The sequence below is a fragment of the Mauremys mutica genome, chromosome 19, assembly GCF_020497125.1.
Source record: "Mauremys mutica isolate MM-2020 ecotype Southern chromosome 19, ASM2049712v1, whole genome shotgun sequence".
Taxonomy (NCBI): Eukaryota; Metazoa; Chordata; order Testudines; family Geoemydidae; genus Mauremys; species Mauremys mutica.
The window spans coordinates 23,023,994-23,282,172 of record NC_059090.1 but is presented as its reverse complement, the minus strand read 5'-3'; the positions used below and the strand labels follow the sequence as shown (position 1 = coordinate 23,282,172).

General features: G+C 42.8%; 5 protein-coding genes and 1 long non-coding RNA gene across 12 annotated transcripts; 3 read left to right on the top strand and 3 right to left on the bottom strand.

The window, feature by feature from the left end:
* The first annotated feature begins 9,796 nt into the window (after positions 1-9,796).
* Positions 9,797-23,233, top strand: TRPV1 (transient receptor potential cation channel subfamily V member 1). Its single transcript, XM_044994091.1, has 15 exons — positions 9,797-10,459; positions 11,078-11,244; positions 11,578-11,730; positions 12,234-12,374; positions 13,230-13,528; positions 14,164-14,340; positions 16,063-16,227; positions 16,514-16,609; positions 17,352-17,422; positions 18,192-18,357; positions 18,893-18,959; positions 19,453-19,769; positions 20,543-20,670; positions 22,403-22,518; positions 23,082-23,233. Exons 1-15 carry the CDS (start codon positions 10,143-10,145, stop codon positions 23,231-23,233), a joined length of 2,532 nt encoding a protein of 843 aa, XP_044850026.1. The 5' UTR covers positions 9,797-10,142.
* A 183-nt stretch (positions 23,234-23,416) lies between these two features.
* On the bottom strand, positions 23,417-33,739 carry LOC123353175. The gene is made up of 3 exons (XR_006574420.1): positions 33,590-33,739; positions 24,235-24,336; positions 23,417-23,844 (listed from the first exon to the last, which is right to left on the bottom strand). It is a non-coding gene; the product is annotated as an uncharacterized LOC123353175 (long non-coding RNA).
* An 8,694-nt stretch (positions 33,740-42,433) lies between these two features.
* On the top strand, positions 42,434-76,418 carry TRPV3 (transient receptor potential cation channel subfamily V member 3). The gene is given in 20 exon segments (XM_044993436.1): positions 42,434-42,536; positions 45,811-45,855; positions 46,400-46,522; positions 50,236-50,340; positions 58,300-58,372; positions 60,527-60,557; positions 61,041-61,178; positions 61,864-62,040; positions 62,254-62,394; positions 63,539-63,819; positions 65,399-65,575; positions 66,449-66,607; positions 67,142-67,243; positions 68,980-69,053; positions 69,857-70,022; positions 70,591-70,657; positions 71,101-71,372; positions 72,328-72,440; positions 73,372-73,442; positions 74,577-76,418. Coding segments are annotated over 20 exon segments (2,430 nt in total). The 5' UTR covers positions 42,434-42,516; the 3' UTR covers positions 74,672-76,418.
* Positions 76,419-76,601: 183 nt separating this feature from the next.
* Positions 76,602-93,163, bottom strand: ASPA (aspartoacylase). Of its 5 annotated transcripts, XM_044993441.1 has the most exons (9): positions 92,146-92,258; positions 91,079-91,257; positions 89,897-90,159; positions 87,543-87,738; positions 86,209-86,302; positions 85,477-85,584; positions 83,310-83,419; positions 82,554-82,728; positions 80,331-81,455 (listed from the first exon to the last, which is right to left on the bottom strand). In XM_044993441.1, exons 3-9 carry the CDS (start codon positions 90,133-90,135, stop codon positions 81,313-81,315), a joined length of 1,065 nt encoding a protein of 354 aa, XP_044849376.1. In that variant the 5' UTR covers positions 90,136-90,159; positions 91,079-91,257; positions 92,146-92,258; the 3' UTR covers positions 80,331-81,312. The 5 variants fall into 5 exon arrangements, with proteins under 5 accessions (XP_044849375.1, XP_044849373.1, XP_044849376.1 ...); XM_044993440.1 differs by lacking the exons at positions 80,331-81,455; positions 91,079-91,257 and adding an exon at positions 76,602-76,627 and having other exon boundaries at positions 92,146-92,654; XM_044993438.1 differs by lacking the exons at positions 80,331-81,455; positions 91,079-91,257 and adding an exon at positions 76,919-80,323 and having other exon boundaries at positions 92,146-93,160.
* A 743-nt stretch (positions 93,164-93,906) lies between these two features.
* Positions 93,907-107,166, top strand: SPATA22 (spermatogenesis associated 22). Of its 3 annotated transcripts, none has more exons than XM_044993443.1 (10): positions 93,907-94,431; positions 95,703-95,756; positions 96,363-96,488; positions 96,935-97,063; positions 98,685-98,745; positions 98,890-98,985; positions 100,623-100,980; positions 102,599-102,728; positions 105,247-105,344; positions 106,785-107,166. In XM_044993443.1, exons 3-10 carry the CDS (start codon positions 96,446-96,448, stop codon positions 106,974-106,976), a joined length of 1,107 nt encoding a protein of 368 aa, XP_044849378.1. In that variant the 5' UTR covers positions 93,907-94,431; positions 95,703-95,756; positions 96,363-96,445; the 3' UTR covers positions 106,977-107,166. The 3 variants fall into 3 exon arrangements, with proteins under 3 accessions (XP_044849378.1, XP_044849377.1, XP_044849379.1); XM_044993442.1 differs by having other exon boundaries at positions 95,279-95,756; XM_044993444.1 differs by lacking the exons at positions 93,907-94,431; positions 96,935-97,063 and having other exon boundaries at positions 94,459-95,756.
* Positions 107,167-108,819: 1,653 nt separating this feature from the next.
* Positions 108,820-253,960, bottom strand: LOC123352900 (transmembrane protein 211-like). The gene is made up of 3 exons (XM_044993445.1): positions 253,311-253,960; positions 213,015-213,153; positions 108,820-112,436 (listed from the first exon to the last, which is right to left on the bottom strand). The coding sequence occupies exons 1-3, from the start codon at positions 253,638-253,640 to the stop codon at positions 112,210-112,212; spliced, it is 696 nt and encodes a 231-aa protein (XP_044849380.1). The 5' UTR covers positions 253,641-253,960; the 3' UTR covers positions 108,820-112,209.
* Positions 253,961-258,179: the final 4,219 nt, after the last annotated feature.

Below are 258,179 nucleotides of genomic sequence, written 5' to 3'. Positions count from 1 at the left end.
TAGTAATTCTCCTGATAGATCCATTCCCCTCTCTTCTTACTGCAGTTGTTGCCAGTGAGGGGTGAAATGTGCTCACATGTGTCAGCCCAAGAACGTCCTTTCCGTTTTCTTTGATATGTTCTATTTGAAGGAGTTTATAACTCTCTGCCTTTTACATATTGGAAGGAACCGAGCCTTGGCATAGCGACTTGCAGGCTGGATCAAAATCTTTTTTCAGTTTTGAGCATTGTTCATGTGAACTTGCCATAAGTCTCTGGGTTTCTATCCCATGTGCCATGGTCCCCACTGATCATTGTACCCTCTCCTTTATTTTAAGGTAAAAGCATTTGTATTTTATTTCATCATCCAGGAGAAGTTGGACATGCATTTCCTTACTTGAGAGAGAGGGAAGTAAATGAAGTGGTTTCATATTATCTGGGTACAATTTTATTAACTAGAAGCATCTGTTTTAACTGAAATTTGGACCTGCATATCCATCTTGTTCATTAGTAACATCGGGACTGACTTATATTGTCTTAATGAGAAATCTGCTTCCTATCCCAGAGCTCTAAATCCACAGACTTTAATTAAAGTGATGGATTAATCCCCTGCCTCCTCATGACCAATCTTTTCCATGTGGTGGGTATAGAGCCATTGGCGTAATCAGGAAATACAGACAAAGTGTAGAACATAAGAACGGCCATACTGGGTCAGACCAAGGTCCATCTAGCCCAGTATCCTGTCTTCTGACAATGGCCAATGCCCAGTGCCCCAGAGGGAATGAACTGAACAGGGAATCATCAAGTGATCCTTTCCCTGTTGCTCATTCCCAGCTTCTGGCAAACAGAGTCTAGGGACACCATCCCTGTCCATCCTGGCTAATAGCCATTGATGGACCTATCCTCCATGAATTTATCTAGTTCTTTTGTTGAATGCTGTTATAGTCTTGGCCTTCACAACATCCTTTGGCAAGGGGTTCCACAGGTTGACTGTGCATTGTGTGAAAAAATACTTCCGTTTGTTTGTTTTAAACCTGGTGCCTATTCATTTCACTTGGTGGCCCCTAGTTCTTGTGTTATGAATAGTTGAAGGTTATGGTAAAACATCCTATTTTGTGGCACTTTGTTTTAATTTTGCTAGTTATATTGTATTTGTGCATCAGCAGATCTTCCCTTTTTTGAGTGATACTGCCAGGAGCCAATAACATTTCCCCTTCAGAAAATAGGTCTTTGCAGCTGCCACTTATTAATCCTTGAATCCAGCTGAGCCAGTTTCAGGGAGCTGGTAAAATCTGGAATATGGTTCATAACTATGCTTCATCAAGACAAGAATTTCCCTGATTAATAGACTCATAGACTTTAAAGTCAGAAGGGACCATCATCATCTAGTCTGACCTCCTGCACATTGCAGGCCACAGAACCTCACCACTCCACTCCTGTAATAAACCCCTAAACTGGCTGAGTTACTGAAGTCCTCAAATCATCATTTAAATATTTCAAGTTACAGAGAATCCACCATTTACCCTAGTTTAAACCTGCAAGTGACCCATGCCCTATGCTATAGAGGAAGGCAAACCTCCCCCAAGGTCTCTACCAATCTGACCTGGAGGAAAATTCCTTCCTGCTCCAAATAGGGTGATTAGATAGACCCTGAGCATGTGGGCAAGATCCACCAGTCAAGACACCTGGGAAAGAATTCTCTGTAGTAACTCAGAGTCCTCCCCATCTACTGTCCCATAACCAGCTGTGTTTGTTAATGCTCCTAGCATATCTCTTGTCACTTCTGTCGTCTTTTGCCACCTGATGAGAAAGGATGTTCGGTGAGTAAAATTCATTCCTGTGTACAGAGTTTACTTGAGACCTAGGCACCATTTAAGCCTCAGATATATGTAGGACCCATTGCACAGGGGTAAATTTCACCATTTTTTTTTTATTTATATGCTGCAGCAAGTATACTGATCACTCTATATGATACATCCAAACCAGGTCCAAGCCCAGTGTAATACAAACACACACAGTATTTAGGACAACAGTTGAGGCATGGGAAGGTGCAAAGTCCTTAGTAGGTGAGGCAAGAGCAGGACAGTAGCATCTTCATGAGAAAAGGAGATCAGAAGGGGAGGGGAGGCCCTTGATGCACAAGAAATGGGAGAGTGTTCCAAAAGTGTGTATCCATGGGGTGGAAAGGGTCAGAGAAAGTCTGAAGCCAGGAATGGGAGATGGAGACAAAAGAAGCACTTAGCAAAAAGAGATGGAGAAAAGCCTAGGAAGCGAGATGGGGCATGAGAGACATGGTCACAGCGCCTCAGGGGTGTCGTTTTTTGGAAGTAAAAGGCAGTAATAGGAATAATTGAATTATGACTGAAAATCTAGCTACTGCAGCTGAAGCACTTAACTCTCCTTCCTCATAGTTCTGAAAAGCTGGATGTGATTATCTTAGTGAATAGTCCAGCATAATGAGGTTTACTGGATGTTTCACTGTGCATTGTAATTTTGTTGTGTTGCTGAGACTAATTGCTGTCTTAACTCACAGCAATGTGTAGAGCGAGGATGCGAGGAAATATGGCCCTGTGGTGGGGGCACTAATGGGGGACTTGGGACCCATGTTCAATTCCCTGCTTTGCCGCAGGCTTCTCGGGCAAGTCACTTGATCTCTCTATTTGCCTGTGGTACAACCATAATGGGGGCCATGTTGTACTCGCTCTCAAGACTCTTGTTCTCTAGTTATTCCCTGCATTGTAGGTAGATACCGGTAGGCTTGGACCTCACTGCTGTTCTTCATTGTTCAGACATAGTAGGCCTGATTATGTACTTTTCCTATGCTCGTGAAAAATCTGGAGTGACTCTTGAACTGGACTAACCCCCATGTAAGTGGGATCAGAATCAGCATTCAAGCCACTTTGGCCAGCCCCTCCAGACTTATGCTGAATGTACCTCATCTGATCTGGAGACTCTAGCCTGTTTACACTGGTGTAAGAAAGACCAGAATTGGACCCTAACCTGCCATTATTATTTAATTTAGGCTCTTCAAAAAATCATCCATTGTGAAATTGGCTTATACAGCAACTGACACTGTTGAAAAGCTTTGGTATGTTGTGCATTTTGATACAAAACTGCAGTGTTTCATCTGTCCTCAGGAATTGCCTAGAATTCTGTTTTGACTTTTGTACAGATGTAAGATCTGCCAGATCTATCAAGGAGGGAATAAGTATGTCAAACATTTTATCAGAACATAGTTTGCTGATAATAACAGAGAAGCTGAAGAAAAACTGTCACACTGAAATGTTCATGTTGTCTCTTTTTCTTATCTACAAGTGCTGGGTACATTTCGGTTTTCCCCCCTCGCCCTTGGAATCAGTAAACGTTAGCCCTTCCTACATCAATTGATTCAGCAATTGTGAGCTCATCACACAAAGCTGACAAACAGCCACTACAGTTCTAGGAGGTTTTACTTTATATGACACTTCCTTTGGGTTATCTGCTATGCAAGATACCACATTGCCACAATCTGCTAGGCAGAGGCCTGGCTGCAAAATCAGTTAGGGACCGTGCTGCCTTATGTCCTTCAATATGTGAATCTTTCCCATAGCAGACTTTATACTGGGGACAAGTGCCCAGGTTTGTTTGGTTTTGTTTTTAAGTAGAGGATCGATTTGATTCTAAAGAAATTTTGTTGGAAACTTGCCTCCAGTGACTCCCCTGAGCAAAACATGAATAGGATAAGCTGTAGGTCACACTTTCCTGCAGGCAAGCTCAGATTCTGCAGTCTTCCTCTTTCTTTTGTATGTGTTGTCCCCTCACTTCCCCCGCAACCCTCTCTATCTGTAGCAAACTGCCACTCTGTCTCTGGTTTCATTCACTCCTCTGGCTGCTTTAATTTTCCTTTATGGATACATTGAGACTTTCTGTTTCCAGGATGTCTGAAATCTGGAGATGTATCTATGACCGAATGTGGACACTGGGTGCTTGACTCTTCTCTTCTCCACTTGTTTAACTCCATTGACTTCAAAAGGAATTGCTCCAGATGTACTGTTGAATAAGCCAGAACAGAATCAAACCCTGCTGTTTGAATATAAACTCAAACTCTGATGGTCAGTGGTGCTAAATACTCACCTGTTCAGGAAATGTACTTGTTCCTACAACCAAATACCTAGTTCGCTTATCAAGTCCAGGTCTGGGGAATCAGTGAAGAAGTAGTTCCTTCCAGTAGCACCAGCTGAGGATCTGGCCCATTGTTAATTTATACTTAAGCATTAATAAACAGGCATTTTATTTGTTCTGAACAAAATGTCATAGGCTGTTTTGATGAATGTAATTACAATTTGCTGTGAATATTGCAGCATCCCTTTGCATACATGTTAAGGCCTGAAAGGGCCATTGTGATCATCTAGTCTGATCTCCTGCAGCACACAGGCCAGAGATTTCACCCAGTGATTCCTGTATCAAGTCCAAAGCTTCTGTCTGGGCTAGAGCATATCTTTTAGAATTGCTTTTGTCTTTCTAGCCCATTCCTTGATGTAGATATCCTAGACAGAAGGACAGATTAATACAACCAACCTGCCTGAGGTAAGGAAATACTTCAAGTGTTCAAAGTGCACTTACATTAATGTTTCACAGCTGATTAAGGTAAGCATGTATTATTTCAATAAAACGTGGTGTGTAAACAGATTAATAAAATGGTGTTTGGATTTTTTTAAATTGGTTTTTGAAGTTCATCAACTCTGTTTGTAGTCAAACTCTTCTTTGGATAGTATGTAGATCTTTATTATAACATCACTAACAGCCACTGCAAAGATGAACGATCTCAGAAAAGATCTCTACAAATTTTCACATTAAGTGATGTGTACAGCTGAACCACAAAAACAACTGACTTTCTCAGGCTGAATGTATCTGAAGAGGAAATCTGGAAAGGAGTGTCCATTGCTAAATGTAATTTGAAAAAAAAATACTGGGATTCTTGTAAAGAGCTTTGATACACTCTTGGGAATAGCTGCTGCTGTTACTTCTGCTTCTAGGATAGTTCTTAATTATTATATTAGTCAAGTTAATGTTCTAGTGCACATCCTCAGACTTACAAAACGATCAGAGTGTAGAACAATCCCACAGACAAACGAAGTGGAGGGAAGATCTGTGATGTTGCTCCAAACAAATCACCTAAGAAGAGCGGACTCCTGAAAACTAGGGGGAAAAAACTCCTGTAGATCAGAGAGTACTTATTGAGACTGGATTATTTTGCAGAAGGTGGCATTTTTTTTGGAGCTTTTGTAAGTCTTGCATGTATATTTGAATAGCATTCTTGTGCATTGTTTGTAAATTACCCTTTGCTATTTATCACTAGCTGTGGTTCAATTGGAGGCTCTTCTAAGCAATATTTTCATTTATCTTGTTGTATAGAATTGAATCTTGATATACACTGGATTAGAAGAGCCCAAATTAGGTACATTTTATCTGGATAGCACATGAGAAATTTAAAGACAAAATATCTTTCCAGTGAATTTTTAAGTCACTGTGGAAGATGTTTACATCTTGCAAATTCAGACCTGTATGAGGCTGAGTAGCTTTCCTGTCATTATTGAAGTTTCTACCAAGTGTTTTAAAAACTAAAGCTTTTGGAATGATGAAAACGGTTATGGCGTATTGATAAGGCAATGAGAGAAAGGTCATTGTGCTGCTGCCTATACTCTACCTGTTCTGTGGAGAAATAAAGGTCTCCAGGTTACAGTCTGGCATTTTTTGCCAGATATACATTTGCTTAAAGGAGACACCCCCACCCCCTCAAAGGAAAAAACCCAACCCCAAACCAAAAACCCATGATTATTTTGTTTGCAGTGTTTTTCACTCTTTAAACCCACTATTGATTATTTCAGGTAACATTGTATAGTTCTTAAGTATTTTAATATCAAACTGTAAATGAAAAGTTATTTTTTGCATTATTTCCTGTTTACAGAATAATTTAAGATATTAGGAAAAGTTTTTTTTTTCTATTTATTTCCATTTATTTTTGTGAGGGACCCACAGAACTGGAAATTTAAGCAAAAATGCACCCCAAAGCTAAATTATGGTAGATGTCATTTTAACATTTTCTATTTTTGTTTTATTGTTGGTGCTGTAAATGTATATTTATGAATATTGTAAGAATTTTAGATACATATTGTGTATCATTATTGAAAATTCAAACAGACAACAACATTCTCATTCCATGTTTACTTCCATAGAAAATTGTATAGGTGCCGTTGATTTAGAAGTTAATGAATCCTACTGAACTGAAAATTCTGATATAACTGTAACTGTGGTCTTGCTAACTTGCCACCATAAGCACGGTTGAGGTCACCGGTCAGCTATTGCTTGTATACATAATAATTCTTAGCATGGAGGTCTGTTTATGGCTGAGGAGGGCACTTGCTGTAGCAGGATTTCATAAAACCCTAGTTTTCAAAGCATTAGATTTTTCTAGACAATCTGGGATTTCAAGAAATGTTTCGTAGGAGGACATTCCACACACTCTCAAATCTGGCTGTGTCAAAGTTCAAAAGGGGTACAGTGAATTGCTTTCTCTACTACAGATCCTCCAGAGTACTTTACATCTAATAATGATATAAGCAGCAGTTCCTACCTGCATGTCACATTCGCCTCAATGTATCCGTGTTTGCCTCATTTCCTCTTGATCACACTGCGTGTTCACTAGGCTGTTTAAAACACTTTAATAATGAAACAGTCTTAATGTTAGCATGGCAAGGTGGATGAGGTATTATATTTTATTGGACCAACTTCTGTCCAATAAAAGATGTTACCTCACCCACCTTGTCTCTCTAATATCCTGGGACCGTCACGGCTACAACACCACTTCATTTTAACATTTGTTGTAATTGTAAATCAAACACAATCAAAGTGCTGGCCTTCCAGATATTACTTATCTATAGTAACCTGTCCTTATTTTTGCCTTTTTAGTGTCCCTGAGGCAACTACTAGCTTCCAAGGTCCACCTGTCTAGTGGTTATCTTTACTGGAACTGGTTCTCCAGTCTTTTACACCAATTATACACCACTGTGACTCCACTGAAGTCAGTAGGTGGTAATTTCTCATGTTATCCGAACGTCTCTTTGCTCTTACATGGCTGAGATGCAGCCCTCATGCGCAAAGACATTGGTTGAGGCCCAGTTCACTGGCTAATAGAGCAACCTTTTGGAGTAATATCCTTAACCTCAAAAGACTAATGACTACCCATCTAGTTATGTGCTCTTAACAGGCCCATCCACAACAACTTAGCATCTTGCAGTCCTGTCCTCCAAATCCCTTTTAGCAACATCTGACATTTCAGACTTGCTGGACACCTGTTTCATTCATTTCTTTAGCACACCTCCTCTCTCCATCCCTTTCTCATCTGCTCTCCCCAGTGTCAGCTCCTTACTTTGTCCTGTTTCTCTTGATTGATGCTTATCCTGCAACTAACACAACTTGCCCTCCCCCCTTCTTGTATCCCCGGACTCTCATCAGATGGGCAAAGGGAGAATGAGAGAGCTTGTTTGTGGTAGATGCTGTAGACCTGATTCTGCTGTCACTTACCAACTGGTGCAACTCATTTCCTATAAATGAGATACTCCTGATTTATCCTGGTCTGAGAGCAGAATTAGCCTTCTTGTTTCCAAACAGAGAGAAACTTACTTTGAGCTTTAATTACTCATGTGCAAAGAGATTGTTGTTTTTCTCCTTGCTAGGGATCTATGATGTTCTGAGGTGATGTCATTTGCCCCTATGATCCTGTGTAAAATTTTACTCCCAGGGGAATTCTGCACTACTGTGCAATGCAGAATTTTGCAGAAATTAATGTGCACGCAGAATTTCCTATCCCCCACAGAAATGGACTCTAGCGCTTCTAGGGGCCACTGGACTCGGCAGAGCCCAGCTCGTTCATAGAAGACACTGCAGGGAGGAGGGAGAGGGAGTTAGAGGGTTCCTGGCAGCTGCAGTTCCCAGCATGTTCTCTGAGGGAAGGAGAAGGCAGTATGCAGGAAACCCTGTGCAAGCCTGGGACTAAGCATCAGGCTGTTTCTCCCTCTAGATCCCTGAGCAGAGAGAGGGAGAACGGGTGTCTGGGCCAGGGAGAGGGAGGGCCTGTGGCTGGGCTCATGGGGGGGGGGAGGGGAATGGGGGTACCTGGGCTGGGAGGGCCTTGCAGGTGGGCTCTGCAGGGGAGTGGTTGTGGGTATCTGGCCTCATGGCTGGGCTCTGGGGAGGGAGGGAGGGGCCGAGAAAGAGGAGCTGGGTTGTCATAGGGGTTTCTTTAACTCTCTACTCCCAGGGAAATTTTTGTGTGTGTCTGTATTGGTACAGACATACTTGCTGACAGGGATTTTGAAATAAATTACCAAAATAATTGAAACTGGCATGATTCTGCAGTGTTATTTTGACAAATAAAATTTGCAGAATTTTAAAATATTGTGTGCAGAATTTTTATTTTTTTTGGCACAGAATGCCCCCAGAAGTAGTAAAAATTATTTTCCATATCAGTTGGTTTATTAATCAGTGCTGCAGCCTCTTCTTTGCTGGATCATCCCAGAGGGAATGTTGCTGCATACTGAGGGTACGTCCAGACTACCCGCCCTATCGGCGGGTAGCGATCGATTTATCGGGGATCGATATATCGCCTCTCATCTAGACGCAATATATCGATCCCCAAACACGCTCCCCATCGACTCCGGAACTCCAGCGGAGCGAGCGGCGGTAGTGGAGTCGATGGGGGAGCCGCGGACATTGATCCCGCGCCGTGAGGACCCGAGGTAAATCGATCTAAGATACTTCAACTTCAGCTACGCTATTCACGTAGCTGAAGTTGCGTATCTTAGATCGACACCCCCTCCCCACACCCCCCCTCAATGTAGACCAGTCCTGATTTCACAAATGGAGGCTATTTCCTTCAGGTTAGGAGCTATTCGTGTGAATAGCTATGTTGAAGCATGCAGAAAATCCAAGCTGCCTGCCTAACAAAATGCTAAAGGACAGGACAGTGTGAGCTAAAAGTCACTTTCTAAACCGTTCAGTGCTTCGCCTGGTGGGGAGTAGCCCGTTTGCTGAGGATGGCTTCATGGCTGATGAAGACCAGATCCTTCGTGTCACATTTCTTCTCTTCATGTTCATAGTAGGATACTGTAAAAATTATTTCATGAACAAAGTAAAAAAAAATTATATAGATGAAGACATGAACAGTGAAACCTCCTGCTTCAGGGCATCAGTGGATTGCTGCAGGGGTGAAGAGGAAAATTTTTCTTCACACGACCAGATACTGCCTTGTTAGTGAAGTTTTCATTTTAGATATTGGTGTCTTCCAAGACAGGATAACAGAACCATACCAGATCAATGTGCCTGTGTAGTAATTTATACCTTTCCATAAGCCTTACAAGAGCTCCATGTGTCTTTGTTTCCTCTTCCTCCCCAGCATGCACAAGGACCTGACATCTGGCCCTGCAATCTTTCCCTCCTGGCATGTATTTATTTTTATTTGCTCCTGGCTTTGTAACACTCTGTAAGTCTGCCATATTATTTCCCAGTGTCTGCCAGGTACTGGCTAGTGGGGTGGGGGGAGAATCTCTATTGAGTTTCCTTCAAGACCTTACCCCTGATTCTTTTACTGTAAGTCAGAGCTTTGCGAGCCAGAAGAGGCTTGGTTTGTCTGTGAAGCAGAATACCAAGTCAGTGTTTATCACCAGAACGGTGGTGGCAGTTGAGCAATGTACCATCTGATAGCTGTTTGATGGGCTCGTATGCAACGAATTGGAGGTGATGAGGTAATAGAATAGAAAAGAGCCTCAGCCTTAGTGAACAAGTGACCATATCACAAGAAGCATGACCATGATTGGCACCAATTGGCTCCCTTATTGGTAATCTCAGCAGAATTCCTCTGAATTCCTCTCTTAACCAAAGCAGTGGTTGGTCTGTCCAGATCAGGGATGAGGCACACAGGCCGAGAGGAGCAGTGAGTAGAAAGCGTATACTGCTGCTGTACCTGCCCTGGTAATACAGGATGGCAGCCGGCACCTTCACTTAAAAGAAAAAGAAAGCAACTCATTTTCTAACTGGTGAAGAGTCATAACTGAAGCCAGACTAAGCTCCACGTAGTTTATCAGGTGGCAGTATTAATGTCACTGGGTTCCCTGCAGCCTGCTGGCCATGTCTTCCATCCTTGGAAAGATGAGGAAACTTGGCAGTTCTGATGTGGAGGACTCTGAAGTCACAGACGAGCACACAGATGGTGAGGATTCCAGTCTGGGAACCCTTGAAAGCCTTCAGGGAAGCCAGAGCACAAAGGTACAGCAGGTGCCCAAAAGCAACATCTTCGCTAGACGAGGCCGCTTTGGGATGGGGGATAGCGATAAGAACATGGCGCCCATGGACTCCTTGTACCAGATGGACCACATGGGGTCTGCTCCTGTCATCAAGTTTAATATCAATATGGAAAGGGCAAAAATACACAATCAATTTGCCAAGTAAGTTCCTGATATATTGGATATATATTATGACAGGGGTTGGGTTGCATAGCTCAGCATTTACCCATTGCACCACAGTATTTGATTTTACAGCAGATATTTCAGTATTTCCTATGCTTAAAGAACGGGAAGTACCCAAATACTTTGGTACATTTAATGACTATTGCCCATCCTGGAGTTGTATCTCTGAATGCAATCTACTCTCCAAATGAATCAATAGGAGCGCACTCAGTGCCTCTAGGAATCAAACTCTTTGGTGTCTTACTCCAAAATTAGTGGGCACTTTTGAAAATGTTGCCCTGTATCATTTACCCAGTGAATCAGTGGTAGAGCTGGGATTGGAACTCAGGAGTTCTTGGCTCCCAGGAGCATGATCAGATGTTAGACTTAGTTGCTTAATTGGATTTGAGTTCTTAACTTTTCACCAGTAAAAACATAATTTCACCAGTACATCTGCTTGTCTAAACCTTTATGATATTACAAACTGTACAATTCATATATGTAATATTCACTAATGTGTGTGCCACTGAAAGCCAGTAATGGAAGTATAATTGTTTGGTGGTTTTTAAGAGACTTGGTTAATCCTTACATTTCAGTAACTAAATTTATCTTTGTCAGGCTCCTATGTACCAATTCCATTGCAAGCTGCTCAGAAAAAGCTTTCAAGTTCTATGATTGCAGAAGGATCTTCGATGCTGTGGCCCAAGGTGACACAAGTGATCTGAATGACCTGCAGACCTATCTCCATGAGACGCGGAAGCATCTCACAGACAATGAGTTCAAAGGTACCTAGTAATGTCAGATGCATCCAAATGCCATTTCCCTCTTCCAGCAGCGCTGCTGATATTAGAAGATCAGAATGGTATTTACTTAAATACACGGTAAGACATTGCAGGGGGTTCTGCGTCATGCAGTAGTTTCCCATAGACTGGGCAATTCTCTATAAAGACGCTGGAAATTTCAGAAAAGTTTGAGAGGTTATTTGTGAAACCCTAAATGTCCCTGGGTTCGTCCATCCATTCAGAAGATCCCAGATACCTTGTGATTACTGCATGCCTAGGTATCAGAGGGCAGGTTTGTAATGCCCCTTTTTATAGCTGTAACCCTCTATGTTACAGAGCCGGAAACTGGGAAAACCTGCTTATTGAAAGCCATGCTGAATCTGCATGATGGGAAGAATGATACCATTCCCCTGCTTCTGGAAACTGCGGAGAAGACAGGCAATCTGAAAGAGTTAGTTAATGCAGAATATACTGACAACTACTATAAGGGTAAGAGAGGCAGCTGGGAGACTGTCTGGCCTTGCCTGAGCCTAAGTCTGTATAGAAAGTCTGGAGATAGGCTACAAAGGACTGTCTGAGTCCTTTAGGCGTTTCTCTGAATGTAACCAAGAATGAAGCTCAGGTTCTAGGAAAGCAGAACCACAAACTGCCGGAGAGCCAGCACTTGTGTTCTTGAAATACCTGGATCACATCTGCTATTTCTGCCAGTGACATGTTTGGTTAATGTGATCTAATTTTCTTCCTCTTCTAGATGTACATTGGTGGGATAGGGTTGGGAGCACATTGGCCGGGGAGCAAGGAAGCCTGCATTCGCTACCTCTGTTGTCTCCATTCTGTTGATAAATAGAGCGCTTCAGTCTCCAGGGCTGTTCAATTTGTCCCTTTTCACCAGCATTGCATTAACCTCAGAAGAAGGAGCCTGTAGTGTCTGGCAGCTGTTTCTCTGTGTTATGTGAAGTGAGATTTCTGTTGTCAGATGAGTGTTTCCCTAGGTCAGACCGCTCTCCATATTGCCATCGAGAGGAGGAATATGTACTTGGTGAAGCTCTTGGTCCAAAATGGAGCAGACGTTCATGCGAGAGCCCACGGGGAGTTCTTCAGAAAAATCAAAGGGAAACCTGGCTTTTATTTTGGTAGGGAAAACAAGACACATGATACATGATTTCAGTCACTGATCAAGTAACCAAGAGAGTTGTCCCAAATGTGAGCTGTTCAAATACTCCTGATTATGGGGGACCAGATGACCCACAAATAGCAGAGGGGCTAATCCAACCTTCCCTAGTATTTCCCTAATGGGGGCTGGGATTACAAAGGAGCTAAGGCAGTTAGGCATGCATTTCCCATTGATATTCAGTGCAAGATGGGTACCTAACCCCATTTGTCTTCTGAACTACCTCTGTATCTCTTGATGGGTTGTATCATTATTAAAGGCACCTTATAGCCCTGCACTCAATATTTCTATAGCCATCTGTTTTCAGTGGGAAGAGGATGTTATAATCCAAGCATAATTTTTTTTTTCTGCCTAAAACTTAACATGTGAGGTCCAAACACAAGTTGTCTTTTTTGGGGGGGAAAACTCCCTTAACACATTCAGTTCTTTTAACCAAAATACATGGGGACCATTCAATGTGCATTTCTAATTTGATAATTCTGGGTTTTTTTTCCAACTCGTCACATGCTGGGTCCAGATAGCCCCCATGTATTGATCAGCAAGGTATGAACATTTTCACTAGTGAGGGAAATTCACCCATATTTAGAGGCCCTGCACAAGTTTTATGCAGTGCTTAAGTCCATAGGGAAATACAATTTTTACAATGAGACTACGATTTGGTACAGTATTTGATGGAGAACTGCTCACCCGTCTGGTCATGGTGTGAGGTTTCAGACCTGCAGAGGTTTCAGATTCTCCTTCGCTTTTAAGCTCATAAAGGTGACTTTTGTACATATGGTGAGTTTTCTGACCAGTGGTTCATGTTGCTTGCCATTAGGTGAACTGCCTCTTTCCCTGGCTGCCTGCACCAACCAGCTAGGCATCGTGAAATTCCTCCTCGAGAATCGGTATCATCCAGCCAATATAGCTGGCCAGGACTCTATGGGCAATACAGTTCTGCACGCCCTTGTGGAGATTGCAGATAACACCAAAGATAACACCAAGTTTGTAACAAAGGTGTATAACAACATTTTGATCCTTGGTGCCAAAATTAACCCGATGCTGAAGCTGGAAGAGATCACTAACAAGAAAGGACTGACTCCTTTAACCCTGGCTGCAAAGAAAGGGAAGATAGGGGTAGGTGGACACATACCTGTTACCCTTTCAAATGACACACAGTATAATCAAAACATTTACACTGGGTACATGTCATTACTTGCTGCCTGGGCCTAGCAGACCGAGACGGTGAAAAACTTTGCAGGACTTAACGCTGGAGTTTAAAAAGCAAAGCTTTGATGTAGTCTAGGTAATGTGCCCAAAGGGAGTCATGTAGTATCACTACACATATGTCAGCCTACATGGAAACAGTAAAAGTGCCCTGGCTGCTATCTCAGGTGGAGTAGGAAGTGCATCTTTGACTTTTCCCATTTCCCATTCACCAAGACAGTGACCTCAAAGGGATACAAAACAGGTGCCTCTAGATGCCTGTTTTAGGTTTGAGAGGCCAAAGATAGTCACAAATCTTAATTGGAAGAGACCAGAGAGACACTTCTTTGTGCTACTGCATTAGCCCATTTGCCACATTCATATTGCCCAGAACCCAATGAGATCACTGGCTTTTGGATATTGCAAGCTGTGAGCTGTACAGTATCCCAATGGCTTGACATCAGTGCAGTTAAGCCGGGGCGGAATCTGAATTCCTGTGTTACTGAGAAATGAGTATATATGAACTGAACTGAAATGTTGGTCATATATTATTCTTTTATGATCAGATTTTCGCCTATATCCTTAGACGAGAGATCAAAGAGCCTGAGTGTAGGCATTTGTCTAGGAAGTTCACCGAATGGGCCTATGGACCCGTCCACTCATCTCTTTATGACCTGTCCTCCATAGACACGTGTGAGAAAAACTCAGTGCTTGAGATCATTGCGTATAGCAGCAAAACACCAGTGAGTATGAAACCTCCTCTACACTTTCTTACTGGGTTCAGTGGTCAGCTGTGTTCTGTATAGTGCGTGTCTCTGAAGTTTTGCACCATTTTGCAGAGCTTTGTTATGAGTGAATAGTGATCGGGAACAGTGCAGAGATGTAATTTCATTCTTGGCACGAGTCTATGCACTAACATTCCTTTTGCCCACCTGATTGTGGAAGCTAATCCCGGGACTCTTTATTGCAAATATTCTCCTTTGGCTTGAAGCCAGCAGTACCGTTCACAGGAGTGCTTGCTCAGACAAGTAAGGGTACAGTCATACCATTCAGCAAGCCTCTGTGTTGTATGTCATTCCCTGGCACTCCTTTGGGCTCCTGAGAGAAACATTTTAGTTACAGCAGGGGACTGGGAGTCAGGCCTCCAGGGTTCTGTTCTCAGCTATGCTCCTAACTCACTGAGCAACCCTGGACAAATCATTCTACTTTAGTTTCCCTATCTGTGAAACTGGGATAATGACACTTCCCTGCCTTCTGGGGACTGGAGAATATGTTAGTTGGGTGTGACGATGCTGCCCATGGGAGCCAGCTGAGGTCACTCAATTAGGGTGAACTGCAAACAAAACGGGGCAAACAAACCCCAGAAACTGGTGGTTATTCCAATACTTAGATTTACCAAGCTAGCGCAAAACACCTTCTATAGTACCTTGCTGGTTACTCAGAAGTCCAAATAACGCAGTTCCCGTAAAGTGCCCAGCCTCAGGCCTCCATCCAGACACACATGTCAGATATGATGATGATTACTGAAAATCTTATCATATAAATGAAAAGGTTCTTCCAATCCCAAAGGATTAGCCACACACCCAGGTTCAATTATAACTTAGATCTTACCCAAAATACATGCTTATAGCTAATTTTATTAACTAAGCTAAAGTTTATTTATAAAAAGAGAGAGAGTGTTGGTTAAAAGATCAATATACATATAGACTTGAATTCAATTCTTGAGGTTCAGATACATAGCAGAGATGAGCTTGTAGTTGCCAAAAGTCTTTTTCGATATAGTCCATAGGTTATAGCCCAATGTCCATATTCAGGGTGACTCCAGTCAGTGACTGGGGATCTCAATCCTTCTGGCTTAGTTTCCCCCTCTTGAAACCCAAAGCAGATCTGAGATGAAGAAGGGTTTTTATACATTTCCAACAGCCTTTTGGCCTGAGAAAACAATAGGCTTAACTTTCCTTCTTCCAAACATCATGGCAATTAGCACAGGATAATTTATCCATTAAACAGTTCAGATACAGGTTACCACAAACTTCAAAGAGACATATAGACAATAATACTATTTCACTCAAGTATCTTCCTAAATGTTAATATTCCTTTTTTTAATCTTTGAATCAAAGCTATAGCAATAGACAAGACTTGTTTGCTTACATCACAAGACCTGAGCAAACATCTACCCTTCTACCTCTAACAATGCCGACTTGCATTTCAAAGCTCTATTCATTTACATATTTTCCTAACAAGTCTGTAAAGTTCGGCCATGGGTCAGGTCAGTCTGAGTTAATTAACTCTTTCTGGCCCTGTCACCTTCCAATGAAATATTATATTACACTCATAATGTCACACTGGGGACAATGAGATTTCATTTACTGTTTGCAAAGACCTTTGGCAGGTGCTCTCTCATCTTATGTGTGTATTGGCTTCTTTGGGACTCACATTCCTTCTCTCTCTCATTCCCCTCGCAGAATCGCCATGAGATGCTGCTGGTAGAGCCCCTGAACAGGCTGCTGCAGGACAAGTGGGACCGATTCGTCAAACGCCTATTTTACTTCAATTTCTTTGTTTATGCTATGCATATTATCATACTCACCATGGCCGCCTACTTCAGACCTGTGGAGAAACATGAAAAGGTACTTCACTGGTCATGCTCTTCAGTGTGACCACCCCGGGGATGAATTCCCAGGCCTGCCAGTCGCGTTATTGGTGCCAGAGCTTTAACGGTTCTTCCTTCTTACCCGAGTGAGGGGGAGAAAAAGTGCAGAGGAAGGATTCCTCCTCCAGACCCCTCCTTGGAGAATGGAGGAAGCAGTGCTTTTAGGGACCAATCCTAGAGGAAGCCAAGCACTTTCAACTGCTCAGCTGACAGGTCCTTTTCCATCTTCAGCTGTGCTGATCCTTTGCTCCTGTGTTATGCAGCCTCCCTTCAAATTTGAATACACCACCGAGGAGTGTTTTCGTGTCATTGGAGAGATCCTGAGTGTGCTGGGAGGTCTCTATTTCTTTTTCAGAGGGGTAAGAGCTTTGACATTTCTCCTTAGAGCCATGTGGATAGGTGGGAGCCAAAAATAGGTGCCCCCCTTGATTTGGGTTAGCTGCTATTAGAGTCCATCCCTCACTCGAAAGCTACAGATAGTTTTTAATGGCATGGCCAGGAGCTGTCAGGTTTCTACTGAGTTACAAAGCTAAGGTGCAGTTGCCTGTCGTCCTACTGTATGAGAAGGAAGGCCCTACAAAGTCTAGGAGTGCCTGAGCACAGACACAAGGCTTAAGGGGGTATTGAATATAGCCAGAGCCTGCACCATTAAGGACTTTAGAGATCATCAGTGCTATTTTAAACACAAACTGCTACTGTATGTTGGCCAATGTAAAGAACACACAGCAAGTACAGTGTGATCACAGTTGCTCAAACCAGTGAGAAAATGGGCTGCTGCTCCCACACAAGCTGCAAGCTCCAGAGTAGTGCTACACTGAGGGGATAACCATAATTCAGGCTCATGCTTACTGGAATGTGTGTTGCATTTGAGAGGTTCTTGTGGGCTAACTTAGGGTGAGCTGTTCCCCTTTTCCCAGCTTGGATCCAGCTCAGCAGACCTCCCCAGCACTTAGAGGGGCAGTGGTTGCAGTAGCATTTCCAACAAGTTTGACCCAGATAACAGTCAGCACTTAGATACAGAGTGATGGGTCCCCTGGGAAGATTCACAGTGGAAATGTACTTGCCAACCTGAAACTGGCTTTTCGTCTCCCTTTTTTGCAGATACAATATTTCGTGCAGAGGCGGCCCTCATTGAAGACTCTGCTAGCTGACAGTTACAGTGAGGTTCTTTTGTAAGCTTCTCAGCAACTTCTTTATTTGCGTTTGAACGTGGCATTTAGGAGCCTGAGGGACTCGTGGCCTTGGCTTGAGCAAGGCATTGCATGTACAGGCTTTGAAATAAGCACAGTGCTTTTCATCCCCCCAGTTCTCCTAGCACTTTACACAGGTGGCTCCAGGTCATAACCCTCATTTACAGGTGGAGAAGATGAGGTGCTGTGAGGTTAACTGTCTGGGTCCTGCAGCAGAGCCAGGAATTGATCCCAGGACTCTTGACTTGCAGTCCAATGCCCTGTGCACTGGGCCATGATGAAACCTCTCTTGTCCCCAGTGGTACCTTCCGCTTTATGCTATTGGAGCCCTCTGCCTTCCCCAGTCGGAAGGCTGCTACACAGGGCAGCTCCCTGAACTGCTGCCAGTTCTGCGGTGAGAGAGAGGGAGTGCCAGAGAGAGCAGTGCTCGAGGACAACAGAGAATTGTGGCTTGTCTTGCTGACATCCTGCAAGGCAGAAGAACAGCAGTTGGGTTGGAGAAACAGGGGTATGCGGGAAACTCGGGAGTTATTAAGGGGAGAGGAATTGTGGAGGGTGCAGAAGACAAGTGAAGCATGAAAGGAAAGAATCTTTCAAGGGATGGAGGTTGGCCTAGGAGGACATGTCTGTCCAGATGGGTTCTAATGTGCTTTTGGGGAATTCCTGAGTCCGCTGTGTATGCCTTCATCCCTCCTTTCTTGCCTGCCTGGGAGGATCTGCACTCTATGCTTGAACCATGCTTGTCTTTCAGCTTTGTTCACTCGCTGTTCCTGTTGAGTTCAGTGGTGCTGTACTTCTGTGGCCAGGAACTCTATGTGGCATCCATGGTGTTCTCCTTGGCACTGGGATGGGCTAACATGCTGTACTACACCCGAGGCTTCCAGCAGATGGGGATTTACTCTGTCATGATTGAGAAGGTCAGTCTAGGGAGCAGCTGGCAAGCCCTGCTGAATTTTCACAGGCCTGGAAAGTACCACCACCGATTCAACCTTACGGTTTAAACCAGGGAGAGCAGCTTTATTTTCACCTTTGGGGGAAAATCTACTCACTGTTGCCAGTGAGTCTGAAAAGGCTCATGTCAGTTAACTCTACTCTCCTCGATTATTTTCAGGCCTTCTCCACAAAGAAGTCTGACCTCTTCATGTGGTCTAGCCAAGTAGTCTATAGAGGGGGACAAAGAACCACACTGTCTTAGCTTGATTCACACATGAAAGGTTGAAAATATATTTGGCATTAAATATACTGCATATGCATCTAATAGGTTTTATGAATAATGGAAAGGAAATGTTCTCTATATTGAAAGCCAGTACTCGGAAACTCAGTCATGGTGTAAGGCAAGAGCAGTGGGTTCACACTGTATAGTTCCTTCTTGGAGCCAAATCAGGACTTTCCACCACTCTTGGTTGCAGTTTGTGTTAGATTCCTATAAAATGTTCTGTTTCCATGTTGCAGATGATCCTGAGGGATTTATGTCGCTTCATGTTTGTCTACCTAGTATTTCTCTTGGGATTTTCTACAGGTAATGTCACCTTGGGAGTTATTTTTTCTTAGAGAATCAATGAGATTTAGCAAAAATTACCTTTTCAGTTAATTTAGAATTCCCGTTACCAACTAGAAACTAAGAAATCTACATCACGCCCCCGTACAAAATCTCTACCACATGAAAAAATAAAGACTACTACTACTTAGCATTAAAATAGGGTTTTTTTTACCGTAGATCTCAAAATAATGCCAAGCAGCATTATTCCCATTTCACAGATGGAGAAACTCAGACACCACATTTTCAAGTAATCTCTAATTTTGGATGCCTCTATGTTGGGTGCCCAACTTTAGAATCCTGGGGACTGATTTTTTCAGAGCTTCTGACTCCCCACAACTCCACCTGCAGTAGATGGCCATCAATATATTGTGTCTAATCAGATACATCTTTGCAAGTTTTTCATTGTTTTCAAAATGAGCATGGTCTCTGAGTATCTTTTTCTTGTATACATCACTCTTCCCATTTGCAACAGCTGTGGTGACTCTGATTGAAGATGACTATGAGGGACATGAAAATGACAGCTGTCTCTGCACCCGATCAGGCCAGCTGAAGTGTGGCCGCACATCATACAACAGTCTGTATTACACCTGCCTGGAGCTGTTTAAGTTCACCATTGGCATGGGAGATCTAGAGTTCACTGAGAACTACAGGTTTAAGTCTGTCTTTGTCATCCTGTTGGTCCTCTACGTCATCCTCACCTACATTCTCCTGCTCAACATGCTGATTGCGCTGATGGGGGAAACTGTGAACAAGATCGCACAAGAGAGTAAGAGCATCTGGAAACTCCAGGTTTGTTGATCCCCCCCCCAAGGGTTCTGGTCTTCATGTTGGAACTAGAAAGAGAACTTGGGGGATAAGCGCTTTAAGGGGAATCTGGAGGGACTGGTATGTTTCCAAACTTGCAGATTTTCATGTCTTTCATAGATTCTAGGACTGGAAGGGACCTTGAGAGGTCATCGAGTCCAGTCCCCTGCCCTCATCTGTCTAGACCATCCCTGATAGACATTTATCTATCTCAGTCTTTCTATCTCCTGATTCCTTACCCATGAGCACAAGCCTGTATGACTGTCCTTGGTCCCTTTCCTCATCTGGTGTATGATGCACTGTTTAAGCAGATGTTCTTGGTATACACTGAATATTTCACAGATGTTTGCAGTTTAAGAAAATAAATATTTTTATTATTAGACAATAACAGAGTAAAAAACCTGAAGGCATTTAGGCTCTCGACACTGGAAAACCATGATCAGAATATGAAAAAATGGAGATTATGCATTGGAAGAAAGCAAGTGCCTTCTGCCAGGTTTGCAGATAATGCCATGTCAGCTTTTGTGTATGAAAAGAAACCCTGTAGTTCTAACTACAAAACAGTAGTCATCCATCATTTTAAAAGACACACTTCTAGAAAAATTGTATGTTTTGTGGTTGGTATGATCATTGCCCTAGGCTGACAATGCAGGTGAAAGTTCGGGGATTCTTGTTTTATAAAGAAAGGCCTCGACATTTGTATAAATATAGTTAAATGCCAGCTGTTCCCCACTCTCCTGGCCTTTTTCAATTGGTAGAGAGCCATCACCATCTTGAATATCGAAAACAGCTACCTGAACTGCATGATAAGCTCATTCCGATCCGGGAAGCGAGTCTTAGTGGGAACCACACCTGATGACAAGGATGATTACAGATGGTGTTTCAGGTAACCTGGTTTTATCTTAAATAGATAATCTTTTACAGAAACACATCTACAGGCCTGGGATGGCTCAATAACTGGTAATGGGATGTAGATCTCTTAAATTTAGGGTGACCAAAAATTACACTAAGTGATGGCTGTTCAGTGGCGCGAGTGAAATGGGTTCTTAGTCGAATTCACAATAGACTTGGTCCAGCCTGCTGGGTCTGAGATGCCAGAATGCCAAGCAGACCTTCTATATTAAAATAGCATTATGTCCTCTCATCACTGTTCGTCTCAAAGCAGCATCATAGCTCAACTGATAATGAACAGATACTGCAGCTGAGCGTTTTTCTTTCCATATCTGATTCTACGTTGCTTTACTTCTTGGGCCACAAATTTCTCAGTGTGGAGAATCCTGGCTAGAGTGTAGAGATTGAGTATCTGACCTATGCAACAGGGACGTCTATGGCATTCCCCTGCCAAACCATGAAGCATTGGCAGAACTGTTACACAGCAGGCCTGTGATAGCCCAAACTCTTCCTTGTGTGGTGATTGGCCAGTGGATCTGCATACTCATGGATTCACCAGCCCACAGCCAACCCTCTGCCCTGGGACACAAAGACAGAGTGTGACTATGGAATCCCTTGGTGTTTCTCTGCATAGTATGATATAAATTTAATTGAGTCAGGTAGGTTTCTCCTCAGGTGAATGTTACAGAATTCTTTATGGGCAGTTGCCTTGGTCCTCAGGCTGAGAGTGGCCTTTTGCAAATATCCAGTAGATGGTGAATTTTATTTGGTATATTAGGGACTGTAGCGGGCTGGCTACCCGCTCCTGCCCGTTGGGGCTTTAAAACAGCCCTGGGAAGGGGCTTTTGGCTGGGCTGATTGGGGAAATGGCGGCAGCTGGGGGCCACGCCCCAAACTGAGCCCAGGGCCTTATAAAAGGCCAGAGCAGCCAGGAAGCCAGAGAGTCTCTCTCTGTGGTTAGAGAGAGATGGGCCTGGCTACTTAGACGTTAAGATAAGTATCTACGGTGAAGCAGGACGGGGAAAAGGCTGAGGGGCTGGGGAAGCTCCAGCCTAGGAGAGCCCCAGGCCTGCAGCCTAGTACGGGACTAAGAGGTACTGGGGTTTGCAGGGGGCAACCTAAGGATAGGCAAAGCAGCAGGTCCGAACCCCGTTGCCGGTGATGAGAAGGCTGACACTGCAGTCTGTCCCAGGATATGGGGCTCGATAGTGACTGAGCAGTAGCCATTCTGAGGCAAGTGGGGATAGCGTGGTGGTGGGGGTTCCCCTGAGAGGGGGAGACCCAGTTAGAGTAAAAGGGGCACCGGGTCCAGGGAGGGACACGGGGCTGAGAGTAAAGCAGGTGGATCACCAGCCTGCAGAGGGCGCTCCGGACTGGAAAAAGAGCTAAGTTGCGGAGTAACCAGTAGGAGGCACCGCAGGGGTGAGTCTACCCGTTTACAGGGACTTTAATACAGAACATTAAACCCACAGGGAGCTTTAATCAGCCACAACGATTAGGCCAGCACCATTCTGCAACACTTTACTTCACAAAAATTCCAGGATTATTGCTGTGCACCTTGAGTAGTAACTACTATTCTACAAGAATTATCTGAGTAGCTTGTCCACACAGGGAACTGGTTGCGTGACAAAGTTATACTGTGCATACGGTCCTTGAGACTCTAGATCCTTTTCTGGAGAATAAATTAGATCCCTTTCAACATTAAATCACTTTTGTTCTCTCTCCAGAGTCGATGAGGTGAACTGGTCCACGTGGAACACTAATCTGGGTATAATCAACGAGGAGCCTGGATACAGCATGGGCTTGAAGCGAAACTCAAGTTTTTCTTTTAAGTCTAGCAGAGGTGAGGAATCCAGGCATGAAAACCCTCCAGTTCTTCCCATAGTCTGACGGTATTAGACTATACATTTGGTTATAGAGGCAGCATAATGTAGTGCAAGTTTATACATCTCTCAGTGAGACTTCGAATAGCTACATGAACTGCTGTTAAATGAACAAAGTGGGCAAAAGGATTAAAACGAACTAACCCTTTATTCATTTTGCAGTTTTATTCTTTGGAATTCTCTAGCTCCCTCCAGTTCCTCACTCTGGATGTTTCCATGGTGTGTAATGACCTTGGTGAGCTGGATAGACATGGCAGCAGTGTACCACAGGAGCCACCCTGTGATGCCCCAACCCCACAGTGCAGTAGCTCACTAGTTAGCGCAGAAGAACCCCAGTTCATAGATCAGTGGGTGTACTTGTCAGCTTAAAAGAATGGAAAACTGACAGAAGAATAAAACTTTTAAAATAATAAAATCTTCACTTGTGCTTTATATTATATCAGCTTCCCTCTGTGTTGGAAACCAGGAATATTCTGGTCTGTTTCTATAGGAAAAAAACATTAATAGCCACTTTGCTTATAAGTTTCAGGGAAAAACTGGAAGACCTTGGTTCCACTTTTGAGAGATGGGAGCAGGCGAGAGGAGGCACAGAAACAGCCAGAAGAAGCCAAGTTAAAACCCATTTTGGAACATGATTATGAGCCTGACGACTCTGGGGCAAGGAAGTCTGTTTAGTTTTTTTTGTTTGTTGAATATAATTGTTCTTAAGAAGAAGGTTAATTATAATTGTTTTTAAGTGTATTGTCTGTGTTCACAGACAATGGACTTGGAGCTCTTTATGAGAACAGAGCATTATGGCAAAAGGGCTGAGGAAGCTACTGTATGTAATGATTCATTAAATATGCTAAGTAAACAGCTTGTTAGTTAAGACCATGTTTCCATCAATTGGCCATTATGCCTCCATTACTGGTTAGATATCTACCTCCAATCAACCACACCAGAAGGCTCTCTCTTGAGCTTTGTACAGTACTTCACACATGCTGGTTAAAAGCAGGAAATAAACTGAGTATTTTTGCCCACAAGGAGGAAAACTTCCTCACCTCCCAGTGGAAAAACTACAAACAGCCTAGACATTGAGGTTTCCTAGCTGGCCCCAAACAAGACACATAAAAGTCTCTGTTGGATTTCACTGCTTGCTCCCCATCTCTAATCCTAACTGATCTTTTGTAGGCTCATCAACTGCTTGGTGGAATGCCCCATAGCATCCTTCTCCTGTGGGGCTTGCCTGGGAGAGACTGTCACAGCTACTCAGGTTGCTCGATATAAGTTTTCAGTCATCACATGGTCTGTAGCAATGATATAGAAATATGGTTTTACTGATAAATAGGTTTTATCTTAATTGTTATCATGTCCAAAATTACAGCATTCATTGTGTTGTTTTGGTTATTGGATGGAATCTATCATCAACTCCCTGAGAAACAATCACTCACCAAAAATTAACATGCATTATGCTAATATAGATATGAAATATAGGAGGATATGGTTTGCACAACAGTTATAGTCAGGTTCCTATTTATCTGTGCTGACACGATACAATTTGCAAGAGAAAGGAAGAGTGTATAAATATCTATATCTACTTTGAGAGGTAAATAGTATATTTACTTGCAACTTTCCACTTTACAGTTCAAAGCAAAAGCAGAAGGAATCTGACTTGCAGTACAAGAGTATATACATACAACAAGAACTGAAGAAACCAACATCTCTTCAGACATCAGATTAATCTACTGATGCGTTGCTTTCTTCAGGTTCCCTTTTTCCCACCACATCTCTCCTTGAACCTGGAAAAGAAATGTTGTGAAGGCAAAACTGCTAGTATGAGAAGAACAAGCCAATTTTCTCTGTTAAATTTGGAGGAAGGAGTCAGTTGCAGTCAGAGGTTTGGGTTTGTTTTCAGTGAAACTGACAAAAAAATAGGTACAAATAATTACAAGATCAGGAGAACAAAATGCTATCCAAGAACCACCTAAATTTGCAAATTAACTTAAATTATAGATTTCTTTTAAATTTTGCATGTATCTTCAACAAATAACCACCACAAATACTGAAATTATTCTCATTGGCAGCACTTTACTTAATGTAGCAAAAACAGCCATATACTATACCTGTAACGCCGCAGTTCTGTAACAACTACAGAACCCATACCATGGGTGAAATCCTGTCTCCATTTAAGCCAATGGGAATTTGCCATAGATTTTAACGGGGTCAGGTTGTCACCCAGTGTAACTAACTACTATAATCACACGAGAAGAACTACCCAAAGTGACTTAGAACTTGCAGTTTTCACATCTCATCAGAACACAAGTGCTTTACCAGGCAGAAATAACTGTCACTGTCTTTTAATATTATGTTAACTACTATAGGCCCAGTCCTGAAGTTCTCAGTCAAAATTTCTCTTGAAGTCACTGGGAGTTTTGCATGAACAAAGATGTCAGGATTTGGCCCCTGTGTCATTATAAACCACAGTGCTCCTCTGTTTAACACCAGGCTAGTTTTGGAGGTTGTTCACTTGGTAGCTAGTGTTACTCTGCTTGTAAGTCCACTGGAATGATTACTGAGGTTTAAGGGCAGTAAAAAGTTACCCTACAGTTAAAAATGGCCTCAGCCACCTCTTTTTTCTTTTCCTTTGCAAGGGGGACAGGCTCTTCATTTGTGTTTATCAGTGTGTTACTCCAGTTAGTTTTGTTCACTTCATTCACACTCTTCATTTAAAGAAACATATAAAGAGGAAGCTTACAAATATGAAGTTTATGTGTATTCATATAAAAGCTGGGTTCAGCCTGGCCAAGCTCCATATAAATCTAGTGAGGGGGTGCCTCAGAAGGTGCAGACTTGCAATGCGTATCTGAAACTATGGAGAATTCCACCATTAATGTGAGCCTCTGTTAAACGCAACCCCCTTCCAACTCTATCTGTTGTCACAGGGGGCAGCAGGCTACGGCAGCAGGCTACAGCACCAGTGCTGGTGCTGTGGCCTACTGCCCTCCTCTGGTATCTTTGATGGAGGGATTATCTTTACCTACACTGTCTCTGCAGGGCCCATTGACCCTTAAAGCCCTGAGTTGCCTTCAGGTGTGCATGTCTGATAAGCTGCATCAGGGAGCCGCAGACCTTGGGCCCATCACATTTAGGCATAATGAAATAATTTAATCAAGGTTTTATTAAACATGTAAAGTCACTTTGGTTTCTAGAGGTCTCACTGTACCCACTGTAAGCAAGTTCTCACCTTCCTTTTTATCGGGTATATCCAATTAGTGTACTGGGGCAAATTTTTTTTTCTTTGGAGCCATTTTCTCCAGAACACTGGCAAACTTATTTCCAGATCCAGTACGGTCATGGCTTTCTGGAAAACAGTTACCATGTAGAGTCAACATGATGGCAAACAATGAATCATTCAGGGTATGCTCTAGCATGTGGCTGTTACTGCAGCATGTTCTCACTACCTGAAGATCTTTCTATCTGCACAAAATTTTCTAAGTTTTGAAAGTTTGGAGGGGGTATTAGTACTCTTGCAGTGGGATTTTCCAGTCGGTGTGCTTAACTCTGCTCACACTGAAGTTAATGGTAATACACCCTGTCAGAGTTTCCTCCCCACTCTAAACTCTAGGGTACAGATGTGGAGACCCGCATGAAAGACTCCCTAAGCTTATTTCTACCAGGTTAAAAACTTTTCAAAGGCACAAATTCCTTCCTTGCCCTTAGTATTGCTGCCACCACCAAGTGATTTAAACAAACGTTTAGGGAGGGCCACTTGGAGCCCTACCTTCCCCAAAATATTCCCCCCAAGTCCCTACACCCCCTTTTCTGGGGAGGCTTGAGAATAATATCCTAACCAATTGGTTACAAAGTGAGCACAGATCAAACCCCCTGGGTTTTTAGGACACTGAAAAACAATCAGGGTCTTAAAAGAAGTTTATTTAAAAAAAGATAAAATAATCACCTTTGTAAAATTAGGATGGAAGATAACTTTACAGGGTAACAAAAAGATTTTAAACACAGAGGATTTTCCCTCTAGGCAAAACTTTAAAGTTACAAAAACAGGGATAAACCTTCCTTTTAGCACAGGGAAAATTCACAAGCTAAAACAAAAGATAATCTAATGCATTTTCTTGCTATTACTTACTATTTCTGTAATATTAGATGCTTAGTTCAGATAAGACTTAGGGAGATGTATTTTTCCTGCCCTGGCTCCTCACTGACTGGGAGAGAACAAAGGAACATGAAAACAAAAACCTTCCTCCCACAGATTTGAAAGTATCTTTTCCCCTTATTGGTCCTTTTGGTCAGGTGCCAACCAGGTTATTTGAGCTTCTTAACCCTTTACAGGTAAGGAGGAATTTTATGCTACCCTTAGCTGTATGTTTATAACACACCCACTGAATATAAGAATGGCCATACTGTGACAGACCAATGGTCCACTTAGCCCAGTATTCTGTACTCCTCTTAAGCATGTGTTGATGGGGGAGATAGTCAGCACAGAGTCCCAAGAAAGTGGAATAATATAGAGGCTCCAGGTGAAGCTCTTTCCTTGATTAACTAGATTGTCCTAGTTAATATAAACACAGAAGCAGTAAGTCGCAACTGCAGCTTGTTAGTTTTGAATGCTTTCCACAATCCTTGTCTGTTAGTTCTGTTTTTAGTTGTTAAAATATTATTAAAAAACAATAACACTTGGGCCTAGATCCTCAAAGGTATTTAGTTGTCTAATTTCCAGTGGTGTTCAGTTAAAGTTTAGCCCATGAACTAGGGAGCAGAAATTGTTACCACCCAATACTGCCTCTGTGAAATACATTGTTTGGGGTGGGGGCAGGTCTCTAGCCAGTTGCTAGTGGGATTTTACATCAGAAACCATCATGGCAGCTGGCACTCTTATTTGCAACCTCAGCAGAGAGTGCAAGCACCAAAGCCACGATTCACAAAACTCTTAAGCACATGAAGTGCTTTGCTGAGTTGAGATGGACTTAAACACATTTTTGACTTTACCAAAAATTCTGAAAAAATTCATTTTTGGTTTTCCCTAAACTATTCTCCCTCCCTCCTTCCCCCCCCCCCCCCCCAAATTGACAGCAAACTGGAAAATCTGTTATTCGGACAGCTCTAAACAGATCCATTGGTTCTGGCAAATTCTTTATGCTTTACATTTGAAGGAAGGCTTGACATTTTACAAAATGAAGTATCAGAGGGGTAGCCGTGTTAGTCTGGTTCTGTAGAAGCAGCAAAGAATCCTGTGGCACCTTATGGGGCCACAGGATTCTTTGCTGCTTTTACAAAATGAAGTAAATAATGCACTTCTGGTAAGTGGCCACTGGGTGACACTTCCTCACTGCAGAGAGCTAGTCCAATGCTCTTTCATAGGATTGCGTGCCTATGACAGATTTTGAGAGCATCTTCATCTGTCTTTCCTTGCTTTTGTGTTATATTTTATAATATATTGGCTTGTTTTTCTCTTCTTATGGCATTGTTGCAGTTATATGAATATATGAGACTAGTTCTTTGAGTCCTAGAGAGCTTTGACTATATAGGATCTGGAAAAAATCTGCCAAAGTCCTTAAAAGAATGGTTTCATAAAGGAAAGACAGGCCTGCGGACAGCAATTCCGGGCCCCAGGGAAGAACAGGCAATGGGTCCCCTAGAAAGGGATGTGCCCACCCGGCTGCCTTCACCACTGCCGGTACCACCTCACACATGCCTAGGAGCCAGGGACAGATTAAACTTTTGTAGGCCTGGGTGCCAAACATATTTTTGGGCCCCCATGGAGGCAAGGGAGCATGGTGCAGGGAGGTCAGTACCCAGAGCAAGGGGCCAGCCAGGGGCAATGGGGCATGGCATGGAGGGGGCAGCCCCGCTCTGCCTAGCCTAGTGCGAGGGCACTGTTTACAGATCGGCAGCTGCCAGACACACACTGGCCCACCCAGCCCTGACACAGCCCCCCCACCCAACACCTCTCAATTCCCTATGCCCAGCCTCCCAGAGGCCGATTATGCCGAGTGCCCCCCCTCCCACAGTCTCACCACAACTGCCTAGCACCCCTTTAAAGGGGCCTCCAGACCCATTTAAATTGCCTGGGCCCTTGGGCAATTGCCCCCTTTGACCTAACTCCTGTCAGCGGGCCTGAGGAAAGATTATAGCTAACAAACTAATTGCCTTTACTCTGAGGGGCAGGGAGAGCGAAGAAGATGTTTAAGGTGGGCATTTTGAGTTTCATAACATTAAGAAGATTTAACTGCCTGGAGGTTCCAACCAAGCTCAGGGGCCCATAGTACATATGTAGTAAGAAACAGCATTTGCCTTGAAGCACTTACAATCTACGTAGACAAGACAGACAAAATGTGAGATGAAGAAAGTGTGACTCCCATTTTACAGATGGCGACCTGAGCCATAGCTGAAGTGATGGGCGGGGCACAAAGGAAGTCTGTGGCAGAGCCAGAAATTGAATCCAGGTCTCCTGACTTCCAGGCCAATGCCCTGATGACAACACCATCCTTCCTATCATGCATATGCTCATAAAGGCCATGTGGCATATCAGATGAGCGGCAGACAGTTGTGGAAGTGACTCCACAGTGTCTGTGCTACAAAATGACTATTGGAACCAGTAACTGTGCTAGTAATCATATAATCGTAGTAATTGTGATAGACTGTGATGTCACAAACACAGGATTATTTATGGACTTGATCTGGCAAACACTTGATATACAGAATTGCTGATAGGAGTGGGCCCTGTGGCTATAGATGAGGCAGAAGGAAAAAATAAAATGGGCTAAGAGAATGAAAGTTCTTATTACACCACAAATACTAATAAGAAAGGAAATTAAGAAAATGATGGGCCAAAGAATTCATGAAGATCATGTGTCACATATACAGATGCAAGAAGATTTAACATATTTCTGATATAGACTGTACTATACAGAGCCCTAATCTTATTGCTAATATCAGGGCAAATTCTGTCTTGATTTATATCTACTGCAGCCTCCATGGAAGTTATTGTACTTGCATTGGTAAATCAGACTAGAATTTAATCCTGAGTCTTTAATTCTCATGTAAACATACTACTTTCTGCTTCTAAGTGCTTTTAAAAAATCTATACAGATGTGTTACTGTATTTTTTAATAAAAATGTGATTTATACTAAAACTCACAGTGAACACATACATTAATATAATGCCATGTTTAAAAATTTAAATACCTTAAAGTTGTGTAATAGGTTTATTGCCAACATCGTCTGGGAAAGCAAATGCAAAGTTCTCACTTTAAAAAAATAAGCTACTACTAACCATACCATGTGATCGCTCCTTTTCTTCTATGGCCCTATTCAGCGGAAATTAATTTTTCACAAGTTCTGGCCTCAAGAACTCTACTGGCTTCCACTTGACACCCTTGCACATTAATTCTGATTCAGTAGGCAAATCCTTTATGTACTGTGAATTGCTTACTTCATCTTTCTTTAGCCACATTCAATAAATTGTTTCAGAAAATGAAGATGTGTCCCTCCTATTTTAGTCTAGGGAAGGTAACTCTGCTGGAAGATGTGTTGATCCTCCAATGGACAGAACATAATGACACATTTGTATGGGGAAGGGCTGACCATGAGGACGACACCTTAAAGGCAAATACATAGCAAGATAGTACGTGTCTACTCTAAGAATAGGTATTCCCAGGCTCTGCATCCTGATATTCCCAACTAGCTAAGCAGACATTTTAGCCAGCATAAAATCATAGAAGATTAGGGTTGGAAGTGCCCAAAGGAGGTCATCTAGTCCAACCCCCTGTAGCACCAACCCCAACTAAATCATCCCAGCGAGGGCTTTGTCAAGCCGGGCTTTAAAAACCTATAAAGATGGAGATTCCACCACCTCCCTAGGTAACCCATTCCAGTGCTCCACCACCCTCCTAGTGAAATAGTGTTTCCTAATATCCAACCTAAACCTCCCCCACTGCAACTTGAGCCCATTGCTCCTTGTTCTGTCATCTGCCACCACTGAGAACAGCCGAGCTCCAGCCTCTTTGGAATCCCCTTCAGGTAGTTGAAGGCTGCTATCAAATCTCCCCTCACTCTTCTCTTCTGTCGACTAAATAAGCCCAATTCCCTCAGCCTCTTCTCATAAGTCATGTGTCCCAGCCCCCTAATAATTTTGGTTGCCCTCTGCTGGACTCTCTCCAATTTGTCCACATCCTTTCTGTAGTGGGGGGCCCAAAATTGGACACAGTACTCCAGATGTGGCCTCACCAGTGCTGAATAGAGGGGAATAATCACTTGCCTCAATCTGCTGGCAATGCTCCTACTAATGCAGCTCAATATGCCGTTAGCCTTCTTGGCAACAAAGGCACAGTGTTGACTCATATCCAGCTTCTCGTCCACTGTAATCCCAAGGTCGTTTTCTGCAGAACTGCCTCTTAGCCAGTCGGTCCCCAGCCTGTAGCAGTGCATGGGATTCTTCCATCCTAAGTGCAGGACTCTGCACTTGTCCTTGTTGAACCTTATCAGATTTCTTTTGGCCCAATCCTCCAATTGTCTAGGTCACTCTGGACCCTATTCCTACTCTCCAGTATATCTACCTCTCCCCCTAGCTTAGTATCATCCGCAAACTTGCTGAGGGTGCAATCTATCCCATCATCCAGATCATTAATGAAGATTTTGAACAAAACCGGCCCCAGGACAGACTCCTGGGGCACTCCGCTTGATACCGGCTGCCAACTAGATATCGAGCCATTGATCACTACCTGTTGAGCTTGACGATCTAGCCAGCTTTCTATCCACCTTATAGTCCATTCATCCAATCCATACTTTTTTAACTTGCTGGCAAGAATACTGTGGGAGACCATAATAAAAGCTTTGCTATAGTCAAGATATATCACATCCACCACTTTCCCCATATCCACAGAGCCAGTTATTTCATCATAGAAGGCTATCAGATTGGCTAGGCATGACTTGCCCTTGGTGAATCCATGTTGACTGTTCCTGATCACCTTCCTCTCCTCCAAGTGCTTCAAAATGGATTCCTTGAGGACCTGCTCCATGATTTTTCCAGGGACTGAGGTGAGGCTGACCAGTCTGTAGTTCCCCGGATTCTCCTTCTTCCCTTTTTTAAAGATGGGCACTATATTTGCCTTTTTCTAATCGTCCAGGACCTTCCCTGAGTTTTCAAAGATAATGGCCAATGGCTCGGCAATCACAACAGCCAACTGCCTCAGCACCCTCAGATGCATTAGATCCGGACCCATGGACTTGCGCATGTCCATAGGCACAGGAAGGGGAGTGAGAGGAGGAGAGTGGTTTCTAACAAATTTTCTTTTCCCCCTTTGGTTGTCCTTGGGAGGTACCATTGAACTTTGCCACAATATTTTCCATGGCCCACCTCTGTTTTCTGATAACAGGATAATCACATGCAGAATCCAGATCAATTCCATGGCTTCAGGGAGCCTCTTTAATGTAAAATTTGTATCTTATTGTCATTGACTAGGATCCTATGACATTACCTTGTTCTTGCCAGAAGTGCAATTATTAAATCTAAAATCCATGTATCACCTGACAATTATGTTTCTGTTATGTAGTATCTTCACTGGGTATTTACCTCAGTGGAGTTGTATTTAATTGCACCTTAAGTGGTTACACCTTAAATACTTGGTTATTTGCACCAAGTTAAATAAATGCCAGCTAAAATAATCCCTTATTTTAAAGTGGCTGCAGGTAACATGACTGGATCATAACTATCGCCACGACTAGTGATAACTGCCAAGAAGTATTTGAAGGGTGGAAACAAACGAGGGAGAAGAACTGTTCTGAGATTAAATTAAGATATGGAAAATTTAGGCTGAATGTTATTAAAACCTTCTTCATAGTGTGCTCCATTAGGCTATAACATAGTCTCCCAAGGGGAATGATAGAAGCAGGGCCGGCTCCAGGGGTTTTGCCGCCCCAAGCAGCCAAAAAAAAAAAAAAAAAAAAAGCCGCGATCGTGATCTGCGGCAATTCAGCGGGAGGTCCTTCACTCCGAGCCGCCGAATTGCCGCCGAATACCTGAAAGTGCCCCCCCGCTCTGGAGTTGCCGCCCCAAGCACCTGCTTGATAAGCTAGTACCTGGAGCCGGCCCTGGATAGAAGCACCATAACTTTAAGACATTTTAAATTAGGCTGAAAAAAGTACTAGAAAAATATCGGGTAGGGAACAATCCTATATTGCCTAAGGGATGGACTAAATGAGCCAATGGAACTTTTCGCTCTCTAATGTATCTATAATTCTGTGAAAAACCACATCATTATTAATAATAATACCTAGCACGTAAGTAGCCCTTTCCACCTACACAGCATTGTAAAAACATTAGCCAATGAATATCCAAGAAGATCAGCTGAAAATTCTGAGGTTACACAATCATTGTGTAAGTGGGGGAGTGGTTTCACTATTGTGGGAACTTTTCTGGCTTATACACTACCCTGCTGAAATTGGCTAGTGAAAGGATCTGAGTCCTTGCTCCCACTCCTTTTACCGAGGCCAGCCTGACACTCTCCTGTATGGCAGAGTCCTTGAAATCCCGACAAGGCTGGGCCCAGGATTCCTGGGTGACCAACCCCCAATCTTATCATGGTCATTTAGGACAGGGGCTAGGGTGCCTCCACTCCAGGGTACTCTCTCTGCCCTGGACACGTCCCTGACCCACTGATCATTGCATTTACTTTGAACTGTACGCAATTTATTAAACAGGAACCGATTAAAAAAACTAAGGAAAAAATGGGAAAGGTCAAAGGAAAACACATAACCCCGCCCCGGGGGCACGGGGACACCCCAACCAGGGCAGTTCACAGTCTGTTCCTCACATGTCCCATGCCCTGGCTGTGCTGCAGGGATGCTGCGGGTCAGACACTTGCTCTGGCGATGGCCACATGCCCTCAGGCTCTAGATGGCAGGGCCCTTCTCCCCAGTATTGCCCCTCCTGTCAGGGTTACCATCCCCCTTCAAGTTCGGCCTCTTGGCTGGGGGCGTCTCCTTGCGCTGGGCCCCCTGCCCAGCGTCCCCCTCACTGTGCCCAGCTGCTCAGCGCACCTGGCTCCAGACGGCGCCGGCTCCAGCCCCAGCTCCACTCTGCCAACGCGCTGCTGCTCTGCCTCCAGCTCAGCTCTCTGGGCTGCTCCTCTGGCCGGCCCGGCTCCTGCCCTCGCCTTACCTCAGCCCCCTCTGGTCTAGGCAGCTCCAGCTCACACGGAGGACGGGACCCCCCAACCTCCTGACTCTTTCATTGGCTGGCCTGCTCTGTCAATCAGGCTGACCTAGAACGTTGGCCTCTCCCCGTTGGCCCTGAGAACTGTTAGTCTCAGGGTCCTGGTTTCTCATTGGCCTTTCCCCTTTCTTCTGGTCCTGGGAGGTGGCCAACCAAAAAAACCCCACTGAGTGTCAGTAAGGGACCAACAGTCCCCTAACAATTGTACATTTCAGAATGAAGATACACCCCACCCTCACTATAAATTCAACACCATGGGCATTTTTAGAATTAACAAAACTCTAAAGTGAAAAGAAAACTCCTTTGCCAAGCCATCCTCTTCAGACAACGCAAACCAGCATTTTTCCATTCATCACTAAGCCAGGTGGCTCCACGGCCTTTACTGGTTTTAACTCTTAGTCAACTGATGAGCAGCAAGAGATAACAAACCTACGCAATTAGAGGATTCAAAGGAAGCCTCCCCGTGGCTCACTCAGTAAAAGCAGTATTCAGCCTGTCTCAGCTAGAAGGAAGTAATTCTTTTCAAATCTGATGCAGTAGGTTTAGCCCAGGCATTTCCTTTTATTCCAAAGCGGGAATGCACATAGGGAATCATACAAAGCAGAAGGATTACTCAACTGCCTGACATTAGCATGCAGTTCGTCAGAGATGAAAAACCAGTAGTGTATAATTAGGGTGGAGGGAGGTCCCAAGAGGCCATCTAATGATCAAATAATTTTGGACTGCGTGGGACCAAAGGTACAGGAGCATTATATTTGTAGAGAGAGTGTTATTAGAATCTGGTCATTCAAGCAGAGTCAAGTGTGCAGTTTGTTATTAGAGAGACAAGGTGAGTGAGGTAATATCTTTTATTGGACCAACTTCTATTGGTGAGAGAGACAAGCTTTGAGCCACACAGAGCTCTCAAAAGCTTGTCTCTCTCATCAACAGAAGTTGGTCCAAGAAAAGATATTACTTCACCCACCTTGTCTCTCTAATATCCCAGGATGGAAATGGCTACAGCTACACTGCATATAGTTTGTTATTGTCATTCTTCTGGTTACAGTCACTGCATTTAAGAATCTCAGAAATACTAATTATTCAGGGATCTGTCGTGCTTTACATGTGAAATCAGATGAAACATACCAAAACAAGCTAAATCCAGATTTTTAGCATTCATCAAAGTTCTTCTCCCCACCCTTCTCCATGTAAAAAATGCCACATGGTTGTAGATGTTTAACAGAACCACAAATAGGAGGCTGATAAATCTGAAAAACAGCATTTGTGAAAAAGTCAAGGGCAATTTAGAAGTCTTCTATTTTCTATTCACTGGTTTGCTTTATTTTCACTCCCCGTGTATTGTTTCTCTATTCACCCTAGTATGGCAGCTCAATGCAAAGGCAATATCTGGTATAAGTTACAGCCAATCATTCCATGTGTCATTTATTTGGATACTGAACACCCTGCATGTATATTTTTAGGAAGTAGATTGTTTGTATCAGATTTGGGTTGGATATTTTGTCCCTAGGATCATCTCCACACCAAGTTCTTGAGAAACTCTGTCCAGCCAATCAAAAGAGCAAATTATATTGATAATGCTTTTCTTTTATGGAATATTGAAACATCATTCAGGAGGATCCGAAATAATTTACAAAGTATATGGACAGATTTACAAATTAACAAATTATTTCATACACCACATCATTGCAGCCACTTCTCCAAATCACGGAACGTGCTATAAAGTTTATGAAGGTCTGATAACACAGTCTTTCTCATTCTCTGTGAAAAGGTTACTGTAATCTCTTTGGCAGGAATGTTACTAATGTTTTAGAGCAGTGTAACTGGTAATCCTGAAAGGGATTTAAGGGTGAGAGTGGACAGCAAATTATACATAAATTTGCAATATATTATGGCATCAAAAAGGGCAATGTAATTTTGGGCTAGATAACCTGAGGTGTCATATTGGAGAGCAAGGAGATAGTAGTCCCTTCTCAATATATCTCTGCTGTGACTGCATCTGGGATACTGCATTCAGAGCCAGGTCCCTCATTACCAGAAAGATACTGAAAACTGAAGTGAGTTCAGAGAAGGGCAACAGAAATTTTGAGGGGATTCTTGAGGGACCGATTTCCAAGGACAAAAGAAAAGAGTTAATTAACTATAATTTAGTTAAGCACTGATTAAGGCAAATATAATCTACACCAAAAAGAGAGGAAATAATTCACATAATAAAAGTGGCTTCAATGAGGTGTAATAGGATTAAATTTAAATAAGGAAATGTAGCCTGTAAATATAATGTAATTCTGATATGTGTATACTGATAATGCACACTCAATTAGTCTGTGGAATTAATTCCCTGTGGAAATCGTGGAAACTCCATCTTTCAGCACATTTAAGCAAATATTTTTACTGTTGTCACATCTATGGTTGCATGGGATGCACAGGTTTCATTTCTCAGTTTTGGTGAACCAAAATCAGTGGATTTGGTTTGAACCTGCTGATGTTCACCTGCAATTATTCATAGATTCCAAGGCCAGAAGGGACCATTGTGATCACCTCCCTGACCTTCTATACAACACAGGCCACAGAACTTCCTCAAAATAATTCCTAGGTCTGATCTTTTAGACAAAAATCCAATCTTGATTTTAAAATTGTCAGTGATGGAGTATCCAGCACGATTATGTGAGCTCAAAAACATAAAGAAAAACTTTGTTGCAGTTATTTCCACAAAGGGCCTTTATTGGGTGCAGTTGTTATGAGAAATGAGTGTAACCAGTATGATGAATTCTGTTCAGATTTTAACTTTCAGCTTGAAACATGAAACCATGTAAGTTTTTCTTGGCTTCAGATTTCAACCAAAAAGTTTTTACATCTCTAACCAACTTTTCAGAGTAGAAGGACCATTCCAAAGATTTAGGGGGAAGGTGTGTATGTGGAGGGGAGAGGGCTGCCACAAAGACAGGCATTTTATTATCTCCAAAGCAATTGCATTATCAGTTGAAACTGAGATTATTGTCATTTCTGAAACACCCACCCCTAGTTTTGGTAATCATCATCAAAAGGCTGCTTGAGTCAAATGATAGCAGACTCACTCTGGAGAAAAAGCAGCAGACAGCAAGGTGGGGCACATCCTGCTTGTGTGTGGCACAATCCCCTGAGCCCTTGAATATTGCTCAATTCTTGACTTTTGCCAAACATACAAAAAAATGAACACCACAGTGAAGGTTTACCAGGAATACAGAGTCATGTTGTAACAGCTCAGGAACTCCCCCAGCCAAAGCTGTGATCTGGTGCATTGCATGTCAGATTTGAGATATCCAAATATAGCTGATGCTTTTAAAGTCTAATTAAATTGCCTGTCATAACCACATCTGATGAACAGTTTTGGAGACTGGTTAAATATGTTTTAAAAATCTAAGGAAAACAATGGGAAGTACTTGCCTAAGTGATTTGTTTTAATTTGTCCCTGAAATAGAAGCACCCAAAAATCTTGAGGCCAAATTTTCAAAAGCATGCATTCAGATTTAATTGCATATGCATGTGTGTTCCACCATAAATTGCAGTTTCCATCTGCACAAGCTGGGTGCACATAAAATTTTGCGTGTGATTCAATGTGCACACTTCTAAATATTGGCCCTTGATGTCTGCAGAATGGTATGACATTTTCTCCCACAGATCAGGCTAAGGAAGTACACTTTATTTATTTACTCAATAATGCTCAAAATGTGCTAAGTGCTGGACAGACATATAGGAAGACACAGGTTCAGCCCTAACTATCATACAATCTAAAAAGACAAACAAACTGACAAAGGAGAAAGGGAAGCACCTTGCAAGCAGCAGATTTGTCAGGGTGATGATTGGTACAAGTCTTGTTAATTCCATGTTGTTCTTTTCATGATGTGAGGACAGAGGGAATGGTGCGTGTATGCAGGGGGGAGTTAATAAGAACGAAGAACTAGGAAAAAAAAGAAAAACAGGATTAACAGTATAACTGCTGCCATCATTTTTTATTTATTTATGATTATCCTCAGTTTATTCAGTTCCCAGCCAGTGCTTGGTGGAGCGAGGGTTAAAAACAACTTAAAGTCAAATTCTGGTGCCATAAATGTCAGTGGGATTTTTACCACTGATTTCAATTGATACAGGATTTGATCGTCTGTGTCTGAGCATGGGATTGGCAACAGGTGCCTACCCTCATTGCAGGGATTGCAGTGAAGTTCAGTGATGGGGGTGGGTGGGATGGCTCTGGGCACAGGTGGAGATAATTGAACCATCAGGCAGGGAAAACAGTATAAGAAGAGAGAGGGTGGTGCACTTTTTTTCCTTTAGCAGCCTAGCTCATATAGGGAATGAATGCTACCTGAGCTATAAGACTCAGCTTTTTCCTTTCTCTTCTTTTTAGAACTATGTGAAGCTGTAGGAAGATTGGTTGTAGAATGTAGCAGCAAATTAGGGTGCATAGCCACAGCTAGTTTGTGTCAGCAGTTGGCCACATGCCTTTCCAGTAGTGCTGTGTTCAAAGAGTCATTGATTCCAAGGCCTGAAGGACCATAGTGATCTGCTAGTCTGTTTGCACAGACCATACATACCACCGCAACACTAAACAAATGCACTAGGTTCACATTCAGTTCTTATACTTTTGATTTGTTTTAAGAGTAACTGGTCATTGTTATGGCTTTCACTCCAGTTCAATCACAGAAGGGGTAGCTGAGGGAAGCATAGAGAGCAAATAAGTACTAGAGGCCTCACAGAACATTCTCCACCCCTTAGTGAATAGGGCTTTGTGTTTTCTCCCATTTTGTGTTCATGGCAAAAATTCTTGAGGAACAAAACCTAAAGGCACAGGTGCTATAAGGCTGTGCTGATGATATTGCTAGAGAGTGCTGATTTGTCTTTTCTGTCTACCAGGTTGCATAAAATGGCAGATATTATCCCACTTTAAGATTTCCCTAGAGTCTATTTCCTACTCTACAAAATTCATCCACGCAGAGTCTGATGTCTGCTGCCTTACAACTTAGCTATGCAAAGTAAAATGCTATTTTTTCTACCCATGCACAGTGGAGAAACAGGGCCTTACGGGAGCACCCTGCTACCTTTAAAACATCTTTCAGAATGGAACTTCTTGTTCTCACAGCTCTCATTCATAAACAGACACCTCAGTATGTGCCAGTATTATTCAGTTCGTCAGGGATGGAAAGATCTTCATATGTGTGTGGTAGTATCAAGAGCTGATCCTATGAGAATTAAACTAATAGTGTGGGACTTAAGGGAGTTTTATAATAGGGAGAATGTTACTAAAGTTACATAGTTAATGCATAAACAAGTCTACGTTATTTTAATTCTTCTGGTTGCAGTCATTGCATGTGAGAATGTATTAAGTGCTAGTTCCTTGGGGATTTCATGAAATGTATATGCCAAAAAGTCTGAAGCACCCCAAAACAAGTTCAGTCCAAATTTTTAGTATTCCTCAAAGTCCCTTGTTACTTTCCACCATTCCAAGTAAAAAGAACAAAACTAGTGTGACTTTCAAAAGGGGGCAAACAGGGCAGAAGTTGATGAAAATGAGTCAAGTACTACATAAATGTGTGAAATGAACTTTTCTTTTATTATAGGGTGTTTATATTATTGATGTGAGAAACTGACTACCAAGTCTTTTGATAAATCAAAAATATTATTTGCCAGAGAAAAGCTGAATCCATCTCAGCAGGACTCTAAAGGAATGCATGGAGTATTGTCATGAAAATAGGAGACCAAACTACACACAGCAAAAATCCTCTACTCTGTTTCAAGCCAGATATATTTGTACTGGATTGAGTAGTCATTCATTATATTGTTTTAAGGGAAAATGAGATGTTTAACAATATTCATTTATATAATACCCTTTTCATTAGATTTTTTCTTAAAATGTGGATGTAAGATGCCATATGAAGGAAAGTGTTATGGAACAAGATAAGTTTGACAGTATAGGATGGAATGACATATGTTTTGCCACTACTATATTTTCTGATGGCACAAAGAAAAGTTTCTTCTGTTGTGGGAGATAGCTGGCTGCTTATACCACAGTTGGCTAAAGAGAAATCAATTACATGAATCCCCTCAATGCTAGGGCGGGATGTGTTACTGAGAAAATCTGAGTCCAAGAATCGAGAACTTGATACTAGAAAAACTGATAACATTAGGGAAAGTCAAAATCTTGCCTTAGTTTAACAATAAAAGCACTGTGGGTAGAATTAACACAACTTTTATATCTTCTAAAAGCCTATTATAAACAATGGACCCATCCAGCTGTGCACATAGCTAGCTTTGGTAGCACTGTGTTCTCATTGCTGTCACCTTTATACTCTTTCCACAAAGGTGCTTGTTTGAAAATTTAACAAGTGTGTGATAGAGGCTGGTACCATGGACCCACCTAGGGTAGAAGTTGCCATTTTGATAGGGAATGAGAGATAGAGACTGGGGATAGGCCATGATAAAGGGTCTTGAAAGTGAAGACAAGTATCTTCTAAGAACGGCCATACTGGATCAGACCAAAGGTCCATCTAGCTCCATACCTGTCTTCTGACAGGCTACTTCTGTTTGATGTGATAGAGAAGGGGAAGCCAGTGGAGCGATGTGAAGTCTTTCTTCAGACCGCAAATGACTAATCCCAGGAGTTACCTCCTTAAGCTATTTATAAGCTTCCGTTTCCAGATCCTCTCCATATTTGCTTTTTGTTTGCTTTTCAAACTTCTGATGCTTTCCAGCTCCCTTTTATAACACGAGCCATTTGTCCATTAGACTCACCTCATTAAGTACACAACTCCTAAGCTCCAATGGAATTGTCACTTCAGGGAAGTTAATTGACAGCAGTCTTAAGTATATCTCCCAGGCATGGCTACATATACACACAAACTTTTAAAAATACTATTCCCTGATAAATATAAAACCAAGAGAAGGAGAGGAAAACTTGGGGTCACACTGTTATAGGTGCCAGAAGGCAAGAAGTCCATTGTGTTAATTATCACTCAATTGCAAAAAACAAGCATGGTTGCAAAATTCCATTCCTTGTAATTGGCATTATACAATAAAAATTAAATCAGCATTGTTGATACAAAGCATGCTAATTCATATCGTCATGAAGCCTAAAGATGCATCTTAACTGAATCCCTTTAAAGACAGGGAATGCTTTAAACACATCTACAGTACCCCCACTAACATTACTGTTTGGAAATGAATGTGACTGTAAACCCTCCATGTGTTCTGAAAGTAATATTTGACAATATATGTTTTTGCTTCCTTAGCCTCTCAATTTGCAGTGCTCTCAATTTATCTTTTCACTTTTGTGCTTTTTGAATAGGTAACATAATTACATAGTATACAACAAATGAGGCATGACATAAAGAAACATGATTTACAATATCAGTGGATAAGTTTTAACCAAGTTCTCCATAATATAGACTATGGAAACTAAAAAAAAGCTATGGGTTTCCGATGTGTATCCTTTTGCATATTATACAGGTGTCATTACATCATCATTAAATGACTCAGATTAATTAGCAACTCTTTTTAATATATAATTATTGGCAGTGTTTTATCTTACCATTTTGTCAGCTGTACAGCAAAGAAATTGTTGTCTAGCAAGTTTGTCTGTCTCCTACCCAATTTCAGGCGTAACCCTGTGGTGTTAAGTACTATACTTATACATGGAAACTGCACCCAAACAAACCAGATGACACAGGAAGAGTGCCTCACATTTTTAGGATGGTTTTAAGCTTCAAGAGACTTTTTTTGTTTATTGTGCTGTTTCATCTTTTTGGATACAATAGCAGCACTGGTGGCAACCACTTTGGAGTTATTTCTTACAACTATAAACCACCTTTTCTATACATGACTGGGAGCTTCCTAACCAGGGTAAGTCATCTTAGAGCTCATCTGGATATAGATTGCAATATGATGCTCATATGGAGAATGAAGGCTTCATGTGACTCTTCCATTCTTTAAAAGGCAAAGGGTAAAAGAGGTCCTGATTTTTAAATGGAGTAATTTTTCTGTGTGATTTATTAACCCAGGGCTATGCAACATGACAAATCTTAACTCCCTAAGTGTGTAGAGGTGAAAATGGATAAAGTGCTTTTATGTATACTTATTTGATCCATGGTGACATTTTGTAATTTGTAATCTAGTGAACACGGCTTTTCACAATTCTTTTGGGGAATAACACCAAAAATGGCCCCTGAACCAAACTAAATTTTTTAAATATTTCCATCTTTTTCTGAAGCACTCAGATGTTACGCTCACTTCCAGAAGTAGAATGTAGTCAGATCAGATCCTTAGTGCTTCTATAATGCTAAGATCTATTAAAAAAACCAAAACTCTGATTGATAAATCCTGTGTTTTGTAAGGAAGAAATTATTTTTCTCCAGAGCTTTTCATGGGAAGACTCATTTTCCAATAGGGAAAAATTGGGTTATAGTTTGGTGTGTCAGCCCCCAACCACAAAACCTCAAAATACCCACTCCAAAAACAGTGTGAAAATGTTGAGGAAGAGGAAAAACAGGACCAGATTCTTTCCCCAGTGTGGGTTGTTTTGTACGTGTTTACAGTTTAGGCCAGTCGGTCACATATTAGAGAGTTCCAACTTATTAAAGGGAGTGTGAATATTGTTGTGTAACACCTAGCATTGATTCCTGATTTGTTTTTTTTAGGTACTATGGTAATACAAATAATAACAATAACTGAAGAACAAAAATAACAGCTTTATGGCAGAAAAGATTTTAAAAAAATCATAACAAGAATGAATAGAAATCATTGCAGGTAGTGTTTTTCCAAGCCTCTCAGAAAAAAGAAGAGTCGTCTACCATTCCACTCTGCCCCACTTCACTGTTTGTTTTATTTGTTTTTTCTATATTTCTTAACCAAGATGATTGTTGTTACACTGTAATTGATATATACATAAGGTTACTCAGCGTGACTGCTTGCAGGATAAGGTACTACTCACTGTAAGGATGGCATAATCAGGTCTCGGTATAGTAAATTATGCCCTTACCTCATATCTAAAGTACAAGAGATATCTACTATGCTCTAAGTATACTCACTGTCCACTTAAAATTATTTCTTAATGTTAAGAACAGCAGAATATTTTTGTCACATTCAATTCTGCAAATAGGTCATGAAAGAAGTGTCTGATAAATAATGATAGACACTATAATGATAAGGTCAGAGTAAAAAATAGAAATGCACAGAGAATCTGGAGCACATCCCTTGTCAGTTTATGACAATAAAGCAACCCAACTTTAGTTTGTATAGTGTGCATCATACAAACTGTATCTCAAATTATTTTACAGATCAAAATTATGTAAGGTACTGGAGAGAGTATGGTATAAACTACAGAAAATAGTAGTGCAAAGAAAGGATATTGAATGATGAACAGATTAGCATTCAGTCATTAGACCAATAACACAGAGAGGTAGAAATTAAGGACACACTGGCATCCCAAAATTAATGATGCACACATTAAACTTCCACTGTCTTCAGTGAAAGTTGAGTTCTCCGGGGCATATGTTCAAAGGCCCCAATGTGGCCTCTAATTTTTGTGCTTATTTTCAATTGGTGCAATTACATATGGGCACAAATGATTAAACTTTAAATCTTCAACTATCTACTTCTCGGGCACAGTAGTTAGATATTTCCATTCTACCATTTGTGCCTTGCCTACATTCAATTACTGGTGCAAAATTAGATCCCTCATTTAAAAACGTGGCCCTATGGATGAGATGGACCATCCAAAGCCCCTAAATAGCTTTGAAAATCCACAGCTGAGATATTTAGAAACTTTGTCTCATCTTTCCTCCCAAATTCTTCCTTCTGTCTCCTTTGTTTAGCATCACTGACAACTTCATTATCCTCCCCATCACCCAGATATACAACCTCAATGTCATCTTTGAGTCCCCACTGTCACCCGCTCCACCCCCTGGTATTTTGGCTCTTGCTAAAACCTGTCACTTTGAAGGGCTTGTCTACATGGTTAACCAGTTAAAATCTGTCCTTTCCTCTGTAGGTCCATGCCTTGGTCATCTTTCACCTCACCAACTGTAACTACCTCCTTGCATCTTGTCTCTCATCACTCCAATCTATACAGAAGTCCATTGGTAAATGGACATTCTGACAACATCATTTGCCCTCTGTTCCCCCTCTGTTTCATTCCTCACTGGAACAAAAACAAAACCTTTCAAACATTTTTGTGAAACAGAATTGTGTTGAAACAATCTGGTTTTGGATTGAAAACCTAAGCTTTTTTATTTTGTTTCTTTTGTTTCTAACTCCTTCTTGAAGTGATCTGAGAGTCTTCCCTGGACCTCGGAAACCTTCCCATCTAAAACTTCATCAGAACCAATACATCTCTGAAACATTTTGGCTTTGATAAAACAACATAATACGATGAAAAAAAATCTGTCAAAAACATTCCAACCAGCTCTACAGAGCTTTGCCTAGACTCTTATTTCCTCCTACTCTTAGTCTTGCTTCTATAACTGCTCTCTTCGTGTGCTTCTTCCACTCTCAATTTAACATCACCTGTCATGCTGGTCTCTGCTTGGAACACTCTCCCACTTCTTTGTTTACTAGCAGCTCTCTTCTTTTTACTTCAAGTTCTTCTGCAAAACCCATTTCTTTTATGAAGCTTTCTAATGCTAATCTCCATATCTATCCTTTCGCTAACTTGTGTTTGATTTATTTATTCCATGTATCATATTTGTCTCCTCCTCAGGATAGAGATCATGTATTTTACGCACTCATAAAGTACTCTGTATTCTTATGGCACTCCAGAATAGATACATAACAATATTATTTATGAACTAGACAAGAACAGTAATAATTTGTTCTTGGCTGGGTTAAGATCAAATGTATTAGTTTAATAACTGATAAATCATGTATCTGAGGACTACTGTATGTACTACATTTGCAAGGTGATGGACAATGGCCTATTTTTCCCCTCATCTAAATTCTCTGAACTCTAAGTTCTATTCCTACGCACCTTTAGTACAGTAGGGGATAGTATGTTTATATAACAAATATTGAGTGAGTAATGCTGCTATTTCTATTTATGAATGATTTCCATACAGGTATGATTTGTATTTATGATACTTATCCAAGTGGTTTTTGTTTTTTGTTTTTTTTAGTTGCATTTGTTTGACTACACATTCTTCCTGTAAACATATATAACAAAAACAGAATATACAATAATATTTTATTTCTGTTTGGGTGTTTTAAACCCAGGCTTGCTGGGGCAGGGAGACTACTGAGCATTTCTGAGTTCTTTTACACTCCAACTAAAGACAAAAGAAACAGCAAAAAGAGTTCATTCACAGGTGTTAGCATTTGCAACTTATCTATTCCCTATACATGCTAAATGATATTTCCACACACAAATGCATATTTACCACATGGGTGAATAATCAATCTATTCATGCATGCCACATGTACACCATGTTTATCACTCCAGCCATCTTTGGTTTTCATGCACTCTCTACAATCTCACTTTCTCATTTTGTTATTCTCATATTACAGGAATCACAGCACTGAAGGAATGCACTCCCAAGAATGTAAAATCCACCTGTACTATCTAGTCAGGGAGAGTTGAGGCCAAAAGTTGGGTAGAAGAGATCTTCTTTAGGTTCCCCAGAACCATGGAAATCTGAGATAAAAAATAACTATTATTTGTAGCTCATCTTGTCCATCCCCTGCCAGTCAATTTTCCCTACAGTACATTCTTCTTGAGTACCGAGGGTGCTTTCACCATTTTGCTGGAGAAACTACTGTCACATCATTTAACTTTCTATTTCTATTTACAATAAAAATATATCTTAAAAGATGCTACAATTGACGTCTTCATTTGAAATTATCCTTAGTGATTGTAAGTGGTAACCTGGAATATTACAATGATGATAAATAGTCATTACTACTTATGAAATTCATGTTCTGAATGTTGATGGGCAGATGCAAGCACCAAAGTCCTTATGCTACATATTGTGATGACCATTCTTCATGTATAACAGGGTCATAACTTTTCTTCTTCTTATCTCTGTGCTAGTTTTATGGGAGCGGCACTAGAACTCAGGAGTCCCTGGGAGTCCAGGTAAAAGGCTTAATTTTTCATTGAGCTCTGCCCCTGGTGTTAGTATTGTCTACTCAGACCTTGCTTCTGCTGATCCAACACCTAACAGATTTAATATTGCTTGACTACTGGAACTTACTGGTTTTCTAAAGTTATCTAGGTTAAAGTATAAATAGACTTTTACATGAATAGCAGGCTGCAAACCCCTCAGTGTTGCTTATAAAAGTTACTCTGTTCCTTCTGATACTTGAAATAATATCTATTGCCATATAAATGGATGGGATCCCTTCAATTACGTACTGAGAATACACCTGAATCTGAACTTTTCCTGGACTTGGGGTGTCATGTCATCCTTGATGCTGCTCATGTTGAAACCTATTTTAATCAAAAATACCCCAAAATTGAAATCTCAATCCCCAATATATTAAATAGTACATCTTTTGCAAAGGAAGAACCTTGAAAAATATTAAGATTTGTGTTTGACTATTTCTACTCCTTATGCACACAATCTGATCATGTGACATGTTCAAATGAAATTAAATAACTATGAATCTATCGATTACAGGAACATGAATAAAGATAACAAAGAGAATATTCCACTCATGGGCAAGAGAACGAATACATCAGGTCCTCCGACTACAAACCACCAGGAGAAAAAGCCGACTGAAAACACTCCCACAAGGAAAAGGTAGAACACAATTCCTTCACAAGACCAGCCTTAGACAATTTATTAGAAATGGAAGATTGGAGCTATTTGTAAATCCTTTTATTATCTTTATACAACAGATACTAACATTGAAATAATCGCTAGCAGCACACATGTAATGTATGAATGAGAGAGTTCTGATGAACGTAGTGTATGTTGAAAAATGAACTGATGTACTTATGATATTATTAATAACAATAAGCATTTATATAGCTCTGTAAATGTATACCATGCTTTAGGAAATGTGGACAAAGACATAGTGCTTGCTCTGAAGAGTTTACTGTCTCAGGCTCCCTATCTGGCAAGGTCATGCCTCATGTCAATGAGGCACGCTCTCTGCAGGCACGGGGGTCAGCCCACATGTATGAGCTTGCAGGATCAGGGCCTCACAAAGATCAACAGTTCAAATATGGGAAGGTTTAGAGAGCTTTTGTAATGAGATCATTTAGGGAAAATCTGAGTTTTAAGGAAGCATTTAAAGAAGAGAGCAGTGTTGGCAGAAAAGAAATGAGAGGTTCTCTCAAGTATAACGTCATACGGATTGCTACAAGGTGTGAAGTCAAAAGTGGAAAGGAGACAGGGAGTGGTAAGGGGTGTAGCATATGGTGTGAGAAATACTCAGAAAAACCTTCATACATGGAGATTTTCAGTAAAATGTTCAATTCACTCTATTTTTCATGCTTAATAACCCATATCACCCACGTTTATTTTTATGCATATTTTATATCAGTTAATTAATATTCTGATTACATATTTTGTCTATTATGAATGGAGAAATACAATACAAGTGGTCGTATTCATCCTTGATGTAATGCCACCAAAGTCACTGAAGTTACTGCAAGACAGGGATGAATTTGGCTTATAAACTTTGACCCTACAACTGTTTCCTTTTATTTTATTTTGACTGTACAACACAAAATATAGCCCAATCAGAAAGGCCTTAGGCCCCAAGAGAATTTAATATTGCTGTAGCATCCCTGATAATTTTGTTAATCATCTGAGTGATCACCTTAAGCAGAAGTGATGCAAGCAGCCGTCACAATCTGAAAACTCATGGGCTGGCCTGACTTCTCCCTCTGTCATTAAATCCAAATGAGGAAATAACGCCAGTTGATTTTCTTTTTCCACCTCCCCTTCGTCTGGCATCATTGGCCTTCCAAAGTACAAGGGTAGTCCTACATAAACCTCAATTTGAATCAAAGTGTTTGTAGTACAATGTGGCCAACAGGAAGGATGTCTGTACTGGTCACAATATATACACCTAATGTTTCAAATAGAAGCAAATCTGCAGAAGACTGGCAAGTTACAGCAAATATGTGTGGCCATTAATCATAAGTCACTTAAGTTAATTTACCAGATTCAGGCTTTTGGCATCTGTAGTTAATAACCTTAGGATGGGAGGGCTCTCCCATCTTACATTAGAGCTAGGGTGTGGCACCAAACATTCCTGCTATATAAGAAACAAAGATCACATGAGTTTTAATTACAAACATTAACATACTCTGTTTAATTATATGTTTCTGTACTGGTATATGTCTAATGCTTTTAAACATTTCAGTCCTTGAGTATACCATCACTGGCAAGCTCAGAGGTGATTTCACTCTCACCTAAGCAATATGTCTCATACTCTTATACTTTATTTTGGCAACAATAGTATAAATTAGTAAACAATAGTAAAAATTACAATTTATTTCTACCTTCTTTGACTCAGTGAGGTATGAATTAACTAAAGGCACATCATTAAATACAGGAAGATCTACATGTGGACTGGGAGGAGTGCTGCAATGATGTTTGAGTATGACTAGGTTGCTTTCATGGCTAGTGTTTCCTGTGGCGTGGTTTGAATATGTAAGCACATAGGTATTTGTTGGCAGTTACTCATTTTTTTACTCATGGTATGTCCTAGAGATGCCATTTCCCCCACAGAACAGAGAAAAGGCTTCAGGCCTGCACATTATGCCAACCTCCAAGATACATGAGACCCACTTAATTACTGCCTTGTGGCTCGTTTGTGCCAGGTATATTGACATAAAGGAGCTGTGAAGACAGCAGATCCTGCCCTGGGGAATTCCCCCAACACAGGACAGTTCTCTTCTGGTGTTGAGCTAACATAGACAGCCCCTGAAGGAGCTCCCAGTCCTCCCACCCAATGCAGGGGCTGTGTCATGGACAGCGTCAGAGTGCCATGTGAGTTGGGCATTCCTTTCTGTCCTGAAGGTTCATTGAGGCCATACACAATTGGTTGCCAGTCAGGGCAGTCCAAGACATCCCAGGACAGGGGACACAGAAGAGTGCATAAAGCCATCTTTCTTCCACCCTTTGTCAGCTGCTGTGCCAAGGTCAGACTTCAATGAAGTTAATGATTTACACCAGCTAAGAATCTGGTCCATGGTGTGTAAGTAATGGCAAAATAGGGCCCTGTTTCAGTCTAGGTACTCCTGTGCTATGAACAACACTTATCCTCAATATAACTTCAGATACACATTCCTGTTAAATATAATGGTTATCTTAATCTTTGTAACATGGGAATACGCTTGCATGCACATACAAAATGTTAAAAGGTCATTTAAGTTTAAAATACCACATGCAGTGTATTAACACTTTCCTCCTCCAAAGATGGAAACTATATTAATCAGGGATGATATTACATCACACTATTTTTAACATACATCCACTAGTTGCTACGCAGCAGCATTCTGTAAATTGACACTAGGGTACTTGCTTCAAGTGTATCTGAATATTTTGCAACGGGAATTAGAAAAAAGGAGAAATAATTAGTACCCTACTGAGTATGTCACATATTATGTGAACCAGAATATTTTTCAAGGTGACTCTCAAAGAATTTTAGAAATTTAGAAAGACAATTTACAAAATATAGCCCATACAGAAGTCATTTCACCCACCAATAAAATTCAGCCATCATAGGTAAAATGTGACAGCTGTTTGAATGGCACCTAGCAACACCAACCATTTGCTTCTCCCTACCAACTCTCCATGCTTTTAAAAAGCTGGTCACCATAGTTCCTCATGAACCCTTATGCTATGTTGTTCAGCTTTTCATTTATTTTTTCCACTCCTCTGTCTATAAACCGCAATGCACTAGCTAAACATAGTAAAAGCTCATACTCTGAGGTAGCACATTTCAGTCCTAGATGGTGGAAAGGCCTTGTGTTATTTAATATGTGATCTCTCAACCTTTCTGGTTCATCAGTGCCAGTGAGTTGAGGTGGGATTCCTCCCCAGTTCCTCTTGGATGGAATGATAATGGCTACAATGCAAAGGTTGCAGTGAGCAGATTAGAGTGTGCATGTGTGTGTATTCTTTGGAGTTACAGTAACATTTTGTGGAGTTCACGAAACCCAGATACAAAGTTGTCTCTAGGTTGCAGTGGAGCCTCTGATAATGTCTGGATTTGGTGCCATGTCTCCCAAAGACATCTCAGAATCTTTTGCCTTGTCTGCCAACACAAAGGATTCAAAATGCTTGGTGGGTAACATGTGTAGAGATAGGGATCTTCCAGTACCAAAAAAGGGTAAACAATATTTCAGCACCTCATCAGATGTGATGCCATGCAGCATATCACCTGTACCTAAAGCTAGTCCTAGCTGGGCATGTGCACAGTTTGTTTGTGTTATGTTTGTTATGTTTTGACTTGCTTTTCTACTAATAAAGTTTCAACACAATGTATTCAACAGTTCACAGTTTTTCTTTGAAATTGAAGGCTTTGAAAGCAATTCATCTCCAAGACAGACCTCTCCTCCTGTATTTTCAAAACCCATGGATTCAAATATTCGCCCATGGTATGTATACTATATGGTATATTCATTAACCACATTGCAAACATGTGCAAACATACAACTGCTCGAAAGTTCTGCATAGATGACAAGGCTAAAATGTCAAAAGTGGCCTCTCATATTGGTTGCCTTAAGGCCAACATTTCCATTGACTTCAGTGGGCCAGCATTTTCCCTGCAGTGACTGCCTTAATCCTAAATTTTCACACTTCTGTCATTATTTTAAAAGGGCCACAGCTAAATAGTTTAGGCCCAAAATTTGACCAGACTTAAAATTTATATAGTCCCCTGAAGTCTGAATGATTTTTCTTTTTAGCACCTTGTTTCTAATTAAGAGGGGAAAAATCCCACTGTTTGCTTGGTTCTGTTGGGCCTATGGTAACCCAAGATTTGCCGCAGAACCAGCAGAGGGAGCACAAGTAAACGAAAATTCCTATTAGATTGTTTCTGCCATCATCTGTATTGGTGATAGCCAAAAATGTTTCAGACAAAAGAGAGACATGACTGTTTGTGCCCAGGAAATTGAAAAAAAGCCATTTATGACACATATATAAGAAAAATGAGTGCAGAAAGACCCATTCTATTTTCAAGATTTTCAGTAGTTATTTGTATTAGGTGTCAATGGGACAAATTTAAAATTATGAAAAGGAAGGCTGGATGGCAAAATATAAATCAAATCAAAGCCAGATTAATAAAGACCAATTGTTTTTCCAATGGCTGTTTTGTTGTTTATATGGAATTAGTTGACGAGCTTGTTTTAGTTCCCAGAGGACTGGAGACCTAATCACCAATACAAAAGAAATAAAAAATCATCATAATTATATTCCTTGTTATTTTCAGTAGAGAGATCAGACTGAATTGGAATAGAATCTGAACTACCATCTTTATTTTAAGGGTGGTCCCGCTAGGTTAGGGCAGAGGAACATTTGTAGGGTAGTGTGGGAAGCCTCACACTATTGTCTATGTATCCATTGTGTAGATAAATAGCAGATTTCAGTCTTCTGAATTTTTAGGTTGGGATGTTCCATCAGCATTCAATTTGTTACAAAAGCAAATTAAAAAGAAACCCAGCCTATGAAAAAGTAATTGCCAGTGGTCCTTTAAGTCAGCCCCAACTCTGAGAAAATCTGGAAAGGATGTACAGTATTTACTAAATACAAACTCCATTGCAGCCATTGTTTTATTTTACGAACACATATTTAGCCCCGGGTTTTGAACTGCTTATAGCAAAGCTTCCACCAAAGTCAGCAATAAGGACTGAATGAGTGACCGCCACAGAATACTGTATAGTAAATCTTTCTGTATTTCAGTCTGTGTGTGTGTGTGTGTGTGTGTGCACGTGCACAACCCCCTCAGAGTAGCCATTTCAATATTTGTCTTGTGGAAGATGTCAAATTAATAATGAACACATGGAAAAAAGAAGAGTGTAAGCTTTACAATGTAGCATGAAGAGTGACGTGATTAAAAAAGAACGGTTACTCACCTGTAGTAACTGTTGTTCTTCGAGATGTGTTGCTCCAATCCATTCCAGTTAGGTGTGCGCGCCGCGCGTGCACGGCTTCTCCGGAACTTTTTCCCTAGCAACCCCGGCGGGCCGGCTGGCGCCCCCTGGAGTGGCGCCGCCATGGCGCTAAATATATACCCCAGCCGGCCCGTCCGCTCCTCAGTTCCTTCTTGCCGGCTACTCCGACAGTGGGGAAGGAGGGCGGGTCTGGAATGGATTGGAGCAACACATCTCGAAGAACAACAGTTACTACAGGTGAGTAACCGTTCTTTCTTCTTCGAGTGATTGCTCCAATGCATTCCAGTTAGGTGATTCCCAAGCCTTACCTAGGCGGTGGGGTCGGAGTGAGACGTGGCGGAATGCAATACCGCAGAGCCGAAGGCTGCATCGTCTCTAGACTGCTGCACCAACGCGTAGTGGGAGGCGAAGGTGTGGACCGAAGACCAGGTGGCCGCTCTGCAGATGTCCTGGATGGGGACATGGTTCAGGAAGGCGGCTGACGAGGCGTGTGCCCTTGTAGAGTGAGCGGTGAGTCGGCATGGTGTCACGTGAGCAAGCTCGTAGCATGACCTGATGCATTGAGTCACCCAGGAGGAAATGCGCTGGGTAGAGACCGGTTCGCCCTTCATGCGATCAGCGACTGCGATGAAGAGTTGGGTGGAACGCCGAAAGGACCTTGTCCGGTCGATGTAAAACGCCAGCGCCCGACGGACGTCGAGAGTGTGGAGCTGTTGCTCCCGGGACGAAGCATGGGGCTTCGGAAAGAAAACCGGGAGAAAGACGTCCTGATTAAGGTGGAAGGCCGAGACCACCTTTGGTAGGAAGGCCGGGTGAGGACGAAGCTGCACCTTATCAGCGTGAAAGACGGTGTAGGGGGGGCCCACCGTCAACGCTCGGAGCTCCGAGACTCTCCTTGCAGACGTTATGGCAACCAGGAATGCCGTTTTATAGGAGAGGTAGAGGAGAGAACACGTGGCCATAGGCTCGAATGGCGGACACATGAGCCTGGCCAGGACGAGGTTCAAGTCCCAGGTCGGGGCAGGGCGACGTACTGGCGGGTACAAGCGGTCGAGGCCCTTCAGGAAGCGGGAGACCATCGGATTGGAAAAGATGGTTCGACCCTCCACCGACGGACGAAAGGCGGACAGCGATGCGAGGTGGACCCGCAAGGAGGAAACCGCCAGACCCTGTTCCTTAAGGTACCATAGGTAATCTAGGATGGTAGGGACAGGTACCACGAATGGGTTGAGCCCTTGCTGGTCACACCAGAGCGCGAACCTCTTCCATTTTGCCATGTAGGTGGTACGAGTGGAAGGCTTTCTGCTCTCAAGCAGGACTTGCTGCACCGCCGCCGAACAGCCCCTCTCTGCGTGGGTCAACCATGCAGGTACCAGGCTGTAAGATGGAGGGACTGCAGGTTCGGATGGTGGAGTTTGCCGAAGTCCTGCGTGATGAGGTCCGGCCACAACGGGAGGGTGATGGGCTCCCGAACGGAGAGCTCGAGCAGCAGGGTGTACCAATGCTGCCTCGGCCAGGCTGGAGCCACGAGTATCATGGTGGCTCGATCCCTCCGAAGCTTCTGGAGCACTCTGTGCACGAGTGGAAACGGAGGGAAGGCATAGAGGAGGTGAGTCTGCCACGGATACAGGAAAGCGTCCGACAGAGAGCCCGGCGAGTGCCCCCGGAACGAGCAGAACTGGAGACACTTCCTGTTCGCCTTGGAGGCGAAGAGGTCGACCCGGGGAAACCCCCACCTCTGGAAGATCGTGTGAGCAACGTCGGGACGGAGGGACCACTCGTGGGAGAGAAACGACCTGCTGAGATGGTCGGCCAGCGTGTTCTGCACTCCCGGAAGAAAGGACGCTTCCAGGTGAATGGAGTGGGCCACACAGAATTCCCACAGGAGGATCGCTTCCCTGCAGAGGGGGACGAGCGGGCTCCGCCCTGCTTGTTCACGTAGAACATTGCTGTTGTGTTGTCCGTGAATACTGTCACACAGCGGCCTTGCAGGTTGGTCCGAAAGGTGTGACACGCAAAACGGATTGCTCGGAGCTCGCGGACATTGATGTGGAGTGTGAGCTCGCTTGCTGACCAGAGGCCTTGAGTGTGGAGGTCTCCCAGGTGAGCCCCCCATCCGAGCGCAGAGGCGTCCGTGGTCAACGTTGCCGATGGCCGGGGAGGGTGGAACGGAACTCCGGCGCACACGACCTCCGGGTCGAGCCACCAGCGGAGGGAGTCGAGGGCCGTCCTGTTGACTGTGACCACCATGTCGATGGCGTCGCGATGCGGGCGGTACACCGTCGCGAGCCAGGACTGAAACGGACGAAGGTGAAGTCGTGCGTACGCGGTGACGTACGTACACGATGCCATGTGGCCCAGGAGGCGGAGGCATGACCGCACCGTCGTGGTCGGGAAACTGACGAGGTCTCGGATGATGGAGACCATCGTCTGGTGTCGAGCGCGAGGGAGACAGGCTCTGGCCATCGTGGAGTCGAGGACCGCCCCAATGAATTCGACTCGCTGCGTCGGAATCAAAGTTGACTTCTCGGTGTTGACAAGAAGACCGAGGCGCCGAAAGAGGGCCAGGACCTCTATTATCTGACTCTCCACGAGCTGTCTGGACAGACCGCGAATCAGCCAGTCGTCCAGGTACGGGTATACGTGTATCTGGTTCCGTCGCAGTGCTGCGGCGACGACCGCCATGCATTTGGTGAATACTCTGGGGGCGGTCGAAAGGCCGAATGGCAACACGGCGAATTGGTAGTGGGCGTCGTTGGCCACAAACCGAAGGTAGCGCCGATGAGGGGGGTAAATAGCGACATGGAAGTAGGCATCCTTCATGTCGAGGGCCGCAAACCAGTCTCCCGGATCCAGGGAGGGAATGATGGTCCCCAAGGTGACCATGCGGAACTTGGGCTTGAGTAGGTATCTGTTCAGCCCGCGAAGGTCCAGGATAGGACGTAGCCCGCCTTTTGCCTTGGGGATGAGGAAATATCTGGAGTAAAATCCCCTGCCCCGCCTGGAGGGAGGCACCTCCTCTATGGCACCCACGCTCAACAGAGTCTGGACCTCTTGTAGGAGGACTTGCTCGTGAGAGGGGTCCCTGAAGAGGGACAGGGAAGGTGGGTGGGAAGGAGGTGGAGAAACAAACTGAAGACGGTATCCCGAGTGGACCGTGCTGAGCACCCAGCCGTCCGACGTTACTCGGGACCACTCCAAGAAAAAACGGGAGAGGCGGTTGTGAAATAAACGATGAGGATCCGTAGGGGAGAGTGATGTGCAGCCCTCGTGCGTCCCATCAAAAGGGTTGCTTCGCTGCCTGTGGGGCTTTGGAAGCGGCCTGGCCCCGGTTCCGGCGGTTGCCCGACGGGCGACGGCGATTTTGGGCCGGTCGCCGAGCCGGGTAGGGTCGGTACCGCGACTGATAGCGGGAGGGCTGCGGGCGGAAAGGTCTACGTTGCGTAACCGGCGTATGCATCCCGAGTGTCCGGATCGCCACCTGCCGTCCTTGAGCGACTGGATCCGCGAATCCGTCTTCTCCGAAAACAATCCCTTGGTGTCAAAGGGCAAATCCTGGAGAGTAAACTGGACTTCTGGAGGCAGGGTGGAAGATTGGAGCCAGGCGATGCGCCGCATCGTGACCCCTGTTGCTAAGGTCCGTGCCCCTGAGTCCGCCGCGTCGAGGCCGGCTGTAATGGAGGAGCGAGAGGACCGCCTCCCTTCCTCCAACATTGTGGTGAAGTCCTGGCGGGATGTTGACGGCAGGAGGTCAGTGAACTTGGCCAGAGACGTGAGTATGTCGAACACGTATCTGGCCAGGAGGACCTGTTGGTTACCGATCCTCATCTGCAGGCCCCCTGCAGAATAGACCTTTCGGCCGAGAAGGTCCATCCGCCTTGCCTCTTTCGCCTTTGGGGCAGCGGCCGGCTGGCCGTTACGCTCCCTATCGTTAACGGACTGTACCACCAGGGAGTCCGGAGTTGGATGCACGTACAGGTACTCATAGCCCGATGGAGGGACTGAGTACTTCCTTTCCACTCCCCTGGCTGTGGGAGGCACGGAAGCGGGCGTTTGCCAAATGGTGGTGGCGTTTCGTTGGACCGTGCGCACAAAAGGTAACGCAACCCGGAGTGGCACGTCTGACCCCACCACGTTTGTGATGGGGTCCTCGTCCTCTTTTACCTCCTCTATAGGGAGGTCCATAGCCGTCGCCACACGGCGGAGTAAGTCTTGATGCGCCTTCGCATCAACGGGGGGCGGCTCCCTTGATGCCGCGCCGGCCACTGCCTCATCGGGAGAGGATGAGGAGGATAACTCCTGAACGACCTCAGCCGAAGAGGGGTCCACCGCGTGGTGGGCTGGGGGTTCGGAGGGGCACTCTGGCACCACCGGAACGGCTGGCGGTGGGGATGGCGGTGGTCGGGATATCGATGCCTCTGGGACTCTGCGGTGGGTCGCTGGAGGCCTCGGCGGAGCCGGCATAGCGTCCGACTCATATTGTGCCCATGGGACCCAAAAACCCCACTGCTGGGCCCCGCGAGGCTGGGCTGGCGGCGTTGGAGGCGGGAGCCCATAGGCTTCTGCGCCGGAGGCGACCGACTCAGGGCGGGAAGGCCAGGGAGGTGCCAAAGAGGGTCCAGGGCACACCGCCGGGGGATGCTCTTCCCCTCGGCTCTGGGAAGGCGACCTCGCTCGACGGTCTTCACGGTGCCGGGAGCTCGACCGGTGCCGGGAGCTCGACCGGTGCCGGGGGCTGCGCCGGTGCCGGGAGCTCGACCGGGAGTAAGATCTCCGATGCCGAGACCGACCATGATCACCGCGGTGCCGGGAGCTCGACCGGTGTCGGGAGCTCGACCGAGAGTGCGAACTGCGACGCCTGGAGCGTCCGCGGGAGTCTCGGTGCCGGGAACGGTGCCGGGACTGAGACCGGCGGTGCCTAGCTGGTGGCGACCTCGATCTGGTGCGACGTCGGGAGTGCGACCGGTACCGCGAAACGGAGCGGTACCGGGACTTCGACCGACGAGGAGACTGCGATCGGTGCCGCGATGGGGTGCGGTGCCGGGAGCGCGATCGGCGGGACGGCAAGCTGTCGACGGTGCGGGAGCGAGACCGGGACCGACGTCCACGCCTCGATTCCATGGAGGGTGGCCGGACCATTGCCGCCGGTTTTCCCCTGGAGACGACAGCCCGCGCCGGCGGTGCCGGGGGCCGGAGGCCTGGAGCCTCTATGAGCTGTATCAGCTCTCGCGCAGAGGCGAACGTCTCCGGCGTCGACGGCCGCCGAAGCTCGACCACGGATGGCACCGGGGAGCGAGGCGGCGCCGGACTCGATGGCCCTTGCGGCGCCGGAGTCACAGGTGCAATGCACTGTTTGTGCAGAGGCACCACAGGGGCTGCAGGCTGCGGAGTCGCCTTGGCGGAGTCCTGCACGCGCGCCTGAGCCAAAGCCTTTGCCAGTCTTTGCTTCCTGGCGGGCGAGAGGGAGCGGTGCCGAGTCTTCGCAGCCGCTTTCTTCGCCGGCGGTGCCGCAGTCGGTGCCGGCGGTGTGTCCTGCACGGGAGGAGGCCGCGGAGGCGGCGCGGGCGGTGCCGGTGGTTGGAGGGACTCCTCCATGAGGATCTGTTTTAAGCGGCTATCTCGATCCTTGCGGGTCCGCGGCTTGAATTTTAAACAGATCTGGCACTTGTCAGTTCGGTGCCCTTCGCCTAAGCAGCGGAGACACGCGTCGTGCGGGTCTCCTACGGGCATCGGTTTCTGGCACCCCGTGCAGGGCTTAAAGCCCGGTGCTTTGGGCATGAGCCCGCACCGGCTAAGGCAAAAAAAGGGGGAACCCCCCCTTTTTTAGCCTAACTAACTAACACTAACTATGCTAACTGAACAACTATAACTAACTATGCTAACTATGTACAACAATGAACTAGAGAAAGCTAGGGACGTGAAGAGCTATCAAGCACTCCACAGTTCCAACTGCCGTCACGGGCGGTAAGAAGGAACTGAGGAGCGGACGGGCCGGCTGGGGTATATATTTAGCGCCATGGCGGCGCCACTCCAGGGGGCGCCAGCCGGCCCGCCGGGGTTGCTAGGGAAAAAGTTCCGGAGAAGCCGTGCACGCGCGGCGCGCACACCTAACTGGAATGCATTGGAGCAATCACTCGAAGAAGAACAGTATGAAAAGAAAAAATACAATAGTAGGAGCCTGAGTGAAATAACATGGAAAAACACAAAGTAGGGTTTCAAATATGAAACTCGTTAACATGATAAAATTCTGAATGTCTTTTCATTTTTGACCTGTATTTTAAAACACACACAGTAAGTTAAATGATGGTATTAAAAACACATTGTCAAATTAATTTAATTTCAGCTCTTTTGTTGATATCACCTCCCATTATCGAATGAGTCTTAGCGCAATTTGCCAAGATGTCCTCCTACTTAAGCACTCAACCTTTTCTGTATTTTCTACAGTGCATCTGGAAATGGGGAAGATATGGATTCCCCACAATCTCTTCAGGATGATATTACTGAGTATGCCACAAACGTAGACAGTTATTGGTAAGTGGAGACATAATGTATTTCTGTAGTGCGTTTTCTATGGATTAAGTGTATGACAGAGTGGAATTACTGATTTTTCCTTGTCGTGGTTTAAAAATGAGCCCATAAGACTTCAGGGGATATTGATTTATACATTTGAGCTTTATCATCAATAAATAAATTCTTTAGAAAGTGTATATCATGCATCCTCATATTAAATATCTGAGATCAGAGAAAGCCAGAGCCTATAAAATTGCTGATTCCTAGTTCACTGAAGAAAATGCTGTCCAGTGCTCAAATACCACTACTATTTGTTGGTAACTGAATGCTTTTCATTTTAGAGTCCTTTCTTAAAAGCAAACTACTTTAAGATGTCATCTACACAGAAAACTATTAATTTGAGTGGAAGATATTGATGTGGACACAAGCAGCAAAATAAGGACAGACACACACATGGATTTAAGCAGCAGGCCACAACTTTTTTATTAAACTTTTAACACAAGGGAGGGATACTACCCATCCATACCCTTACCCTCCTATATCAGTCAATTAATTGGTCCCAGTTGGCCAATGGGAGAAAAAATTCCTTCCTGACCCCCTAAACAGGTGATTGGCTAGACCCACAGCATCTGTCAGGCTGGAGTCCCAGTCCTAGTTCAGGTGGGTAGGGTGGGGTGCTGGAATGGAGCTGAAAGAGGTTTCACATGGACCTTGCACTGGGCTAAATCCTGGGAGCTGGGGAATGCTGTCCAATCAGCACCCCTCTCCCCCAGCTGGCCAATGGGTGCCAGACACTCCCATGAGAGGAGCTACCTATTGTCTCTTGGCAAGTGCTTCCCTTCCTTGCTACTGGGACTGTCCCCCTTTCACCATCAATTTCCCCACCCAGTTGATGCAGGTGGGTGGCATTTGCCCTTCAGTTCAGCCATCCTAAGAGACAGAGGGGGAGAGAGAGAGATGGATGGGAGGATGGAACAAACAAAACATAATATTATTTAACGTCTAAAGAATAACTATGTATAATTGCTGAGGTGATTTTGGAAAACCTCATTTGGTAGGGATGGGCTTAGTTAGCACTGGAACAGGAAACCTCCAAGAATACCCCAGAGCGCTGAAAGAAGAGCAGTGTTGGTATTTCAGTAGGTGGCACTGATCCTCCAGAGTGGTGTTAGGAACCTTTGTGCTGTTGGATGTGCTGCCTAACCCTGAAACCCTAACTTTGGTCACTAAAGATCCCATGTTGCTTTTTGCAGAATATAAATATTAGCCACAGAGTTGGCCAAATTCTAATTTGGTTAACTAATATATCCTGCTTACTTAAATTGCCACTGCACTTGCAAATGGATATGGCATTCCTTACTACTTCCTGTCCTAAATTGTTGTATAGTATTGTTGCGCGCTGTTAAACAGCTGCCACATTCCATCCCACAGGCAGCTGCATTTCAGTGGTGGGTGAAGTGATTCCTGTACATATAGTTTGTAAAGAGCTTTGGGATCCTTTGGGATGAAAGACACTATATAAATGTAAGTCATTATTATTTTAAAATAGACTTTGTGCACTAGATATTGAAAGAAATCCTATGAGTTTCCTCTCACTTTAATTACTCGGTACAAGATTAATCAGTAAAAGCAGGACTTCAGGGATTTTATATACAGAATTTGGTACTATATTCTTGGAGATTGCTTAGACAATCTTGGAACAATGTTCAGATAAATCCAATATTCTGTGACAGAAATTTGTCGTCATCTGCAAAATAGAAGGACCCACCAAGTGATTCATCCAAATCTCAGCCACATTGGAGTGCATACTGGTGGAAACAGTTCATGGTTTGAGATATGCTCATTCAGGATGGCAGAATTGAACACAGATTAAATTAGCATGAATAGAGTCACAATGCTAGCGGAAATGTCTTTTCTCATTGACATAGAATATCATCAAACCATATCAGTTTTGTAATAAAACATTCAGCAAATATTCTGAAAACTGATGAAATTTCCTTCCACCATCTCAACAGCAGAGCAAGTACTTTGTGTACAGTGAAGATGGGTGCAAGTGGAGTGGTGGTGTAGGGAGGACTCTGAATTCACTTATTACTGTGGCGGTTGTTGGAGATGGGCCAGGGAAGAGGCTATTGGATCTGCACTTACATGGATCCAGTAGCCCAATACCCCTGCATAGGGGTTGCAAAGAGGCAACAGCCCCTGTATTCTACCTTCTAGGCTGGAACAACAGTTGTAGAGAGGTCACACCACTGCCCTGTAGTCTCTCCTTTGTTGTAGGATTTGAATTCCACTCTTTGTCCCTTCTGAGTGCTCCCCAGAAAACCAAATTACTTCAGCTTTGAGTGCGAAGGGCTGAATTTTATTCTCATTACATGAGAATAAAAAAAATCACGTGTAAAAAATTAACCATATCCTTCATTAAGTTAAAAATTGCTTTAATAGCCATTTCTCACCAAATAAATTATTTGTAACTATTTTTGGAGAAACACACAAATATTCTTTTGTAATGATGACATGTTAACCTGTGGTACGTAATTACATTTATTTTTCTAAATAAAAAAGAAATGATGGAAATTAAATTAAACACATTGATATTAGCTAAATTTAACCAAGAATTATGATTTTTTTGGTGGTTTGTTTTTGTTAATTCAGTACAAACATGTTGCAAGGAGATCGCCAGAACAATGCCCGAAAAAAGCTGAAGAAGTATATGTTTAGGGCAGTATCTGAGGGGAATATAGAAGAATTACAATGTCTGCTTGTGGAAGTGAAGGAAAGGTCAAATGCATGTAGAAACATGACTGTGCAAGGTAAGCCGTACAGAGTATCCACAGTCCCTCATTTTGTACCATATATGTGGTAGAAAATTGAGTAATGGTTTTATACATGAGCAACTAAGCTCTGCATCCCAAGCTGGTGTTTGGTGAATATCATGGTTTGTATTAATATAGTGGTCAGGTCAGGCCCCCAATAAGCCACCTACTGGCGAACAATTGAAGCAACCTTGAAGGTGATTTCTGAGGGCACAGCACACCAGCATTAATATTTGTACCTTTTCAGGGTGGATATGACTGAATGCTGCAAAAGAAGTTAATTGAATATAGCCAGCTTCTTTGCCCCCTTCTTGCTGAACTGAGATGCATGTGATTTTGAGGAATGAACACAGGGCTGGGAGTTAGGAACTTCTGCATTCTCAACCCAGCTCAGCCAGTGAGAGTTCTGACTGAATAAGGACTAAGGACTTCAGGGTTTGTTAGGTTTCGGCAGTAATGTATATATCCATCTAGTGGGGTTGTTTGTTCATGAATACATATGTCCTTTCACTAAGTACGTATGGAATATAAAGTTAAATTAATAGCTTGAATAGATGTAAAGTAGTTTGGGGAATAGTCTATATGCATGTGTTTCCCAATAACATGAGATTGGAATTCTTCCTATTCCCCTTAAGACATAATATAACCACCTGTAATTCAATCATAAAATTCACTTTTGTAGATTATCTGATGAGAAAATTAACAGATTCAGATACTGGTAAAACCTGTCTGATGAAAGCCCTTTTGAACATCAACCAGAACACAAATGAAATAGTGAAAATGCTGCTCTCCTTTGGAGAAGAAAATAGTTTTTTGGAAAGGCTTATCAACGCAAAGTACACAGAAGAAGCATACAAAGGTATTTCCATTCAGTAGCCATTTAGAGTGTATTTTTGCATGTATTTTAATGCCACAGCATATATTTTATATTGAAACATTCTAAAGACAATTAAAATAATTATGACTATTAATTATTATTGCTATTTGTTATGCATCATCACTGAGCTCAGCACTGTACAAGATATAAAAACTGGACTTTGTACTCTAAAGATTCATGTCTATGTTTCTGCAGGCCAGACAGCTCTAAATATTGCTATTGAAAGAAGACAATACAATATTGCTCAGACCCTCATAGAAAAAGGAGCAGATGTCAATGCCCATTCACAGGGTGTGTTCTTTAACCCCAAACACAAGCATGAGGGATTTTATTTCGGTAAGTGAAATGTGATCTCCATGGAAAAATTGGGTTGGGATGCTAGAACAATGAAACAATCAGGCAATAGGGGAGGTTCAGGTGTGCAGAAGATAGGTCTTCCAAACTCGCACAAGATATAAAAATGGCCATGGGCTTCATCATTTTCAGAACTAAATGCAAAACTCATTTCATAACCTTTGCTTTACCTCAATAAGTTTCTCGTACCCAAAACACCCAGTTTCTTTCACCCAGACACAAACAAAACAAATTACCAATTAATTAAGTTATTTCTCCTACAGGTTCAGAAGGAAAAAAAGCAAGATTGACATTATTATTCATAAGATGCTCAGATTCCACAGTGATGCACACAACATAAGCAGATAGGTCGGTAATAACCCTAACTACATCTATTGTACATACAAAACTAGACCAAAATCCCACTGAAGTCAATGGGAGTTCTTTCCCATTTCAAATGCCACTCTAAGAAACCCCACCTAACTGAAAAAAAAAACCAAAACCAAAACCAAACAAACAAACCAACAATCCAAACTCTCAGGGACACCTCAGTTCCAGCAATACTGCAATTCAGAATCCTGAAGGACTAATTACTCTTCATACTTCCAGAATGAATGCTTGCATGAAAGAAAAGAGAATTTGATGAATTACTTACACAAAGTACAGCTAGTGGTAAACAGAGTGCAGGCTAAAATATTCTTCTCCATAAATCTATACATATCACATAAAGACAAGAAAGTGTGTATATTTATCTTGTTTAATTGGGCATTTAGTGTAAGTGCTGAAATAATATATCAAATATTGGGAAATGTAATATGCAGTAGCAATTGTATTACAAATTGCAACATAGTAAATAGAAAGCAATTTTCGAAAGTACAGTAAATTACAAATATTCAGAAATAGTTGAAAGGCAATTGTTTGTAAAGACTGAAATTGTCAATAAAGTGTATTATTGTGTAATTGTAGCTTTTCCTCAAATAACAATTTCATGTAAATTAAGTTTCTTTGTAAAACAATGTAATCAACCTTATCCTTAATTTGTAAAAATGTTTTAATCTCATAAAAATGTCAAAATAATCATTCAAATACATTTCTGATACTCATAATATTTTAAAATTAATAGTTATGGTGCATTGTATTTTTTTAGGTGAAACTCCACTGGCATTAGCTGCATGTACTAATCAACCAGATATAGTTCAACTGCTGATGGACAATAGGAGGACTGATATTACCTCACAAGATTCCAGAGGAAACAATATACTGCATGCATTAGTCACTGTAGCAGAGGATTTTAAAACACAAAATGACTTTGTAATCCGAATGTATGATATGATTCTATTGAAAAGTAAGAGCAGAACTTTAGAGACAATGAAGAATAAAGATGGCTTAACTCCATTGCAACTAGCTGCAAAAAGTGGAAAATTAGAGGTAAGACTCTATTGTAATATTCTACAAAAGAAATGAACTAGAGAGACAGAGTCTAGGTTGCCTACATGTACTTAAACCATAGATGCACAAATTTGCACTCCACCATGGTGGTTATCTTGTATTGTAAATTAGTGGTAGCTGGTTGAGTAAGATTATTTACTGTAAACCTCTGCTCCATTATTTCTGTTGTTTCAGCCCCTCAGATTCTCACAGGTTTTCCTCAATGCCTCATTACTACAAAATACAAATGCTATTTAAAAATTCAATATTACATACCCTTGATAATTGCATATCTTCCTAAGAGGATAATTATCCAACAGGAGTCCAAGCTCATTTGGACCTACTGAAGCATACATGGTGAGAAACAGGTGTTGACAGGGCCGCCCAGAGGATTCAGGGGGCCTGGGGTCTTTGGCGGCGGGGAGCCCCCGCCGCTGAATTGCTGCCGAAGAACTGGCACTTCGGCAGCGGGTCCCGGGGTGGAAGGACCCCCCGCCACTGAATTGCCACCAAAGACCTGGAGCGGAAGAAGCTCTGGGGGCCCGGGCCCCGCGAGAGTTTTCCAGGCCCCTCAGAGTGAGTGAAGGATCCCGCTCCAGGGGCCCTGAAAAACTTTCATGGGGGCCCCTGCGTGGCCCGGGGCAAATTTCCCCACTTGCCTCCCCATTCCCCCCCCCCCCACCGCCCCCCGGCGGCCCTGGGTGTTGAAGCCATGGACCCAATCTCAGAGTAGCAGAATTGTGGGATTCCCACTTGAGCAAAGTGGAGTGGAGACCCAGAGACTATGACTAAGAAGGGTACACTCCCAGAAAGATTGTGAAAGAGTCGAAGGCGTAGCATGCCTTATAATATCATGACACTTCCATTAATAGAAATACTTTAATGATATATAAACTAAAAATCAGTTTTGTTTGCATTTAAACTTTTCCCTGCAGTATTTGCAACTCAAGCACTGGAGTTCTGCACTAGCATATGATAACCTGAAACTAAACAGTCTGTTTGCATGGTCTGAGCTGAAATACAAAAATTAAATAAATAACATACCATAAATGATGAACAGTAATTTTATTTAAAATTATTTTGGTGTTAATACTATCAAGGGCTGTTGATAGCACACATTAATATTTCTGAATTACATGATGTTCTCTCTTACACAGGTGTAACTCTAAGGAAATAAATGGAATTAGTCTGATTTATAAAAAAAAAGAGTAGAATTTGACCCTCTGAAAGCAAAAGCTTGGAGTACCTGGTTAATGAGTAACAAGGGATAAATTAGAAAGTCACCAGTTAAAGAAAAGTTATACTAAAGTCTGCAGTGGAATGCTTTCATTGGAAAAAACTGCAGATCTAATAGAAAATTCAAGGCAATTAAAGAAAACTGTATTTATTTCCCAGGGACGGGTTATCTGTAATGCCTCCCCTCAATTACCAAAAGGTTAATTGAATTACAAAATACATTTAATTGTGCCATTTTGGCAAATGTGTTAGTAAAAAAGTAACTTTCTGGTAAGTGTGCACACACTCTCTCTTCCATTTAGAAGACTTAATTTACTTATATGTGATTCTGTTAATGTTTTAGATTCTGAAATACATTCTCAGTAGAGAAATAAAAGACAAGCCAAACAGAAGCCTTTCCAGAAAATTCACAGATTGGGCTTATGGTCCTGTTCAGTCTTCCCTTTATGACCTGACAGAACTAGATACGACTGCAGACAACTCATTACTGGAGATTATTGTTTATAACACAAATATTGGTGTAAGTTGCCTGTCATTAAAGTCAATACATTTTCCAGCAATACATTCACTTATTTTTTTTATAAATATCTGGAGAACTTGAAAAACTAGTAAAAATATAACGTTTAGGTCTCAGTCTTTCAGCAGGAGCCACTAGCATGAACCTTTGTGCTCGTGCAATGTCCCATTAGGAATGCACCTGGGTCCAGATCCCAAAGAAGGCCTGGGGAAATTGTTTGGCCTGCATTTGGGGCATTAGTTTGTTGTACTGTAGTTTTAAGTTTTCTTCTTGGGACATCTAAAATGGTCTTAGACTAATGGTTCAACACACCTCATTTTATCTAAGATAACCATTTGATATCATATATATCCTTTATTTAAAAGAAAATATTATTGGGAGGCAAGGATACTATAATAAACAGTAAACTGTAAATTTACTTTACACATAGGTGTTTTATTCATAGAAGCAATGCATTATTAAGAAATTTTCACCATTTAAAAGCAGAATTTGGGATGTTGCTAAAATTCAAATTATTGAAGTGGCAATTCCTGAAAAATAAACATACTGTGTTAGGAGACTGGTACAGAAGTTAACACTTGGATTTTAACACAATCGCATTTTCCACAGAACAAGATCAAATTAATTTGGCAGATAATTATCTCAGGCAGATCTTCATGGTGTGAACTGGTGTAGCTCCACTGGATTCAGTAGAACTATACCCATTGACACCAGCTGAGGAGCTGTCGCATGGGTCATTGAGCAAAGTGGTATTTCTAGACTGACAAGAAGAGACCATAAAATTAAATGTTTAAAATATGTAGTTGATATTTTTTTATTTGTCCTACCTCTAGTTTTCTCACAAGTCACAAATTTGGCTTTGTTTTTTTTCTACAGAACCGTCATGAAATGTTGACTTTGGAGCCCCTGCATTCACTACTGCGAATGAAATGGAAAAAATTTGCAAGGCACATGTTCTTTATGTCATGTTGTTTTTATTTCATATACAACATAATATTAACATTGGTTTCCTACTATAGACCCCGAAGAGATGAGGTATGTGCAGCAACTAAAAATCTCATAGAATTCTGTGTTCAAAATGCAGTAACATTCTCTAACTCAGATTTAACATGTTTGGTGAATCAAAAATAGAACTAGAGATTCTAGGATGAAATCATTGCTCCATTGAAGTGAATGAGAGTTTTACTATTGACTTCAGTAGGGCCAGAATTTCCCTCCATGGGTTTATCACTTGAAGAGGGAGCAGAACAATAAGGAGAGAAGAGAAATTCATTTGAGTTATGCATAAACAGTTTTTTTTGTTTCATAAGTGTGTGGACCTGGCTGTGGTTTTAAAAGTTATATTTTTTTATAATTGAGAAAGAATAAGTATATATTTTAAATAATCTTATTTCATTTTGAGTTTGATCCTGCAAGTCCTCAATGGAGAGCACTTAATTGAAATCAATGGAATTTCTGCACATGGAGGGCTATAAGGACGGGGTCCTTTGTCTGGGACCTTTTACTTTATTGTGCCTTCAAATAACTAGCTTTAAACTCCCACTATTCATTTCTAACCCTCTTTTCCAGGCTCCGCCCTACCCATTAGCTTTGACACGTAACATGGGATGGTTGCAGTTGCTGGCACAAGTGCTTATTATGATAGCAGCAATATTTTTAGCCATAAAAGAGGTGAGACATTTTCAGAATTAATATAAAATAATTGTATGCATAAAGATCTTTTGTGGATTTGTAAAGACTCTGTGACAATTTTGATCATTTTATAAGTTATATGTTTTATAACTTATATGTTTCATAATGTCTTGCATTGTACAATTACTAGGCTAATGGCTAATCGTGCATAAATGTGTTAATCATTCTTGATGGTCCAAATATATACTAATATAAGTGTAAGATATTATATTAAATTGATGTGAGGCCTTCTTTTTTGAAAGACTGGGATCAAAATGGGATTTGAAATATGGTGATCATACTAAATTCTTACTCAGCAACATACTTAAGCAATGTACTTTAAGGTCATGAAGTAAATAGGAAAGCTCATGTACTTAAAGTACTGTGTTAAGTACATTAAAAAAAGTGAGGTGGCAGTTTGCAGATGATACTAAACTGCTCAAAATAGTTAAGACCAAAGCAGACTGTGAAGAACTTCAAAAAGATCTCACAAAACTAAGTGATTGGGCAACAAAATGGCAAATAAAATTTAATGTGGATAAATGTAAAGTAATGCACATTGGAAAAAATAACCCCAACTATACATACAATATGATGGGGGCTAATTTAGCTACAACGAATCAGGAAAAAGATCTTGGCGTCATCGTGGATAGTTCTCTGAAGATGTCCACACAGTGTGCAGAGGCGATCAAAAATGCAAACAGGATGTTAGGAATCATTAAAAAGGGGATAGAGAATAAGATGGAGAATATATTATTGCCCTTATATAAATCGATAGTACGTCCACATCTTGAATACTGCGTACAGATGTGGTCTCCTCATCTGAAAAAAGATGTACTGGCACTAGAAAAGGTTCAGAGAAGGGCAACTAAAATGATTAGGAGTTTGGAACGGGTCCATATGAGGAGAGATTAAAGAGGCTAGGACTTTTCAGCTTGGAAAAGAGGAGACTAAGGGGGGATATGATAGAGGTATATAAAATCATGAGTGATGTGGAGAAAGTAGATAAGGAAAAGTTATTTACTTATTCCCATAATACAAGAACTAGGGGCCACCAAATGAAATTAATGGGCAGCAGGTTTAAAACAAATAAAAGGAAGTTCTTCTTTACACAGCGCACAGTCAACTTGTGGAACTCCTTGCCTGAGGAGGTTGTGAAGGCTAGGACTATAACAGCGTTTAAAAGAGAACTGGATAAATTCATGGAGGTTAAGTCCATTAATGGCTATTAGCCAGGATGGGTAAGGAATGGTGTCCCTAGCCTCTGTTTGTCAGAGGGTGGAGGTGGATGGCAGGAGAGAGATCACTTGATCATTACCTGTTAGGTTCACTCCCTCTGGGGCACCTGGCATTGGCCACTGTCGGTAGACAGGATACTGGGCTAGATGGACCTTTGGTCTGACCCAGTATGGCCTTTCTTACGTTCTTATGTATTATTGAATAAGGATCTATATCAGAAAGGACAAGCACATCTGACTTACTTTTCAGTAAAACATTTAAAGTTATTTATTAGTAACATCTATTAGTAAAGTTAACTATTAAACTATTTTAAGTACAGCAGAAAATCAGGACACATTTGAAAAAATCTGGAAAAGCATTTTTGAGGCACAAACAGTATAGAAAGAATGAAATTCTAGATGCTGTAGCTGTTTTTAGTAGACTAGTTGGTTTTGAATTTTTATTCACCTTTTAATTTTTACTATTTTTAATCTGTTTATATATATCTGTCTACACAGAGTGTAGCCATCTTTCTGCTAAGACCCTCAGATCTTCAGTCAATTCTGTCAGATGCGTGGTTCCACTTTGCATTGTAAGTCTGGCATATAAATTGTTGTTTCTGAAATAACATGCGCTCTGTCAGTTACATTTCTTTGGTTCGCAGAAAATGAATTATTTTAACCGTTATTCACTTGTTATTTTAGACTATCAGTTGTCAGAGGAAGAACATAATTTTATATGCAGTTTTACTGTAAGACACCAGGTATATCTCTGGCATTCACTGACCAATAACACTATTGTGGATTGGTACATACAAACTATTTTTATCTTTGTAAGCACTGCAGAATAGATAATTGTATTTTGTTTATAAAGAAACAAGTCAGTTAGCCAGATTTTGATTACCCATTCCATCTTCTGTGTTGCTCTGTTAACAAAAAAAATGGCATAACCAGCTGCCTCCAGTGTACAGGAATCCCTAAGTGGCTTAGAGCCAGCATAGCTGGCCCTATACTACCCACTCCTGTTCCTGGCATAGGAGATATGACTGGGGAAAGAGGTGTAGTAAATGTTATGCTGAGTTTCTGTGATCTCTGACTCTAGAATGATCATTTGGGGGACATTGCACAAGGCATAATTTAGAACAGTCCTAAAGTTGCTCTAAATTACGCTGGGGGCTAGCCTGGCCCCAGGACTGAGGAAAATAAAAAGTGATATAGAGCTACCTTTATAGTGTTCCCCAGCTGCAACCAGCACAGTTTGGCCACAGGGTAGAAAGTGAAATTGGAAGTGAAACTTGAAATAAGGAAGTTCTGCATTATATTTTCCACTATATTTTGTACATTTCTGTGCTGTGTAAAAGAGTATTTACAATATTTGTTTGTTTTTTTTCAACAGTTTTATACAAGCAGTGCTTGTGATCTTCTCTGTCTTCTTGTACTTGTTTTCCTACAAAGAACACCTGGTGTGTCTTGTCTTGGCTATGGCACTAGGATGGGCAAATATGCTGTACTTTACCAGGGGTTTCCAATCCATGGGAATTTATAGTGTCATGATCCAAAAGGCATGTATATAATTTTTAACTCTTGTTATATTATCTATTTACTCTAGTTGCATTATCTAACTCATGTACATTCTGCAATCTAGATGTTGCTTTATATTATAAGTAATCCACAATGAAATTTCCATTTTCTTCTCTTTAAGATATGTTTTATTTAAATAGAATGTATTATGTAATTTAAAAAAAAATAATAGTGGTAACTAGTTAATTTGTTCAAATTATGCAACATTTATTTTTAAATCTCTAAATCGTATGGTATTTTTCAGCTAATGGAGTTATGATATTTAATTAAATCAGACAGTGTAATGCTTATTCTTTTCATAGAGTTACATTCACCCCTTGATTAGTGTGTTTAACAGACATTAATGCATAAGACAACAGGAAAAATCATGGATAATCAGGCCAACTAACTTTTCAAAACGTCCTACTTGCTAATGTGATCACTTTTAAAAATATAAGTAGATTTAATCACTCTAGTATCAATTGTGGCACGTCTTTATCACTGCAAAACATGCAACTATAAAGAGAACTTCATGAAATTGTATTAATCATAAACATTTTAACTTTTTAGGTGATCTTACAGGATGTGATAAAATTTTTAGTTGTATACATCGTGTTTTTGCTGGGATTTGGCGTAGGTAAGTATAATTTATTGACTATTACTGGAGAAAAGCATTGATATTTTGTGTGAGTAAATTTTTTTTGCACTATTATAAATAAGAACAACATTGTGATGGTCAGAACATTACTTCTTTCAAGCTGATGTCAAGTGCTAGTTGTGGTTTTTTAAAAATCCATAACAATTTTTGTAAGAGTGTTTAAATCTAGTGTTCTGGCTAAATACCTATAAATATAATTACATTCTGTCTAACTAAACTGCCCATAAGTTTCAACTGGATATGGTATTCTTAACTTCCTTTGCGAAACTGTCATCTTCTGTTGCTGTGTGTTGCTGGACAGTTGCTGCATTTGTGTGTCTCTATAGTTTATATTGCACTTTATTATGCTTTGGTATAAAAGATGTTATATAAATTGTAAAATATTATAACTAAAATGGATTTTTCATTTGCTTCTTATTTAGCTCTTGCTGCGTTGATTGAGACGTGCCCAAATGACAGTAAATGTCATTCCCACAGCAGTTTGGGCGCTGTTCTGATGGAGCTTTTTAAACTTACCATAGGACTGGGAGATCTGGAGATCCAACAGAATTCAAAATATCCTGTGCTGTTTCTTCTTCTTCTCATAACTTATGTATTGTTGACTTTTGTTCTCCTTCTGAATATGCTGATTGCATTAATGGGAGAAACAGTGGAAAATATTTCTAAAGAGAGTGAACACATTTGGAGACTCCAGGTTTGTTTGCAGTATTAAACCATAGACCGGGGTAATCAACTATTTTTTGTCAAGGTCCAAATTTTTCTGTCAAGGTTTAGTCAAGGTCCAGACTCCAGAGAAAATAATACAATAATAATAATAATTAATAATAAATTAAAAAAATATATTTTCTGATCCAATCAAAAGTGACTGGAGCTCTGGATTTGGCCTGTGGCCTATTGACTACTCCTGCCATAGACCTTAATACTCTTTGGCTTGGTCAAGACCCAGACACTTTTACAAAGTTTCACTCTGGAATCAGAAAATATCAGATCATGATGAGGATATTTAAGATATTTGACACTGATGGTCTGGGGTCCCAGCTGCCGCCCCTGCACAGCCCCGCTGCCGGACCCTTGCCAGCTGGGGTCCCGGCCACAGGCCCTGCTCAGCCCGCAGCCGGCCTAGGTGAACATGTTCTTCAGTGCCCTATGCAGACTGTCTGGATACTACCTACATCACTCCCTGATCAGGAGGCGCTGCTGTGCCAGAGAGTTGCATGAGAATTTTAAATTCTAGCACAGGTTCCAGGCCAAGGGTTCCTGACTCCTATCTGGATGTAGCTCCCTGAGCTGAGGGTAACTGGGGAAATTCTAGACTTCCTGCTTGTACCTACCAGATACATAAACATTAATTTAGTAAACAAGATATTGACATCAATATTTGGGGCAGGTGAATTTCAAAAGAAAATAAAAAGTACCTACCAATGGTACATGAACACCATCTGTACTCTGTATTAAATGATATTAACTACTGTTGGTGTCAGTGTTCACTATAAAATTTGTTGGTGGATGCACAGTATATAATAAGGGAACATACTCTGAAAATTAAAATAATTTAAAAATGTGAAATATGTAATATGAAGCAGAAAATATTAATTTTGAATGTGGTTAAGAACACTCCAATGCTGTTACTAACTATTTATTATTACCAGAGAGCCAGGACCATTTTGGAATTTGAAAAAATGTTACCAAAATATCTGAAGAAAAAATTCCAGTTGGGAGAACTGTGTAAAGTGGCTGAAAATGACACTAGAGTATGTTTAAGGTAATACTACATTCAAGCACTGTTTGATGAGTCTCCTCTGAATGCACCGTCAGGGTTGTCTGTTCATAACAGCCACTGTACAATATTTTCATTTAAATCTATAAAATCATATTTCTGCTTCTTTTGTGTGGATTTTTGTAAGCAGAATCAAAATTGGTAACTGTGTGCAAAAATCCAGTTTGGGATATTCTACAGTGAACAGTTGCTAGTAAGAGATAGGAATATATAGTTTTAAAAATACAAAATTCATCTTTTTGTAGGCAAAAAGGGGAATTTCCTCATATACATACTTGATTTTAATACACGCTTACTAAATCTCTATTTGCTGTGAATGTTAATTAGTTGTAATCTCTTATAAATGTTAATTTAAAACTAATTATATTTATAATGGAGTATTCTTTAACATGATTAACATACTGCAAAATAGTACCATAATATTTTATGACACATATTCACATCTGAAATGTGAGTTCCAAATGTATGCTTCAAATGAATGAAAATATAAAGTAGCTCAATGAGCGAACAGTCTCAGCTAAATACAATACATAATGCTGCAAAATACATAGATACTTTCCATACAGGGCCGATTCCAGGTTTTCTGCCGTCCCAAGTGGGGTGGGGAAAGGCAGCCGCGCAGCATGATCGCACCGCTCCATTCTTTGGTGGCAATTCAGTGGCAAGTTCTTAGTTCCAAGCGGGACTAAGGGACTTGCTGACGAAGTCCTGGACGTGCTGCTCCTTGGTATTGGCCACCCCAAACACCTGCTTCTTTAGCTGGTGCCTGGAGCCGGCCCTGTTTCCATACTGGTAAAACATGTATTGATGATGTACCATGACAATTCCAAGAAATAATTAAGAAACAAAAGAGGAAGCGTAGCTATGAAACTGGAGATAATTCATGGTAATAACAATTTATATACAATATAAACAGGATTAATGAAGTGAAATGGACTGAATGGAAAACACATGTTTCATTTATTAATGAAGATCCAGGGCCAACAGGTACTGTTAACTTTAAAATATCTTTAGATTAATATACTAATGTATTAAAGCTTTTTTTTTGTTCTTTTTAGGAGTTAAATATATATTTTACATCTTTAAATTTGAATGTTGCTAAAATCTAAATTCTAACAATACTAAGATGAGAAATATATACCAGATACATAAACATGAATTTAGTAAACAAGACATTGACATCAATATTTGGGGCACGTGAATTTCAAAGGAAAATAAAAAGTTCCACCAAGCCTGGTGTCCTGTTCCTCACAGATTTATGGGAAGCCTGCTTTCTTTCAAATTTAAGTTGACTTAAAAGCTAATAAGTAGGAAACTTAATATGCTCCCAGTTAAGCGTTATAAATGGAAATGTAGACCTCGATCCTACAATTTGTTTTGTGCAGGCTCCATGTGCGTTCAAGGATCCACTTGTTCACAACAAGTTGCAGGATTAAGGTCATAAATATGTAGGGACCAGATTTTCAAAGGTATTCAGGTGCCTAAAAATGTAGATAGGGTTTTTTTTTGTAAAAAATGTATCCTATTAGATACCTAAGTAAATTAGGTACCTTACTCCCATTGAAATTAATTTAATTGCCTAAAATATCTTTGAAAATCTTGCTTTAGGCCTCTTGCAAAGATTTGATTAGCAGGACAAGTGTATGTTACAAACAAAAAAAACAGGCTATTTTAAATAACCTGCTATGTACTCTGCAGCCACTTTAAATACATTTTCATAGGAGGTTAGAACATTTTGCAACAGGTAAAGACCCAACAGCAAATGCAGTATACCAGATTAGTTGGTAATTTTAGTATGGAAATTCCTATATTCGGTACAATTGGCTAACCTTCTAGCCAATTGGCCCCAGTCTTTGCTATGTGAGTACATGAAGGTTAGAAATATGTATAATTACTCGGTGGGGAAAAAAATCTCAATAATGGCCAAAGGGACAGGGATAAAACAGTTTCATACAAGTTATGGTACTAATCTACAATTTATTGATTAAATAAATGCACGTGTTTTTGACAAATAAAATATTCCATTTTAAAAAATAAAAAGAATATATGCAAAATTAAATTATTGCAAAAATAATGTAATACAAAGTTTTAAAAATATGATTATTTTATTTTCTTTTGTAGGTTACAATAAAATTCAAGATACGTCAAGAAGTAATAGCAAAAACACCCTGAATACATTTGATGAAATGGACTATTTGCTAGAAACCACTGTTTAGTTACATGGTACTTGATATTTGTTTGTTTAAGAAGGTTAAGAAAATGAACAGTGAAATCCTACATTTATATACTGGACAGCTGCAAGCAGTCAGAGAACAAACTTTCTTTGATGAGCCAATGACTTCAACCCACATATCAAGAGAGAGAAGCCAAAGGAAAAGGGACTATTGCATTTTGCTCTGTTTGAGACTCATAGAACTGGAAGGGACCTTGAGAGGTCATCTAGTCCAGTCCCCTGCACTCAAGGCAGGACTAAGCATTATACTGAGCCTTTTGAACAAAATCCCTGGTGTCAAAGTTTGTGTGATGGCGTTTAAACAGAGTTCTTTACTTTCTATTGGTTAAACAAATCAAACAAATGTAATATACAATATTTTTTCCTTTTGGATAAATTATTCCAATCTCTTTGATGTCCAGTACGGTATTTTCTATACTGATCTCTCTAATCTAGGAGAAATCATTTTGTGTACTGAGAATAGTTAAGTTTTGAAAATATGAAAAAAAGACATTTCAGCTTTGAAGTAGAACCACAATATGAAGTATGTAATTTTGAAAGTTCTGGATACAGTGGTGTTTTCATTTTGGCTACCAGTGTTATCATCATGGACCTCGTTCTACAGTGTGGTGAGCATTTTGTGAAAAGATGAACTCCTTCAACTTTCACTGACCTTGCAGGATCTGTTTTCTGGTCTATAATGCTTGGTGTAATTTTGTATGTCTAGTTCTTTCTCCTCATTTGTATGTATACATTCCCTTTCATAAGAGCAATAGGTCACTGAAATTAATTCATTTAAGAGGGATCATTGTTTGGGTTGATTTAAATCACTGGGTCTTTGGCCTTTTGCTATTACCACTTGAAAATCCACTTCTTGTCATGTTTTACTGCTTAAACAGAATACTTTTTACCTCATGAGTGTTGTTCTTGGGTTTAAATTAATGCCCAATCCCTGCTACTTTGGGGAGATTAGCAGTAAATATTTATCTGTGAAGAAATTATTTAAAAAAAAATCAGTTGAAAGCACTGTAATTATGAACCATTAAGCTTTTCTGAATTCAAAGTACTGTATGTTGCACTTTCTGTAGCACTTTTTATTTTATCAGTCCTCAAGACATGTAACTTTGAATGATGTTTGTTTTTTTATTTTATGTATGTGTGTGTATATAAAAAGAAATATTTTTGCTCTATGTATGTTCAGTAGTAATGTATTTCCTGTAGAATGTGCCTTAGTCTTCATGGATTCTGATCTAATATTTTCATTGTTAATTTCTATTTTGAGGAGGCTTTTCAGAAAAGATATAGCCAAATCTTGGTCTGTGTTTGTATGGTAGAAAGATATGCATTAGATCCTTACAATTGCATCAGTTATCTCCACAGTGGGTCAGCTGATCCACAAGACTAATGTTTTAAGGCAAAAGGACATAAAGAAATTACACAGCAGGGAGCAGGGTGCAGAGCTAGCGGAGATGGTAAATGTGGTTGTCACTAATTGGCTTTCTATAGATCCTGTATCCTCTGTCTCTTACTATGCACAGCCCCTGTAGAGAGATCAAGCAGAACTGAAACAGACTCCACAAAGTTGAAATCTTAGAAAACAAAGCTTACTTTTATTGGAGGAGATTCATGGGTGGTGTCAATGTGATGGCTGAACCCTGTTTGGCCTAGTAGCACATGTGAGTAAGAAATCAGAGTCTTATGGGAATATTTCTTCAGTGCTAATAGCTTTTTTGGAAATTGTCAGCCAAGAATATTGCAGTAGGGCCACGTTTGCCTTTTGGTTAATTCACCTATGCCTGTCAGTTACCTGGGAAAACATTCCTCTTCATATATAGAACTGAGAAGACACAGCACATACACGGAACCTTACTCTGGTCATCTTGTGTGGTTGCTTCTAGTAGTTTTCCAATCAGGATACGCTTATGCCATTTATCCGAAGGATACCCGCGTTAGTCTGGATCTGTAAAAAGCAACAAAGAGTCCTGTGGCATCTTATAGACTAATACGTCTGTTAGTCTATAAGGTGCCACAGGACTCTTTATTGCTTTTCACTTATGCCATTGTGGCCAAAGAGCCTAGCTAGACCACACAGTACCAGATGGTTTCTGTGCAGTACGATTGCAAGAACCTTGACCATAATAATAGGTAGAGAAGGCCAAATTCTATACTTTTGATATACAGTAATATTTATTTAAAATTAAAGAAATAAAGCAGATAATTTAATAAACATGTATTTTTCTCCTGTATTTATTATTGCCTTAACACTGCAATTGAAACACCAAGCAAGGATAAAGAATATTGGTTGGGAGTGAGAGGGAGAAGAAAGACATCACTTCTAAAAGGAAAAGGAAGGTGCAATAGTTTTCTGGCCCATTAAATAATTGTTTGTGGCTATTTTTCTTGTGCAATGACATGTGCATCTTATTGTTATCACTAATATTTTTCTGATACTGATTTTTGAGGATGGTTGCTAATATCAGAACCCTTTGCTTTTTCATTGTAATTAACACAACCTTCAACTTGTTACTGCATAGTGTTTTTAAGAGATATAGTTAGTTACTGCAACTATCAAAAATAATGCACATGGTTTTTAATGCTTTCTCAGCCTGACTGATGCCAATATGACAAAATAAATATTTAGAGAGTTAATTCATGCCCCCCATTCTTTCTGTCTCTGTGATACTCAGGCTTGGTTCCTACAAATACAGAATCACTAAATTACAGTTTCAGCAGCCTGCTAAGCTCCACATGGAATCCTTTTAATGTTTTTTCATATATCAGAGATAGAATTTACAACTCGTCCTTCAACAAAAAACTTATGTCAATGAGTTCACAACTTGGAAATGGTTTATTTTTCAATTGGCTCCAGTGGAAGTTAGTTGCTGATGCTTTCACTGATCTTATTAACGAATGATTTTACAACACGTTTCTAATACATTTGTGAGGTTAATTATGTGTCCAGGTTGGATGTGGCAATTCTGTAACATATGGGCCTGTTCTTGCATTCGTTTATACATATAAATAAATAACAGGAGTTCTGGGATGCAAGAATTGCGAAATCATACGCTATGCCAAACATTTTATTTGAAATTGCTCCATGTAATGACCGCAGTGCACCTTTAAGCAGGTATTTTTTTTGGCTGGTCTGGCGAGTGAAGGGAACAGTGCTTTATGGTTGGCTGGCTAGCTGGCTGGCGGGGGGGGGAGATGAAAACTGCTGCATAAGAAGCAGAGTGGTCGCTGACATCCCCTGGGAATGCAGCGTTTAAAAAGGAGCAGCACGAGACCGGGAGCCTTTCTTTTTACACAGACCAAGGCTGAGGCAGGAGGGCTCCAGTGTTCAGCTCTACTCGGCTCCACATGGAAGCGAAGCAGGGCGGTGAGCAAGCCAAACCCTTCCCCCCACTTCGGTCCCAGGATAAAGGCAGGAACTAGTAGCAAGTTTCAGTAGTTCCGGATTACTGCACCCACGTGGAAGGAGAGCAGGGAGGAGGGAGAAAGCCCTCCTCCCACTTCAGTTCCGGAATAGAGAAGCAGGCCTTTATCCTAGCATGACTCCTAGCAGACACAGAACAATGAGAGCGGGGAGGAACAGGGGGAAGATTAATTCTCTATTTCCCCTGGTTCAGGCGGGGCGAGGCAGGTATAGCAGAGTGAATTCACAAAGGGAGGTGACGTTGAGTAGCAAAGCAGCTGGGAGCCAGATTCTGTCCCTTGGTATACAGATTAGTAGAGGGAGGAGTGCGGCCCCCTCTCATAGCAGCTGTGCGGTGCACAGAGGTTTAGGGAACAGGGTTTCTGTTTTACCTGCTGTGGGCAGGATACAGCAAGGGGATGGAATTTTGCTTCACCCTCCCAGTTAGTGTCATGGGACGGGACTGGGGAGGAATCAAACCCTGCACAGGGTGGACGGAGTGCAGTTATTTGGGACGGGTGAGCCACGGGCAGGATCCTTGCAACAAGAGCGAGGGGCTGGGGGAGACTGGGATAGTGCCTGATAGTGCCAAGGGCAGCCTATCAGGCTTGGGCAAGGATCTCAAGGTGAGGCACTCACCCAGGCAAGTGAGCTGGCTGCGTTTGATGGTGGGACAGTCAGCTGGGATTTGATACAAGTAATCAGGGTTATTGCATCTGAGGTTGTTTCCACAGCTTTGCAAGGCCGCACAAGGCGTAATGGTTTGCCCAGTTCTTGGACATTCCACTCAAGTGATTGCAGATGAGGCAGACACTGAGGACAGGGTCAGTTAAATGAGGATCCTGATACCAAAATGATGTGGCAAAGGTGGGGATTGCAGGCACAAGTGATTCCTCTGATGCTTTACCCCCCCAAAAAACAAAAAAACCCATGATGGGGTATCACATGGGCCAGCCAGAAACTGTCTCAGTTGCCCCCCTCCGCCCCCATAAGCAGATGCAGGGTATTGCACGGCTGATACAGGCTACCTGTAAGTTCCTCAAACATGGGGACAGCCATGGGAGAGGTGTCTTGCTAAGGCTGCATTCCTTAGCTATGCTTGTGTTACAGCTGAAGCTTACCCAGAGAGAAGCCCGGCTTTGTTAGATACATAAATATAATCGGACGGGCATGCACTACATTCAGTGGCATACATCTAATCACAGCAGTTGCTGTTACCGCACTGGGCAGGCATGCAATACATTCACAGGCATACATTTCTTTATAGCAGTGGATTTTGCAGGATCTATACATTCAGGCATGCATGCAAAACATGTTTTGGGTCTCATACAGCACATTCCTGCCACAATGGTGAGGGGAGGTATAGGACACAGGGTAGAACAAATGCCACCTGCAGGTAGGCCCTGTTTGAACAGGGCGTGAGTGACAGAAGGCAGGCCGGTACAAGGGGCCAGCTTCAAGCATTGGAATGGGCTAAGGCCTCCGGTGGGACTACCCCAGCAAGGGTGTTAGGTCAAATTGGTGGGCTGGGTTTAATGGAGGTTCTTATCCCTTTTATGTGTTTTGCCCCGAGGCTTGGCCCCCGGAAAGGCTCCAGGGAATTACATTGCTTCATAACCTTTTTGGGATTGACAATGGCATAGCACGCGCCTTGTCTCATTTTCAGGTCCACAGATTTCTGGAGTTGGCACCAGGAGCCATCCGGGAACCCAGGCAGATGCCACTAGCACTATGGAACCTTGGCGTAGAATGGTTTTCAGTGTGGTGCGGAGATCAGTTGCTCCATGCACGTGGCAGGGTTGTGAGAGAAGTTTTAATGATTTCATGCAATTTCAGGATTAGGAAGACTGGTCAGCGATATGGTCCATTACAAAGGAACAGAAGCTGCGGTACGTGCTGTCATTGGCAAACCGTCAACTGGTGTCCTCCACAATCTCGAATTGCTTTTCTGCCATTACATTCGTCAGTAGACTAAATGGTTATCCTGTTCTTTGCAGTGGTTTTTTAGTTGGAAGGTTTTTGGCTGGGTGGTCGCGTACTGGTGGACCTAGGTTGGATTCCCGTCGTCCCATCACGGCTTACATACTTAGGGAACTTGTGCAGATCCTTGGCGATGTATGTCATAATGGACAGGAGGCGGCCTTGTTCAGGGCTGCATTCTTGACAACCGTTTTTGGTGCTTTCAGGATCAGTGAGCTAGTATCTGGGTCTGGTAGGGACTCAACAGGAAGGGCTTTGCAACTGCGGGATATACAATGGCAGGAGCATTCAATAATATTACACTTCCGATGGTCAAAGCCAGATCAAGTCAGCTGGGGTGAATCTGTGATCCTCTGGCAGGGTGGTGAGCCTGGGGTCTGCCCAGTTCGAGCTTTGAAGGCCTACAGAGTTATACGGCCAAAGGGGAAAGGCTCCCTTTTAATGCATGGTGATGGGAGTCCCCTCATAGCATATCGATTTGTTACTGGGTTGAGACGGGGGCTGATGAGGTTGGGGCTGCCAGCCCTTGCATTTGGTTCCACTCATTCAGAATCAGGGTGGCAACGGCAGCAGCACAGGTATGGGAGCAGAGGCAATCTAGGCAGAGGCAATCTAGGCAATCAAGTGTTTGCATTCAGATGCATACCGAATGTATGTAAGACCTCAGGCGGTAAATCAGCATTAATGTATCGTAATCTCATTACAGATATTGAACGACCAGCCATGCAGACAGTGGTGTGGATCTGCAGGCATAGTATTGAATTTTGTGCCTATAGTCACGTGTCCAGGGTTGCCCGAGGGTTCACAGCTGGGCTTTGGTGATGAGGTGATACTCAGTCGGCATGCAAGGAGGGTCAAGTTATGGGATCAACTAATACTGATGCTATATGCTGTGCAGGCCTGTCAGCAGCCCCCAGATATAATGTGGTGCATTTTTGGGAAGACAGTTTGGGAAAGCTTAAAGGGGTGGAACTAATGCTCAGAGCAAGGAGGGACTTGGGGGCTGATCCTTGAACTTTTTCCAGGACTTAATATGATTTGGTCAGACATGCTTCATGCTTCAGGGTCTGTCAGGGAGCCGTGAGTCGCCCCAGGATGGACAAGACAAGGAGGTATGTGAACAGGGAGGTGGCCAAATTCCTTGGGACCATAGGAAAGATAGTAATTTCACATCCTGGCATAGTATATGGGGCAGCAGAGTTGTTTCGGGAGCATGGGGTTCACCTGTCCGAATTAGGTGCTGTCATGTTTTAACTGGTATAAAACATGGCATTAGGAGATGTCTGGGAACCCAAGTACGTGTGGGGAGGAGGCAGCGAAGCTAATTGCTGGTGGCTCCTTGTGGCAGATGTCCAGTGCAGGTACTCCATAGGAAAGGTATACAGATAAATGGCTTGGAAAAAAAATTAAAAAGAGGTGTTAATTAAAGGTTGGGGACTCCTATGATTGGTATGTCAGGGGGCCAACCCCTCATTCTTATAGGCAACCTTACCCATCCACCCCCCACCTCCTAGGAGGGCTAAGGTCCCGGCAATGGATTTGCTGGAGGGACATGGATGGAAAAAGAGGGGGAGTTGGTAAAAGCCCCCTGGGTAATTATGGAATAAACATGGGGTTACCTGCACTGTACACTGTTATCTACCAGGTCGTCCCAGACATCTAGTAATAAAGTTGCAGCCTGATTAAACCTGTTCTTCTTTTGGCATAGCCAGACAACATGTAGATGTAATTGAAAAACTTTGCAATTACAGAATGCTTTATATTTTCATTGCTGCAGAAATTTTATCAAATTTTCATCAAAATTCTTACACTTTCCACAAATAGTGACCATGAAGTATAATATTGTACCAGTACATTCCTGGGTACATAACATTTAATTTAAACATATGCCACTAACTCAACAAAATCAATTTTTGATTTATTTGTCTTTAACATTAACTAGATAATATTTTAAGTGTACCTGGTTTCTATTTTATTTTATTCAGAGTAACTTTCTTACTCAAATTGAAAACATTTCCTAACACAGTGTGTATTTTTTCAGTAATGGAGACTTCAGGTTGCACAATTTTGAATAACATTTGGGAAAGATTTAAAATTTAACTGTAGGAAAATCTTTATATAAAAGTTTATAACACATTGATCAATAATTTGGTATATTATATAGACACAGTTTTCCAGAATGCATTAAATAATCAGCTATATAAACTAGTAATATTTATTTCTAGTATCTGCAATAAACTATTGAACATGGCTAAAAATAATACTTTGCATTTCAAAAGTGCTTCTCATCTTCAAAGTGCTTAGCAAAATTAATTAATACACAATTTTAAATTAAGGGTTAATTTCTGCATTGATTTATGGTCCATTAATCCCCACTGACTTCACCTGGATTACATGGAGTAGAAATCAGCAATGAATTTGGCCATATGTCTAAAAAAGTTTAATAATCTTTTACAAATGTCCTAGTTCTAAGACAAAGAGGATCTGATACCTTTTGCAGTAAGTTTTACTTTGACTGTTTTTACAAAAGCTTGTTTCTTTTCATAATATGCAGCCTCATTCACAAATGTTGGGTATACTGTAGAATCCCCTTCATAATTAATAGTCTCTCCATCAATAGTTAAAAATATAGGATCCCCATTGTTCAGTGGCTGCCAGTCTTGATCCTTATAGGAAATTAGAGTATAGATTGTTAGAAAATAGATTATATTTTCACTTTCATATTTTTTTATAACTTTCATATAAGATTCTTAAGTTTATTATGCATAGTTAGACTACTCTGTGCAGTTTATGGCCAAAACTTTCAAAGCTCCACTGATTTGGGATGCCTGACCTCAGGCATGCATTTTGGGCCTGATTTTAAAAAGTGCTGAGCGCTCACTATTCCAGGTGAAATAAATGGGAACTGTTAATGCTCAGCAACTCTGAAAATCAGGCCCAAGGTTTCTCAAAGGTTTGACTCCCAAAATTGGAAGTACCTGTTGAGAATGAAAGTATATCATACTTTCTTTTCCTTGACTTTTTGTTCAAATCTGAGTTTAGAACTTCCCAATTCAATTACTGAAATACTGTAAACCGTTAGTTATAAAACTTATATGAATGGTTCTAAAACATTCAATCTCTCCATTGGTGGGTTTGACATAATTGTAAATATCTGATTTGATGATATACCATATACTATACCATAAACCAAACATCAAATGGAATACCTATAAAAATGTTGTAAATGAAGAATGATAGATTTTACCTGCAGGCTAGGGTGAATAACAGCTGTAATTTCACCATTTTTATTCCTGGGATAATCTACTTTTTCCATTATTTTGTAAATTTCAATTGTACATGGTGGAAATTCCTTTCCTAGAAAGGATAAATATATTTTTAAATGTCATGTCAGCAAATTCCCAGTTAAATAGTACATCTAATTTATTTAGAATGGCTGAAGTCATTCATTTGTATCTGTTCATAGTTTATCAGTTAGTAATTAACTCAAGTAACATTAATATGTCTAGCTCCAGATTTCCTATCCCATGAAGGTCAGGTTGCTGATTGATGACCCAGTTGCTTAGCATTGCATAAAAATCTGGATCTAAATTTGAACAGTATTGTTGAAATCAGGGATCTCAATCACTGCATACACAGTAATAAATTCATTTTGTAGATGAGGAATTCATAAAATCTGACAGTATTATTTAATAGTTAGGGAATTATATTGATGGGATTGCATGCAGTTCTTGTTTTCTGACACAATAATGTGGAATTCTTAGATGGCACTGATGCATGCCTATGTCACTGCTTCAAGAATAAACTGACAATCAGCAGTCAAGCAAAAACTTTCCCAATACAAAGATATTTTAATTTATAACAACTGTGTATTGACTTTGTATAGGTGCATAACAAAAGTTTATTGACTCTCATAAAATGATTTGAGGTAAAGGTATACGTAAGAAATGGAAATGAATAAGCTGCTCATTATAAATGTTTCTTGTTTATATAGCACTCTCAGCATACAGTTACTATAAAATAAGTTGTGAACACAGTTGTGAACTACCACTTTATATCTATGACATATCTTGTAGGAGCCTGCTGGAAAGGTATAACAAGTGGGGTTCCGCAGGGGTCTGTTTTGGGACCGGCTCTGTTCAATATCTTCATCAACGACTTAGATATTGGCATAAAAAGTACGCTTATTAAGTTTGCAGATGATACCAAACTGGGAGGGATTGCAACTGCTTTGGAGGACAGGGTCATAATTCAAAATGATCTGGAGAAATTGGAGAAATGGTCTGAGGTAAACAGGATGAAGTTTAACAAAGACAAATGCAAAGTGCTCCACTTAGGAAGGAAAAATCAGTTTCACACATACAAAATGTGAAGAGACTGTCTAGGAAGGAGTACGGCAGAAAGGGATCTAGGGGTTATAGTGGACCACAAGCTACATATGAGTCAACAGTGTGATGCTGTGCAAAAAAAGCAAACGTGATTTTGGGATGCATTAAGAGGTATGTTGTGAGCAAGACACGAGCAGTCATTCTTCGGCTCTACTCTGTGCTGGTTAGGCCTCAACTGGAGTATTGTGTCCAGTTCTGGGCACTGCATTTCAAGAAAGATGTGGATAAATTGAGGAGGGTCCAGAGAAGAGCAACAAGAATGATTAAAGGTCCTGAGAACATGACCTATGAAGGAAGGCTGAAAGAATTGGGTTTGTTTGGTTTGGAAAAGAGAAGACTGAGAGGGGACATGATAGCAGTTTTCAGGTATCTAAAAGGGTGTCATAAGGAGGAGGGAAAAAACTTGTTCACCTTAGCCTCTAAGGATAGAACAAGAAGCAATTGGGCTTAAACTGCAGCAAGGGAGGTTTAGGTTGGACATTAGGAAAAAGTTCCTAACTGTCAGGGTGGTTAAACACTGGAATGAATTGCCTAGGGAGGTTGTAGAATCTCCATCTCTAGAGATATTTAAGATTAGGTTAGATAAATGTCTATCAGGGATGGTCTAGACAGTATTTGGTCCTGCCATGAGGGCAGGAGACTGGACTAGATGACCTCTCGAGGTCCCTTCCAGTCCTAGAATCTATGAATCAAGTTTCACCATAATTCTAGATTCTCAAGATTCAGTAAAAAAAGGCAAAAGTCATTAACAGAAGTTCTTAAGGCTTAAGTGCAATTTTCAGTTCCAACATTCTTATATAATTATTCATCATGCTGTAATTCAGTCTGAGTAAAATAAATTGTAAATCATTTATTAAAGACTGTATGAATGAACTTACTATTAATACTACAATAATAATACAAAATATGAGTTGCATTTGTTTCATTGCAAAATGCTGTAGCTTCATTTATTTAAAAAAATCTACTCTTTTGCAATGAGATACTAGCAGAAAATAGGAGTGTTCATGCTTGCATGATTTACTATACCTTCATTAAAAATGTGCACAAAATCAAGGCCATGTTTGATAATCTTTCTCATTTTGTCCAAAATATCAGCTCTAAGAACTCCTTGGGGCTGAGGCCCAACTTCCACACCTGTGTACAAATGAGGGCGATATCGATAGACATATTGTATGTCACATGTTTAAAATGCACACTAAAAACATACATGCCTGTGTGTGTCTGTGCTTACTGTTTTAGAATTACCAGTTTAATTAACATTGAAGGCAAAATAATGCAATATTTCTCGAATGTTATCCTGTCTATTGTAGTATAAATGAACAGGTTAGCCACTTCAGTTCAGACACAATTTCTCTTTCTTTTATCCCACCATCCCTTTTCTGGTTAACAACCAACATTGCATCCTAGTTTTATTTATGAGAAATAAATACCTCTTCTGAGTTCAACATCAGTACTGCCGTTAATCAAACAACATAATTTACTTTCTATCCTAAAATATTATAAATATCTTCAATAAAATATTATTCTTACAAAAAGCGGCTTGATTGAGTATAAAAAAAGGGGGGGGGGACTTTAGGATGCAGAATGGATAATTTATTTACCAAATCAAGCCCATACGATTACAAAGCAGGTGGATGAAGCTCATCATAGAAATTTGTTTAACTTAAAGAAACAACTTAAAAAGAAAAATATTTGGAGACAGGCATCTATTTTCATAATTTCTGGGGATTGGAAAGTGGTCTCAACATTCATATTTACCAACAGGGTGTTTTGCTATAGATCGAGTTGTTGCATATTTCAAGTTAGGGTGTTCAATCAGGAAAACAGGACAACATTCTGGGGCCAAAGCATTCTGTGAAGATTTGTCAAAAAAAGTCTTTGTTATGCAAATATTAAAAATGTTGCGCTACAAAAGACTACTGATGCTGAAGTGATTTACACAATGTCTTCAATATGTTGCTCTTATTTCATGGCCCTAAAATAAGTAGGACATCTTTAGAAAACATACAAAGCTATATTTGTTGGTCTGCTTTCCCTTAGTTCATGACAGGCATGCTCCACTGAACTTTGCTGCACACTAATATAAATGAACACAGTCCCAGTCTTAATTTACCCAGAATCAAATTGCTTTAGGACAGATTTCAAATATTTTTCTTCTACGTAGGGTTAGATTCTCTTATGAGACACACGTAGTGAGTTAGCCCAGTTCTTTTATATATCTTGGCAGAAAGCCTTCCTATCCATTCCTTTCTAGATTACTGCCTATCATTTCTACATTTTGATTAGCTGTATGCCAATCTTCGTATACTCTTACACATAAACTGACCACATCTTTGAACAGTATATAAACAGAGGGTGCACGATGAAAATTAAATATCATATGTCAAGTATATGAAATATCTTATCTTGAAGTATATGAATTAAGGGGAGGGGATCTTCAAAATGTACCATATTGACCTAATTTTGCTCCCATTAAAGACAGTAGGAAGCTTATCGTTAACTTCAGTAAGATAACAGGCCAACATGGAGCACTTTTGAAAGTCTCACCCTAAATGTGTGTCACTTGCAATACCAACAAGATTAAACATTTCCAACACTTATTAGTACTGCAGCCAATGTATATCAGAGTTTCTTTTGTCATAGCCTTAATCCATTCATTTTTCAAGTCTGCATTTTAAACAACTGATGTCTTACAAAATTTTGCATTCAGCCTACAATTTTTTCCAGCTTTATGACAGACTAGTTTAAAAACAGACCCACTGATCTGTAAGTTTTTCTTAATTTTGCTGTGTGTTATTTTTTGCTGCTGGCCCCACATTTGTCTTACTGGTAATTTATTTACTAGTGCTGTGTCTATCAATTATTATAATGAAAGGTTGGAATCAGTACTAAGCAGTATTAGACCCAATTTAATAATTCTTTGTGATAGTAAATATCCCATTCTATAGTTAGTTTTATATTCTTTACCAAACATTTTAGCAAAATAAAACAGCATAAATGTATTTAAATAAAGGCACAAAGTTGATATACAGTAATATGTTTCAAATACAAATCTAAATGTATTCTCATAGTTTATTAAAAATTAGTTTTACCTTAATATAATGAAACATCTGGATTGTAAAGTTATTCCTGGAGTTTTCAAGAATAAGAGTGCCACCCATGTTAGAAGTTGTGTTGTGAAGGTCAAAAATAAGGTCATAGGCATCATTACTATCTTTTGGACCAAATACATGATTGATTTCCTGAGCCCTTCTCACTTCATATGGAATATCTTCTGTGATTTGCCTGCTGTTAGTATTAGTACAAATAAATTAATTAAATTCTATAGCTTTGCTGTCAGCAAAAAATAGAGTATCCTTTTCATTTGATTTTTCCATAATTGATTAGAATTGATATACCATATACAACTACCCTGTCAAACTGTTTGACCTGTAACAGGTTGTGCTTGAACTCAACAAGTATAAATGCTAGTAGGCAATGTGTCTTGCTGTTGTCTCTATTAGTATTTTGCAAGATTTCTCACCTAATCTAAAATGATATTTTACATTACTTCTGCTTTACTACTTTGCATGGGCTCCCAGTTCACAATGGTTGAAATTCTCCCTCTGTACAGAAAGGCAGCACAAGATTTATGCACCATGTGAAGTCATTTCTAGGGCCTAATCCAGCATCTGTTGAACATAGAAGTCTTTTAGGAGCTAGTTCATGCCCTTAGTCCTGATCTATGTTTTTCATGGCTTGTTTCCTTTTTTTATCATCTTCTTACTTTTCATATTCTGACCAGATTCTTAAGATCCCTTGGTTTGGGTCCTCTCGCTCCATAAAGCAGATGATACTTATGGATTCCACCTGGAATTCTTTCCCTCAAGATTTTAGTAAGTTCCATCTCAATGTCTTTAAGACTAAATCAAACTGTTCTTTTTAATATACCGGTAGTTTATGGTTGTGAGATTTTATAGTTGAATGTACTGTACTTTATTAATTTCATTGTAAAATGGCATCTGATATGTCATATACAATTATAGACTATCTTTGTGCTTTAATTTAATTGAAACTGAGAACTTCTTGGGATAGGGGAAAGATGTAAGTACTCTGGGTAAAATCCTGCTGTTTTGAAGTCAATGAGAGCTATGTCATTACCTCCAGTGAGGTGGGATATCACACTCTATTTTTGTAAAGCCATTGGTAACTATGTCTTCACACCAGAAAAAAAAAGTATAATAGTCTTCTAAATATACTTACTAATGCTCTAGTCTTGAGTAATCTGTTGGGATTTACTGAGAAATATTAGTAAAAGTTATTCAAAAAGCATTTAAGAAGAAATACTGTACTTTAAATTAGATAAGCTGACAGTACATTTGTTAAACCATTCCAATTTCAAAGCAGGTGAAATAATAAAGAGGAAGACAAATTATTCTAAATGCATAATACATAAAAGTATATGTATGCGTAAATAGTTAAAAAGTTGGTGCAGACCTTTGTCTCTTGCCAAGTATTTACCTTCTAAGGGAAACTACCAATAAAACAATTTTCCCTTAGATAAAATGTCAAATGAAAATGCATAGATGCATTGTAAAGACAAATATTTTTATACAGCATGTATGATATAAATGGTCTTTGCTGTTATCCACCTTTCCCATCAGGACCTTTGTGTTGTATAATTAGCTGTTGAGCGTGCAGATATATCATACTTTAAAATGCTTGATTCACCTACCAAAGTCCATTTCGACAGTTAACATCTCAAACACAGAGCTAACACAAATGTCATTTATCATTGTAAAATAAGCCTCTTAAATTGGAATAGTTACACTTTGTTTTAGATTATGTAAATCAAGAAATACAGTGTGATCACTTAATTTATTGACAATTTTGTCTGTATAATTTTGCCATACTATGCATATTTGAAACTTGACTGTTTTCACATTTCATTCTACACTATATGTGACTGAAATTTAAAATACTCTCAATATTTATATAACATTTGTTTTTTCTCAGAGACACACGATATCATATTTATCTATATTTAAATAGGTTTGAGTTTTAACAACTGGGTATGTGGCTACCAGTACAGTGACATTAACAACAGTCCAAAAGTTAAATTGCCCAAGGGGTTTCAAGACATGTGAGAAGTGACATTGTCACTCAGAATAATAGCAATACTTTAACTTTACATGAATACAGCAAATTCTATATTGATTTTAAACATAGTCTAACTTTCTGTGATAATTTGTCTCTTGTTGCAGTAGCACTATTTAAACAATGAATCAACTAAGTACATTCTATTTGGTCTTTCTGGGTTAAAGGTCAGTGAACAATATCATGTGATTGCACTGTCAAAAGATTATTGGTGTTCATGTAAAAATTTTACCAATAAAATAATAAAAGAAGCCCCTGATAACATTTAAGATAGAAAACTAAAAATATACAAGCACACTGTTATTCTTACCCAAGATTATCAGGATCAAAAACTCGGTTCAGGTCACAGTCAATGTATCTAATACATTTCTTCACAGCTCTTGGGTTGGTAATAAATGGTCTCACTTCCAGCCCTGTTCTTTGAATCTCATCTCCATTCTCTTGCCAATGCTTGACCAAAAATACCCCTGATAACTCATTGCCATGAGTCCCTCCAAAGATAGCAACTCTTCGTACAGGAGCCTCATGAACGACATAACAGGAAGTCATTCTATTAAGCTGCTTTAATGATTGCTGCAATCAAAACAGAAAATAATAGCAAAGTAAAACATTTGTTCCTAAGAAAGGACAGAAAATGTTTGACTTTTTTATCTGTCTAGACCAGCCGTTAACTGGAGTGTATTAACATTTCTCTAACAAGTCTTACGAGTTTTCTGTTGCAATACATGGGTGTTGCTAAACTGACACTCCTCCTTCCCAAACCCTGCCCTTCTTTTTACCATATTTGGATCATAATATGTATAAATCAGCTAAAGATACAGTCATATAGTTCAATCACTAACTCCTGTACTCAATGTGTAATGTTATACAGTGTATAATCAAATACTATACTAATGAAAAACAATATAATTTTTAATTTGTACTTTAAAATAATGTTCACATTCTACATAGAAAATCCACAGAATGCTCGCACTTCAAATTGGATGTACCAGGTATATTTGTGCATCACTTCATGTGTGTTTTATATCACATAGCCAGTACAATATGCAATAGAGAAATGGTTTAAAGTAAGCAAAAATACACAACAAAATATGAAGTTATGATTTCACATCTTAGGTATTGTGAAAGACAAAATGCTGAAATCTCATTACTGTCAACTACCAAAGACGTGTGGGTATCCAAGTACAGCTGGATTTCTTGAAGTATGTTTTTTGTTTGTGTATGTATATGTACATATACATATATATGACAGTTCTATCATACTTAACTAATGAACAGTGACTGCAGGGGGCTTAATTAAAAATTAGAATTCAATATATTCACATCAGAGTGTAATATTCTTGGCCCCAATGTTGCAATGGGATCTGTTAGCATGGACCTCTGTGCCAGTGCAGATTATCTAATTGGTGTTTTACATTTCTAACTTCTATGATTCTAATGATACAAAAAATAGATGGATGTAGCTGACATAAGATCAAATAGTTGTACGTGCCTCTCAAAATCTTCAGAGGTCAAGAACCTGCCTTTTTCCAACTTCAGAATTGTTCCATAATCCCAAAACATACACCATAACTACCATTCATAAAGGACTTTCGAAGAGGAAAAGTAGACTATGCAGCAGTCACATATGTTCCATGGCATCCTGGCAGTGTTTTATGGCCAGCATTATACCTGCAATCCCAAGCCATTATATGAGGTCTTCTACAAGTCTAGCCTAGCCGGAACCCACCCTATTGTGAACATTTCACACATCCTTTCCTAAAGGCTTTTACCATATAGTATGATAACTTGGAGAATAAAAAAACAGCAGGAAAAAACAGCTTTTTTATAGGCAAGAGTAATCTGTACTAATTGTAATTACAACTCTGTAATGACTCACTGCACACCACAGAGATACAAACGAATTCTACATTTCAAGCGTATAAAATATAATTTTTGTCAAGATTTGCTTTCTTTCTGTTAGAATTTATATAGGATTTATATTTCAATCATCCAGAAACCTCTCTGCTATGTGAGAAAGATTTGATATGTTAAAGATAAAAGAAAGCTGAACATGGGATTCATACATCTTGATTAAATCTACTGGAAGTGTACTCACATAATAAAACTTGCACTTTAAATTTCAGTCTATGCATACTGATTTACTGAACCTTGTAGTGAACTAATCTGGATAGACTATGTTTATTCAGACACCTAAGGGTATTATTTCTTCACTTTAATAACTTGTCACATAGTTGCAAGAAAGATAACTGTAGTAAATAATTTATTAAACAAACTAGAATAGTTATATTTACACCAAAAGACTGTTTTGTACCATCCTTTGACACCATTGCTTTTTGGTCATGGTTCCAAAGTTATTACACAGTGACTGAACAAATGACTCACACTTTGAATCCTGTTTATAGAATTTAAACAGTGCAGCACTTTGGAAAGTAAACTGTAAAATGCAAATACACAGTGCTAGTAAACACAGTTTCTCTTTTATTTTTTAATGTATGATAATGTTTATAATTCCTTGTAAGAGGTAGAGTGAAACACAGCAATTGTTTATACACTTACCTCATTTAACATGCAAGAAGTTTGTCTCAGAGAAAGAGCTTTAATAGAAAAGATACAGTGCATTTCCAAACATGAGTTTAGGACTAAAGCCGTGGAAGCTTCTTTTATACCCTTAAAGCAAGTTAACTTCCAAAGAATGTTTAACTCCTGGTTTCCCAGTACTAACTCTAGTGAACTTGTGGTCATAAATGAAAAAGAAACATTTAAAGAGTTTTCATTCTTCTGAGTTAAGATGATGACAACAATGTAATCCGTTATTACTGTGTTGTGCGCCACCACCTATATTTTGTATCCCTGGAAAATTATTCAGGCACTTATTTTGGCTTCTTTAATATCATTTTAGGGCTGTTTTGTTTTTGCATTCTGTAATTATTGCTTTTTTATTTGTGCAGCAGTACAAAAGCCTTAAGAGCAGGGTTGGGAGGACTTTGAAAAGCTATTACTAATGATAATAAAGCTATTTAGTCTAAATCATTTTATAGAGGTTCCTCTGTGTATTCTCCCCCACAATGCTCTCTGTTGGAGTGAGTCTGCCCTAAAGACTGAAAGCTGAACTTGACTGCCTCCAAAGAATATTAACATAGGGCTGCATCTACCACTCTAAAAGAAGCAAAATACCCTGAAAGCAAAATACCGGGGGCAGCAAAATGTTCAGTAACTACTTGTATAGGTCAGTGCAGTCTGGTAGGAGTTGATATTTGCCAACTTGCTTAAAGCATCATAGTGCTTAGAGCTGCCCCTATCAGCACTGCTTTAAAGACAGGAAGAGAGCATTGCTCCACTTAAACAATGAGGGCTCCTTCCCTTGAGGAAGAGAGTGACTCCTCTGCAATGCACACAACTCATGCCAGACTAGGAGCAAGGGGCAAAACCCTGCTACTTTAGCTAGTATCCCGTGTGAACTAGTAATTACTGTACTAGGCTGCTGAGTGGATCTTCTACACTTAAATAATTACAATGAAGATGATAGGACTAACAATATCTGTAACTGTAAAGACTGGGCATGTTTTTCCTATCCAGGCAACTGGGGCACCTGGACCCTTTCACCCCCAAAGAAACCCCCAATGAACCCCCAAAGAAACCCCCAATTATATTTAATTGGTAGCCCTATTAAGTGCACTATACATCTTTTAAAGTTTTTTTAATGAAATACTATTAGTCTATCTTGCAGAACACCCAGATCTTAGGGTAAGGGCTGTTCTAAAAAAATAAAATAAAATATGGAGATATACCTATCCCATAGAACTGGAAGGGACCTTGAAGGGTCATTGGGTCCAGCCCCCTGCCTTCACTAGCAGGACCAAGTATTGATTTTGCCCCCATCTGTAAATGGCCCCCCCCTCAAGAATTGAACTCACAACCCTGGGTTTAACAGGCTAATGCTCAAATGTCGGCTATCCCTTCCCCCCATATTTTTTACTATATATTTTTTTAAAAAACGCATTTACATTATTTTAGCTGGGTGTGATTGTTTTAATTGTGAGGTTCCCAGGTACTTTTATTTATTTTCATAACATTTTTTCTTGCAGAGGTAAAAGCCTGCCCAGAACTAATGGCTGAAGAAAAAGCCACTCAGAGGATAAAGGGTGAAAAGAAGCTAGGGTGAAATCCAGCCCAGAGCTGATTGTTGAGGGGAAAGCCTGTCACAGGCTGGAGAACGGGGATAAGTTTATAGTTAGAGTTCAGGAGGGTTTATTGCATGTTTCTGTTGGGCTTCTGGCGCCACCTAGGCAAGCCCAGATGCACTGGGAAATGAGTTTATTCTTTTTGTGCAACCAGTCTCCCCGTTTAGCTTGTGCTCGCCTCACGGGGCTGTGTGCCTCCTATCATCTGTGCCCGACACAGCCCCCCCACCCTCCACACACATGTTCGTCCTCCTCAGTCTCCCCCAGTCCCGAGCTGTGCAGAGAAGGCGCGAGCACGGCGGAATGGAGCGCTAGTCTGCGCTTTCCCGCCTCCCCGCCCCGCGCGCTGGAGTAACCGCTTGTTCCAACCGTTGATTTTTGGCGGGCTTGACATCAGCCTTCCCTCAGCCCCGTCCACTAGCTCTGGGCAGAGTTTCAGCCCAGCTGCTTGCACCCTGATCCTGGAGCTGGGTTTTCCCGCTTTCCTAAGCCCGGGGAAAGGTTTTACCCCAGTTTCTCCTCAGCTCCTTGTCCTGTCAGGGGCTTGTCCCTTAGTCGTTAGCAGTGGACACGTTTTTATCTCAACATCAAGGAAATAAAAGTCACTAAAATCACACACAGCACAGCAAGAGCCGAGGCCATAAAATTAAATTGCAGGATTGTATGCTTTTTACTTTGCTTCATTTTACAAATCTCACACATTTATTTTCATTGATGGGTTGTGGAACCACCAAAAAGTGTTTGAAATACAAACTATTACAGATCTCAGGGCCAAATTCTGCCCTAATTTATGCATGTGCATCTGTCATTGATGTCCATGACATAAACGAGGTTATAAATTAGCTATATATATATATAGTCTGTCTATCTTATGTATTAGGTGGGCTCTGATCCTACAAACATGAAAGACATAACACAAATCATAGTTAAGCATGTACATAAGTATTTGCAGCATTTTATATGCTAAGAATTGGGGCAAGTAATTAATGTGTTTGTGACTTTTGTTATTATTATTATTAATTTAGTTCCAGTCTGTAAACATACAAGAATATTTTTTGCTGGATCACCCCTATACAATACGGCCAACTCTAAGTAGCATTGCTACCTGTCCAGGTTTTCCCAGGATCATGACTTTTTTGAGGTAGCTGTCCTGGGAAATCTGTAGGGGTACTCAGTAAACACCGCCAACTGTCCAGTTTTATGGGTTGTCCAGTTTTATGGAAGTCCTCTTTTTTTGTATCTCAGATATGGCAACCGTAAATTCAAACATTAAAAAATTAGGAGTCAGGACCCCCATAATGACAATATTGGTTAAAAATAATAAGATTAAAAAATAATAAATTTGGGGTTCTTTTTATTTTTCTTTAGATTTCTGAGGCTTTAAGGTATATAGGACTTGCTTAACTTTTTCAAGCTTTTCTCTGCACCCAGGGCTAGAAACATACATTTATTTATATATGTATTTATTTAATGAAAGCTATGATTCTCATGCAGTCTCTTGATTCCAGTAGGTGAAGCTTCAGTAGAAACACCCAGTATCTCAAGACTCACAATAAAATGAAGAAAGTTGGCAACACTGCTTATATAGTACCACAATTGCATATCATTTTACAAAAGTTTTACAAAACTCATCACATCTAGAAATGAGCAAAATGTAATTACTCTGTTGTAGTGATTTTATGTGCACAAATATATGACACCAGGTCAGATAGGATTAAAGCCATTTAAACATTTAAAGTGAAATGATGTACATGAAATAGCAACTCAAACTGTGTGGTCTAGGAATAAAATACCATGTGTGTATTCTAATTCACTGTTTCTACTTATAATACTGTCACAGATTACTCAGAAAGGAAGCATGGCAAATAAAAATTCATGTTTGTCAAATGTGAATGTACTTTAAAAGTTAATTTCTGTTAATTCTTCCCACAGAATCTCCAGTTTATAATGATGGATTCTGGTCATATCAAATACCTGCTGCAAAAGGGAAGTGTTTAAAGGTTTTGGGCTGTTAGAAGAGCAAATTTATCTCTTCCATTTTCACATCGTGTGCAATGGGTGCAGTGGCACTATTTTTCATAAAATAGTTAAACCTTCAGTTCTTATTCATAACCATCAGGCATAAACTTTTCAGGGTTTATTATAGCACCACACTTTATAACAATGTTAAAGTTATGGTTAAATCATCACTTTCATTTTAATTCCCTATTTTCAGGGACTTATACAAAATTACCCTTTGAATTGAAAGTTATAACGATTTGTTTTCATTTCAAAGGGGAAGATTTTTTAGAATGTTTAAATTTATTAAAAATAAACCTGGACCAAAATAGATGTAACTATGCAAAATATTTTATTTTACTTAAAAAATATAATAATGGGGGCCTTGATCTTGGAAAGTCTTACTCATGTAGTATCATTTTATGCACATTAATGGTACCACAGAAATCAGTGAGACTACTCTCACAAGTAAAGTTAATAATGTGCCTAAATTGATATACATAAACTGTTACACAAATAATGAAATGAAGCTGATGAAAAGCTGCATGTACTTTAGTTATATTTATAATGTGAATTAGAGATTTTTTTCTACAGGCAGATTTAATTGAAATATAACTTTCACACGGGGAATTTGGAATAGTTAATAAATTATTGCATATTTGGATATTGTGAAAGAAATGAAGAGAAATTTAAGTGACAATTCATCTCGTAGCACAGCAGGTATCAATTACTTTTTATTACTGTACAATTTGAAAATCATTTTATCAATGTATTTACTCAATTCTCCAAACACTTTCTACTAAGCCAGTCCCCTGTGCTCAAATAGAGTTCCACTAAATATGTACCTTATTGGAGGGTTGAGGTCATAGTGGTAGTGTAGAACTCAGTGGAACCATTCAGAGAGTGAAGAGTTTAGCAAATGTGCAAGTGTTTGCAGGACTGGGGTTTTAGACTGTAAACTCTTCCCTTGTCTTCCTTATGAAGTACCATACTTTCAGGTGATATAAAATAAATAATAAAGATGATAATAATGGATAGAAATGTTAATTCAGTAATTATCATATACCCATTTTATGCATGGAAAATGTAGATTGTATATCCCTTAGTCAGAAGGATTTCATGGCTTTCCAACAGTATATGATACAGTTATTTTAATTTATATTTAGGTTGTCTACCTGTACCGCTGTTTAATCAGAAAAAAAGAACCAGACAGCCGCTCACTTCAAATCCACTTAAAAATGAGCCAAGTACCAGCACTGTGACTCATAGTTATGACTTTTCTGCTAGAACAACTGGTAAATAAGATAAAAAAAACACACATGGCATTTAAGGCAATTTTAATGTTAACTTTATAACAAGATTTTTTAAAAGTTTTAGCCATCTTTATCTAGAGCTCACAAGCATGCTTTAAGTTTTCTGTAGAAAAATTCATTTTGTGAGAGAAAAATATGTTCTATTCTTTTCTGTCCTACAGTAAATTTCTTTCTCCTCTGTATAATTAAGCCCTTTTAATGTGTGCTTGCAGGGAAGTTGACTTTTTTTCTGTTTTAGAGAATGAAATAGAATGTTGGCATTTAAATGCCTCTTGAAATGGTGACCTTTTGGTTTTGGGTGGTTTAAATAGAAATTCAAGGTCCTTGTTACAGGATGGAACATTTATAGTGTGCTATTGTAGTCTTGTAAAAGAGAAATAATCTGTCCCCAATACTGTGTTTTTAAAAGGCTCTGACATAGAATTCTGCCAGGATTATTTATTGTCATCATTGTTATCCCTACAATTACTGCTTAAAATAACAATTTCTTTGTGCTTACTACAGACAGTTCTAAACTGGTAGCTTAAACATCAATTAGAAAAAAAGGTTAATTAAAACTCACTTTGAAAAAAAGTTGTGCAATATCAATCAACCAAATTCCCCATTGATCTAAGGCAGACACATGGATGGATTTTAAATGGCTGGGTGAAACTTTTTATTAAACTTAAACACAGGGGAGGTGTGCTACCCACCCATCACCCATATTCACATATAACAGGCATTTTAAGTGGTTCCAGTGTGGGGGTTACAGGTTGCTACTAAATAACCCATAACTTGGGTTATGCTTTCCTTGGCCTACCTCTCCCCCCCATGACTCATCTTGCTCTGAGACCTACCAATCTCACCCTTCCATCAAGGGGACAGAGAGTGCAGAAGGGTGGGGACCTCCACCCACATGAGCCACAATGTCTGACCCTATCCCATGAGCCCAACTCCCATCAGCAAAATCTCATGTCTTTTACCTCTTGGAACCCTTATTTTATCCTTTTAATGGCACTGGAAACCTTCTGCATGTTGTGTTGAATTAGCAACTCCACCAAGTATCTCTGTTAGATACTAAGTGCATTTCTGCCTAATCTACTGTGGCTTGGAGGTGCTACGAGGAAGGCTAAAATGCTCTCTGTGCCTCTGGCAATTGACCCTTATGAGAGAAAAATTCCTTCCTGATCCCAAATGGGCAATTGGTGAGACCCGCAGCATCTGTCAGGCTGGATTCCCCTTCTTAGTTCAGTGTGGGTAGGGTGGGGCTGCTGAAACAGAGACTTCACATGGCTCATCTTCCCTGTTATATCCCTCAAGCTGGGGGATGTGAGCCAGTCGGTGTCCCTTCCCTCCAACCGGCCAAAGGGTACCAAAGACTCCAGTAGGGCATGAGCATAGGAGGAGGTACCTGGTGTCCTTCAACAAGTGTCCTCCCTCACTGCTGGGACTGTCCCTTTCCCCACCAGCTCCATCAGTTCCCCCACCTGTTGAGGCAGGTGGCATTTGGTTTCTTATGACGCACAAAGCACATACATAAGTCTTTGCAGGAGAGGGCCTAAGTATATTTAGTACATATATGTATTTTCAGTTTTTATCCATATGCCATCCTTTGTCTTTTAAGAATTAGGGTGGGAAATTGCAAAGCCAGAGCTGGCTCAACTACAGAAAACAACAAACAGTGGGTATGTAAAACCAAACTTTTTTGCCTTCTAGTTTTCTTTTAGTGACTTATTCATTTAATTATTTCATAAAATACAATTCACATGTTTAACCTATAATCAGGCTGCTACTCTGTCATTCTAACATTTAAAATGTTTCTTTGAAAGCCAAATAGAACCTTCTATGGCTCCTTCTCTATTGAAACAACAAAACACATCAAAGCCTAATATATCAAATACTGGAAAGAACCTGAATATTTTGAGGTTGGTAAAATTTAGCATTTCTTATTATCATTAAACAGAAAAATACTTATTCTTATATGAAAGTAAATCTGATATTTCTTATATGTTTCCATGTTCTTATAACATTCAAAAGAAACTTTCTGAGTCTCAGATCATTGGCATGCTTCCCAACCTATGTTCTAATTCTGAGCCAATGTCCACTGAAATCAATGTAAAGCTTTCCTTTGACTGCAGTACACTTTGGATCAGGCATAAAAGTCTACTCCTGCAGTCTTTACACAGGCAGCACTCTAATAATCAATTAAAATTTCCCTTCCAGACAACTCTGAGTTGGCAATGTTGCTTATCTAATTTATCTTTTAACTAATAATTTATTTCTAATGGTATATTAGCCTCTTTGGGCACAATTACCAGCTATATATACTACAAATTTTGTACACTTTCAAACCAAATTTGCATTTTTATTTCAATGGTTCCAATTCATCAAAACATTGTCTATTTGCTGAATCAGGAACTACACAAATAAATGCCTTGGAATGAAAGGTGATCAGTAGAGAGCCAGTAGAACTTCTGGGATAATTAGGAAGAATTCCAGAGTCCAATTTGTTTCTTCTAATTTTAGATGTGATTTCAAAAAATAATTTTCAGTTGCAAAATCTGGATCCTTTAATGCACCTACCCATGTAAATTGATAAACGGTACAAATAAACACAATTTGTTGTTAGAATTTCAAAACATATACGCACATATGGAAGGGTTTGTTCCAGCCTCCATGCCATAGGCCATATCGTGCCATGAACTTTCAAGCAAAACTTTTTAGCTATGCTGAATTCTGCTTAAAATTTGGTGTCTGATATAGCCTTATGTGATGAACTCCTACTGACTACATTGGGAGGTGGTGTTGTGAATGAGGGCAATGATTGTCCATTATTTATACAGAAAGAAGTTCAAGCAAACTTGAATCTTAACTGGAAAGTCAGTATTGAGCCTTATTACAATTCAGGCAAGTGGTTGCTTGGGGCTGTGCTTTTTTGGAGGCCCCACATCCCATGGAAACACTCCCATCCACAGGCTAGTTCTCTCTTTCTATTTCCAGCTGTAAGATCAGTGGGAGAGTAAATATCTTTCTGACAAGACCTCCCTAACTTCAGCTCCAGTGGCAGGACTGGACGTAGAAGCAGTTAATTGGTTTTCTTTATGAAGTGTAAGGTCCTGAAATCATAAGGCTAGCCTTACAGCCAATTGTAGGAGGAATTTTTGAGCAGTGACCCTGGGATGAGGGTTCACAAGTGAATTCTTTTCTATAATTTGGAGAACTTGCATTTACAATGTATTGAATTTGATAAAATCATTTTAAGGTCCTGTTTCAGGAAAGCATCCCTGTTCAGGACATCAGTTAAGCACATGTTTAAAACCCATTGAAGTTAATGGGAGTTAAGCACATGTGTAAAATTAACCACATACTTAATCACTATCCTGAATAAGGATGAAGTTAAGCACATGTTTAAGCACTTTATCAGGGCTTAAAGAAATACAAGGTGTTTTTTTAAAAAGGTCACAGAATAATCTATGGAATGTACTTATATACATTTTGAATATGCAGGTCAATATTTCAATAGGTATTGTGATATTGAATCATATATAATGTTGCACTGCAGAGCAGAAGAAAAGAATACCAATGCTAAAGTTTGGAACAGAAATGAGCATATGTCGCCAAGTAGCAGAATCAATTTGATATCTGATAGTGGAATCATTCGAAAGTTTGAGAATATCTCAAATAGTCTGAGAACTGTTCAGCAGCACAAACTACCTGACCATCATAAGGCATCACAGCATATTGAGACAACTGTAACAGGACGAATATGTTCATCCAAAGCACAATGGCCAGTTATATCCAGCACCACATCAAGAAGTCTACAGGATCATAGTCCAGCATATAAATTTAAACATAATATTCAACAAAATAAAGTTAATGAACAACAATTTGATCATGTTCCAGAAGACAAAATGATTCAGGTAAAATTTTGGGGAGTAGGAAGGGGAAGAAATTACAGACCTCAGGACATTTCCCAAGAAAATAATAAGGGGACAGATGCCACTTGGGGGAGGGAAAGTTGTTCGAGGGCAGATGAAGCCACCATGAATTCTAGCTTTGGGACGCCTCCATTAATTCAACTTTGGGAAGCCTTGGAATTAAGATTTTCATATTAAAATAACCTAAAATTTCCAAACATTCGCAAGCAGTTACCACTACACCCTATGATCACACACACACCTTGGTCAGCCTTCTGCTCAGAGTCCTGGCCTTTTCTTAGATATGTCCCAGGAAATGTTGTTGAAATGTTGGCAGCAACATTTTTGAATTGTGTTAAAGAAAGACATGCCCTCGCTTTAATGTAATTTATTGAAATAATTTTTACTAGTGAAATAAAATTATGCTTCTTCAAGTCATATGTTGTGAGGAATGCAATATAGTGGTATATAGTGGTTCTTATTCTTCAACTGTTTGTTGAATGGTAAAGAGTTGCTCTGCTTTTAGAAAAACTGTTTTTGTCTCCTAGTTTCTGTAGTTGAAGTTCTTTTCTGTAAGGAGAACAAATATATCTCTTGCTGAGTATTGTACTCTAGTTTACTCTTCTTATGCATTTACAAAACCTTTTTCAAAACTGTTGGCACACTTCATAGCTCTTGTTAATGCAGCTTGTTAATAAAAATAGAAATTCTGACTGATTTTAATCTATTCTTCTGTTCTTTAAACCTCTGTTTACATTTGGTGCATCCCTCACTCTTGCATTTCTTTTTTAATTTGCTAAATGCAATTTCCCTGTCAAAAATAGCACAAATTTAGACTAAGCAATGTTTCCATTACTTATGTTTTTAACAACAAAAATCCCATTGTACCTAAAGATATAACTTTCTTTTTCTCTGTACCTCCATGCCATGCCCAGCATTCACAAATGAATTATAATTATCTATTTGGTCAATGTTGACTCACAAGGTAGCACAGTATAAATCAGAAACAAAATAGCTGTTCATTATTTATTAGATTTATTTGTGTATGTTTTAGACAACTGCTAGTCATGACTTTGTTTCTATCTGCTACTCAGTATGAAGTAGCCGGCACAAACTTGTGTGTTTCAAGTATGTTTATATTATTTCTTTGTCTTGCCAGCAATTGTTTTCCACTTGGCTGGACTCAAATCAGTGGTCTGGTGCATGTCCATGGGATTTTGTCAAGTCCTACTTATTCTCTCCAATTAGTGCGGATTTTGGGACTTGTGCTCTGAAGTAATTTAGACACGTTAGAAAGTCCAATTCCTAAATAAAATCTTCATTTTATGAAATGCCTTTTGCATGGGTGTGGGTGTGAAGGAGGGTTGTGTGACCATTGTTTTGAATAGGGGTACTTATTTATTTGAGCAGAAACAGTAATCTATTGTGTGATTTTTGTGATATCATAAAACAAGTTATATTGGACAGTGGTTTATTGGTGCTTTATTAATCTAAATAAATTAAATAATGTGTTCACTTTAAATACTGGATAATTAACATAAGACCAATGTGTAATTATCTATCTGACTTTAAAGACTGTAAACGTCTCTATTTAACTTGAGTTTTCATCTTTCCCTGAAAGAAAGTTCCAGCATATCAATTAAAACTTAAAGAAAACGATAATTCTCTGCGAATTATAAGTGCAGTCATTGAAAGTATGAAGCATTGGAGCCAGTATACTTATAAAACTGCACTATTATTTGAAGTGTTAGGTATGTATATTAGTTTATGCTATAGTTAAGAATATTGGTGGGTCAGTCCCACAAAGACAATGCAGTTTTTACTGTAGAGCAACAATAGTAAAAATATTTAAAGAACAAGTTCTCAAATTTTGATTAATATTTGACCCATTTTCCTTTTAATATTGACATGAGCCTCCAATTAATTTCATATCCGGACAATTGTCCATATATCAAAGATGACCAAAATACGAGCACGGCACCCTACAATATTTAAACTCTTCCCATCTTAATATTTCTACTCTTGTCTTGATTTCTATTATATTTTCTAGCCAAGGTTCAAGGGCAGTATAAAATGAATTGTGCTAATTTAATCAGTGGCTTAGGCTGATAAAAAGAGGTGTGGAGTTTCCAGGGGATGAAAACTCTACTCAGGTTTTGGTAGCATTGTGCAAAGCAGCCACAACTCCACTTAACAGGTGGGTACAAAGGTAAAGGTATAGAGGAGAGCACATCATCAAAAGTGAGCTTGCTGAAAAGGGGAGATGGCCACGGTGGCTAGACAGTCTGCTGATATAGCTCTCTGAAGAAGTTCCTTTTGGTAGAATTCTCATGGTATGTGATACAAATTAAAATTGCCTCGCTCATTTGTAGGAACCCTTACACACAGCAGAGGTGAAAACACTACATGAATCCCAAAGGGATGAATTTCCCTCCAGCAGCAATGGGTTTAGCTGACAGAAGAAAGTCCTCTTTACATCTCTCTGTGGCTGATTTGATTAACTGTGCCCACGATCTAAAACCTGTCTGTACTTAGAAAACTGATGAAGAATTTTATTGATGAAGCTTGGAACTTTGTCTATAAAATCTGAACTCTTTGATAAAAGGATGAGCACAACCTAACTTCTTACATAAGAACATAAGAACAGCCGTACTGGGTCAGACCAAAGGTCCATCTAGCCCAGTGTTCTGTCTACTGACAGTGGCCAATGCCAGAGGGAGTGAACCTAACAGGTAATGATCAAGTGATCGCTCTCCTGACATCCCTCTCCACCCTCTGACAAACAGAGGCTAGGGACACCATTCCTTACCCATCCTGGCTAATAGCCATTAATGGACTTAACCTCCATGAATTTATCCAGTTCTCTTTTAAACGTTGTTATAGTCCTAGCCTTCACAACCTCCTCAGGCAAGGAGTTCCACAAGTTGACTGTGCGCTGTGTGAAGAAGAACTTCCTTTTATTTGTATTAAACCTGCTGCCCATTAATTTCATTTGGTGGCCCCTAGTTCTTGTATTATGGGAATAAGTAAATAACTTTTCCTTATCTACTTTCTCCACATCACTCATGACTTTATATACCTCTATCATATCCCCCCTTAGTCTCCTCTTTTCCAAGCTGAAAAGTTCTAGCTTCTAATCTTTCCTCATATGGACCCGTTCCAAACCTCTAATCATTTTAGTTGCCCTTCTCTGAACCTTCTCTAGTGCCAGTATATCTTTCTTGAGATGAGGAGACCACATCTGTACACAGTAATCAAGATATGGGCGTACCATCGATTTATATAAGGGCTTTAATATATTCTCCGTCTTATTCTCTGTCCCCTTTTTAATGATTTCTAACATCCTGTTTGCTTTTTTGACCACCTCTGCACACTGTGTGGACATCTTAAGAGAACTATCCACGATGACGCCAAGATCTTTTTCCTGATTTGTTGTTGCTAAATTATGCCCCATCATATAGCCCCCTCTTCATATACCCGAGAGACTAATCCACACTATATAAAAAGCCATCACAACATCAGTTAAGAGTGTAGTAGCAGACTTTCTGTCTATTTTTCAGGATTATTACATTTTTTATAGAATTAAAATAATTAAAGCTTGAGATATTATTGAGGCTAAGAAACAGAGAGAAAATTTGCAATGAAAAATCCATATAGCAAGGATACCAGAGTTCTGCAATAACTTTTTAATAGAATTAACCTGGGAATCAGTCCAAACCTGGAGTTCTTCTGAATTTGAATTATTTTTACAACCTATTTCACTTTTATTGATGTTACTTAAAAATAGAATTTGACAAAGGAAGCTGGAGATGACCAATGGTTTTAAGAGTTGGGGTGGCTGGGGATACCAAATGTAACATGAACTCATGGACTCTTTTAACTTGGAAATGTTGGTTACAAATTTTAATGGTTTAGAATTGATTTGCATATATGAGTAAGTACAGCTTTAAGAAAACTGGATCTCTCATGCACCAGTACCTAGGGAACTAATCAGTTTATAATCATGCTTATGAAAAGAATAGTATTTTTTCACCTACTTCAGAGACAAAATATGTGAATTTACTATTAGTGTGCCATATGTAGCCCTTAATTTGCAGTAGAATTCCCACTGATGTCAGTGGAAACTGTGCTAGTTAGACGACTGACATCAGTATGTTGCTTAGTATTTTTGTCTATTGAATATTAATGTCACTTAATATTTGTAGATCACAGGCTTTAATAGTGCTCGCATGTTTACATCCTTGTTTACTTCTTGACATATTGTTTAAGGCACACTTGATTCTGCAGTCACACCTGGAGCATATGGAGCAAAAAGTTTTGTCTTGAGAGATGGAAAGGAGAGTCTGCCATGTGTATTTTATGAAATTGTAAGTATTTTCTATGTTTATACAGAATATACTATATGTGGTGCAGTCAGGAGGTTAATAACACGTATTCTGTTAACACTAACTTCTAATGTATAAAATAAAGTTAAAAGCTGTATTGTTCACTTTCCATACAAAGTGAACAAACAGCTTATTGGGTCTGTGGCAGTAAATACAGTTGCAGTTCAGGCAAGCCCAAACCCGTTTTGCCAAAATTTGTTGAGAAATGTTTGTGCAAGTGTCTTGGGGCTTTCTCAGATCAAATTAAATTTGAGAAGAGTTTGTTTAGGTTGTGGAAAGCTGGACTGGGATTTTGGAGGGAAACAAGTATAAAGTAGAGAAGTTATGCGGCAAAATTCACTCTTTTTCAAGGTGTGCTCTGCATATTTTTATTTGTAGTTTACCCACACCAACCCCTTGGTGCTGCTGAGCTTTTGCAGTCCTCTAGAAAAGGTGTACCTGTTTGGGTTGCATAAGCATGCCTTCATAGCACTGACCATTCAGAAATGAGGCTATAAAAGGGCCATGCAGTTCTGGGCTTGCATAATTGCTTTCCATCTATGGCTAGCTGCAGATGTAGGAAAATTCTCTTTGTACCCAGAGGAGTTTTATGTATATAATTTGGCCAAAGTTAAATTCTTCTCACAAAGGACATATAGCAGGAAGTTTTCTGGTACCTCAGTTTGTTGATTAATTTTTTTAAGGTAATTTGTGCATATCTCAGGGCAGGGGCGGCTCTAGCCATTTCGCCGCCCCAAGCACGGCAGCATGCCATGGGGGGGGCGCTCTGCCGGTCGCCGGTCCCGCGGCTCCGGTGGACCTCCCGCAGACGTGCCTGCGGAGGGTCCGCTGGTCCCGCGGCTCCGGTGGACCTCCCGCAGGCGTGCCTGCGGATGCTCCACCGAAGCCGCGGAACCAGCGGACCCTCCGCAGGGACGCCTGCGGGAGGTCCACCGGAGCCGCCTGCCGCCCTCTCAGCGACCGGCAGAGCGCCCCCCGCGGCATGCCGCCCCAAGCACGCGCTTGGCGTGCAGGGGCCTGGAGCCGCCCCTGTCTCAGGGTAGACTTGGGCCAAAGTTATTGTGGGTCTTTTGTCTGTTCACTGTTAAGACATCTTTTCATCTAGCTTTGTGGTACTTACCAACTTCCCTCAGAACATACTATTTTCCACAGCACCCTTCTTTTAATGGAACCACTTTTCCTAAGAGTTGTAGGGACAATTGACAAAAGAAGAAGTTCTTGTGGTGTAGCTCCTGTGCAGTGATGCTGCCAGAGAAGGTCAAGAACTGCAAGGGATTGTAGAGCTGACATAGCCCACAAACATTACCTAGCCTCCAGTAATCCCCTACTAACACTATTATTCTTCAGACATTTTGAAGAGCTTAGTTCATGTCAGAAAAGGGAATTAATTTTAACCTTTTGATTATTATGCTTTTGAAATAGGATCGTGAGCTTCCAAGACTAATTAGAGGTCGAGTCCATAGGTGCATGGGCAACTATGACACAAAAAGGAACATCTTCAAGTGTGTGTCTGTAAGACCTGCAACTATTGTAGAACAAAGAACTTTCCAAGAATTTGTTAAAACTTCAGATGTTGAGATGAGAGAATGTGTGAAAACAATGAATGAAGTTTAAAGTAATGTTTATTTAAGCAATAATTTAAAGTTGAGATCACACTCCCGTTGATCAACAAGCATAAATGCTGCACATCTTGAGCATTTACAAAAGCTCTTATTAAAAGTATTCTTTTATTAAATACTTGAAAGCACAATTATAGTATGTGTTATTTAAAAATTAAAATAAAATTGTTCCGGTTTGTTTCTACCATTATATTTCTTAGTTTATTGTGCTAGATTTTTTTGTTGTGTGGTTTGTTAGATTTTACTGAAGGAATACAGGCAGTTCTCAGTCTTACGACACAATTGGTTCCTTACAATTGCATTGTAAGTTGGAACTCGGAACCACAATCTACTCCATTGCGGGACCAAGCGTCATAAACTCAAAACCTATAGTCGTAAGTCGAATCAGGGTGTCCATGTAGAAGCGTCGTTAATTGCAGTTCTTTGTAACTCGAACGTCATAGAGTCGAGGACTGCCTGTATTACATTTTGGTTACAAATACATGAATTTATACAGACTCAACTTTTAGCTAAACTAATGTACCCTGAATGTAAACAATGAATGAATTTTGTAGTATTATCATGGAAGGTGGAGGGAACATCCCATTCATAGCACAATTTCTCACCCCTTTTGTCTAACATTGAGGGTACAGCTGTATGGCCCATAGAAGGCTGAACTGGGAGATGTCCATCCTCCCTTCCACCAACCCCACAGACAATCCATTGAAGCGTTAATAATTTAGCCTTAGCCCTTTAAGGGGAAAGGAGTAGGGGAGAATCACGGGGAGCTGGAGAGAGTGCAGAAGTATAGGGCCTCTCCATAGATGGTCTTCGCTTGTAAAGGATCTCAAAATGTCTGAGGGTATAGGGCTGAATACACTGCCCACTCTGAGGGGAACCTGTTCACCCAAATGATCTACAGGCTCATCATACCATTTCCGTCCCCTTGTGCATTGCCTGTTTGCCTCTTCTCATAGAGAAACCATCTAGTCTCATGTCAGAAATTTACTGAGAATTAAATTAAATTAATTTTCTTGAATTCTGAATTATATGATCATTCAGTGCAAGTGTAAGTAACTGGAGCAAAATAAGGTACTAATTCCATCATTAACCTAAATGGCTTAGAAAAATCAGATAATCAATTCTAAATGAATTTATTGTTGCTTTTTAGTATGTTTACTCCAAGAAATTATTCTGAGAAAATAAGAACTTTTATTTCAAAATATTAACCATATATTTCATCTAAAGAATAAATGTTTTTTAAAAAATGATTTTCATTGCTGATAAATATAAATTATATGTAGATCCATATTCTGACTGGCTGGGCTACAGCTGCAGAAGTTGCCTCTCTTTTTCTGGCTCTGCCAAAACCCATGTAGAAGTTCTTCTACAGGCTAACGTAACAGGCTTCATCCCAGAACAGCTCGGCAGTGCCTATCTTAGGTATTTATCTGGTCCCCATTACTGAAGTATTCAGTTGCCTCAATCTTTAATGTATCCTCAACATCCATGTGAAGTAGGGAAGTACTATTATCCCTATTTTATAGATGTGAACTGAGGCACACAGTAACAGTAAGTGAATTGCCCAAAGCCACGCAAGAGGTGGGAGAAAGACTAGGGAACTGAACTTGCTTCTCCCAAGTCCCATGATAGCAGCCTACTACCAACTGGATTATATTTGTACAGGCCAGGTATCACAAACTATAAATTTATATGCCTATGCTTCTATACACAGACACCTATATAGATTATTCCTATAGCTGCCATTTCCTTATCCCATCAGTCTCTTCCCTTAAAGTAACTGCTGTGCATCTTATCTGACTGCAACTGTAAAACAAAAGCAAAGTCAGGAAAATAGTGAACAATGTGAATTATTTTATTATACAGTGTTGGCAATTGTAAATTTCACATTTAAAATAATTGAAATATTTTATTCAACAAGTCAAATACAGAAAACAGTTAATATTCTAAAAAGGAGGCAGCTAGTCAACGCAGAAACACAGTAATGGAAAATACAGCTTTTAGTTACACTTAAAAAATTATATATTTAGAATAAAACTTGAACCTGATCCAGTAAATTTTCTGTTTTTTTTAACAAGAAAACTATTATACACAATATAACTCACAGACAATCCTCATTAAAAAAGTGATTTATCAGTGTTAGCAAATGTATTGGTAGTAATTCCTCCTATTTAAGTTCCAGAGGATCTTCTGCAGTATATGCTTTGCTTACTCTGGTTTGAGTCAGTTACAGTATGATCTCTACCCAGAGTTATAAATTGGCTCTGAAAATGGACCTTTTACATGGCAATTCTGTCTACCCCATTTTAGATCTCACCAGTCTCCATTAAGTTTTTGTTATTTCCTTTCAATGTTTAAAATTATATCAAGGACGTTCAATATGGAAGCATTAGTTTAGCTCTTTCTTAGAAAGTGGAGGATACTGTGGAAAAAAACATGAGTTTTTAACTTGATCGTTTGTTCAAAACACTGAAAATAAATTTTCTATATGTAGTTTGGTATAGCAATATTGTAAATTTTAAGACTCCTACTGAGAAAATAGGTGAAAGTTATAAAGGAATTTCAAACTATGCGTCCAATCCTGCAAACATTTACGTAACTTTATTCACATGTGTAATCCCACTGATTTCAATTGGATTACTGATGGGCACAATTATGCACGTGAGTAAAGTTATGTTTATAAGTGGTGCTAGGATTGGGCCCTCTGTGTCTACTAGATAGATTATGGGTATTAATAGAAATCTAAAATTATTTTACTTTTGGTAAGCAATTAAATCTTTGCAAAAATGTTTTCTAATTTACACTAACAAATCACTTTTTCTAGTGAAACATTAAGTGAACAATCGTAAACATTACACAAAACAGAGAAAAACCCACAGAATACAATTTTTACACATTGTATAACATTTTCAGTGGTTGATGAGAATTTTTTTAAATATTGATCCTGTCTTCTATAATTGTTCTATTGTAAAGGCACAGGTTGGTTAGGAAAGAAAAGCCTGCATCTCTCTCTTTACTTTGTGGTTATGGGTTTATCATCTGTTTATTTTCTCACTTTTTACCTTCTGAATTTTATATGAAGCTTTCCAATCTATTCCAGCAATTTATTAAATGAGCATAAGACGCTACTAAAAATGCTACATGCTACATACAGAGAAGACTGAAGTCTATTCTGCCTTTAGGAGGGCAGAGGAAATTCCTTCAGCTTCATTTTTGTTAAATATTTAGAAGATTTCATTCCTTAGTTCTCTATGACAAAAACCACAGAGCTCTCTCTATTTACTTTATTCAGCTGTGAAATATGCATTTTTAAACATTAATAATGTAATTGATAATTATAATTATAAATGTATGTGCATAATTTGCCCTTTCGAGCTCATGATTATGTAACAGTCAGCTATTTTAGAAAATAATGTAATGCTTAATTAATTTGAGTTTAGAAGGCTTCACAATGTAAACAAGATTGTATAATACTTTCATACATATTGGAATAAAGTAAAGTGATTGTTCTATCAGTTCTCATTTTCTTATACTTTCTCAACATTTCTCTATCTGTCCCTTCACGCACATTTTTCAGAAAAGAAGAAATTCAGGAATAACTATTACTCAGGCTTTGGTAAATAACCAAGGAAGATTGAGAGACAAGGTGGGTAAGGTAATATCTTTTGTTGGACCAGTTTCTGTTGGTGAGAGAGACAAGCTTTTGAGCTTACGTAGAGCTCTTCTTCAGCTCTTTTTCCAAACCTCTGTGTAATCTTGAAAGCTTGTCTTTCTTACCAACAGAAGGTGGGTTAATAAAAGGTATTACCTCAAACACCTTGTCTTTAATATCCTGGGACCAAATGGCTACAAGAACACTGCATACAACTAACAAAGATGATAGATTTGATCAGTTGGTTCACAGGACAAAATAAAAAGCAGAAAAGTAAGGTTCAGTATTAAAATATAATCTAAGAGGTTCAGATCTTTACTAGTAAATATTAAAAATAAATAACATCCTTATGACCTAGGTACTGGATAGGAATTTTACTGTAATTTTGAAGGAGAAATATGGCAATGGAGTAATATTAGAACTCAATCATTCTTTTGTTTAAGGCATGTGGTGCATTTGTTTGAGTCCTTGGTGGTAATGAAACCAAAAATGCCATTGCTGGAACTAGACTTCATACATTTCACACAAAAAATACCCATCAGATGTGACTTTTCTAGTCAACATTACATTGGATGATATTGAGTCAAAATCTGCCACACATACTCACATTGAGTAGTATTTTACTTCACAAGAAATCACATTCTCATGGAGCAAGATACTAGTCAGCGTGAGTAAGGCCATCATACTCTGGCCCTTTCTGCATTGCATCATGATGAAATGTGCACAGGTACTTTTGCCATCAGACACGTATGTTTTATAAATGAAGTCTTTACCTTACAGACTTATAAAACCCCCTAAACTACAAATAATTATATACAATTCCATGCAAAATCATAATCTAAGAACTATGATAAAACAAATGCACTTCTCCTCTTAATATACTTCTCTTTTTTAAGCTGTTTTAGTATTGGGCCTTTTGAAAAGGTTAGATCTCTTTAGCAAAAAGTTAGCTAAAATGTATAGCAATCACTGTGGAGGCTATACTTCCCAATTCCTAGACCAGTACTAAAACATGTGCCTACATACTACCATATTCAGGCACACTCCTAACATGCATTGATTAAAAACAAACAAACAAAAGAACTTGCATACATCTTTTTTCATAGGTAAGCTTCATTTTAGGCTCTGGTTACTAGCAGGCTTTTTCCCCACTCAGAATAACTATAACAAAATATCATTATCAGATTTAAAATTATTGGGTTCATAAAAGTTCTGACATTTAATAACATATAAAAGAGAACTGAGGTTTTTAACAGATTTACTGTTTTGAGACATAAAAGAAACTGTTTGGGAGGTAGACAGATGTTTTGAGGATAAACAGATTTTTTGACTAAGGCATTAAGCCATTATAAGTTTAGAGCAGCATAAAGGCTGCTAATTAGTCTTATTTCAATTCCAGAGTGTTAGCTTCTCATGCTTACGGAAGACTATCAGTGCACTTTTGGTCTCTGTGATTCTGACCCTCTCTCTCCCCCTATTTTTTTTTTTTTTTAGCCATACAGCTAAAAGGAAGTGCTATAATACTTTCTGCCCATTGATTAAAAGGAATGTTTTGCTGTTAAATACTAATAAAATACTATAAAATAGTAGGTATTGGAGTTGAAGATATGTACTCTTTTGGTGCATATTTTGCAAAGAATGGTAAAAAGACAGATAACATGACTCCAACAATTGCCAACATGTACCCCCATCCAATCTGGCAGTCTCCTGCATTGTATATGCTTGAATTCTCACAGAATTTCTTCATTGTAGCAGAGCTGAGGCCAAAAGGATAAACCAAAAGTCCAGACGCCATGATGAATACTAGAAAAAAAAGAGAGCAATTTTTAATAAACATTGAATTCCCGTGAAAAATATTTCTTATGTTCAATGGGCAAATCTTGATTCAGTTCAGATCAATAGCAAAATTTCCATTGACTTCAAAAAGACTATGATTTGTCTCAGATTTTTTGGGATAGATTTTGTGATACAGTAGCATGTATGCAGATGAGCCCAAGGTAGAATGAAAAGGTGGTACAGATAACACATAGCTCAAGCCCTTTCTTGACATCGCAGCACTAGATTTGCTCCCTGAAATTGTTCATACTGTTGTTATTGCGGGTTCTTTTTTTACCCCCAGTTTAGGCAATACTAGACCTCTGTAGTTGTAGGGAGGAATCTTACTGAGAACATCAGGAATGATATATAATGATATATAATTACATGGTGAATGTGTGCAAAGATGTAGATATTTTCAAATATCTCAGGGGTATTCAGTGGTGCAAGTAAGCCTGGATGGTCAGTATGCCAAACCATTAAGACATTTATTGCCAGTACACTGTACCGGAAAGACACATTTTTCAAGAATGAATTGTAGAGCCCTATGCGGATACAAATTTATCCCTGCGGATATCCACAGATAGAAATCAGTATCCGCTGAACCCCGGGAACTGTAGTGGGGAAAAGGAGCAGAATGTGGGACTGCCACTCACAGGAGTCAGCACCCCGTGCCGACAGCTCCTCTGGTGCAACTGTGCTGCCCCCAACCCCGACTTCAGCCCTGTCCTACAGATCCCAGACAGGAGACGCAGCTACATGGAAGGGCTGGGGGTAGGGCTGGGGGCAGTACAGCCACGTCGGAGGACCTGCCAGTGCCGGGCGCTGGCTCCTGAGGACTGGTGGCCCCACGTCCTGTTCCTTTCACCCCTGCTTACTCTAAGAAAGATTTATTCAAATACCTCTCATATTAGTTTATTTTGCTTCCCAATAATTCTTTAGAAATTTTGTAGGCTATTTGATGTCAAGAGGTCCGATTCACCCATACTCAAGGGTATTTTGCTTTGAACAGTTTTAGCAAGACAGTTTACTTCTAGTGTAGCTGGGGCCATTGAATCCATTCCATTCAATAGACAACACACTATAAATCACAATGGAAAAAGAAAGGTAGAAATAGAACTAATAGCAACCTTTCCAATTTCTGTTTCTTTCTGTGATAACTCAAATGAAGGTGTAAAGAGAATCTGTTTACCAATAAACGGAGTTCTTTGAGCATTAATCAAGGTAGCCACCTTGTTGATATCTCTAATATGAATCCAGAAAGCAGTGCTGATTCTGGCACTGACTCTTATGGTTTGCCTTGCCAAGGGAGAGTTTTTGGGCCCTGCACAGAACCCAGACCCTTTGCCTTAGGCAGTTCTGAATTATTAGATTTCAGGGACTCCCAAAGAAGAATGACCTGAAGCCAGAGCTGCAAGTCTTTCCTGGCTCAGGGTGTGAAAGTGCCACACCAAGCTCCAGTTAGGCCCCACCCCTAAGCAGACACGGTTTTGAGTGTGTGCATCAGACTCCAGGCAGATGGAGAGAGACTATGCACTCTTCTTGAATCTAGGCCTCTGAGAGCCCAGATCCACCATACGAGCTTTTCCCAAGCTGAAGCCATACTGCAAAGAAATTAGACTGCATCACGTGCAGCAAAGTCTTAATAACTACTACAAGCATATTAAATTGCTAAAATATAAATTTAAGACAAACTAAATTCCATTTACACACACACATACACTCCACACACACATCTAGCTACAGGCACTGAGCTTCCACAATGGAAGAGAAGGAACTGAGGCAATTGGGACCATAAGCCAATTGAATATCCTCAGCCCTGAAAGTTGAGTGTCATGAGATTACACTCATACAACACACAATGAGTACTGTTTTCAAACTTTTCCAAAGTGCTGCAGTGCCCTGAAGACAACACATCCTACAAATTATAATTTGCAGAAACCACCTTGAAGAAACATCATTACCAGAATGGGCAGTTTTCATACAGTTAGCATATTTAAAAGCTATTATAAGTGCTAAGGTATTAAATTAGAGAAATATATTAATTTATGTTAACCTGTAATCCACATGTATTGTGATAGCTACCTATTAATACCGTTGTGTACTGCAACCAGGGGCGGCTCCAGGCCCCAGCATGCCAAGCGCGTGCTTGGGGCGGCATGCCGCGGGGGGTGCTCTGCCGGTCGCCAGGAGGGCGGCAGGCGGCTCCGGTGGACCTCCCGCGGGCGTGTCTGTGGAGGGTCCGCTGGTCCCGCAGCTTCGGTGGAACATCCACAGGCACGCCGTGCTTGGGGCGGTGAAATGGCTAGAGCTGCCCCTGACTGCAACTAACAAACAAATCAGAATTGTCCAGTTTATGATAACTGGATATGCAAAATATTCATAATCAAAGGTGAAGTATTTCATATTTCATGAAGAAACTTGAAATGGGCCTATTTTGCTGAAAAACTCAATACAAATGACAAAATTTTCATTCAAAAATAGGGCTTCTTTCCCAAGAAAAGTAAGCCCATTTCTGAGTGAAAATGGAATAGTTCTGAGCAAAAGGTAGCTCAAAAGTTTAAATTTCAGTTTGTGCATATTGTCAATATAAAAATAGCCACTGCCTCAAATTTTGCAGAAATCAGAAACAAAATAGTAAACACTGTCATGCTAAATTATGCAGACTTTTTTTTTTAAACCATTTTAGTACTGCTTTGAACACTACTGGATACATTAATATTTCCTATTTTTCTGTCACATTGTTAGCTTTTAGAAAACAAACAAATGCTACACTTTAAATATCTGTCCATATATATTTCCTTATCTACAGAGTCAATCAGAAGTATTTGAAGACTTTACAATACAGTGATATAAATATTTCAGTCTACCATTCAGTGATGTCGTTTTGTAGTCTCAATTAATGGCAGAAGCTTTTTGCAGGGGAAAAAAAATCACTGGAATCAGTCTGTTCTAACATCAAATAGGCTAATAAGTTGCCCATGGCTCTGTATTCTCAGGCTTGTCATAGAATGACCTCATTATACTCAGTTATATGAACCACACTGTGTCCTCCTTCTTACAAAGGCTTAAAATACTGAATGGCCTGTTATTATCTGCAGAAGCCAAGCTTTCAGACACGGTGCTAATGACTACTTAATAGCACTGTCTGTCAGCAGTGCAGTTAGCTGGGAGAATACACAAAGAAACAGTGGGGATCCAGTTAGCTTCTTCATAGAACATTTATCCCTCTGCATGGTTTTAAAACAACAAACATCAATTTAAAATGTGTCAGAATTCAGCAGTATGTTATTATTATCTCAAGTGTATCCCCCTCCCTCAAGTGTATCACATACAGGACCATCAGGAAATATGTTTTAGGTCCTATTCCATAATGTGCAGCACATAGAATTTCTAAGAGTTTCAATATGAAAAGAAACTATTTGATTTTACTTAACACGGTTTTGACTGATCATTTGGTTTTTATTACTATTTGAATTGATCTCTCCTCAGATATAGAGTTCTCATTAAAAACATTAATTATTTTGTTGTAATATCCTTTTGACACATGATCTTTGTTACCTTTAAGAATTCCTCACTTGGGTTCTTACCAGTAACTCATAGTCAATGCTGACTGCAAAATTGTTTATAGCTGTGTCTGTGTACGCCAGTTCAACAGGAGAAGGTCACATTTTTTTTCTGCTTTCTAACCTTCCACTTTCCCAAACAATTACTGTTTCTCCCCTTTGTCCCCTCCTTAGTTTACTAGTATCATATGCCCCAACCATACTGATAGTCTCCACTCTGCAATCTTCTTTCAAAGGATTTATAACGTGGCCATAAAAATTGGTTCTTGGCTAACATTTGCCATACAAGAAACCAGAAAGGGCTTCTTTCTTAATTTAAAGCAAATTTCTGGGTTCAGAGGTTTCAAATTGAAGCATTAACATCATCTCAGTATATTTCTTTTTGTAATAAGCATATATAATACCAGAGAGGCAGGCACTTCTACTTATGGAATTCAGTACATTTTGTACAAAAAGTTTGAAATTACTGTTGCTGTATTTTTCTCTCTTAGGAAAAATAGCACCATTTTCTGTCATTTCAAGGTATATTCTAAATAAAGCTAATAAAGTACAGTGTACTGGTTCTTCCATTGCATTAAGATCCTTAGTTAAGAAGTTATGGAAATCCTGTTGACTAAGTTTGTTTCAGAAGATACCATATAGAATGTGACTTCCTAGATTATAATCATCCAGAATAACTGAAATGAAATATGTAATACTTGAAATAATAATAAATTATTTTTTCTTTTAAAAATTAATTATATAATTTCACATTTTTTATTTCACTTTAAACAGGTGTAAAACCGCTGACTGAGCTGCAATGCTCTATACAATATCTAGAGGGCACTCATCTACAATTCTCCTAAGGCACTATGGCCAGCAAAGCCATGGGTAGCCAGTCATACTTTCCAATTCTTTCTACAAGGCTGTTCAAGTCTCCTAAGTGTAGGATGAGATAGGTGAAGTGCTGGCACTAGGCATAAGCAGAATAAGCAATTGCTTAGGGCCCTGAGCAGCTCAAAGGGGCCCCCTATTTGCTTTTTTAGTATATGTTGGGGGTGGGGCAAAAATATTCCTGCTTTAGGCCCTCAGAGGGTTAGCGCCGTCTTTGGATATATGAACAGCCTTATCCATCATGACAAGGGGAGAGAGAAACCTTAGTTAAGCTTAGATTTGTGAATAGTGCAATACAACAACTATACATGAAAGTAACCATAGTTAATAAAAGTATTTCATGTCAGGGTTTAGCTTCTTGCTTTCCCCCCATTTTCCTTTAAACTGAACTTGTTAGTTTAAAAGGCACCAATGAGGAAATCCATCTTTTCCAGAGACTTTATCAAATTGTGCAAAAATAAGACCAAGGACCTACTCCTATTAAAGTTAAAAGGAGTCTTGATGTAAACTGGAGCAGAATCAAATCGTAAGTTCTCACTACTTTCTCTGAATAGTCAAGAGACCTCCCAAAATTTTATGCCAGTTCTAGAATCAAACTTCATGGATTGGGCCTATCTCTATTTAAATCCCACCTTTTTCACCCATGAAGCTTGTTGTGCTATCTCTCTGCCAATGATATATTCACATCTTCTTGCATATGAATTGCTCTTCAGTACATTGGAGTTAAATGAGTTGAACTGTAAGCCACTTGGAATCATTTTCTGTGTGTCTCTGTGTGTATGTTTTACAAAGTCCATTAATGTGCACTCCTTAAACAATAAAAATAGTAAAAGCCTGAGACAACCCATACTTAAACCCTTTGAATATTTTATAATAAAATAGTTATAAAGATGCTTTAATTAAGGTTAAACTCTGAAAAGAATTAGAGAGGGGAAACCACTGTTATCAAGATCTACAAGCACAGGTGGAGGATTTTATTTCATATCAGATGCCTGTTGTCAGTTTGGATAGTGACTATCTAATCTCTAAATTCTGGAAGATGGAAGCAGAGATCAACAGTCTCCCTGGGGAATTTATGAACTGATAAACATAATGGTACCCTGACTATATACACATTCCTTTTGATGGTTCCAATAATTTAGCACAGCACATAGTCAACATACAAAAACACATTTCTCGGGAATACAAAGGTGTCCTATAAAATGCAGGGCTTTATTTATTCTCTGCTATGGTTTGGATGTTTCAGTTTAAGAATACGTATCTACAAAATTAAACAAAGATTTACCAAAGAGGCGGAGCAGAGCTACATGTGCTCTGTTCTGCATGAGAGTTTAAAAATAAACAAAAAACACTTGAAAAAATAATGTCCCATTTTGGTTTTTAACTTTTGAAGCTAGATTCACCCCAATAGGACATGAAAGAAGCTGCACCCAAGGGGGAATTGAACTCCCTAGTAATTCAGTAGTGGGAAGGACAATGTTAAAATCAACTCAGGACACTACTGGAGCCTCTCTGGTCAAAGCTGTGTTGGGAGAGGCCCCCCTATTTTTAGGAGGTAGCCCTGAGTAAAGACCCCTCAAAAACGGAGAATTGTGAACAGCTTCTGTCACTCCAAGTGTATTTACTTTGGAGCTCCAAAAGCAAAGCAGTCAATCTGGCCCAGGGTTTTTGTGAAAGGCAACAACAAGAAGTACTATGGTAAAAGACTGACCCTGAATAATCACATTCAGTTCCATTCCATTTCACATATGAATATGCAAATAAAACAAAATAAATGTAACTCAACTTCAGTACTTTGCAAACAGCACTTTATGGTGTTATCAGTCTTTTATTGATTTCAAATTAAAATGATTTACTTGTTACAAATAAAACACAGAAAGCTAAGAATAAAATAGTCTGAATTCATAAATCATTTTCCTGAAAGTGCCCACTGTAAAGAGATTAGTTTGTCCTAGAATTTTAATTTGGGTACTATAGGAGCATATTATACTCTTGATGCTTGTGACTAAGTTGGATTAGTTGGAAGATTGTAGAGAGACTCCTACAATCATCAAAATTGGTGCTGGAAGGGATACTTACAGTAGGCCTGGAAATCCATTCTCCTACTGTTTATTACAGATTATCACCTTCACTATTCCCCAAGTGTTTTAGCTAATCTCTTTTTGGAACATTTTCATTTACAGTGTCTAATCTAACTAAGCAGGCTGTTGTATTTTTAATTGCTCTCATCATTAAGTTTTCCCTCATATCTAATCTATTTTTGCTCTTCTTAAGGTCATTAACTCTCATAATAATACACTCTTAGTCAACTTCAAATAACTTATTTGCTCTCAGATTTCTACAAAGCTCCAGTCACTCTAACTTCCCTTAAACTTTTCCCTTAAACTTTTTATTTATTTTTATTTATGTAGGTGTAAATAATGGACTCCTATACAAGGCACTAGGCACCCTAACATGTAATTAGCAGTACAACAAAACTCCCAGCAGTATTAAAATAATCATTCAAACAGGAATTTAGCCAGCCAGCCAACTACCCCTCCTCCCCAAATCTTGTTTCTACCCCTTTACCTCCTCATTGTTCTGGGAAGCATATCTTTTGCAGTCTCCAAAAACCCTATCAAGCAGATATCTTTTGTAACATACTTGGAAGATCACGAAATTCAGGGTATTTCTTACAGGAATGGGGGAAAACAAATTCCAGAGTCCCAGTCTCAGAGCCCTCAGAGAGAATGCCCTGTCAGCATCCCCCTACCTTATTAACAAGGGGAATCCAGATGAGGCACCTCTGTTGACCATACATTCTTCCAGCCCTCTGCATTATCTTTGTTTTCCTTTTTTATTTGATACCTCTTCTCAATACAACAGGTCTTTTTAAACTTTTCCTGAGGAATCTCATGAAGGATCACATCTAATGCTTTGCTACCATGTAAATAACTGACACTTACTGAATTCCCTCTCCTCTCCCTTTTTGTGACTGTAGCAAAGACATTAAAGACAAGAAACAGACATGGTTGAGTTGTGACAGCCAGAATTAAGTAGTAGAAGTCTTAGTACAGGGCCTGGCTTTCTCTTGTGCATGGCTGAAAAGTTCACATGTAAGATGTAAGAGTGAAAATTCAGGTGATTAGCAAACCAATGGATTTGACCAGGGTAGGTTTCCTTTGTAGTTACACTTTTCTTTGTCTGATTTAAAAAAAAAAGGCTAATATGCAAAATAAAAAACTCCTGTCTTGTACCCTCACAAGCAAATGGATATTTCTAAACCATCTGCTATAACATCTTTATTATATATTTGCCATTAAAAGCATGCAAAATGTAGATCCTTGAAAATGAATTGTCTTGCAGAACTAAATAGCAAGCTTTAATAAAATGACAGAGTATACAGGATATATATATATATATACACATCCACACACACAAAGAAGGGGCCAGTTTTTAAATGGATATCTTCTGTGTATGTATGTATATATAATACACATACACAGAAGATATCCATTTAAAAAGCGATCCATTCTTTGGAATCCTTTCTCACAGAATACATATACAAAAATCTAATTTTAATGTAAACTCTAAATCTTTTTCAAACAGTTAAAAAAATTACTATTTTATGAGAAACTGGTTGTCTTTTCTAAAATCAATCAATCAATCAAACAGCGCATATTCTCTCTTACACAGTTACAAATTTCCACTAGTTAAGGTTTACTATTTCTTCTGCCACCATGCTGACAAAGATAATTTATACCAATAACTATAGATGGTGCTACGGGGCCAAGGGTGAGGGGAGGTCGCCAGGAATCTGAAAGCCAGTGCAGAGGTGTTGCCTCTCTTTGTACATGACACTGGCTGTCCACTGATCCCCTGGGATCCTACAGGTTTTATAAGTGGGCCTCATAGCTTGTTCTATGGGGGAACCCCTTCCCTCCATTTCCAGAGGAATTAAACTCCACAAAGAGAACCTTATGGAAATGTTCTCTCCCACCATCTCCTCCTACAGCAGCATGGCCCAATGAATAGGACATTGCATTGTGTGTCAGTAGATAGGTTCTATTCCTGGTTCTTCCATTGACCTACTGTGTGACTTTTGAGAAGTCACATATCTCTGTGATTCAGTTTTCCTTGTGTAAAATGGGGACAATGATACTCAATCTCCAATGCTTTGAGATCTACAGATGAAAAGTGCTAAGTAAGAACTAAATAGAATTGTTATGATTAGGAGAAGAAATACCATTGGCACCTGAGTGTAATAACAGAAACAAGATTGAATTTCTGTGCCCTGTACTGCTATAAGCAAATTGTTGACTTCCTCTGGCTCCTACAGAAAGGAATAAGTACCTTTTTGTGTATACGTTTTTTGATATAAACAGCCTGAAAATTACCAGACAACATTTCAAACAAAAATGAACAAAACCAGAAAGTGAAATTCTAAAAATGAAACAAACAAAACCAAAAAAAATTCCATGATATCATGGAAAATAAACTTTTGAGGGCTGTGAAAATCAAGGATCAATATTGGAGGCAGTTGTTCTGCACAGAGCTACAAGCAGGTGCAGGTCAGGTACCCATAATACAAGCTCTTGTAAGCCACCCCACCAATTATTTAATCAAAGGGAGGTTGACTAAGGAGCAGGGAATGGAGAAATAATGCCTACATATCAAAATGTAGCTATCTTTTGTTGCTGAATAAAGAGCTGGAACTAGTAAAAATGATATAGCCACTTTTATCATTTTACAATTTAGCTATTCTCTTTTTTTTTAAAGAATTATTTCATAGGCTTAATTTCAGTTAGCCTGTAGTAATTCTGAGAATTTGTACCAGTCTTGGGTTGTTGCCAAATAAACTGAAGATTATGCCATTTCTTTTCCAGCTCAACTAGATAGTGTTACTCACAAGGTAGAATTTAGCAGCTATAATACAAATGTGATTACAAAGAAAGCTATATAGCTTGTCAACACTCTTTGTTAGCACATTTCCTTTGTTAGCTTTTTAATATAATGTCTCCAAATCTCTGTTAAAATAACTGTTGAGCGTCTGACAAAAGCTTAGTTACCACAGCAGACATAGTGATTGATGCTATATACTTTTTATCTCAATGGGAATTTTGCCCCAATAAGGAGTGCAGGATATAACCCAAAATATGTAATGTTTCCCTGTTTGCAGTGTATTGCAATGGAGAAACTAACATCCTAATCCAGCAAATCACTTGAGCATGTGTTTAACTTTAACTTAAGCACCTGAGTAGTCATAGAATTTCTCATGTGCTTAAGTACTTTGCTGGATTGGAGCTTCAATGCATGAACAGAGTGATAGAAATATCCCTTAATGCTGGTTTAACACAGATGTTTGTGCTTCATTATAACAGGGTTAAAAGGAAGAAGGAGAGAAAAAGATGTAACATGAATCTGTATTTATGGTACATTTGTCTGATAGGCTTGAATGACTCAAAATCTGATAAAAATGTCTCAATGCTGCACTGAACATGAAAGAAGTCTAGAGTGACAGTAGAACGGTATAAGAACTAGTCAAGCAGCAGTCCTCAGATGGTTAGAGAAGAAGAGGTATATTCAGTTGTGAAAATAGGCAATTGCAACCGGGTTCCCCCCACCCATTTCACTTAGCTCCCATAAGTGAAAGCTGCATCAGGTAATACAAGGTTTCTCAGTAACAGTTGCATGCTATTGAATTACGAGTCAGAGCAGTCATAACATTGAAACAGTGGAGTCTTGATTGGCTCACGTGTACCTATAAATTTTATAATATGTATTTTGATCTTAAGAAACATTGCACTCTATTACTGCTTAGGGTCTTTTTTTTAAAGTTGGAGTGTTGATCTGATAAATCATTAATCATTCTATAAGTAAATATTTATTGATATTATTAAAAAATATATAGGTGTTCAATGGGCTATTAAATATAACAGCTCTAAAGAAAGTGTGGGCTATCCACTGATTGCCAATGCCCAAATCTACCCCTCCTGCAGAATTGCCCCTGGGAAGGTACAGAATTTTCCTTGGATCTTTTCACTTGGAGTGAAGAATTTTGTGCCCTCACTCTCCCCTGAATTGTGCCCTCAATCACACATTTCCCCCCCCCCCCCTGGAATGACCAGTGGTTTTGCCTGAGAATCTACAGCCCTTTGCCCTGTCTCTGGTAACTCCTAAGCCCTGGAGGCCCTCTTGAAGGATAGTTTCCCCAATAAAAGACAGGTTGCAGAGGATCAATGCAACTTCCTGCATTGGGAAGCACTGGATTCTCCATGACGTGAAGTATTTAAATCAAGACTGGGTATCATTCTAAAAGACACACTGTAGCTCAAACAGAAGTTATGGGCTTGATGCGGACATTATTGGGTGAAGTTCTTCAGCCTGTGCTATGCAGGAGGTTAGACTAGACAGTCATATTGGTCCCTTCTGGCCACAACACCTATGAATCTATGAACTCTCTGAAGGCCTTGGCCCATCCTCTTCCCAGACCCATTTTAGGACTTGGTAGGTTCAAGTAGGGGACAGTCCCTGTGAGACAAGGGACAAACCCAGCCCCTCCTCACATACACAGGAAGTGGATGTCCGTGGAAAAGGAACCATCTACAACCATACTCCTGGCCAGACAATCTGCCCATATTTAGAAGCAGATCATTTTAATGTATAGATCAATCCAAGAAACACAAAGGTGCACATCGCTATTTTACCGAATACATAACAGAAAATATTGAAGATGTTCATTCTCCTCCTTTATCCTTTAATATTTTGGCTGTCTTAAATTTGAATAGGAAAGTCTTGGTCCAATGTTAAATTTAGTTCTGTAAAACCAAGCCATATGGAATTAAATAAACATCTGCTGGTACCAGGGACTTCTAGAGCTAAAAGCATGAGCTGGGAGCTGTAACAAACTTGTTCTATGGACTGGGCACAGAGGGGAACATGTAACACACACAGACTAATGAGTTGCTTTTGGTTTCTTCTCATTCTCTTTCTCCTTCTTTCTTTTACATTTCTATTACTTATACACAACCAAAACAATTTAAAACAAATTTGGTAAAAGAAAAAAGCAGGCTGAGATTTTGTATTAAGTTACACCGCCGGATTAGTTTAATTAATTTATTGTAATTTATAACACAGTACACAAATACAATTATTTACCCTTTAATAACATGTGTTATAAACCACTCAAAACCGATACTTTATAATGGAAATGCTGACAACAAATTAACTACCGAATAGAAAATACTGTCATTACATTTCTAGAATCCCTGCATTTGTCAAACTAAACGTTCCAACAAAGATTTTACTTGAAAGTTAAATATTAAGCAAATGTTTATTATTTACTGAAACCTTTTCAGACCCTGAGAGCCAGATTCTGCCTTACTCATGTTGAGTTGTATAGGGCTTGCTAACATGAGAAAGTTGCACCAGTATTTTTAAGGTGTGAATTGAAGCTGATATAAATTAAATTTGTACAAAAGGTTGTGCAAATCTTATTCCAGTATTTCATCTTACTTTGGTTTAGCTGAAGTGGATCAGGAACAGGTTTAACTAAATCAAAATAAGCCACTCATATAATGAAATAGGAGCTTTTTGCACCAATTTAACTATACCTGTTTAAAAGCTGATTAAAGTTGTACTAATGCATCTTTCTCATATAGACAAGCCCTTACTCTGCACATAGTCCCACAGATTTCAATGGAACTTTTTGTGGAGTAAAATATTACTTAATATGAGTAAGGATGGCAGAAGCTGGTCCACAGTTCAAATGGAAGTAGATAGAGTATTAATATAACTGTATTGGAAACCAAATAATCTCAAACAGGTAACATGAAACTAACTGGGTTGAGCAGCTGCTCTGTTAGCTAAAACTTTAGGAAAGGCTACAAAAGCCAGTGCATTCCCAGTAACCTCTGAGGTTACATTTCACTACATAAAAACAAACAATGAAACTACACTATTTTTGCAAACTGAGTATTTAACAATGCAGAAGATTTATAAGTATAATCTGGTTATCTATAGATCTAATCATATAGTTATTGAGTTGCATGTCATACGCTCAAAAAGGGTGAAATTATCTAGCATTGTGTGGTCTACTTTGAGTGAGTGCATTTTATCACCAACAAGGTTACAAGGCAGACAGCCTATTTAGCAGACTATAAAGGGATATACAAAAGCAAATTTGTCTCAGAATTGCAAACTGAATCGCCATCTGAATCTTTGGAAGATTCAGAGAGTTACAGAAGTCTAGTAAATTAGAGGCACTTCAATTTGTTTTAACCTTTACAACTTTCTTTTTTGTGTGTGTATTATTTCTTCAAATTATTATGCATGTTCTATTTGACCTTTTAGAACATATTATATAAACAATATACAGTATATTGCCTTCCAAACAGTAAATTGATCATGAATACATTCCATTATAATAATGGGACATTTTTGTTTGTGCTTCCTTTAAGTAGTATATAATACTGTATGTACATACTGTGTGTGGGTGTTTGTGTTCTCAGATCTGTTGTTTTGTCATTTTGATTAAAATTAGAATGGAACTTCTAATAGAAATACACATTCTATTTTTAATAGTTTAGTTACATATAAATAAGGTACATTTTCACACCAGTGCATATTGGTTAGCTACTCAGTTCCCATTTATACAATTGAAAATAAAGATTCTAAATTCTTATGCATCTCTCTTCAAATTTATCCCAATATCCATCATGTTTTTCCAACTCAGAATGTGAGAGAGAGTCAATGCCTGAAAATTAAATTTATATTTCTTCTTCTTGATCTTTTGGCTAAGAACAAATGTGGTTTCAGTTTACTATCTGATACATATCCTATCAGAAAACTATATCATCATGATGTTGAATGGGATTTAATGTTATAATCCAATAGATTTTTTCCATTGTTTACTAATATGAGCCCAATTTTTCTCCATTTTCCCTTTGCTCTATTGACACTGCACAATATACTCTGTGGAAAAAGTTATTACAGGAATACCTTGATTGAATTTTTTGGGATACTTACTTATTGTCACATTGTGCCACGTCAGTTTTCTAAACTCATTACACTATAGAACCAAAATATTCTAACCATTTGAGTATTGATCAGCTGTAAGTTAACTAATTGCCACTAAGAAAAGCTTCTGTTTGGGACAACTTGATAAAAAAACCCTGTAAAAGAAAACTCATGTAGAGATCTGACTTTAGATCACAACAGCCTCAGTTATCAATATGATATTGGGTAATACTTGCTTTTTCACTCCAAAACAATTCCATCTTAGTGTATGTAACTATAATTAGAGGCAAATATACTGGTATAAAATTACTATTAGGAGGTTTGAAGTGGGCTTTATCATTTGTAGGTGGGATTTTCCAAGTGAGTTTAAATTATTTAGGAGCACAAGTCCCAATGACTTTCAATGGGACTTGAATTCCTGAACCAGTTAGGTGATTTTGAAAATTCCACCTTCTTTGTTGATTTTCAAGAACACTGGGTATGACAAACTCTGACTTTATTTCCTTTAGATTCCAAGCTCCAATCCAAATGGCAATAGATAAAATCATACTGAACTCACAGTAGTATGTTCTTCTTGATGTATATATTCCAGCACTTTCAACAAAGGAGACGGCCCTCTGGGTAAGAATAAAAAAAAGAAGTACCGCTTATGCCGTTGGATCTGAGTGAAGCAGGAAACTATTTAAATTGTAGTTCAGTATTACTCCAAAGGAGCCAACTAAGATAGTATATGCAAATTCTGCTCAATTTACAGTATTTCACACCTTGCCCAAAAATTCTGATATCTGGATCTTACTCTAGTTGTCAAATTGAAGTTCCTAAGTAGCTATTTGGGACAGAACTTGGGGTTCAAAGGTCATAGAACATGGGAGTAAGCTAGGGTGACCAAATGTCCTGATTTTATAGGGACAGTCCCGATATTTGGGGCTTTGTCTTATATAGGCTCCTATTACCCTCCACCCTCTGTCCTGATTTTTCACACTTGCTATCTGGTCACCCTAGAGTAAGGTTTCCTATGCTTTGATGTGACACATTTCCTCCCTAACAAGGTCTGTTTAAATCAAGATATTTAATTAAACAGAGCAGATATCCATGAAAATAGATTTATAAATAAGCTGGTAGTCACAAACTACCACCCTTACATCAGAGGTAACCTTATTGTAAAAGAATAGTACTGTGGATTTATTTTGACTTTGCACATTCCATATTTGTTGTCTCTCTTATATCCCTGAAACACACATTATCTGGCAGGGAGTCAATAGTATAAGGGAAGCTTAGTACCCAAGAATGATGTCAATGTCTCACTTTGTTACAGGAGTGTTTCACATCCCAACAATCGCCATGCCTCAGGGATACTGTATTCATTATGTCTTTCTGAGGCATGTATTTTACATAAATGGCCTAAGGTGATTAGACTCCCTGACAGAATACATTTTACTTGGAATGATATCAGAAAAAAATATATGCCTAAAACAAAAAGATATCATACAACCTGCTCCTAACTGACTTAAGTCTAAAAACGACTAGGTTCATTTTCCCCAGAGCACAGGAATTACTAGGAAGAAACAAATTGCATGTTTTCATATCTGCTAATAAAAACTCTTTGACAGGGTCAGAGTCAGAGGTTTCTATTTATCAAATGTCCTAGTCCTGTAAATGTCATCATTCAGGAGAAGTACACATACTGCCACTTGATCATAAAGAACAGTTCTGTAACAGTCCTCATTTCACGCTTCTGATTCTGACACATCATAAATCAGCAACTCTGCAAGTAATGTTGGAAATAATTGTCTGTTCCTTCTTTTTATGGCCCAGGTGGTACAAAGTCTAACCCAGATGGTGGACTACATGCTACCAAAGTCAGTTACAGATATAGGGATTATGTTCCTCTAAAACTCTAACAATATTATCTGACTATATGGAAGACTTCTAACACTGCTATTCTGCAAATTAAGAAAACCTGTCTCCCTTTTTTTTGTAAGTTCATTTAGTGCTCAGCACTGTGCAGGCTTCTGGCAATGCACCTGAATCCTGGTTGGTAACACTCTAGTCCTGGAGCTTTCACAGCTCTGTCAATGCATTTGAATACTGCTCTGCACGATAGCTTGCTAGTCCAGGCCAGGGGCCCACCATATCTCAGTCAATGCATTTGATTCCTACTCCACTCCTTGCTATTCCAGACATAAGTCTTTTGTTGATCAGGGGTTGCTAATCAACTGAATTATGTTGATTTATGTGGTTATTTTCTTAAGTGCACAAATCAGGATGAAATCACAAAACACACTTTTGACCTAAACCAAGAATTTGAACTCATGTCTCCCAAAAAATTGTTACCCCTCATTCTCCGTGTTCCTCATCTTAATTTTATATAATGGTTTTTAGACCAAGAATGTATCTTATTTAAACATATGGTCAGATTCTATAGGAATAGGGTCAGATCAGTAACTAGATAGATAGACAGACAGTTCACTGTTCATAATTGTCCTTGCCATTGTTGCAATTTGCCATATTATTTGTGTTTTAAAAGATATTATTCTTCCCATCCTCCTGGTCTAGCTGCTGGGCTTCTGCAATAAAATCATGTTTTTTTCAGTCATTTGTGTCACAACTCACCAAGTTATAAACACAGGATTATGACTTCAATGCATAGTAAAAGAGAATAAAAAGATGGGTTCTGACATGAGTTCCTCTCGTCAATCATTCTAAAAGGGTCATTCCTTTCCTCTTCATTAATACATTTGAAGGATTTAATGAGTAACTTCACCAGGTTAATATATCCCTCCAATACTTTCATTACACTATGATACAGTCCTTCAGGTGGTGTAGCTTACAAATGATCATTTATATTTCTTGATGGACTAACTTAGCAAATATATTTTTACTGTGAAATACAGAACCCATAATTAAACTTTAAGGATAAGGGCATAACTTTGTGTGTGTTTATATATATAGATCTGCAGTACAGACAAATTTGAAAACAGTCTCTTCCATGAAGCTAACTCCATGCAAATATTAAACAAAAAGGCTGCACAGAGAAGGTTACACTTCACCTCATTTTTAAGTGGACTTAGTGCTGATGAAGATTGTAGATTAACTGCTTTGGAGACTAAAGTTCTCTATTAACAGGACAGATTCAGGCACTGGGAGCAATGGTGTAATTTGCCTCTACACTACCTCTCCAACATGCCTCAACCCTGACCAAAAGAAGCTACATGTAGAGGGATATTTAGTTTCTGTCATGCATTCAGTCTTTAGCAGCTCTGTTGAAATAGCTAACCAGGCTGTCAATTAGTTCCAATTGTGATAGGTTTTAGTGATATGGCCATATGTCCACTAGACATTAAACTGGAAGCTCCAGTACATTTTGCATACAGTAAGGTCACCAAACAGCTATCAAACAGTAATGACAGCCCACTTTGTTGGAGCTGATCTGTTTCCCATAATTTCCCCAGCACACAGAAGGGTGCAGACAAAATCACTGGTTGCAGCGTTTGACCCCAGACTATTCACAACATACATAATTAACAGCTTTGCTTATTTATAATCTATTTTCCTCAAGTACTGGCAAATGAGTTTTCAAAGAGATTTATATATATGGAAAGTTTATAGCAGTAATAGCAAGCCATTCTTGAGCTACTGGAAGAAAAGGAAACAGGCAAAAGTAAAAAAATTAAAGCAGAATACTATTTTTACTGATTTGTAACTCAAAAATAGTTTGTTGATTTCAATTCTCCTTTGCCTTCAGAGGACAACTGCTAACTTTCAAGTCCAAGTTATGTGTGGTACGACTGGAGGGCTAATATAAGTCTTTACAATGAAAGGTGTTTGCAACATTACCTATGGGTAGGCAATTACCTCTCCAGAATACTGGCAATATTTCACCCACCACTTAAATGGTATATGCAGCTCTGGGATGAAATACTGCAGTTATTTAATAGTACACAGTAATATCACTCAACAGTTTAGAAGAGGATGTGAAGAAAAAAAGGTCTCCTGACGAAATTACAGGGGTAATTTTAGGTAGGGAGAATGTTAATTCCCAAGATGGAATTTAACCAGAAAATCAGATTTAACAATTTTGCCCTAAGACTTGTAAAGACCAAGGTAATTTGGACATTGGTTTTATGTTTCATCTAAAGAACAGCACTTTCCAGCAGGATCTGGGGCCTTGTGCATTGTGGTGGGGCATTGGTTCAGTATTGACTATAGGAAAATGTGTCACCTGCTGAAACGCAAATACCATTTCTTGCAGATAGACAGATATCTTCACATTGCTCTCAGAGGGGCACCTAACATTCTTTACTTGTTTTGTTCTCAGACATACAACACTCCATCAGTTTTAAAATCCAGCTTCAGAGAAGCTATTCCATTTCCGGAGATTAGGCTTTCCTACTAATTTTGACATGATGCAGTAACTCTATAACCAAGAACGTTATATTTTGCAAATGATTCTGGAATCAAATTAAATGAGTTGTCAGGACATTTATTTTTCATGGCACAATAGCAAATGACATCATCAACAGAATAACCTTAAGGGCAAGGATGTTTTTGGCATCTTAACCTTCAAATGGCCAGCATTATACTGTTTCCTATTACCAGAATAGTAATATTTATTGCAGGTAGACTACAAGAGTGGAGCCTTACCATTTATTTATTTTCACTTGATAGCCACCTCTGGCAAGAACAAATTTTCAATTAATCACCATCTTATCTCTGCAAGAACCAGTTGCTCTCAAGGACATCTGTATTATTTCCTTTGTTTTATTAATACAGGGAATAGTGCTGCTATGGATCTTCTGACACTAAAATTTATTTGTTTTCTATAGACTTTCTTTCTTGAAGGTGAACTGAAATGCTTATTTAAAATATAAATGGATTTTTAAAAAAACACTTTAAGACTCCACATCATGGAGAAAATGTGTGCAGGCTTAAATTTCCAGTAAATACATTTTTAAATATAGCATTTGAAAATCTGTCCCACTTTTTTTCTGCTGATTCCTGAGTTCTGAGTTTCTCCTGGGGGAGTTGATGACATTGCTAACATGTGAAGCAGTGCAAGAAGTGCAGAGCCCTATAAGATTGAGAGGTCAGGCAGACCGATTTCTAAGCTCAGCTCTTAGATAGTAAAAAAAATAATAAAATCAGTTCCCTTAAAATTGTATTCATCTATCATTTTGTCATTTTGGAGTCTATACATTATGTTGAGATCCAAGCAGATTTGTTTTATTTCTTTATTTTTAAAGCCTTGCATTATAATTAATTTTAAAACAAAGAAATAAAATTAGCCTATTATGAGACAATATGAAAGGGCCAGACTCTACTTTATCTGATAAAAATGTAAGGAGCAGGAAACTGCAGGAATTTGTGGCATTTCCTTCTTATCAGTGTGTAGATTTGCCGCCTGTGTATTGGCAGGTGTTTCAGCTCCCTACACAGGGGCAGCTCTAGCAATTTCGCCACCCCAAGCATGGTGGCACTTCGTGGGGGGCGCTCTGGCGGTCGCCGGTCCCGCGGCTCCGGTGGACCTCCTGCAGACGTGCCTGCGGAGGGTCCGCTGGTCCTGCAGCTCCGGTGGAGCATCCACAGGCATGCCTGCGGGAGGTCCACCGGAGCCGCTTGGCATGCGGGGGCCTGGAGCCGGTCCTGTCCCTACACCACCAGATGGCCTGAGATATTACATAGATCTCAGGACACCTATGAAGGCCCAGGGCTTCCACACAACTTCCCAAGCTTTTCTGCCCCACCGCAGCATGGCTAATGCAGCACCTTTCCTATTAGCCGACCCACAACATGCCCTCTATGAAGGACATGCAGTCACAGAACCTACCTTATTGCTGCTGTTCCCTGGGTTTTCCCCTCCCACCAAGTTTCAGTGCAGTTATTCCAAAACAGAGTTAGGGGGTATATCGAAGCAGAAAAGTAGACATGAGTTTGTAGTGTGGTAGGGCCGCATATCTAGAGGCATTCCACCACAGAACAGGGGGCTAATAGTCATGGTCTATACAGTTTTGACACAACTGTACCAGGAACATTGTGTTTAGTTCTGGGACCCTCATTGCCAGAAAGCTATTGAAAATGTGAAGGCGTTTAGAGAAAAGTAATAAAAGTTGCTAGGAGGCTGCATGTTTTGAATTACAAAGAAAGACTAGACCAGTTTAATGTATATATAACTAGTCTAAACAATGACTAAAGGAGATTTGGGAAAATGACATGGGATGTTAGCGCCTTATAATATTTATTACATATACCTAATGCTTTCCTTTTGTTTTCTATAACATATATAAATCTTAGCAATAGTGGGAGAGGTAAGCCCATGTCATTTATTTTGAAATGATTGATTACTATTTCCCATTTCCTTTCAAATTGGCCCAGATTGCCCTATTCTTGCACCCTGCACTAACAGAGCTCATGACTACTGCCAAGTTCACACATTTTGACTCTGAAAGGGACGTGGTCAGAGGGCAACACATGCTTTCTTGTCTGATTCACAGTAGGGTATAGCTCTTGGCTTAGGACACTGGTTTCACAGTCATCCATGTTAGCAACCATTGAATGAGGAAAAGCAAAAAGGTGCTTTCAGGAATGAAGCAGTTGGATTCTCCATGGTGCCCTCTGGCCTCCACTGGATCAGAAGGCAGAACTCAAAGAGAACTAATGGTCAGATAAGTGGCTTCAAGGGGGAGAGACTTTTTACTATTGACTGAGAGAGCAAATAACATGTCTCATTTTGAAGCAATAGACCTAGATAGCCACAGAATTAGACCATTAAGTTACCAGAATGAGGAACTATCCTATCAGTTATTGCTGACCATTTAATTACATGAAAAGTATCCTGTAATAGCAAGATACTTAGTTATATGGGAAATGCCATATAATTACTGGGTAAATACATGGTTACTTCTGCCTCTTACTTTTGGTTCTATTAAGTGTAATTAACTAGTAATCTGCTGGCACATGTAATTACTCCATGAAGTTACTATGTAATTGAAGAGCTATTATGGAATATTTGAGAACTATAGCCTAGATCATTACCTAATATTCTGCTCAAGTGTCCAAGTCCTTCTTTTTAACTCCCTTCTGGTTATGCTTCAGAACACAGCTTTAAAAGTACTAAGACTTGATGTTGCTTCATCTTTTGTAGGTGTGCTGAATGTGGGCAAGAAAAGGGAACAGCAGGTCCCTTCTACAGTGCACCTGCTCAGGACGCTGGCAGAATGGTGATCCAATGCTCTACTAATTGCTAGATGGGGGGACTAACTAACATGCCCCCTGCAAATGTGCTGTTCCCCAGCTGTTACCTAAAAGCAAGTGCTGTGGGTAGAATACACTGCTCCTGTTTTGGACCAGCTGTAATGAAGCAACACCAAATCTGTTGCCCCAGAACCTGCCTTGTGTGTGCAGAATGGGTAAGTGAGCCTCTGTTTGGCTACTGCAACTCAGGTCCCCCCCATTACCCAGCACAATATCATCAATAAAAGCCAGAACCTAACTTCTTCAACTCAAAGGAACAACTGAAAGATTTCCTTAGTCTCTTGACACAATACTGAAAGATGCCCCAGTAAATAGCGTTTTGATATTTTGTTGTTGATGAGCAAGGCATGCAATAGAATCATAGAATATCAGGGTTGGAAGGGACCTCAGGGGTCATCTAGTCCAACCCCCTGCTCAAAGCAGGACTAATCCCCAATTATTCCCCCCCCCCGGAATTGAATTCACAACCCTGGGTTTAGTAGGCTAATGCTGAAACCATTGAGCTATCCCTCCCCCTAGTTTAATGCTCCTTCAGTGATGACAAAAATAAAAAAAACAGCATCTATATCCTTCGACATTTAGAATACATCTGAGTTAATAACAGATTTATTGGGCAGCACAGAAGAAATAACTTAATTACATCATTCATCACTTGAAGATATTGGATTACACTGTTAGTGGAAGAGATACAAAGAAATTCGTCAGATAAACATAGTACATTTTGCACAATTTACTTACCATTTGTCAATACACTGAAACCAGTTCAGTGTATTACGCTTATTAATGAAGGTAAAATGTTTGCAGAAAGAGCAATTCCCCAGTGAGAACTGATTAATCAAGCAATACTAATTTGTCATTACTGTGAACCAATGTGCCTCCTGGCAGCACTAATCAGGAACCTCAGCCTGCATGCAAAGCCCCATTGGAGTCAAGAGTTTCAAATTGTTTAGAGCATTCCCCTCTTTAAAATACATAATCAAATCTAGGTCTTGAATAAAAAGTCCCAACCTAGAAGACAGGACATATGGCACCTGCTTTTCTTTTGTATCTTATATGAAAAGTCCAAAAATGACATATTTCACATCTGCCACTTAAGGACGAGGTGAAAAACTAAAATGATTAATGTTAATGAATGCTTTCCTTGCTTTAATGCTTTTAATAGCATTTGTCTCTCAGGGCCCTATCTAAGGAGAGTTATGTCATTCGAAGAGTGGTACAATGTGACTGTCATATCAGTTAAATGAAATCAGTATTTTGATTTCACAATAATTGTAATTGTATTCAAGAGGCTATCCTGACAATTACAGGATGGTAAGTAACCAGGAAAATTGGTTGAAAACTATAGTAAAGAACAGAATTATCAGACACATAGATGAACACAATATGTTGGGGAAGAGTCAATGTGGCTTTTGTAAAGGGAAATCATGCTTTACAAATTTATTAGAATTCTTTGAGGGTATCAACAAACATGTGGACAAGAGCAATCCAATGGATACAGTGTACTAGGCCTTTCAGAAAGCTTTTGACGGTCCCTGTAGCAGGGCGGTCACCCCGCTCAGGTTAGAAAGGGGTTAAAAGCAGCCAAGGGAGGCTGGTTGGGTAGTCAGCCACAGGTGTGGTTGCACCCAATTAGGGCACAGCTGGCCCTGATAAAAGGGCTGGGGATCAGAGAGTACCAGGCTGCCTGGGAGAGCAAGCAGGGTACTGGAGACAGAGCAGGGCTGGGGAAGGTAGGCAGAGCTGAGGCGCTCTGGCCTGGTGAGTCCCCAGGCTGAGGTCTTGCTAAAGGCCAGGGGAGGTATTAGGGCTGCAGGGAGGCAGCTGGGGCTAGAAAGGCAGCAGGTCCAACCCTTGTCAGTGATGAGCAGCCATTTCAGACTGCAGTTTGCCCATGAGGCAAGGTGGGTATAGCAGGTTGGGGTTCCCCTAGGAGGGGAGACCCATAGTGTGGGGGCACTGCTGTGGGGTAGCACCCCAAGGTAAGGGGTATGGGTGTCTGAGAAGGACACAGGGCCAGAAGTGGTGGAGACAACAGGGCAGGTAACATACCTTGGGGGTGCTGCCCTTCACCTTACCTCAGTGGCTACTGCTGTTTGTCATCTAGCCCCTTCTCTTGGGGCAAACTGCAGTTGAAATGGCTGTTCTTATGTTCCAGATAGAATAAAATCAACTTGACAGCAAAATGAGTAACACAAGGGACATTATGCCAGTGGAACTGCCTTGGTCTGAGGAGAATGCAGCAAGAGGTTGAAGGCTTGTAGGGGAAGCGCCACATAATTCAAGAATTCCTACCTCATAATGCAGGGGTCCTTGTTGTTCTTCGTATTATGGTAGTGCCTAGAGGCCCTGACGCAGGTCAGGGCTCCAGTGTGCTAGGCTACTGTATAATAGTAAAAGACAGTCCTCATCACAAAATGTTTGATGTCTAACAAATCCCTGCTGCATATTTTGGTCTTCCACGTGACATGGAACACAAAGCTTTGTTGGCTGTCTAGACTAGTCAGCAAGGGGTATAAACTAGGGCAAAAAGGGTGATGGAATGAGCACTCTGTTAGCACAAAAGTGAGACATTGAGGACAAAATTAAGCAAGGAACCAAAGAACATGAAGAGAAGAAATTCTTGACTTGCCTATATGCCAATGCTAGGAGCCTGAGTAACAAAAGGAATCGTTATTGCTCATTTATGAGCATAAATTTGATCTAGTTAGCTTTACTGGAACCTGGTGAGACGATTTGCATGATTGGAATGTTAGTTATCCTCTATTTAGGAAGGATTGGGTAGGCAAAAGAGAAAGGGGAGTGGCACTCTATATTAAAAATGGCATTACCTATTTCCAAGTTGGAAGAAAATGATCTTGTGTGCTTATGAATCAAGTCCTAACAGATAAAGCACAAGATGGGGTATTAGTTGGTGTCTTTTACAGACCCTAAATGACACTTGAACAGGATGACTGCCTCCTTATGCACTCTTCTATAATGGGTAAGAAGAAAAGCTGTGTAATCATGAGGGACTTCAATTTGAGTGACATGTTCCTAACTCAAAAAGTGTTGCAGTCAATATGCAAGAATTCTTTATTAGACCTTGTCCTAACAAATAAAGAGGACTAATCTGCCATGAAGCCAGTTACCCTGAGATGAAGAAAAAAGCATGTCGTCCAAAAGCTTTAGCTCTGTCCAGGTGCCTATAATGTTCATACGAACAGGCACAGGTAATGATCAAGATAAGACAGAATGTCACAACTTAGACTGAGTGTGACTCACCCAAAAAAAAAAATGCAGCACCCTGCGAAGTGGGGCAGTAAGCTGTTAGACCTGGACTGTTAGAACTGCATGCAAACACTACATGTTTTAATGTGGCTAAATGTAAATGTACACAGCTAGGGGGGAAAAAAACGTAGGCTGTACTTACAGGACCGGGGGGACTATATCCTGGGAAGCAGGGACTCTTTAAAAAAAAAAAATTGCAGGTCATAGTGGATATGAGATCCCAGTGCAATGTGGTGGCCAAAAGAGCTAATGTGATCCTGGACTGCATAAATGGGGAATCTCAAGTAGGAGCAAAGAGGTTATTTTACCTCTGTATTTGGTACTGGTGTGACTGCTGCTGGAATATTGTGTCCAGTTCTGGTGCCCGCAATTTATGAAGGGTGTTGATAAACTGGAGAGGCTTCAGAGAAGAGCCATGAGAATGATTAAAGGATTGGAAAACATGCCTTATAGTCATAGACTCAAAGGGCATGTTTACACTGCAGTAAAAAACCTGCGGCTGGCCTGTGTCAGCTGATGCAGGCTCAGGCCGTGAGGCTATAAATTACAATGTAGACTTTCAGGTTAAGACTGGAGCGTGGGCTCTGGGACCCCATGCTGGAGAGAGTCCCAGAACCCGGGCTCCAACCTGAGCCCTACACTGCAATTTTATAGCCCTGCAGCCCAAGCCACATGAGCCTAAATCAGCTGATGTAAACCAGACACAAGTGTTCTATTGCAGTGTAGACATACCCAAAGAGCTGAATGTATTTAGCTTAACAAAGAGAAGTAGGGTGACCAGGTGTCCCGATTTCATAGGGACAGTCTCGATTTTTGGGGCTTTTTCTTATATAGGCTCCTATTACCCCCCACCCCGTCCCGATTTTTCACATTTGCTGTCTGGTCACCCTAAAGAGAAGGTTAAGGGGTGACTTAATTACAGTCTATAAGTATCTACATGGAGAGCAAATATTTAATAATAGGCTCTTCAATCTAGCAGAGAAAGGTGTACCATGACCCAGTGGCTAGATGCTGAAGCCAGACAAATTCAGATTGGAAATAAGGAGTAAAATTTTAAAAGTGAGGGTAATTAACTATTGTAACAATTTACCAAGGATCATGGTGGATTCTCCATCACTGACCATTTTAAAATCAAGATTGGATGTTTTTCTAAAAGCTCTGCTCTAGGAATCATTTCTGGGAAGTTCTATGGCCTGTGTTATACAGGAGAACAGACTAAGTGACCACAATTGTCCCTTCTGTCCTTGGAATCTATGATTATTGTGTGGTGGAACCAAGAGGTGGTTAATGAGTTTAAATGATGTATACATCAGGTGCTCTCAAGTCTTGCCTAGATTTTGTAGCACCAGTGAAATATTGATTCTTCTTCTATCTAAGAGGGTATATACTGAAACTAATCTATCTCATATTTCATCATATTTTTAATATTAACTCAATGTTTTGGAACAGCTTTTTCTCCCTGGAATTCACCATGTTTTGCCACATGCTTTCTAGTAATACTGTTCATGCCTTATGCTATATATGTATTTCCGTAGTGTTAATTTTCCAGTTTTCTCTTTCCTTTGCTAATTAAAAGCATATGTATCATGCTTTTTTCCCATGCGTTTGAAAGCTTAGTCAGGGAAAATATTTGTAAAATAAATGAATTCCTGGTCACTGGGATAGGTAAGTTCAGTAAAATACTTGCACTTGAAAAAATATGAAAATGCATGTCCAATTACTCTTTAATGAAACCGCTCTGTGAGAGATCCAACTTTAAGGCTTACTTCTGGCTCTTATACAACATGATGGCTAGCAACAGTGCTTTAAGTGAAGGGAAAGTCATGATATCTTCCAACTTTTTCTCCACTTTCTTTTTCATATTTATGGCACCAGCAGCAAAGGGTGTCCAAGGCTTAACTAATTAAGTCATTCGCTGGGGCCACAATTTCACCTGTGATATCTATATAGAACCATTTAAGAGTACCTTTGCAATATGATGAACAGATACCCTTTCAATAATAGCATGTACTTCTGGAAATACAGTGGTAAAGTAGATATATTTTACTTTTTCCTGAATAATTCTTTATTTTTTGTTTAGTTGCTCGGAAAAACTTGGTTTTACAAGCTTGATTTTTAATGTATGAACATTGATTTATATTCATTCTTTAGAAATGTCCACCTAATGTTGGCTGCTCCTAAGTAACTTAGGCACCTTTAAAAATCTGACACTATCTCCCTACTTTACTTAACATCTTCTATTTCCTCAGAAGTATTTGCTTACTTGTCTCTAACTTGATGGCATTTCAAGCTACCAATGAAATATAGAGCTAACATTGTGCTCCTACATAATTCCATAAAGGAATGTGCTTCTTTAACCACATCCTTCAAAAAAACCCATAAGTATTTGCTGCACATCAATGGTTTGTCATATACTTTCATAAGGAACATTTTACACCTGCCACCATTTTACAGGAAAAGTGCCAGCTTCACAGGAGAAAACATTAACTAATTTACACAAAGTCTTAGGTGATCTATTAGCTCTGCATAAAAACAAGAATATGTAATTACCAAGTCCAGAGACTGAATTAAATTTGATTGACTGCACAGAGTGCATGAGGAGAGTTATTAACAACAAAAACCTAGCAAATTGTTCCTATTGCATACGTCCTCCCTGACGTTGTTAGCATTGTACATGCCTTCACACTAGGGACACTACAGCTTTAACCAAGTTTATGCATGGTTGACGCTAAACATGGTTCATGTCCATACACAACATGGTCAAAACTCCATTAGTAAATGTGCTTGGCCAACAGTGTTTTGCCCCTGCCAGATGCCTAGCATGACAAATGGATTCTCTTCCTGTAACCTGTTCAGCATACTGGTTTTTTTAAGTGTCAGTAGGGCACCCTTAACTATATTTGAGTTACTTGTATGGCCAGTCATCCTTTCTTCTAGGTCTCTGGACATCTCAGGGTACATCGGTGCCACTCTCTGTGTATATCCTTAAGGCACTCTGTCCTCTACTGAACCACTGTGGGATAGCTGCCCAAATTTTCCCAAAATGTGCTGACAAAAACATGGTTTGGCAAGATGGTAGATGTGGTCACATAAGCATGTTGTGATAGCAGAGAAGCTGCTATGGGGACCGAAACGGATAATCTGTAACTGGTTACGGTAAACATGGCTCTAACTAGTTACAACATTATGGCTAAAAGTTATTGTGTGAAATAAATACATTTCACTTTTTCGGGTATGAGGCTTCACAGGTTAATTGCAAGAATTTTGCCAGTACCCAGGACAAGCTGGGAAGCTTGGGTATTTCTGTCCCAGCTTCTCTCTACTCTTTGATTTAATGGTCTGTTTGAGCAACTGCATCTCAGTGCTTTCAATAAGAAAATGTCATAGAGGTACATGGCTGCCTGGTTCAACAGCTCTTGGCTTTGACAGCTCAAATTTACAGCTTTAATTCAGCAGACTGGAAGTCTGGTATTTCTGTATATACTTAGTGAAATGCTAAAGGAACAATATTTCACAAAGTGACATAACTGTAACCAATGACCCACCGAGGATCAAAATCTTAGCCATTGTGAAATGGTTCACCAACAAATTCGTAACCCAGAATTTCTATAGGCAAATGACAAGATCACGGTTAAAATCCTGTATGACTGTCATGCCATGCAAGGAATGACCTGTATCTTTTTGTTTAGTTTCTATGTCATGAATAGTTTGAACTTTTAGCAGCATTATTTGGAGCCAAGTTTGTTTGAGCCACTACTTTTTGTTTTTGTTTAATAATTACCTTAATATCAATAGATGTTTTATAGGCACCCCTCTACACTCAGTTCCTTGATCGCTTACACAAACAGTATTTCAAAACTGTCTGTTTGTCACTAGGTAACTACAACTTCCTTCCTAACAAATACTGTGATTGTGTTCAGGGACAGAGTAGGAGGGACACTTAACAAGTTATAAATTAATTAAAAACAAACAGCACGGGTTCACACGAGATATCTGTGGAGGATGTTTTTGAGCAATAAAATCTTGTGTAGCATGGGACCTATATACTTAAAATCTGCCCGCAAGCATGTTGAATTCCCATTCTTCTCTGAGCAAAGTACATAATCCAAATTCACCCCCTTCCTGGCATTTTTCTTTATTATTTATTTACAGCAACAAACCAAGCATGGTCAAAGCTTTCTCCTCACGCCTGGCTGTTTTTAGGTTTTCCCTGTATAACTGCCTCTGTCCTAGCCCCTAGTTATGTGTGCCAACCTATCTTATATCCTGGTTATAGTAAATAGAATCCACCTTCTGGCATGAATCAGAAAAAATATTCCCCCTATCTAAGTAGGGTTCAAGTGTCTAACAGCAGTATGACTCAACAAGTGCAAAGGAATCTTAACATCTGCCCCCTGTTGCCTCTCACTGTTTCCACTCATAGCAGATGTGATCAGCTGGGAGGCCTTTGTCAGAAATTGTGACCAGTAGTATGGCATTCTTCATACAGCATTCTCATCTATAGACCTCAAAAGAGCCAGAGTCTGACAGCATTTAGAACATATGCATCTGTTGGTAGGCTTCCAGTCCTTTAGCAGGAAGGAGAGTTGTGACTCACCAACAAAGGACTGGGTTTCTATAGCAGTGATCTGATTAATCTTTATGGATGGTAGTGTTGATTTAACTTGTGTGCTCTTTAGCTAATATGATGGTGTGACTGTGATGGGCACTGTATATAAATAATTGTATAAAAATAAGACCATGAGCCTAACACAACTGAGATTTTCTGAAGGCTTAACAACACTCAAGCAGAAAAGTAGACATAATTTACCCAGACTTTAGGAAAGATGTGGATACAGAGCGAACAGAAATTGAGCAATTGATAAGGTCACTAAGTATAGTGTTGGGAGAGCTGCTTGGTGTTAAGACAGGGTCCAAATTCATCACTGATTTGCACCCCGTAGGACTCCACCAAAGTCAACAGCTTTGCATGGTTTATCAGGCAATGCAGAATTCGGCTCTGAGTACATTTGTGAATGAAAGTATTTTGTGTGGCAGGGGATGAGTAGAGGAGTAGTAAGCAATAAGTAATAAGCATTTACTTTACATGTCACTGACCCAAAGACAAAGCACATTCAGTAAGGTGGAGGAACTTGCTGAGAGCACTAAACTGTGAGGTAAGTGTTAAATACAACAGAGGAAAGCAATGTAATTCAGAATGACCTGGTCTGCCTAATAGTATTGATAATTAAATGAATTATTCATTTTACAGAAGTAATGAAGCTAGAGACAAAGCCGCGAAGAAGTAAAATACACCATGTTTCCCCATGATAACCATGGGCTGAGGTTCTATGGGGGCTAGACCCCCAGTCTGTGGGATGGCCAACTCCTTCATGCTGCTCCCTGTGAGAGGACTGTGTGCATTGTCATACACACCATGTGGAGATAAACACCACTGGAAGCACCACCTTGGAAGGCCCAGAATGACAGCTTTTCTCATGGCCTTTGATTGACCCAATGCCCTATTTAAGCACATGAGGCGTTCCAGAGAAATCTGTGCAAAAAGGTGGACACCCCTGCTAGTTATAGTGAGGGACTTGCCTCGTGGCTTGCTCTTGGACTCCTGATCTTTGGCTCTGACTCTTGTTCCTGATTCCAGCTCTGACCATCAGTGCTGTTCCTGCCTTGTAACTGCCACAGCTCCGACCATTAGAGCTGACCACCCAAGCCCTGGTCATGACATGGGCAAAGTAAAAACCAGATAATACTCAGAGAGGATCCCAATAAACACTAAATCCTAGGGCACTGAGATCCACAAAATTCTAAAGGGAATAGAGGCAGCAAGGCTATTTGAGTTGCTTTTAGGTACAACCAGAGGTCATGAATTTAAGCTAAGGAAGGGCAGTTCACACTGGAATTGAGCTGAATCTCTTTTTACTGAAAGTAGTTAAAAGAGACAGTGTTCCAAGGGCAATAGCAAGAGCAGCTGGTGTATATCATTTCCAAAAAGGAGCTAGACAAGCACTGGGAAGTAAAAAATTATTTATGGTGCAACTGCTAAGTCAAAAGAAGGATGCTTCTAGTGTCCTTGCTGACTCCTTCCTTCCTTAATAGTTCCTCTGTTTGTTTGTATTTGCTTTGTGGGTGTGTGCGTGTAATCAAAATTTCTCTTGAAAAAGCTTTTGCTGCTGATAGCCCTTCATCTTCATACAAAATCAACATTAACTATATGTTATTTTGCCCACAACGTGTCTTCTTCCCCTTTAAGAACAACATGGGACTCTATGTTCCTTATGCACAAACTTGATTGACACCCAAACAATGAGGGCTGCAATCATGAGCAAACCCTTATCATTCACCCAGCATTCAGTGTTCTTAAAGCTAAGGACCTTTTCAACCAATCATGTACTGTCAGATCCTGATTGACAATATAATAATTTTTTAAAAAGCCTTGCATTAATAAGCACTTCCCACACTGCCACCAGGCCCTTGTCAATGGTGAGAAACAGCTTTATGTGTGTAACTGTCACACACGTGACAATGTCATCATGCACAACACAACAGATCGTTATGAGCTGAATAACAATGAACTGAGCTGAAGTGAACTAAGACAGCACCCTGGTCAGTTCCCAGACTACACCCAAGTGCAGGGGGGAAAAAACAGAGGAGAGAGACCCAGAACGTATTTTCACTTCTTTTGCTACCTCAGTATAAGGCCTGCATGTTGAAGTCACCAGAATTCTCCCAGGGGTCACATTCAGAGCTGTTATAAAATGCAGGCATGTAAGCATTTCAGTACTTTACCAATCTGTGCAGTATATACAGCTGTTTAATGAGGCCTACTGTCATTAGAATAAAATGTATCAAGGACTTTCTTTAAAGAGCCTCTTATTTATAGTATCATCACATACCTTAATACATTTTTACTGTACATTGCTTTGAAATACTATGCAAACATTCAAGACAGTGCTGAAGTAATGTAAATTTGAACAGATTCTAATAAGGGGAGTTTAGGACACTTTTCAAATAAATTTTCAGCAAAGGAGGAATATATCTATAAAAAGCACATGCTCCCAATGTGTAATTTAGCAGCAGACAATGAAGTCTCAGCATGTACTGAGCTACCAATAAAAGATGGGGATATCTTTTTTCAAAGTTTCAGAGTGGGCAATCTTACTCCACTACTAAAAAACTGTTTCACAGGGCTATATAATTATTTAGCACTAACCATCTGGAGGACAAAATTAATTTTTCTGATCAGCATCCATGCTGAAAATCTATGAAACAACCTTCAACCTGAATGTCAAAAACCCTTTATTAATATCCAGTCACCTTCAGAGCTCTCCATAACTCTGTATCTGCCCTCTGACATAATTTTTTGTCTCTATTGCTCTTATTTCCTCATATGTCTCCTTTGTACACTCTCAGCTCAGTGCCTTTTTCTACACTACTGTTTGTCTCTGAAATAGCCTTCTTATATTGGCCTACTGATATATCAAATTCCGTCCATGTTCTCCATCACAAACCTATTCAATTCTCGCCTCTTTTGTGAAGTAATCAAGCTCTAATGGCCCATCCCACTCTGTTTCATCTTATAGCATTTGTTTTTGCTTGGGCCTTAGACTGTAAGCCATTCAGGGCAAGGATTTATAACCTGTTTGGCATTGCCCTACTATGGTACATCACTATCCCATAAATATTAGTAACAAAGCCTGCCCCTTCGCAAAGAGCTATAACTAGATGGGACTGTTTGAACAAGTAAAATATTTGCATTACAGATCCCTGGTGACAAGATGAAGTAAAGGAGAGTAATCCAGCCCTATGCAAAATTTAAACCTGGCCATGTCTGCCTTTTCATACAAAGAGTAATTATATGGTGGAATCTTCAACAGGATTTTATTAATAAAAATAGGATTTGCTGTCATTGACCTTCCCAGCAAAGTGCAAATCACAGCAAAGAAAACAAATGGCATATTAGACATATTCTAGCTGTTTTCTGGATCTTTTCCTTGAGGTATCAGTATCTAATTTCCTTCTATATTATTTTTTTAAATATATTTTTCCATTATCTTAAACTGAGGATATTAATTAGAAAACATACATTTGCCTACTTAGAGCGCAAGGAGACTGAAGGTTTTATACCTTCCGAGCAAAATTCTACCCTACCTTACCAAAGATATACAGAGGGAGTAGAGGAGGCCAGCATAAAGCATGATATATAGAGGGTTCAGAAGACTTTCTCACAGAGCTGAGCAGGACAGATACTGAGTCATGTACTTCACAAAGCAGCTTACAGAAAGGAGCAATGTATCATTCCCATTATTGAATGGCAGCATCAAAGCTGGGTGCCTAAGCAAGTCCCCAAACAGACAGCCCTCACTTCCTTTGGTCCATGGAGCATTGCTAGCCAAGTCATTCACGAGAGTACTAGACTGAAATCCTGTTCAGCAGTTCCATGGGTGCACTGGGCTGGGAAGAAAAAATACGTTCCCTCTGCCTTTTTCAATCTGCCCCAACCACACCTCCACAACTCAAAGCAGGATTTTACCATAATTCTAGTCTATTCTAGTTGATTTAGGTTCTTATACCACAGTCGTCACCATAGCATCAGAACACCTACATGTTCAGCATTCCTAAAGTAGAGAATTTCATGTGCATCACAGGGGAGTGTACTACCGTTTACAGGGCATGCATGTATTTGAATTGGTACAGAAAAGTTCACAACTTCCTCATTGCTAGCACACTTTGGGCCTGATTCTGATTTTTCTTACACTAGTGTAAATTGGGAGTAACTGAAGTCAATGACATTCTGTAAGTTTAACTCTAGTGTGAGGTCAGAATAAGACCCTTTATCAATAGCACCTAATTACTTGACCACAAAATTGATTTTATTGTATTCTCAATGTTTTCACTCCAGTATCTCTTTACAATGCTCAGAATGCTCACATGGGCAGCATTATGAGAAGGGTGCATTGTTTGAACTGAGGAACTCACCACCACGACACAGCTCTAGGGAGAGTCTGTCTTTTTCCAGCTACATCTCATGAAAACTTTTAGAGATTTTTCTACAGTAAATAAACCAGGTTGTCTGGTTGAGGTGGGAACTTCTGTTTTTATTGGCTATCTACTTCCAGTCCCTCTCTCTGTTTTAGTCCTTTGATGAGAGTCCCACTTGGAAGGTGGGGTTTCAAGCGAGAGATTATTTTAATTGGAAAAGGACCTTTTCTCAGGCCATTTTCTGGAAAACATGCAAAAGACAGAAACATACCTTTAATGCATCTTCACTCTCAATTGGCTAAGTGTAATATAGCATCATAGCAAGCTATGTTTAAATAATCTTTTAAATTAATTTTTGTACTGTCTAGCTTCTATCTCGTAGCCAGACCCACACAACTTGAGCCTTCCTGTTTGCTACAGCTATGGAGCGCTACTATTTTTCAGACTACTTAAACGATTTCCTCATCTCAGTTTCCTTTTTACTGCAAAAGGATATTACCTACGCTGAACTCAGGTGAATTGTTTCCCCCTGAAATTATCTTAATGGAGCAGGAAGAACAGGTTTTTATTTTTGAATTCCATAACGAATTGACACACAGAAAAGAGGTTCTTGCAGGAGTCACAAACCCTCCAAACCCTCATGCTTCCCGAGCCTCAAGGCACGAGATTCTAAAATCTCACGTCAACCATTTTGATCACAAAGATTCTAATTCAGCACAGGTTATTGAGAAGTCAGATTTCATGCTATCACTTATGGAGAGGAGGGTGATAAGGGTACACAACGACACTCTAGCAAAAGTATGGGGCCCTAATTTAAATACAGAGCATGAGGTTGCAGTGGGGAGAATTAGTAGAAATCACACTTCTCTCAGAAAAGAAAATGCAGTGGGTAATAAAGATAGAAGGTACAGAGCCGGATGCATAGACATGAGATTTGATGCCAAATATTACAGGTCAAGTCAGAGCTATCTGTCAAGCTGGTGCTCCTTATTAACAATGCATGATCATTGTTATTCACCTGCAATCAGGTCATTTGCCATTATCAAGTCAACAGCTCCTCCTACCCTGTCCATTAGATAATCGTATTTTAATTTAAAAACGGCACATTTATTATCCCTTCAAAGCCCTAATCATTGCGTTACAGCAGGAAATATCTTTCATTTCCCCCCCAATCACCAACAAAGAAATCTCAGCTACTGTTCTATTTCTTAGATATAACTTATAAAGTCCATTTTCGCTTTTAAAAGGCAGCAGACGTATTTATTCCTTTTCTTTTCTGTAACATGCCTTGTGTAAACCCACAAGTGCCCATTTTACTGCAAATGACAAGAGGAGAATTCAAAAGGATGCTGGAGGCTCATAAATATGCTTCCCAATGTCCACTCCTAACGGTGCATTTACCTTTTTATTCTGTTGACTAAAGAATTAGAAACTATTAATATTGTCTGTTTTGACAGGCCAGGAAAATACTTGCTGTATAGTCACACAGACAAGGGGGAAATAACACTGCAAAACACTACAATGTGGCCACATAACAAGTCTGTTTTCTAAATCCACTTTTTTTTTTATCAGTCCATATTAATGTCATGATATTGCTCTTTCTTGACTGGTGAGAGAATTCCAGCATGAAGTGAACTCTTTGATAATTCATATAATTAACACACACATTATCCCTTGTAAAAGATAATTTTGGAGGAAAGGCTGTTTATGAACACATCAGCCTCACGATCATATTAATTACTCTACCATGGGATGACTGCCATTACTTTATTTGATATACCCTGGATAGCGTCCAATTTTGGTAATCAAAGAAATACATAGTGAAATTGGAGTCAGTATAGGGCAAGGTGATAAAGAGGAAGGAAGGGGCTTTCCTACCATGAGAGGCTGGCTGAACTGGGATGATTTAGACTTCAAAGAAGATGATTAAAGTGCTTGATCCTGAGAAGCCACTGGGCTCCTGTGCCCTCAATGGGACAGGATGGTCAGCCTCATCCTTTACAAGATTATATGCGTGAAATACTTAAACTACAAAGGGGTTATTATAAAATTTAACATTTGTAATTAATTGAGATAACTGGAGAGATCAGAACAAGTGGACATAGGTTAAAGTGAAAAAGAACCTTGTATTACAATAATTTAAGGAGGTATTATTTTGCAATTATGAGTGTGTGGAATGGGCTTCCAAAATGGAAGTGGTGGAGGGTAATATCATAGATATCTTTAAGCAAAAATTGTGTGATTTTTATGAAATATACTCTGTTAAAGTCAGTCTCAGGCTTTCAAGCAGCTGGTCATTTTTTCTGGGATTCAGCAGGGAATTTTCCCTGATTCTGTTTTTTACACACACTCTGGTAGTCTTTCACCTGGGGGTGTTTTTGCTTTACTCTAGCAAATAATACATTTTAAATTACATAGTACTAGATTGTGGCTTTTAAAGCAAGCCCTGTACTGGAAAGGTTGCTAAGGAGCCATGCTGCAGATGGAGACTGTGAAAAGAGTAATATCTTGTTACAGGAAGGTTAAAAACAAGGTAACATCAGGATTGTTCAAAATCCCCTGCATTTCAGCTCAAGAATCCTAAAGAATAAATGGAGGCCAGAAGTAAAGAGCTCTAATCTGGGTTACTGGCAGACACCGACGTGTCTTGACTACAACCCAGTTTTCATAAATCATGTTGATTAATGTTTGCAAAAGTCTTCAAAGATGAAAAGCACTATGTTACTGCTAGATATTACTATTAACTAAAAGATCAAACCCCCTAGAAAGGCAACCAGTTTATATCTTCCTTTGCTGGTGCATATATAGCATGATGGCTTAACCCAGTAATGGATGTAAGTGAATTTCAGATCCTCATGCATATAACCATTCTTTCAGGGGGGCTGGTGAATGTTAAACTACAGCACTCACCGTATGGCCTCTTCCAGTTGTGTGAATCTCTATTTATGTATCACATTGCCAGTCGTTTAGCCTCTGAATCCTTAAACAAAGCTCCTGCGTGTGATAAAATCGGCACTATGTTTTCTCAGTGGGAATAAACTAGCACAGAAATACAAATAATTCTAGACAGCTGTGATTCCATATATAACAGTGCAGTTTTACAGTGTGTTTCCTTAATGTTTCCATTACTGGTTTGCTGCAAGGCTGGGGATGGGAGTGGTTTAAAATTAATATTGAGAGTTTTGAGCTGGTTCCTGCATTTATAATATTCCCCCTGCCCAGCTGAAAAAAATCACTGAAGAGGAAAGGCTGGAAAGCTGCTGATCGCTATTCCTTTTCTGTGCCTTCACATTTTCATTGTTCAAATTACTCTAAGCAAAATAACAGTTCTGGAAATGTGTCCTTTCACAAAAACCAGCCTAGTAAGCTTAAACAGCAAAGACATGTCCTACTATGTTTGTTCCTTTGTGGTTGCTATGGTATTCCACACATTTTTCCATGTGGGAAAGGAAACCCCATGGAGACCAGATAATAAAAGCTTGAATTTCCAGGGCTCTGTGTCCGTCTCGTCTCTTGACCTGTTTGACACTGTCATTCACCAAACCTACACTCACTGCATCCAAATAAACATCCAGCCATCAAGGGAAACATTTAAAAAGGATTGCTAGTTGTCAGACTTGATGAAATATACACTGTGAAACCTGCATTGTAATCAAGTTTGGAGTCATGCCTTTTAATGATTGTGTTGTTTAAATACATCTGTGCTGTCATGTAATGAAGTTTCCTTCCCCAGAATGTACATTTAAAAGTCAAGTTAACCAAACCAAAATGGTTTTTATATTATGGCCAACAACAATTCAGTCAAGTCCCTCACAGTGTGTGTGACCTCCACAATGTAATAGGTCCACTCGTCAGTTAACTAATGAGGTTGTCCAGAATTTCTGTAAGTCGATGGATCATCATTCTGTCATGACCATATGTCATGATGTAATAATGCTACATCAAGATATCATAATTTAATGTTACCACTATGCTTCGAGTAAGGATGTCAGCTTGGCTTTCTCATCTTCATCTTGACAGCCTTACGAAAATGATTGCCCATTACACTCAGCATATTTCTGGTGCTGCAATAAATTTGAGAACTTGAGAAATATGAAACTTAAAAGAAAACCACTTCCACTTTTTGACTGAAAAAACAATGGTACTCATTTAGCGTGTCTGTCAAAAATAAAACTTATAGTCATCAGCTCTGCTCTCATGCACAAAATATATGCCATTTTACTTAATTGCTAGGTAAAAATAAAAGAACAGAGCTACATCTTTTGTATCACATATGGTCCTTAAATTAGAGACAGAACTATGACAGACCACATGACATTATAATTTCATGAAAGAATTTAATACACTGTTCCAAATTGCCCTGAAAACATGATAGCCAATAGAAGAACTGAAAAATACCAACACTAAAAGAGAAATGAAGGAAGATTACAAGTGAAGAATTCAAGGGTAACCTTCAGTAATGAACTGCAGTGGGTCAGTGTGTACAGTTTTCTTAAAATATTCAGTACATAGTGGGTGCTTCTCTTCCTAGTGACTTAATGGCCCAGGATAGAGCTTTATTGCAAAAGGTGCCATGTTGGGAATGAGATATGAAGCCAAGGTCTGGCAATTTATGGTGTTTAAAGATCCCATAGCACTTCTTGCAAGACTGTATATAAGATCTAGGCCCAAGTTCAGGAGAACATCCCTAGCAAGATCTTTTATTGACTCAAGTATCAGAGGGGTAGCCGTGTTAGTCTGGTTCTGTAGAAGCAGCAAAGAATCCTGTGGCACCTTATAGACTAAACGTCTGTTAGTCTATAAGGTGCCACAGGATTCTTTGCTGCTTTTATTGACTCGTGGTCCTAGTTTCCAAGATTAGCCCTGATGTCCTGGCTTAATTCCATTCTGGGTAATTATGCTCTCCCTAGCAAAAAATTCCCCTCAAGCCTCAACTAAATTGTCATAAAGCATTGTGATATATTGTTGTGCATTGTTATCTAGCTGCTTGAGTTTCACCTTAGAAATGGTTACTTTTCAATGATAGGAGAAGTGATCCATACTATATCTGGAAAACATAGTTTACATATCAATTTAAATCTGTAAAATGCTTTGAGATCCTAACAATTCATTCAGACTAATACATTTGGTAGTTATGATTTACAGCAATCTAAATTATTTTAGAATATTGAATATTTCCACCCATTAGATTGGAATGATATTTGTAAAGTTGGATTTTTGCTTTTCAATGTCAGGTTAATTTTGTTACCTTACCATTAAACATATCCAGTCATAACGCACACAGTGTTGATGGATTTAGTTATTAGAGAGGAATTTATAGTTCCCACGCAGACAAACAGCAGCTGTTTCAGATGGGAAATAGTTCTGATGTAAAATGCCAAATTACATATTGGGTCAGTCTACTTGACCTTCACATGTCAACTCTCTTTCATTTCTGTCATTTGTGTGTGACATATTTCAAAGATATTAGCTTAGTAAACTAGGCATATTCAATTTGGTTTTTATTCTCTCTCCCCTTTCAGATAAGTACATGCTATATTGCATATAAGGTATTGCACTATTCACCCACCAAAGAATGATATGCAACAGTTGACGTGATTGTCCTTAGCCAAAGAAGGAAAATGAACCACAGTCCTATAGTCTTAATAGACTTTTAATGGATTTAAGGGACTTCTACACCAACACCCCGTAATGGGGAATCCAAAAAAAGAAGAAACATCCCTCATGCAAAGATTCCTTAGGCAAAGAGGATCTGAAGAGCACATGCTTCCACCTGCAAGGCTTTCATGCCATGGAAGAGAGAACTCAAGCTCCTGAGACAAAGTCAGCTATTTTTCTGAAAAGGACATTGCACCTTCATTGGTTAAAACCTAAGAAGCACGTATTTATGCCCTAGTTTCTTCCTGCCCCATCAACATATTATTGTCATAATTCCCTCAGACTTCTGCAGCAGCCTTTATTAGAAAAAAGCAAAGATACCTGACAGCAGATTTTAACTTTGTCAGTGAGGTCTCTGAACAGAGCTACTCTAACCCAATGACCACAGAACTGATGAAGAAGAGGAGCAGAGGCTGAGGTTGGAAGTCTCTTGAAATGCAATTGGCTGCCTCTGTTACTTAACTGTCAGGCCTGGAGTGGGAACATCACTGGATTTTGGCTGGTTCTGCTCTGTAATATAACTGGAGTGAAGATCAAATATTACTTGCCTGTTATTGATGTCAAGGCAAAGTCTAAAATTCTCTTTGTTATATCCATAAAGGCAACAGCAATGGGATGTGTTTGTTCTATATTCATTTAGCCTTGGCTTTGTCATTTGTATTGTCTTTTAATGTATTGAGATATATGCTGGCTTACAAATTAAATCTTACACTATATAATTGTTCCCTGCTAAGCTATTTCTAAACCTGTCACTTTAAAAACAAGCTTGAAGGGCTGATATTAAATCAGTTTTGCTTCATGTTTTGATATTATTTATTAGATGGATTTTGTGTATGAATTTTTAAAATGTCCTGCAATAACTGGAGTTCAACTGTTTCTTAGATGCCATCAACACAGAAGCTTTCTTTGAGTAAAACACTCAGGGATCAGATTCTGATTTCAGTTACACCAGTGTAAATTGAAATTAGTCTACTGACGTCAAAAGCAGTTTCTCCATATATACAGCAGTGTGACTGAGATGAGAATCTAGTCCAAAGTTCCTTTTCTCAGTCACAGAGTATGCAAGGTCCCCAGTGTAACTTCCATTAGAACAATTCACAGCTATGGTCAGTCTGGTCAATCCAGATTTCCTCAACTCAATTACTGAGTCAGGTAGTTCTTGCTGTAAGGAACTATTGACTTAGCCACAGATAAAAATCAGTTGGATTAAGGCCGATTGACCACTTCTGTTGGAAGAGGATCAGAGTGAACGGGAGTCAGCACACCAGTTGTACTGCTTGTTTTTTACTCCAATTTACTTCCTGAGATATTTGGATGCACGGGGACATTTGTAACCAACCATCTTTCTGCTGGGCCTATGTCCTTTGTGGCTGATTAAATCTAGTGGAGAATCGTTAGGCACACTTTTGAAGAAGAATGTTAATGCTTTGCTTTGGAAGGCAAGCTACCAGCCACATACACAAGCAGCGGTTAAGTCCTTCCTCAAGAAATCATCTTTGCATGCCAACAGCCTTGTTAATTATTGTCTAGCTATTCCTGGATTCCAGTTTTCCTTGATCCCTCGCTGTCTGAGTTCACACCAAGGTATGGTACAGAAAATGTGTAAAAACAAGATACACCTCTACCCCTATATAACACAAATTCGGATATAACGCTGTAAAGCAGCGCTCTGGGGGAGGCGGGAGGGGAGGGCTGCGCACTCCGGCAGATCAAAGCAAGTTCGATATAATGCGGTTTCACCTATAACACGGTAAGATTTTTTGGCTCACGAGGACAGCGTTATATCGGGGTAGAGGTGGATTTGTTGCTCAAAAGCATACAGTACCCTCTCTTGCTACTTGTTCCCCCCATCTGAAATTATAATTCATTGTTTGCAGTGATATATTTACCAATAAACCAGATGAACCAGGGCCTGAGGCAGCAATAGAGGAGTGAATTCAAGCAGTCAAAAAAGAGAAAATAAACAGAGACACAGATAGTTTTAATTAAAAACATTTCTGTTTCAATTTGATGTGCTCAAATGCTACACCGTGAGCCACTGGATGGCTCGCTGATCATTTGAACGCAGCGTCCAATGCATTCCTGCATATACTTCAGATTTTGTCTCTTGGCTGAATGTGACACTGGGACACTAGCCAGCTTGCGGGAAATGAAGACAAGGTTGTTATTTTCTGCTTTCAAGTACAGCAGGCAACATTGTTCTTCTCAGCCAAGAGAAACAGGTAAGGTTAATTCATCACTGATTGATTGTGACAGTTGGGTCCTGTGAAGATGACTTATGTCCCAAAAAGAAAACCTTAAAGGACATTTTTTCAATAGAGGGTGAAGAAAGTGCACTTGCAAAAAGGCACACATACTGCACATGCAAAATACACACTGTTTTGTGCATGTAAATCATGCAATTACAAGTATAGGTGAATTTTCAGATGTGAAATTGTTTCAGTGATATGCAGAATGCATGTTCACAAAGCTATAGCTCCCTCCTTTGAAAAATTGCCTTCCTACTCAGTTCTATGTAACTTTACATGCTTGTATTTTTGTACACTAGTGACAACAGCACCGTTTATGCACACGATAAGGCTCTGTAATAAAGGTTCCTCACAGGACACACACACACACCCTCGTCACTTGAGCCTGCACTCTTCAGGAAAAAAAAATCACATCTTACAGTTTAAATTGCAGAGAACAATATTACTTTGGAGTGTGTGGGGGGAGGGGGACAGAATATATCCTGTATAAGGCTTTCAAGAGTGATTTATTCTAATTTATAAAGCGATGTTACTCTAATGGCCTACTACTAGACATGCTACAGTTTAAATATTCTTCACGGGTTAAAAATGTGACCTTAATTAACTTGCCTTTGTGTGCCTAGTTCTACAGGAACAGCTCATTGAATTTTCAATTTAATTTAATTTGAATGATAATTTAAAAGTTGTTTGATGCAAATGTGACCATCTGCATCCTAACAGCTGATACAGTTTTTCAAAAATGAGTTTGTTAGGGGGTTAGCTTGATTGAGAAAACAACTGCAGGATCCTAAGAAACTGCCAAAAGGCAAGATTACACATATTACATATTTACAAGGTACCTGTATATAGGATATCAATATTTTATCCAGAAATATTTTCATTTTAACAGTGTTTTTTTAATCAAAATGTGGCTGGGAATCTAGCCTTTGGAAAAAGGAGTGGGAGAGCAGAATTCTTTGGCAATCTAGCCATGCTACAATGCAGTTCTCTCTTGGATGGTGCATAGTAGTTGTTCTCAAACTGTGGTCATCGGAACTCTTCCTACTGATCCACAGCATGAGACATTTTGAGAGGCAAATAGTGAGTGGCTGAGCAGCTAGGAGGGGAGGGTGTGATCCACCGAACAAAAAGGCTGGAGAAATAAAACATTCAAAGCTGAGGAAAGGTAGTTAGTAATTCTGGGTCTGATTCTCCGCTGCCTTGACCCTTGCCTGCTCATTTACTCTTGTAAACCGGGTATGAAACTCTACTATGCTATCCTGGAGGGCTCTGACCCAGGCAACTGGTGCAGTTCCATTGCACAAAGGGAGGTCAGGATTTGGGAACCCACTCAGGGGCTCCACAGCCCATGTCTCTTCTATAGGGGATCTCCAGGACCAAGGACGGGAGTGGCCTAGGCATGGTTCACCAATCATTCTCCCACGCACCAGGGAAGAACACTAGCCAAAGGAGCAGTTCTAACCAGGGGTGGCTCTAGCAATTTCACTGCCCCAAGCAGGGCGGCACGCCGCGGGGGGGCGCTCTGGCGGTCGCCGGTCCCGCGGCTCCGGTGGACCTCCTGCAGACGTGCCTGCGGAGGGTCCGCTGGTCCCGTGGCTCCGGTGGAGCATCCACAGACATGCCTGCGGATGCTCCACTGGAGCTGTGGGACCAGCGGACCCTCCGCAGGCACGCCTGACGGAGGTCCACCGGAGCCGCCTGCCGCCCTCCCGGCAACCAGCAGAGCGCCCCCCACGGCATGCCGCCCCAAGCACGCGCTTGGCACGCTGGGGTCTGGAGCTGGCCCTGGTTCTAACAGATCTACTCTAGGAATTATTTTGTGGGGGAAAGTTCTCTGGCCTGTGTTATACAGGAAGTCAGACTAGTTGATCACAGTGGTCCCTCCTGGCCTTAGAATTTATGATGCATCAAATTCAGAGACCCAAGGGCTCAATGAAGGAAACAGATGCTGTTCAGACATAGCCTGCAGAATAAGAATGAGTGTGATGTGGAATAGGGTGAAAAAAGGAAAAGGCACTCAGCTCATAATTTCTGGTAGCAGAAAGCTAGTCCGCATTTACCAAGCATTTTACTCAGTTGCACATTTTAACTGTGGGAATGATCTTATCCAAATACAAATGGAATAAAAGATTACTAGTAAGTTATAAAACAGCATCAGAGACCATCAGTTCATTAGGTTTTTGATCCATGCTAATGCCACTTTAGTTTCCCCAAACACCAAATGCTTCCTAAAATTAAGAGATCACATTTTTATGGCCAAGACTGCACTGAATTTGAAAAGAGAGGGCGGTAATGTACAAGAATGTTTTGATCTTGTCATGCCTAAATCTAGACTCTAAGCTCTCTGAGACAGGCATTGTGTCTTTACTTTTTCTCTTGGATGCGCCCAGCACGTTCTTGGGCACTTAGAAATAATAAATAACAACAATGATAATAATAACCTTTTGTCAGAGTCATCACTCAGCTGTCAGACTTTGAATAATTTGATAAAATTAAAACATTAAACATTGCACTAGCTTTCCTAGAACCTGGGGTTGAATTGATTACTGAGCTATTTTTGAAGTAATATGATCAAATGGGCTCCTGCCTCTGAAACAAGCTCTTGAAATGAAGCCAAGAGAACCATTTTGCCAATAATGTTTCCTTGTTGAATGATTACTTTGCCTTAGCAGGGTATGTACATTTCTCTGTGCTTTGGATTTGCAAGAGACAGAACAGCCCACCCCTCACGCTGCAGCTAAGCCCTCTTCACTCCATTCAGGGGAATTGTGTTTGAAAATTATAAACACGGCTCCCAGGTCTGAACACCATTGAAAGGGTCAGGGAAGAGAAGGAAATGGCATTAAAAATACTTTTTAAAAATTGCTTTCCCTCCCATGCTCCTGGAATTTAGAAAATGGGTGGTGGTTGTGGTGGTGGTTTTTGTTTTGTTTTTTTAATGGTTCTAATACTGGGTTTTTCCTATCCACACAGTTTCTATAAAGTGCCACAACACCTGGGTTAGTAGGAATGTAGGTGACACTTTTTAATTAAACTTGCAAACACCATCCCCCTTGCAAGTACAGCTCGGGTCTAACACCGCTGGAAGAGGAGAGAGAAAAATATCCCCTGACATGCTAATAAGGAGACGCCACCTGGCTTGACTGGGAACACAGGAGAGCTGGGTTCGATTCCCAGCACAACCACTGATTTCCTGGGTGATTCTGGGGAGTCATGTGACCTACCCTTTGCCTCGGTTCTCTATCTATAAAACAAGTATAATACTTATTTACCTCACAGCGTGTCGTGAAGATGAAATCCGTTAATGGATCTGAGGTGCTCAGATACTAAAGTGATGAGGGACATATAATAACCTAGGTAGATTGAGGCTAGAAGCCAGGATTTCCTCTCTCAGAGTATTCTAACATATACCCGTGGACCGGGCCTGCATCCAACAGCCCCAGGATTGGGTACTGCCAAGATGAGCTTTGTGTCACAGTTGCACCAGGAATCTGTCCCTAGAACGTCAGCATTTGAAACTGACAGCAAATTATCTTTCTATACAAACAATCCCCGCAAGCTAACAACCATGAAACATTTACAGTTTGTAGTCTAAAACATGTGCAGTTTAAAAGTGTCTGTAATAAAGTGTTTAAGTAGCTATAATCTCAACACACCAGGAGAGACAGAAATCCCCTCCTCACCCCACAGCAAGTCTGTGTATATGCAAATCCTGCTTTCACTACCTAGGGGAACAAATAACCAGATAGGCTTGCTTTTATTTTTTTAAGGAATTAATTTAAAATTAAGTGTGAGGTGAAATCACACTCAGGTGCATTTTCTAGTGAAAGTCATGCCAGTAAGACAGTGTTTCCACTACTATTATTACCACTGGGAGACAAAATAAACCATAACCATCTCTGCTCTATTTTTGGAATAGAACTGTGTGCAGATGGGTAATTTCATAAAGCTGGGCACCCAATATGGGCTGCAAATAGCATGCCATTTAATCCTGACTTATTTACTGTGTATACTTGTCCACTGAATGAAAGGCTGGAGTCTATTTAAGCAAAGCACAATATGGCTTTGTACACACAATAGAGTAAGGGCTAGTCCTAACCTGAAAATGAGTTTATTTGACTCTGATACACCAAGCAAGACCAATGGATTATATTACCTATACACTGCCCTTCATTCAAGCATCTCAAAATCTCGTTACTAAAGTGGGAATGAGGAAGCTTAAGAAGGGGTGAGAGACTTGGCTTTTTAAGGACCTTGAACCTTAGGCTCTCTCTCTGGCTGAGCTTCCTGGAGTGGCTCCTATAGCCATGAGTCAGTATAGAATTCTCCGAGACTTCAGGACAAATTCTGCTCATAGTTACACATCTTTGAAGTCAAGGGGGTTGTGCCACTGTACATATGCGGAGATATTAGTTAAGAAGGAGCCTAAGGCAAACTGGGTGGTTTGCCAGTACAAGCTGGATTTGAGTCATTGAAGCTTAATTTTCAGGTAATAAATGACTGCCAACCTTCGCTATGCCAGATTCACCCATCCAGACTAAGAAAAGGAAAGCATGTGCTAATTCAGTCTATCAAGGCTATAAACACATGGTTCCCAAGGCACTATTACAGGAGCCACAAAACCCTTGTTAATGAGTATGTAAGTTCTGAGTCATGGAATTTTAGTATCTCAGACATGGGAGGTGTTTATAGTGGAGGTGGGAAAGACGTTACAGAAGATTTATATCGCAGATACCTAACTACTGATGCATTTAGGTAACATTTTTCATACCCATCATTTAAAATGTGTTTTCTGTCGTTTCCCGTGTGCATCTTAAATTGGGACATGAAAAATCACAGTAACTTTGAGAGAAAGTACAACTCCCTACAACTCACCATAACATACAGTTGTCTTGTTATCTCACACTTCAAATGCCAATGATAATTAAGTAGGTTAACTGTCATTTGAGAAGACCAGAGCTTGGCAATATTTTGCATCTTCCTGTTTTAGATAACAAGACACACAAGTGAAGTTATCAAAACCTAGAATGGTTGAAAACTTACCTAACAAGCACAACCTGTCATTATTCCTTACTGTCTAACAGGGACTTGAAAACTAAATGGATGATTTATAAGTTTCTTACCTGTGGCTCTAACACTACAAACTGTACTTGTATTGGAGTTCTAGGCACGATATTTTAAAAGAAAATTGTATCTACATATAGTTAAGACCTAGGGATGGTTGGAAGGAATCTCTTGAATTTCGTAAGAGATCCCAGTGTATTAACTAAGGAACAGCAGTGAGAAGCTGGATGTGGCATGGGTCTCAAGGTTGTGCATATAGCACTCGCTTCTGATCTTACATACACTAGAGTTATATTGGTGTAACTCTCTTACACCAGTGTGAGATCTCATTCAGGCCAGTAAAGTGCAAACCTCTGGGGAGATCCTTGGACCTCCAGCAGAGATTTGGAGAGCTACCACCCATTAGAAAAAAGCTTTTAGAAGCTCTTAGACTCAAATTATGCCTCAAAACTGTCTCATTTCCCAATAATGGAATTTGGCTGGAACATGGGGAGTGAATTTGCTACATCGGATGCCACTCTAGTAGTAATACATCTTTTTTTTTAACTAGTTAGTGTTGCTCTCTCTCCAAACCCTCTCTCTCTAACCAGATGAATAGACATGAAGCCAGTTTAAGCAATAGTGAAATCATAGAGCATTTGGATCCTCTTCTCTGCATGGGAGCTCAAAGCAGCACTAGTGTCATTCAACAAGAAGCAAAACATATTTTTATTTATATTGGCTACATGCAAATAGCTTCTTATTTGTAGTTGTATTTTCTTGACATTTTACAATAGCCTCTTCCAAAAATATCAACTGGCATCTGGCATTCGGTCTGACCATCACACATCACTATGAAAGACGAGTACAGCAGCTATTTTGCATGAACACTGAGGGAAGTGCAAGACAAATTACACCTACTCTATATTCTCCCCACCCTGCCTACTTTCATTGCTATCAAACGTTTCTTTGTTAGGAACAATACAGTGTAGCTCCTGAGGGGAAAAGTCTTTTTAACTGGTCTGATAGAATTTTTAACTGGGTTGTGTGGATTTAGTCTGTCATTGAAAATCCTCCCATGCTTCTTTTATAAACATACAAACACAAATGGTGGACCTTATCCAAGACTGTCAGCTGAATGTCCTCTGCTGGCCTGCAAACTGCTTAAAATGTGGAGTTTCAAATACATTATTCTCTCATCTTTATATCATCTTGATGTTTCCTTCAAAACCTCTCAGCCACACACGTTGCTTGTCAGCCGTAGTACGCTCATAAAGACTGGGGAATTCATCTTCTTTCCCCCCTGCAACTCAAGTGTCAGCATTTCCCTCTGAATAAACCTCAGACCACTCAGTGTAAATGAATTTCCTATCAGCTGTTTTGCCAAGTCCAGTTGGCATGCTGTGCCTGGCATGCCATTTAGTTCTGCTACCAGCGAGATCTGTTAGTGGTATGGGGCTTTAATGTCTCTGTTGTTTGAGAACAGCTTTAGTGTTGTGCTGGGGAATCAAAATCTCCGACAGCTTGATATCTGAGCCCTCTCCCCATTGCGTCCTTATAAATTAAACATAACTGCTGCCACCCGCTCTTGTAGACAGCCATTTTCTAATAAATCATGTAAATAGAGTCTTGGAGACTCACTGCCCTTTATTTCACTAGAGTAGTGTAACTCAACTGTTAATTGGATCTGAGATAAAATCTATTTTACCACATGTTCCTTAAACAAGGTTCTGAAAAGTCTTTCACATTCTAATAACCTATGTCACAGGCACAGATGCAGACATACAATCCAAAAACCAAAGAGGAACGCTACAGCAAAGCAGGAAGCCAAAGATAAAGCCAAAGTCTTCCTCTTAATGGCTCTTCGGGGGCCATTCCTATTTGTCTGTTTTCTTCCAGCCTTTGGCATTTAGATGAAGATTCACTTTGAGCCCATTTCATTGAAAGATACAGCATGGCCTACCCTGACTCAGTATTTAGGCTGTGCCCAATTCCCAAATGAGTGGTTTCAAAAAGGCATGACAAAATGTAGCCACTTATGAGCAATTACACCAATCTGTTTGTGGCTTTTTAACCAGGCTGAGAATATTTTATCCTGTTGGATATGCCTTCTTTTATGGAAAATGATTAGAAAATTCTGATGTTTTCATTTGTTCAAAGTTGCACAAGTTTTCAATTTGCAATTCCTGCCCTCCCTCCAGATCCTCATATTAAAGGTACTATGTATTAATTGATGCAGAGTTTAGGTATAATTATAAGAGCAGCACATTATAGAAGGAATATTGGTTTGTGATTTTAGATGTAACTTCAGAATTTTCTCTGATTAACTGGACCATATTTCCTCTCTGAAGTTCCAAGACCAGCTTTATTGACTTTTGGAACAAGAAGCCAGATAGGGGCATTAAGTTATATAAGGCACTCAGGGAGACAGGAGTGCTGTATTGTTCTGTCTCCCATTAAAAAAATATCTGCCCTTTTTATTGCCCTCTGGCTAGCAGCCTATGATGTAAAAGCAACATAGAGGCAGAATTCCAAGCCTCTGACTTCCCATGCTTGCATTTTAGAGACATTAATAAAGTCTTTAGAGAAGAGAAGTTTCTGTTAGCATCTTTTCTCAGAAGTGAAATCCTAAAATGGTAATTTTGTTAGGAAGAAGACATGCTGTGTGGTCCTTCATCTCTTACTCTGTGCTGGGCTCTACAATTGTGTCTTTGTAGAGCATCCAAAGCTTGACAAGTAAACCAATCCCTTCCGTATATAACATAGTTTACCTGCTGAACACCTTACATATGTACAGTATATTGCAGGAAAACTTGTGTTAGCACCAGCTGAAACATCCAGGGCTGAATGTTATTGTCAGTTACACATGTATAGCCCTAAAGATTTTAATTGGATTCCACCTGTGTCAATGAAAGCAGAATTTGGCTACTGTACACTGTTTATAACTAAAAATTACACTCCATTAAAGACTGTTTCCATGAAAGATCTCAATCAATCATTAAAACACCGTTATTTACATGGCATCTGTAATAATTTTGGAGCACTGTGACAGATTGATTGGAAAGTACTTGTTTACATGTAGATTCACTTTTTTAAAAAAAAAAAGGATCCTGGGTTTATTGGCTGCCTTAACTTGATTACTCTATCTTCACAGTCCTAATTAATGTTCAAGCATCCACAGAGAATTGCACGAAAATTAGCTTGGCAACTTATTTGGACTTGCTACAGACCAAAGAAGCCTTGTGTTCACAACATGCAAATGCAGCACTTAGTCTCTTGTTCAAAAACAAGCCGAACTACTTTTAATCTAATTGTTAAAAAAAACCCTCTTCTGAAACTGCAGAAGTGTTGTGGGTCTCCTGATGCCATATTCCAGGGACATAAAAACAAGCTATGGAGCCTTTTACCTCTAGGTTTGAAAATGCCCAGTTTGAGAGTGACAGGAAGTTGTTACCATCTAATGGTTATTTGGTGACCTGTGTAAAATACGTAGGGATCTGGGTTTAGTTCTTAGTGGACAGGTGACCCTAGCAAAAAAACAACCTGGCACTCTCAGTAGAGTGACCAAGAATTGAGGTTGGATGTTAAACAAGGCTGCCATTCTCAGAGATCCCTCCAGCTTAGCTTTGAGGTACATTGGCAGAACAATGTGCAGAAGCTTCAGTCTCTAGAGTTGTTAATCTGGCACCCTTCAGCAACACTACATTAATTTTAAAGTACTTTAAGAAAAATCAATTAATATCTAGGCACAGCAGGTGAAGATCTCGCATGGAGGAGAGATGTACAAAGCACAGGTTCATGCAATGCACTGTCTCAGAATGAACATGTGTGAACCTGCTGGCAGCATTGACAGGAAAATAATAAGCTCATGTGGGAAGTGTTTTACTCTGGTTATATGCCTTACTGTGAGTGCATGTGGAGGACAGTGGAGAGGTTCACTCAGCTGGCAGATTTGTGGACAAATGATATCACTAAAAACGTAGATTATCCCCACAATGGCTCGCTACTAAATGCAAATCATGATAATGTTCCATGATGGTTTTCTCAATGCAAAAGGAATATGGAAACTTTTCAGTCACTCCCCCTAACCCACAGACAGATTAAACAGGACTGAAAACCAGAGCTACAAAATCATGCCTTCATGCATGGATGTGCAATACTGTTTGCAATCCATGTAGGATTTCCCCACCCGCTGGGTTCAGGTTCTACCGCAAAGTCTAACATTACAGAAAATACAAACAACTTGCTCTTTCATCTATGCACCCACATTACAATGATTTTCATCAACATTTTCAGAAGGAGAATGCGCTCCTGGGGCCCAGGCAAAGTTTCTGCTCTTTGGCAGGTCCCATATATATGCATGCACATAATATGAAGAGTGAACTGTGCAAAATTTCTTTGTTTTTTTAAGCCTTCTTTGCAACCCCAAATTGGCAATTCATTTACCTTAAATCCAAGGCAAGTTTTGTCTCACTAAGTTTATTAGAAACAGGGGGTGAGATATGCTATACCCAGAGGGTAGCGCTCAAGGTGAAATTTAATATATTTAGTTGCTTAAGAGCATTAACCGTGTGTCATAGCGGACTGCAGAAGTGCATTTCATCCATTAAGGCATCTCTCAAGTACCTTGACTCTCAAGCAGCAATTTTCATTAACTATTATCTAGAAAACAATTAATTAAATCTTTACAAAATTATGTTTGGGTTCCCTTTGTTACTTCGCGTCCATGAGAAGAGTAAGTGATCTTGCACGATATTCCAATTTGCTAAAGTCACTCCATATCCCCTGGAAAAGTCAGACTCATTTTCTTAATTGACTGCTCCTGCTAGTTATCTTTCTTGCTTGAAATACCCAAAGCATTATCAACACGAGATGATTTATTACCTGAAGTAGTTTTAATTTTTGAAAACATAACACAGAGATGGGGGGGTGTTCTTTGAAGAAAGACCTTTACTGCCTCACATTTCTTACATATTTAAGGAAGGCTGTCTCTCTAACTGGAGGGGCTCAATGCTGAAGTAGACTTTTTTCTCGTTTCACCACAACCCATTGAAAATAGCGCCATTTCTGGGGGGTAAAGACAGTTCACGGGGTCAAATCAGGATGTTACTTATTCATGAATTTTAAAAAATCTGTGGAGTTGAACACTCTTAAAATGAGGCTTTTCACAGGAACAAAAGGTGATGTTACTGCCTTAGTATTTCTGCCCCAAATCTGCATCCTCAGTACAAAGAAAGCAGTAGAGGTCCCATCACTTGAGGCACTTAAAACTGGACTGGACAAATTATTTTACTGAAAAATATGGTGAAGGATATAATACTGCAGTGACTGGGGACGGGATAGACGGCTTAATAGTTATTGTCCATCTTTAACTTCTGTGATTTGACAACTTATACTCAGCCTCCCTTGGGGACACATTTTAAAAATGCCTACAGAGTGGGGAAGGAGAGAGAGAAAGAAAAGAGAAACAGAAATCTTCACATGTATACTTTAATACATTTATAAGACACTCGGATACCACCACATTGGTGGTTTAAGAACCAGGGCAAGATAGACAGCCAGTATCCTGGAAGCACTTTTCCTGCCTTCAGCTACAAGTATGATGAACATGATCTCTTTTTTTCTCCTCTTAAAGATGACCACCAAAGGTGGACCGGAGAGAAATCAGACTGTTATTCATGAAGTTCCTCTCCATGATGAACTCAGTTGATTCCACTGGAAAAAGAAAGTAAAATTGTCTCCCAGAAGAATTTCACTGCTATGTTGAAGCGTTCTTTCCCTTCCCACTTCCACCCACTGATGGCACTGTAGTAATATCACAGACTGTCCCGTGTGAATGCTGAATAAATGCACATGTTAATTTCACTTAAAGATATGCCACAAAATAATGAAATGACAAGATAGCAGGGATCTGTTTGGAGATTACAGATTGAGGTCAGTTCAGGTGTGTCCATGGTTCTCCACAACAACAGTGTGTTCTGTGAAATGTGTGAGATTTACAGTACACGCTTGTATGAATCCTATCCCCAAATCCTGCAGTAAATGATAGTCTTGCCCCAGACTCAGATTTGGTGATGACACTTTTAAGGAGTTTAAAACTGATGGATATTAATTTTCTTTGCAGTTTGGCTGTGTGCCTAATGAATTTCTGACATATTTACCGAGACCATCTATCTATAACTTTAAGGCATATATATGGCTCCCATGTTACCACAGCACCTGCATGCTTCACGGTCTTTTATTCTCATAACAATGCTATGAAGTAGGGAAGTGTGGTACAGAGAGATTAAGTGAATTGCCCAAGGTCACACAGGAAGTTTGCGGCAGAGAAGGGAAATAAAGCTGGGTCTTGCTCCCAATCCAAGACTGGTGCCCTAGCTACTGGACAATCCTCTAAGTTCCAAAGTGTTACCAAGAAATTCTGATTAGATTATCAACACTGGAAAAGGTAATGTCACCCTAAAACGTCCACAGAATTCCGGGCATACAGTGTTTCTGGTGTCTAAAAAATGTCTGGTTTGTTTTAAAAGCTCTGGTGAGAACTGAATAGTCACTAAAGTGTGCCTCCCATATCTACTAGTTTTTTAAAGGCTTTGAGACTGATTTTCAGAGATGCTGAGCACCTGCATGTCTCATTGTCTTCTACTGGAGTTTTGTGTGCTTCGTACTTCCGAAAATCAAGTGTAATAGCCCCAACCAGATTTTAGATATATTTGTACTGTTGTGTGAACTGATCTGCAAAGATGTTAATAATTTCTGGAAGGAAGTAAATCAAGGTAGGCAGCATTGTAAAAACACTTTAAAACTTCCTGAAAAGGGGAAGAAACACTTGCTGACGGAATCATCCATTCTGAAGCCAACAAACATTTTAGCCACTGTTCCATACCCATGTGTGTGTGTCTGTGTGTACGTGTACAAAATATGAAGGACTTTTAATTACAGAACATCTTGTATTGATTTTGTCATAAATATGTATAAAGACACAGAGATGAAGTAAAAGCAGGGGGCAATTCAGGGGCCTTCCTTATGTCTAACTGGATTAGAAGGAGTTAATTTGGATTTATTCAAGACAGGATAATGCCTTTTGCATACTAATAGCAAATTGACTTGACAGTGGGGTGAGTTTTGGCTTGGCTCTCCAACAGACTTGGAACAAATGCTTGATGTCTGGTTTGAATGGCCTAGGATAATAATTTCCAGTACAGACACACACAGACCTTACATCATTTTGATATACTATAGTCCTGCCCTATCACCAGACCCAATGGTATTTTATACTTTTGGTATGAAATAGTAGTGTGGGGTCTGCAGATTATCCCACTTTTCTGACTGCTTTTTGTTACAACACATCCTATTACAAAGCTGTTATAACTCTGCAGAGCCAGGCTACTACCCTACCTGGCCTGATAATACATCCTCCTCTCTCCTTTCGCCGCCTGCTAATAATCTGCCTTCTGCTTTGCAGTCAGCTGTGAGTTTATTAAGTAAACAGGCACAGAGTTGTATTACAAATGGCCTTCCATTAAGGAGATGAATTCGATAAAGCCAGGATTTGGCATGAATAGCATCTTTCCCCTGAACATGATTGTGTTGAGAAAGCATCCAAACATCATTTCAGCCTTCTGAATACATGTTTGCACCTGGAAGGGTGGGATCTTTACTTTGTATTTCAGTAAGGAATTGCTCAAGCCAGCATCTTCCAGAGACACTGGGAAATAATGATTATTTGCTGGTTGAACCTGTTTTCTGGAGTTAAAATTGCTAAGAATAACAAATGATGCTCCACTGTTCAGCTGCTTCCTTTAAGTATATGGATGCATTTTCCTATATGATTTATAGCAGGGTTTGTTAAGAGGGAGAAATAGGATAACAAAGAGCCTAATCTTGTTCCTCTTCAAGTCAGTGGTGGTAGTTTCTGCCACTGGCTTCAGTAAGTGCGGAATAAGGCCCAGTTATGATACAGATACTCGCAAGAAACGAACAGGCCCAAATCCCATGACTAGTATTTGTTAAACTCAGTCCTTGGTCACCATCAACAGCATTTGTCACAGCTCATTAGGTTGTAGGACGCTTAGTGACCTTTCCCACGGGGTCAGGTTGGCGCGAGGAAGAAAAGAACCAAGACAAAAGAGAGAGGAAAACATTTTACACTTCAGAACAGAAATAATTGAATTTTATTGCTTCTGAAATGTGCGGGATTGATAACACTGGTGACAGAAGTTTTCCCTTTATGTACAGTGTAGGAACAACATGGATAAGCTTCCCTACACAGCCCTGCCAATGTGTCTCAGTCCCAACCTACAGGGACCAAGTCTAGGACTGAGAGGATATTGAGTCTTTGCTCTCTTTTAAAATCACTGGCCTCATTGCTGTTATGACCGATTGTGACAGTGTATGGTTGTGATCTGCGGACACCTATCCACTAAGAACTCTCAGAGGGTGATGATGTTTGGTCACAACTGACACAAAACAAGATTTGGAGCAGTGAGCCAGTGGTGAAAATGCTCTGTATTCCTTCAGCAATCCACAAAACATAGTAGAAAACCACACAGTGTAAATGAAGAAAGGCTGAATGAGGCACTGGGCCTACCTGTAACATTTACAAAACTAAAGACATCAGGAGAAACTTTCACACTATGGACTTCTTTGGTAGCAATGCAAGTTCTTGGTGCATGAAACTAAGCAAATGGTCTTATCAACCTGAATATGGGCTGAATTTAACATTCAGGTGGTTTCGGGTTCTCAGATCTCCCTGCTTTCCCCCTCCTTTCATTTAACTTTCAGTTTCATATAATCTGATTTCTCTAGTCTTCTGGGACAAACTGATTAATTCTTTTTTCCACCATGTGGTCCCATAAGTCCCTTGTTCAATCTTTCCTGCCTCAGTGAGATCTTAATAAATGCTGCTTGTGGGAGAACTGGGATTGGATCTCAGAATTGTAATTAATTTTTTACTTCCTCCATTGCTTCAAAATGCTATTTACAGTCTTCAGTCCTTGAAAGATCAGAGGTTTTCAGGCTGACTTGAAAACCTGACTAAGATTTCTGCTTTTGATTAATACTTTGCATTCACCTCTGTTTCTCCTTACTTCTTGGTCTGTTTTTTGTTTTTTTTTATCCATTCTATTCTTAACAAATGAAAACATTGACAGATTTTCAATTGAAACTGAACTCTGGAAAAAACAATAAGCTAGTATTTTGACTTTCCTCACACTCTGTTATTAGAAAGCTTCTTAGTCTAAACCAGCTCCTTGTGACAATATGTCCATTTCCATACCTAGTAACAACGACCTGCTATGTCTGTAATCTCCCCAATTGCTTTCTATTGTCTTGGTGTCTTTCTTTCTCTCTCTCATATCAGCTCTCAAGAGTTTAATACCAGAACATTGATTGCGAGCCAAATGGATGCTTAGGACACTCAGACAAGAGCAGAAAGATGTAGACAAATTGGAGGGAGTTCAGAGAGGAGGAACAGAAATGATTAGGGGTCTGAGGAGGATTGATTGAAAAAGAAAGATGTAAAGAGTTTGCAGCTGCTAAGAGACTATTAAAGGAGACCATGATGAGTATCTGAAGGATGTGATCACCGAATAGTAATTGTTTAGGGTGGTACAACGGAGTATAAATAGGAACATGATGAAATTAATAAAATGAAAATTTAAGCTGAAGAACAGGAAAAGCCTCCTCAGAAAAAGAGAGTCCCCCATCACACGGACCCTTTAAAATTACAGTAAGGATCTCTGCCTCATTACTGGGTGACTCAGTGCTTCAGCAATGGACGGGAAGGCTGCATTCCGTATGCTGGGAAGCTGAACTTTGCATAGTGAGTGAGTGTAAATTTCCTCCTTCCCTCTGTTTTGGGTGAGATTTATACCACTTCCATACACCCAGCCTCTTTACAGCCATAAATCAACGAAGCTATAGCTAGGAAACAGGCATGCTGTGACCCAGCTCCCTCCCTCCTCTCCCACCGCAATGACGTTTCCTTGGTACATGTCCATCCGTTATCTGTGACTGGCATTAATTCTACCAAGGCAGGGCATGGGGGCAGAACAAATACAACCCCATCCCTGGAATAAAGCAAACAACTTGCCACTGCATAAGGCAACCCTAACACTGTAAAATACCTCTGGTTATCCCCACAAACCACCCTCTCCTGAACCCTGCACAGACAGTCGAGATCTGGCATTAAATTTTTCAACAAGAGCTCCATTTTTCAATCCGATTTCCTCCCTGTCCCCCTTCTGCTTGGATTTTTCAGGCACCCCCAAATCAAACGGGCCTGAAGAAAGCTGTCAAGCCTATCTGGTCAGATGGATTTATTACACTGAAAAGCACCTTCGCTGATCCATGATGCAGTTACAGCTGGCCAGGCTGCTGGGAGAATTAGCACAACAATATTCAGTGCCTTGCTCAGTGGAACTTGCATGAAGCAGAAGCCTGAGGAAAATAGTCAAGTTGGCAGCACTGCAAATCCTGCATTGCATGAGGCGCCCATTCCTCCATGATCTCCCCATGTCACTGCTCCAAAAGGTATTGGCGGGAGGGACTCAGGCACTGAAGCTTTCAGGCTTCTGTAAAAGGTGAAGTGAAGCAGGAACTGCGACGACGGCATGCACTGGAATGCAGCACGGGGCTGTGCGCGGCTGCCTTCACTAGTGAACTCACAGTGGGGCAGGTCAGCAAAGTTCAGAGCTTCTCATGTGGCTCATTGCACAACCTGGTGGAAGCTGTAAGCGCGGCAGCTCATGCAGTATTTACAGGGCAATGGGAAAGAAGCACTGTGATGTGCAGCAGCCCGCACCAAAGCCCTTTGCAGCCATTATCTTCGCTCTTGTAATATGCTTTTTCCATGCAAAAGAAACCCCACGGTGAATCTAGGCACACGACCGCAAGTTTAACCCTATCCTGTTCTTCCAGCACAAGAGCCGGCTGGGATTCAATGTTAAAGCGCCAGCAAAGGGGGCTCAGGGTAGTTTCTGAGCTGCCATTTTCCGCTTTGCGTCCTAAACCTCTCGTCTTCCCCACAGGGACAAACTGTGTGCGCCTCGGACCTGTGTCTGACAGTGCTGTGTATGTACAAGCTCGGTCTGAGGCTGCAGTAAACACACAACAGCTGCATCAGCTGCCCAGGATTCAGGGAAACAAAGTGAACGGAGCCACCTCCTCAGGCGCTGAGATTATAAATCATTGGCGCACCCAGCTTCTTGCTAGTGGAATCCAGCGTTCGCTCCTTCTGCGGAATTGCCACAGGGTAAACGGGAGGACTAGTCAGTCACCTAGCAGAAGAGGCGGCTGTTCTAGTTAACTCCGTGGTACCCACAGCAGGGATTACCGACAGCAGGGGAAGCTCCAGTCCTGCCAAGGAGTTCACATGCTAACATTGAAAAAGGCAAAGCAGCACAAATGCTTTGGTTGCTAAGTTTGCAATTCCCCCCACACAGCAGCCAGCAGAAAGTGAGTCTAAGTAACAGTCGTTCCCTGGTGTATCACAAAGCAGCGACGCTGAAAACGAAAATCAGGCAGAGATTTTGCCATCTGCTTTTCCAACGCAAATGCAAGCAGAGTGAGGGCAGAGAGAACACAGGAATACCAGGACAGATACAAAAAAACCCTGGACTGGAGAGAGACGGGCTCTCATGCAGGTATGCAGGGGAGTGCTAGTATACAAGGACTCTCGGCCCTGTCACAGCTGCACTCCCTGAACTCAAATGATACGTGAAGGGAGGGGAGACGGCAGGACTGTGAGTTTGGCTCACTCCACACCAGCCCACAGGGAGACAGTCAGTCTCTTGTGCAATCAGCTACTCGGGAAGTGGGGGTTATGTCTTCCTGAGGGAAAACCCTTCCAGGAGCTCAGCCTGGCTCAGGCCTCCTCGCTAGGCTGTGCGCAAATCTCACAAGCCAGCCCTACAGAGCCTAGAAAATAAGGGATTGACAAGAGGCCTTGCTGACCACAGGCATGAAGCTCTCCCAGAAGCTATGGGCCATGGGGCAGGAGAAGCTCCAGTTCATCAGCTGGTGTCCAGCATCCCTCATAATACAGCTCCGCATAGTATTTCTTTCCCCACTTTAATGGATTTTCTTTTTCTGCAAACCTACACAGCAGGTGTCTGTGCGGACCCATGAGAAAAGATCTTCCGAAAATAGCAAAGAGAAGCCTAATGCACAAAGTAAAACATTATGAAGTGCTTGGGGATGGCAAAGCACTTTGCAGGCATCTGCTAATTAAGTCCGACTATAAGTCTGTATGGGTTATTATCTCCACTTTACAGAAGAGAAACTGAGGCACAGAGATGCCTTAAGTGGCTTGTTCTAAGCAAGGCACACAGCAAGTTGGATACAGCAGTAAGGAGCCCAGAGACTCCCAGATTCTTGTTCTAATAACTACAAAGTCTCAGAGGCAGTGACCCCATGCTTTGGCTCAGTGCTCAGAGACTTCCAGCAGACATGCCCAATTTGCCTCTGCCAGCTGCATTCTTTTCTGAAGACATCCCTCAGCTGGGCTCTAAACTTACCTCTGATCCCTTCTACTCTAAGGGACCCTGGATTAACTGCCTTCAGGCCTGGAATCTTAAGAGAATTCTCCACTTAGCATTGTCCACATGGTGCAAGTGAGACAAGAGACACGCTTTGGCATATGTCGTACTATGTCTCTCTTGCAGCCTAGCAGGCCTTATTAACTAGAGTCAGGCCTGCCCCAGAGGATCAGTGTTCCAGCTCCAGGAAGTGCTCTTGGCTACCAGCCCGAAAACACCTGAATGCAGTTTAATCCACTTTAAGTGCTGAGCTTTGACGGGTGCCAAACAGCACTAGGGCAGCTAAAAATACTTTGCCTAAAACAAAAACAAACATAAATAAAAAAATAAAAAATAGATCAAGTAGAACCCAGCCTGAATGACACTAATTTGTAGGGCCTGATTCACAAGATATAAATCAGTGGCTGAATCTCTGTGCACCCTGTACCCATGCTAACAGGGGGGTAAAACATCGCATAAAATGCAAGGCAGTGGAGAATCAGACCCAGTGTGTAAGAAGGGCCAAATTCAATGAAAGCTCCATGAAAATAAGGTCAATCCAGGTAAAGAGCAACTGTCGAGGTGTTACCAATGCCTCTGTATTTTTAGGTGCTACAGACTCAATTTACTTCTAAGGAACATTTGGTTTCCTGAATAATTTGTGGTTATATCTAGAAAAATTTTATCTAGAAAGAAAATGTTTCTGAAACTAGATAAACCCAACACTCTGGAGGATGAGGGTATAGACAGAGCTTTGCTCCTGGTGGAAAATCCACAAACATAAGCTGAAGGAAAATGTGAACCCAGAGGTGATAAATGGCCACTCAAACAACATACCCACTAAAAGTGGTTCTCAGCTAGAACTGGTGTGTAACAGGACATTGTTAATTATTCTCACTGCTTGTATTACTGTAGCCCAGGGGTAGGCAACCTATGGCACACGATGGAGCATGGAGACACTATACAACTATAGTTTAGTTATATATTATAGACTTATAGAAAGAGACCTCCTAAAAATGTTAAAATGTATTACTGGCACGCGGAACCTTAAATTAGAGTGAATAAATGAAAACTTGACACACCACTTCTGAAAGGCTGCCAACCCCTGCTGTAGCCCCTTGGAGCCCCTGTCATGGACCAAGGAACCCACTTTGCCAAGCACTGTATGAAAAGAACAATAATATGGTCCTTGCCCCAAACATCACTTAACCACCACCTGCTGCACTGCGTTATTCAACCCCAAACGACTACCTATATAAGTAGGATGGTTAGGTGCACAGGTTGCACATTTAATAGGAATCAGAGCTGGAGACAGGGGAGATTGTCATGAATTTACCCCATTTTTCTCCTTTCATTCTTTCTTCTGCCCGTCCATAGGCCCATGTCTCTGTTACCTGGAATTAGGGCCAAGAGCTGGGGGCTGCTCCCATTGTCCGCACTGCTCCTAGGTCAGCCAGAGAGTATAACTTGAGAGCAATGGGGGCCACGAGACAACATTAACCTGACCAGTAAGAGATACTTCTTTATCGCCAAGGAACAGAGCTTGGAACGCAAACAGTGATTGTTCGGCTGACTGTGCAATCAGCAGATAATTGTCCAGCCCTCTAGACTCCTGAGAACATGTGGTGTGAATGCCCTAGAATGCAGCCATATATATAAAAGCCAATCCCACTCCCTTCAGACTCTCTCATGTCCTCCCACCTCTGACCTCCTCAGGATTTACACTCCAGGAAAGTCTTTACCTTCACTGTCGATTTAAATGTTGCCAATTATTAAATTATCCAACGTGCAGCAGAAACAGTTAGATGTGATCCAAATGGTGTCACTATAATTATGGTAATTACCTGAAAACTAGCCAATTACTTTCCTAATCTTCATGCCAGTTTGTACCGAGATAAGCAGCTGTTCCAAAGCAAATTTGTTCTCACATTACTGTACATTTGTTAAAGGTCGCGATTGTAGATTCTAGTCTTGTTTTAAATATTTAAAATGCCATAAAGTCATGTTGTTTGTAACTTCTTAGATGATTTTTTTTTTTAAGTCAGGAAGGGCAAAATTCTTTTATATGCCAAGAGAGTGTTTGGAAAAGTGATTTACTAATGAGGCCTGGCCAGGAATTTGTACATCACACTCAGCATATCACAGAGCTGTCAAGTGACTCTTGTCTGCCAGGGGGTGTGGCAGCACCCCTAGTTCCAGCACCTGGGACAGGGATGATGTGCTTACCCCACCCTGTCCCATTGAGGAGGTGATCTGCCACATTCTGCATGAACTGGACCCTCTGCCAGGCTTTACCTTCAGCCTTAGAGTTCAGGGCATTCAGCACTTCACAGGAAGCCCCCAGCCCCTCACAGGATTAGGCCCCAAGTCAATTTCATCTTCAGCTGTACATCCAGTTGGTCAGCTGGCTTGTCTAGTTTCATCCCAGTGAGAGTTACAGGGACCTAATGGTGAACATTAAATGTAAAGTTTTACTGTCTACAAGGAAGGTAGATGCCAAACGACAAGTCATGCTCAACTACGGTCTGAAGGAAGACTCTTTACGTGTGTGATGGGAAGCAGCCACAAGGCAAGAACAAACAGACAAAACAAAACAACCTTCCAGTTCCATGACTGTGGACGAAGAGGAATAAGCAGACAAGAGTGACCTGCTAGCTTTGTGAAATGCCTGACTGTGAGGTACAAGTTCCTGGCCAGCCGTCATTAGTATATAAGTTACAAACAAAAAGACTGGGACTGTTCAGCTGGAAAAAGAGACCGCTAAGGGGGGGATATGATTGAAGTCTAAAAAAGTACGAATGGGGTGAACAAGTGTCATTTACTCCTTCACATAGCACAAGAACCAGGAGTCACTCACTGAAATTAACAGGCAGCAGGTTTAAAACAAACACAAGGAAGTATTTCTTCACACAACACACAATCAACCTGTGGAATTCATTGCCAGGGAATGTTGTGAAGGCCAAAACTATAATGGGTTAAAAAAAAGAATTTGATAAGTTCATGGAGGATAGGTCCATCAATGACTGTTAGCCAAGATGGTCAGGGATGCAACCCCATGTCCTGGGTGTCCCTAAGCCTCTGACTGCCAAAAGCTAGGACTGGACGACAGGGGATGGATCACTGGATGCTTGCTTACTCTGTTCATCCCTCTGAAGCACTTGGCATTGGCCACTGCTGGAAGACAGGATAGTGGGCTAGGTGGACCATTGGTCTGACCCATATGGCCATTCTTATGGTTGCAGCTTTAACCACAGCATTCTGAACACTGCCCAATAGTCAAGACAAGCCAGTCCCAGACACACCGCATCATAGGTTAAAAGCAAATTCTGCTAATTGGTGGACAAAATACAAGGTGTAAAGTTGTTCACATGCACAACTATGGAGAAACTACTGACAGATGATCAAGGAATCCTTTAATTTTAAGATTATTTGAATTAAGAAAAACCTTGTTTAAACTGAGTCAATCACACTAACTTGTAAAACCAGTGCCTTGTGGCTGCTTCCCATCACACATGTAAACAATCTTCCTTCAGACCACAGTTGAGCGTGACTTGTCATTTTACATGTACCTTCCTTGTAGATAGTAATTTATTTCATCTTTTGTTTGCTCCTGTATTATCCCTCAGGCTGACCTTAATTTTTTTCATGAGATGTTTTGAAATCCTTCACTTTGATATTTGCAAGAAATACATCTTGCCAATAAATGTCATGAGCATATTAAAGAATATTAAACAGCATGCACAAAAATGAAACTTTCCACTGGAACATTTCTATGCATGCTAAAGCTAAATGACTCATCTGTAAAGAGTGTGTTCTTTCTGCAGTGTATATGTGCCTAGTATTTCCTGTTAATAACAGTGGGACTAACTCACCCAAATCCCAAACTGTCCTGTGCATCAGTGTTCACAGGATTTTACAAGCAAGCTCATATTACTGTCTACAGTCAATATACCACCTCAGGAATAGGACGGCCCTCTTAGTTATATGTGTGGCTATCCTCACCCATGTCTTTCTGTCTTCTGAGTGTTTTAGATGAGATGGAGCATGGAGCCACTTCTTTTCAGTCAGAAAGATTAAAGTGGACTAATGGAAAACCTTAGGGAGATAACTAGCTGAGGAGAAATGGACAGTGCTCCTTGCCTAAGGAGGTGACTTGTCAATACTTCCCATCCTTTGGCACCTTGCATTCTCGCAACCCTGTTCAGAAACCATCCTCCCAATTTTTCAGTCTTCTTCAGAGAATTAAGCTGTGTTTTTAAAGTGCTGTAGGATCTCTCATCACAAGCTTCCTCCCACTCCAACCTATCTCTAACCACTAAATGTCGGCAGATACTTTCTCACTGTCCAGTTAACTCAATCCCCTTCCATGATATGAAGCTGGGTATCTTCTGACCAGTAAATGTACTAAACAAGACCTAAACAGACTCTAGTTCATTTTCCCTCATAAGCAACTATAAGGGCTAATTTTACAAAAGGAGGACACAACAAATGCAATGAAAATGCCCGCCCCCATTAGATTAACCAGCCAGTAATTCAAAGTAGCAAAATGTGCTCCCCCTTGCCAAAAAGCCATGCCCCATGATAGCCAACCACTCAGTCCTCCGCAAAAACCCTAACAAATACACTACAGGTCAACAGATTTGGGCGATACCAGAGCAAGGGAGGGGAGTGGGTTCCAAAGTTGAGGGCTCTTCATGAAGAACTCCCCGCTGGCAGCTCCCTCTTCTCTAGCAAGGAGACTCCAGCTCAGGTGCCTCCACTGACTGCAACAGCAGCAATGTGGCACATGGGAAGAGCTGTTTCTCAAGTAGGCAGGTCCCTGTAGAGCTTTAACAGGTCAAAACCAAGAACTGGAAGCCAACAGTCAGCCAGTGCACATCACATGGTCATGTGCTCGTGCCAAAATGCACCCGTGCACCAGAGCTGGATTAAATTCTGCAACCTTGACCTTTACAGCTTGTCCACTTTTGAAAAATAATCCTCAAACCTTTGAAAAGCTTTTTGTGCCAGAAAAAAAGACTAATAACCCCCCGTCCCCATCACCATATTAGCCTACCTTACGGGGGGAGAGCATAATCAGCAAATGTATTCTCCGTTGCCCCCAGCTGGGTGTCATGCTCTGACTCCTCACAGAAATTAATGTATTTGAGTCCATGCAGCCATCCAGTTCTTGCTTAAATACATTTATGCTACCATATTCCACCACCTCCGCTAGAAATGCATCCCACCTCAGTAGCTGCTCTCTGTGTAACACAACACCTCCTTGGGTGCTGATGGCAAATCATTTGCTTCTTATACTCTCGCTGAGTGCTGGAGAAAGCTGCTGTGGCAAAGGTTCCCTAGTTAGCTGTGCAAGTTTGCCTGTAAACAGCCACCCACTGGTCTTGGAGAAACTATTGGTCAACAGGGGTGATGCAGTCTGCATCCATTCACTGCCAACAACGGGGGCAGTTGGTGTCAAGTGGGATGGGTGTCCACCTGCCCACTGAGCAGTGGATTCAAGGCCACCACCAGCCAGCAGACTTCACCTCGTTAGCGACCACTTTCAGTCTCACTTGGGACTTGGCTTGCATGTGAAAGGGTTTGTACGCTATCCTATTACCAACCTCCACGTGTAATTTAATCTCTAAAGTTACTGTATGTTTGCATTACACAAAGTTCTTTTCACATTTGTTAACCATTCAAGCTGTCGAGTTCAGGATTCTCCCCTTTAAGTAGTAATAACAGATTCTTCCAGGGATTAGGCAACAGAGCCTGAGAAAACGTTTGAAAAACCAGGCCACTCCTTGGTAACCTGTGCAGTGCTACCATTCGTTATGAACAGGTCTGTAAACAGGTTTTTGCTTTATCACTCCATACCACTATCTGCTGCACGCAAATCCCTCGCAGCGCTGCAAAATCCAATTTCCGTTGTGTTAGAGGAAGAAACTGTTTTCAGAAATACAGGAATAAAAATCTCCAAGGCCTGAGTCCTTATTACACTGACATTCATGTGAGAAATGGCATTTGACTGTTTCTGGTGCCAATAGTGACATTTACTTTTGTGATTTTCATAAAATTCAGTCCAGTTTTGTCACAGAAGCATTTCTCATCATTTTCTTTCCACTTCTGCGAATGGACCTATAAAGCTGTTTATACCCCACATCCCATGGGCTGGAGCATGTGCTGGGGAACTGTATGACTACAACATGTGCCATTCATGCAAGATGTATGTTGCCTGATGCTCCCCTGCAAAATGGTATGGAGATCTGACATACATGTAGGCATAGCACAGTCAAGCCATTCACTGTTTGGCAGCATATGCCAACACACCTCTGTCTATTAGGAGCCATTCCTGAACCCACAGATACTAGGTTTTGAGTTAGGGGTTTGGGCCATTAGAATATTTGTTTCTGTACAGAGGATTAGATTCTTAGGGCCAATCCCTATGAGAAGCTGAGGGCTCAATCCTTAGTGACATCAGTGAGAACAAAGGATGCGCAGCATCTTACAGGACCAGGAATGTAATAGCCACCATGCCACTGAGCTGCCTTGCTGTGAAAACAAAGCCGTGCAGCAATAGGGTTCTGTGATCTTGACCGGGGAAGGACTCCTGTCTCAGGTTGAAGCCAGACACGCCCAGCCTGAGCAATATGTTCTCACAGAGATGACAGAAGAAACATCAAAATGCAAGGGGGAAACATGCCTCGCCCCACTACACCTGCCTGCATTATTTATTTCCAGACTGAGAAGTCAGCCAGCAGTCACACCCACCTCCGCTCCTGACTGACTACCCTAAATGACTGTGCCCAAAAGCTCACTGCATCAGTAAACATGCAAACTGTAAGCTGATTAGATATTCACACATACTCTTTCTTGATTATCTCACTATTAATATTTCAATGTCAGAACTGGATTCGCACTGCCTCCTGACTCTCCTCCTTCCTGCTTAATTAATTTCGACCATCAGCAAAGATGGTCTCCAGTGGAGAGCAGAAATTAAAGTAGGCTGTTCCATGACTTTGCTTGCTGTAAACAGTTATTTGCAATTCCCGTTCATACATCATCCCCCCCCATGACAAAGAGACCAGAGCAGCAGAAAATGAATCTCCATACTTCAGAGCTCCAGAAGAACACTTGCTTGTTTTTTTCAAGACAATGTAATAGGCACAATGCAGCAACAAGAGTTGCATTTCATGTAACATTCAAGATCACTGATAAGCTACTATGCAGTTAAAAAAAAAAGGAGTCGCACCCTCCCCCCCCAAATTAAAATAAAAAGATTAAAACGAAAAAAAAGAGCTCTTGATTTAGAGCAGATCATAAAAGCCACTGGTAACAATTTCCCCATCCCCTAGTTATGAGTGGCTGATTCGATAATCACCATAAACCCAGTGATGCTGTGAGTAGCTGGCTTCATAAAATGCAGGCTGTATGGCTGTTTAATGTATGGAGCCACATCCATGGCTGATACCTTGACGCAATGCCAATACTCTGCTTGATTTTATTGACACACTCAAGATGAATAGATCCATTGGGGAGGCAGGAGGGAGGGGTAGGCAGCCAGGGAGAAATGGCATGGATGCTGTTAATTCATGACAAGGTCATGGAAACATCTGTCTTCGTCTGTTCTCTTCTCACTGCCCCATTCCCTGTTCTCCAGATTGCTGGGCTTGGGGCAACTGGAGGGTTTGACATTTAATAGTTTGACTCAGGAGGCTGAGTAGCGTGTTGCTGTTTTAAACAAAGAAACCTACTGCTCCCTCTAGATCAAGCGCACGGCTACTTAACGCACTAACAAAGTCAAACAGGTGATGGTTTTGTCGTGGCCAGAGGAGAAGGTGATTTGATGTCATTGTTAGGAGTGCAGGGCCTCTCCCTATCCCCTCCCAAATACAGGTAATGGAGTGACACTGCAGGCTCATAGAACACTTCTCAGACACCACGTGAGCACTGGGGCCACCAGAAAGAGAATGGAGTTAGTGCTAAAGAGACTGTCAGCTGGAGAATCCAACGCTGCATCCAGGTGGAGAACTGGAGTCAAACAGGTCTAAGTGGACCTCTTGTATTGGACAGTTCCTACCATATGAACTCTCTCGGGTCAGGAGAAAGGTGGGGGGAACTTCTTACTGCTTCAAACAGTGATGGGGACCTTTCCCAGGAGAGAATGGAGCATAACAAAGATGAAAAAACATCCCAAACACAAGGCGAGAGCTTTTTTACACAGGTCAGAGAATTTACCAGGAGATACAGCACTGACGCCCTTTCGCAACAGCGCAGAACGGTCACAGATTGCTGCTCTCCCTCTCAAGCTACTAAATTCAATTGACAAGTCATGATCAGAAACTCCCTACTTCTGCTGCTCCTTAGAATGTCCCCACAAGGAACTGACACTCTCCTCGCCTTGAGAAAGAATGACTGTTGTTCCTGGACGTATTCACCCAGAGATTCCTATGGTGGGAAAGGAGAATAAAAATGCCTAAGAAAACTCTCAACACAGCACTGTGTCTTATTGTGCTGCTATGAGTCCAGGAACGCAAAGCAGATATTCCCGTGTGTTAGCTTGACAAGGGGCCATGGGCTGGTTAGAAGAGAAAGGCAAAAGAGACATTTTTATTTAGCAGAGATTGCTTTGCATTTCAGCTTTGGGACTGCAGTTCCCTTGAAAGAGTGAGTTATAGAACCGGTGATTCCTGGCTGGCTTGTTTGAAGACTAATGCTCTGAACTAAACGTACCCTTCCAAACCCTAGGTGGGTTTGGCACTTGCTCACCCACTGTTCACCTGTAGCTCCCATAAGTGTGTAGCAAATGTGTTTTTGCATGTGGGAGTTCACACATGCTTTCATGAAAACATATGCAACCTGTGCTAATTTTAACTAAGTCACGTAAACCCAGCAATCAAAAGAGGCAAATCATATATGCAGGAGATATGTCCCATTCTTGGGTGCATTTGGTACATTGCTGATGGTTTTATTTTTTCTTTTAGTCAGTGCGTTCCATGGCTTGCAGAGTTCTTTCTGCATGACAGTGTTCTTTCTTTCCCCCGTTTTCCTCATGAATGTTTCTGCAGAACAGACAACAAACCTAGCGTGAACAGTGCCCCATCTCACAAACAGCACTGGGATGTCTGCACTGGTTTTAGAACATGCCCTCCTGCACAGCCCTTTGCTTCTCACTCAGCATCAGCCGTGCGGCCTGGCTGCAAAAGCCCCTCTCAGGACAATACAGTCTGTGTCGCCGCCAGTCTCCACAGGAGACATGCCTCATGAATTTGTTTCTGCAAAACATCTCGCTCCATCCCCCAGCCTCTTTCTTCCACATGAATGTGCCATTGTGTCATGGCACAAGGCAACCAGAAGGGCAAGAGTAATGTGTTCCAGTCAAGCTCAATTCAAACTCATCCACCTTCCCCTCCGCACAGCCGTAATTCAGGCTATTAAATGCCTGACCAGAGCTAGCCATCTGCTTCCAGTCTTCTAGGAATACCATTGCATAATTCAATCAAAAAAGAGAAGGTCCCTGTTTCATTGAATCATAAGTCACTGTTGAAGTAATTATATTTTTATACCCCTACCAGAAGGCAACAGAGGTTGTTCATTTTATTGGCTTCCACTTCAGTGCAATGGCGCAGCCAAGGTCACGCAGATGAGAAGGACACAAGTTAACAATTCCTCATCCACCGATAGTAGTGAATTCTTCTCTCTTCCTATAGCTCAGCCTCCCAGATCCACTGGAAATCACTGAGGTGCCGATCTGGCCATGAGTTCTGAGTGTGCTTAACTTTAGTCCATGTGTGCAAAGTTAAGCACATGCATAAATCTCTGCAGAATTATACAACAGCAAACTGGAAACTGAACTGGAGATCATGGAAGGCCCTTTTCTCATCTTCCTAAAAACCCAAGATCCCTGAAATACAAAGACTAAGATGAAGATGCTTTATCCTGTAGATTCGCAGCCTAAAGTTGACAGCCCTCATGCAAGTTACAAAGATGTTTTCTGGGCATCGCGACATTTTCTGTAGACTCTAAGCTTTCGCTCCCTTTTTAATTTTAAATGTCCCTAGCCTTTCTGGCCACCTTCTGAGATGTAAGTAGCGGCTATAATCATGTTTACTGAATACACAGCATTGTGTAATGTGCAACCTGTGACATATTAGACAAGAACATACTTTCTGATATTTTATTTTAAAGGTGAAATTGTCAGTTTGTATAAGCACTGAATGTAAATACCTATTTAGCCATACGCAGTACAACCGACTTTCCCAAAATTAACAAACCAGGCTAGGATCCCAGAATGAGTTCTCCCTGGGCACAGGGAGATGTGAGTGAAGAAACCTGAGAAATCCCCCTTTGCACATTTATAATACCAATCAGATGGTGTCTAACTAAGTGACACTACAGGTGAAATGCATGCTAAAGGGACGTTAGTGAGACTTATGTGGGGGTATAAGCTGTGTGCTGGCTTCTCTGCACAGAGGTGAACGTCACCCTTTGGCCATACAAAGCCACTGCAAAAATACAGCAGCAGAAATGACAGAGTACAGTATTTTGTAAAATAATCAAGAAACTGGCAATGTGGCTTGTAGCAAAAGGCTCTGGCTACAACCAGGACAGTCAGTCATCTCCCAGCAAAATAACTACATGGATCCAAACCTCAGACTTTTACCTTCAGCTTTGGAGGCAAAGACTAGTGGAATTCAGTAAATCTATGTACAAAGTGGGGGAGGAGGGGAGGGAGATTTGAGGAAATTGAAAAGACAGGGTCAGAACCTGGTGCAGATCAGCACAGAAATCATCAAATGTTACATAACTATGTAAATCATAGACTCGGCGGAGCTATGCTAATTGACACCAGTGGAGGATCCAGCCAGTGGGGTTTTAGATATATGCTTTTCTCGATAATCTGTCAGTGTATATATATATATATATACTGTCAGCTGATGCCACAGCACCTGTTAGTGAATGGCAGATCCACCCTACCGCTGCCATTGGTTGCTCCCAGTGCCTCTGTCAGGCTTCAGGATTGGCTAGCAGGCACCGCTCAGTAAAAGGCAGTGATGGGTGGAAACAGCCTTTTTCTTGCTCCACTAGCCTGTGCCTGTAGCGTGACGCTCGCTATATGCACTCTGTAGCTCTGTTCAGCCAACACTACACCAGATAGCTTTCCGTCCTCTCACTTGCTCAGGCTACGTGCAGCCCTCGGTCAGCGACACACAAAGTAGGAGGAATCCATAAATGTAAGGGGTACCCCAGTTAAACAACTGGCAAGGCAGGCTAAAGTTAAGGCCATCAAGCCTGAACAGTAACCCAAACCCTTCTGTCCCAATAAAACCAGATGACAGGGAGCCAACTTGAAAGGAAATGGGGCATGACAACCCCTGATAGCCAACACATGGGCCCTTGGTATATTGAAAAAGATAATAAAGAAGTAGAGTCTTGCAGCTGTAAAAGAAGGAAACAATCACTTGGAAACCAAATAAAGAACCTGAGGCAAACACAACCAGATTCCTTCTAAACTGGAGCTTCATTTTCCCCAGTATTCCTAAAGAAGACATGGGAGCACAAGTCCTCCAGAACATACCCACGTTCCTGCAGTGCAGGAATTCCTCTTTCGGGGTGTCTCAGGTAGTTTAAGACAATGCCCAGACCATGGAATCTCAGAAGGTAGCAGGCACGAAGGGACCCACATCACCACTGTCACGCCAACCCAGAATCATGATCCAGGTCTGTCCGTATCTGAGGGGGTCTCAGATTTACCTCTCCATTCTGAACAAAACGTATATTGCAGCCATGCTGGGTCTCCATGGGGATATCCCAGGTTTGCCTGTCATTTCCACTGAGAGCATCCGGTTTACAGCCCACATAAGTCTGGTGATTTGCTGGTGTCATTAATCATGACAGCCCTGTTGCTGTTTATAATATGTACTTTTTTATGGAATGTTAATATATCCAAGTGAAATAACTAGTTTAAATTCAAATCCCCAAGACAGTGGTTGAAATAGAAGCTCTTCTGCCTTGTAATAATAAGAAAAGAGTTTAAGGGAATAGAATATATATATACTTTTTAAAATGAAACAATTCTTCCCTATGCTATAAAACCTCTTTCTTTCAATGATATCAATGGAAGGATATTTCATTTCTGTCACTGGTGCCAGTGAAAATGTATTGTCCTTCTCATGGAAGCCAATGAAACAACCTGGCTGGCTCATAAGCTAAGTGAGGTTACTGAGAAATACTGAGGAATATTGGCCCACACAATGTGTTACTGTCTGTATCTGTGTGATCATGCAGAGGGGCAAAATCACTCCGTGAAGATCTTAGCACTGAATGACAACAAGAACCACAAAAAAATTAAATTATGGTTTGAAAACTGAACCTATGAAACAAAACCCTCAAAATGTCAAATGTAAATTAATCCTGCTTCTCAAACTTACTCCTCTAAAGCACTTCAGCTAATTTTTTCCAACCCCTCCATCTGTTCTTTTCAAGTCAGAGCTTGTACCATTTCTTTACTGCGGGTAAAAGATGAACCTTTCATGCTAACTCCAAACGAAGGCAGCCTCCGGTAGCATGCCATCAAAGCAAGGCAGCTTGTGCCAAGCGCTCCACAAAGGGCAGTTTGATCACGTTACCTTAAAAATTCAGCCCTCTGATGCCAGTACTTCCCTGACTGAGAGATGCCTAGGGCCAGATGCTTAGCTGGTATAAATCAGTGCAACTCCGCTGAAGCCCACGGAGCTCGGCCAATTCACAGCTGCTGAAACTCTGGGCCCTAATCCTTTAGCATCTATTTTACGCTCTTGAGTGCACCTTGTGTGAAATGAGCTCAAATGCTACTGAAGGCTAATCTACACTTAACCTATGGCAGGCAGCCTGGCCATTAGGAGCACTGCCAGCCCCTCTTCCTTTTGCTGTTAAGTTTAATGGGCTGTCTCTTTGCTGATGATTTTAGGTTTTACAAATAAAATTGCAGAATGGTTCTCTAACAAATACAATCTGTCACTCTAATGGATTCTCGAAGTGAACTTAGAGAAATTACTGTTTCAGCAGAAGTAAAACTTCCCCAAGTAAAAGGCTAAAATCCAGTAAATGTTTATAGCTTCACTTCCACGGTGTTTCAGTTTGCAGGTCTTACAAGCTTGCTTTCATCCTTCTATAATATCCTCTCGGTTGGCGCCTTTGCCCCCAGTTGACGAGCACATTGCAGAAAGTAATTTTGTCCTTTTCAACACACAAGTTCACTAAGTACATTCAAATACAGAGGTCGGTGAAAAGGCACCGTCACTGAGAGGCACCAGGGATTTAAGATGTCTTCAGAGTCACCCACAGGAGGCAGTGCTTCAAGAAGCACCAGTCCTGGGCTCCAGCATGCAAAAGGACTTATACAATGGGTCACTGGGGTGCAATAGAGTCTCTCTGTTTAAACAAACAATAATACACGGAAAGGCTATAGACACAGTCTCCAGAGGGAAGCACTGGAAGTCACAGCATTGGATTAATTTAAAACTAGGCTGGATATATCTCCAGCACAGCCTATACTGTAAGGAATAATTCTGCTTCTGTCTCCAAGGAATGGACTGAGTACCACTGTCACTCAGGGCTTGTCTACGTGGTACGTTAGACTGCACAAGTCAGGCATAAGTTCTACATCCTACACTGACGCAGGAACTGCTAGTGCACACGAGCTGGTCCCACACGGGCCAGTTTATGCGTGACACACTAGTGCGCACTAGAATTTACACCCCTCCGGTGCAGACCATGTAGTGTCCAGGAATAGGACACTGAACAGGGCTCAGGAGATCTGGGTGTTATTCCTGGATTAGCCAGTGATCTGCTGCATGACCTTGCTTAAGGCACAGCTCTGTGCCTCTCTTTCTCCTCCCACCCTTTCTTTGTCTTGGCTATTTAGATTGTTAGCTTTCCAAGGTAGGGGCTGTATCTTACTAGCAGTATGTGCAGAGCCTTCATCCTCTCTGGGAACTCTAAGTGCTACTGAAATACACGTAGGTAATAATGATAGTATCAGAAGAGCCCTACGAATTCTGAACTGAACACACTAGCAATGAACAATTTAATGCCCAAAGGGATTTGTTTGTGGTAGGCACGAGCAACGGGAAAAGGGATGTTAGGATAGAAGTGGGAACTCAACCTGTGCTAAAAGGGGCATGTGCCTAGGGCATCTATAGACATGTGTGTTTACTGAGCCTGATTCTGGTCTCATGTACTCTGGTGTAAATCAGTGGTAATTCCACTGATGTCAAGGGATTTAAATCAGATCAAAACCAGCGTGAGTGAAAGGAGGCTTCATAGCAGGTGCAAATGAGTTTGTCATATCAGCTGGGTTTACTCTTTCATGGTTAACGTTAAAGATGAGGGGGTGTAAGAGGTGATGTGACAGGGCCAAAGAACTTTTGATGCTAAAGTAACAATATCCCCATGGGAATAAAATTTCTCTTTAGCCTCTCCTTTTATGAATAAGACACTGCCTACTATTCCAATCCAATGGAGCCCATAGCAGTGGCCTGAGGTCCTTAAACTAGCATTATCTGGAGTGAATCAGCTTCCACCCACTGATATTTATTAGTTTTGTCAGAAATTAGTGAGAGTTCACTGGCTGAATAATAACATGCCAAAACTGGTTTTTCAGCATTGCTAATATAATTAAGGATATCATGGGAGAAGGCTGCACACCAGGAGAAACAGTGCCTCTGAATCTGATGGCTTTTTTCGCCATTGTAAGACTGGACTATGAAATACAAGAAGAAAGGATTGGAATGGAACCAGCATTTTAATGGTGAAAACCCCACTCTGAGCAATAGTTCCCAGCTATTTAAACCTCAGAGTGGCCGCTGGCTGTCTCAGTGTGCTCCCTTTCCTTCTTGAGTTAGGGCAAGAGAAAGATTGGGACTTCCCCCTAATCTGTTAACTACGAGGGATGAAATGTGTGGCACCGTCTTTCAGAAATCACCTGTTCACACGCTGCCTCTCTCCCTCATCAACTTGCTGTTAGCTCTGAAAATATCTTGTCAAAAACAATCCAGTTGAATTACCTTTTTGATCAATATATTTATCAAGTGAACATACATCACACTTTGGTCCTTGTACTGTCATGCCTGACAGATCTACCTGTGTGCGTGTGTGTCTCTCTCTCTCTCACACACACACACAAACACACACAATCTTTGTGACGGCCTCCTGTATTAGTCATCACAATTACTTGACTGACTGGTGGGCCAGCTCTGCTCCTTAGGCTCCCCCTGTGACCACAAACCCAGGATGGATGACCTGCCATCAAATCATGAGCTGTCTCTGCTGGCTACAGCACAGAGTCAGCATGCCAGACAGGATGAAGCAGTGGACAGTACAACGGCTGCTCTCCAGAGCCCTCATTCACACATACATATGCAAACCCATGGCACTCGGTGTGTCCATGTAAAGAATGACAACTTCCAAGAAGACTGAGCTGCCTGAAGAATTCATGTGTGTAACACGATTGCCAGCTGCAGTCAATGGATATTCATGTGCTTAATGTTAAGCACAAGTTTAAGTGCCTCATTGAATTAGGGCCTGATTGCAGCACTGTCCTGCTCCTGCTGAAATCAATAGCAAAACTCCAATTGTTGCCAGCCGGCCTCTCACATTATTCTTCCCCTTGGTCCCCCAACTCCTCCCCCTTTGCAAATCACCACTCAGAATGCCACAGCTGGCCCTGCTGAGCCCCTGAATGGTCACAGCAGCACGAGTGGCTTCTGGAGATGGTGCCCTCCCGCTTCACCTCTGGGTGGTCTGGCAGGGGAAAGGAGTTGTATTGTTATCTAATGTGTTCCCACTTCCCCAGTTTGCCACTGGCCTGAAATATTTGAAAACCCAAATCCCCATGCAACAGTATTTGATATTTCCATTAGCAGATCTCATGCTGTGGGCACATAAACATTTGCAGACTCTGAAGATGCCAAACTACTTATTAAACTGCAGTAACCCTGGCTACAGCTCTCAGCGCATGCTAAAGGGGCTGGTATTTCAATCCATTTGTATAAAAAGTCATGATTTAAAGCATAGGCACAGGCTTGAAGATTTAAATTTAACCCTTGAGCTTCAACATGGTAACAAATAAAACTCCCAGAGCACTTCACTCACAGTGAATTTCATCCCCAGATTTTAAAGCCAAACAGAGTAACATTTTATGGCACAATGCTAATGACTCTGCCTTCGTCCCCAGTTTTGTGGCCTGGTCACTTGCATCTGTCTAAACAGCAGAGTGACCTTCAAGCTGCCTTAATGTTAAGAGCGATACAAGACATAGTAGCATCTTGCAACTTGGCACCCTGCTTATATCAAATCTGACAGCTCTGATGCCTGTTAATCCTGTGAGCTCCCATTTTAATTTTCCCTGCTTAAACTTCCTCTAATGCAATAAACCTAAAGGTTGCTCAACAACTAGCAAGCGGCTTTTGACAGCTCAGCCCGTAAGGAGGGGAATTAAAGCAGCGAAAATGGGGAAATTTCAGGGACAATGGAGCTCCCCTCAAATAAAAGGAAAAAGACATTGTGCAGGTAAACGCATGTGTCAGACAATAATAAATAAATATGACTTGCTCACTTGTCCTATAGATTATTGTCCGTAGTATGGTAATATATGAAAGTCCTCCGTCTGCCTGGTTGGCTATCGCCATGGTTACCTTTTAAATCAAAGAGTTTGAATGGTGAAGATGTTGTTTGTGATACTTAATCTGATGATAGGAAAAGAAGAAAAAGAAAGAAAGAAAGAAAGAAAGAAAGAACAGCCACCCTTGGGATATATAGAGTGGGGGCTAGCTATTTATCTATCTAACTCAATGTATTTTAGGGTTTTATATCCCTGCCCATCACCATCGTATCTGAGCACCTTTCATAGCAATAGCCAAATCCCTAGTGGACTTCACTGAGTTTCTGGCACGTCTCATTTTGTTTATCCAACACACAATTCTAAAAGCGTGTGTTTAAGGACGTTTTGGGAGACGATTTTATCACAGTAATTATAAACTACAGTCCCAGTGATTTAACCAATGTGGTGAGTAATGCAGCGATGTCATGCCATCTGAGCTAAGTAAATATTTTATGACATTGTTTTAAATCTCTTCTTCCCTTTGGGTGCCTTGTGGAACAATCTACCTACTGCAAAAGAATCCTGTTCGTTCGTACCAATACTGCACTGCCAACAGCGGGTGAAATTCATCCAAAGCCTAGGCAACATCCAAGTCTCAGGGCTTAAGTGGGACTGAAATAGAGCACAGACCCGTGCTGGCCCTCTGCACAGTGGTGAATTTCACCCACAGGAACACAAAGCTGCTCTTATAAAGCATGCCAGAGCCCCAGCACCTCTAAGCAAGCGGAACGTCTGTCACCCAGACACAATCACAGAGGAAACCAAAGCGTCTCCATTCAATTAAGGAGGATTTTGTTTCCAGACAGACTGCGACCCTCTCCCTGCCCCCCCTCCCATCCCTGCATTCAGGCCAAAAGGGACTGGAGAGCATTCCCAGCTTGTGACAGGAAACAACTGGGAGAGAGCAGGACAATGCCCCAAATCCCTGAGAAACCCCAGAAGGCCACAGCAAGATGCTGGCACTGTTTGTGTTGGATGCTCTGCAGCTGCTGCTTCAGGAAGGAGAGGAGCTGTCTGAACCTCTGTGATAAAAACAAGGGTTTATTTTTAAAAGAGTTATTTTATTTCTATAACATAAACTCCTGGAAGGATACACAGTGCCGCCACCCACCCCACCCCCTGGAAAAAATGCTTTTCTGAATTCCAGGGCTGCTTCCTGACAAACAATCTCTCAGTATCAACAGCATGAGGGCTCCTGTTCTCTGTTGTCTGAGGGAGGGAGGAGAAATGTCCGTTCAGGTAGCAGGCTGCAGGTGGGACCTGAGCAAGCACAGGTGCAGAGTGCTGGTCCTGCATTAAGGAGCTGCTGCTGCAAGGCTGTCGCGTTACTCCGGCCTAGTAGCAAGAGTGAGGTCTGGAAAGGGCATATGTAACAGAGCATTTCATTTGTAGGATGGGAATTGTGCCTACATCTACGTCTCCTCAGATAGACTCACACTCTGCCCCCCCCCTTTTTTTTTAACCCTAGAGTAAGGAAACAAGGACATGGGGTGGTTGACCCAATGTAGAGCACTCGGTTACCGAAGCCCTCACACACCTCAGCACGCACTGCGCTCAAGCTCTGTGAAGACCCACAGGATCAAGACCATAAGCAGCAAAATACCCATACTATAATTGCCACTTCTGTGTAGCCTTAATACTTGAGCAGCCACGCCTTAATTAGTGGAGACAATGGCTCACACACGACCGAATCTCTGAGGAGATTTCTGTCTATTCCACATCACACCTACTGACCCTATTTCACAGCCCCTTGTGAGAAGATTATGAAGCTAGACAGTCTTGGCCTCTCATAATTAGAATGAGTGCCCCACTACAAGGTTTTAGTCCACAGTCTAACCTACCATGTACTATAAGTGTGTGTGTGTGTCTGTGCGCACATGCGTGTGTGCGTGCATGCTCAAAATTCTCAGAGCAATTCCCTCTAGTCTTTCCATTTACTTCAATAGCCTAGAATTCTGGAGGGCACGGTCTGTATTTTATTTTGAAGGGTGTGATTTAACCAGAAATCTCGGGCCTACAAATCCAGTCCCTAGCAGTGATTATCCTGGGGAGAGGTAATTTCACAGCCAGGGTTCCTGTGTATCTGTTCACAGGGTCTGAACTGGCCTCTCTGAAGCAGACCTGGCTTCTTACTCAATATTTTCAAGTACGGGCTCAGATCAGCAGAACTCAGCTTTAACAATTAAACCCCAAATAGCTTCCTTCCCCCTTTATATACAGCTATTTGATCCATTTATATCTGACCATCCAGGTGTGTCTCACGGTGGTGTGCATCATTACTCATATTCCTGTCAACATGAAGCGATTGCTTCCCTCCCACATTGATCTGGTGGCCTGCAGGATGTTATTTATTGTCTCCAACGAGAACCTCTCCAGTGATCCCTCAGGATGCATCGTGACTAAGTGCCCAGCCTATTTGAGACCCAAGCTATGCCACAGGCCTGTTAAGACATTTGGAGCCAATACTTGTCAGCGTGTCCTCCCTGTACCAATTTATACCAGCACAGAATTTGGCCCTGAAAGCCCAGCACCAAAGCCACAGAATAAAACTCAGTGAGAGAAACTGATGCTTTCCTTTTCTGAGCCACAGCAAAGACACCCCCCGAGTTTTGTCAGTGAAAGAAAATGCGAGGCAGGGGCCCCTGTAAATTACCTCTCTCTTTGCCAGATCTCCCTACCCGCGTGTTGTTCAGCATAGCTAGCGCTGCGTTCTGTTACCCCTTTTACAAAGGGCGCTTGGTGAAGTTCAGCAGATAGAACTGCAAGTGCTTCTGGACCAGGACTGTGTCTTCTGATATGTTTGCACAGCACCTAGCACGGAGGGGCCTCTGAGTGCTATGGTAACATAAATATTAAATAGCAATAACGTAGCTGGTGAAATGCCCACACGTACTGCCAGGGCCGTCCCTAGCTATTCTGGTGCCCTACGCAGCTGCGTACTTTGCATATGGGTAAGGACGGCCGTGCATACTGCTGCCTACGGCCCCAGTGGTGGAGAATTTTATAGGCATGTATTTTATGTCCGTATGGATGTACATTTTTATACACAGGAGCTTTTCCCTAGTCCATCATTTTAAGCATCTCTTCTACATGCTGCTCCTTCAGCTTTCTTTTTCAAATACAAGATTCTGGATGCCTTTTCCGTAGGTTCAAATTCTATTAAGTAGCCCTCTACTCCTCTTACATCTGTAGCTCATGGATTCTCCCTGTAAAAGCTGCTGCTCATGAGATCAGAGACCCAAGAAGGCCATTTCCAGGGATTAGCTACTATCTCTAATAGTGGGTTAGACAATTACCAAGCCAGGTCCATCTATGGACAGGTCAGCTGTCCCTCCCCTATTTATCATTAACTTGCTGATGCTGACAGGAGGTCAGACTTCCTGCACATCTTGGATCCCAGCCTTAGGACCCGCTCATTGCTTTTTTTCCCCAGTTACTAATTACACGTTACCTATATGTCACCAAGGTGATCAATATTAGTCAGAGAAATCGATAGGCACACTGAAGAGTTTACTGCTTGCCATTCAGGGGCTGTGCTATCTGGAGAGAACAGGACTCTACTGATCTGAAAGGCTGGCTAAAAAAAGGGGGGGGAATGAATGACCTGGGAGGAGTGAACATGCTGTTTACTAGTCTCTTCTCCCCTGTGCAGAGAGCTCATGTTGGCCCTTTAGAGATGGCTGAATTTCACTCCAAAGCAACAGCAAAGTCACCTGCTGTGTGGAAGCCCTGCAGCCCACTGACTGGCTGGTCTACACTATGGGGGGGATCGATCTAAGTTACTGGCTGGTCTACACTACCGGGGGGGATCGATCTAAGTTATGCAACTTCAGCTACATGAATAACGTAGCTGAAGTCAACATACTTAGATCTACTTATTGCAGTGCCTTCACTGCGGTGTGTTAACGGGAGATGCTCTCCCATCAATTCCCCTGGCACTTCTCGTTGAGGTGGAGTACCGGAGTCGACACTAGAGCGATCGGCGGTCCTTTTACCACATTTATACTAGACATGATAAATCAACCCCCGCTGAATCAATCGCTGCCCGTCAATCCAGCCGGTACTGTAGACACAAGCCAACGGGGAGAGATATTAGAGAACACTTCACCAAGGACCAACGGCACTCCCAGGTGGTGGTGTTAGAAGCAGCGAGGTGCCCTCCAGCTTCATCAGAAGGAGAGGAGTGAAATGGAAAGAGATCAGGAACATGCCGGGACAAGCACTGATTCCTCTGTGTAATGCTGTCCAGGCTAATCCTCAGGTTCCAAAGGAGCCATGCTGGAATTCAGTGCTCAAGGGAAGATGGGCTCGATAACATGCGCTGCTCGCCCGCTTGGCATGACGAGCTGGGCAGTGTATTCAAGGCAGCTGATAATGCTCATGTTTAGAATGAGCCGGGTGAAATACCAGGGGCTTCCTTTATAACTACATGCCTGGTTGAAAAAGTCCCACTGCAGCTCTCAGCCACCGAACAGATGAGTCTCTGTCATCAAGGGCAAAGCCAGCTAAGGGAGGAGGTGAAAGTCCATGTCCTCCACACAGATCGGGCACAAACCAAGCCCCATGCTGACCCTCCAAGATACACTTAGCTTCTTCCAAGTCAGGTGGACAGCAGTACCCAGAGCCCAATACTAACCTTATAGCCCCTCCCCCTCCAACCTTGCAGTACCCTAGGCACTCACTTTCAAATGACGTGGGCTATTTTTAATCTGGGCTTTTTAAGACTTTAGGCCTCAGATAGGTTTAAGAGAAAAATTCTAATCGAAGAATGAGAGATTCTCTCTCTCTCGCTCTGTGCCTTCCAAATCCCTGCCTGTGTTGTTCAATAATCACAGTCAGGCAGGCTGCTTTAGAGAGTCAACTGTCTCCTTCCTCTCACTAAACTGCGTACTAGCCACACAGAATGCAACCTGAGTCGACATCTGTAATACCCACAGAGATGCCTCCACTGTTCACATGAACCTTGGCTCTGAAATGCAATCAGGTTTTAGAGCATGCTGCTCCTGCGAGTACCAAAGAGTCCCTGCCAAGCCTTAATAAAGTTTCCAAACCTGGGATTTAAATTAGGTTACATAAGGAGTTTGCATTTTTTTTTTCTGCAGCAGCACTTATGAATATTCTGATTCTCTCCCAGAGACTCTTAGCTATGCAGGAAGGGTCAGGGATCCTTCGCCCTCAGAGCTCTGCATGTCTTCTGCAGCAGAGGAAACCAATTAGGGCAGAATTAGAAAGACCGTTATGTGAAATTAAAGAAAACTACTCCCTGAATGCCAGGCCTACGGAGGGGCTGGGCCTGGATCAGTGATCCTGCGGGCTGGGCCGTATCTGTGCCACAGTCTGTGTGGGAAAGACCTGACCGCAGCCTGGCCGTCGTATGTAGCACAATCTTGCAGGCATGCCCAGGTAACAGGGGAAAGGATTAGCAGGAGCCTCGTGATTGGGGTCTCACATCCAATAATGAAAGCCAACAAAGCAGCCACCTTAGCCACAGCAGGATAAGTGGGAGGTGGTTTGTCCAGGAACAGCTTGCTAGAGAGGGGTTGCATTTTGTCCCATGTAAGGCTCTGTTTTCTTTCCTTGAAGTGTGCTGCGTTTAACAGTCCTCTCATTACACATCTCCGGTACAACACACCAGGCCTTTAGCATTCCCCAGGGCATGACTGTGAGGGAATGGGGAAGATAACATGTAAAAGAGTGAATGCCAGTGTCCCCAAATGCCGAGTGGTCTGAGCTCCGTAAAAAGCCACCTTGCTTTCCAGCCTCTGAATACAGCAATAGCTGCTCAGTAGGTCTGTGAGACTTTCTTTCTTTCTAGTTCATTAGTCTGAAAAATACAGACTCATAAGGAACCTAGGGGATGCCAAGAATCCAACACAAAGGTTTCAGGCATGGAGGCCTCTCCCGGAACGGTCAGTAAAGAGAAAGGAATAGGAGCAGTTTTTGACATCAGGCCAACACACGCACGCTCCATCCAATTAAATGGGAGCGAATCACCAAGAAGAGAATTTGGCCCCACAGTTACTAAGCTGTGCGCAAACAGGTTGAAGTTAGCGCTTGTGAGGTTATTCCTTGGGACAAAGAATTGGCTTGATGTAACAGAGCTGATTGTCCAAAGAGAGAGTTTCATTCCCGAGGAAAACAGAGAAATACCAGCCCACTGTCAACAACTCTGGAGTCATAGGCACCAGCTCCTCACTGCTGGCCTACAGGCTCCTGACTTATGGCTTTAGATCTCCACGCAGACTAATATCTCACTCTGCAGGATAGTGGAGGCCTCCTACCCCACCCTTTATGACCCAGGAAGGTGCGAAGTGCAGCCATCTTGAGTGTGTAAAAATCTCATGGAAGAAAAAGATTCTTTTTATCAGGGACTTCCCAGTTGTGAACTTGCAAGAGAATTTTGTGACACCAAGAGAGCAGTGGCTAATGTTTAGGAAGTCATTGCTTCTTAGCTCATTGCAATAGCACAACTTCACCAAGGGACAGTGCTCTGCAGGCAAAGATCATGATGAACTGTAACTCTCCCCCTAAACACAGGACAGGTGGCAAACCTAAGACACCAGTTCTCTAACGCAATGTCAATGAAACCTCAGAGGCCCAGTGCAACAGCAGCCATTAAACCTTCATTCTTTCCCAGACCCAACTGAATGTAACAAAGTGCCTTCTCCATCCCTCCTCTCTGCCCAAATCCAGGTTCCCATGGCACCAATTAATGTTCATGTATTTTCAGTAACAGGATTTACTGCCTACTTGGTGGGAAATGACCAGCTGCTTAGAGTGCAGGGAACTGGCAGACTCATGCCTAGCAGAAACCATTCAACAGCTGACAGCAGATTATACAAGTTGTGATGGGTTCCACGCAGTTGCTTGCCACTGCATCTCACATCACAGGCACTTCCATGACCTCCCCAACTGCCCCTTCTGATGAGCGAATCGGGACCCCTGCTGAGGGTAACCATAGATCCCCCACACATCGTTTACTGCCATAATAGCATCTCCCCAGATGAAAGAAAAGATAGTTCCTACAATATCCTTCCCCTCCACTCTTATCCCTCAGCTGCTGTTATCTGCCTCTCACCCCTATCATTTCCATCCCATTTCCTGCTGTCTCCCTTCCTCGCCAGGTATGATCATTCCTCTGTTTTCCTCTTCTACCCCCTCCTCTTTTAGCAGCAACATTGGCACCTGCGATCTGCAGCCTGCTATTTTCATTGTTTAGCAGCTTGTTCTTCCATCCATTTACATTATTCTCCCCATACAATCAAATGGTTTTTTCCTATTAACTCCCCCAAATGATCACCTGATGCACACACAGTTCTTCTCTGCACCTTTGGATGGCTCCTTTGCTTCTTTCCATTGTAATCTATCTGTTTTGTCATACTGTGAGTTCAATAGTCATTGAGCTGCTGCCATAATGATTTCAACAAGGGACCTTTCATTGGAGTTTTGGGGGCCTTTTAATTCCAGGGAGAGGATTCAGATGCATCTGTAAACTGCCTTCTCCCCCTTTCCTTCTCCAACCTAACCGTACTAACGGCTTTTCAGTTCATTTTGTCAGCTGAATAAGTAATGTGAAGAAATCCATGTGCTTGAGCAGATGTGAACAAGTGACATGCAGTTCCCCTTCTCTGCTCAAAGCTCTCTCCTGCACTTCCTGGCTTGGGGGAGCAGGGCTTCTCCACAGCTCCCCCTGCCCCGTGACCAGGAACTGACAGTGCTCCCTCGTCTTTCAATCCACTACAACCCACTGGACGTGAGGCTCAGCTGGGAGATGGACTAACCACAGGTGAGGGTGCAAGGCTGCGGAGGGCTTTGTATTCCAGCGTGACAAATGACTGCGACCAACCATCCTTGGGGTGCAGCAAAATCTTTGACTTGCCATTGGGAGGCCCAATGGATATGGAACTGCTTGGGATGGGTGCAGGCCATGACAAAATGTTAGTGTTTTGCCCGGAGCCCTCCTTAATATGACGCATTGCTGACTTAGGCAGAAGCCTTTTTGCAAAGTCAAAGGGAATGAGCTTTGCTTCCTGGGAGAGGCCTGGCCTTCAGCAATAAAATGCATTGGCCAGTGTCATCAGCAGCCCTGTGCCGCAGGGAGGGCGCAGGGGACAATGGTCTGGATGGTGGGTCTGGGTTTGGCTGGCAGCCCATGGAAGGAATGCCTGGCAGACATCTGCTTGCAAATTGCATAGCATGGGTTAGATCTGCTAGAGGGGAAAAGAGCATCTGTGCCTCAAATGTTTTCCCCAAGCCAACGTTCTCATTCAGCAACAGCCTCCTCAGTGCTTTATGCTGAGCTTACCTAGGCAGGTGGGTTTGCCGGAAGGGAAGGGAGCTGAGCTCAGCAGCACAGGCACGGATAATCAACTCCCCGTGGAGGGTGAGGAGCCATCAGGCACTGCTGGCAGCTCCATTACAAGTCATTTGGTGGGCTGTTGGCTTCAGGGCATCTCAAGGAGCATCCTGGATCAAAAGAGGCAGCAGCCATTTTGTGCTGTCTTCTCTGCTACCTTGGCAACCTTAGGGCAGCGACTTCGAGGGGAGTGAGTGTAAATGCAAACGCACAGCGCTGAGCGGCTAGGTTACAGGGTAGGGCACAGCACCTTTTCTCTGCCTGGCTCCTTACGTGGTGAGTCCCTGGGATACCTGTGCCCTTCGAAAGGAACATGGGAGGATTCCCTGGCTTACATCACCCTCTCCTGCTGGACGTACTGATGCTCTTTTTCCCTTAGATAACCCAAGTGCTTTGAAAATGCAGCTTATTGGCCTGATCTGACACTCACTGGCTTCCACAGACGTTGGATCTAACCTTTAGTACCCAGTGATGGCCAGGGAGACGACAGCCGGGCTGTCAGTGTGTAGGTGCAAAAGAACAGGGCTGATTCCATCTCTCCTTTCCGCTAGGTCGGTCCAGAAGCTGGCAGCTCTCACGCAATCGCTCTGGGCTTTATATAAGAAAGTGTCATCATCCCACCGATACCAGCTCCTAAGCAAATACTTTTTTTTAAATGGAATACACAATCTGCAGCACGCTGCCCTCCAAAATGGAGGTAAAAAGATCCAACAAACCTCTGCCTCTCTCCAGAGGCCAATGCTGGATGCATACACCCTTCCTTACCTACCTTCAGGCTACAGGGTTCCTGAACTTCCCTGAAGCCCAGGGCTTAATCCCACCTTCGCTATAAGTGAACAGCAGTCTGACATGCATCTCTGGGGGAGGCAGCCAGGCCTAGCACATCTGAATCTACTGCAGTTAGCAAAGGCAGATTTTCAGTGCACGTCCGCGCCAAAGCAGAAACTCCTTCAAATGTATTTCTTGCCATTTATAAAAATGCTCGGCAGGGAGCTTCTCCGGGCTGCCTAGGGGCCCCCAACACAACTTTAAAATACGCCCTAAGTGCAGCAGTTGGAGCTAAACCCCCAGAAACCCTCCTTCCTCTCAAACAACTCTGCCCCCTTACAATTGCCACCCCTTGTTTCCAGACGCCTCGGGAAAGAGATGAGGCCTTGCATGTGTCATGAGATGGGGTTATTTCGGACCAACAGGGTGGGAGTAATTTCCGAAGCTCTGGAGCCTTCACAGCCCCCTCTTTGTTTATACCAGTGGGGCTCTGGCAGTGTGGGGCAGATCTACATGTGATCAGCTGTCTCAACTCAGACACTTCCGGGATGCCCCCCACGCACCGTGGAGCCGTCTCAAGAGGCGTTAGCTCTTGGAGACCCTGGGCCTGGTTTTTTGCTTTAGTGTGGCCTATCGCTTCCAAGTCTTCCCGTTTGCCAAAGCTGTTTTTCCTTCTTCCAGGCCAGCCTGCACATGCCTGAGCCCCGCTGATGAAAGCAAGCCCCTTTCAGCCCCCCGGAGGAACGGCTGAGGCTCTGGAGCAGAGCTGTTTTACACGGACGTGCCTCTTTTTGTGCTGTGTTTGCAGATGAACTCACAATGCTCATCTCATTTGTTACGGGGTTTGCAAAAGAGCCAGTGCAAAGCCACGCCTGGCTTGTGTGCCAAGTAATCTGCAGCAAAGGGGAAAACAAAAGAAGATAAAATGAGAGTTTACGCACAAAAAAAGAGGCTGCGTGCAGGTCTTTGATCCCTGCCAAGAAATGCACAGCAGTTTCCCCAGCAGCCCAAGGGTAACTAGAAGAAGGCGTGGAAGGTTTTCCTATAACTTAAATGAAAATCAAACCTCAACTTTACAAATGCTATTTGGCTCCAGCGCTCTGGGCGGCTGCAGATATGAAATGGGCGAAATCACTTTAGGAACTTTCACAGCCAGAGAAACTGTAAGAGAAACAAAACACTGTATATTCAGGAAGCTATTTCCTAGCTATCTGTAGGATACTGAATAGAATTTATTTTAAAAACTGTGTTGGGCCAGTGAAGCAGGGCCACTCTTCCTTTAGATTTGTCACTTCTGCAAGGTTCACATGCACCTCAGTGCTCAGTTTTCCCTGCTGCTGGCTATCTATGATAGCGTCCCATGCTCGCGCCATCCCGTTGAGCATTCTGAACCCTTTTGCCCACCTACAAGGCTTCATGCCATTTATTAAGCAACATACGAAATCTACTTTGGTGCCAAGTTGCAGTTGCCAGCAGTTTAATCCAATTCCAGACTCTTAATCCTTTCCTTAGTCCTGAGCGTCCCAGATGCTCGGGAAGCTGCCTTTCTTCGCTGTGTTTATTCAGCCTCTACTGCTGTCTCAGATTCCACCCACTAGCTGAGTTCTCATGCAACTCAGGCTATGGGTTCTCAGAACACTTCCAGGCTGTAGGCTCAGATGCTCTCCCGCTGGAGAGTGGACACAGTTAGTGTGATCAATACAATAAAGTTTAGCTTTGCTACTATCTTTCATTCCTATAAAAACAATAATCACAGGCATTTTTCAGCCAGGCTGTATTTACAAATGAAAGTTGAATGTTACAATGTGTCACACAGACCAATCAAAAGCATTTGTGATGCTAATAGGCCATTCCCTTGGAATCCTATGGGGTGATGTCATTATTCTTTGCTAGTTGAAACACAGTGAGATAGGACTCCTGGCATCTCTTCCGAGATTTGCTGTATGATTTTATCCATCAACACAAGGGGGATAACAACACTTCCCTACCTCCCAGGAGAGTTGTGAGGTTTAATTCATCAGGTTTACAGTGTCTATAAAGTTTGCAGAGATCCCAGGATGAAGGGCACTATAGCAGTGCAAAGCATTATGATGTTGCATTGATTGTATATCTTACAACATGGGGTGTATGTTCTCTGCAGGGGTATAGCCGGTCCTGTCCTGATACCAGAGCCTCACCATAAACTAGATGAAGACTGGTTAAGGTGATCTGCCATGGGGACACCATCTGGTGGAGGAGAGTTCATAGGGTAGCACACAATCTCTCCCTGGCTTTGGGTTTTCACTTTGGGCTACCATGAATCAGCAAGAATACCAAGTGCAATTACATGCTGAGTCACATTGGAGAGGAACAATGCAGAGGGATTACCTGAACCTGTCCTGGAGATAAAGTGTGTCTGTTTCAGGCACAGTCAGGCTAGTGCCTTTCATCAGCACTACATTTACCTGCAAGGGGAGGGGGAATTATGTCAATAGAAAAATTTGTTAATTTGTAACTATACACGGCTTTGGTCTTGCTCCCTGATATGGCAGTTGCTGGATCTATTTAGGTTGTGGGATTCAGAACAGGGAATGGGGGTCTCTTGTGAGGTTAGGGCTAGGGTGAGTGCTCAGGGATCACAGGGTGATCTGTTATCCAGACACAGGGGCGGCTCTAGACATTCTGCCGCCCCAAGCACGGAGGGTCCGCTGGTCCCGCGGCTTCGGCACGCCTGTGGGAGGTCCACCAAAGCCGCGGGACCAGTGGACCCTCCGCAGGCAAGCCACCGAAGGCACCCTGGCTGCCGCCCTAGCGGCGACCGGCAGAGCTCCCCCCGCGGCTTGCCGCCCCAGGCACGCGCTTGGAGCGCTGGTGCCTGCACTTGGAGCGCTGGTGCCTGGAGCTGCCCCTGTCCAGACAGATAAATCCCATGTGCTCCTTTCGGCTGCCTTTCTTGCAGCAGTCACTTGACACACTGTGCAATAGCTTCTTGAAGATTAATTTGAATGTCGGTCTATAAACATTATGTCCTTGTTCTCCAGCCCAGCACCTGAGAGATGAAATCTGAATGGCAACTGTTCTTACAGAGAGACTGGCATAGGCAATACACAGCTGAGCATGGCTCTGTTCAGACTTAATGTCCTTTAACCAACATGCCTCCTTCGGAATGTTATAGCGCCACATGGCAAAGGACTTTTCCTTCATCTATGTCCTTTGTTAAGTATCATTTTTAAAAGGACAAGGAGAAACAAATTCTCAATCAAGGAAGCTCAAACTGTTCAGGCCTCTTATCTCCATAAACGGGGCTGAGGAAAGAAGATCAAAGCAAGAGGAAGGATCATGCCTCTTGGCAGGCAGAATGATTTTTCCTGGCTCAGAGAAGGCGAGCGCATTTTGTTGCCACTGATGCAATTTGCTGTTGCTGGAGGGTTTAGAGACCACGAGCCAAATTTGGCCATGGAACTACTTGAATTGATGTCTATGGGAATTGTACCTGCTAATGCCAGAGCTGAGTTTGCCCCTTTATCTCTGGGATATGCAGATGTTATGGCCTAGTTTTTCAAAAGGGCCCAGTTTTCAGTAAGTGCTAAGCACCCGCCCCCCCAAAGCATCTCCAGCTGACCACCCAAAATCACTAATCATTTTAGGAAAAGGTAGACCTGTGCCTCCCTTTGGCCCCAGTAAGTTCCAGGGGATCCGGATAACGTCTCTCTCTTATTCCTGCATCAACGGCTACCCAGGCAAGTGTGATTTCCATCAGGGCGAGTTTCTCGTCTGAACAGTCTTGGTGATCCCTTTGCCCTTCTCCATTCCTTGGGGCCATGTGAAATTAAATGTCACACCGCCCCGTGTTCATCAGCCCATGAGACAGTGTGTCAAAAAGCCCCAGCTTCCTTTGCATTCCCGATGACCTTCAGTGGAGACCTCTGCCAACATGTCAGGTCTGGGTTGGTTTGGGCAGGCATGCTCCGCCCCACCCTCTCTCAAGTGTCTGATGTGGCCAGGAATACTCAGCATCTGGAATGCAAACAGTGAATCGCTCCTACGCTCCCTGCTCTTGCAGGTCAGTGCTAAAGCTGCTGTATGTGGGGGCACTGGACCAGGACCGTTGACTCAAGCTTCTGGGAATTCAAGGAAAGTGTGAAATCAGAAGCAGGAAATGGTTACAGGACACACAGCTGCATTATGGGTCCTCTCCCTCCCCTTACAACCTGTTCTGCCCAGTGGAGTTTTTTGAAACAGGTTTGTTACAATGATCAGAAGCTGTCCCCCATTCGGACACCTGAGCCATGGTGCTGTTCCACCCTGACAATGACCATGTGGCTGTAACCTCATTCTGACTCAGCGGATCAGCACCCAGGCTGCATTCACAGTCACGCCTGCTGACGCTAGTGACAGAAATATATTTGCACTTCCTCACGCTGCCAGGAGCCCTGCAGAGCCCACCCTGCCATGGGAAGCGAGTTGCAGTCTCTCCTGGCTCAGACAACATCAACAGAGAGTGTGAACTAAGGTGCAATTGCAGGGCTAAATTCTGCCCTCGGTTCCACCTGTGTAAACCCATTGAAGACACAAGTATAAATGAGGGCAGAATCTGGCCTGCAGAATCTTTCTGGCTGGTGATGATGCACAAGCCAGAAGGAACCCAGCTTGGTTGTCAGATCCCAGAGCAAACAGGGAGGGGACAGAAATTTTTTTGTCTGGGTAAACGGATAAAACTCAAGGGGGAGTTTGAGGCACAGCCTAAGGTGCCATTTTAACAGCTACCAATCTTCTGGCAAGAGCTGCACTCGGAGAGAGCACCCAGACTTGGGGGGATGAAAGATACACAAACGGAGCCCTTCCCCCTCTGAGGTTGATGTTTGGGACAACAATGGTGGCCGGAGACAATGTGCGTCTCATATCTCCGGTAATTCACAGCAGTGGCGCTTTGACTCTGCTTGCGAAGGGCAGTAATTCTATAGGAGCCCTTGCATCCACCCCTTTGTGCCTCGCCCCTCTCACCCCAGCTTTAAATCACGTGCTCTCTCTTGGAAGCAACCGCCGGAGCGCCCTAGCCTTGCCAGACCCACTCACCGTGCCATGCACGTTTTGCTTTATCTGCACAAAGTTTACATAGACTTTCCTTGTGGAATTTTTCTGGGGGGTGGGGGAGCGACTGCAGGGTTCAGCTGCTTAAAAATGGCAGCCAAGAGCCAAACACAAGGGCCTGATCCCTTGCAAGATGCTGAGCGCCTCCCCTCCTCCCAGCTCACAGTGGTGCTGCTCTCAGAAACAGGCCCCAAACCTGCATCACCTGGTTGAATTCGGGCTCCACGTCTGAATTTATGTGAATGAAATTCAAAGCCCCACGTGCCCATTTGATCAGCTACAGAGCTGCAAGGGCTGAAATGATCGATCTCGGTACAGATATCTTCTCATTACTTTTGCTGGCTCCCCTGCTCAGATACGTGAAAGGCTCTTTCATTGCCCCTGGTTGACTACGCCTGGCTCTTTATCTTGAAGTTAGAGGGCTGGATCCATCTTTTTTATTACACTGTATTAGTTTTGCTCCAGTCTGCAGAGCTCTGCTAAATTCCCTTAGCTCTGCTAGTGGGGCAAGAGGACGGGGATGTGGGAAAATAGGAACCAAGTTTTAATTTCAAGAGACAAAGGTCAGGTTAGGCAGGGGGAGGGGAGAGTCTAACACAAATCAAGGGGGGAAAAGTTAATTTATTGATGGAGCCAGTAATGTTTATCACATTTCCACCTTTCAGACAATATCACTGCACGTGGGAGGGACCCGTCTTAGTGCCCGCTAAAGTAGCCCAGCCTGGGGTTCAGGAGATCTAACCCTGGAAGCTAAAGGTTCTCCAATTCCCCTTGTCCTGACTAGAACAGTGGAAGTGGGAACACACCACCCTTGTCTTTAAAAGCCCGAGTCCAGACTGATTTTGCAAGGGGTTAGAAACTGCTACTGATAACAGAGGAGAAAAGGATAAAGCCCAGAAAGCCATCCAACTAGCAAGGATACGTGTCAAATCTGTATTAGAAGGGAGCCAGTGGGTTTGGGACAAAGGCTGATTCAATATTTGTTCTTGTTTATATTCTGACAAGAAGAAATAATGTGTTTGCTGATCCGCTCCCTTCCGCCGGGGAACCCCGGAGAGGTAATAATCACAGTCACAGAAACGATGAATCTGAAATTCTAACCTATGATTATTGTATTTATTATTCAGCAGCATAGATCTGCACAGCACCACAGCTACTACCAACTAACACGGCCACCTAGAAGTGACCGGAATTCACACACACCTCTATTCAAGAACATAAAACAACAGAGAAAGGCAAGAAAACAAAATCTACTAATTCCCCTCCCTACCCTTCACTAGCCCTGGATCCCCACCCCCGTATGGCTCCTCCTCAGTCTTGGGAAAAGCTGGAGTGAGGTATCTGAAGTGAATCAATTTAAACTGGTACTTCAGAGGCAAGTTCAAATGTGGCTTTACTAGCTTGTTACTCTAGTGAGAGCTCAAGCATTGTAAATACACAAATGTATCATATACATTACAAATAAAGTATAGCTAGATGGAATTAACTGTATTTGGTATGTGATGCATGAGAGAATATATCTAAATACATATAGATGCAAATATACATGTGCACACATTATGGGTATACAGTTTTTTACAAATGACATTTATCTGTAAGGGGAAACGACACATACAGGGTGAACTCAGAACGAATTTTGCTACTGACTTCAATTCAGCCATAGTTTCCACTTGTGAGTAGCTAATGAACTGAAAGCTCGTTGAAGGTTTGGGAACAGTTAGCTGGTGCGATAGCAACAAATGTGGTGGCATTATTTATTTGTATTATGGTAGCACCTGATGGCCCCAACCGAGATCCTAACCCCATGACGCTAGGTTCTATACATACATTGAGTAAAATGTCATTCCTGTCCCAAAGAGCTTACAATCAAAACAGAGAAAGGAAGTATTAGTACCTCCACTTTACAGGTGTGGAAACACAAAGGAAGGAAGTGACTTGACCCAAGTCACACGGTGAGTCTATGGCAGAGCCAGAATTTGAATCCATATCTCCTGACTGTCAGCCCAGTGCACTAACCACAAAAGCATCCTTCCCCTGTATGCACTGTATTTCCTAGGATCTCTAATGAAGTTTTATAGCAAGCACTCCTGGCTCTACCAGTGACAGAATCAGTCCTACCCTTGTCCATAGCAAGAACAGAACTTTCCTGTGCAGAGACTCAAGAGATCATTGTTTCACGGCCTTCGTACAATTTATCTCTACACAGTACAGCCAGAATTATGCTACCTTAAAAAAAAACACCCTGGTACCATGCAATAAATGTCATTATTTTCGGAGGGAGGTTCTCTCCTTGCTGCTCGCCCTCCTGCTGGGGAAAGATTAATTTCTAACAAAGATTCCAACTTGGAGGGAGGGGAGAGGAATGGGGAAAGAAGCGACAAAACAGAGCGGTGCGTCGTGTCCGAATCACAACAAACTGCACGACTTCATTCAGTTGACTCAGGGCCACCTCAGTTTGAATAAGAATTAATCCACAGGGAAACGATATTAAAATGCACAATATAAAGCGCTTACTGAGGCACAGCGAGGGCTTAAGCAGCCCATTAGCTTGGCCAAATGTACCTAGTAAATTTTCATTTGTCAATACTGCATAGAGGCTACGGTTTATGGCCAGCCGGCTCAATATCAGTAAAACACTCAGAGGCCCTCAGTTTTATTTAACTGTCCCAGCGTCTGTGCTGGCCTCAACACAAACTGTGTCAGCACCAAATGCAAAGCCCCGAGTGCAGGGGGTGTTAACTGTGGGCTAGTGGCTAGGGCACTGGCCTGAGGAGCCGGGCAACCTGGGCTGTGTTCCCAGCTTTGCCTCTGACGTGTTGCCTGACACTGCGGAGCTGTGTTCTGCAGGGAGTCCCTGCATTGCAGCCTATGCAGAGGAAGATTTGGAGGTAGTGACGGGGCTGGTGCAGCCGGAGTTACATCGATCTGTTGGTTGCTCCCCCATCACACACACACACACACACACACACACACACACACACACACACACACACACACACACACACACACACACACACACACACACACTGCCTGATATGGATTTTTAAAATTATTTTTATTACAGTCGTGCGTGATTCTGGGCCCGCTGCGCCGGCACGGTCCATACGCATAGTAAGAGGCAGATCTTGCCTCAAAGTGCTTGCAGTATAAATGGACAAGACAGACAAAGCGTGTGAGTGGATGGGGAACAGGGTCACAAAAAGGAGAGAGGGGACAGTGATCAGTTGTGATCCAGGTCCACTGAAGACAGGACAATAAGTCACGGGCTCAATCTGCAGCAAGGGAGAGTTAGGTTGGACATTAGGAAAAACTTTCGAACTGTCAGGGTGGTTTAGCTCTGGGACAGGCTGCTGAGGGAGGCTGCGGAATCCCCGTTGTCTGTGGGTTTTAAGAACAGGTTGGACAAACACCTGCCAGGAACGGTCTAGGTTTACTTGTTTCTGCCTCAGCGCTGGGAGCTGGACTTGATGACCTCTTGAGGTCCCTTCCAGCCTGACATGTCTATGATTCTATACTCCGGTGGGTGAAAATGGCCCCGGGCAAGGTCTTTATCAAGCAGAGTTGAGTCTGCTGCCCAGGATGGGGGGTGAAGCTGAGCGGGCAGGCAGTGAGATTATTCATCTCGTGTGCATGGTGGATCTAGGCTCTGCAACCGGGTCCACATAATCCACCATGATGGGATTGGAGAGGAGGAGAAGACATGGCCACGGGGTCTGTGATTATCCAGATTCCATTGCCCATGTGAGGGGTGCACAGCAGTTGCAGAGGAGACCCAGAGCTGTGCATGCACTGATTGCAAATTGGCAGGGGTTCTTTGGATTCCACACACCCCCATTTCCCTCCACACAAATCCCGAGTAAGCAGGCTGAGCACAGGGGAATGGGCTCGGTGTGGGTGGGTGTGTGAGAGAGAGAGAAAATTTAATCTAGAATTTTATATATTGTACAAGTTAATACCCAGAAGGCTGGAAAATCCCCAGCACGTTAATGCTGCTGGGTGATAATGAATTGGCTGGCCGAGCTATTCCAGCATCCATATATCAGCCTCTCTTTTGCTGAACGGACGCTTGTAGAATTCCTTCATTAACAGTCCTAATGTTCTTTTTATCTTACACTTTTTGTGCTGGGGGAAATTCAGTGCACACTGTCATTTTTTAAATAGCGAGGGAGCCAGGATGACAGCAGGCTGATATCTCCTCCTGACCTGTAACTAACGACATTCTATGGATTAATGATTTAACATCCCAGAAGGGTGTGAATTTCATCGGCTGCCCTAGCAACCTAGCATGAGAAAGTCATGCTTTATTAGCAAATCCATTACCTGCAGTGTTAAAATGAGTCCATAAAGCAGTTTCACTGGCTTAGACCTGAATGCAAGGAAGAGGGCATTCCTGTGGGAACGTCTGTTTCTAGGTTCTGTGCAACACTGTGCACTCTTTGCTCAACAAATAATTAATAATATTAAAATATTACATCGCACTTTTCACCGACAGATCTCCAAGTGCTTTACAGAGGAGGGGAAGTATCTCTGTCCCCTTTTTGGAAAGCTAGCAAGCTAGAGTACCTATCAGAACCCCATTTCTGTAGTGTCTGAACATAGAACCATAGGATCATAGGACTGGAAGGGACCTCGAGAGGTCATCTAGTCCAGTCCCCTGCCCTCAAGGCAGGACTAAGTATTATCTAGACCATCCTGTCAGGTGTTTGTCTAACCTGCTCTTAAAAATCTTCAGAGATGGAGATTCCACAACCACCCAAGGCAATTTATTCCGGTGTTTAACCACCCTGACAGTTAGGAAGTTTTTCCTAATGTCCAACCTAAACCTCCCTTGCTGCAATTTAAGTCTATTGCTTCTTGTCCTACCCTCAGACATGAAAGAGAACAATTTTTCTCCCTCCTCCTTGTAACAACCTTTTATGTACTTGAAAAATGTTATAATTCATGTCCCCTCTCAGTCTTCTCTTCTCCAGACTAAACAAACTGAATTTTTTCCATCTTGCCTCATAGGTCATGTGTTCTAGACCTTTAATCATTTTTGTTGCTCTTCTCTGGACTTCTTCTAATTTTTCCACATCTTTCCTGAAATGTGGCACCCAGAACTGGACACAATACTCCAGCTGAGGTCTAATCAGCACAGAGTAGAGCGCAAGAATTACTTCCTGTGTCTTGCGTAAACACTCCTGATGATACATCCCAGAATGATGTTCACTTTTTTTGCAACAGCGTTCCATTGTTGACTCACATTTAGCTTGTGGTCCACTATGGCCCCCAGATCCCTTTCCACAGTACTCTTTCCTAGGCAGTCATTTCCCATTTTGTGTGGGCAACTGATTGTTCCTTCCTAAGTGGAGCACTTTGCATTTGTCCTTGTTGAATTTCATCCTATTTACTTCAGATCATTTCTCCAGTTTGTCCAGATCATTTTGAATTATAATCCTATTCTCCAAAGCATCTGCGACCCCTCCCAACTTGGTATCGTCCGCACACTTTATAAGTGTACTCTCTATGCCATTATCTAAATCATTGATGAAGAACCGAACCCAGAACCAATCCCTGCAGGACCTTGCTTGTTATGCCTTCCACCATGACTGTGATAACTACTCTCTGGGAACGGTTTTCCAACCAGTTTTGCACCCACCTTATAGTAGCTCCATCTAGGCTGCATTTCCCTAGTTTGTTTATGAGAAGGTCATGCAAGATAGTATCAAAGGCTTTACTAAAGTCAAGATATACCACATCTACTGCTTCCCCCCTCCACAAGGCTTGTTACCCTGTCAAAGAAAGCTATCAGGTTGGTTTGACACAATTTGTTTTTGACAATTCCATGCTGACTGTTACTTATCACCTTATTATCTTCTAGATGTTTGCAAGTTGATTGCTTAATTATTTGCTCCATTATCTTTCCAGGTACAGAAGTTAAGCTGACTGGTCTGTAATTCCCCAGGTTGTCCTTATTTCCCTTTTTATAGATTGACACTATATTTGCCCTTTTCCAGTCTTCTGGAATCTCTCCCATCTTCCATGACTTTTCAAAGATAATCGCTAATGGCTCAGATATCTCCTCAGTCAGCTCCTTGAGTATTCTAGGATGCATTTCATCTCACATCTGTAAGGACATAGCAAAGCTGTGAAGCGACAGCGGGGCTGGAATCTCCTTCGACTCCGGGGCCATGTGATTTCAGTCCTGGGTTGGTTACTGACCCTACCAACTGGTTCTGCTGCATGTTCCCTCTGAACACTCGTCGATGCATTTATTCCATTCCTTTGCTTCAGCCCCCCTGCAGTAAGGGCTGCCAGGCCTGGAGAGAGGCGAACGCTAACCAAGACTGGGAAATTCACCACCCGAACAATGTGCTTCTCCAAACCCGTTCCTGGGCCAGAGCTGCTGGGTGGGAGCGAGAGCCGAGCAGGCTGCAGAGCTGGATGCATGCGTTTTGAAGCGTGATGATCTGAAGGTTACCACTGCCCCTAAGCTAGGGGACGGAGCAGCGGTTCTGAGCGCTGGCTTCCCTTGTTTTCTGTTTAATCTCTTCCTGGAGCACTTGCCCCTGGTGGTGCCTTCATAGTCTCTGATGAAGGCTCAGGGAAAGGCTGCACAACAAGAAGTCTGGACTCTCCCTCCTCCCATCTCCTGAGCCACTGAAAATGGCACACAAAGCTCTAATCCTGAGGCCACTTAGCATAGCCGCCCACTGAGAAAACCTCCTCTTTCCCTCCATGCGAGACTTGGCCCTCAGCAGGGTTTCAGCCCCAAAGGCAGGAGGATGTCTTCAGGGAGTTCACTTCTTTATTTACCCAGCACCTCCACAATGGGTGAAGGCCTTGTGCCACAGGGACATGCCCTCCGCCAGGCAGGTCTGGACAGAGCCCCGTCTGGTCTCTATCGATGCTGCGTCATGCAGCAGAAGAGGCAAGTGAGGACATATGGGACAGGCAATTCTGAGGTGTTTTCCCAAAGGATCTGAGCACTCACTCCCTGAGCCCAGGAAGCTTGTAACAAACTCAGGACCTGAACTCAGGTGCCCTGCTCAGCCGCACGTTGCACTGCCATGGATCGCGGGGCTCATCTACGACGCTAGCTAGCAATCAAACCCAGAGCAAGCACAGCAACAAAATATTCTTGATACCACGGAGCTCTCCAGGAGCCAACCCTGAGTCTCCTGCAACACACCCATCCTGGAGGATGGAAGGAACGAACTCATCGATGGCTGGTGGGCAGCAGAGAGGAGGCTCAGAGAGCACTGCTGCACCTTCTCCATTTCCAGGGGAGCGCTTTATCGGGGGCATGGGGCGCCCTTAGATTCTATTTGCTGTCCCCAAGAAATAGGAGGTTCAGCAGCAGAGGGAAAGGGCAGGCCGCATGAGAAGCCTGGCCTCTGTACACACAGATATAATAGCGAGCAATTTGGAGGCAGGAGCCGGAGAGATTCTGACAGGCGAGCAGCTTCCTTCGCTTTCATTATCCCTTCGGCTGAGCATGAACAGTCATCTTTAATAACCGCCTCAGTGCAGTGAGATGGGAGAAACGGGCCTGTCCATCTGCTTTCAAATCAGATCCCGCAGGATTAGTTCATATTTAGCGCTGGAGTGAGGATACCGTGTAACAGGATTTTCCCTCGCAACACGAGAAAGCTGATTGAAGTCTGCAGGTCAGATAATGAGGCATATCACTTGGAAATTCTGCTGAATTTCTGGGGCCAGAGGATATCTTCAGGGAAGTGTGTTTATTCTATGGCACAGACACACCAGTGGCTTTGTCTTCCTGCTTTAACTCAGGATCACAGCCATAACCAACACCATTTCTTTCTGCTAAAGGCCTGAAGCAATCAGGATCTTTTCGGGCAAACGCTTGAGCATTCGGGGAGCGATTCCCTCCACATGCTGCCCTCCAACTCCGCCAGCCACTTGTCTTTCAAAGCCTGGGGTTTCAATCTCTATCTGCCCCTAGGGGACTTGCTAGTACCTCACGACATCCCCGAGTGAGGAGATGCGATAGGTTTTCTCCGTACGCCCCTGAGGCCGCCCACCCTGATGGGTTTCTAAAAGGTACGCTATGGCGCTCTCATTCAGCTATAAACCCTGCCGGGCAAAAGCCATCAGGCACTCCCTGAGAACAGAGAGTGTCGGTGTGAGTGGCACAGGCTGGAAAAAGAGATTCCTGGTCCCAGCCTCTGCCCAGGAGCACACTGGGCCCAGTCCTTGAGAGGCTGGGAATGCTCGGCTCCTGCTGACGGCAAAGGTGCAGGAGACAGCACATAATGCATTAAACAACAGCGGGGAGGGGGGGGGCGTTGAACAAGGACACACCTCTCTGCTCAATGGGAACACAGGCCATAGAACACTCGGTTTCACGTAAGAGACGGAACCAAGAAAACTGGCTAAACTGCAATTTCTCTCTTAGGGAGAGGCACAGTTAACGCTGCTGGGATTTGAACCAGTAGGTGCTGGGAGCCATTGTCGGGTTTGAACCACACATTGAGGGGGATGTGCCTGCCCTTGCACAGCCTCAGGGGGTTCTGCACACACAGACAGGTGTATGGCAGTGGGTGTTTTCCTGGCAGGTAACTAAAGTTTGGCTCTGTCAGGACGTGGCATTTATTTTCAGTGCCCTTCCCGAAATCTCTGAATTCATCACCTGCCATTCTCTAGATGGCATCTGTGTGGGGTACCTTATTTCAAGCCCCAGCCCAGGGGCAACTTCCAGGCAAAGACCCCCTGGAGCTAAACAAAAATACATCAGGAATGTCATCAGCATCTTGGGGGATGGATTTTTTACTCTGACCAACTAATTAGGCGCTACAAGACTAAACCCTCTTTCTTTCTTTCTTTGAAAGGATGTTAATGAGGAACAAAGAATTAAACACAAATAACCACGAAGATAAAGCAGGGCCGTTCTGCTTAGGCATGCTGTGGGGAGTGTAAGGATGGAGTGGGGAATGGGGGAGACACAAGCCAGTGTGGGCATAAGACTACTCTGTTTCAGGTCAGCTTGGGTACAAGGAATAGAGACATCACAAGTCTCCAGAGAGTCTGTTACATGCAAAAACTTTTAACAGCGATGATGGTAAGAACGTGAATGAAATCTGGACACCCATTATAAACAGGGTTTGGGTCTCAAGAGGCAATATTTTTCAGTCCTACTAACTGTCAGAAGTTGCTTACAGTATTTTTAAATTCTGACACTGTTAGCAAAGTGAACCTGTTTTCCCGTGTTTTGTGCCTAGCAATTAATGCTGTGAGTCTTTGGCTGGTTACTTACATCACCAAGGGGGTGTCAGGCATGAAGAATGAGGGTCTGAGTGCATCTGCTTTGTGCGTAGGTCCTTGTGAGTCAGCAGTTCTTCATTCAGCTATTGGCTCAGAATCCTGCTTCACACCATACATGAAGTGCGTGTGCGCATATGTACACTTTTTTGAGTTTACTTAAATTCTGTGTATGGAATTTTATCTAATAAAGATACGCAAAGCCACAGTGAGGGCTGTCATTTGTACAAAAGAGAATGGCTGGCACACAAAACTGGGAGCCAGGAGTTTCCCATCCATGGGGAATCATTGTTCAATCCAGCTTTGTCCAGTTTACTGGATTAGGGTCTTTTTGTTCTGTTGGTACAGAGCCGAGCACAATGGGATCCTGGTCTGTGATGGGGCTGCCAGTCATTATTGCAATACAAATACTACTACTAATAAAGACATTGTTTCCCTCTCTCCCACCCAATGGATAATGTTTTATTTTAATTAAATTTTAATTCCTATTACAAGAATCACTACGGTAATTCACATAAAAGAAACAATATCTAAAGCGAAGCATCGCCTACTGGCTAATATTTACTTACCTCACAGGGCTGCTGTGGGAATTAATTAGTGTTTGCAAACTGCTGCTAGATGCTCAGATGAAAGATGCTATGCTAGTGCAAATTATCCTCACTTATGATAGCAGAGTGAGGGAGAAGCAACAGACATGCCCTAACAACAAGAGTGAAGGGCTCGCTCCTGCTGTGTCCAGGGGGAAATACAACTGAGCCCACTGAGCCAGTTTTAGCTCTACCAGAACTACCATTCTGCCCCCTGTGACAGTGACTGCACCAGCACAGAAAGCAGAATCTGACCGACCAGTGTGTTCACACACAAACTAAACCAAACCAATAAACTCAGCAACTGCTTCAAATTCAGATGCCAATATATCTAAAGAAACAGAGGCATAACTGAGTTCATTGGGATGATACCATCATGTAACTCCATCCCTTCCTTAGAGTACAGCAGAGGTAGGTAACCTATGGCACGCGTGCCGAAGGCGGCACACAAGCTGATTTTCAGTGGCACGCTCACTACCTGGGTCCTGGCCGCTGGTCCGGGGGCTCTGCATTTTAATTTAATTTTAAATGAAGCTTCTTAAACATTTTAAAAACCTTATTTACTTTACATACAACAAGAGTTTAGTTATATATTATAGACTTATAGAAAGAGACCTTCTAAAAACGTTAAAATGTATTACTGGCATGCAAACCCTTAAATTAGAGTGAATAAATGAAGACTCAGCACACCACTTCTGAAAGGTTGCCAACCCCTGGAGTACAGTATGGACCACAACTTGCTGGAACACCTGGCAGATCTCATCACGTCTCACAGTGGTCAGGTGTTTTCCAAGCTTTGTGTAGGCCCCTCTTTATAAAATGGATCTCACCTGGGCTTACTGGACTGTCCACAATTATAGTATGATCTCGCTGGTGTTTTAAGGAAAGCTACAGCAAAAGTTGGGTAGAGAATAAATAATAAGAATAAGAATAAAAGGAAACCTGTGAGTTGAGACATTCCTAACTGGCTGGACAGAAGAAAAACTATTAACAGAATGGAGCAGCAAATTTCCTGGTGATACAAATCATTTTCACTAAGAAACCGGCGTTACAAAAGGATCTGGTTACGACGACTCTTGACAAACATTTTTGTAAGCAAGACCCTGCCATCCTGAAGAGCTTCTGCATTGCAGCTTGGGCCTTAATATTATTTTCATATGTATTAGCCATTTCCATGTATGCTTCCACATTGCCTTCCTTTGAAGCATTGGCTGCTACTAGGTGGAGGATGCCAGAGCTGGTGGTCCAATTTGGCGTCGCAAGACCCATAGCCACAAACTACAGACTTGGGTGACCAAAGCAAGACAGCAAAATCCGTATTTAGGCACCTAAATAAGTAGCCTCATTTTCAGAGGCACTGAGCATTCACTGTCCCACTGACTTCAGTGACAGCTTTGGCCAGAGTTCCTGTGCGGTGAATTGTACTGGAAAATAACAATACCATTTTAACCACATAGGGCACAAGAAAAACCGCTGAAGCTGGTGTCCAGGTCACTTACCCGCTGCTGTCTGCATGTAGCCAGCCAGGGTGCACACTCGTCTCTCACAGAGCCCGCTGGGCAGGAATATAGCGATGATCGCCAGCAGGCAGCTGATGGCCAAGAGAGCGCAGCCTCCAGAACACAGCACTGCACTCGTCTGAAAGGACACACACACAGCGGTGTTAATGGGACAGCGAACACGAAAACAGGCAGCCCCTGAGTGAGTGCTGCTCATACACCAGCCCACTTGCTCAGCTCAGAAATCAAGCTGATTTTGGGTAGCGGTGGCATCACGTACCACTGCCTGTCCACCTGTCCTACTGTTTCAAATGCATAAACTTCCCTGGGTAACCAGCCCGTTTGAGTATTGCAGGAGAAGCCATTACTTAACACTGTCTTTCCCAGAGAGGTGGTGGGGTCTGATGCCCATGGGGCCCTCATGTACTGTCATGAAAGACTCACAATGCCCAGCTGAACCTCTGGAATCTTAACTGCCCTCCAAATATTTTTTCACCAAATTAGTAGCCAGAGTGCTCACTAATAGAACGGATTTTCTTTTAATCTGACATCCTGTCTCTGGTCTCCCAACAGAGCTTTTACCATTTACTCTGCCCTGAAATTAGAAACAGAGCTCTGTCATACTAGGCTTCCCCCATCCCTTCCCTTTCATGTTATGGTGCTTAAGTTCACTGTTAAATCTGTAGCCCATGGTTCACCTGTCACTCGTCCCTTGGGTTATCAGTATTCAGGCTATAGTGATAATAGCAAATGTATTACATGCATGACGGGATTATGTAACGAATACAAGTACCATTAGATGCTTCCGATTCATTTCAGCGCCTCCACTGATAGATAAAATGTATCTAGTTACCGCATCCATGCCTGAAAGTTCTCTCATTAATACGTAATTCTCAGAAGATGCTCTACTGCTGTGAAGTGGGACCTGCTACTCGGCTAATTCCATTGCAGCGTTCACCTAAAGAAACGCCAGCCTGTTGTTACTGTGGAACATGGGCGGCGCTGCCTCCCCTAGCACAGCCGTCCCCTGCCCTCCGACACCTGTGCCGTGGTGCATGCAACCCCCTCCCGCCGCTGACCAGCTTTCATAAATCTCTCTCTCTCTCTCTGTTCTGAAAGTGTATCTAGTTATTTATTATGATCAAATCTGAGCTCAAGCAGTGCAGTTATTATTAAACATTTATATTATGGTAGCATCTGCAGGCCAGCCAGGCAAGGGATCCATTGCACTAGGTGCTGCCCAGACATATAGTAAGTGATGGTTCCTGTATGTTTATGGCACACAAACAGAGAAGTTAGAAAAAACATAAATACTTTTGCTGGAAGTTTGCAAGGTAACACAACTTTATTTCTTAAAATCCAGAACGTTAACATGTGAGAACCCACAACAGAGAGACAAAGAGGGCTGCTCCCTAAGGCAGAGAGGTACAACTCCCCCGCAACCTTGCCCTAGGCTGGCTCTTTGCAAACTGACGGCTGGAAGACCCAGATCGGATGCTTCCCTACAACACCCCCCAGCCAAGAAGCAAGTCCAGGAAACCCCTCATACTTACACAGAGCGAACACGCACGCAGCCGACTGTTATCATGATCGAACAAGAGCAGAGCACCACACCGGTAGCTACTGACAACAACATCTTAGTGCCAGCCTGTTTCTCCATGCAAATCTCCTGTCAGGCTTCGCTGTTACCCAAAGCACTTGATCAAGTGCTTGATTTCTTCCTCTGTGTATTCAGCAGAACACCAACCTTTGTGATGATCTTTCTTCTGAATGGGACCTTTGGAGAGTTTTTTAAATCACTTTTCCTTTTCCTGGGTAAAACCTTCCCAGCTCCTGTTGGCTGCATTTGTCTGTGAGCAGGAGATCATCTCTGGACCGTAATTCCTTTCTATCCCAGAAAGGTCTCCGGAGGGAAGGTGATAAGTTTCTCTGTGTTAGTAATGTGACTGCTAGAAACAGTGCAAGTGGCCAAAAAAACAACCCATTGGGCCTTTAAATTCCTGCTAATGGTTTCCTCATCCTAGAACCAAACAGCTTATGTCCCCGCTCTTTGCTGCCTCGAACACCACGCAAAACCAGGTCATCTCTTCATGGCGTTTAACTTGTTCACTAGCTCATTAAACTGCGAACCTATTTCATGCCCAGCAATCAGCAAATTTCAGAGGCACATCCAGCCTTTGGAAGTTAGAAAGAAAGAGCTTCTTAACCCATCCTCCTGAAGATATTTAGAAACGAAGTCTTTCAAAGGAGACAGACATCAACCCCTGAGCTTCTTAAAAATCTCACAGGTTTTCCCCACAGGTGGGCATTAACCCCAATGTCCAGGCCAAATTTCCCTTTGGGTAAAGACATTCTGCCAGCCTGCAATCCCCATGCGTTTTGTACACTCCTTGAAGCAGGGACGGTAATTTACCATTTGTGTATTTGTACAGCCCTGGGCATACTGGGGCTCTGATGACCTGAGTGACTCATTACCACCCTACCCATGTTCATGTTACATTTCACTTGGAAGCTAGACCCCTGTGGAAGCAGACAGGATCGCAACGGATGCAGGCCTGCGCCTTTGAGCTCAGAAAACAGCCTGGCTAAAACGTCAGACTAAGCTCTGCCATTGGTCGCTAAGGTGGCGTCAGGCCACTCACAGGCACAGGAGATGCGGGAGGAGAAAACAGGACGGGATCAGCAACAACTTCGGAAGACAGCCGGACTGGGCCAGGGCCAGGGGATCTCTCCTTTGTTCCTCTCTGGCCTGACTGTGATCCCATGGGACCAGATCTGAGAGCTCCTGGGATCCAGGGGAAACACTTCTTACCCAGCCACATCCCCAGCACTGCCTGAGGCACCACCATCGGCCATCGCTCAGTTCAAAGCAGTGACCTCAAACTGCCCTCCAAGAGGTGGCCGAGTAAGATGAAGGGGACGTCTACACTGCAAAGAAAAACCCGCAGCGCTGCGTCTCAGAGCCCAGGCCAACTGACTTGGGCTGGTGGCGCTCGAGCTGCGGGGCTAAAAATAAGTGTAGACATTTCTACTCAGGCTGGAGCCTGAGACCCGCCCCCATAACCAGGTTTCAGGGCCCAGGCTCCGCCCCGGGCCCGGAATGTCTGCACTGCTATTTCTAGCCCTGCAACTCAGGTCAACTGACCTGGGCGCTGAGACTGCACTGCAGATCATTGACTGCAACCAGGACATACCCTAAGTGACAACAGTGCCCCCATGACTGGAGCAATCTGGAGACCTGGGTTCTGCCACTGACCAACCTGGGCAAGACACTTCCCCTCTTGGTGCCTCAGTTTCCCCATTTGTACGATAGTGGCTGGGGATTTCAGGAGCCCAGGGGAGGGTGCCTAACTCTCTTAGGCCCTCAGTGACAATCCCAGCCAGTGATACTCTCTCTCCTCTGTAAAGTGCTTTGAGGCGCACAGAGCTGGGTGTTGTTCTTAAGGTGGAGAGTGGCTCAGGCTGGATAGGTGAGGGTACAGGCGGCAGGCAGAAATCAGGTTACTGCAGCTCTCAGAACACAGTCAGGCAAACTGAGAAGAGAAAATGTCAGTGCATCCCGTGGCCGTCAGGGGAAAATGTGTGGGGGGAATAAATGAAGCCATATGGGCAAGGAGCCACACTGCAAGCCTTTGCTCAGTTGTTGCCTGTGATTGCTCAGCGCCACTTGGTATCAGAAGCCAAGGCACGCGTGTGTATTCCAGATGAGTTCCTGAAATCCACCTCAGGGTAAGAACAGAGCAATGATTTTAGCTCAGGAGTTTGTACCCAGCATGTAACAGAAAACAAATATGTGATGTGCTCCCTCCAGACAAGAAGCAGCTGTTCCCAGGCATGGCAGACAAGAGAAGTGACAGGGCCATTTTATGCCCCCAGGGCGCTGGAAATGAGAACGCAAATGCCACTGAAGACAGAAAGCAAGAGCTGATTTTGCATGGGTCCTGAGACCGCCTGCACCGAGTGTCAGCCTGTGGCAAAACAGGCAAACAGCAGGGTTATACCGGGAAAGCTGACACACCTTGAAAACGGCAGCTGCCGTCACAGCTCAGCCTACGCGAGGCACTGACCTACACAAACAGGAACCAAGACTCACAGTGACAAAGAGAGAGATCGTGAGCACTGGCCAGTGCTTGAGAAAGTGCGGGCTTCATTTCTGTACGTTGTAACCAGCTCTCGAAAGCCAAGAGGGAGCATTCCCGGGGCTTGATCTCCCCTGTAATGAACATTGACTGCACACATAGGCCCAATAATTCACTGATGTTGCAGCTCTACCTTTGGTAGAGACACGGAGACTGCAGTGTCCCCCGGACTCGGCTTTTCCCCCCACCATGTCCCTTTGCTCCTACTCTGAGCTGTGTTGAAAGCATCCAAGTCTTGGCTACTCTACCACTCCCACTGTAGGTACCTGTGACAGGGCCATCCTGCTGGTTCTGAATTTGCCAAGCTAGGGGACCCTGGATGTAGCAGAGGATGTGATGTGAGTGGTGGGCTCTGTAACGAGAGGTGGTCCAGAAATAAGGATGGCAGGCCTGGGTGTGGCATAGACTGTTACCCTGGCAGCGCGGATGGGGCTGGCGCATACAGTGTCTAACAGCAGCTCTGGATCACTGTCTGTGCCGTTTGCCCTGACGACACTTCTGGTTAAACATGCACAATTTTCTTTTCATGTTCCAGCTTCTGAGCGACCATGGTTACCATAGAAACAAAACCAATCAAACCCTTCCTTTCATTCCCGCCCCCCAAGAGTTATAAATCAGGATCCAGAACTAAATAGTCTGTTAAGTTCATGTTAAGATGCAGGACCCACAATCAAGCAACTGCAGGGAAAACAGCAATTGGGTTTGTTCAAGAAATCCTGTGGTGCTGTCCAAAAAAATTCCCTTGCCCTACAGGAACAATGACCCAGGCAGTACAGATTTGACTTTAAAAGTCTGTCACTGCCTTATAGCTCTCGTGGTATTTGCGACTGAGATTGGACGTTCGCTTGTTATTTAAGCCAAATGTACCATCTTCAAGAACATCCTGCTGGGACAGCAACCAGTTGCAGCAACATATTAGCTAAATGCAGGAGAGCAGAAATAGGCCTTCTCCTCTTCTACCAAAGTACACATGTTAGGGTCAGGTTCAGCTAAATGGGTGGTGGGGAACTAGTCAAGGCTCCAAAGATTCAGGAGGAAAGTTCTGCTCTTGGAAAGGAGCAAAAAAAGCTACAGCAGCAATGTGCTGCTCTCCTCATCCCTTTGCAATCCACCCCAGAGAGTGATCGGAGTCTCCCTTTGACAGTCAAGTATATGGGTTAACACCTCCCTCCACCAGCTCCTTTCTATTTGCCTCTCTCCAATCCACTCTGGATTCCTTTCTCCCCACACCTTCGGAAAGTGACTGATGCGGGCTGCCTTTCATTCCCCAGTGCCTGTGTTCCTTTGTTCATGGGTGTAGCGCCACCTCGATAATAAACCTAGGTCCTGGAGGATTAATAAAACATAATATACCCTCTGCTTTGTTCATAGGCTGATTTGCACACCAGAATAGTGCTTTCCCCATCTGCAATTACACATTCGCTGCACTGCAGGCAGGGCTGTTTTGCTCACTTCGCTCCGGGGTCAGCTTCCAAGAGGCAATTGTTATTCACAGACACTGTACTAGACCAAACTATGCTGTTTGCTTTGCCATTTTTCCACTCGGCTTCTCCCCTTCTCTTTTTTGTTTTAAGAAGCAGTCACTAGAGAGGGGTCCACATTGTGGGGTGTACAGAAAGAGGGAGTGATCTGCATACACATGGTGAGCCAGTCCCAGAGAACTTACATTTAAATAGGCAAGGTGGCCACACGGCGGAAGTAAAGATTAGATTATAAAATCCTTAAACCATAATCTGCATGTGCTGTCCCAGTACGGCTTGGCAGGGACGGCATAGTCCAAGTGTTCCATTATTATGGAATTCATGGCAAGGCCACCAGCCGGCCATAAAGAATTCGTTTGCTATTCATGCCCGTGTCACGTGAGGTGTTCGTTCCATGATAATTTAACACTAGATAAGCTCCCGCTAATGGACACTTGAAATGTTGCCACTCGGGTGCCAGCGTTTTCCCGGGGCTTGCTGTAAAACACACACTTGTCGAGGTATCGGTCAGAAATCACAAAAGGCTTTAGCCTCACTGCGCTTTTACAATATCAGCCTTTGGAAGCTCAAACGTGGGCTGTTTCCCTACCAGAGTATGTCTCCTTTGCTCACACATGCACACGCCTTTGCTATTGTTTTGTGATTGCAGGTTTACTTATAGGCCCTGGGCTGTGAATGCTGGTTTGTTAACGTAGGGCTCCTCATGTAGGCTGAGCCGCAGGCAGTGGGTTATTATCATAAATTCATTCCTGGGCATTGAGCTGCACTTACTGGTTCGTTATTGTAGGGTTGCTTTGGAAGAGGGGTGCGTTATCGTAGGGTTGATCACGTGCACTGCACGTTGATGTAATTATTTTAGGGGGGAAAGAATATTAATCGTGACGAACAAACAAATAATGGAATGGACTCTGCATCCTCTCCTGAACTGACCCCTCGCCTGTGTAAGTGCCCCCTAGCTGCTTTGGGTTTGGGCTCAGAGTACAATTTCACCTGTGTATCGCCAGCAAGGCCTCAACACCCCATCTCACGAGGGGCCCCCGAACCCTGGCTGACGTCACAGATCACACGTCAGGATTCTGTGGGCTTCTCTGACCTCCCCAGGCAGAAACTGACACGCCTTGGAAAATAAACACGCTGATTGTGGTGTGTGCACATTGCTCCACTTCCTCCTGGAGAACCACAGCAGCCGTAATTACCCCTTAAATCCCACCACTGCTGCCAACCATTTAGCTCTGCGCATAACTGTTCCGCTCTGGCTCTGGCAGAATGGAGACTGGGTGAGCCCAGAGGTAGCTGGTCTCTGGGCAAGTGGAGGCAATTCCTCCAGGTGCCAGAAGCAACACTCTGCGGGAGAGTTTTAGAGCAGAAGGGGAGAACCATGTAGCTCCCACTTTTCCTTAGGACACTCTGCGTTTGCACCCGGTTCACCATTTCTGCCCTCTTCCTGCTGCTGCTGCAAACATCCAGCTGAGATTGACTAAGCAGGGAAACACCACTGTGTGTCACAACAGGTGTGCACTGGGGATGAGGGACTGGTTGAGAACGAGAGGCTAAACTGAAGAGAGAACCAAACCCGACCTTTGGTTTCCATCCCACCTCTGATGCCTACAGATCTTCTCCTCCTTACCCTCATGAATCTAGTCTCCCGTGGCAGGTTTGCAAATCAACTGCAGCAGAGGATTTCCGCAGGGTCTGAGATAGGACAGTGAAAGCTTTTCCTCCTGGTGCAAACGGGGAGCAAGACAAACAGACAGGTATCTGGAATGGGAGAGGAAAGGAGAGTGCAGGCCACATGGAGTTCTCCCACTACATTGTCACTGTCTGTTACTATTAAAGCCGAGGGAACGACACCAGGAAGGTAGAGCCGGGGGTCTCCTGTACTTACAGTGGGAGATGCCGCCTGACCCAGACTGGATCTGAGGTTGGGGCTGCAGCCCAGCTACAAATGTGGCAGGGGAGCGGCCGCGCATTTGGCTGGGACGAGCGCAGAAGCCTGATGGAAACCGACAGAGATGAGGTGTGCGTCGCCATCGCGTCACTTTCATCTTCAGCCTGAACACTGCAACAAAGGGCAGGACAATCCCACAGGCACACGGCACAGGCGGCGAGGCACCGATAACGTCTCGATAGCTGGCAGCTTTGAGCCCCTTTAAAAGCACTTCAGTGGCAAAGGTTATTCTAAGTAGAAATTACCCCAGGCAGGTAGCTTGGAAAGTCTGTTGGCATTCAGGAAGGAAAGCCCTGTCTGCAGAAATCAGCTCCAGTGTCGGAGCTTTGGCGGTGGGGCCCTTGGCAGTCCTTGCAGTCTTTCGGGGGCCTCTGAGGGAGGTCACAGACCCCAGAGAGCGTCCTTGGGCCCAAGCGGAAATACTCCCGTCTTCCTATGGCCCTTGATTGACATCCCCGCATTCCTCTCCTGGATACTGCCCTTTGCCTGTCAGTCAGTGGCACAGGCAGCCTCCTGGGCCAGCCAGACACCCGCAGCTGGTGGCCAGGAGCAGGCTAAGGCCTCGGCTGATTGTCGACCCTGGAGCCCTTCATGGCGGAGAAGAGACAGGACTGGATTGCAGGGAATGTCAAGGGGACACAGACAGACACCGTGGCTCTCTCTAGCTCCATCACTGACCGAACCCAGCCAGCGCTGCCTAGCGTCACCAGTTCCTGCCCTGGACCTGGAAGTCAAGGCCGGAGACCCTGGACATGCTCCAGCCGCCGCAGAAGGTCTTGCACTATGCACACAGCCCTGACCTGCCACCTCTACAGCCATTCCTGAGCCCCCAGGCAAGCTGCCTCCAGGATTCCTGGGTCTGTAGCACAGGGGGTCATCAGAGGACACGGCGCCTGTGGGGGCAGACAGAGACAGCAGGGAGGATGGTGCTCTGGGTATATAGCAATGACGGGAGTTGGTCACAGGAAGGGAGGGAGGGAGGTCAGGACTAGCTCTGCTGCTGGCTGGTGGGTGCAGCCCTCGAATTTTCAGCGAAGGGGACAGAGGTGTCTTGGGTGACATGAGGAAAATTCCTGCCTGGCCACATGAGTTAGCACCAGGCCTGCACTTCCATTATTAATGCTGCAGCGAGAATAACAGAGGAGGAGCCCGTGTTTGCAGAGGGCAAGTCTCTGCTGGGCCTTTTCTTCCTGCAGATCTGGACCCCGCCCTGGGCTGGTGGGTCACTGCTGATATTTCAGGGCTCCAGCCCACCCCTAAAACCAAGTGGGTGCAGCCCTGGAGGCCCCAGTGCGTCGCCAGTCAGATGTGGGAAAGTGAACCAGGCAGGTGAGAAAATGTTGGGGGGGTGGACAAGAGCTGTCTAAGGCCAATCCCTCTATCCCGGGGGATGAGCCCACCTGGGCAGGGTTAGCCAGCGGAGCAAGAGAGGGAGCCGTGCAGAGGCCACTCTGCCAGGGGGCTGATTTTAGCCTCAGCAGCTCATCGATCACCACTTGCCCTGGGTGAGCGGCGCTGGCTCACCGATGCTGTCTCCCTGAGGGCAGCTCACCTCTTAAGCCAAACGCTCGCTCACTTCTCCCACTGAGAACAATTTCCTCTTGGAACTGACCCCGGAGCGAAGTGAGCAAAACAGCCCTGGCAGCTCCCTCGCCTGCTGCTTTCCCTCATAGCCTCAAACGCTCCCCGAGAAGGGCCGCTGCAGAACCAGTTGGGCACATTAGCTTGTCTGTCTGCGAGCTACCAGGAGCCACTGCTGGGCCCGTGAGGCCTAGGGGTTCGGGCCCCAACAGATACTACGCTGCAGCCACCCACTCCTGCTAAGCCGGTCTCCAGCCAAGCAGTCCCCAGTGCACGGCTGGGTGTGAGCTGCTCTGCATAAACATGCCCTGCTGCTGGCGGTATTTATAGCTCATCCCAACCACCAGGGAAGCTGCGTTTGAGATCTGGGAGGCCTGACCCTGGGCGGCCCTGGCTGATGTTAGCAGGAGACGAGCTGGGAGAGCAGAGACGCAGCAAAGCAGCTTCTTCAATGCACACTGGGAAGGGTCCCCCCCACCTCCCGCCCCCAGGCGCTGCACAGTGATTAATACTCCTGCTAGTATTTCTAGCTGGGGGCTCTGCACAAGCTATTCAAATGCGACCATGGCAATAGATTATTAATACGCTATGTAAAACCTAGCGCCGACAAGAGGCTGCAGGGCAGGTCTCCGGCAGGGGCTGTCCGACAGGGTCTTCGGGCACCATTTGAAAGCAGGAAAGTGGAGAATCCCACCAGAGCTCAGCAAAGTAGGGCAGGACTGGGGCGGGGGCGGCTGCTGTCATGAAAAGAACAAGTCAAACCCGAGCCTTGGCACAGTGCTGGTTCACAGAATCAGAGTTTTAGCCACAAAATCCCGCCCAGATTCCAGCCCAGGTAATGCCACAGACTTTCCCTACGGGGGCAGTGAATCTGGGGGTGGGCCTGCTGTTAACCAGAGGTGGCACCGTGTCACTCAGCCCCATAGTCCTGCTCAAAGGGAAAAAATGATGGGGGGATTGGTTACCAGCTCCCTGCATTGCACTGGGGGAGGGAGGGATGGTTACTAGCCCCCTGCATTGCACTGAGGGCAACTGGTTACCAGATTCCTGCATTGCACCAGGGGAGGGAGGGATGGTTACTAGCCTCCTGCATTGCACGGGGGGGGGACAGGGGGACATGGTTACCAGTCCCCTGCATTGCACTGGGGAGGGGAGATGGTTACCAGCCCCCTGCATTGCACCAGGGGGTTACTAGCCCCCTGCATTGCACCGGGGGGGGTTACTAGCCCCCTGAATTGCACTGAGGGGGGGATATGGTTACCAGCCCCCTGCATTGCAATGGGGGGGGGTTACAGCCCCCTGCATTGCACCGTGGGGGGGTTACTAGCCCCCTGAATTGCACTGAGGGGAGGGATATGGGTACCAGCCCCCTGCATTGCAATGGGGGGGTTACAGCCCCCTGCATTGCACTGGGGGGGTTACTAGCCCCCTGAATTGCACTGAGGGGGGGGAGATGGTTACCAGCCCCCTGCATTGCACTGGGGGGGGTTACAGTCCCCTGCATTGCACCGGGGGGGTTACAGCCCCCTGCATTGCACTCCACACCCCCGCGATGACACTCACGACGGATGACAGGTTTCAGAATGGTAGCCAAGTCACTACGGCTGACATGCCGGTTCAGTCACTGGGAGTTCAGACGGTGCTTTGGGCAGCCTCGTGTCCTTCTGAGTCCCGGGGAACGGTGCCTACAACCCACATACACGAGACAAACATATGAGTCACTTGAGCAAGGGTAGCTGCTTCGCTCTGATGTCTTTTGAGCTGCTCACATCCAAAGAGACGAGTGATGCTCAAGGCAGAAAAGAATCCGGGTCAGGAAGCATCCACGAACCATGAGGCATTATCTGCTCCTCCACACTTCCCGCCCCCAATCGGACTGACTGGGGCTCCGAACACGTGCATCTCAGTATATGTGTGCACCCCACACGCCCCCCAGCCACATGCTGGAAAGATGCATCACAATCCAGCAGGGAGCAGTCCGACAGCTGCTCGCTGGGCCGCTCCTGCGGCTGCTGCCAGGAGCTGCCAGCATGGTCACCTGGCTGCAGCAGTGGCTTGGGGAGTCACAAACCTGGGGTCTTGTCCCAGCTCTTCTCCTGACCTGTTTTGTGCCCTTCCCTACTCCATGCCTCAGTTTCCCCTCCTGCCCTTTGCCTGGAGCAGAGATGCTCTCTATGAGTTTGTACAGCTCCTTGCACTGCTGCAAGGCAAAGAATAATCAGGTCAGGTCAGCTTGAAGCTAAGGAGTCACAGCGGTTGTTTCAGGAATAACATCTTTAATTTTTTTCTTTGAAGCGGGTTCTGCTGGGCATTTTGCTTTGCAGTTTTCATCCAATGATATAAAACAGACACACAAACACACACACACACACACATTCATCTGCTTGCCTCAGAATTGTGACGGAGATCTGGATTTCTTAGCATCCGGCCTAGCACTGGCGGCCACGGCCTCCCCAATGAAATATTTAGACTGATGAATATTTCACAGCACAAAGAGGTCTCTGCAAAGCACTTCTTTCTCCTCACTTATGTCAGGCATATTAGTTTTAATGATCTAGGCTTCCTCTTAATTATGTTAGTACAAATCCTACAATCTCACTGCTTCTTCTGGAAATAATCCATGAGCCACTCAAGTTCCTACTCAGAACTAAAAGGCTGAGGTGTGAGAGGTTGGGTTGGGGGCAGTGGGTTTGGCACCGTTTCCAGAAGGGGAAGTGAAAATGGGACCAGTTTATCAATGATCCAGTAGAGATAGTTACATAATGGCCTTGGGTCGGGTTTCATACTAAGTGCTATGCAAGAGCTAGGTGGGATTATCATTATATTGAGTAAGAAGAGGCCAGTGGATTTCACTTTTCTTGGGGGAGATGGCCCATATCTTCAGACATGCCTTTTGTTACGTGATGGGACAGTGCCTACACAACAGCGTCCTGGTCCGTGACTCCTAGGTGCTATCGCAATACAAATAATTAACAATGTCCTTGCGTGACATGACTCTCGTCCGCACACTAGGCGGTGGGGGGGAAATGGCTGCCACTCACTCCTGCGCCAACAGCACCTCCCTGTTCCCAATGGCTCCCGGACACGGACCTAGGACCTCCTGAATCTCCCCACAGGGTCATGGGGCAGGAGTGAAGCCATGGGGGCAGCTCAGGCAGGATGGCACTAGAGGGACCAGATGTCCTGATTTTATAGGGACAGTCCTGATTTTTGGGTCTTTTTCTTATATAGGTTCCTATTACCCCCCACCTCCTGTCCCGATTTTTCACACTTGCTGTCTGGTCACCCTAGATGGCACTGACACCACAGGAAGACACTTCAGCACTGGCCCAGGCTAGGACACTGGCGAGGAGGGAAAGCAGCTTTGTTGCTTTCCAGGAGGAGGAAGAGCATCCTGTTGCTATTGGCTCCCTGTTCAGTGGGAGATCCCTCCCAGAGGAAAGTCAGGGAGGGTTCAGGTCTGCCCCACTTCCCTCTATATATACACACACACACGCTCAGCTGCTCTCCCTGAGGGGTGAAAAGGGCTTTAGAAACATTCAGAACCCCTCTACGGAGGAGATAATTGTATAGGAACAGAGAGAAGTGGCTTGTCCAACGTCCCCTAGAAAGTCAGTGTCAGAGCAGGCCTAGTGAACCCAGGAGTCCTGCCTCCCTCTTCTGTACTCTGACCACACTCCTGCCCAGCTCAGCTCACTGACCTTCCCTCTCGGCCAGCAGAAGAGTCTAGCGAGAGCGTGGAGACTCTCAACGATACAGCTCAAGTGACTTGAGGTGCAGTGATTTGCTGCTCCTCGTTTCCGGGAGACAGGAGTCACAAATATTCCCAGGACGCTGTGTCACTTCTTGAAGAGGATTTCCAGGTGTTCTTCCCATAGAGCTTTGGGCAGGTCCTTCTCTGGAAGTGCTGCAGTATTCCACCGGCAGTGCTCCCAACTGCTACTGACGCGGGATAGCAACCGACGGTAGATCCAGCAGGGAGGTATTTGCTTTTCATTTGTAAGTAAGAGTCTATTCCATGGTGGCTTGTGCCCTCAGAGTAAAGGACACAACAAAGAAGGTAGGTGGCCATCAAGTGATCTGCTTGCAGAGTTCTAGAGGCAGAGTTCTTCAATAATTTATGCACGTGCAACGACATGATAGGATTGAAGCATCCAGGCCTTGTGGTCAGTTTGATGCTGCCTGCCTTTGAAGCTTGCACCTGGAAGGAGCCTCATCATCTCACTGGTGAAGTATCGTTTGTTATTAGGCCAAAATAATATCTTAAAAAATCCCACAGGGAAAGAGAGACGTGGCAACTCCCCTCGCAGCATCATTCCTATCAAACAACTGGAGGACAGTGGATTATCAGCAAAGGGCTTTATATATCAGAGCTGATCCTTATTGCATCTGCATGAGTTGCTCCCCAGGCCAGGACTATTGCTAAGGGCCGACCCCCTGCCACAAACTGTCTGTGTGCCATTGTTCTCCATCAGGGACAAGAGTCTTCCTCCCACCAGTTGGAAGATGTGCAGGGAATCAAGCAGTAATAAAACAGTGCGACAGCAACTGGCCCAGCACTCAGAGCATTAGAGGCAAATTGGGCCCATAATAAGATAGATGAGAATGGGAGTTAAATGCCGGAGAGGATTGTACCCAGTGGGAATGCCCTAAGATCACAGTGTTCGGGGGGGGAGAATAATAAATAGAACCTTCAAGACAACTACACTGAGGCTCCCACAGTGATTCTGTTAGGTTACAATCCAAAGGAGAATTCTGGCTTGGGCAAGGACCCACTGCAAATGCCGTTACCACTAGCAACCAGAGGTGGGAGAGCTCATTTTTGGAAAACAACAGATCCCCCGCAACGTTAGTAGCATGGAAAAATAAAGGATGGGAAATCCTTTTCTATGGAAAAAAGCGACAGACAGCCTTAAATCAGGATCATGTCGATCTGATTTTTTTTAACTTTACTTTTACAATTTTTATATAAAATATAAACACATAATAAAACAAAACAGATTTAAATACATGCACACGATGGAAATACCATATAGATACCAACAGTCAGGGTTATTTATTTGTAAAAACCTGGGGGGAAAACCCAACAAAAACAAACAAACCAACCTGCATAGAAGTCATACAGGGCATCAATAATTAAAGTCACTAAATAAATAAATCAATGAGAACATAACCTATGCGTATCAGGGACTAATATACACCAAACTGAAAAGTATGCAATAGATTCATGTGTAACCAGACACCATCATATTTTTTCCAAGCGGTCCTATTAGACAGAGTCATTTTTTCCATTATGGTAGTAGTAGAGAACTCACTAAGTCAGTCTGTGTATGAGGGAGGAATTGCAGATTTCCATTTTCTCAGAATAACTCTTTTGGCCACTAAAGAAGTTACTGTAATCTATTTTTTAATGGTAATACCATACTCAAGCTTGGAGAAGGAAAAAGAGCAACACTTAAAATGTTTAAGAGCGCACTGAATATGGTGTTCCAGAACACATGCATTTTTGACAGGTATAGTGTGTTTGTGTGAAAGTTTGGCATGTGGCTGTTTCCATCTCTATCATTCACTGTGTGCTGCCAATCTAGCTTTAACAAACGAGCTGGAATTCAGTAGTACCTTAAACAATATCTTGTTCTGGAAGAATCGCACGGATAAAGAACTTGGAGTATCTTTCACATTAACCCAGACATCCTCCCAGGTTTCTGCTATGATAGGAAGGCAAAGTTCTTTTACCCATATCAAGTAAATTTTATAATGCACAGTTACCATTTTTGGAATCAAACCAAACTACACAGATAATAAACGGATACCCAAACCAAAATGGGTCTTCCAAAGGGTACCAAATACAGGTTATGAATAAGATTTGTTAATACTTGACTGGAAAGATCATGTATATTCATGACAAAAAATACACAATAGATCCATAATACTGCCTATGTGGCAGGCAATATCCATGCTATATACTGGGAAAGAGCATGCAAAATTGCAGAACATCTCCCCACACACCCCCTCTCTACGGCAGCTATTAAAGAAAGCTCGTTACATACAGGATAAAGAAATCTCAAGCCGACGCTGCTGCAGCCAAACAATTAAGCTGTTACATCAGAGGAAAGGTGGGTATCAGCAGCATTACATGGAAATTGGTTCATTTCAGCGACAGCCTTTTAGTTAAAAGACAAAGCAACAAGTGGTTGCGAGCATGCAGCCACTGGTATGCTTGAGAAGTCAGCCAGGCAGGGCCCCAATTAAATGGAACTGCGGCTCCCTCAGGGAGCGCTGCAGCAGAGTAGTGGTGCTTCGGGGAAAAAAGAATAATTTTCTCACTTCTTGCCAGTAAATAATACATCAACATGGCAGATCAGAGATGAAATTATCATTGGAAATGCTGGGACACGTGCGTGCCAGCTATTAATAACATGTTGTCTGCCCGGCACCTCTGTCCACTTGATGAATTATGTATAGAAGAGAAGGTGAGCCGCCACCTCGCTCAGGGGGTTTATTTGGCGTAAATTAGTGTGTAATTGGGCGAGGAAATTCACTCTGATCTGTGTGGAAAACAGCATTGCAAAAGCATAATTAAATAGAAAGCAAGGCACCTTCCCAGGTGTCTGAAGGGAATGAGGAATAAAGAGGCTCTCAACAATAAATGTGACTGCAAGATCACATTGGTGGGGTTGTGTGCATCTGGCATGTTGCAGCAGCCAGGAATTAGGGAAGCACCCTTGTCCGTGGCGAGAGCATTCCCAGCCGCTGCATGTGCAGAGCTGGGAGAGGCCCCACCTGGTTGAATGCTGTACTGAGGTGGAAGTAGCCAAATCAGTAGGAGCCTTTCTGAAGTGGTCTCACCTTACGGCAGGGAGCAAGCCATGGAGGAGCAACATGGAGCATCATTGTCTGAGGGCCAGAATCTGCCTGTGTAAACATTAGTCTCTTCTGGGCCATCTTTGGGCGCACCCAGATCAGACGCAGTGTTTGGGAGCAAGGAGATGTGGCTGAGAACAAGGGATGCCCATCAATGGGTACAGCTGAATGCAAGGTGACTCTTGGGTGTGCAGAAGCCATCCATGGAGTTTGCTTCTGACCTGATTCCTTTCCTATCTGAGATTAAATACACAAGTGCCTTTACCCTCTAAAGTGCATTCAAATTGCTAACCAATTGGCTAATCACTTCCCTGGTATTAAAGTCAGGAGCGTCACATCAAATCATTTGCATTTCTTTTTGATCTGAGCCTTATCATAATCTCCTTGTGCTGCACAGCAGCCCCTGCTCTGACTCACAGATAAGCAGCCTTCCCTGACGTGCAGGTTCCTTCCTGCCCAACTGGCATCGTCAGCTCCAGCACCACAGGTCTCCAACCCAGCCTCTGCACTACCCTAGCTGTGACCGTCTAGTTCAGCATCATGCTGATGGGGGAGTCCAGCTGGGAAGTACGGACACTTTTTTGGGTGCTTATATTCACCCTTCAGCATGTATGTGACTTTTTTATGCCAGTTATAGCATCCAAGGGTGGGACTCGGGGATCTCTCGACTGGGATGGTGTTTCAAAAACTAGACGCTTGTAACTGTTCTCAATGACAGAACAACAGACCCACCTCAAGACCCCACCGTCATCCCCAGCTATGCACACAGCAACCTACAGACCAGACAGAGGGTCACACATTCTGCCTCAGGAAAGCCCTTCTCACTGCAGCAAATGATAAACACTTAGAGATCAGCATCTGTTGACTTAGGTCTCCGCAGGACCACAGATGAGTCACATGAAGAAGGGCGGTAAGATCAGATCCAGTGAGCATCCAACAAGAAACCTTTGACCAAAATGTTGGGCCACAGCCATTCTTGTGGTGTAATTCCAGGAAAGTCAGTGCAGTGACACTGGGGAGTTTTGTTTCCCTGAAGATACCCCCCAGTACAGTTTATAGGTAGGTTTCCTCCTCCATGAGGAAACAACTCCGCCTGACCAGTATATATTTCCTGTATTCCTCACCCTTCATGGCGAAGGATCTTTGCCTGCAAACGGGATTTCTCTCAGAATTAGTCAGCTCCTGCTGTTCATTTCCCCCCACCAGAAGGCCTCATAATCTTGTTTGTGACATCATCCTCAGGTCCACGTCAGCCATATTGTGATGCCCCAGGTGGACCGTTATGGCCTCAGGTGCAGAGAAAACAATACGAGCAGAACAGCTTCACCACGCAGATCCTGTTAGCATGAAAAAGCCTGAAAGGAGAAGAGGAAAAGACCCAGCAGGAAAGAAGCTGAATTGCTTCTAGATACACGGCTTCTGCAAGGTTACCAAGCTGCTCTTCAACAGCATGATGCTATAAGTAAAGCTACAACTCGTTCCTCATGCAGAGGGCTGGCAGAGCAGACCACCACCTGGTGTATGTGTAAGAACTCAGAAAACAAACCCTTGCGGCTTGCACAGGTCACCTTTCTTGCAGCCGCACAAATCCCCGGAGATGCTTTGCATCCAAAGAGAGCCCGAACTGTTGCAGTCTATCATCAAGTTCTCAACCATCGCTTAATAATAGTTAGCCCTCAAAAGTGATATATTCATCACATGGTAGTTATTAAATGCTGAGTGGAGATGACAGGCTGGGGCAGCAAGATGTATGGGCTTTAGACACCGTTATTGTATTAGCCCAGTGATAGATATCTACTTTACTGCAATGGGGGGATATTGCTTCGTCACTGAAAGATGAATAGGCTGCTTCCCAATGAAGCCAGAGGTATTAGAACCTGCATAAATGTGCAATTTAGCCTTCTCGGCATCTGAGGAGAGTAATGGTGCGTGAAGTCTGCACAACACACAGTGGCCCAATGTCAGCCGTGCAAAGCAGAAGTGGTGTGAGTGTTTCCCCACTGTGAGCCCCGGTTCCCCTCAGGATAGGAGGTTCCCGTGACATGGAAATCTGGTTCTGGCAGTTGAATTCCAGCCTGGCCTGACTGATGGCTCAGAGCAAAGATCACGACAGAAGCAAGCAAAGCAGCTGGAGGCCCATGCTAGCGGAGCAAAGTTGTGCATGTAAGAAAGCCAAGGGTTCGGGCAACAAGGCACTGGCATCCCTTAAGGATACTTAGTGTCATGGACCTTTCTGCATTCCTCTCTGTTTAGGCACTTGGTGAGAGAATTGGAGAATTTCAGGCTTGGAGCTCCAGAATGCAGCCTCTCACACGACAGCAAACCGCCCACTGGCCAAGCACCCTGCCCCCTTGCTGAGTGAACCTGCGAGGGATTGGAAGAACAAGCTACCTCGCTGACACTTTACCCCTGGCCTTCTGTAAGCAGCCCTGGCCTGCGATGAATGAGCTGGGCTCGGCACCTTGGCCTAAGGGAGAAGGAGAAGGAGATCAAAAGTTCTTTCAGAAGCTGCTTTAAGCACTTGTTACTCATCTAAAGACATTCTGGTAGGCAGTTCATCAGCAGAGATGCTAAAATGTCCTTCAGCATACCAGGCAAAGAAATCCAACTCCTTGATACCTAGACAGAGATGCACACATAAAACTCTGCCCTCTGTGAAACAGAGATCACTCTTCCCTCCTCGCTGGCATGTTGCAAGGACTGGCTACTACCCACAAAGTGTATTGTACAACAGACCTGATCAGGAGAATAAGAAGTTAATTCCCTCCACAGGTTCACCAATGGCTTTGATTTGAAGGGGCAGTTTGGGAACATAGGATCTGCTGCACTGGATCAAATCCATTTAGTCCAATATCCTGTATCTAACAGTGGCCATGCAAGAAAAGAACCCCACCTCTTCAGATGTGGGATAATCTGTCCCCCTCAGTAGATCTCATTCTGGTCTCTGATCATTAGAGATTGTCTTAAGCCCTGAAGCACAAGGTTTAATATCCTTTCCCGAATGCGTTAATGTTAACTATCATAACACTGGCATTCTTGTTGGAAAGAAAAAGGTTGTGTTATATTCCCGGCCTTTGCATGGGCTGGTCCAGGATTTCAACCCAGGATGTCTCACGCCCTAAACCAGAATTGCACCACTAGACCAACAAACCGCATTCAAAGAAAAATCAGAAAGCGTAGGGGGAAAAGATAAAAAAGGAAAGATATTCAATACTATTGGCTAGAAATCATCTCCTTCGTTCTGGGGAGATTTGGCCTGTCTCTCTCTGTTTGTGGCTGTATCATCCTCAGTGCCAAAGGAAAGGATTCAGGAAACAGGACACAGTTGAAGGGCTGGTGCCAAAAATAGACAAAGAAAAACAAACGTGATTTATCAAGGCTGTTTGTGAAAATCCAGCTCAGTGAATTTCAGGAAAAGGGCCATTAATCACATGATAAAGTGCAGCTACCATCAGAAAAATGACTATGTAGAAATGGCACCTGGCAACCCAACAGATCTGCTCCCAGCATGTATTCCTGTCACATCGGCTCATTTTACTGACACAAACAGATTTTTTTGCTTTCGATAGCCCTGCAGGAGCACAGGCAGCTTGGGGGCACTGAGCCGGCTTCTGTTCTGCCTCCCGCATCATTCCGAGAGTCAGCAAGGCTCCAGCTGCAGGACAGGGGAAGTCAGGGACAGACAGGCAGCTTGAAAAATAGTCTTAAAACTTCTATCAATGGAGACCATTTGAAACTGGCTCAACAGAGAAGAACAAACAGAGGACCCCACAAAGTCACCGGCAGAGTCGCCTTTCTGACTCTAAGTGGTTCTTGAGCATGCTGGCCAAAATCTTCAGCGCTAGGCACCTAAACAAAAAAAATACAGGGCACCACGAATCACTTTGATGGGTCCTGCCTGGAATCCTGAGGGCCCTTTCGACACCCCTCTCTACCAATTTTTCCTTATTTAAAAAAATTGGCATTAAAATAGTGCCTCGAAGCAGATGAATGGCAGTGCCCCGCCACTGCGCAGGGCACTGTATGTCTCACCGAAGAGAGATAGTCCCTGCCCCAAACAGCTGGCAGCCTAAATGAACAAGGCAGACAAAGGATGAGTAGGAAAACAGATGCACACAGAGAAGTGACTAGACCAGGGGTAGGCAACATATGGCACGGGTGCCGAAGGCGGCACGTGAGCTGATTTTCAGTGGCACTCACACGGCCCGGGTCCTGGCCACCGGTCCAGGGGGCTCTGCATTTTAATTTAATTTTAAATGAAGATTCTTAAACATTTTAAAAACCTTATTTACTTTACATACAACAATAGTTTAGTTGTATATTATAGGCTTATAGAAAGAGACCTTCTAAAAACATTAAAATGTATGACTGGCACGCGAAACCTTAAATCAGAGTGAATAAATAAGACTCGGCACAGCACTTCTGAAAGGGTGCTGACCCCTGGACTAGACCAAGGTCCCACAGCAGGTCAGTGGCAGAGCTGGGGACAGAAAGCAGGTACCCCAATTCCTAGTCCAGTGACCTGTCCACTGGTCTTTTCTCCTGCAGTTTAACTCTGCCTTCCCTAGCCGCACTGTTCAGTCATTGCAAGGATTTAAATGGACCCCTCGTCGTAGTATCAGGGCAGCTGCAGATTAAGGCCAAACACTATCCCGTGTTTATACAGCCACTATCTTTGAAATCAGATCCGTGAATCCTCCAATGCAACCATGTCTCCTTCTCCACCATGCTAAGGGAGAGGGCTGTGCCAGCACCTTCACTTCCTGCTTGTTTATGATACAGCAGGTGAAAGACACAGCGACGCTCCTGAGAGCAGCCCTTCCCCTCTCCTGCTCACTATTGATCTCTGAAATCCTGCGCTCAGAAGCTATTTGAGTTATTTGTCTGCCACTGTTAAAAGACATAAAAACAGGTCGTATTTTCTGTGCCCGCTCCCAGGGAGATTAATTGTGTATCCCCAAACAAATTAATAGTCCCTCTGTGGAGCTGTAAATATGCTTTTATGTAGCATAATAAATTCTGATTAACAACAATCCTATATCAATTATTTGATTACCTTTGGGGTCTGACATGCAGGCTGCAGCCACCGCAGTCATTAAACAATAAATCTGCTGCAGACTCCACTTCAGGTAAAATATCTCCCCCCAAAATTAAAAATCATTTATAAAATATTCATCCCCGGGGAAAAATACTTAATATTCCTAAATTTAAAAAAGAAATCCATTCACCTGCCCACTGCCATACAGCACTGGGTTATCGAAGTGCAAAAGAGGAGAGAGAGAAAGGCAAGAAGACAGATAAATTAGGCCCAAGCAATTGGAAAGGCGTTTGGCTACTTGGAGATAAACGGACGCTTAGTCTTTCACACCCCCAAACCTGCAGAGAGAATGTCCACTGAAGCAACTGTGAAGCTACTCAGGAAAATGCTTCCCTCTGGAGAACAACTGATCACTGCCCTCTGTACAACGGCCTTTACTGTTCTCAGGTCCCCGCTGATCTTCTTTTCTCAAGTCTAAACATGCTCAGTTCTTTCAACCTTTTCTCACAGGTCAGGTGTTTTAAACCTTTTACCTTTTGTTGCTGTCTTCTGGTCCCTGTCCAAGTTGTTCCTATTTTTCTTAAAGTGCAGGGCCCACACTGAGGCCTCCCCGGTGCCACACATTAGGTACAGTCCCAGGGGCAGCTCCAGGCCCCAGCACGCCAAGCGCGTGCTTGGGGCAGCACACCGCGGGGGCGCTCTGCCGGTCGCCGCGAGGGCGGCAGGCAGGCTGCCTTCGGCGGCTTGTCTGCGGAGGGTCCGCTAGTCCCGCGGCTTCGGAGGACCTCCCGCAGGCCTGCTTGCCGTGCTTGGGGCGGCAAAATGCCTAGAGCCGCCCCTGTACAGTGCAGCACACTAGGTGGATAAGATGGACAAACAGGGCGGGAGGATGATGGGACAATAAAATGAACAGCATTTAGCAGAAGTCCTGGTCCACCAGCTTGCCTAAGCAATGCCAAGTGGGAGCGGCTTGTACTGCAGAGGAAGGTTTGAAGGAGGGCTTGGAAAGGTGGCAGCTTTCCCAGCGTTGATGGGGAATTGTTTTCCCATGTCTAGGGATTCAGCAAGGGAGAGCGTGGGAGTGTTTGAGGGAGAAGCGGATGCTCTAGGCTGACATCACTGGCAGAGCGAACGCAGGAATCAACATGTCCATTAACTAGTCTAACGAGCAGGTAGGGTGGGGCTACCTGGTAAAGGACCCTGAAGTTTAAATGCTGAATTTAAGTCACGATACAGAACTCCAACACAGGCCTCCTTTATTTTTTGCCAGCAACTCCAGAGAATGCAAGTGCCAGCTAGGGAGCGGTGTCACAGGAATCAGTTTTGGCTGGTGTTGGGTACAAATCACTTTAGTACTGAACACAGGGATAGTGCAATTCTGTTACCAAATTGTTGTAATTATTGAAGGAATACAGGGAAGCAGGACTGTGCTTAACCTGTCCCAAATGAGTGGGGTCACCTTCAGCTGAAAGGACCTCGTTAAGCCAGGAGCTCGAATGCCAGAGCCCTGTGAAAGTAAAAGAAGTGAGGACAGATGTCCCATCTAGGAGACTGCACACACTCACCAAGGATCCTTCCTGGACTGATTTAACCTGTTCTTTCCCACTGTTTAAAGAAAGAGCTAAATGGGCTTCATTAGGAGCCTCTTTGTTATTTTAATCATAGGATGTCAGGGTTGGAAGGGACCTCAGGAGGTCATCTAGTCCAACCCCCTGCTCAAAACAGGACCAATCCACAGCTAAATCATCCCAGCCAGGGCTTTGTCAAGCCTGACCTTAAAAACCTCTAAGGAAGGAGATTAATGCTCAATCAGAGCTAAAAATCAGTTGTGGTGGGACTGTGTTTCTGCTAAGAGCTAAAAATGGGTGAGAGCTTAAATCACTTGAGATGGGGCTGTTTCTGCCCAGCCTGTAAAGAGCTGAAAATAGCTAAGAGACTGATGTGCAGAGGTCACAGCAGAGAGGCTGGTGGCAGCAGAAGGTGACTGACAGCTGGCGAATGAGCGGTTGGTGAGGCAGGGAGGTGCAGCATGCAACCAGGAGGGCGGCTGGTGGAGAGGTGCAGCATGCAGCCAACAGGGCGGCTGGCTAGCAGAGAGGTGCAATGAGTGGCCAGCAGGGCGGCTGGTGAAGAGGTGTGATGAGCGGCCAGCAGGGTGGCTGGCAGAGAGGGAAAGAGCAGAACCCCACAGAGAGGGGCGACGAGTGAGTGCTCGAGCAGCAGGGCGAGTAAGGTGCCTCTTTTCCCCCTCCCTCCACCCAGGGTGGGAGGTGAACTCTGCAGATGCACCTCTGAACTCTGGGTCTGCACCGACCAAGGACAGCAGCTGTGGATGGGGTGTGCAGAAGGGATGGGCATGCTAAAGGGACCTTTGGGTTGCTGGACTTAAGAACCTGAGGGGGGAAGGACACTGCCCAACTTACTTGGGGTGGGTCTTTCACTCATGGTTTATGTTTATGAGCCCTGTTTGTGGTGTTTCGCCAAGTTACTTCCCTCCTTTTATTGTTTCTTTTCTACACTCAGACTCTGTGCTTGTGAGAGGGGAAGTATTGTCTCTCAGAGGTGCCCAGGGGTGGTGTGTAATTTACCCAGGTTACTGGGTGGGGGCTCAAGCCGGTTCTGTGTTGTATCGATGGAAAGGAACCACTAGATATTGAACCTGGCCCTGGTTGCTGCTGGCTTCGCCCGGCAGAAGGGTTACAGATACACATTTCCGAGGCTTCCCTTAAAAACATGGCCTTGTAGTTTCCACCCAGTGCAAATCTTCCCCCCTCTACTCCCCCATTCAGTACCTTTCCTCTCTGTGCCCTGGCTGAACCAGCCCCTTCACTACTGGTTTGCTGTTCTTTCTTTAGGAAGAGACATGCGCTACTTCCCTAAGATGTGATCACACTTGACAGGGTACTGTTCTTCATAAAGGTTGGAGTTGACACCATGTCACTGTCAGTAAACTAATCAGAATCCCAGCGAGCCAGGGGGTAATCAGAGCATGCAAAAATTAATTCATTACAAAATAAAGCCAGGGGGTAATAAAGAAAAAAAGAGTGAAGGTCACAGATACTAGTATTTCCAGAGCAGCTCTTTTCTCTGACCCCCTATTGAGCCAGAAGACATCTGCGGAGCCTTGGTCTAGTGTGAGGACAGATGGTCAGATGGACACTGCAAAGCAGAGATGGTCAAAAATATTTCACAAAAACAAAATTTTTGTGAAAAAATGTCTCACTTTTTGCAAAAATTTTCTTTTCTTCTTTTTTTTTTTTTAATCATCTTGAAACAAATTGTTCAGGGTGGCTTCTTTCTTTTCTTGTTTTTTAGTCTCCTCCCTTTCCAGTGTCAAAATGGAAAAAGGAAAACCAGGGAAGGGAAGAAACCTCCCCCCCAAAACAAAACAATTTTAAAACTGAAAGTTTCCATGAAAATTGTTTCTTTTAAAAACCAGCAGAATGAAAAAAATTTTCAAAATTTGTTTAATTTTTCACAAAAAATCATGACTATTTTTTGTGCAGCAGTGGGACAGAGTTACACTTTTGCCTCTGTAAGGCACCTCCAAGTCAAACAGCTGATACCCCCCCACCACGAAAGATACGCCAGTTAGGACCCTTCTTTCTCCTTGAGATGCAGCTAGCTTTGTGACCGATAGCTGCTTTAGGATGTAGCCTCCTAGCTGTCCCGCACTTGCAACCATCAGGTGAGCTGACTGACTGCAGCAGATCTTTATCTATATGCAGCTACCAAAGGAGCTACAGAGATTAGGCTCAAGTGCATTAATTATAACAATTAGAGGTGTGCAAGAGCCGGAATTTCCATTTTGCGGGAAATTCTGCTATTTCAAAACTTGTTTCATTCTGAATCAGAGAGAAAACAAAGAATTTCTAGGTTTCCAACAAAACAAAATTTCCCCCAAAAAATAATTACATTTTGGTTTTGACACTTTTAATTTTTGTATAAAAGAAATGTCTAAAATGAACCCTGAAAAGTTCTGCTCTGAAAATGTCAAAACAGAATCTTTCAGCCTTAGCAAAACGCCTTTTCCATTGATTCCCCCCCACAACAAAATGTCATTTTCCAATGGAGAAAATGTTCTGTTGGACAATTGTCAGCCAGCTCTAAGAACCATACAGGGCAGGTGCAGCCACCTGACTCCTGGCTAAGGGGCAGCACAGATCTCGGTGACGCAAAGTCTGAGCCTAATCAAAACCAGAGACACGAGCTGACGAGTCAAATTTGTCCTTAGACAGATTCCCAGTCCAGTCGATAGGAACTGCAGGGGCTCAGAATCGGGCCCTAAGTGCTGGAGAGTGCAGAGGAATCTCCCGCGGGAGACTGGAGATCATTCTCCAAACACAAATAAATTTGCTGCTTGGAACATTGGATATCTGAATAGATGCCAAGTAAGGGAGGGGAAGGACCATGTGGGGCCTCTGCTTCTGAACTGTGGAGCGGCCCCACTTAGCAATTCCAGGGAGGCATATGGGGCCCTGTGGGTAGCGCGCTACTTCTAGGCACCAACTCAGGAACATGAGAAAGGGCAGCCCAGCCCTCTGGCCCAGCAGTGAGCAGCCATGTGCCCTGTGGCGTTATGTCTGCAGGCTGCCTAGGAGCCAGGAAGGGGCAGACGCAGAGCGCTCTGACACCTGTTAACGGGTCACTGGGTGGGGCTGGAACTGATTGGCTCCTAAGAGTCCTGTGGACTGGGGTTTGACACCCAAGGTCTCTGACATCACAGTACTGCAGAGGTGACAACCGCCCTTTCCCCAGAAATCCTCCCCAGGTTGAATCCCATGAGTTCTCTGAGAACTTTCCCAGCCAGGAAGGGGTATATGTTCCCAGGTCTATACACCAATCTGGCTGCAGCCGCCGGCTCTGGGATTTATGGATGCTTGCTGCAGCTGGCTGCGTTGTCTCCTCTGTGCTGTGCTCCCCTGCAGAAAGTAGTTCATTCATTAGGATGCTTAGCAGGGAGGTGAGTTAACCTTCCCCAAGTTCTCACTGGTCAAGATGCCCTCGCCACTGGAGACAGGCCATGGGCGCCCTGTGAATTATGGCCCTGCTGCATCATTTCCTAATTCCTGCCTCCCAAACCTTGGGGATAGAGCCGGCATCTATGGGGTGCACTAGAGTCTTCGTACAAAAGGTTTTATTTTCCCCAACTTAGGAGAAATGGACACAACCCAGGAGGCTTCCAGCCACGTTCCTCTAATCATCTGTCTGCCATGCCATGGTGCCATCAATTAGAGTTGATTTTTAATCGATGTTACTAAGGCTTTGCCTACCGCTAACCTTATTAAAAAATAAATCAGCCATAGGAGGAAGTGCTGACAGGGGACCCAAGGGTTTCGGCTGAGGTCCTTGCAGCAGCGTTCTGAGCAGCCCTTGACTGGCGAAGAGAGATTCCTGTTTGGAGCAGAGGAAACAGGCAAAGCCTCATCTCTACATGGAGAACAAGCCTGCTGGGAGTGGACAGCAGCCGAGTAAACGCTGAGCCATTGGCTCTGCAAGTTAGGGGTCATGGCGGAAGAGGGAGGCCTGAAAGGGGAGACGCTAGGCACACAGAGCTCCGCTCTGAGACCACGTGGCTGTGGATTGATACACCTGCTTCACCAGGGGTACAACTGGCTGTCTCTTTATCCAGCCGCCATACATCCGCTGGCGAGGAACACACACTGCAGGTTCCGAGTTTGAAGATCTTTCAGGACCTCGGGTCACAAAACTGCCTAACAGAATCGATGATGGGGGTGGGGGAAAAGGAGGGTCTCTCAAAGGTTTTGGAGGTGCAGCACCCAAATGTTACCCAGACGTTCTCCCAACTGCAGAAGTGGACTGAGGAAGCAGGACTCCCCTTTGGCATGCGCAGCAGGAAAAGTCAGGGCAGAAACTGCATGACAACGAAGAACTGTTCTGAAAACTACCCCTACACTTTTGAGCCCTAAAAATGAGGATTAAGCCTTGGGAATGAAACTGAGCAAAGGAGCTTCTTGTTTATCATCCTTCAGGTCTCGCATCCCTTACCAAGACCCTGTGTTGTCAAAAATGAATGTGCAGAAAAAAAATGAACCCTAAGAGAAGCCTTCACCCACTGCAAACACCTACCAGGCAAAGAGGCCAGGCCAAGAACTGATGCCAGGGAAAGAATCCAGATGTTAACATCTAGGTCCTGCTGAGGCCAACCTCGTTAGTGTGGCTTTAGATGCTGGGCTCATTGCCAGGCACGTTGACAGAGACAGAATAATCATCACTCCCAGCAGGCAGGGGTTGAATGGGTGCTAATTAAATGTTGAAATTAAAGGCTTCATAGCAGGGTGGATAAAAATGGATGATTTTTTGGACAGAATCAAAATAATCAGATTTTTTTTATTTTGTTATTTAAATTATAATAGGTTTTTCTTTTTGAAAAACTTTAAATAAACCTGTTTAAAATTAAATCTGAATTTAATACAAAATATGTTAAGGCCTAAGCTTATTATAGTCTCTTAAAACATTTAAATAAAAAATAAATATGCTGAATCCATGAGCCTCTATGAAAAACTTTGAGTTAAAGGCTGTTTTCCTATATAAAGAGAGAATCAGGGGAAAACATATAACTTTTGAGGTCAAGCTTTATAAATATGGCACAATAGGTCATGTACTGTAATAAGGGCTTAATCCTGTGAGGGACTGAGGAGCTGAGCTACCATGGGCAAGAGCTTGGCTAAGTCGTCACAGGTGTTGGGACCCAGTCTCTGACTCCAGGAGACACCAGCATGTGTCTCATCAGGATCATCCACTGAGCCCACCTGTGGGGTCCCCTATTTTATAACATCTCCCTACCTGAGCTGTGATTGGCTCAGTTCTCAAACTATGAACAGTTATGACTCTGCCCACCATGGAAACAATGGTTATATCAACCAATGAGGCTGCACCTTCCATTAGAAAATACTTGAAGTACAAATGGAAGAGCTGATTAGAATTGACCGTTTACATCAAGGCTTTCAAGTTGGTGATTGAAATCGCCTTGATTAGAAATTGGTCCAGTAAAAGATATGACCTCACCCGCCTTGTCTCTCTAATATCTTGGAACTGACATGGCTACAACACTGCTGCAGACAACAGAAGTTGGTCCAGTAAAAGATATGACCTCACCCGCCTTGTGTCTCCTGATTTAAATCAATCCTCTCTGCTGCAAAAGTATCCGCACTGTTGTAAGCAAAGAGGGCGAGAAACGATCAGCTCGGTGCATCTCAGTGGGGTGACAGAGGGAGCGGAATACCAGGGCAATGTGCTGTGGGCTTCCCGCTGCCCCAGCGCAGGACAGCCCCACCCGTGGGCGCGTGGTTAGGCTGTAAAGGCAGTGGTTACAAGAACCTGTGTTCTGGCCAGATGCAGAGACCATCACCTCCGCACCCCCACCCCATTCTGGGCAGAGAGTCACTGCCAGGTAAAGGGACACAAGTGCCAAAACGTGCAGGCTCCACCCCCCTGGCCTCCTCCAATATGCCAGCCACAGCAGTCTGGCAGAGCAGCCTCTCATGAGCTTTTTGGTTTTTTTGGTGTGGTGGGGGAAGAAATACACTGATTTCCCTGGGAAGTCAAATTAACAAGCAGCACTTTCACAGCCCGTGACTGTCATCGCGGTTTGCATAGAAGGAAAATAGTCACAGCATCAAAAAAAGGCTTTACTTTGTTGTGTAACCAATCTCAAAAGTCGCTATCACTTCCTGTACTCTGGTCTGGACCACGGAAGTCACCCCCTGTGTATTTGCCAAGGTTCTGTGGAGGTGGAATTCCCAGCCACCCTGGTAACAATGGGCCATGATCTTGCGGCAGGATGATCTTGGGGTTAAGGCTCTGGAATAGGATTCAGGACACCTGGGTTCAATTCCAAGCTATTCAACAGACTTCCTGTGTGATCCTGGGCAAATCACTTAATCTCTCTGGGCTTCTAATCAGCTAGGAAGGAGACTGCAGAAAATGATCTGGAGGAGGCTATAGTGGGTCACAGACTAAATGAGAGTCAACAATGTAACACTGTTGCGAAAAAAAAGCAAACATTCTGGGATGTATTAGCAGAGTGTTGTAAACAAGACACAGTAAGTAATTCTTCCACCCTACTCAGCACTGATAAGGCTTCAGCTGAAATACTGTGTCCAGTTCTGGGCACCACACTTCAGGAAAGATGTGGACAAATTGGAGAAAGTCCAGGGGAGAGCAACAAAAATGATTAAAGGTCTAGAAAACGACCTACAAGGAAATACTGAAAAAACTGGGTTTATTAAATCTAGAGAACAGAAGACTGGAGGGGGACGTGGTAACAGTCTTCAAGTACATATATAATTATAATAAAGAGGAGGGTGATAAATTGTTCTCCTTAACCATGGAGGACAGGACAAGAAGTCACGGGGCTCAGGCTTCGGCTCCAGCCCAGGGCGTCGGGGCTCGGGCTTCGGCTCCAGCCCAGGGTGGCGGGGCTCGGGCTTCGGCTCCAGCCCTGGGCGTCGGGGCTCGGGCTTCGGCTCCAGCCCAGGGTGGCAGGGCTTGGGCTTCGGCTCCAGCCCTGGGCGCCGGGGCTCGGGCTTCGGCTCCAGCCCTGGGCGGTGGGGCTCAGGTTACAACCCCCTCTCCTCAGGGCTGAAGCCCTTGGGGTTTGGCTTTGGCCCCCCGGCCCGGGCCAGCGGAACTCAGGCTTTGGTCCCCTTTCCTGGGGTCGTGTAGTAAAGTTTGTTGTCAGAAGGAGGTCGCCGCGCACGGAAGTTTGACCACCGCTGCCCTATCCCCGGATACACCTGGAGCTGCCTCCCCCAGCCTGAGTAACCCAAGTGCTGCACCCCCCCTTCCACCTGGACAATTCTGATGTACCCATGTCACACCGCACTCCCTCCGCCCCTGGGTAACCCCAATGCACCTGGACCCATCCTCCCACCCCTGGCCTGTCTCAGTCACACTCATTTTCCTCACGTGCCTCATCTGAGCTGTCAATACCAAGATACACAAACCCCTCTTGTTGCTGTCCCGGCTGCCCTAGTTAACAGGCCACAGAACATATTCCTTCTGGTAAAGAGGAAAACTCCCTTTAATTATTCAACGTCAGCTCAGCTGATGGCCCCCTGGGGGATTTATCCTGGCTGAAGGTTTTGTTTGCTAATGAGGCCAGGTTGGCTTTGAAAAGCAGTGGAGAATGTCCCACATTATCTCCATCTCTGCCGCAGGAACCCCCACCCCCTTCCGCCAGCCCCAAGCAACCTCTCCCCTCCTCAACCCATCATCCTGCTCCTCACATGCGGGACGGGGATACTGGCATATCATGTGACTCAGGCACCTGTAGCCATGTCAGGGGTGCACGCGATTGCGTCCCAGTGAAGAGGGAGGGCGGGCCAGAAGTCCTTTTAAAAATCAGTCGCCTGCTCCTCCTCAAATATTTGTGTGAATCACGGCCCAGAGATAGAAGCGCAAATGACAGCACTGGATTTGGAAATCCCAGTCAGTGGATGGATTCCTTTGTGCGCGGAAGTGCTGGTACGCGGAGCCACTGCACTGTACTGAGAGCGGGGGGGGGGGAGGGGGCTCTGAGATGGGATACAGACCCCTTTACCGCTAGCCTGCTGGTTCCAAGCCATCTGAGGAGCCTAAAGCCCCTGCAGTCCCCCAGCTGCTTGGTGTAGCCCTGCAATTGGCACTAATCACCCCCACGGGTTGGCAGCTCCGGCACAGAGCCCAAGAGCAGAAAGGGCTGTGGTGACAGAGCTCCTTCTCACCCTCAGAGGCAGGTCCTCGTGGCGATCAGGCAAAGCCTCTGTAGCTTGCGCGGTGTGGTCGGCCTCGCCGCACAGTTAATACTCCAGCAAATGCCGGGGAAGATTTGGGGGTGACATGTGGCATATAAAGGAAGAGCTCATGGGCGAGCGCTATCCATGCAGACAGAACGGAATCCAGCAGAAGGCGCTCTGGAAGGGGACACGCAGCCCACTGCAGAACAGCTCAGCTGCTACAGTCGCATTCAGGATCTGGCCTGGGATTACTGCAATACCAGATGCTTCCTTCTCCTGCCAGATGTTTTTTTGCAGAGGGAGACGCTGTGTGTATAGTGGTGGGTGGATAAACCTAACAGCTTATTTATATCTCCCCCTCCCCGAGTCTCAGCACCAAACTTCCGCCATCTGGCCAGCATTCGCGTCACATGGAGGAAGAGAAGCTCATACTGTCGTGTCTCCGCCTCCTTCCCTCTGGAATCCTGACACTCCTGAGGCAATTTCCTTCCCTTTGGAGTCATCTGGGAGGTTTCTTCTTCCTGTTTTACTTTTCGCCTCCCTGCCCCCCAAAACAGCTGAACTGAAAAGCAACTGTCTGCTAGTCGCCTTCAATCAGTGCTCAGGAAGCGACCGATACTATCCAAACGTCATGGCAACTGGGCTGGCAAGAGCTGCTCTAAACTGGTCAAACCATTCCCTTTTAATGAAGGAAAATCCTACCCATCCCCGTCAGGACGTGTTCCCCAGAGAGAGACACGACTGGTTCACATTTACAGGCTGCAACAACAGCAGTTGCGGGTGGGGAGGGGAGTTTGATAAGACCCTGGAGGGAGCCCCTGACTTGACTCTTCCCTCTGTCTTTGGAGAACAAAACCCGGGCCATGAGTTTACAGCGTAAGCAAATCCATTTCTCCCCAGAAGATCAGTGCTTGGGTTGGGGGGTGGGGGGCACCATTTCATCCTGTGCCTGGTCGTGCACTACGCTAGAGGTTGATGCACACACTGTAACAAGCAATGTCAGAAGGCAGAAGAATGCTCCATTCCTGATTTCTTTTATGATGGGTTAAGGGCCCAATCTAGAGATGCCAACTACCCACAGCTCTCAGGAGAGTCATTCGCTCCCAGGATCAGGCCCTGTGGGTGCCACATTAAAGGTGAGGTTTGCTGCAGGGGCACAAGTCACCCGTTCCTCAGTGACTGTTCCAGAACAAGGCAATAGACACATGGAGGGCTTGAACATGGTTGATACATACGGTTAGCTCCAGGTAGGGTGGATCTTTTAGATACTCTCAAAGTTTTCCTAAACCCTCACTCCCCATTAGCTCTTAGTCCAAGTTTCAATGGACGTGGGCTGAGATTTTCAAAAGTGACTAATGATTTTTGGATGCCCAAACTTGAGACCTCTTGAGACCAAACTTGTGCCCTGCACTGACCCTCTGAAAATCAGGCCTCTTTAAATGGTCTCACTCTGGACACGCAAAATTGCTTGGCTTTAAAAAATAATCCAGCCCCAGTGGAACCTGTTGCTCTTGGGTGAGCAGCAGCTTCAGAGTAAACCACGTGCTATTCTTTCAGAGACCGTTCTTACAAAGCCCCCCTCACGCACATGCTGTTCCCCAGACTGTTTCACACGTTCGCAATGGCACATGTATTTTCAAGTCTCCCAGCACGGTCAGCGCATCAAGAGAAGGATTCCTCTCAGAAAGCTACATTTCCCATGTAATTCCAGAGCGACAGATGGGTTTGAGGGCTAGCTGCTTTCGCAGTGAGTTAAACTTCTCTTTAAACAAAGTTACACCTTGTACAACCCCTGCATTGGAATAACTCCCCTGCTTTCGAGCTCATCAAGTTATTCAGCACAAATGAGAGAGAGGTTAATGCCAAAGCCAATTCAAGCAACAACAAACAATGCATTTTTATTAGGGAATAGGTAAGAGACAGATAATACAGCTGATCAGTTGCAGCTGCTTTTTTTTCCAGGCCCATGGTGTCTGGGGACAGAGGACAGCAGTTACTAATGGTGCTGTTTTATCTAAGAGGATGATGGATGATGGTGGAAGAGAAAGAAAGGGGAAAACTAAGACATTAGCACATCAATGGTGGGCCTGTGACCTCCCTCAAGAGACGCAAAGCGACTTAATGAAATTTTAATTAGACAGCATGCAGTGCACTGTCACTGGGTACCAGCTCAGACCTTTTCACCAGCAGGCTGTGATTATCTTTGCTTGAGATGAGGCCTTTCCTAGTATTAGTGGCAGATCTGGGCTAATCATTCTAGGCGCAGAGCCCTCACCACAGCTCACGGAAACACTCCTGTCTTGCTCCTTAGAACAAAGGCTCATCAGAGATGGGATAGAATGGAAGGTGACTGCAGCCAACTGCCTTCTTTGCCTCCTACAAGCATCTCAATCCAGTCCGCAGGCCTAGAGGTATAGACAGTGGAATCGCATGCCCCTGAAATATCATCCAGGATGTTCAGCACATCTCACACTGTCCTCTCCTGTGAGCAGCCACAGAATGGGCGACACAACACGTAACCAGCAAAATCCTGACCTAGCCCCTCAGGATACCTGTTTCGCAAGTGTCATCTTTAACGACTCACCATTTATTTTGCCCTGATGACTTTGGTTATAAAAGTCGAACATTCCCCATTCGCTGTGGACCTTTTCCAAAGTAAAAGCATCGTCCGCTGATGGATGTAGCCAGAGCCCGACCTCTCAACTTCACGTTGAAACAAAGGTTTCCATTCCACATTGAACTGAAGTTATCAAAAATAATCCCGACGTGGGCCAATCTGGAGTTTCTATCCACTTCGATGTTTCTACGGCTCATCCCCCGAGCACTCAACCAGCTCACAAACAATTCGTCCACCACACCCCCGGGAGGTGCTATTAGCCCCATTTTACAGATGGCATAACGAGGCCCAGAGTTTGTGACTTGCCCAAGGTCACATACAGAGTCTGAGGCAAAGCTGGGAATTGAAGCTGTGGTCTGGACTCCCAGGCCATTGTCTTAGTCACAAGCCCGTGCTTCCTCGCTGCAGTTAGTTTTATCTCTGTTAAGTTTTCTATAGCATGCCACAGTGTCCAATCCAAACGCAAGGCCCACTTCTCCAGCCGTGACTTCATGGATAAAATAAAGAGAACATCACAAAACAAAAGCAACAGCCTTACTCAATTTTGCTCCTTGCTGAGAGAAATGGGAAAGGAACCACATCTGATGCAGGAGAGTCATATCATTTGATGCACCACTGGGAGGAGCCCCAATACCTCGGTGACGCCGGGTGTTGTCCAAGAACCTGAACAGAGTATAGTCTAATTCCTGACAGAGTTGCTCTAACTCAAACTGACTGACGAAGTAAACGGCAGATTAATGTTTCCAACTTTTCTTCACAACCTTTGCCACAAACTGAACTTTAGTTATTGTTTGCTGATTTAATGAAATGACCGTAAGGGGTAACCCAGATGAACACCATGCTCTTGACCCAAACCTTCAATGGTCCTTAAGCTCTTACCGCATGGATGGACGGAAATAAGCCATCTGTGGAACTCACAGCCACAAGATATTACTGAGGCAAAGAGTTTAATACAATTAACAAAAGGTATAATGAATAATAAGAGTATCATCAACAGTTTCATTAGGCAGGATAGAAGTTTAAACAGGACAAACCAACCAGTACTCAGTATCTAGCTGTAGGAAAAAACATTCCCCCATAGGCCTGGTATTGCAGAATGTCTGTGATGGTGGTTTCACACCGTCCTTTCAGTCATCCAGGACTAGCTGCTATTGGAGACAGGATACAGGACTAGGTGACCCCCTGTTTACTTCACTGGGTCTGCTCACGGGCTCCTAGCTCAGCACAGGCTTAAGTACTTTGCTCAGTTGGGATCTGGATCCAATACAGTAATTCTGTGTTCCCATTATCAGGGATATCTTCCACTCAATGAATATAAGTCACAGAACTATGAAACAGCATAAAATCCATAGCTAGGTAATATGCCTAGAGAGGAAGACACTGGTTTCAGAAATGCTGACATGACCCTCCAGTCTCCTGCCAAAGCTGTGCGAGCATAGTTAGGAATCAAACTGATAGCAGCAGCCCGGAAGAACCTGCTCCCTTGGGAGGGTTCTTGTTTTGAGGACTCAACCTATTCGTTTGTTGATAATGCCAAACGAAGTCCCCATCCTGCAAGCTGCTCCGTGTGGGTGCCCTGTAAGTCATCGGGCCTCTGCACAAGTGCGGGGGTGGGGAGATGTCAGGTTCTTATTGTTATTTGTGTTGTGTTAACACCTCAGGGCCCAGTCACAGGCCAGGACCCTGTTGTGCCAGGCGCTGTATAAAACCCAGAACAAGAAGACAGTCCCTGTCCCTGACAATCCAAGTATGGGTGCCTACTGGGATTTTCAATAGGAGTTAGGCAGTTGGGTGCTTTGAAAATCCCACGGAGCACCTATCTGCAACTTTAAGCACCCAAATACCTTTAAAACCCTGCCCCAAAGTGACCTGCTAAGATCACAAAGGGAGTCAAGTGGCAGGGGTACAACCAGGAGAAGCTCCACAACTAGAGTTGATTACCCCAGGTAAACCCTAAAAGGGTCCAAGAAGGAATTTTGCCCCCCTCCTTCCCCTCCATTGCTGTCTGTCTGTCTAGTTTTCATACCATGCCCATCATTGTGGTTTCTGATCAACTGGCTAGGTGCATTATGAGGTTTGCTTTGACTTCCTCCGAAGGCTGAGTGCTGAATCCTGCTAGAGACAAGATCTCAGACTTGATCAGACCAGTGGTGTGACTGGGTCAGGCAAATCCTCCATTCCTATTATCTATTTTGAGCTCTGTGCTGACCGACTGTTCATCCTCTTGTAGATTCTTCAGAGGCAAATGGTCAATGTGTTTCCAGACTGAATATCAGGGGCTGATCAACTATTTTGTTGTTTTAAAGGACATGCTTTGCAAAGCCCGAAAATAACTGGAGACTATTGGGGGGGAGGGAGAGGGAGATAGAGACATGAGATCAAAGAGCATTTGCTTCCAAACTGCAGCACTTGACAGAAGAGACACACCAGCCTGAGGTTTCCACTGAAAAAAAATATATAAACAAACAAACTAGCTCAGGATACAGAACTACGTTTGCCTTCCTCAGAGCCTGAAATAAGTAGCATGAACTCATAGTGACTTCCTGTGTCCCTGAGGAGCAGGAGGAATTCTCTTTAATTCTGAGATGCTGACAGTACTGCCCAGATTTAAGGCTCCCAGTCACCAAATTACTGTACAGAACGGACTGACCAAGACCCTGGCACGAGTGACCCTTATTTACAAGAATAGCTCTAATAAGGATCCCACTCGTAAAGTGGTTCATTGACGGCGGAGCCTTAAATCTGGGCAACAATGTGCTGTCGTCTTTCCTTCCTTGACGAACCGCCAGAATTTTGCTGAGGGGACTGGGTCCCAGTTTTTATGGCGCCTGGTTCGCATAGATGTACCAGCCTTTCGCAGCAGGTCATGCGTTCCTGACATGCCAGTGCAAGAGAACTCTGTGTCTGCAGCCTACATCATCCCGGCAACAACCGTCTGCATGTCAGGGCAGAGATGGAGAGAGAGACAACAGCCACCTTTCTGAGGAAACCATTTCGTGGGTCTGGGTGTTCTAAGGCCCGTTTGTGTAGCAAGCTTGGAACGTGTCATACCCAAGCAGTTTTATCACCCGCAAGACTTTTTCCCTTCGCCCTTCTTATGTCTCTACCCCGTGCATGCCCAGGAAATCATCCTGTTCCTTCCACTTAGGACAAGTGCGCCTTAGAGCTGCACAAGTGACCCTGAGCAGGCTGGGAAGGCCGTACTTCCTAAGGGGCGACAGAGTTAAACTAAAGGAACCCACGATATTGCAAAGCTGCAAAAGTAATTATAGAGACAGCAAAAAAAAAGCCAGCAATTCTAAGCAGGCAAAAAGGCCCTCTGAAGAGAAGAAAGGCATGGTAATTAACCTCTAGACATGATTCAAAGCATCATTTGTAGGATGATTAACATAATCCCCCAAGTGCAAACACACAACTTGCATTAACGATCATTTGCAGAGCTGAACGCTTCCCCCACCCCCTTCGCAAAATCAGTACATTTGAACGGGGAAACATTTGAAATGCGGTAACTGCCATCTGGGCAAGGGGGAGGAACAGTTCGTGTAGGTAGAGGAGCAAGTGCTTCTTCCCCATACAAACCACCAGGCTGACCCTGCAATACTGACTCTCATTAGGGCCCCTTGCTTGCAAAACACAGTGCTTCACGGCCAACCATTACCAGATTAATAAAGCCTATTTCTTATATGATACTTTTCATCAGTAGACCTCAAAGCAAATCACAGGCTTTAATCACAACGCCCCTGTGAGGCAGGAAGCATAATTATCCCCAATGTGCAAATAAGACTCAGAGAGGCTAAGTGACTTGCCCAGGGTCACAAAGGAAGTATGTGGCAGAGCAGAAAATGGAACACAGGTCTCTCACTGCTTAAGCCAGTCTCTAACCACCGAACTATCCTTCCCCCATTGGCCAGGCTGCCCAATGCTCGTGGTTTTATTGAGACTCTCGAGGTATTTTATGTTTTTTCTTTAAAGCTCCAGTTCCTGGAGTCAACTGGAAGTACGAATCTCAGCCTTCATTCAAAAAGAAAAGTGTCTAGCTCTCAAAATTCAGAGAAAAGCTTGAGAACGTGATCTGAGTGAATTCTGAAGGCTCAGAAAGCAGAAGGCAAATAAAAACAACCCCACATTGGTTATTTAAAAAAATGAAATTTCCTGATTTCAAGTCAAACAATGAGTTTGTTAAAACCTGACTCATGTTTGGGTTTGGCAGCACTGCACTTCTCCCAGTTCTTTGTGGGTTTAGAAAGCCCGGGGCCACTCCTACAATGTATTGTACAGGAAGCCAAAACAACCCGGCTTCCCAGTGAAGATCCCAAGGAGTAACTCCCTTCTACCTGCTTGTACAATCAGTACAAAAGGCATCTGTGTCATAGCTGGAAGCAGCCAAGAGGGCGTTTTCTTCCCATTCCACTGAAGCAAACTGCATTGTTTGTAGGCTGGTCTTAATTAAATATTCCAGAGGGGTTAATAAAGGAGACTGAAATGTGACCAAGACTTTGTGTACACTGTCTCCCCCCATACCTGAATATTGTTTGTTCGGAGTGAAGATCCATTCAAGAAGCTCTGAGCCTTTGTATTCAGTTCTTTTCTGTATTTCTTAAAAGGATATTACAGCCCTGCAGCTCTGGGTAGTGGAATCTTGTTGGAATGAATTACTTATTGTGCTTCATTCTTATCTTTAAAGTTATGTTATTACCCGGAGGTGTTTATCTGAATAACATTTGTAAACATTTGTATAAAGGCCAAGTTTTAAAAACTGAATGACTCTTTTTTTTTTAAATCCTTTACTGCACAAACAGGAAGCATTATAGTTAGCCTGCTCTCCTCTGTGCAATATACAAATTGTGTACTTGTTATTAATGAAAATCTTAGAGACCACTGACCCTTTAAACACACAATAGCCTATGGGACTTGCTTCCTTACAGTGACAACAGTTGGATTCCATGACAGCCTGAGAAATTCAACCACTAAATGCCCCATTGTGTCAGGCACAAGGCATGACCTTCCCCTGATTCATCCCTTGTGTGGGATTCCAGCGACAGAGCAATGCTGCCCAGTTCAAAGCTCATATGTTTGGAAACCTGTAGGAAAATTATAGTCAGAGCCTCCACCGTTACTAGCAGGGAATAAAAGGAAAGGAAACAAGATTAAGAACGAAGGGGAGGGGAAAAAACATCGGTTTGGTGCTGAAATGCTGCTTTATTCTGCATCTAGTGCAGCAAGCTCCTGTCACACAAAGACAGCAGAATAATCCCAGCCCCGCCAGCCAGAACGCTGAGAGAGGCTGTCCTGAACTCTAAGTAAAACAAAGAAGAACCAATCCAGGTAACTTTTGTCTGGCAACAGCACCGGCCAGGGTAGAATGAGCAAAGAGGTATTATCTTCCCAGTACGTGGATTGATTTTCAGAGGTGCTGTGCATTGACAGCTCCCACTGAAGTCGACGCATGCAAAAGACAGTTTTACACAGCCCTACTTGGTAAGACACAAGAGGTGCTGGTACCACCTTCCGTCTCTCCTTCACAGGTACCGTGGTAAGAACAAAAGTTTCAAATACGCAAAACCTGTTCCATTTATTTCCCCATTTTCTTCCCCATTAGTAGGTCGACATTTGCTTGCACATTGTCTATATCTTATACCCATTGATACATGGGTACCAGTGGGGTTCACCCCGGTGAGTGTAGGGGAGGGGGGACTCAGAAGTTTAATCCTAAAGTTCTTGCAAAGAGATGTGCACCTCCATTCGCTCCGCTCTGGGCAAGCAGCACAAACCAGATAATAGCCCGAGTTTTCGGAGCAAACCAGATTAAAGCCTTCTGGAGAGCTGGCAGTAATCTGCCTCGCCCCCCACTGCTCCCAGGGGCCATCACCTTGGAGGAGGCAGCTGCCTTCAGACTGGAGAGCGATCCTGCCTGCTCACACAGGGCTCTGTATGTAGGTCCAGTGCCCCTGAGCCTGCCCCTCCCAGCTGCTCCTAAAATAGATGCTTATGGGGAAGCAGGTGCTAATACTGGAACCTCCTGCTGCCCTAATTGGATTGAGATGTTTTGTGCAGCCCGGCCAATGGGCTCCACACTCCAGTGCGCTGAATCCTGACATTCCACTAACATTACCAGCATGTGCTAATCCTGCCCCCTGAACGCTCCCTGGGCTGACGGGGCTTGGAGCCAATCCTGACCACGCTTACACCTGTCCTACACCAGCATGGCTCCCCAGGCTTCCACAGAGCCATGCCTGATTTCCACTGCAGGGATCTCAGAGCCTTTGGAGTTTGAAATCAGATTCGGATCCACAGCCCAGCCCACCCTTTGCAGACTTCAGCTCCCCAGTCTCCTTTCTGCATCAGCCGGGCTGTATCCCCAGGATGCAGGGCTGCGCCTAAACCCCCTCTGCTGCACTGCCCAGCGGGCTGTATTCCCAGGGTGCAGAGCTGCTCCTAAACCCCCTCTGCTGCACTGCCCAGCCGGGCTATATCCCCAGGGTGCAATGCTGTTCCTAAACCCCCTCTGCTGCACTGCCCAGCCGAGCTGTATCCCCAGGGTGCAGGGCTGCTCCTAAACCCCCTCTGCTGCACTGCCCAGAGGGCTGTATCCCCAGGGTGCAGGGCTGCTCCTAAACCCCCTCTGCTGCACTGCCCAGCCGGGCTGTATCCCCAGGGTGCAGGGCTGCTCCTAAACCCCCTCTGCTGCACTGCCCAGCGGGCTGTATCCCCAGGATGCAGGGCTGCTCCTGTCACACAACCAGCGTGGGGGAGGACGGAAGGCGCATTCCAAACCCGCACCAAAGCCACCCTTTGGAGGGAGAGACGCCCAGGGGGCAGCCCGCCTGGGGGTCAGGCAGACAGGCCGGTTCCCCCCGCCCCAGCCGCCGGGATCCCGCAGCCCCTCACCTGCCAGGCGCTGGAGGGGATCTCGTGGAACTTGCCGAGGCCCCCGAAGGTGTAGCAGCTGTACATCTGCTCCAGCGTCTCGGAGCAGTGCCACAGCAAGCCGAAGCTGACCCCGCCGTGGGCTTGGAGGTGATGCTCCTTCACGATCCAGGCAGGGGAGAGGAAGCTGAAGCTGCAGACGGCCACCAGGCAGGAGGATAGGAGGACCCAGAAGCAGCCCACGCAGCTGAACATCCTCTGAGGCTGGGGAAGGGAACCTGCAGCCCGCAGCTCCAGCCCAGCATCCACGCAGCCGCCTGCTTTCTTCTTGCGATCCAGCAGCGAATGCATCTGGCGGGGGGGGGCTGGAGCTGGGGGGGGGCAGCGAGGGAGCTCAGGACACCCCCCTGGGCTGCCTCACATCAGCATCCAAGCGGCGGCGAGGGCTGGCACCCGGACAGGTCCATGGCAAGAGGCGGCGGCCGCCCCGGTGCACTTCCCCCCGCGCCGCTGTCAGCTCGGATCCTGACTGCGACGGGGCCGCCCACGTGGAGCTGCTGCTGAGGCCGGAGCCGCTCGTGACACCCAAGGCCGCCTCCGCGCCCGGCTCCCGCGGCACATCCAGCCCCGGCGGGCGCAGCGGGGCTCCGGGGAGGCCGGGAGGCAGCGCGGCTGCTCGGCCGGCGGCTGGCACGGGCAGGTGTCCCGGTCCCCTCCCACCCACAGCGGTGGGCGTCTCCTCGGGCCCAGCCCCGTCACGTGGCGGTGGGAGAAGGGGCTGGGGGGGGCGGAGCCCCCTTGGCTCCCCGCGCTCCCGGGCTGCACCCCCAGCCCTCCCGGGGGGAGATGCGCCCGTGCGCAAAGGCGCAGCGCCGGCTCTGCCCGCCGCGGGGGAGGCCGGGGTGGGGCGGGCTGCAGACGGAAGGGAAGGGAGGGGGGTTAGTCACGGGGCGGCCGGCTCCCCCCGGCCCACCCCGTGGGGCTTTCCCCGCCGCCCGGGCGTTTGCAGGTCAGGCGCAGGGCGTGGTGCCAGGCGGGGAGGCAGGAGCGCGCCAGGACGGGAAAGCCACCGGGGGCCCGTGCCAAACGCAGCAGCCCTGCCCGGCCTCGCAGCGCAGCTGCCTCCTTAACCGTCAGGGGTGGGAGGAAGCCGCACATCCAGGGAGGGGCCCTGACCTTTGAACGGGGGGGGGTCCCCCCTACCCGAGCGCCCCTGGGGAGGAGGCGCACACAGGAGGGCGCGTGCCAGTCTCTTTGCCAGGGCAGGAAGTTCTGTGCCAGGGCTGCGCTTTGCCTTGGGCTGCCCCATCTGCAGCCCACACCCCCAGGGGGCCGCCACCCGCTCCGCCGGCCCGGCAGCGCCCGCTTCCCCTTCCAAATACATCGGACTCTGCCGGGCCCCAGACCCAGGCACACCATCTTCTGGCCATCGCCCTGTGCCCCAGGCATGCCCGGCTTGGCCTTGCTGACGAGCCCATGGCGGTGGGCAGGTGCCAGTGCGTTTTCTAGTTTTCTAGCCCTCGCAGTCCAATCCACCTCTAGCAGGAATGGCTCTGCAGGTGCCAGCCCAAAGCACTTGGCAAGTTGGGGTGCTGAGAGCCATTGAAGCAAATTGTAAACCCTGTATATAATGGAAGCCACTTCAAGCCAGTGGGTGGGGCAGCCCCCCTAGTTCCAGCACTTATGAAGCAAGCCTGCTGTGTGCACCCAACTCCCCCTGCCTCTGATGGGGGTTTCACTACCATCAACTTGTAGGATCAGACCCTATAGATACATAGGCATCCACACCTCTGGGGTGGAGGATATCAGCCGACGCACGTGCTAGGCAGGGCAGATGAAATTTTGGCCAAGGACAGAAAGGCGAAGCCCTTCTCTAATTGAAAGGGCCCTGGGGTCTTTAATGTCTTCACAGAATCTCCTCCAAAACCCCATCCCACGGTCCACACTTCCCTTCCGCAGAAGGATAAAGCCAGAGTCAATTGTGTTGTGATTTGACCTTGTGATTCCAGGCTTTTCCTACCTGATGCTCCACCCAATGACATCCCTTGCTATGTGGAAAAGGCTTGCTGGCTTCTGCTGCTTTGCCCTGTTCTTCATTAGCAATAATTGCAGAGGGTTTAATGAATGAAGCGCCTTGGATGCTCTAAGGTACCATGTTGTTGTTTCCTTCTTTAGCCTGGAATTTCTGGAAAACAGCAGATCTGAAATGTTAACCTCAGGTTTGCCAGACCCCCAGGGATCACTTTACAGGGCTCTTATTGTTAGGGTGACCAGATATCCCGATTTTATAGGGGCAGTCCTGATATTTGGGGCTTTTTCTTATATAGGCTCCTATTAACCCCTCGCCCCTGTCCCGATTTTTCACACTTGCTGTCTGGTCAGCCTACTTATTGTGTCCATGTGTTTTCTAAACAAAAAACAGTCTTTGCTGTATTGCCCAGGAGAGCTGAGGACTACCTGAGGCTGCAGGGTGTTTTGCCCATGCTCTGCACCTAGCAGGCTGACCTGCTTCTCAAGTGGGCAGGGGCTGCGGATGCCAGGGAGGCAGCATGCTCAGCCCAAGAAAGAAGGAGGCATCGTGCTTTGGAGTGACACCCTGTACCTGGCACTGGGTGTAACTCTGGTGGAGTTTGGAGGAAGCTGCACTTAGCTCTGGTTGGCTAAAGGAAAAGTCACGGCAAGATGGGGCAGTTTGCGAGTGCGTAGATCAGTGGGACTGCACCCATGAATCAAGGAAACTAGTGCCATGCTGAGTAAGGCTTTGTTGGTCCTGACATTTGGGGCCGTGACCTTCAACCTTTAGTTGCACAGCTTTGGCATTATAGATATAAATACAGCATAATTATAATTGATTGTTTTATCCAAGTAGTGCCTTGTATGTGGCGGAGAATAGATTTTCTAAACACTTGATCCTTTTTACAAGTAATATTAATAGTCCATTGACAGTCTGAAGTGTCCCATCCTATAACCCCACCTGTAATTTTACTCATGTGAGTAGTTCCATTAACTTACGTGGCACTACTCCGGTAAGTAATGTTATATGTGCATGTAAAGCGCTGGCAGGATCAGGCCCCAACGAACTGTGATGCTTTATGTACTTTGGTAGATGAAGTTCCTTGTTACTGTCAGTAGGGGGAAGATTTCCTGGGAAAAAACACAAGTGAGTGAGTTTTCCTAATAACTATGGAACACTGTTAATGTCACCTACTTAAAGAACTTAGGTGTAGCATTCAGGCCATGCAATGTTTTTACCACAGTAATATTAAAACTCTGTGATAACAGCAGATGCACGCACATATCTGGATTGGATATCAGTTCCACACTGGGCCTATCTTTCTCTTACCAACAAGTTTTTGGTAATGGATCTTACACTTCCTTGTTTAGCAAAAAGTTCTCTCAATAGCTGACTCTGGATCATTATATGACTTAAACATAAAGGATTGTTTACATTTCTTCACCTGCCTTCAGTTACTAGTTGTTATTTTTTTAAGTACATGGCAAACTAAACGTATATGTGTCTGGAAAGAATGATAAATAAACATTCATCTTTCGCTCCATGTTCCACCTGAGAGAAAAGCTGAAAATTAATGGAAAATGTCAGATATCACGTCAGCAGACTTGTAGCTTCATTTAAGCCCCCAAGCTGCAGTTGGATTCAAGCAGGCAGACCCTTATTTCCATGCTGAATCCCATTGAAATCAAGAGCACGTGGGTCCAGCTGCACAGATTCACTTATAGGATTGGGGCCATAGAGATTTAGGGGCAGCTTTTTAAAGGGCAATTAGCCACGCAGAATGGAATCATTTTTTAAAGCCTAAGTGATTTAGAGGCACACATTATTGTATTTCAATTGGATCCATGCTCCTAAATCACTTGGGCTCTTGAGAAAATTGGCACCCACCCTCCTAGCTTATATTGGACGTCACTGGGAGATGGTCACTTACCTTCCCTTTGTGAGTGTGAAAACTGCCACCTTCATGTCAGATAATTTTCTACATGCAGTTGAAAATGCAAGCAGGGTAGAAATCACAAAGTGGTTGGGTTGGGGGAGGGGGCGTTGATTTTTCTGAAAATAAAAGCTGGATACACCCGTGTTTCTCTTCTGCAGAGTCATTTTGAATATACCATTTTGTAGAGAATGTTCAAAATCCTAATGATGCTTCCAAAATCCATGGATAGATCAAGCTGTTACTGTCAAACTTTCAGGCCACTCCTGCCCTGTCCCTTCATTTCAGTTACAAGTCACATTGCTTTTCATGAACTACAGGAAAAACTCATCCTTCACCTTTGGAATCATACCAGACAAAAGCCACTAGCCAGCTACCCGAGCGGCACCGGTTGTTTGAATCTGAGTAGTCATCTCAGGCCGCTCTGATCAGGGTACAGGAGGCAGTGTTAACCAGCTAGTAGAGCTAGAAACAACAAGTAAACTGGATCATGGCAGAAACTGATGTCTTGTTACGCAATAGTGTCCCTGGGGCAGGTTTCAGGTCAGAGCTGCCTTAGGAAATTACTTTCATTTACATCACAGGCCCAGGGAGAAAGACTTCCCAGAGGCTTCAGTTTGTAGGGATGTTTTGTCCAAAGACCTTCCTCCTCAGCATATGGATATAATTATGTGGGTTCACAGGTTAGTGTCTTCTTAATTTAAGCCCTTGGAGAAGGAGCAAGGATTGCTCAGAGGTTCTCTGTGCAGGTTTTCCCTATACACATGCACAATCACTACCATGTCCTGCTGCATAAGGCTGTCCCAGACTGCAAAGATGCGCAAAGATGTTTTGGCAGTTCTCATATAAGGTGACTAGCACCCTCTGGTGGTTCGTAGTGAGGTTTCCTGGGTAGCTGAAAATAGGCCTCTCAGGCATTAAGGAAGGGTCAGTTCCCATGATG

What these genes read in the sequence shown, in the direction of transcription:
- TRPV1 (XM_044994091.1), top strand. Translation starts at nt 10,143, where the DNA reads ATGTCTTCCATCCTTGGAAAGATGAGGAAACTTGGCAGTTCTGATGTG. An exon ending in CAAAGAAAGGGAAGATAGGG is followed by an intron (nt 13,529 to 14,163) that starts GTAGGTGGACAC and finishes TTTTATGATCAG; the next exon opens with ATTTTCGCCTATATCCTTAG. An exon ending in TTCTTTTAAGTCTAGCAGAG is followed by an intron (nt 22,519 to 23,081) that starts GTGAGGAATCCA and finishes TTTGCTTATAAG; the next exon opens with TTTCAGGGAAAAACTGGAAG.
- ASPA (XM_044993437.1), bottom strand. Translation starts at nt 92,331, where the DNA reads ATGACCACAAGTTCACTAGAGTTAGTACTGGGAAACCAGGAGTTAAAC. An exon ending in TTTGATCCTGATAATCTTGG is followed by an intron (nt 87,739 to 89,896) that starts GTAAGAATAACA and finishes TAATACTAACAG; the next exon opens with CAGGCAAATCACAGAAGATA. An exon ending in AGTAAAACTTACTGCAAAAG is followed by an intron (nt 81,456 to 82,553) that starts GTATCAGATCCT and finishes TTTTTTTCCAAG; the next exon opens with CCATTTATCTGTATACCTTT.
- SPATA22 (XM_044993443.1), top strand. Translation starts at nt 96,446, where the DNA reads ATGAAGAGAAATTTAAGTGACAATTCATCTCGTAGCACAGCAG. An exon ending in TTCATCTCGTAGCACAGCAG is followed by an intron (nt 96,489 to 96,934) that starts GTATCAATTACT and finishes ATTTATATTTAG; the next exon opens with GTTGTCTACCTGTACCGCTG. An exon ending in CAGAAGACAAAATGATTCAG is followed by an intron (nt 100,981 to 102,598) that starts GTAAAATTTTGG and finishes TTTCCCTGAAAG; the next exon opens with AAAGTTCCAGCATATCAATT.
- LOC123352900 (XM_044993445.1), bottom strand. Translation starts at nt 253,640, where the DNA reads ATGCATTCGCTGCTGGATCGCAAGAAGAAAGCAGGCGGCTGCGTGGAT. An exon ending in TCCCCTCCAGCGCCTGGCAG is followed by an intron (nt 213,154 to 253,310) that starts GTGAGGGGCTGC and finishes GTGTCCTTTCAG; the next exon opens with ACGAGTGCAGTGCTGTGTTC. An exon ending in CTACATGCAGACAGCAGCGG is followed by an intron (nt 112,437 to 213,014) that starts GTAAGTGACCTG and finishes TTTTTTTTCTAG; the next exon opens with TATTCATCATGGCGTCTGGA.